Source organism: Sturnira hondurensis, unplaced genomic scaffold (genome assembly GCF_014824575.4).
Source record: "Sturnira hondurensis isolate 20B ecotype Veracruz unplaced genomic scaffold, ASM1482457v3 Scaffold0018525, whole genome shotgun sequence".
Lineage (NCBI taxonomy): Eukaryota > Metazoa > Chordata > Mammalia > Chiroptera > Phyllostomidae > Sturnira > Sturnira hondurensis.
The window spans coordinates 12,391,720-12,680,077 of NW_028091156.1; the positions used below are offsets into that span (position 1 = coordinate 12,391,720).

Here is a 288,358-nt window from a genome sequence, read left to right on the forward strand (position 1 = left end):
TATGGATTCATTAAACGACCATTCCAGAGGTTAGCTGCGAAACTGTTGCTATGCAAAACAACTCTCAATGGCCCTGCTCCATGTGTCTCTTCCCCAACTGACACTGGGGGGGGGGGGGGGGGGGGGGNGGTGGGGAGGGGCGGTGAGGACATTTTAATCTTTCCTGGACACCCTGAGCTCTGGACCCCATTCCAAATTCTTTTCTGGGGCCCCCCTCCTGGCTGCGCCCTGTTACATTTTTAAAGAGGTGGGTGTGTTAGATAGTCTCATAGATGACAAATCCAGGCTGGAATGATTAAAACGAAGGTTTCGGGAGCAGAGTGCGCTGGTCCTCAGCTCCTGCTCCAGGCACTGGGGTAGAGAGGTGACTTCTTAGAAGATAGATTACTATCTATGGGAATTTGGAATGACAGTTCATGGAAGCTAGTCATCCTTTACTAGTCTTTTAAACAGAGCTGGGAGGGGTAAACCCCTCCTGGAGGGCACTGCCTTTGCCCTTCCACACACATGCTAGTCACCGGTGCCCAGGGCAGCCTGCAGGTCTGGCTCAGGAGTGTGGTCCTCCTGTGCGGCCTTGGCCCTTGCGCTGTGCTCACGTTCACAATCTATATTTGACTTGGACTATATCCTCACGGCTACTGAGGAAAAAAGGCCAAGTGGAAAATTCGTGCTGCTCTAAATATAGCACCTGCCTCTCCGCAGCTGCTAGCTTTAGGATAAAGCTTGGAGGGCACCGTCTGGCAGTCGCCGCCTGCGTGGGCTGTGGCAGTGCTCCCTAACAGGATGTCTCTACCTCGGCTTCGGGGCGGAGGGCCAAAGAACAACGCCGGCGGCTTGGGCTCCAGCCTGGGGCTTCCATGACGCGTCACACGGCAGCGGCGCTGTCGACCAGCTGCCTGGAAAAGGGAGAAGCCCATGATGGAGTCCCTCATCCAGCCCTCTCCTCGGCTTAGAATAGGCGCACGCGCCAGGAGACGTTTACGAACGAGGGAATGCGAGTGAAGCGTAAGTTAATGGACTTGGGGCTTGCAAGCTGGGTGAGGGGAGACAGGGTGTGAGACGCCATCACGGTTGATTTGTCTCCCTGCCGCCGTATCCTCCCTGGAGCACACTGGGGTAGGGGGGTGGAGGGGACCTGAGGACACGAGCGACAGGGAAAGCGTGGGAACTAGGACCTAACTTTAGGTTCCAGAGGAGGCGACTCCGGCGAGAACGAGCCCTCCAGGAGGGAGGGGCGTGGCTACGAGGGCGCGCCAGGGGCGTGGCTACGAGTGGCTGGGCGGAGGCCGGGGGCGTGGCTACGGGGCGCACCAGGCGGAAGAGCGGGTCCAGCGGGCACACGGGTAGAGTAGGTGGCGGGCCTCAGGTCCCGTCCAGAGGTGATCACGCTGCGAGCCACGCTGCAAGCTGAGCGCCTTCACCCGCCGAGCCTGCCGTAGCCGGGCCATGTACTCGGGGAACCGCAGTGACGGCCAAGGTTTCTGGGAGGGCGGCGGAGCGGCGGGCGCAGAGGGGCCGGGGCCAGCTGGGACGCAGAGCTCCGCGCCGTTTTTAACCCGGAGCACCTACGAGCGCCTGGCAGTGCTGCTTGGCTCCATCGCGCTGCTGGGCGTCGGCAACAACCTGATGGTGCTCGTCCTCTACTACAAGTTCGAGCGGCTCCGCACTCCCACCCACCTCTTCCTGGTCAACATCAGCCTCAGCGATCTGCTGCTGTCCGTCTTCGGGGTCACCTTTAACTTCGTGTCCGTCCTGAGGAACGGCTGGGTCTGGGACAGCGCGGGCTGCATGTGGGACGGGTTTAGCAGCAGCCTCTTCGGTGAGTTGGATTCGGAGGAGAAAGCACCCGCCTCTCCTCTGCAAACTTACCCTTCCCTGCATTGCCATCCCGTCTGCATCCTCCTGCCACGCACCGTCGCCCACTCTCGCTCCATCCCCGCTTGGCCTCCTCGTTCCTACTCGCCCTACCGGTGGCCCGCGCTCTGCCCTGGACCCGCCCCGGGCCCCCCAGGCTGCTTGGTGTTCCTGCTTCCTTCACCTCTTCCGGCCCCACGCAGACCTCGACTCTCTGGTGCTCATCTCCATGCATGCCAACCTGACATCTCAACCCATCATCAGCTCTAGCTCCTCCACGGCCCTGTCCAGCCGCTGTCCAGCTCATCCCATTTCGGTTTTCACCTCCTCGTATAATTTGAGGAAAGAAATGAGGGATAGAGTCAGGTATTCAAGAACAAAAGTGATGAAGTGGTGAAAGTTGGAGAGGGTCATGAGATTTAATTCACATTCTATTTGTTTCTGAAAATAAGAGGGTAGAAACCTCATAGTAGCAGTGTATAATTAAAAAAATTTTTGTTCACTAGCAATTGTAAATAATTCGACTGCTCCCTAGGAAGTGAAATCTTTCATTCAGATTCTCAGCATGCAAATAGGCATGTGCCCTGTACGCTGTTTTTACTAAATTTTTCTCCTCATAGGTTCCAGCACACCAGAATCTAAGGTGAGATTTAAAAAGGCACAGAGAATCCCAACTCAAATGAACAAAAATTTAGCTGTGCAGCCAATTGGTTTCATTCAAGTAGAACTTGATTGTTAATTGAAGATTTATTTCCACAATACATTTAATCCTTAGAGAAAATTTAAGTCTCACTGGGACTTGACATTTTGAAGGGTGATCCACCCAGCATACTGTTGAAGATGTGATTTTCTAAGCTTGAGAAAGAAATGATCTTTTTGTGTGTGCTCTAGGTTTTTATGTGTATGATTTGAAATAGAAATATGTACTTCTCAGGTGTTAAAGTTTCTTTTTAAAAAATCCTAAATTCCATTGATACTTTATTACTGTTTTATCTTGGCAAAGGTTTTTTTAAATGAAAAATTCATTCTTAAGTTTACTGGTAAAATAGAAAAATAACAAGAATAATTAAGAAAAAATGTTAAAGAATTAGGAGAAAATACTTGCATTATCATACAGCAAAATATATTACAAGTCTATAGCAACCAAAATGGTATGATTCTGGCAGAAGTGTTGTGGGCCACAATCATGCATAAAGGAGGATTTGATATGTTATCAAGATGACACTTCAAATTAGTTGGAGGAAAGACAGAATTATTAAAGATGTGGCTTTTGGACATTTTAGCTCATTTGTAATAACATAATTTATCTCACGTAGAACACAAAAATAAACACAAGATGGATTAAAGATCTAAATGTATAAAGTTCTAAACATTGAAAAAACTCAAAACAATTTTTTAAAAGGAATGCATATGACAGGTTTGAGTTCCTAGAAATAAAAGCTTCTGCAGGATGAGGGACAGGTAAAAGACAAATGACAGATTGGGATAAGTATTCATAATACATGCGTAACAGAGCCCTAATGTCTAGTACACATGCACAGTCTCTGTAGACGGACAAGTAAAGCAAACCAGTCCTGTGGGAAACTGAGCAAATTATATGATGGGTTATTCAGAGAATAAGAAATACCAGCAGCTAATAAATATGAAAAAAGCTGAAGAGGATTGAGAAAAATGAAAGTTAGAATAGCAGTGAAATAGTTTTTTTTTCCAGATGCCATATTTTATCTGTCAGGCTAGGAAAATTGTAAAGAGATAAGGGAAAATAGAAGTTCTTTAGAGTTCTGTTAGTAAGAATACAGTTTAATACAATGTGAGGGGTTTTTTTTGCTTTTTTCTTTTGAAGGTAATTGCTTAGCTCAATTAAAAATATCGTAATTCTTTGCCCTAGTAATTTTATGGAGGATTTTTACTCCAGGAAAATATTGGTGCACTTTGATAAAGACAGATCCACTGTTTGTAACATAGGTTTGATCCATTTTGAATTAATTTTTATATATGGTGGAAAGTAGGGAGCCAGCGTCACTCTTTTGTACATGGATATCCAGTTTTCCCAGCATCATTTGTTGAAAAGACTATCATTTCTTCCTTGAATGCTTTGGGCACCGTTGTCAGAAATCAATTGATGAGACATGTGAGTGTTTATTTCTAGATTTTGTATTCTCTTCTTTTGATCTATACAGCCATCCTTATGAAAGTACCACACTGTTTTATTTACTGTAGTTTTGTAGTAAATTTTGATATCAGGAAGTGTGAGTCCTCTTCATTCTTTTTCAGTATTGTTTTGGCTTATATATAGGTTTCCATAGANATCCTTGAATGCTTTGGGCACCGTTGTCAGAAATCAATTGATGAGACATGTGAGTGTTTATTTCTAGATTTTGTATTCTCTTCTTTTGATCTATACAGCCATCCTTATGAAAGTACCACACTGTTTTATTTACTGTAGTTTTGTAGTAAATTTTGATATCAGGAAGTGTGAGTCCTCTTCGTTCTTTTTCAATATTGTTTTGGCTTATATATAGGTTTCCATAGATGTCCATTATCAGGTTGAGGAGTTCCCTTCTCTTCCTAGCTGGCTGAGAGTTTTATAAAGAGATTTTGTCAAAAGCATTTCCTGTATCTTTTGAGATGATCTCATAATGAATTACATTTAGCTTTGAATAGTAAACAGATCTTGAATTCTTGGGATAAACTCTAGTTAGTTATGATGTATTTTTCTTTCTATATGTTGTTGGAGTCTATTTGAAGAAATTTAGCTAAGAATTTTTGCTTCTACGTTCATGAGGGATATTGGCCTTAATTTTATTTTAATGTCCTTTTCTGGCTTTGTCATCAAATGCTGTAATAACATGCAAATGTTCATTTCTTTTCAGTTTTCTGGAAAGTTTGTGTAGAATCGGTGCTATTTATTATTTTCTCATTTCTTAAAATGGAAGCTGAGATTGCTATTTAATTGTTCTCTTCTTCTAAGTGAGCAATGTAATTTTAATTGTTGTTCAATTCAAGATAGTTCCATTTTCCCTTGAGATTTTTTTCTCTGACACATCAGGAAGCATGTTCTTTCATTTTCAAGTGTTAGGAGGCTGTCCTACTACTTGTTATTGATTTGTAATTTCATCCCATTATAATTAGAACACACTACTGTTATACATTTATTAAGATTTGTTTTAGGGCCATAGGTTCAGTGGTACTAAAAGTTCTGGTTTTCTTCTCCGATCGCCTGCTAAGTACTCCTCCCAGGAGTTTGGTTGCTTGCAGTGAGACAGACAGGCGGAAGCTCTTAAACATCTGAACCAACTTCACGTTCAGTGTCTTCATCCCTAACGGTGTCCCTTTCATCCACCCAGCCTCGCCACCCTGGAGTACACCCAGCTCTAAGAGTCCCACCGCCAAGGCTGGCTTTTCTGAAAGGCTGGGTGAAGTTGGCAGGGTTTTTTGGAGAACAAAATCTGTGTAGTGTTATCAAAATTTTCTTAGTCACCAATCTCTTACTTTGACAAACTGAAATAATTGTATTTGTTATGTTTCATTTTTTGATATTTCAAAGGAAACAGTCATAGAAATCATGATTCTATCTATTTGATTTCTTCAGTGATTCTATTATTTTAATACTATCTTTTCTCCCCAGTAAGCATTAATCTGAGAATTTCACTTGTACAAAGAGTCGAAACTTGAGAGGGGCTATAAGTGTATGTAGGTTGTAGTATAGATGGTTGTGTAGATCACTCTCTTTATATTCATTTAAAATACCTATCAGGAAATTTTTTAGGCAGGACAAAGTTTATTTGTTTGGTTGTTTTCATTTAATCTTTATTATATTTTTTTTCCATCACTATCTAATGACTAAGCTTTAGAGAGGGTGACTCAAGCTGAAGCCAAAAGTGTCATCAATGACGCTTCCTAGGATGAGCAATAAGTATTTGGTCACAGACACAAAATTTCTTGTATATAAGAAGTGCTTTTTCTGTGCTAGGAAATTCTATTCCTAGCCCAACTCTGTGCTGGGAGTTTAGAAACAAGGGCTTATTGACTTCTTTGTTAGTACCAGCGTTCGGTCTCTTCCTCGTCCTCCCTGCAGTGTCTCCGTGTCTCTGCTGTCCCCTTTCAGTCTATGGCATCCCTACTTGGACCCCATCCCCGTCAGAAGGGACAGCTATTCCAAGGCCGCTAGGAATGTTCACCACATGTCATTTTTCCCAATGACTGCTTGATTTCTCTGGACATTTAGGTAGTGTTTTCAACGGTGACTATCACTGCTTGTGAATTAGACGTGAAGACTCTGGGGTAAGCAATTAAGAGGCTTGTTTAAGTGCCGGGAAATAAGTCAACAGCAGGGTTAGGATGGAGCTTAAAACATTGTTAGCAAAGATTAAGAATTCCTTTGCCTGGAGTCAGTACTAAGGATTGTGCTTCTAGATAAGAGTTAAGGATGGGGAAAGGCAGGGTGATTTTCCCTTTGTCCTCTCTGAGCAAGAACTAACCAATCACGGAGCAATGAAGCGGGGGTCATCAAAAATGCTGAAAGTGGCCGCTGGCTTCCAAGGCCTCTGGGGAGGCTGCCCTATCACATGGAAAGACCACTGGCCTGAGGGCATGAGAGTGGGTCCTCCTCTGACCCCATGGCCAAGCTGTTCTGTGGACTTTACCATCACTTCATCCCTTCAGCCCTCATGCCGTCTCTATTACGGGGTAACTGAGCTAAATCGCCTTTCAGGTTGTCTTGTCCTACTTGCTATGTATTTTGAGGACTCCTGTGATAGTTGTAGGTTGGAAATTACCTGACTTTAGCACTTATGTCTCATATCCTCGTGTCTTACTCCCCTCCTCAGCTATAACTTATTCAAGAATAAGCACATACTGTGCTTCTACTTCTTCATAGACCCTGGTGGGTTTTGTCTTCTTCTGCACCCTCTCCTGGAAGAAGGCAGTCTCAGTAATTGAGACACACAGATACCTACAGGAGAGGGTCAGGCAGCCACTTTGTTCTGTGCTCAATTCCTGGTTTCTCAGGGAATGCTGGAAACAAGTGGATTTCCTGATATTCTTGAGGCAGAGGCTTTGACTAGACAGGGCTGTCAAGATAGTCATGTCTCTGAAATTGGTCAGTTCAGTGAGCTAGTTGATTTCAGTTCCGATTGAATGGCTTGTTTATAGATATCCAAGGTAACTAGTCATCTTAGCCCAGGCAGGCCCGGACTGCAACAGATATAGATTTTAGTAGGTTTGATACTGGGGAAAATTAGAGCTGAAAGAGCTCTCACTCTTATTGGGCAACGATGAATGATAGCAGGCCCCTCCAGCATGGGCTCTTCTTTAGCCTGAAGACTTCTAGGTGAGTGTGTTTTTCACCCCTTTGGTTGCCCATCTCCCACCCCCAGCACCACATAGGTGTTCCACACATGGAACATAACCGCTATTATGCCCGAGGTTAACGGGAGAGCCTTTGCCCCTTCAAAAACAAGAACACCAAACAACCAGTTCATCTAGGCAGAAGATATTTAGACCTTTATCTCACGAGACAGAGATGCTGGTCACAGAGCCAGAGTCTGGGAAAATGCAAGTCACCCCATTCCCATATCAGAACTAGGTGTTATTTATTTTAAGACGTTTTAGCCTATGAACTCAGGGGTTTCTTTTTAACTTATACCTAAAAAACACACACATGTACATTGATATTGTATAAAGATTAGTTATAAATATATTTTCCCTTCAGTGGGCCTATTCTTTTATGCACTTAAATATTGTAAAATGCCAGCTGTTTTACTGAATCAATGGTTTTGTAACAATCTAGTTAATGCCGTTGAGATAGTCTCATGTTTCTACCATGAGAGGCTAAGAGTGGCAAGGAGTGGACGTCTTCTATCCAGCTGTCCTACAGTGACCCACAGACTGGTTTGGGCCCGGGGATATTCCTAGTTGCAGCAACGTGCGCATGCTGGGCAGTTTGTTTCTGGGGATACCCTGGTCACGGCAACGTGCACATGCTGTGTACTTTGTTTCCATCAACACCGGGTAACCACACAGTCTTACAGCCTAAGTTCACGGTTGTGTATAGTTTTATTCAAATACCAGTTTTCTTAAAAGCAAGAGTTACAGAATTATGTCAGTTCTTTATTATTCTGGGACATTATTATATCCATTCTCCATTACCAAATTGCCTGATTTGGGGGAGTCTATCTCTATTGTTCATTTCCAAAAACTTAGAAAAGATGTGGGAAAGCACTTGATGATTTGCTTTAGTAGAGGCTTTTGTAGTTACTGTTGCATGAAATTACTTTTCTCCTGGTATTGTTTACAATTGTATTCTTGAATTTTCTTTCACAGAAATGTTCCGGTCACAAATGCATACATGATGCATTTTGACGTTTACTGCTAAGATGAAATGCAGAAATGAAAACCAGCCATCCATTTTATTAGTCTCAGATGTGATTAGATGTACTTTATCATGTTTTTATGCTACTGACCTGTAAAAAATAAACACTAAAGGGTAACAACATAGCTAGGACCTGCAACCTCAGTACTTCTGGGGTGATCTGGAACGTCACAAGGAGAGATTTTATTGCAGCGTATTCACACCTCCTCTGAGCTCTCAGCCTGGATTCATACACAGTCCCCTCACTGGCAGTTGTCACCAGACACTCTCCCTTCCATGATGGCGGACAGTCTCCCTACAGAGTTTGATGTGGTTGTTATAGGGACAGGTTTGCCTGAATCCATCCTTGCAGCCGCCTGTTCAAGAAGCGGTCAGAGGGTCCTACATCTTGATGCGAGAAGTTACTATGGAGGAAACTGGGCTAGTTTCACCTTTTCTGGATTGCTCTCCTGGTTGAAGGAGTGTCAGCAAAGCAGTGACGTCGGGGACGGGAGCACTGCTGCGTGGCAAGACCTGATCCGGGAAACGGAAGGAGCCATCTCCCTTCGTAGGAGGGATGAAACCATTCAGCACACAGAAGTGTTTTGTTATGCTGCTGAGGATGTGGGTGACAACACTGAAGAGACTGATGATTCGCAGAGAAGTCCTTCCGTTGGAGCATGTAGTACCCTCACTAAACCTTTGGATTCTGCATGCCTGGCTGCAGAAACACACTCATATGTTACCAGCTTCGAAACGCCCGCCAAAGACACTCCAAACAAGGATGGGGACATCTTACTAGAAGTAACTGATACAAAGGAAACTCAGGCAAAAGCGAAAAAATACCATGCAGGTAACACTTGTGCACACACAGTTTCAGACAGAGGTAAAGACGAAAATAATCCTGTAGTAGAAGGCAGCGCTGATCAGCCAAAGAGAAACAGGATTACTTACTCTCAAATAGTTAAAGAAGGCAGGAGGTTTAATATGGACTTGGTGTCAAAGTTGCTGTATTCGCAAGGATTGCTGATTGACCTTTTAATCAAGTCAAATGTTAGTCGTTATGCCGAATTTAAAAATGTCACTAGGATTCTTGCTTTTCGAGAAGGAAAAGTAGAACAGGTGCCTTGCTCCAGAGCAGATGTCTTCAATAGCAAAGAACTCACTATGGTAGAAAAGAGGATGCTAATGAAGTTTCTTACATTTTGTTTAGACTATGAACGGCATCCTGATGAATACCAGGATTTCATACAGTGTTCATTTGCAGAGTACTTAACCACGAAAAAACTCACCCCCAACCTCCAACATTTTATACTACACTCAATCGCAATGACAGAGTCATCCTGCACTACAATAGATGGCCTTAAAGCAACAAAAAACTTCCTTCAGTGTCTTGGACGGTTTGGCAACACTCCGTTTTTGTTTCCCTTGTACGGCCAAGGAGAAATTCCCCAGTGTTTCTGCAGAATGTGTGCTGTGTTTGGTGGAATCTATTGTCTTCGCCATCAAGTACAGTGCCTTGTGGTCGACAAAGAATCCGGAAGGTGCAAAGCAATTATCGATCATTTTGGCCAAAGAATAAATGCTAAGTATTTCATTGTGGAGGATAGCTACCTTTCTGAGGAAACGTGCTTGAGTGTGCAGTATAAGCAGATCTCCAGGGCAGTGCTCATTACAGATCGATCTGTACTAAAGACAGAGTCAGATCAGCAGATTTCTGTTTTGATGGTGCCTCCAGTGGAACCAGGGATGTGTGCCGTGCGGGTCACTGAATTGTGTTCTTCAACTATGACCTGCATGAAAGACACCTATCTGGTGCATCTGACCTGTTCCTCTTCTAAAACAGCAAGAGAAGACCTGGAACCAGTGGTGAAGAAGTTGTTCACCCCGTGGGCTGAAACAGAGATAGACAAGGAAGAACTTACAAAGCCAAGGCTCTTGTGGGCCCTTTATTTTAATATGAGAGACTCCTCAGGAATCAGCAGGGGCTCATATAATGGCTTACCTTCCAACGTTTATGTCTGCTCTGGGCCTGACTGGGGACTGGGAAGCGAGCACGCGGTTAGGCAAGCCGAAACCCTTTTCCAGGAGATCTTTCCAGGTAAAGAATTCTGCCCCCCACCTCCAAATCCAGAAGACATTGTTTATGATGGTGATGATAAGCAACCAGAGGCTTCTGGAGCCAATAGTGTATTAATGGGCAAACTAGAGCTCTCTGAAGGAAGCAAAAACATAGATAGTCTTCAAAATTAGAAGAAGGGAAACTGGAAATGCTACTTTGGACCTTCATGCTAGCATCAGAATAGTCTCTTTTAAAGGACGGTTTCTTATATGAGTAATCAGAAGTGGTTATCTGATGAATGCTAGGCACATGTAGACTTTAATTCTCTTTGAGACATTTCAGCCATTGGGTGTCTTTGTTAACCTATCAGTAACTGATTTATTGGTTATTGCACTGTTCATTTCACAATGTACTCCATGATCCAGAATCCTAAACAGAGTTAGCTTTATTTTAGAATTGGGTATTTATGTGAGGGTTCCATATTAGCAACTGTGCTTAAAGGAAGGTGGTATTATATACGCTAATGATCTTCAGGTGTTATTGTCTACAATGACAATGTCTAAGGAATATTGTACTTTGCAGCCATTACTGTTGCTACCACCTGTGAATAACACACATGCAGTACATCATGTGGGTCTCTTGGATATAATAAAAACATATATACACAGTAGCAATAGCAACTAATGCAAGTGCCAATATAAAATACATTTGTCTAATTCAAAGATTAGCTTTGCATGATCCTGTATTTGTGAAGGTCTGATATTTACAGTATGTCTTACTGTTGAATTTTCCTACTTGACCCTTGCACCCCATGAGGCAACATTCCCACCACAATCTTCTACATCCAAAAAAGTCCTCAGAGCTCCCCCGTGGGAGGTTCGGTCCAAAGACAATCTAGGGCATAAGATTAGTTCTGGTTTAATACTTTAGAAAATTTCTGCAGTACCCTGCTCTGGCACCTAAAAGAAAAGAATATCCAAAGAATAACTCAGGCCAAAAGAAAAAATAAATTGCCCCAGGAAAAAGATACTTCAGAATGACTGTTCTGAAATTCCTAAGGAGGAGCCAGGGGAGTCCGGTTTCAATCTGCGTTGACTCCGAGCTTTCTCAGTGAGGGCGGACATTCCTCGTTGGCTCCACCTGTCTAGTGAGCAGCACCAACTATAAGTGACAGGAGTGAATCTAAGCAGGACTTACTACGTCCTTTCCGAGGTGCCCCATCCCCCACACAGAGTAACCACCCCATAATTGTTTCTGCCTCTTGGCTATTATCAATGCAGAGGAGAGAAATAATATGATCTTTCCAGAACCTCCGGAAGTCGTAAGGCTGATGCTCCTACAGCGGTGAAAGCCTGCGGAGCTGTCGGAGGAGGTAAACGCCCTTCCCTGTTAGCCCTTTTGCATTCCTCAGTNCAGGGGAGTCCGGTTTCAATCTGCAGTTGACTCCGAGCTTTCTCAGTGAGGGCGGACATTCCTCGTTGGCTCCACCTGTCTAGTGAGCAGCACCAACTATAATTGACAGGAGTGAATCTAAGCAGGACTTACTACGTCCTTTCCGAGGTGCCCCATCCCCCACACAGAGTAACCACCCCATAATTGTTTCTGCCTCTTGGCTGTTATCAATGCAGAGGAGAGAAATAATATGATCTTTCCAGAACCGCCGGAAGTCGTAAGGCTGATGCTCCTACAGCGGTGAAAGCCTGCGGAGCTGTCGGAGGAGGTAAACGCCCTTCCCTGTTAGCCCTTTTGCATTCCTCAGTCGGCGAATGGTGGTCCTCTGGGGAGAGGGCTCTGCAGTGCCAGTTTTTCTGCATGTGGGCTTTCTCTGTGACCCGGGCCCTTACCCTGCTCTCTCATTAAGGTTTCTCAACCCCGAGAGGCAGACGTTATTGAATACATTTTCAAAGACAAAATAAAGACTTAATTCATAATTTGCTCAGAGTCTGGTGTGGGGAAGAGCCGGCATCGGAACCCAGTCTTTCATGATCTCTGTCTTCCGCCTAACGTTAAGCGTCAAAGGAGTGCAGTACTGTGAGGTGAAAAAAATGCCCATGACATCAGTCTAGTGTTGCTGATAAAGAAAGGCTGGCAGAAATTGGTCTCTCAGCTTTAATTAAAGCAGAGGAAGGTGAAGATCCAGTAAGCCCTGGCCAGTGTGGCTCAGTTGGTTGGAGCATCTATACCCCAAGGCTAAAGGTTCCATCCTGGGTAGGGGTGCATATAAGAGGCAACTGATGGATGTTTCTCTCCCTTCCTCTCTAAAGTCAATAAACATTTTTAAGAAGAAATTTAAAATGTAGCTTAGAGATGAGTACTTATTGAAACAATTTGGCTAAGTTTTTAACAAAATAATGCTTCTTAATGTATCTTGACTTGAACATGATGGCATAAAAAATTTACAGTTGTACGAAGCCAAAATATGCTCTGAATAGTCCTGTGGCTCTTCTATATGTGAGGAAAATGAAATAAGAAAGGCTTAAGTAATTTACACCTTATTGGAAGCAGAGAAGCCATAATTTTGGCATTAATATTTATATATATTTAATATAACAAAGTGGTATTATTGGGTGGATCCTAAAGTTCAGCCAAAATGCCTGAATGCCATAAAAAATATTTGTTAAAATTAAAAAGAATTTAAGATGATAAATAAAACGCAGGTGAAGGTAATCCAGACCCACTGAAAAACATTTCAGTATGAATATTATTCAGAAGAATTGAACCTGTGAGGGGAGAAGTTGCAAAAAATGCTAGAGCTAGACGTCATAGAAACAAAAAAATATGTGTTAAACTAGTCCAAAATAAGGGTGGTTTAAAAAACTGCTTGAATGCAAAATAAGTCAAATGAGAAAAGTTATAGCCAATAAAAAGCCTTAAAAGATAGGGATATTGTAATCTACTGTAATTTTAAGATTCTAAATCTTACCCTAATGGGCTTATTATTGTATTTTTTCAAATGTTCAAGGAATAAATAACATATTTATGTATCATTAAAGATGATATGCTAATATTTGCATTTTAAAATAAATATGGCCTTAATGCTATAAGTCAAACATTTTGAAAAGGCTCTGATTCTAAACAGATGCAAAATGGAAGACATAGTCAAATAATACACAACAAATACAGTGCAGGTGGACCTCATTTTATTGCACTTTGCTTTAGGCACTTTGTAGCTGTTCCTTTTTTTCACAAATTATAAGTAAGACCATCAGCAAAAAGAAGAGGACTTGCATTTTTTTTAGCAATTAAATGTTTTTTTAAGACATAATGGGCACACTTAATGAACTGCAATATAGCATAAATGTAACTTTATATGCACCAGAAATCCAAAGCATGCATGTGACTTGACTTTATTGTAATATTCACTTTATTTTGTAGCTGAACCCACAATATCTCTGAGGTATGCCTGTAATTATTTTCTATGACTCAGGATTATAAATCCAATGCTCAACTGAGCAAAATAGTAAAAAATTCAAACTACAGATAACTTTAAAAATCTGAATAACATCATTCATCTTTGACTTAATTATCTCCTGTAAGGATTTTATTGGTTTCTCATAGTATGATCAATAACTTCTTAAAACCAAGAACTAACATTCCTATTAGGCAAATATATAGAAAATATTTCTCAATCAGAAATTAAAACACCTTGACACCACTTTTATTTATATATGGCTGAAGGAGCTTGTGATAAAATCTTAATGAGCACTCACAAAGTGGGAAAGATGATGGAAGAAAGTGGCACAAAGTTTTCTATAACATGGTTTTGTAACTAGTGAAACCTGTCATATATAAACATACAGCAAAAGACTAAGGAAGTTGCAGAATGTACAATCTTTAGAAAATGCATTTCTAGATTTCCTCAGTGACAAGCTAAAATTTTTAAAGTGTCATACAACAGTACTGGGACAAATTGAGAAAGATGCTTAGGTAGAAGCAGGCTGAAGGAACTACATCCTCGTATAATGGAAAAGAAGGAAATAGGGAGTTGGAAAACCAAAATTAGAGGTATCACTTTACTACTTACCAGTTGTATAATCTTGGGAGAATCACCCCTACCTTCTATTTCATCGTCTATAAAATAGAAATAATACTTTGCAGCATTATTCTGACGATTAAATTAATGTACATGAAATGTCCAAAGGAATGGGAATGGGTGACATTAGCATTTAGATTTACTACACTGCCCCTTAACATTCCAACTAGATGTTTTAGAAGATAATTTGCCAGAATTGTGATAAATTATTTAGGAAAATGAGCAAGGAAAGATACGTCTTTTTAACTTAGGGGGGGAAGTGGGAGTCATACCTCAAATTCTTAAAATGTGCTATTAAGCAAACTTTCTAAATATACTAGGTAGAAGGTTTAAGACTAATAAGGTAACTGGAAAGAAATAAATACATAATAACTGCCAGTGGAAAGACTAGCTGGATGTCCATATGAAAAAAGAAATTAGACTCAAATTATATAATAACAATTCATTCCAGATGAATTAAAACGTTAAGTGTCAAGTTAGAATTAAACACTACAGTTCTCATCCCAATAAGAATACAAAGGAAATGTTACGGCAGTGAAAATCATTAGGTAGGTGAGGTTAACTAAGAGAAAAATTAAAAATAGAAATACTAAAAAGAAGATGAGTAGATTTAGAAAAGCTACTTACATTATATGTGGGTTAAGTGCTTAATATTTTTTGAAAGGGAGGTGCAAATCCACAAAATTTTCTACTTTCTACTAGGCAAATTTATTAAAAGGGTAGGTGCAAATGAGAAAATACAAATAAAAATAAATTCTTAGAATGATACTCAGATTTCCTAATATTAAAAATGCAAGTTGAAACAACTTTGACCTAATTCATGCTAATAGCAAAAAATTTTCAACTACGTTTCCTCATTCCAGTAGCATTGTTATATTAGTAGTGTTTCTTAAAGAACTATTTACAAAATTATAATAAGAGCTCTAAAACCAATCTATGTTTTGATGGGTCTAACTCACTTTGAGAAGCATATATCCAGGAAGATAAGAGAAAAAACTACTTGTATAAAGATATTTCTAGTAATTCCATTCATTCAAGTTTTTTTTAAAGACCAATAATTGGCAAATGTATAAATAACATTTTGTATATTGCTATTGCTATCAAAAACTGTTATGTAACCATTAAATAATATTTATATATGTAAAATTATATAGATGTTTAAATGACACTCAAAGTGTTAGAACATAAGTTATTATATTTACTGTTTATATTTATATACACTGAAAAGAATCCAGAGAGAATGTAATTAATTGGAATTTAACATTATGGGGTTCTTTTTTTTTCTGTAAAATACTGATGTGTGCAATGAAAAATAAAAGATTAATGGTATAATGGTTTACTGAATTGGTGAGAAATTGATTCTTTGAAAACTTTTCAAATTCTCTAGATTAAAAAGTATTATCTATTTTTAAATGTTAATTTGAAAGATAATCTCCAAAAATGTTGAGATTGTAACCAGAAAAGATACTGGTGTTCGGGCTGCCTGTCACTACCAAAGCCAATAAACAACGACAGTGATTGAATCTTTACACGTGCTTTATCCAGATGGCTGGCGATCTGAGAAGATGGCAGGTTCATATCCTAACAGACCATCTTGTCTTCTCTTTCCAGGCCAGACTTTTTATAACGGAGTAAACAAGGTAGGGTGAGGGCTTTGAGATTCAGGGAGGATTAGGTGAAAGAAGCTGCAACATTCCTGTCCTGGGCAGTTGGCTGTTCCCAGGGGCAGGTGTTCATCTGTCTCTCCCTGGAACACAAAGGCCCGGATGCCTCCAGTTATCCCCAGGCAATAATCTCTAGCAGTGCCCCAGGAGGTCAGCTGTTTTCCCAGGAGCCAGGATGGGCCTTATCTAGTTTCTGAAACAAAAGCTTTAACATACATGTTACTTCCTAGACTTGTAACTTTTTACCTTAAAGTAAAATTTTCCGAGTCTTGAGTCCCCTCTCAATATGGAGTCTTAGAACTCTTGATGGGAAGCGTTCGTGGTCCAAGTGGATTTTGTATCTTTTATATATTTTTTCAGTTACTCAGCATTAAGAAATGAGAAGGCATACTGTGGCGATACTTTTAAAAAAAAATAGAAGCCTCAGAGCCAGAGGTGGAAATAATAGAAATAGTATTAATGCATTCCAGGATGTCAGCGCAAAGACATTGCCTCGTAGTTAAAGTACGTTTCCAAATCCAAGAATGTTCTTCATTTGGGAGCCTTGGAGGTCCAGGAAATGAAGGTTGGATTTGGATTCCTAGCAGAAATCCTGGGAACCCTAGAAGGCCATGCCTGGGTCTGAGGAGCATTTTCAGGGGGACCCATGCTGAGGTTAGCTCTCTGCAGGAGCATGCTGGGCCGACTTTCTTGTCAGCCTGAGAGATGCAAATCCAGGTGAATTCTACACACATCAGTTGCACATTAACAGTGAGTGATCAATTGGCATTTATCTGAGGATTACAAATAGAAAAATATGTAAGAGGTTTTCTATACTTGAGAACAATTCTCTTGGAGGATGTGCCTACCTTTTATCTTAGTGAGAACTAAGATGTTTTCTATCCATCATAATGCCCATTATAACTACTACTACCTCCTTCCCCAAAAGAAAAGAAAGAAAAAAACTTCATCTGTGATGGCGTTCCTTTAAAAGGCCACCAAAACCTTTTATTAAGCAGCTGGAAACAAGTAGCTTGCAAGTTAAATGGTTGGTAGGTTAATACTTTGTGAAATCTATTTCAGCTAACATTCAGTTAATTAAGAAGTTTCTGACATTAACCGGAATTTCCAGTCTTGCCTGGGGAAGGAGAGGAGAATGTGTGTAACCTAGGGCCCCAGAACCCCCTGCACCGAGAGCTCAGGGAGCAGGAAGCGTAAAGAACCCACAAGGAGAATTGCCCATCAGAAAGTTTCAAGACCGAGAATTGTGATCAGGGTTACTTTTACTTACCTTCCTCTTGGAAGGACGAATGGAAGTCATGCTCTTATTGCATTGAGTTCGTTGCTTCCTTTCTGAAGGTTTAACACATTTTAATTTTAGCACTTTTACCTTTACTATCACGGGGCATTGTTTCCAGTATCCCTCTTAATCCTTTTAACCAACAACCAAATGTATTCACAGTTCAACAGCAGGGGGCGCACTACCTCCAGCCTTCTATCAGGCTTGGACAAAGCTGAGGGATTCGGTTGAGAGCTTTTGACTCTAACATGAATGTCAGGACAGCTGTTCTGTGCAGCATCTGTGGGAATGCTGCCCTTTCTCCCGACAGCTACATTTTCAGGGTGCACCCCAGGACAACTCTGTACGGTAAGAAAGGGCAGGTGTTTCTATGCATTTTACAGGTAAGACGTGCAGGAGTCATGTGACTGGCCGGGGCTTCTGGTAAGCTTTCAGATCTCTTCAAAGAATTGAACTGTAACCTCTGCTGTGCCTTCATTACGCAAAAGAATGCATATCACATAAATCGCTATTCCGAAAGTGCTGGTGTCTGGGATCTTAAAAGTACCTTTATTTCTCAACAAATGCAAGAATCATATAAAGTAAGATTTGGGTAATTAAAGTGGGTTGACTTATGTTGGAAGAGGGAGAAGACAGCTCACAGAGTGATGTGTGTCTTCAGAGAGGTGTCAGATTACCTCCAGGAGCAAGTAACTGCTGAGCACCAGAAACTGTGTGTATATATATACACACACACACAGGGTTATGTATAAAATAACCCTGAGAGGTAGGTATTAATGTTTCTGTGTCGATGCGAAGTAGCTCGGTAAGTTTCCCAGCGTCACGGAGTTGGTAAGGAGGGGCACTTCCCATGCACTGGTACTGACGCTGCTGAACAATTAGCCACGGTCAGGCCCAGTAATCAGGCCCAGATCATCTCTATGGTAGAGGGATGAACTTGAATGGATACACGAAGTCATTTGAAGTCTGACTAGGGAAATCTGGGGAGGCTCCATGAAGGAAAAGGCCAGGGACCTGCAGGCTGAGAGGGTTTCTTCAGGCAGATACGAAGAACACAGTGTGTGTAGGGAGAGTAGCAGAAACAGAGGCAGCGGGGTCTCGAGGGCATTGCACGGTGTGGAGCCACGGGGCCTGTGGCAGGGCACATGGGACGGGCTTCACAGTCTCAGTGGCCTTGAAGACCACAGGGTGGCACCTGAAGACCACAGGTGCAGAAGTTACATGCAGGTGACCGGAAGGAGGAAGACTATGATAAGGCCTGAGTAAGGCAGGGTGGTGGGAGTGAAACAGGCAGAGACAAATTTGGAGCTAGAACCACAGGAGCTGGAAAATGGCTGTGTGTTATAGATAAGGTAGAAAGAGGAAGGAAGTGAAAGTGACTACAGTTTCAGCTGTGGTGCTTGAATGAATGTAATGCATTTAACCAGGACTGGGAACCGGTTTGGAAGAAAATCGAAATGGGTTTGGTTTTGGTCACACAAGGCAATCGGGAGATGGTNAAGACTATGATAAGGCCTGAGTAAGGCAGGGTGGTGGGAGTGAAACAGGCAGAGACAAATTTGGAGCTAGAACCACAGGAGCTGGAAAATGGCTGTGTGTTATAGATAAGGTAGAAAGAGGAAGGAAGTGAAAGTGACTACAGTTTCAGCTGTGGTGCTTGAATGAATGTAATGCATTTAACCAGGACTGGGAACCGGTTTGGAAGAAAAGCAAAACGGGTTTGGTTTTGGTCACACAAGGCAATCGGGAGGTGGTTCTGGAAGGTCTCCGAGGGCTGAGGAATTGTGGCTTTCCTAGTGGAGTAGCACTTAACGCTATTAAACAAGGGGGCGGGTCACAGTTGGAGCAATAACCCTGGTGTCTATAGGAGGGCGAGTCCAAGGCGGGCAGGAATGCAGCAAGGAGACGAGATAGGAGGCTACTGAAATAGTGAGCAAGTGATGATCCGGGCCTGACTTGGGGCGATGCGGCAGTTAGGACAGGACAGATCTGAGAGCTACTGAGATTAAATGAGCACGACTCAGGGACGATAGAAGTGCTGTTATAGGAAGGAAGAAAAATCAGGCGACAACTGAGCATACCTGGTAGGTGTGGACCTATTGGGAATGAGAACATGGTGCCCTGGCCGGTTCACTGTAACTCCTGCCCCTGAATTAGTCGTGGACTCGGAAAAATCCTTTTCTATCGCCCCCTGCCTCCTGAGCTCATGAACCCTCAAGGATGCCAGTCAGAGCTCCTAGTATGCACCTTGGTTACCAGAGTCTGTCTGAGCCAAATAGAGCAACCAAGCTGAGGAAGAGAGGAGAGACAGATTCCTGACACTCAGGCCCCTAGCTTATGGGGCTCTCGTTATATTTCATCGGTCCCCATGCTTGGAGCTGCTGCCCCTTGGGACTTCCAATTACATAAGATAATCTGTTTTTTTTTTCTTTCTTAGGAAAAAAAAAGCTGGCATAGAAAAAGGAGATGGGGTAGGAGAGAGGTTTTAGAAGTTAAGGGGAATTTCAAAAAGAACCTGGGATAAAGGGTTGCTATTGCAAAGAGGTTGGGTAAAATTTTAGCAATCGATTGATTTATCAATTGAATCAAATGGGAATGTCCTTGAAGTACAGATCACCAGGTACCGCTCCTACATTCTGGCTCGGTGAGTAAACAGGGCACTTGTGAGTGGTTGCTGGGTGGTGCTTGGTTGTCACGCTTTGTGATGTGGGAGGCAGTAAACACAAGTGTCTGCTGGTCTGGTGGTGGGGATTTAATTTATCTTCCGGTGGGTATTTTAGCGTTGTATTGAAAGCATTAAAAGTCTCTGCACCTTCTTACCCAACAGTTATATTACCAAGGATTCCTAAGGAGGTAATCACAGACGTATGTACATATATAGCTCATGGATTATAACATCCATGACTAACACTTTGTAAGTGTGCCAGGTACTGTTATAAGTGCTTTATGCACATTGAATTCCTAACTCTTAATCTTCATCACAACTCTGTGAGGTAGTTAGGTGCTACTGTTACCCCCTTTTGTACGTAAAGAAATTAAACCACCAGGAGATTACCTTCTTCAAGGTCACATAAAAAAATGGAGGCTATGGGACCTCTATGGCAACTGTCCCTTCTCACAGCACATTAGAATAGTGACAAATGGATGTAATCTAAGAGAACACTTGTTTCTGAAATCAACACACTGCCAAGCAAGCAAGTCATTGAGGACCCAGACCCTGGAAACACTTTACCTCCCACCGCCCCAAAGCAATAAAAGGTGATCAGGATGAGTTCCACTATAGCTCACATTCCCACTGAGGTCAGCCATTGCCAACAGGGCAAGCCTCTCCCTGGCTGGACGCCCATCTCCTCGTGGTACAGGATGCTTCTCTGTTGGGTCTAATGCTGGTCTCCCACCATGCACACTCAGAGCCTCCCCACATGACCGGCCAACTCCCCTGTATCTTCAACGTCTTCTCTGAGCATCTCCTTGCCCTCTTTTCTTGTACCCTGGCTGCCCCCCAGGACCCCAAGCAGTAGTGTTTTTTATCCTAACACCCTCTTATGACATCATCAAAACAACATTTGTTATGTGGAGTGGGGGGTGCCCGATGATGAGTCTTGGTTCAACCTCACAATATGAGAGAAACTGAAATAGACTATCACTGTGGATACCAGAGGAAGTCCGGGGCATGCTAGGAGGGTCACACAGAAAGGTCACAGCAGAGTGCACACAGAGAGGGGCAGGACCTGGGGCACATGCCTTTATTAGGGTCTGTGGGTACATGCGTTGGGGTTCCCGGGCAAAGGCCAAATTGGTCAAATCAAACTAGGAAGAGCAGGGTTTGAGAAGTTCTACAAGGGTTTAATCTAAGGGCCACATAAGAGGAAGGTCTCTGGAAGCAGCAGGGACTGTTGAACGCAAGGGCTGCTGGGGAAGTCACATTAGGAGCTTAGTTTTGTTGGTGAGTCTTCTGGCTGCTCCCTGGGGCGTGTTCTCACATGAGACGCTAGTGTCAAAAGTCCCTGCAGGCCTCTTGGCCAAAGAAAATGGAGTCGCTGAGCCAACTTCTCCTCCCCTACACGTGCCAGGGCCACGTGGTTAAGTAGGGGACCCATTCCTTTTCCTGCTGCTTCCCAGGCATAGGCCTCGTTCTGTTGGAAGACTCTGCTCCATCACCACTCACCCAGAGTGAGATTGCAGAATTGAACTCTGGATAGCAGTGTTCTAGGGTGCCTAAGAAAACCTGGAGTTGCTGGGCATGGCAAATGCTGGGTAAATTTGCAAATGGATTTTTTCAATGCCCTTCAGTACCCCCCAGCTTTAGATAAAGCCCTCCCATTTTCCAAGTCCTTGGTCATCTTTCCTTTCTCTGAGCTCCTATGGCACTGAGGTTTCTATGTCTGGCGTGGCACTTCAGATACAAATTTTGTATTTCGCTTGGTCTCTTTATGATGCTTTCCCCCGTCTCCATCAGGGACATTGTGACTTGGTTTCCCCAACACTAAGCTCAGGGCCCTGCGTGTTAGAGCCACCCACATACTTACAGAAGGTTTAGACAGTCCTGGTGCAGACATTCTGCTTCTCAGCTGTGATTTGTCCTGGAGCAGTTTCATCTTATTTACCGAGAATAGGCCTAAGTTCCTTGCACAGCCAGGCCTCACCCTGCTCGCCACAATACCAGAAAATTCCCTACAAAGGGGCCTCTGTCTTCGCTCTGCATCTCTTTTCTTGATGAACGCCCACTGTCTCCCCACCAAGATCCTCACTTACTAATGGGCAATGGAGTCTTGGTACCTGCCTAAATCAGGGACAGCCTCACACGCCCAGGCTCTTTAGTTAGATGTATAATGACAGCTCCTTTGCAAAGACGTCTAGCCTTCAGCCTTTTTCTGATAAGCTGCCTCTGGTTCTATAAAACAGGGCCCTAAGATAGCTCTGGGGATTAGAAAAGCAGCAGACATGAGCCTAGGTAGATAGTAAAAGCTAGAGGTGAGAACCATATTTTGAAAATTAGAGCTGTCGATATAAATGAGAGAAGGTCTCCCTTCCCAGAGCTGAAGCATCATGGGTGACACAGCCTCTGGTGTCCCGTGGAATCCTGCTTTGTGAAGTGTTAACTCCAACGAATTCCCTTGTTTCTTTGAATAGGCTTGCTATTCCTTCCTTCATCTGGGTTCCTTCTGGGACACCCATTTTCCTTTGTTGCCCTTTCTAAAGGAGCTATTTCTCAGAGAACTTTTTCATTTTTAGAAATCTGGGTGCGTTCTCTTTTTCTGCCTGCATTGTTTCTTAATTTCTATCTCTGAGCTCATTAATTTTCTCTTTCGTGCAGTCTTCTCCATCTTCAACGCTTTCTACTGAATTGTTCATCTCATTTGTGGATTTCTTCAGCCCCAGAATTTCTGTTTGGTCGTTTTTTATAGTTTAAATCTTTTTGGTAAAGTACTCCTTCTGTTTATTAATTTTAGATCTGAGCTCATCGGACTGCCTTTCTGGGTTTTCTTACCTCTCCTTAAAAGTTTTGAGTTCTCTATCTCTTAGATCAGTGTTCCAGGCTTTTGAGTTGAATTTCTGGAGAATTATCACTTTCTTTCTGCGTTCCCGTGTTGTTTTGGTTGTTCATGGTGCTCAATGTGTTGTTACTCCGCTGGGAAGTAGCAAATACTTTTCTTTTTTAGGTGCCATTTTGATTTTGATAATTCAGCAGTTTGATTAGATGTTTTTCTTTTACTTTCCAGTAGATGGTGGTATAAGGCAAGTTTTTGTTTTCTTTAACATTTTTTTTTTTCCAATTAGCTTACATTCAGTACTATTCTGTATTAGTTTCAGATGTACGGGAAAATGGTTAGAAACTCACACACTTTACAGAGTGGTCCCCCTGCTGCCTCAAGCACCCACCAGGCCCCACCTGGCCCCATTACAGATGTTGTAATCTACGTCTCTGTGACCATTCTGTAGCTACCCATCTGTACAGCTTCATCCCTTCACCCTTGTCACCACCCCCCAAAGCCCCTCCCCTCTGTCAACTGTCAGTCTGTTCTCTGCCCCCAGGGTCACTTTGGGGGGTAATGTGGTTGTGGGCTGCCTGGGTGACTTGGGTGGTGGACACCCCTACTGTGTCTGAGTCACCTGGTTCTAGAGGTACCAGCAGCGTGGTGCAGGGATGTGGTGGGTGAGTAAAAGCCAGCCCAGTGTCTGCAATGCCACCTGACTCCCTAGGGCCACATACATATGCTGTCAGAGGCCATAGACTGTGTGCCTGCCCCTCTTACCCTCCAACAGATGTGTGGGCACCTCACCCCAACTACTTCATGGTTACTGCATTACCTGGGGCCATGGGCACAGCCAGGTAACCATGTCTGCGGGCAGCGCCCCTGTCCTTCCCCTGTTCTGCCTCCTCAGGCATTCTGACACGCCCCCTTCAGGTGTCCCGAAGGATGCTCTCGGCATCCTGTGTGTTGGGCAGAGGAGCCTTTGCTGAGTTATAGCTGTCAGACTGGCTGTGGGTGTATGGGAAGATACAAAGCGGTCTCTCCCTCTGCCGCGATGCGCCATTGTTTTTTGTTATTGTTTTCTCTTGTACACACTGCACTGTAAGTTCCATGAGACACTTATTTCACTCAGTTCTTTTTTTTTTAAGATTTTATTTATTTATCTTTACAAGGGAAGGGAAGGAGAGAAATATCAATGTATGGTTGCCTCTCGTGAGTCCCCTGCTGGGAACTGGCCTGCAACCCAAGCATGTGCCCTGACTGGGAATCAAACCGTGACCATGTAGTTCACAGGCCCACGCTCAATGCACTGAGCTACACCAGCCAGGGCCACTCACTTCTTTATACCTGTTTTCTAGTATGATGATTGGCACATGCAGATAAGCAATAAATATATAATAAATAACTAAACGATTGCCTGTATGAATGAAAGATAAAATTATACCAATTATTGCTTTAACCATATCACTATTTTCTGAAGGATTTCCTCTAACGCACTTCAAAACCCAGTCTTCTTCCAGTCGCTCCTGTGTGTACTGGACCATTCACTCTTTACTCAGTGAGCGTTTACTGATAGCCACAGTATCAGACCCTGGGGATAACGCTGCTCCCCCCAACCTGCCGAAAAACCCGAAAGCCTATCGTGGTATAAATGAATATTAACTATGTTCCATCAGTCACTTTCTGCATCTGGGATCTCTCCATTTCACATGTTTATAATTGTAAAATCCCAAAAATGTCATAAAGCAAAGGGCAATTTTATGTCAACAAAAATAAAACTAGAGTCTAAAGAGATTGCACTCACAGAGCCGTGTAGCGGGGAGCTGGGACACCCTCCCAGGCCTCTCGGCAACCCACCCTCCACACCCCTCCCCTGCTTCCCAGGAGACCAGTTGCATTTTCATCTTCCTTTAGAACCACCTTCACAGCCTGTTTTGACCCATTCGTGCTAATGTGTTGGAGGAAACTCCCAATTTCATTTCCTCCTTCCTACCTGCTCATCCACCTTGTAGTTTTATGGCCGCCAATGTAGTCACTCTGCTCATCACACAGGTTAGACGTCTCCAAGTTATTCTTTTTTTAATTAACTAATGAATGTTTGGATGTCCATCTATCACAGTTGTCCTTTTTTTCCCTTTTTCCCCCCCCTCCCAGCCCACCCCTCTCACCCACAGTCACTCCCTTCTCTGTTGTCCATGTCCATGAGTCATTCATACATGGGCTTTGACTAATGCCTCCCCCCTTCCTTCCACCGTTGTTCCTCACCCTCCTCTCCTCCTACAGCCATCGGTCTGTTCCCTGTTTCCACGTCTCTGACGTTCTGTTTTTCTCATTAGTTTATTTTGTTCATTAGATTCCAGTTATAAGTGAGGTCCTATGACATCTGACTGGCTTAGTTCAGTCAGCATAATAGTCTCCAGTTCCATCCATGACTGTGGCAAAAGGTAGGACTTCTTTCCTTCTGCTACGTAGCATTCCACTGTGTAGATGTTTCACAATGTTTTGATCTGCTCATCTACTGATGGGCGCTTGGGCTGTTTCCAACGCTTAGCTTTTGTAAATAGCACTGCTATGAACACAGAGTTATGTTAAATTCTTTTGAATTGGTGTTTCAGGATTTTTAGAGTACATTCCCAGCGGTGGAGTCGCTGTGTCATGAGGCAGTTCCATTTTTAATTTTTCGAGGAAATTCCATACCGTTTTCCAGAGTGCCTGCACCAGTCTGCATTTCCACCAAGTAATTACGCTGGACATACAATAGTATATTTGTGTCAGGTTTACAACACAGTGATGAGACCTTCACATATCTCACATAAACCGATCACCCTGATAAGTCTAGTGCCCATACACGGACACCATACATGCATAGTTATTACAACATCGTAGACTGTATTCCCTACGCTGTATCTCCAAGCCATTCTCTTCTCCTCTCTTTTCCCTCCACTCTTCACAAGGGCTGAAATTCAGTTGATATGAATGGTTAAATGTCTCTGAAATTCAGACTTCATTGTTTTCATACCCCTCAAGGTACCCTACTCCAGACCCCATCACATCTTGCCTGGACCCCTGCAGTAGCCTGCAAGCTGGTCTCCATGACCTGGATGGTGTTTCAGCTTCTACTAGTACTGGAATAAGTCCTTTCCAGGGGAAATGGAGGAGATATAAAGGAGAACTCAACCATCATCACTTCCATGCTTAAAACACATGATGGAGTATCATCTTCTAATTTACTATTTTATACAGGAAAAAAAGGGTTCTTCTAGTTTTTTTAAGAAAACAAAATAAACAAACAAAAAGCCTTAAGAAGAAATTTAAGGTCTTCCTCAGGTTGGCCTCATCTGCTCTTTCTAACTTTCTCTCTCTTTCATGTCCTCCGAGGTCCTTCAATGGCCTCGATGCTCTGGTGCAAAATTCTTCAATGCCCCTCCTGCCTTGTCCGCAAAGGCCCCCTTCTCTGTGGGTCCCACCACACACTGTGTGGGCATTGTGGCCCTTACACCTTGCACAGTGCCCCAGCTGTTCACACATCGGCATCGCCTCGGACAGCTCGCATCGCGTGCTGCGTCTCCGTCCGCATTGCACCTCCTGGGTCAGTGTGTTGAGTGAATAAGTCACTCTGGGGACAGGCGGAGAAGCAAGCAAGTGATGTTGTGAAGTGTGTTTACTGCAGACAGAGGTATACATGAGGACCGTGGGAGCAGAGCAGAGTTCACTCACCTTGCAGGTGAGCAGTTCCTACCTGGAAGGTGGCTGAGGTGGCCTTCTGCCTGACCGGCCCATGACTTGGGTCCCTGTGCACTGGTGGAACCCGCTCTGACTTTATTTCCAACGGCCGAGTCAGACACAGCTGACAGGAGGCCAAACCACGTGAAAGCCGCTTTAGTGATTCACCCGGACACGCTCCGGAGCTCTTCTTTGCAGGAGATGTAACGCAATAGGGGCATCACGGGGGCGGCTGCTTGTAGGGCTTTTATTTTTGTCCTGCTGCAATCCACATGCCGTTTGCTGTTCCACGTTTTCTTTTATGGGCAAAGATATTTCCAACCGGATTTCCCGCGGATTGCGAGGCACTATTCCTCTTACATGGTGCCCCGTGTGGAGCACGTTGCCGGTTCCAGACACCACCCGTGTCCCCGGTGGAGGGTAGGCAGGTAGCCCTCTGGGATGGCCGTCTTCCCCCCGCGGGCCATGCTCTACTGTTGCCCTTTCTCTTCCTGCAGGGATCGTTTCTGTCACCACCCTAACAGTGCTGGCCTATGAACGTTATATTCGCGTGGTCCACGCCAGAGTGATCAATTTTTCCTGGGCCTGGAGGGCCGTGACCTACATCTGGCTGTACTCACTGGCGTGGTCAGGAGCCCCTCTCCTGGGCTGGAACAGGTACACCCCGGAGGTGCACGGACTGGGCTGCGCTGTGGACTGGAAATCCAAGGACGCCGACGATTCCTCCTTTGTGCTTTTCTTATTTCTTGGCTGTCTGGTGGTGCCCGTGGGTGTCATAGCCCATTGCTATGGCCATATTCTGTATTCCATTCGAACGGTGAGTTGAAGACTATGAATGCCCCTCCCCCAACCAGGTCCAGGGTAGGACATTTTGTGTGAAATCAAAGACAACTAAACTCGTCCTAAATGATCAGCAGCTACCCACAGCTGAGCAGCTCTTCCCATTTCACAGAATTTTGCACTACGAATCACTCTCAGAAAAGATCAAGGAGGAGAAACATTCTTCCCATGCCACCAGTCTGAACTGGAAGAAGGAAGGAAAGGGGTTCTGGACAGAAAAAAAAATCAACTAGAACTCCCTCAAACCCCTTTGTCTTCCAGCACACATAGAATTTAAAACTCTAAGGAAGGGAGTTCTACACTCCCCATAATTGTTCCCATTCAAGGGTCACATAAAGACTAGTACAGGTAGTTTGTCGGGAGATCAATTTTGAGCCACAAAGGACAAGACCTGACCACCGGCAGATTTCCTGTCGGGTACTAGCAGGAATGACACCTGAAATGGCAGTGTGGGGGGCACGCTCCATGTTCCACAGAGGCAAAGGGGAAGAGGTTCCTTTTTCACAACTGCATAGTATTCCACTGTGTAAATGTACCACATCTTTTTTTATCCACTTATCTCATATCTTCATTGCTGACTGGCCCATCTTCTCAAGTCTCTTTCAAAGGCTTCTTTTTCATGGGCCTCTCCTGGCATTCTATACTTAGCTCTCAATACTAAAAACTAAGGTCCATTAGTATTGAGTGTGTGGCAGTGGGAAAGGGGGAAAATGATACATGAAAAAATAGTTGAGGTTGGATAGATAAAAATTGACAATTGGTTGGATGTGGGGGAGAACAAGGATGAAGAATAATAGTCAAAGATCAGTCTTTAATATCTGGATAGCTAGGAATGATAATGGTTCACTGAGCAAGGAAATGGATGAGTAGCAGGTTTGCGGGGGAAAGGTGAGAAATTCATCTTCACCCATGTTGAGTTTCACTGGTCTATGAACCATTCACAGTGAGATATTCAATAGGCAATTGACCGTGCAGATATAACAGAAATCAGAAGAACAACCTGGACCAGAAGTAGAGATTTCAGAGTCATCGCTGAGCTCTTGCTAGGAGGATAAATCCTGGCCATATGTGAGGTTGTTCAGGGCTAGCATGAGATGAGAGCTAAGTAAGGTCCATTAGTATTGAGGTCTGTGGCAATAAAAACTAAGGTCCATTAGTATTGAGTCTGTGAAACTCAACATGGGTGAAGATGAATTTCTCACCTTTCCCCCGCAAACCTGCTACTCATCCATTTCCTTGCTCAGTGAACCATTATCATTCCTAGCTATCCAGATATTAAAGACTGATCTTTGACTATTATTCTTCATCCTTGTTCTCCCCCACATCCAACCAATTGTCAATTTTTATCTATCCAACCTCAACTATTTTTTCATGTATCATTTTCCCCCTTTCCCACTGCCACACACTCAATACTAATGGACCTTAGTTTTTCATCCTTCATTCTTGCTTTCCTCTAGTTCCTTCTCTTCACACTACCACCAGAGTAATTGTTCTCAAATACAAATATTCTCATGTCACTGCCTAGCTTCAAATCCTGTAGTGGTTCCATTGCTTTGGTGACAGAGCACAAAGTCCCTGAGTGTGACTACCAGGTCCGGCAAGGCCACCCTCTGCCTGCCTGTTCTGATCATTTCTTGACATAACCTCCCTCTTGCCACCTTAGGGTTCAGCCAATTGCACCCTTTCTTATTTCTAGAACTTGACATGTGTTCTTTTACCTCTTTGCCTTAGCGTTCTTCCTTTCCCTGGAACATTCTTCTGTCTCTCCTCCTTACTTGGCTAACTTCTCCTCGCCTCTGAAGGCTAAGATGTGGCTCTTCCGGCTCTACCCCACCCCTGAACTGATTACCCAGCCCATGTATTCCCATGGTCCTCCATGCTCACCTCCCTCATGGCACATGTCACTTAGGGAAGCAGAAGTGTGTTTGTCACCCTCACCAAGCAGTGAATTAATTCCTCAAGCACAGACACCCAGTCATGTTGTTCACCTGTGGCTGGCACAGTACACACATGTGACAGGTGATCAGTGACTATTTTTGGAGTGAGAAACAGACAGATGGCGTAGGAAGGGGAAGTGGTGAAAAGGCACAGACAGCCCATCTCTGGGCGGGTTTCTGTGGTCGGTGGGTTCAAAGTCTCAGCGGAGTCTGAGCACTAGAGGTTCTGGGNTGTGTTTGTCACCCTCACCAAGCAGTGAATTAATTCCTCAAGCACAGACACCCAGTCATGTTGTTCACCTGTGGCTGGCACAGTACACACATGTGACAGGTGATCAGTGACTATTTTTGGAGTGAGAAACAGACAGATGGCGTAGGAAGGGGAAGTGGTGAAAAGGCACAGACAGCCCGTCTCTGGGCGGGTTTCTGTGGTTGGTGGGTTCGAAGTCTCAGCGGAGTCTGAGCACTAGAGGTTCTGGGCCCTTCAGCCGAGCTCAGGGGATTTGCAAAGCTTGGAAATTGAGTTTGAGCGCGGTATCCCGAGTTTGGAGAAGGTTCCTATTCCTAGGCTAAGAGAAGTCATCTGAGTCTTGAAAAGGTTTTGGTTAATGGGCAAGAAATCTTCGGTCACTTTCCTTTACGGAGTCAGGGTCTGTGAATGTTTGGGGAAATAATATGTGAGAAAAGGTGAAGAGTATATGTGTTTTGGTTAATTGTTTACATGGTTAACTTTTCATTTTTCAGATTTCACAAACTCAAAGAAAAAAATCCCAAGACGAATTATTTGTATTTGTGTCTGAACCTTCTACTCTAAAAAAGAATCAAACATATTAATTATATATGTTACCTTCTATTTTTGTCCACATGAATACATGATTCCCATAAGACTCTTGTTTCTTAAATACAACTTTAGGTAATATTAATAAGTAAGATATATTCGTTCAAATACATTTTTAAGTACAATAAGCAAATGAGCTAACTTATTTGGAAATTTTCCTTAATTTTTATAATAATGCTAGAAATAAAAAGAACACTTAGAGTTTGTTGAAATGCAATCATATCCCAGTTTAAAATTACATATTAAATATTAACAGTATGCTGGGTAACTTTTTTAAAATCAGCATTTAAAGCATTTATATTTTTGTAGTATAATGAGCTTGGACTAGGCAGAAATAACCATTTTATTTAAGACCATACTTTTGGTGTGCAGGAATATGTTGCCTTTCACCTTAATAACATATTTATACTAACAACAGGAGGAATATCTAAAGAATATTTCATCTGAGAAAGTTTGTCAGAGCACTTTAAAAATGTAAGACTTAAAATCTAATGGGAACACAGTAGGCGTAGATACGCTGGTTTTTAAGGAAAGGGACTATGTAGATTTCGCTAAGTGCTCATCTCTGCAACAAACCCCTGATGAAAACCATCACACAGATTCCTCATCAAATCCCACTTTATAGCCATTGGCCGTGAATTGGAAGTCACAGTAGTTTCGGGCAAGAAAACAAGAAGTCATGTGTGACTTCAGTTCCCATCACGACCAGCTGTAGGCTTAACCATGTAGAACTCTGGATGTCATGCATTTGCTCTGAGAATCTGAGGGTTACGTTTCCAGGATCAGGGAGAAACTGTTTCCACTTTATCACGACTTTTTGGGGCTGTGTTTTAGGGATATGATGATCTAAGTCTCAATACAATTGTTCATTTTATGCTTCTTTAATTAGAAAACATTACAAACCATTAAAGGATCGAAGAGACACTACAGTTCAATGTATTATGTCAAAGATGAGAAGACTAAAACCCAGAGAGATCAAGGGCGGGTTCTGGGTCAGGACTCAGCCTCCCAAGTTCCTGCTCAGCTCTCTTCCCATGAAGGTGGGGCCGAGAATGGTGCCTGAGTCTCTCTTATAAAAACAACAAAAATAATTCCATCCTTTCCAATCCTTTCCTTTCTTTCTTTCTGCAGCTTCATTGTGTTGAAAATCTTCAGACAATTCAAGTGATCAAGATTTTAAGATATGAGAAGAAAGTGGCCAAAATGTGCTTTGTTATGATAGTCACCTTCCTGATTTTTTGGATGCCTTATATTGCGATCCATATCTTGGTGGTTAATGGTCACGGACACCTGGTCAGTCCAGCGGTATCTGTTGTTTCCTACCTGTCCACTAAATCAAGCCCTGTCCGTAACCCGCTGATTTATATCTTCATGATCAGAAAGGTAAACTTTGTAATGAACTGATTGTTTCCAGCCTGGGGGGGTGGAGTTGTTGAAAACTAGAATACATTTACGGAAACAATTCAGAGAAGCTTCCACAGCGAAAACCCAAATTGAAAATTTTACAGGAAAACAAAGGCTTCTGGAAGAAAAATAGGATATTCCACCCCAAAATGATAACACTTCTACCCCTGGAAGTTCATGCTTGTTAGGTAGAATTCTATTACAATTAGTGTTTAACAGAAACCATTTTATGTCTACGGATAATAACAGCCACACCAGATGCTAATAATAATAATATGGGCATATCGGGAAGATACTGCAGGATTGGTTTCAGACCATGGCAAATATAATGAGTATTACATTTAAAATTCTTCCTAATTGCTCCGGTTGGTGTGGCTCAGTGGATAGAGTGCTGGCCTGTAAACTGAACAGTCACTGGTTCAATTCCCAGTCATGACACATGCTTAGGTTTCTGGCCAGGTCCCCAGTTGGGGGCATGCAAGAAGCAACCAATCGATGTATCTCTAGCACATTGATGGTTTTCTCCCTCTTTTTTCTCTCTCCCTTCCCCTCTCTCTAAAAATAAATAAATGACATCTTTTAAAAAATAAAATTCTTAGTACATTACGCAGGTTATACCTATTATCATCACAAAACTCCTTGAAATAGTCACTGTTACTATTTTTAATTTTATTTATGGACTATTACATCTATTCAGAGAAGTTATATAACTTGCCTGATCTAGGAAGTGTGAATGGCTGGATTTTGACTTTGTTTGCTTGAATCCTAAAAGTTCATAGCTGCAACTCCCCACTTGGGGTCCCAAGTACCATTAGCAATGGGCTGGGTTATTATCACGCCATGGCCAATGTGCAGCTAAGATTCATTTGGCTCAAGAAACTTCCTCTACATCTGTCGTGTTTGTTTCTGTAGTAGAAAACTTCAGTATGCATACGCCACTGTGGTTTTGACTCAGCGGTTTTTGGTCAGACTGTGAGAGGCCCCACCATGATGGACACGAAGCTGAGCCTCTAAGTTACAAAGTAGAAAGATCAGAGAATTTAAAAGCTATGCATAATGGTTAATGACACTATTGGAATTAAGCAACAGGTCGTATTAATAACAGGCAAAATAATTACTCTGACTTCTAATGTTTCAAGAGTTGGGAACCAGGGGCCACTTTTATAGTAGCCTTACAATGCTCACTCCCAATGCTGTTCTTACACCTTCCCTTTTCCTTAAATGTTGTTGGTTTGCCCTCCCAGTGAGCTTGGTCTCCTAGGGCTCAGTCCCCTTTCACTGATGATCTCGCCCTTGCACGTTGCCTTCCGGTTGGTCTGCTTCCTGGCAGGCCATGATCTTTAACCTGGAAATGTGTTAGAACCTCAGGATTTCTTGCACCAGCCACAGGAGAACCATCAAAACCCCTGAAAGTGTTCATAAAACTCTTTGAGAATTTGCACATGTGAATTTTTTTAGTGAGGTGGGTTATAACTTTTCATTTTCTGAAGGAGTAAAAGACCTTATTTTAAGGACGACCACCTGAACAGGCAAATAAGTACATTTTGAACTGCATTAACTAAACTATTTTCCGAGCCCTTTATCTGGGCCACTGGGCTATAAATTAGGGCCTTTAGAACTTTAACATGTGGACACCACACCTGGAGATCCTGTAAAAAAGGTATTTTCTGATTTAGTACGTTTAGGAGTCCGAGATCCTGCGCGTCTAACAACTCCCACATGGTCCTGTGCACTTCGGACAGGAAGTGTAAAGGATGCAAGAAACAAACAAAAACAGACAAATAAATAAATGAAACAATGGTTCTTATCCTCGAGGAACTTACCATTTAAGTTGGAAAACACTTTCTTTGGCGTACAAAATCTATTTAGCACTTATAATAGAGTATCTTTAGCAGTTAACCCGACACACCAAACAGTAGATTGGGGAATCAAAAGAGTCCCAAACAAGTAAATATTTTGAAGGTAAGTATAAATTAAATGTTAATATATATAAATAGACTTCAAAGAAGATGGATATCAGTGTAACTGTTATACTTTTTTATTGATATTTCCCAATCTGGAAAAGCCTACATATTACTTTAAACAAAGGGGATGAAAATGAAGTTAAGTAAATTTTTATTTATATGCTTTATTGGTTGTAGGAGACCATTCTGTGTGGGTCCAGCTCTGACTTGGAGATGCATAGGACCCACGCCCACGGATAGGTTCTCCTGTGGGCAATCAGGACTGCAACATGCCTGGGCCGCTTTGAGTCTTGCTTTTTGCTAAAAACTCCCTCACCAGGCCCTGGCTGGTGTAGCTCAGTGGATTGAGCACAGGCCTATGAACCAAAGGCTCACAGTTCTATTTTGGGTCAGGGCACATCCCTAGGTTGTGGGCAGGGTCTCCAGTAGGGGACACATGAGAGGTAATCACACACTGATGTTTCTTTCCCACTCTTTCTCCTTCCCTTCCCCTCTCTCTAAAAATAAATAAATAAATAAATAAATAAATAAATATATATATATATATATATATATATTTTAAAAAAAACTCCTTCACCCAGATTTGTGGCAAACAGTTACTGCAAAATAACTTCCCAAAATCCACGCTAAACCTTCCTAGGACCAGTGTAACCGGTCCAATCACTTTTGCCCTTTTCACTTGCAAATACCCGTCTTCTGTGATGTTATTAGTGCCATTGGCTCCTTTGTTTTCTGTAAAAAGTAACCACCTAAAGCAACCTGTGCATAGTAAATGAGGACCATCCTGTAATGTGCCCCAAAACCCAATAAAGTCTGGTCAAGACAAGGGCCACTAAGAGGGAGGTCCCCTTAGTGGAAAAGGGGACCATTTTTGGTCCCCTTGAGAGGAAAAGCCATGCTGTCCCTTTTCCTCCACTGGACTTGGTCGTCCATGTGAATGTCTTGTTTCGTCCATAATGACGTGGACACTGCAGGCCAGTATCCGCATCAATTGGTCACCATAGACAATTATAACAAAAACAAGATCTCAGTGGATGAACAAGAAAAAGGTTATTGCTCATTCAGATCAGAATCCACAGTCCAGTGTCTTTGATGGAGAAGATGGGATCAGTTCCATTCAGTCACTTAGGAAGGTGGGTTAAGACCAACTGTATCCCTTGAGTGCCAAGGTCTTACAGAAGGGAAGATCAAGGAGGGACCCCTGAAAGGGGGTTAAGAAATAGCATTGAACCCAGGACAGAGGAGAAACACTGGTGTTGGTGAACACCAGCCCTCTCTGCTGTAGTGTTTTTGCTCCAAGTGATCCACAATCTTGGTGGAAAAAAAACAATTCTTCCACTAATTAAAGGACCATTAGCCCTGGCTGGTGTAGCTCAGTCAATTGAGTGCAGACTGTGAATCAAAGGGTCACAGGTTCAATTCCCAGTCAGGGCACATGCCTGGGTTGTGGGCCAGGTCCCCAGTGAGAGGGCCACATGAGAGGCAACCACACATTGATGTTTCACTCTCTCGCTCTCTTTCTCCCTCCTTCCCCTCTCTAGAAAATAAATAAATATTTTTAAAAATAAAGGACCACCTGGCTGGTGTAGCTTAGCGGATTGAGCACAGGCCTGCGAACCAGAGGATCGCGGTTCAATTCCCAGTCAGGGCACATGCCTGGGTTGCAGGCCAGTTCCCTGCAGGCCAACTCCCAGCAGGGGATGCACAAAAGGCAACCGTACACTGATGTTTCTCTCCCTCTCTCCTTCCCCTCTAAAGATACATAAATAAATAAAGTCTTTAAAAAAATAAAAAATGACATCCCAGAAAGTATTTATTTAAAAAAATAAATAAAAATAAATAAATAAAGGACCACTAGTGGGCGCACCACACTATCTCTTTCCTCTGCCAGGAAGGGCCGGGCCTGCGCTTGCTGCTCACAGCCATCTCCGGACTGTAGCGGTGTGATTGTCACCTGGAGAGCGCAGGGCTCACCGATGATTTGTGGGATGAATTTTTATTCAGATCTCTTCAAGAAACCAACGTTGCTTCCCTCACAGACAGTTCATGCAACTCGAATCTACATAAATGCTAAGGCATCAAACATTCCTACATGGCCTACTTAATAGAATTATAATAAATAAAAGGCAAAACTGCAGGGTCACTTAGGTAGATCTGAGGGCGGCCACCTAACCCCACACCCCCTATCAGAGAATGACCTAAATTGCATTGGCCTAAATTGCATCGAACTAATTGTCTTGAATGCTAATCCAGATTAAGGGCCAGGCTTTTCTCACTATTCGACCTTGTTTTCTCTCTGCCCAGTTTCGAAGGTCCCTTTTGCAACTGCTATGTGTCCGGCTGCGGAGGTACCAGAGGCCTGCTACAGACCTGCCTGCAGCTGGGAGTGAGATGCAGATCAGGCCCATTGTGATGTCCCAGAAAGAGGGCAACAGGCCAAAGAAGAAGGTGACTTTTAATCCTTCTTCTGTCATTTTTATCATCACCAGTGATGAATCACTATCAATTAACGACAGCGACAAGACTAATGGCTCCAAGGGTGATATACTACAAGTATGACCTGTATAAGAATAAACAACGGTAAGACGAGATGGGTACTTCACTGAACACCACCATGAGATTCCCATTAGGAGGACTGTTTTTGGAATCCCCATTCTATGTAATATCAACTGAGCTTTCTTGGCCCAAAAGGAGATTCAACTTGTTCATGTGCTCTCCAGCCTCTGGGAGCAACTGAGCAAGACCGGTCCTTTTCATTCAATGGGTGCTTTATATAGTGAAAAACCTATGGGGGCACAAGACAGGCACTTGGCACCATCAACTTCTAACATGCTGGGAACTTTCATTTCATATACAGTTTTCAAACGACTGTATTTCCCAAAGCGCACAATACGTTGCTCCCCAAACGTGCATACTGGAAAAATAACTTTGTCTCATACACAAATATGAAATAGCTAGGAAAACAGGAATTTTCCAGAGTGTTGGGTTCTATTTGGTGTAACGTCCAATGTTTGACCAATTAAATTGATCAGAGATATTTCTAGGATGAAACAAAAATCAAACCCCTAACTCAATCTGAAACAAAAGACTTGCTATATGATAGTATGGTAAAGAGGAACTTCAGACAAATGTGCTGCTGAGTCAGCTCTAAGAGATGCTACCAAAAGGCAACACGGCCAGGAAAATAGGATGGTGGATTTCAAGGTCATCGTGGTGTGTAGGCAGTCATATGTGAGCAGAGGAGGTACGTGGTAAGGATCATGTTGACGGAAGGCAGCTATCTCCATCACGGGTGTCCTACTTTCTGGTGTCTCCAGGCCACACTGGAAGACGAATTGTCTTAGGCCACACATTAAATACACAAGCACTAACAAAAACTGATGAGCAAAAAAAGGTTTGAAGTACATTTACAATTTTGTGTTGGGCCACGTTCATAGCCAACCTGAGCTACATGAGGCCTGTGGGCCACCGGTGGGACATCCCTGAATGTATATCATTTCAAACATGAACATGGCAAGATGACCTCTCTTTTTAATAATTTTCCACAATTTTGCCAGGAGTTCTGGATTTAATTTAAAGGGAGCGTTCCAAACAAACAAACAAACATATTTGTGGTAGGATGAAAGTAAGTATAGAACTGTACCAATAAAATATATTACTTAATCTTTATTACTATTCAGTCAAGCTACTGGATAACTAATAGTACACAGGCTGTTTTTCCATGAGTCTTTGTTTAGACTAAACATGGATTATTACAACTGAAGGACTTCTCTGACACTATACAAGAGAAACAGTGATAAATGGTTGTATTTATTTTATTGCCTCATATTTATTTCTTAGATGACCATCCTACTAATGTTTCATTTTCATAGTCCATCACGTCTGAAAGATTCCTAAATGATTCAGTTGGACTTTTGAAGAAGGACGAAGAAACAAAGAACACAGTTTTCACTGAACAAAATCACCTTATATCTGGTTGCGCCACAGCATGTAGTTCATAAAGAAGTTAGTCATTTGCTTCCAGAAGTCTGAAATGGGATAAAATATGCCTTCCTGTTTATACAAAAACCATCTCCCTTTGCTTCCTTTCTGTTCTTTTGTCTATGTAGGTATTTCCTTCATACATACAAACTCTTTCTGTCCTTCACTTAGCGTGGCATTCATAGACTTCTCTAGTCTTCAGAAGGTACCACTGGCCTTTGAAGACTGGGAAATAGTATCAATTCATTGCGAACTCTATTTTTCTCCCCAATTTTGGGGAACTCATTGCTCCCCAATTTTTCGCTGACGTGGCTAGTTTCATCAAGTGAACCTGAGCCCTGTGCTTACATAAGTTCCATCCAGGTGATCAAAAGTCTCATTAACACTGGTAGGCACATCGGAATATTTAGTCCCAGGTATTGAGTCCGATCCTGTCATGATCTCTGTTACCTTCATTAAAGAAAGCGTGCGATCCGTGACCTCCTTGACGTCTCTAGGGCTTCACATTTTGAGAAATGAATGCAGTATTAGTCATAGCATTTTTATATTTAGACATAAGCATAGGGTTGTGGGAAGCTGCTCATTGCACCTTCGAGTGGTGGCTTTAAAAATATATATAGTTTCAGTGAACACATAAAGTACTTCTACACTGAATTTAATGCTAAGATGACAGATGTCTTCCATTAGTGAATTAAAAACGATGACGGGAGACAGGGTTTTGATCCTTCCCTTTGATTACAGAGAAATCAAGTGTATTTGCTATTTCAGCACCTCTATCACCTGCTAGTGACATTGGAGATTCGTTCTAGTGACTCCATGGAGTTGGCAGGGAAACATGTCCTGTGTTCTGGAAATTAGTGACCCAGCCCCATGGTCTTCTCAAGTAGTTCTGGAGTCTCGGTGACATGAAGCTCATAAGCAGGTAGGTAGTACCGATGGCTGTCAGCGCCCCAAAGAAATAGAATCCTTTGTTTATCACCTGTAGAGACACATGAACTCTCACATTATTTGTGCAGAGATTAAAATCTTGAGATAAACTTTATTCTTAAATGTTCAAAGAGTATACGATTCCCTCTTTTTGTTCTTGAACCTGAAACAGCAATTTAATTTCATGACCACTAGGTAGTTTTGCAATGGCTGGTAAGGTCAAGAATTCGGAGCTTCCTTCCTTTTCTCTTTCCAGAGACACCTGAATCCATGTGTTCTGTATAAGGAACTCTTAGCAGTCAACCTGTGTACAGTCATTAAAAAATCCAGTTTAGAAAAAGAGCTATGAACTCTTAGGAGAGTACTGTGCTGAAGCCACGAACAATCCATTGCTCAGACCCTGCACTAAGTGTCCATGAGAAGAGTGATGGACCCGGCAGCCTCAATGACTCAGAAGACACACACACTCAGAGTTTAAACACAGCGTCTTTACCACCTGCGGTATATCAACTGCATCGGTGAGGTACACTCTCATATCATCCTGGCCCCTGTCACTGTACTTATTGTCCTGTATTCTAACTGCCCGTCACCATCTCTTTCCCCTATTACACTGTAAGCTCCTTGAAGGCAGGGACCCTACTTTATTCGTCTCTGAATGAGCACACTTGATCCCTTCCAACCCATTTTCCACACAGCAACGTAATCTTTCTACAATCTGTACCTGAGTTTATTAGCTTCCTTCGGTCTCCCTGCTTCCCTCAAGTTAGTATTCAAGATGTTTATGAAGCCATTCTGACAGGTGGGAGGTGATAGCTCATTGGGGTGTTGATTTGCATTTTCCTGATGATTGGTGATGTTGAGCACTTTTTCATGTACCTGTTGGCCATTCGTGTGTCCTCTTTGGAAAAATGTCTATTTAGATCTTCTGCCCATTTTTAAACTATTTTAAAAATTTAATCATCGTTAATGTATAACATTATATTAGTTTCAGGTGTACAACCCAGTGATTAGATATGTATGTAAATGACAAAGTGATCACCTGATAAATCTAATAGCCATCTGATACCACACAGTTATTATTGACTATACTCCCCATGCTGTACCTTACATCCCCATGACTATTCTGTAACTATCAGTTGGTACCTCCTGATCCCTTTTCCTTTTTCACCCACCCCTCTAAACCCCCTACCCTCTGGCAACCATCGGTCTGTCCTCTGTATCCATGAGTCTGTTTCTGTTCTGCTTGTTCATTTATTTTGTTTTGTTTTTTGAAGATTCCACATATAAATGAAATGATATGGCATTTGTCTTTCTCTGTATCACTTATTTCACTCAGCACAATATCCTCTAGGTCCATCCTTGTTGTCGAAGATGGCAAGATTTCATTTTTTTGTGGCTGAGTCACAGTCCATTTATATATACACCACTTCTTTACCCATTCATCTTGCTGCTTTTAAGATTCTCTATTTGTCTTTAAACATCAGCATTTTAATTATGATGTACCTTGGGGGGGGTGGGCCTCTATGGGTTAACTTTGTTTTGGATTCTCTGAACTTCCTGGACTTGTATATCTATTTCTTTTACCAGGTTAGGGAAGTTTTCTGTAATTATTTTTTCTAACAGGTTTCAATTTATTGTTCTCTCTCTTCTGCTTTAGGCAGCCCCATAATGCAAATGTTGGTACACTTTATGTAGTCCCAGATGCCCCTTAAGCTATTGTCATTTTTTTTTGCTTTTTTTCATTTACTTTTTATTAAGTTTATTGGGGTGACATTGGTTAGTCTCATTTTGTTTGGATTCTTTTTCTTTATGCTGCCCTGATTGGGAGTTTTCTGCCTCTTCGTTTCCCAAATTGCTGATCTGATTCTCTGCTTCATCTATTCTACTGTTGATTCCTTATAATATATTCTTTAATTCAATTCTTGTATTCTTCATATTTGACTATTTTAAAATGTTTTCTACCTTTGCTTTTGTGCTTCCTATGTCTTTGTTCAAGCTTTCACTAAGTTCATCTACTCTTTTCCTGAATTCATTGAGCATCATTATAACCAGTGTTTTGAACTCTGCATTTGGTAGATTGCTTGTCTTCATTTTGTTTAGTTCTTTTTCTAGAGTTTTGTTCTATTCTTTCATTTGGGCCCTGTTTCTTTGTCTCTCATTTTGGCAGCCTCCTTGTCTGCTTCTATGTATTAAGTAGAGCTGCCGTGTCTCCCAGGCTTAGTAGAGTAGCCATATGTAATAGATGTCCTGTAAGGCCCACCCAGAGGCTCAGCCTCTATAGTCATCCAAGCTGGGAGCTCCAGCTGTAGGTCCTGTGTTGGCTGTGTGTACCCTTCTGCTGTAGTTGAAACTTGATTGTTTCATCAAGGGGGACATCGTTGGGAAGGATTTACCCCCAGACCCTTTTGTTGCAAGGACCAGCTACAACTACAGTGGAGAATCTGCTGTGCAGGGACATACTCCACAGAACAAGACTTGCTTCAATGGGGTTCTCCTGCCCTACCAGTCTGCCCCTTCATGTATCACTGGTGGAGGTGATTGTGTGGTACTCTGGCACAGTCTGAAGCTGGCCACTGGGTATGCTAGCTCTGGGGCCTCCTAAGAGGTATAGGCTAAGGTCGGCCACCACCTGTGCCCTGCCCGGGGCCACCTGAGCTACAAAGTGATCTGCAGACAGCTCTATTCGTGAAGGCCTTGGAAGTGCCTGGGAGAGGCCAAGCTGCAAACCAAGGCCGGCTGCTACTAGTGCTGGGCCTGGGGCCACTTAGCAAGATATACAACACATACTGAGAACAGGTGCTGCTTGTTTGGGGTTTGTGAACCTTTGGGAGATTTTATAAATTTCGGCAACTTAAGCCAAGACAGGCCATTTGCATAGAGAAACCACTGGAAATGTCTCAATTTGGATAGGGTGGGGTCTCAGGGACTCCCCAGGGTGGGGCAAACAGTGCTAATGGTGTGAAAGGTGCAACCAGGTTGATAAAGACTCAGATAAGGTGCTCATCTGTACATTTCCACAGCATTTGTCCATTCTTCCACTAGTCTCTGAACTATGAGAAGGGTAGGGACTATTTCTTGTTCACTGCCATGCCCAGTCCAGTCTCTACACTAAATACAACTATTTGTTGAGTGCATGAAGTTGTACAATTTCCAAAATGGAAGATCAGGAATCCAAATGTCTATTTACTGGCTTCTCTAGGTCAACTGCCCAAAATGAATGTGGAAAAACATTTTGTTTGAACTTGAATATTCCTTATAAGTGATTTATTTTTGTCCAGTTTTACAAATGAAAACCCCAAAGTATTGCATGAAGCAAAAGGCAACTGATAAATAAAAGTAAAAAGTCACTTCGATCAAAAAAAAAGTAAAAAGGTTAGAGTCAGCACCAATTCCTTTCTTTAGTATCTTCCCTTCCAAAGCTCTCACTCATTCCCTTTGCCTCTTTTGTTAAGCACACTGCCTTCTGTGTACCCAGGGCATTTTTCACTTGGAAGGCAAACATTCATGTGAGTGGCTTCATTTCTTCACTTGCCTGAAGTGCACATAACCAAACGCTATGCATCTCAACACATCAGATTTAAAACAAACAAAAAATTTGAGACTGTCCCGACCTTTTTTTGCCAATGCCAGCGCAACATCGCTTCATGGTACCTTATTCTGGAAAACTCGACCTGTAAGAAAGTTTAAAGAGTACCAGTAATCTGTGCGTTCTTTAATGGCTAATCAGAAGATTAAAATAAGGAAAAGTCTAAAGTTCAGACCTTACCATGGTGTGGAGGGGAATAAAGGTGGAGGGCATGATAGCATGAAGAAATCTCTCCACATTCTTCTGGAAGATGAACCATCTTGAGTTGAAGTGTGCTCGCATCTGCAATAATGCAAAAGTGTTAAGGAATGCCTTGGACAAAATACCTTTCTTTCTTTACAATAACTTATTAATACTTTTTATTCTTATTCATCATAAAGCCAGACATAAAGCAGTCAGATAAGTTCTTATTTCTGAAATTGTCATTCCCAATCCCTTTTAGTAATTCTCAGCCATATAGGTCATGATCTTGAAAAGATAATGCAATTATACCAAAGGTAGAGCAATTATAACAAATCTGTTCAAGAACTCCGTTTTGCTCAGAGGTATATATGGGAACTCTGCTGCAGGTTTTTCCACTGGATCTGTGGGTAATCACTGAGGCTAATGATTTAACTAATTTCTGTTGCTTTCTGGTTGGTGTGGGAGACTGTTTATGGCAGGAAGGGATCTGTTTAAAGGTACTCCACCTTCAGAACAAATATTCGGTTGTAGCTGCCTTGCTTTAAAGACACAGGAAAGATGTATTAATGAGCCATTTAGTATGTTATAGAACCTCCTTCAGCACATGTGAAACTACTCTGCTCAAATGGAAGTCTGCTCTATTACTTTCTGGCTTTAAAAAGAAGGAAAACAGCAACACTCTCTTCTTTAAACTTATGCCATAAAAAATTTAAACTATCCATTTAAGCTAAACATAAATTATGCATTTAAACTAAACATTTAAAACTGTAACCACAATTCATTGTGGGCTCTTTATGTGACTGGCTCAAATGGCATTACGGTTTTCTTCGCGTAATTCATTTTCTGACCATGATTTCTTTTTGCAAAGATTTTATTTTATTTACTTTTAGAGAGAGGGGAAAGGAGGGAGAAAGAGAGGGAGAGAAACATCAATGTGTGGTTGCCTCTCATGTCCCCTACTTGCTGCCTGGCCTGCAACCCAGGCCTGTGCCCTGACTGGGAATTGAACCAGGGACCCGTTGGTTCATAGGCTGGCACTCAGTCCACTGAGCCACACCAGCCAGGGCTTCTGGGTATGATTTTTTTTGGTGTTGCTTTTTCCCCAAAGGATGTTCAATACATTAAGGGTACAGTTTATAATGATAAGAGTGGAAAGTCCACTTAACTTTTCTCAGACTTTTCAAAGGTATTAACTAACTCTATTAAAAGTATATTTTCATTAAAACAGCATATTATTGACTTTACTCAATGTCTAAGATTTGACCTGTGAATGATCAGAGATCATCAACTCAGACACCGTGTCATCTGTAACCTCCCACATGTCACTGAAGTGTAGAGAGAGGTGACATGCACAGGTCATTGTCACTGTGTACACAGTCATGATCCACCTGTGTGTAAGGAATTCTGTGTGTATGTGTGTGTGTTCTTTTGTACCTACTTTAAAAGTTTTTTTAAAAGAACACTTGTCAGAGTTTCAGTGAATGAAACCCTGGAGTTTCACTTGGAGCAGAGCCACGCCCTCTCACTCACCTCTATGTAGTTGTACATGGATAGGTCCAAAATTGCATAGTTATCTGGAATTCTAATTCTTGAGAATTCAGGAAGACACATACCTGGAAGCCAAGTAAAATAATGCAACTTTTCCAAGACAGTCTGTAAAAACTTTGCTGGACCCTACTGAGGTCAAATTAAATAGTGTATTCTTTCTAACCTTTTAAAACTATGGGTAACCAGGCTGCATGACCAACAACCAAGGAATACTGAGCAATAACACATAAGTGTTTCCTCTTGTGATTAAATAAAACTTATGATAAAGCTCATATAATACATACTGGCTGTTTAGTAAATCATTATCTTCCTTATGTCACAAATGGAAAGTAGTTCATATAAATGAGTGTGCACAACCCCCAACCCCTGTCCTGCTTAGCATTTGGTCTTCTCCTACATGTTCTCCCTTGCTGCCTGATGCACCAACTTTCATTGCACCTGAGACACCTTATTAGCTTAAACTGCTGACCCCCCCCATCAGGCTGTGATCTCCCAGAAGCATGCCCCGTGCTACACTCCTGTTTGAAATCTTAACCTGGCATATGTTAAATACCAAATCAAGTATCTGGTAAGTTAATAACTAACTAATGCAGCTTTTGCTTGGTCAGACAACCCTAGTTATTTAGGAAGTTGTTTCTAAAGTCAGAGAACCTGGGTGCAAGTCACCACTTCTCAGCTGCATGACTTGGGCAATCGTTTCTCAGCTTAAGTTTTTTCCGTTGTAAATTAGGGACAAGCAGAGTGCGCGTGCCCCAGGTTTCCCATTGAGGACAGCATGAAACAATGCATTTAAAGAACATCAAGTTACCCAATTCATATGAACTACTCATTGGTGTTAGTTATGGTTATTATTGTCGCATTACCATTGATCTTTGTCATCTAGTAACCAAAGCCACTACTGACACTATGTTCTGCCACATGAATCCTCCATGCACCTCCATTGCTAGTAGCAGACGAGGCCAATCACCTGAGGGCAAAGAAGGGAGGAAACAATACACCTCCGGATGCCCAGCATCTGAGTAAGATGGGAAAGAAAGGAAGAAAATCACAGGCGATTTTCCCTGGAAGCTATAACCTGTGCTGATCCCAACAACCACAGTGCCAATAACTTCCTACAACCATCACACACTTGCTGGGAACTTCTTTGTGCCAGCTTTAAAAAAAAAAAAGCTGTACACAAATTATTTGATTCACAACAACTCTCTGAGGCTGGTATTATTATCACAACTTCATAGATGGAAAAAAGCACACCTGGGACTTTAAAAAGGTGACGGAGCTTGCTCAAGGTCACACAGCTAGTAAGTTGGTGAGTCAGGACTAAAATCTAGGCTGGAGGAAACTGGAATGTGTTTCCCTCTGTAGGTCCTCGCCTGATGGGGACAACAACAGTAGCAGAAGCTAATAATAGAAACATTTATAATCCTGAGTGGGAAGTATTCGGAGTGGTGTGTGCTCTTCCAGGATCAGAAGTAGGTCCACAGTTAATCAGTAGGACCATGTCCGTTGGCGAAATTCTACTTACTCAGGTCATCATTGAATTTATCCATTAACTCATCAAATACCAAGCAGTCTTCAAAGCCCTGAAATAAGAAACATGGGGAAAAAATAAACTGGAAATAATAAAAGCTTCTTGGCAATTTGGAATAGACCTTCCACCGGTATTTCGTAGGATGTTTACCCTTAGTCAGCTCACACCAGCTGGATAGTCAGTCACACCTGGCATTGAACAGTCAAGACTATCAGCTGCAAGCCCTGGCTGGTGTAGCCCAGTGGACTGAGCACAGGCCTGCGAACCAGAGGATCTCGGTTCAATTCCCAGTCAGGGCACATGCCTGGATTGCAGGCTGGTTCCCTGCAGGCCAACTCCCAGCAGTGGATCCACGAAAGGCAACCATACATTGATGCTTCTTTCCCTCTCCTTGCCCTCTAAAGATAAATAAATAAATAAAATCTTAAAAAAAAAAGACTATCGGCTGCATTACTGATGGTTTTGTCTTGGCCTGATTCATATGTGTTATTTATAGTGATTTGGAATTTGTTCAAAATTCAAATGACTCTTGTAATTTTGATGGATTCCATTGCTTCTTCAAGAAGCAAGAATAATTATATTGCTTTATCGTATTAGAATTATATTTAAACTGTTCAGGTCTCTTAGGTTCATATTTTGAGCAATTTAATGACAGCATAGAACTCTCATATTGATTTAGCTCCTACTGTAGGCCAAGAGTAAAGCAAATTTTCAATATTAAGAGCTCTAGAAAATCAGTAAGGTACTATGCAAAATACAGTGGGGAAGAAGGAAATCAAATCAGTTTCCTGCTTTCTAGGAATTCGGGCTATAGTGTTGGAGACAATATAAAACATATAGAAGAAAAACATTTCACATCAAATACAGAGATTATATACAAAGCAAACAAATTTACTTGTCAATTATAGAGACTGTTTATTTAGATGCAAGAGATGCCACAGAGAGCTGAGATAACACTTTTCAATTCTCTACTTAATTAACTCATTTATTCCCCAAGAATCTCTATGAAGTAGGTACTATTAAAATCCAACTTTTACAGATAAGGAAATGAAGACAAGTTAGTTGTGCAATAACATGTATTAACAAATTGTAGAGTAGGATTTGAACCCAGCCTTTTGAATCCAGATCCTGGGCATTTATCCAATAAAGTTAGTGTGTATTTGTGTTTTTATAAAACACAATAGTGCTTTCTACAATGTATAATTGATTAGATTCACAACCTATTTGTATTTGGAATATATTCCAATCACTCAAACAATAAAAAAGACTACGATTATAAGGCGCTTAGTTATCAAACACACACATGATATTTGATCGTTGTTTCTTTTCTGAAATGTTTTTCTAGCCAGAAAGATAAAATTTCCAGGAGAGCAATAGTATTCAACATCCAATCTGTTTTATAGTTTAATTTAACCCTGTCAAATGTGTTTTCCTTTCTTTTGGAAAAAAAAGTGGTGGAAAAAATAATTTGAGATATTTTCTTTCTCTGAGCCTAACGTTTATATACTTACGCATAATATCTAGAAAAAATATTTTACAAATCAAGTCTTGAACTACTGATAGTTAATGCTCCAAATTTTAGGAAACCAATACATTTTCTGAGTGCATAGAAAATGATCTTAGGCTTTATGCTTTTTTTCTATATTAAAGTACTGGAATAAGCAATTCAAGACACCTGTAATTAGTGCTGAATCTAGCAAAACAGCTGCTACGATTGTTGAATTGATTGTGTTCTCAGAGATTCTGTGGGGATAGTTTGAGACATTATTTTTTTTATTCTTATCCAAGAATATATTTATTGATTTTGAGAGAGAGGAAGGTGGAGAGAGAGAGAGGGAGACAAACACTGACTTGCTGTCCCACTGATTTATTTACGCACTCGTTCGTCACTTCTTGTATGTGCCCTGACCGGGGATCAAACCAGCAATCTTGGCCTATCAGGATGACACTCGAACCCACTAAGCTACTTGGCCAGGCCCTAGGCATGTTTTTTGTTTTGTTTTGTTTAAATTTAAGAGCTTTCGGTTGGGATTTACCTGGGGAAATGAACTTACCGCATTCATTCCTTGCCCAAAGAAGGGCACAATGGCGTGAGCCGCATCTCCCATCAGCAAACAGCATGACTGAAAGTGAAAAGGCGCGCATTTCACGGAGATCATGGGCTGGGCAGGCAACAGAAAGAAATCTCGCGTCAGGTTTTGCCTTCAGAGAAAAATAATCAGAGTGTAAAGATGTTAAATGGGGTATGAAATACTGCTCAATTCTTTCACATTTACTGGCTTTATCACCGTAGGATTTTACTGACAGATACACAAGAACACCAGAAAAAAAAAAAAAAACAGGAAAGGGAGGAAATCAAGTTTCTTCTACTCCCCAAATTCCATTGTCCTAATTACCTCCTTGGTTTGCTACAACGTTCATCGTGTTTGAAAGAAACACATTTGGTTGAATGTCAACAATCTGAAATATGTCAGCATCATATATCATAAGAATGTCTTGTATGTGGGTCATGCAATTTTCAGTAATGCTGGTATGTTTTAGGTTATGGACACATCAAGATGTTGCTGTGCATTGGATTAAACCCCAACACACCAAAATGAAAATTAATGTGAATATATATGTATTTGGAAGTGGACAGTTGTAATCATAGCTAGTATGTGAAAAGCATCCACAGAGGTTTGTGGAAGCATAATTAGAGAAACAGTATATAAATCTGGATCTTAAATCTGGTCGGAAAGGTGAGAAATAGCCAAGGGATGTATGAGTTACATTTTGGTGCCAGACAGATTTCCATCAAGGTTGGAGAGGGAGAGATGAGTACATGTAGGGAACTGCTTCACAGGACGTGGAACCATAGCTCAGCACCCACGTGGAAAACCAGCGGTGGGTGAGTCAGCATGCAGGACCACACCCATGAAGAAGTTCTCCTGTGGGATATCAGGCCCGCATTATACCTGAGCTGCTTTGTGACTTGCTCTTGCTAAAACTCTCTCACTCTGAGTTCAGGCAAAAGCTCTTGCTGCATATCTTTTTTTAAATGTATTTTATTGATTATGCTATTATAGTTGTTCCATTCCCCCCCTTCATTCCCCTCCACCCTGCACACACCTCCTTCATCATTCGCCCCCCTTTAGTTTTTGTCTATGTGTCACAAGATGTGATATGTGTGCCACAAGATGTGATACATCTTTAGATTCTATATTTCCCATACTATTCTTGCCCTCCCCCCCGTCTATTTTCTACCTACCATTTATGCTACTTATTCTCTGTACCTTCTCCCCCCTTCTCCTCCTCCCACTCCCATGTTGCTAACCCTCCATGTGATCTCCATTTCCATGATTCTTCTCCTGATCTAGCTGTCCTCTTAGTTTGCTTTTGTTTTAGGTGTGGTTGTTAATAACTGTGAGTTTGCTGTCCTTTCAACATTCGTATTTTTTATCTTCTTTTTCTTAGATAAGTCCCTTTAACATTTCATATAATTAGAGCTTGGTGATGATGAACTCCTTGAACTTGACCTTATCTGAGAAGCACTTTATCTGCCCTTCCATCCTAAATGAAAGCTTTGCTGGATAGAGTAATCTTGGATGTAGGTCTTTGGATTTCATGACTTGGAATACTTCTCTCCGGCCCCTTCTTGCCTATAAGGTCTCTTCTGAGAAATCAGCTGACAGTCTGATGGGAACTCCTTTGCAGGTGACTGTCCCCTTATGCCTTGCTGCTTCTAGGATTCTCTCCTTCATTTTAATCTTGGGTAATGTAATTATGATGTGCCTTGGTGTGTTCCTCCTTGGGTCCACCTTCTTTGGGACTCTGAGCTTCCTGGACTTCCCGAAAGTCTACTTCCTTTGCCAGATTGGGGAAATTCTTTGTTCAAATAAGTTTTCCACTTGTTGCTGTTCTTCTTCCCCTTCTGGTACCCCTATAATTCAGATGTTGGAACATTTAAAGATGTCCTGGAGGTTCCTAAGCCTCTGCTCATTTTTTTGAATTCTTGTTTTTTCATTCTTTTCTGTTTGGTCATTTTTTTCTTCCTTCTGGTCCACTCCCTTGATTTGAGTCCCAGTTTCCTTTCCATCACTCTTGGTTCTCTGTACATTTTCCTTCATTTCACTTAGTGTAGCCTTCATTTGTTCATCTAATTTGTGACTAAAATCAACCAGTTCTGTGAGCATCTTGATCGCCATTATTTTGAACTGTGCATCCAATAGGTTGGCTATCTCTTTGTCACTAGAAGTATTGGCTCTGGGGCTTAGAGCTGTTCTTCTTCTTGAGCCACAATGTTTTGGTCTGTTTGTGCTTGTTACACATGAGGTGCGGAGGCTTAGGTGTTCACCAGGGCGGGGCAACCCAGGTCATTGGCTTGTGACGCTGTATGTGGGGGTGGGGTCAAAGAGGGGCAGTGGCATTTGTTCCACCCTCTCTGGGATTTCGGTCCCCTCTGCTTCCTCCTGCAAGCACATTGGGCCCTTCTGGTGCTGTATCTTTAAAGTAAACTTCCTGAAGTCTGTGCTAATTCTCCCAAGGGCTGAAGTGTAACCAGACGTGCTACTCTTGCCATTCCCTTGAATTTGCAACATTTTTCCATGGACTGAATTTAGGAATTTGGGTCATGGCAGCCCTCAGGTTCCCCCTTGTTTTAATCCTTATTTGTGCTCTATGATGTATATGGAAGTTGTTTTCTTGTGATCACACTAGAAAACAGCAAATAGAAGGTTGCACAGGCTTAACAACTACAATTGATTTTACAAACAAAAAAGGGGGAGATGTTGGGAACTTCCCTGCCTGGTTTCAGGAGCTGTAACCACCCCACCCCCCCATGGCTAAAGCTGAGTGAGGGACCTTCCTACCGTAAGCCACTAAGGAGACAAAGCTTATCTCCCTGGCAGGGGCACTGCTTCTGCTCCTTTTTCTTCACCCTGCCTGACCCCCAATGCTTGATCAGTTAGCCAATGATGGGTAAGATTCTCCAAGGGGGGGATGTCCTAAGATAGGCACGATCACAGGGAGGCCCCAGGGAAGGACTTGGGGGGCTATAGGAAAAGGTGGTGTTGGACCCTCATACCTTGGCTTTGACATAGCCTGAGTCCTCATTCTGTCTGTGAGAAGTCTCCTAATCTCTTGGCTGCCTTACTTTCCCCTGCCCGATTTAAGCCTGAAACAATGACCGAGGACAGTGTAGCCCTTGGGCTGGAAAGGGGAGTTCCCCGAGTTATCAGGCCTAAGAAAGAATATATAAAATCCTGTGAAACCTGCTTTGCTAAGAATGCTCTCAATTAAATAATAAGAGTCTGAACAGAAAATGAGTTTGTTTCCCAAGGTTTTGTAGCCCTTTAGCTAACAGCCCCTGACTCAGAATAGGCCTTCATAGTTCTTTGTATGCTATGTATTGTTTGATCCTTACTGCCTGACAATGATTAATGAACGTTACCTATATTCCTGTGCAAATTGAAACCCAATAAAAAAACCTGTCAAGGCAAGGGTTGGGGTGCTCTCCCCTTGAGGGAGTAGCCGTGCCATCCCTTTTCCTCCACAGGACTCAGTAGTCTGTGTGAATTTGCCTCGTATCTCATCCATATCGACACTGCGGGTCAGTACATGTGTCAGTACAGACGGAATTAATCAACAGAAAGGGATGAAAACTGACAATTTTTCAAAGACCCACTACAGGCTGGAAGTGGCTATCCCTTTGACATAGTTAGCTCACTGAGTTTTCACAACTGCCCTAAAAATTAGGTATCGTGGTGCCCGTTATAAAGGTGAAAAACCTGAGACTCAAGGAAGTAAAAGGTAGAGAACTATTAGAATCGAAGACATTGCTGGAGGGTGAAGTGAGTCCGAGAGGGAGGGATAGTGAGGACAGAGGCACTGAGTGAGAGCAGATGACAAACGACCCACAGGGAAGGTGGTGCTGACATGGGCCTGAGCGGCCAGGGACTCTAAACCAGACAGATGATACAATTATCTCTCAACCTTGAACTTTATGTGTGCCAGGCCCTGGGCTGAATGATTTATAGGCATGGTGTCCTTTGGTCCTCACTGTAACCCTTTGGGGCAGGTGCAGTAGTATAATTATCACCATTTTACTGCGATGAGCTGAGGTGTTGGGAAGCTCACATAGATATTGAGTGGTAGACCTGAACTTGAGGTTGCTGGTACCCAATGTGTCACAAATTTGCTTCTCTGTCAGGGGCTGGAGAGCCTGCACAGGATATAGAAAGGCCTGGGGACCACAGTGACTTGTCTCCCAGAGAAACTGGCCCGAGCCTGGGCTTGTTCTGCTAACTGCTCATAGCACAGCGTCCACTTTTGCTACCAGAGGCGTCTTGGCCAGGTCTCTGTGCAAATGACCATATTTAAGCTAAACTGAAATAAGGTGGATCGCCTGCCTTTGAATTCTGAATAACTCGAACTGATGGAGCAAACGGCCCATCCTGAAACTTACTCTCCAATTAGAGGAACAGCATCTGAGAAGTGCTTGTGAAAGAAATCCAGCACGTCTTGACCAGTTTGAAGTTTTTCAAACTCTTCAAAGGACATGAACAAAGTACATGTGAAAGATTTGTCCTGTGAGAAAAAGAACAGCGTGAGAGGGAAGAGGAGGACATGATGTGGGCACAAAGGTGGGTCCATAAACCTCAGGGCTCTTGCTGTGGCTGATGACAGGCACCAGGGAGGAATGTCCCAGCAGATGGGAAAACACCCTTGCTTTTCTCCCTAATTCCCCCAAAAAAGCTCTGCCCAGTCTTAGGGCTACTCGCAAGCTTCTTGGTTTTAGGAGAATTTCTACCCTGTAAATTCCAGAAATTTCCACCAAGCAAACACTAAACCTTAGATTGCTAATAGGTTGGTTGGATTTAATTTCTCCTCCTTTCTTCCTCTACTGTTCCTTTTATGAAGTATGAATAGGCATTGGACCCCAGGACTGATAACAAGAGAGAAAAAAAAAGAAAACACCAACCAGAGAAACAGATAGCTATATCTATCTATACTACATAATAATAACAACAATGATAAAATAAGAATAATAATATATAGGGTCCAGCACAAATAATGCCCCATTTTATTATAAAATCTTTTATTACAAAATCATAAGCACAAAATTCTGTAACATAACAATGTCACACTCAAGCATACCATGTGACATTTTAGGTGAAATGTTCAAATTAAAACTACAAATTACTACTCACACATTATACCCTACCAACGCCACTTCTGCTGGTTGCTGGATGTATTTTATATACTTATATATCAAAAAAGTGTTGGGTCTAATAAATGAACAGCCATCCTCCTTTTTGATAATCCATATTCCAATGTTTATGAATCTCAAAGGCTAAAAGTACTGCCTAATATATGACCTAAGTCTCTTTGGCTTTATTTGGGGGACATTACTTCCTACAGCATCTCGGGAAAGATGGCAGGCTCCACACACCAACCCCTTACTAGTCACCCGTGGATGTTAAATCTCCTTTGCAAAGTAAATCAATGGAGCGGCTTCAGGATTTTCCTCAGTCATCCCAAAGTTTCAAGATATAATCACTCAATAGACCAAACAATGATGAGCTTAGTTAGGCTGACACATACTAAGTACAAACGTAAATAGTAACAAATGCTAATTATAGATGCAAAAGTATCGCTGATGAGAGACTCTACACTACCTTGTTAGGAAGGGCGATCAGCATGAAGGTATTTCTAGGCCAGATGTGCAGATAATTATGTTCCATGGCGTACTGCAGAAAACATGTACATATACTTGATTAGTATGTTAACGCAATACATCTCCAAAGCTGACTCTGCCGATGTTATCATTGTTTCCACAGCAATTTAAACCAGAATCACATTCATGGTGATAGGCATGTCTATTTCCATATAATGTGAAAATAGTCTTAGAAAATGCTTTGTGTTCTGTCTTTATAAACTCAAACTTAGGTGAGGTTTTTAAAATAGAACCACTGATTGCCTTTTGTTACAAATGTACTTGATCCCTTGGCTTCAAAAAGTTTAAAATCAATTCTCTATTTTCTATATGCCAATGCGATGAGTTTTTGATAGTAGGTATAACTGAAGATTTGAGAATAGGCTGTAAGATGTTCTGGCTCTCTTTGTTCTATACATTCTCTTTATTTCTATATATACACACATACCCATGTGTATGGATATACATATATTATATATGTGTATAATATTTTTATGCCTTTCATCTTATTTGGGGACTCATTTGTATGGATGGAAAGGTCCTAATTTAATTTTTATAGGCAAAACCAAATTCTGCAAACAAGTCTCTTAACGCGTTTCCCACAGAATTAATAGTGGAGAAGTCTGGTCTCTTTAGTGACCCTTCTACAAAACAACAGCAACCTGAGTAAGTATTGATTACTTGGGTAGATCAATGGACCCAAGACCCAACTGACCCAAACCCTAAATGTTCCCAAGGATATTTTATATACACAAGAATATCCAATCAATTTTCCAACTATTTCAAGTTTGCATTACTTTTTACAAATGTTTAGAAAGTACTTGTCATGTGCACGTTTTACATGGACAGAAGAACGCAAGAAACAAGAAATAGTCTCCTGGTTGACATTTTCATACTTTGTTACAGTTATTTGTGTTTTAGCGGAAGAGACGATTCCTTCCTGGCTTTTTAATTGCCAGGTACCCAAAGAAAGCCCAGTACAGAGACATAGGAGTGAATAAATACGTGACTCTTTGACCTCGAAGATCTTACAGTGCAGTTGAATAGGCAACATATATCCATAAGGAAAGCCAAATAACTTGTCTTCGACAGCAATGCAAGGGATACAGGGACAGTGGATGATTTGGTGCTGAATTAGAAGTACAGAAAGTAGCCCTGGCTGGTGTAGCTCAGTGGATTGAGCACAGGCCTGCGAACCAGAGGATCAGGGTTCGATTCCCAGTCAGGGCACATGCCTGGGTTGTTCCCTGCAGGCCAGCTCCCAGCAGGGGATGCATGAAAGGCAACCATACATTGATGCTTCTCTTCCTCTCTCCTTCCTCTCTAAAAATAAATAAATAAAATCTTTAAAAAAAAGAAGTAGAGGAAGTAAACGTTGAGCAGGGGGACAAATGATAATGGGAAAAAATACAATTAAAAATACAAAAACATAAAAATGAATGCATTTTAAAAATAATCTTAGAAAGAAAGAAATCTGTGGGGTGGGAGCGCTTCACACAAGGGCCTTGGGGATTATATAAGGGGCAAAGGAAAGGGGCTTCAGGGGAAGGGTGAGCTTGCTGGGCAAAGGGAGGCCGCATGAGTGCGCAGCGTAGAGATGGGCAGTAAGGACAGCAGCCTGGGGCAGGCCAATGTCCCTGCTTTTCCCTCTTGCTATCTTCTGACCGCCTCTACAATGTCTTAGGACACCAAAAGATAAGAAAGAGCAGAGGAATGACAGCGGACTGATTTATCTTCTGTGTCAGTGTTTGTCTCAGGCCATATATGGTTTGACATGGCAACAAGGCAATGAGAAACTCCTTGGAGAATGTATCTGCCAATGGTACATCTGATAAGGGGTTAATATCCAAGATTTATAGTGAGCTTACAAAACTCAACACCCAAACACAAAGAATCCAATTTAAAAATGGACAAAGGACCTGAATAGACACTTCTCCAAAGAGGTTGTACAGATGGCCAATACACATATGAAAAGATACTCAGTGTCCCTAATTACTAGAGAAACACAAATTCAAACCACAATGAGATAGCACCTCACACCTGTCAGAATGGCCATCATCAATAAATCAGCAAATAACAAGTGCTGGCCAGGATGTGGAGAAAGGGGAACCCATTTGCACTGTTGGTGGGAATGCAGACGGGTGCAGCCACTGTGGAAAGCAGTGTGGAGATACCTCAAAAAATTAAAAATGGAACTGCTTTATGACCCAGTGATTGCACTTCTGAGTATTTATCCAGGGAAACCTGAAACACTGATTTGAAAGAGTGTGTGCTCCACTATGTTCCTTATAGCATGATTTAAAATAGCCAATATTTGGAAGGATCCAAGGGCCCATCAGTAGATGAGTAGATAGAAAAGCTGTATACATATACACAATGGAATATTACTCAACTGCAAAAAGAAGGAAATATTCCCCTTTGCCACAGCGTGGAAGGACCTGGAGAACATTACGCTAATTGAGATGAGTCAGTTAGAGAAAGACAAGTAGCATATGATTTCGCTCATATGAATCTCATGAACAAAATAAACAAATACGCAAAATAAAAACAGAATCACAGATAGAGAACATAGAGACAGCTCTCAGAGGGAGGGTGGGTTGAGGGGCTGGGTGAAAAAGATGAAGGGTTTAAGGAAAAAAGCCTCATACACAGAGACAATGGTATGGTGATTAAAGAGGGAAAGTGGGGTGGGGGAGGTTGAAGAGGGGAAAATGGGGGGAAAATTATGGAGGGGAAATGGTGATGGAAGGAGACTTGACTTGGGGTGGTGAACACACAATACAATATACATGTGATGCTTTATAGAATTGTACACCTGAAATCTATATAATTTTATTAACCAATGTCACCCCAATAAATACAATAAAAAACTCCTGGGAAATCTGTTTGCAACAACTTGCTGTTCACTTAATTTAATTTAATCTTGAGAATAAGACCTCCCAATTGTCAGTGTACAGAATGGATTCCCAACCCATTTTTTTCCTCCCAAGAGAAAATAGAGAAATGATATTATTATCTGAGACAATTTCCCTGTGTGTTCCCAGTAGGGTAGTTATAATTCCTCTCTTTCTTTACTTCNTGTGATGCTTTATAGAATTGTACACCTGAAATCTATATAATTTTATTAACCAATGTCACCCCAATAAATACAATAAAAAACTCCTGGGAAATCTGTTTGCAACAACTTGCTGTTCACTTAATTTAATTTAATCTTGAGAATAAGACCTCCCAATTGTCAGTGTACAGAATGGACTCCCAACCCATTTTTTTCCTCCCAAGAGAAAATAGAGAAATGATACTATTATCTGAGACAATTTCCCTGTGTGTTTCCAGTAGGGTAGTTATAATTCCTCTCTTTCTTTACTTCTTATGAAAGTATCTCAAAAGGTGATGGAGAGAGAGTGATATTATTCAAGGGACCTATAGCCCAATTTATTACTAATAACAAAGTACTTTGCCAATCCTCCAAACTAAGACATGAGACTGAGAACAATCGCACTAGAATATGTCTCTACCCTCCTATGATGCCAGGTGTGTGTAAAGGGGATAGGAAAGGAAAGGACTTACATCTCCACCCTTTGATGGAATGGTCAGCTCCATGTATCCATGAGGAATGTACTGTTGACTGTAATCAAAGAGGGGTTTCTTCATGAGGTGAGCTCTGACCGTTGAATAGGCACCATCACATCCTAAGATGAGGTCACAAGTGACATCTTTGGGAACTTTGTCAGATCTGAAAAATAAAATGAACCACCCAAATGTTTTCAAAAACGGGCTAGTGGTAAAAATTACAATGTACCTCCACTTGGGTATAAAAAGTAACAAATCAATAGGGCTACTCCTCACTTTTACAAATCTGACTTACAGATTTCAGCTGACAGCTAGAAAGATGCTAACACCTCTACCACAGGTTTTCTTCTGAGAATGAGAATACCACACAACCACACTGATTAATAAAGACATGCTAGGTCATGGAAGTGTGTCTGAGAGCTGAATTCCCTGCAGGAAGAAAGAGAATCTTGAAAAGAAGGCAAAGCATTCCAAGTGGAGGGAATATATGAACCACTGAAGTGACAGGACCAGGATGTTTAACGAACACGTGTGTCTTGAGCAGAGGGTAGCAGGAGATAATGCTTAAGAAAAGAATACAGTGTGGGGAGGGAAAAGGGGGAAATTATTTTGGATGCTATGACAAAAGGTTTAAATCTATTTTCCTGGCAAAAGGGGAAAAAGTCATTGTTTTTCAATGGGGTGGATGATGTATGGAAAGTGGTAACCCAATCTCACTTGGAGTCGATGGATTGACGTGGAGGCGGAATGCAGAAGGGACAGGAAATGGGGACCAGGTGACTGGTAGGTGCAGTAGCCTACCTAACGCAGGGACGACCGCCAAGGACTGTGGGGCTCAAGAAGAAGACATGGACTCTGAGGCCATCAGAAAAATGAGGAGAAAACAGGGGCTCGAAAACAGTGAAAATTAGAATTTTTCAAAATTTTCTAAATTTTAAAAATTAGAAAACAGTGATTCTAATTCCCTGGATGATGAAATGAGTCAGAAGTGGGACACGTTCGGAGAAAAGCAGATGCTCAAGGTTCCAGATGGGTTAGAGGTATGGCTAGAGGTACCTATGAAGGTGTTTAATGAGAACCTAACATTGGTTGGGATTGAATTCAGGACTGAGAATGAAGGTACAGGCTGGACTAGAGAGGTTCCTTTTAGAGATGTGAGTTTATACATGTTGAACAGATTGGGAGTCCATGACACATCCATCACCAGAGTGGGATGGGAGTGGGACTTGGAACTTAAGAGGCAATAGAGCAAGCCAAGGAGAAGCAGACAAATAGCAACCACAAAGAGAGGAGGACAAGGGCGGTAGAGGGTCATCTATTTCTAGCAAGGAGACTGTGAAGCAGAGTGGGGTCCTCAGGGTGGGGTCCCCACTGTGGAAGACTGTGGGAAGCTGAGCAAGCAGGAGGGCCGCTGGCATCCTAGGCAGAACGTATCTAAGGTCTCCTTTCAATGGAACTCAGCACACCTAGGAACCAGCTGAATTAGCCTTTTAATAATTCAGCTCTTTCAAAAGAGCCAAACTCCAGCCAACCCTTCCCTTTTCCCTCCGAAGTCAACAGGCTGCGGGGCATTACCCAAGCACGGTGATCTTTCTCTCCTCAGGATTACATTTCAAGAGCTTGTGGCCAAAGTGCACCTTTGTGTTGGGATATTTCTCAACAGCTGAGGAAAGAAAAAAAAAGCAGACAAAAAGAAAATTCTAATTCTTGTTTCACTTATTCAAATTCAAATACTACTCATTTTCTGACAACAGTATGGCCAAGCTATTTATTCTTATCGATGTAAACATTATTTAAGTGGTAATTTGACAGCTATTTGGTAAATGTTGCAGGATAATTTGATAGTAAAAGGCATGAATAAAAATCAACTACTCTCATCTAAAAAAAAATCCAACTAACTCCATTATGCAAAGTCATAAATTGCCTGTAATTTAAGGTGTCATTTGTGATTGAAAATGTTCAGCCAAACTTTCTACAACTTGAACTTCTAATTCAAGTTGCAACAAATATAGATTATTGATACTCATTCTTTTTATAATCACACACTGGAACACTAACGGGGGAAATTGAGTAATAGTACTTGAAATTTCTCAATAAATAGAATCAGGTTATATTAGCATTTTATTAATTTGCCTGCTAGCTATCTATAGAATTTAGTAATTTTTATTTTATGAACTATTAATTATGTTCTTGTCATAGTAGTAAAATATGATTTTTGCTCCTGGAAATTCTCAAGGATAAGAAAGTTATAATTACTTCTAGAAGGCTAGTTATTGCTTCTAAAGCTACAAATCAGGATGCAGAGATCAGCCCCAGATCATATAAATGGAGCAACCAAGATCCTGGAAGGAAAGGGAAGATGCCTGAGATCACAGAAAATTAAGTCAGACTTTCAACTCAGTACTTCTGTTTGTGATTATCTTCTTTTTGTCTAAGCTTTGGACTCTTCTGTTCCATTCTGACTAAGTGTGATTTAGGCTTTGAAGACTTTAAGATTCTAGAATGTGAGATTGGAGATTTGAGAATATTGAAATCTGAGCAACCTGAAATCAAAGACCTATTCATGTATAAGGACTCTTTGGGCAAATAATTTCAGAGAAATCAAAATTTACCTGAATGACGAAGGCTATATTTTACAAACACAAAATGTATCTGTGGAATCTATTTTATTTTTTTCTTAAATGTATCCGTAATACATCCCAAAGAATTTTTCACAGGACAATAGTCCTGGGATGTGGCCCCTCCAAGACAAGAAACTGTTTTGTGGTCAAATCCTTTGGAGAAATGCTGACAGTCTAGCCATCCTGGATGTATGGTCAGGTCTCTAGCTACCTACGACTCTTGAGTTTGAAACATGTGGCTGGTATGAATGGAGATGTGTTGTATACACTGAATTTTTACAACTTAGTACCAAAAAAGAGAGAGAGAGAGAATGAAAATGTCTCATAACAAACTGTCCTGTTGACTGCACATTAAAATGGGAATATATGGACATAGTAGATTAAAATACATTGTTAAATTCACCTGTATCTTTTTACTTATTTTGTAATGTGTTTAATGTAAAATTTAAAATAACGTGTGTGTCTGGCATCGAGGCTATGTCTCAGGTGGCCCTAGGAGGCCTGCCACGCAGACTAATAGAAACGAGCTCTGAGAACACGTGTCAGAAAAAAGACTTAAAGCTTGTTTGACACAGGACTGACAGACCCACTTGACCACGTGTCCTTTTTCTGTTTGTCTTGCAGAAACGTTATTAACATCCCACAGAACAGTGACCCATGGTGGGATAGAACCCCCCGTGAAATGCTGTTGGAGGAAAATGCTTTAGTTAGGATGGCTCAGAGCAGAGACCATTCAGCCAAGGAGAAATGAGCAGTGACAAGTGACTGGACCTGCGGAATGGGCAGCTCACACTTTCGAAACAAAGTTTAGGAGAGAGGAGGTTCAGCGTTCATTTTACCGATGGATTTACAGAATTTAAGAAGTTGCGTGTGGTGTAGCACATTTCAGCGCATCAAGGCGGCATCTTCCCCATACGTGTTCGCTCCTCAGTATTAGCAGATGTTTCATATATAATATTGGGTGGGGGGCAGTGATGACAGTAGTTAAGAGCATGGACTTTGGAATAAACAGACTCAAGTTTAAATTCAGATTCTACCACTTATTAACTGTGTGACTTGTTACACTGAGGAGCGAGCCCTCTGAGCCTCTTCCACCATCTGTACAGGTTAGAGAACAATAATTCCCACCTCTTGTAGTTATTGGGAGGGTCATACAAATTGATGCATATAGAGCCCTTAGCATAGTGCCTGGTGCCTTAATGAGTGTTTTTGGTTACTTTTATCCTAATAAATTCAGAGGACACTATAAAGAGATTGTCTTAGGTGCCCTGTGCTACATTTTTTAAAGGTATTCTTCGGTTTATTTATTTTCTTTTTTTAAAAAGATTTTATTTATTTATCTTTAGAGGGGAAGGGAAGGAGAGAGAGAGAGAAATATCAATGTATGGTTGCCTCTCGCGGGTCCCCTGCTGGGAACTGGCCTGCAACCCAGGCATGTGCCCTGACTGGGAATGGAACCGCGATACTGGTTTATTTATTTTCTTAAGAACAACATGAATCTATCTAGCCGTCTAGCCACCTAGCCCCACCCCTCCCATCTGCCCACCCAAAAAACAGTCTTGCAAATGTAGGTAAAGAAATTGATTTAAGACTACTAAGCCTTATTTCTTAGGTCCCTGCTGAATCAACTAGAATGACTTTCCCTATCACTCTTCTTTCCAGCTGAATTCAATTCAACAGACATATGGCAAGCTGGCTTTGGATGGGGAATTGTGGAGACGCAGATAAATCATGTGAGCTGTCCTGAGCTAGATGGCTCAGGATGTAGTTAGGACCCGGGAGAATTACTTTGGGGGAATGCTTTGCAGGGAGTGAATATGTTCAGTCCAAATGCTGAAGAGGAGAAAGAACTACTATGAGCAAGGTCTACCTGGGATGTGATAGGATTGATTCACCGAGCCACAGATTTAATTACCAATCCAGGGGCTTTTTCATTAATGACTAGACTATTTTTGGTTACATTAGAAACCTAAGGATTATATTTTAGGCCTTCCTCTTTCTCGGCCTCCACCTACTAGGTCTCCTGTAAATACCATGAATCTACACCCTTCCCTCCAACCATGTTGCTATAGCTTTAGTCCAGGGCTTTTTTTTTTTTTGGGACACAGATTGTCCCAACACTCCCGAGGCCTTCTCCTAGCCTCCACACGACTGCTTTTTGTTGTTCTGAAATGCGAGTCTAGCTGTGTCACTTTGCAAGTCATGAGAGCCTATCTGTGGTTCCCCTGGACTGTGCCTTGTTCGCCAGGGAGAGCGCTCACTCGTTCCGGTGCCTCGAGACCATAGGAATTCAATACACGTTGAACAACTGATTTGCACTTAGAACATTGAAAAGATGCAAAGGGGATGCTAGAGGATGTATCACTACTACTTTTCAAGGAGGACTTGGTTTGGGATTGTAGGGTTTTTTTAAAGATTTTATTTCTTTATCTTTAGAGGGGAAGGGGAAAGGGAGAGAAATATCAATGTATGGTTGCCTCTCGTGGGTCCCCTGCCAGGAACTGGCCTGCAACCCAGACATGTGTCCTGACTGGGAATCGAACCGCAATCATCTGGTTCGCAGACCCGCGCTCAATCCACTGAGCTACACCAGCCAGGGCTTGGTTTTGTATATTGTCCTGCTCTTAATAATTAGAAAAAGAAATAATAAACAAATCCCAATAAATCATGTGACAAGACTAGTCTCATGTGCTATTCTCAGAATGACAACTGGTGACTAAAGCATTGGACTTACCAGTTAATAGATCCTTGTTCAGATTTGTTCTGCTTATAGAAAGAAGATACTGCAAGAAAAAAAGATAGTAGATACAGTTTGTTTCTGGAGAATAGGAAAATACAACTCTATGTTGCTCACTCAAAAATAGGAAAGATTTATTATTCATCAGAAGGTGGCAATCTTAGTTTTGTGACCACTTAGCTACATAGCCTTTTAAAAAATAAACACTTTAATGAAACATATATAATATGATACTTAACTTTAAACTTAGCCTTTTTCAAAGTTTGATACTATAAAAACTAGACTTCTGCTTTCAGGGCTGGGAATATAAGACAGAAAACTGTACTTGAACAAGAACTAAATAAAGAAAAAAAAGGAAAAAAACCCCAAACCCTTCTCTTGTAGGAAAATGTTTTCACTAAGACAGTTTTATTTTAACAGGAAATCATAAATTTCATAGTTTTGTCTTAGGTCTCCAAATGAAGCTGTTTTAAAAGAAGTTTAGAAATGACACCATCACCAGAATAAATGTACTATTTCCCAAAGGGCTTCGTTTCAAAGTGAAACAGTGTGTGTGGGGGGAGGGGGTTTGGTGGTGGTGGCAGTGGCCAGAAGGGGGTTCGTTGGACTGGGTCAAGCCTTCCTGGGACAGGTGCTGATTGTGACTTTATAGGACAACTCGGGGGGTTGACTGGTCCTCGAGGCATGGCAGGCACAGCGCATAGGGCCCACCCTACTTTTAGTCTATTTATTAGGCCCACGTAATTTTAGTCTATTTCATTTTAATTTTAGTCTATTTTGGAATCAGAAGAAGGAAAACTAGTATAGTGAGTATATGAGAGTGAATCCAGCCTTTATTATATTACTATTTATACCAGTGCACTCATAAAATCTAAGTTTTACTACTTCATGTTTTACAGAGGAAGGGGCCCTTGGAGGCTATCGGGCCCATGCAGGGCACACTGCAGGCTTGCAATGCAAGAGGAATCTATGCTTTAAAAATTTTAACCACATGCCCTGGCTGGTGTGGTTTAATGATTCTTAGTCCACTTACTTAGTGGATTAAGTGCTGGCTTGCAAACCAAAAGGTCGCTGGTTCGATTCCCAGTCAGGGCACATGCCTGGGTTGCCAGCCAGGTCCCCAGTGAGAGGCACATGAGAGGCAACCACACATTGATGTTTCACTCCCTCTCTTTCTCTGACCCTTCCCCTCTGTCTAAAAATAAATAAATAAAATCTTTTTAAAAATTAAAATAAAAGTAAATAAAAATTTTAACCATGTCACTTTTCATATTGCGGCATATGCCACATTTAACACAAATATACTAATTTAGGACTCTACCTCATTCAAACGTAGAGACACTTAAAATTAACAGCTAAATCTGAACTTGGTATAAAAATAGTTTGTTCATGGTACGGAGGCAATGACTGGGGAAGGGCTTCCTGTATCTTTGCTATCAACCAAAATTAACAGGGACCTACTAACTGTCTCTCTCCTAGTTCTGTTCTGCAGTCTTCTATGTCACTAATCACCTCATTTCCGTGGAAACCATGCTCGTTATTCAAAGTATGGTAGGAAACATTTTAATTATAAAGGCGTATTTACATGGGGAAAATATTCGTTCCATGTCAGTAACCAGGCTGCAGGGAGAGTCCCTGTCTGGTCCACTCTGTATCTTTGACTGGTATTTTTTTTCATAATCAAAAGGCAGAGTCACTGTCATCAAAACTTTACCTGTTCTAAAATATTGATCTTATGAAAAACAATGTAAATAAATAAGCTGAGCTATGAAATGGCTCTTATAACCAAAATACTACTACTACTACTAATGATAATAATAATAACAATGATCTAAAGGGAGTTGGATTCTCCCCTTTGGAGACTTCTAAGACAAAGGTTACCATGCTAACGTTTTCAGATATATTAGGAAAAAAATGTTCACATTCTTTATGCTGAATGCCTTCAAAAGAGAATGTTTTATAGCAAGGGAGCGCCATTATTTTGGGCTTGGGAGATTAGAAGTAAAAACTGGGGGGCTCTGGCCTGCTCTGTATATTAGGGAATAATTGGATAGTTCCCAGGGCCCTCTGGGAGGGAGATGGGAGGAACCAGCAAGACCGGAAGGAAGAGCCTGGATGTTGCAGGGAGAAAGGGCCAAGAAAATAGCAGGAGGAGGGAGGCGCAGTTCAGAGAAGGGTTTCAAAATAGATATTGGAGACTAAATTGTGCCCATTGGGGATTTCAAGTTTGTTTGCTGTGCTGCAGGCAAGTGTGAGCCCATGACTTCAGCATGTTTGTGTGTCATTGGAGTGAGCATTGTTTGTGGAAACTGGTGGAAGAGGTGAACTTCCTGTCTGGACCATCATGGTACGTGGTCAACACCAGGGGAGAGGGAGTGGTCACCATGAGGCAGCAGAGGCCAATCGAAGGTAAGCTCCCCAGGGGTCCATAAAAATTCCGGGGTCCTGGGGAGGACTTTAGACTGCCACAGGTGTGAAGTTAAGCAATTCAAAGCCATCTTAAAGGGTAAGGAGGCTCCCAAGTTCAAGTCAGACATGAACACAATGATGCAAGCCAAAGAAAGAGGGGTGGCTATAAATTTAGCATTAACTCAATTCTTAAGAATTGAGAAATGGCAGGATTGGTGGGGGAGGAGTCACGAGTCATTTCCTCCTTCTTTTCATGCATGCAAGGCCCCCAAATGGAAACCCCCACGGACGCTGTCACCCTGTTGAGAAATCATTGGTGATGAAGCCACTCCTGCCTGTCCCTCTGTGGCAGTGCAAGTAAGGAAGCCAACTGTAGTCTCAGGTCCAAGTCACTCTCCTCACCCAGCTTTCCTGGTACAACTTTGAGCCAGATCTCACTCCTTGGTCTGTTTATACTTTATTGGCTCACTCTTTGCCAAGGGGATGGGTATGATGCACTGGCCTTTTTCAGCACATTCCATGTTGATCCAAGAAGAAGGTGGATTGATGATTACAAATCAATCTCAATTTAGTAAGAGACATAGAGAGATGAAAAGGTACTGCCCAGCTCTCCTGGAAGGGCCCCTGACACCACACTCTGCTGGCTATCGTCTCGGAGGAAACCTGCCTCATTTTCCCTTTGACCCTGACCTCTTGTAATCATGCACCTTCTTTCTGTACCTGTAAAGCAAGGTGGGTAGAGTCAATGAATTTAATAAGGTTGTTGATCACTGTCAGATTCTGTTATATGAAAGTGCATTTACTCATTTTTTTAATCCAATGCACACTTGGCACTTGAAAAACCTGTATTTTTTTGAAATCTGTTCTCACCAAGGAAAGTTGTGCTTCCATTGGTAGACCCTTCCATTGGGATGACAGCATCTCACTGCTGAGTTAAGATTTCAGCGAACTGTCTATCTCAAATTTTGCTTTCTCTGAGAAGACTTCTCTGGAACCCAAAGCTTTCCGCCCTCTCTGGACCACACAGCTGAGCATTCCTGCCATCAGTCAGCTGAGTTCCTTCCCCCGTGAACTTGATTGCTAGCTATCCTTACCCTAGCAAGGGTTTTCTGAGACCCCTAGCAAGGATTCCACTGCCAGCTGTGTTCCAACTCTTTCTCAACTACCTGTAAATCACCCATTCTCACCCCTTTCTTTTCTTTTCCTTTTTTTTAAAGATTTTATTTATTTATCTTTAGAGAGGAAAGGAAGAGAGAAGGAGAGAAACATCAATGTATGGTTGCCTCTCTTGAGAGGGAGGCAACCCTGCTGGGAACTGGGCTGCAACCCAGGCATGTGACCTAACTGGGAACCGAACCTCGATCATGTGGTTCACAGGCCCGCGCTCAATCCACTGAGCTACACCAGCCAGGGCCACCCCTTTCTTCCTTGTCCAAAAAAATGCCTTATATACCAATGCTGCTTCACTGTCATTGGAATTTTCATGGATTTTTTATGTTTATGCAAATTCCCCATGACAGGTATTAAACCTGAACTACTTGGGTTAATCTGTCTCTGTTAATTTAGTTATTCGCTCAGCCAGGAGAATTGAGAAGGTGGGAGAAAATGTACTAATATTTGTTTAGCTCCCACAGTTAACAACAGCTTATCCTTGACTAGAACATGTAAATTTTACTTGCCTACTTAGAAGAGGTGATTTTTTTCTTTCCTATAACACCAAGCACAGTTTGGAGCCAACTAAACAGAATGTATTAATTGTCTGAAAATGTTTATCTGACTATGGATGGTCAGTGGACTTTCTTCCCCTTCATCCCCCTGCCAGGCTCAGGAATGAAAGCCCTGTACCTACGTTTGTATAATGCCAAAATAAGCAAGGTATTATTTACAAAAGTAATTAAACAGAAAATTTTCATTCTTCCCTGCCACTTCTTTCCCCAAAGCCCTTAATTCTTGGGATGTTTCACTTTGGACCCACTTTTTAAACAAATTTTAATTGTGGCAAAATACCCATAATACAAATTTTGTCATCTTAACAATTTCTAAAACAACTTTTAAACAATTTTTATTTATTTATTTAGAGAGAGGGGAAGGGAAGGAGGAGAGAGAATGGGAGAGAAACATCAATGTGTGGTTGCCTCTTGTGCGTCCCCTGCTGGGAACTGGCCTGCAACCCAGGCATGTGCCCTGACTGGGAATCGAACCATGATCGGCTGGTTCACAGGCCCGTGCTCAATCCACCGAGCCACACCAGCCAGGGCTAAAACAACCTTTTTAAAAAGATTTCATTTATTTACCTTAGAGGGTAAGGAAAGGAGAGAGGGAGAGAAATATCAATGCATGGTTGCCTCTCGAGAGTTCCCTGCTGGGAACTGGCCTGCAACCCAGTCATGTGCCCTGACCGGGAATTGAATTGTGATCCTTTGGTTCACAGGCCCGCACTCAATCCACTGAGCTATGCCAGCCAGGGCCCAATTTTTGAATTTATAGTTCAGTGGCATCAAGTACATTCACAATGTTGTTACAACCACCACCACCATCTACTCACAGAACTCCTTTTTAAAATTTAATCTTTATGGCATTTTTTTCCATTACCATTTAGTCCCTTTATAGCACTCTTTGTCTTTTGAAGCTGAAACTCTGTCCTCATTGAAGGATAACTCCCCATTCCACCTTCCTCCAGCCCCTGGCAACCTGCCTCCAGCCCCTGGCATTCTGCCTCTGGTCTCTGAATTTAACTGCTCTAGGGAACTCACGCAAGTGGGTTCATAGAGTACTTGTCCTCTTGTGACTGGCTTACTTTACTGAGAGTAAAGTCCTCGGTTCTCATCCATGCAGTCGTGCGTGTCCCTTCCCTGTAAAGGCTGAGTGATATCCACTCTCTGTCGTGTAGAAAACCTACATCTGGCCTGGTGTCTCTCTAACCCTCACATGACCAACCCCAACTGGGTGTCCCATACTTTCACTCGATTCTGCACTAGCTGTCTGGAGTTAGCCTCCGTCCCAAGGTTAAGGGCTCAGTCCCACAAGACTGCCCGCAGTTCAGATGCTGATCTTATGTCCCGTTTGTCACCTGTGCCTCTGACTGACTGGCTCTACATCAAAGGTTCCCCAGAACTCCTTTTCAGGGTTGAATAATTTGCTAGAGTGTCTCACAGAACTCAGGAAAAACAGTTCACTGTTTCCCAGTTTATTACGAAAGGAAATGAAAAAAAAAAAAGCTCCTCAGGCGTCCAGAGGAGCACGCAGGTGGAAGAGATGAGCAGGGTGGGGCATGTGAGAGGTCTGCAGAGCTTCTGTGCCTTCTCCAGAGTTCCACTCTCCCAGCAGCTCTCAGAACCCCACTGTTGGGGATTTTGATGGAACTTCCTCACATAGGTTTGATGAACCATTTCAGCCATTTTTAGACCTTCTCCCCTCTCCATAGAATGGGGGGTGGAGCTGAAAAGTCCACGCTTCTAATCATGGCTTGGCCTTTCATCCAGAAGCCCACCAAGAGCCACCTCATTAGAACAAAAGACACTCATACTACCCAGAAAATTCCAAGGGACTTAGGTACCCTGTGTCAGGAACTGGAGTCAAAGACCAAGCATTGGAACAAAAGATGCTTCTGGTGCCCTTATCACTTAGGAAATTACAGGGGTGGTAGGAGCTCTGTGCTAGGAGCCAGGAGCAAAGATATATATACATTCTGTTTTCTCACAGATGATTACACCACATTTTGCTTATCTGTCCACCCATCAGCGAACATTTGGGCTGCTTCCACCTTTTGACTACCGAAAGGCTGCTACAAACACGGGTACTCCAATGTCTGTTTTTGGTTCTTTGGGATCTATACCAAGAAGTCGAATTGCTAGAGTACACAGTGCCTCTGTTTTTTCAATGTTTGAGGAAAGACCGCACTATTTTTCCTATGGCTATACCAATGTACGTTCCCCCCAACAAGGCACCAGGATTCATGTCTTTTTCTTTACATCCTTATTTCCTGTTTTTTTTTTTTTCCTGATAATAGCCATCACAATTGGCATGGGCTATGTCAGCTACCTTATCATCACAAGATCTGGGAAGACCTTGGTCCTGTGGGCACGTGTGTGTCTCCTGCTATGTACCCCAAGTGTGGTCCACGGACCAGCAGCCCGGATACTACCTGGGTGTTTGGGGGTTGCAGAACTTCAGCCTCCATTCCAGCCACACAGAATCAGATCACTTTTTAACAAGACCCCAGGTGAGTCTGACCATCATCACTATACTTGCAATGGCAGGTCTGTGGAGGGTCAGAGATGCAGAAGAAAACGAACTTCACTTGGATTCTGCACTTAGAATGAGGCATTGCTGGACAAAGCAAGCTGGAGTTTTCCTCTTATTGATAGATGTTTGGTACATTCATTCTCTCAAAGAAACAAATTTAGAGGGTGTAACTAGATAAAAATGTATACTTTGTACAACTCTGTGTGTTACTATATAAAAGATAAGTAGAAAAATGACCGAGCAAGAAAATAGATTTGTTTTAACAAATGCTACATCACATTCTGGACTCTGATGTTTTAGAAATTAGGAACACTGAAGGCATCTCGGGTTTATTCTATACATTCTATTATAATTCAATTTGGGGTTGGAGAGTCAGGGAAGGCAACATCATAAAACCCTGTAAAGTTGTTTTTGCTTATTATGCTTAACAATAAATACAGGGCACTTTTCTCTGTGCACTGAAAAGAGATGGGAGGGAAAATTGTCCAGTAGAGCAAAGCATAGAGGCAAAAAAAAAAAAAAAAGCCTACTATGATGACAATAATAGCTAACTCTTCTTGGGTGTTTAGGAGGGATGAGGGCCCTATTTTAAGGACCTGTTATAAATAAATTAACTTGTTAACTGGTTTATGTTCCTGAGTTCTAGGCTGATGTAGGAAATGTCAAAGATGGGTCCAAGTGGTAAGTTATAGACTTTAGACTCAGCTTTAACCAAACAAGTACCTCCAGCATCAACCTACCTGGGACTTTGTCCCATAGGGAATTGAAGACTTTTTTCCTGAGAGAGAGTGAATCATTCTTCCTCTCATCGGAACCCCTTGAGCTACAACCTGAAATAAAACCAAAAATACCTATTTCAATTTCTATAACATGGCATTATGCAAGTAAAATAGATATGAGTTTTAAACTATGCTTTGCACATATTTTCAAAATATGAAAAATAGTATAAAGAATCATGGAAGCATAGAATGGTGGAAACTTAATCTGTGTTCTTGCACATGTTAGTTTTTGCTTTCTTTTGAAACTTCAGATTTGGGAATTCACTTTAAGTTCATTGGGTCTAAATCTAACACGACACTTGGGAAAGTGTTTCATTGTCAGAAAGCTTGAGTGATTTTCCCAAGATCACCCAAGACCGTGATCTTTACATGGGGAGTAAAACCCAGGACTCCTGAACCCAGTGCGACGTTTTCCTACACACAGACCTCAGAAAAGTGTAGAAATGCAAACAGAACTTATAACAAAATGACTTATGTTATCATTTTGAAAACCCATTGTCAGCGAAAGTCCTATTGGGAAAAATACGTGATTTCTGTTCATATTTTCCAGCTGCACATTGGTCAGGGAGAACTTCAGTGATATTGAGGTCATGCAAGAAAAATCTGCTACAGGCCCACACTCATCCACAATCTTAAGGTCCATTGGTTTCAGAATTCAGAAGTTTGCAGATTTTCCAGAGGTAGTTTAGTGAATATGTGGCTATCACACAGCCAGCAGAGCCTGGGGCACCAGCCCATAATGAAACAAAATATTCCTGCAGTAAAACACAGTGACACCAAAGGAAAAAATGGGTATGGCCATAGAAAGTCTTACATCAGCTCAGGTTTTCTGCTGGATGGATGACAAAAAAATTTCTATTTTCAGAGCTTTTTGTATTATAGAATTGTGCGTAAGAGAGTATGGATCTATATTGCCAAAAGAATGGCGTCTGCCTGCCTCCCATCATTCTAATGCCAGCCAGAGCTCACTTTTCTGTAAGCAGAGATCTACTGTCCTGTTGCGAGCTCACATCAGAAGTAATTATTGGGTGGGATTGCAACAACATCCCCTGCCCTAGGTCAACCATCAGGCTCCGGATCCCCAGGTGCTTCAAGCATCAAATATTCACCCTCTTGCCAATTTAGAAGTTTGAAAATCTCTGTAGAATGAGTCTGCATGAAGAGGTTCTTGGCATTCAATGGTCCTTTGCACCAGGGTGAAAGCTAGACTGTGTGATTGTTGGAAAACAGCAGGTGTTACCTTCTATAAGGAAAGTGCATTAACAAGGTACCTGATCTTCTAGGCCAACGGCTTTCAAGGCTTCTCGTCCTCTACAAGAAAGGGCCAAGTTAATGCTTCTTCCAGATGCAGATTTGGCCACTCGGATATCTAAGACATTGGAAGTAGACTCCATGTTAAATATGTCTCCTTATATCCTAGGACAGAATGACCAACTGGTGCGGTCAGAATTAAAAGGCCTTGTTAACTCTTTTAAGGAAAATATTGTCCTGGCTGGTGTGGTTCAGTGGTTGAGTGCCAACCTGTGAATCAAAGGATCCCAGTCTAGGGCACATGCCTGGGTTGCAGGCCAGGTCCCCAGTAGGGAGTATACAAGAGGCAACCACACACTGATGTTTCTCTCCCTCCCTTCCTCTCTCTAAAATATAAAATAAACAAAATCTTTAAAACAGAAGGAAAGAAGACACTAATAATAGTACATTTGTGTTAAATTAATTGCAATAGTTGAGGTCTAAAAACTTTGAATAGTTCATATTTTTTAAACAATCTCTTTTTAAAATCTAAAGAGAAAGAGCTCAGAGAATGAAAACCACATCTCACCATTTTTCATATGTCTTACCTTCTCTAGCTTCATATACATCAACTTGGAAATTCCTCTTTGCAAGGAAGCAGGCATTTAACGATCCAACCTAGGATTCAAAGTGAATTTTTTAAATATTTTTACCTGATTCCACCCGTAGAGGGGAATTTTACTGGCAAAATGAAGCATCGAGTGTGACCGAGTTATCGCACTGATTTACTCAGTCACTACACGAAAGCACATTTGCAAAAATAATGGGATAATTCAAGATTAAATTTTATAATTTTAGAGATAGACTTCTTACTTTTTTATTGTCACATGTAACTTTCCTACAGAAAGATCATAAAGCATGCATGCAGGTTACAGAATACTTAGAAAGCGAACACCCCTATAACCATCACTTTGGTCAGAAAGCAGAGCATTGCTATGCTCCTGAAGCTGCCCCCACCGCCTCCTCAACCACAATCCCCAACTTCTCAGCAACAGGTAAACAGTATGCTGACTTTTGTGATAAGCTGTCCTTGCTTCTTTATACTGTTACCACTTAGGTATATATTCCTAGGCCATATTGACTCGTTGTTTTTTTTTAAGATTTTATTTATTTACCTTTAGAGGGGAAGGGAAGGAGAGAGGGAGAGAGATATCAATCAATGTATGGTTGCTTCTCATGTGTCCCCTGCTGGGAACTGGCCTGCAACACAGGCATGTGCCCTACCTGGGAATTGAACCTCAATCGTCTGGTTCACAGGTTCACACTCAATCCACAGAGCTACACCAGCCAAGGTAATTTAACTCATTTTTTGAATCATATCATCAGAATCTCACTTGTGTATTTTTTTTTTTTGCATCTTGCTTCTTTAACACTATAATATGCTTAGGAGATTCATGGGGTTGCATGTAAACTCCAGGTTATCCAAGCTTATTATTGTTTGAGTCATCATAGTATGAAACCACACAGATGGTCTAGCCATTCTACTATTGAAAGGTGTTTGAGTGTTTCCTAGTTGGGGGATATTATTAACAATGCTGCAAAGAACATTTTTGTGCACAAAGCTCATGTACACGTGTGCGTGATTTTTCTCTAGAGGTTTATACTCAGAGATGGAATCCTCGTTCAAAGGTTTGTTTCTTCTCCTTCATTACGCCATGTGTTCCAACATTTTGCAATAATGTGTTTTCCAGCCAGCAGCTTGTGGGAGTTCATCTTTGCCAGCACCTGGTATTTTCAAACTTTTAAACATTGCAATTGGAGGGTATGATGGGGAGGAGTGTTTTAATTTGCATATGTCTGGTAACTAAACAGGTGAACACTTTTTCATATATTGGTTGACTTTCTTTTTTTTAAGGCTCTTTTGAATATCACCCAGAGTGATTTTTTTAAAGATTTTATTTATTTATCTTTAGAAGGGAAGGGAAGGAGAGAAGGAGAGAAACATCAATGTATGGTTGCCTCTCATGTGTCCCCCACTGGGAACTGGCCTGCAACCCAGGCATGTGCCCTGACTGGGAATTGAACCACAATCGTCTGGTTTGCAGCCCGTGCTCAATCCACTGAGCTATGCCAGCCAGGGCTTGATTGACTGTTTCAATCTCCTTTTTTATAAAGTGTCTGCAAAGTCTCCTGCCTATTTTCTACTGGGTTGGTGACTTTTTTTTTCTATTGGTTCCAACAGTTGGTTATAGATCTGAGTACAGAGTCTTTGTCATTTTTAAATATTGCAAATATCTTCTATTGTGTGGCTGGCTTTTTAAACTCTGTAGTATGTTTTACAGATGAGAAGCTCTTCATTTCAGGTAGTCACATTTATCAATGTTTTACATTATTGTTAATGCCTTTGGGAATCTTCTTAAGTCTTTCCCCACTGTGACATTGTGAAGAATATTTTGTCTATTGTCTTTTCAAAGCTTTACAGTGTTGACTTCCTTAAAGCTTTATATAGGTTGCTGTGATTTATCTGCTACCTCATCACCAGCAACATAAATTGGGTAAGATCATCCATATTCAATGATCACCCTTGAATGTTCAGCCACATTCAATCAATGCTGTTAACCAGTCTCTCTTCTTGAAACGCCAACACCGTTTTTTATTATCTGCTTTTTTTTCATGCACCTCTGGGCTTTCCCTTTTTTCCCCCTTCAAAGGAAGTTTTTCCCATTTCAATATAATGTTGGAGAATCTCAAACCTGCATCCTAGTCCATCTTCCTCATCCATGGAGATGCAAAAACTCACATCGCCTACCCAGATCTCTTTTTTGAGTTCACGCAAAATCGGTCGCAATGCAGTGGGTTGAACAGGAGAAATTACCATCAAATCACCCAAGGATGTAGCTTTCAACCACGATAAGCTCTTTGTATTCAGTTCCTAGTGCTGTCTTCTCAAAGTACCACAAGCTTGCTGGCTTAAGGAGCAGATACTTGTTGTCTCACAGCTTTGGAGGCTGAAAGTCCAAGATCAAGGTGTCAGCAGGGCCGGTTCCTCCTGAGGGCTGGGAGGGCAGGAGCTGTTCCAGGCCTCACTCCTTGGCTTGTAGAAGGTCCTTCTCTCCTGATGTCTCTTCACATGGTCTTCCCTTCATGTCAGGCCAGGGCGGACAGAGAAGAGCCTGAGGCTTCATCTATTTAGTTCACACCTATTTTTACTCCTCTGCTCCAAGGTACCTTAGTATCTAAGCTCTTAGGTATTCTTTGAAAAAATATTCCTATGGTTCAGTTCTTGAATCTCCTCTTGCCATTCACCAATACTGCGACTACCTAACTTTCTTCATATTATTCAATTTCTATAGACTGGTGATGGCAATTAAAAAAAAACCATGTCAATCCTTATTTAAATCATGAAATGTATGAAAAATTTTCTAATTTAACTGTTTTCAAAGGAATTCACTTATTTACTATTTCAGAAGGCCAACCAAGACATTCATGATCAAGATTATGATAATTCTACTTCTCTGTAACTGAGATTTAAATAAAACTAAAAGAAAAAAAATATCGGTGGATGTGACAGAGTTTCAGCTAGAAGGATTAGTCATGTGGCTAAAAGAGTACATTTAGACTCTAATTTATTTCCTCTTCTCACTTTCTGTAAAGGGTGCTTAATCAGGAATAACTGTCGGTAACTTTGTTGTTCCACCAGCAAAAAAAAAAACAGTAAAACTACTATGAAGATATAAATGGGAAGGAAAATGTGTGTACGCCACTCGGAACCCACCACAAACCCTCACAGAATGCACAGCTGGTTCTGAGACTAAATAAGGAAGAGAGTGTAGAGAGAAGTGAAGACAGTGGGGAGGGGAGACTGCTGGGAGCAGTAAACACGTTCAAGGTGCCACTTCTTGGAAGTAAGCTTTGGTAAAGATAGGACAGTTCTCTTAAGGACCTGAGCAATTCTGAAGTCTCTCAATTTGTTTTGAAGCACCAAAAGTCCAGACTAGTAAACTCTTTTGGCCATAACATAATTTGTAAAATTAAAGTTTTATTAACAAGTGGTCTAGCCTTTGGGTGCACAAGCAGAGCTCTGAGGAGACTCCTTGGTTACATAATTATAGATATACCCAGTTTTCTGTTCTTCTCCTTTTTCATTTTCTTCTTCTGTTTTCCCTTACTTCCTTCTTTATAGGCCATGTTTTTGGCCCCACCCTGCCCATGATTGATGCCTAGGTTACCAATTAAAAACATTATATAAAAACTTTTTTGTAATGACCATGATTAGATTTCCTTCCTGGGCATTCAGCTGCGACAGTTTTATATAATACTAGGATTCACTAAAGTTCTGCTGCTTCCCAGGTGACCTCTCTAGCTCTGATTGTTTGTAAATGCTGACCCTAATAGGAGGGGCATCAAGATGATTAAAATCATATGCATTTTATACCTCTTTATTGTATTGTGTTTGAAATTAGTCTGGTAATGTAATGTTAAAAATACATCAACATGTCAACTATAGCCCTGGCTGGTGTAGCTCAGTGGATTGAGCACAGGCCTGTGAACCACAGGATCGCAGTTCAATTCCCAGTCAGGGCACATGCCTGGGTTGCAGGCCAGTTCCCAGCAGGGGACTCTCGAGAGGCAACCATACATTGATATTTCTCTCGTTCTCTCCTTCCCTTCCCCTCTAAAGATAAATAAATAAATAAATTTTAAAAAATGTGTCAACTTGTCAACATATAGAACTTAATAAAGCATATAGAACTCTCCCTAAGATTTCATCTGAGTTTGTCACCAAATGACTTTTAAAAAGCCTGTTTATGCCTCCTACTCACAGAATTAGAATTTGGTCTCAAGAATTTGACCTTTGGCCCTGGCTGATACGGCTCTGGATTGAGCACCGGCCTGTGGATCAAGAATTGAATCTTTGGACCCATGAATGGAAAGAGAACTATACTGTTAACTGCACTTACTACGGCATAAGCACATAAAAATGTCTTCGTTCTTAGTTAGCAACTGTGACATCGGCTAGCATTGAATGCGGCACGCCAAGTATACTACTTTATTATTTAATTCTTACCCTGGACTCTCTGACATGGATTTCACCTGGATTTCGTCCCTAAGGCTAAGTAGTCTTGATTCTTTTCTCCTTTGATGACGATAAGGTGAATGTCCCATACGCTTGCTGCGGGGGTGTTAGGCAACCTGGCTGAGGACTTTTTCTCCGTCCTCCGGCTCTCTCTGAATTCTGACTTCCGACTTCTCTGCCTGGGTGCCTTACAGACATCTCCATCTCCCATCTGTCAGATTCAACTCATTCTCACCCTTCAGCCTTCAAAAGCTTCTCCTTTCACATTCCATATCTCAGAGAGCGGCGGCTCGCCCACGGTTTCGCCCAACCAGGATACCTTGGAGAACATTACTAGCCCTTTCTACCCACCAATACGAATTTAATTAGGCAACAGATGCTATTGGTTGTTCCTCTTGAGTCTTTCTCAGCATAGATCTCCTACCCACACCCTCCTTTCACAGGGCCCTCATTACCCTCTGCCAGGAAAACCACTGCAATGGTTTTCTGATACCCCTCTGGTCCCTGCCATGTCCCTCCGTCTCTACCTGTTCAAGCCAAACTCCTCACTAGGCATCATCTGAAATGGAAATTGGATGAGGCATTTTCTGTGTTAAATCCTTCATCGGCTGTCAGAAGTCTTCAGAAAAGTCTCAAGTTTTCAACAGGACATAAAGGGTTCTTACACGTGACCCCAGCCTCTCTCTCTCTAGCTCATTTCTTGCTATTCCCATGCAATATCTGTAAGAGGTGTACATACCAAAATCAGTATATATTTCCTTAATATACCATGCATTTTTATATGCACGTGCATTTAAGTATAATGTTCCTTTTGTCCAAACTATCATTTCCTGCCTTATATTAAATATATCTGAAAAATGTTTAGCCTTCCTTCAAATTTGATATCTTTAGTCCTTCCTTCCTTCCTTCTTTCCTTCCTTCCTTCATTTCTCCCATCTCCCTTTCTACCTCCCTTCATTTCTTTCTTATGCAGGTGTTTGTTTTTAATTTCTTTCATCAGTGTCTTCTAATTTTCAATATAGAGGTCTTTCACCTTCTTGGTTATATTTTTTCTTATATTTTATGCTTTATTATGCAATTGTAAATGGGATCGTTTTCTTAATTTCTTTTTCTGATTGTTTGCTACTAGCGTATAGAAATACAAAAGATTCCTTGTATTGATTTTTGAATCCTACAACTTTACTAAATTTATTAGTTCTAACAGTTTTTTTGATGGAGTCTGTAGGGTTTCTATGTATAATTTCATCTGTAAATAGTGAGTTTTATTTCTTCCAGTGCAATTTTGACACCTCTTTCCTCCAAAAGACTTATCTGCCTTTTCTTCTGTAGCCCTATGAATGTATGTACATATATATATATATATATATATGCACTTTAACATCTCTCAAAATGAACTGAATTATTTATTTACATCCTTTCTGATTTCCTCAGAAAAGGATGTATGTGCCCAGAGAGTAATGTTGTTTGTATGACTGGTATTTTATCAGTCTATTTCTGGTACAAACCATAGTACCTGATACTTAGTAAGAATCCAGTGCTTTTTAATAAACACTTAAAAATACAGATAAATGAAAAGGAAAAAGTAATCACCCATAATCTTACAACCAGAGAGAACCAGTGTTAACATTTTCTATGTGTATGAAACACATAATATTTCTTTTCTAAGTTGTTTTTTAATTGATCTTGGTGAGAGAGAGAGAGAGAGAGAGATTGATTTGTTGTTCTGCTTATTCATGCATTCATTGGTTACTTCTTTTATGTGCCTTGACCAGGGATCAAACCCACAACCTTGGTGCACCAGGAAAACACTCTAACCAACTGAGCTATTCAGCCAGGACCACAAGATATTTCTTTTTTAAAGGGTAGTAAGCTCTATATTTCATGATTTCTTTTAAAAAATGAATAGCATACTTTTCTCCTCTTGAGAGAAAAGCCATGTTGTCCCTTTTCTTCCACAGGTCTCGGTAGTCTATGTGAATTTCTCGCGCCTCATCCACAATGTGTCGGACCCCAGGAACCGGGGTCCTCATCAGTAGCCTTTATAAAAGAAAAGGCAGCAGGACCCCCAAATAAGACAACTATTAGACTCACGAAGTTAAAAACCTTCTGTGGGGAATAAACTGGTCTATCCTGTCTCGTCGTAATTTTCCCAGGCTTTCTCTACCTAACAGGCTGAGAAATCTTCAAAAACCACAGCTCACCTTCCTCCCTAAAGCCCCCCCAATGACTCTCCATTGTGCCTGGAATAAAATCTGATCACTTGCCTTGCCCTCTGAGATGGGGGAGGTATGGCTCTCTCAGTCTCTGCAGCCGCATTTTTTCTACCCTTCTGCCTGTTCCTTGAATGTGTCCAGCACCTTATCACTTCACGGTTTCTCTTCTTGCTGTTCCCTCTGCCTGAAGTGATCTTTCTGTAGCCCTTCACAGGGCGGCTTCTTTCTCATTATTCGGGTCTCTTGTCACCTGTCCCTTCTTCAGAAGAGGCTGTCCCTGACCACATGCTAACCAGATACTCTTTAAGACACTCTACAGCAGCAGTACTTCTTTTGTCTTTCTTTCCTAGCGCTCTCACTGAAATTATTTCACCATTAAAACTCCAGTGTCTAAAACAATGTTGGTACATAGCAGGTGCTCAGTAGGTGCTGTATAACACATGAATTCTCATTTTACGCAAAATCTTGCTAGAAAAGAATTGGACTGAAGCCCGGTAGGAAGAAATGGCAACGTATGTCACATGCATTGACTAACACGGCATACCATGGCATTTCTTAGCATTTGTAATTCAGAAGCAAAAATGCTACAAGAAATGTCATAGTACTTGGGGGAGGAATAAGGAAGGCAGAAGCAAAGACAAAATTAGAGTACACCATGTAAACACAGGGGTATTAAATACACTAATTTATACACTGCCTAGAACAGTCTCTGGTACACACTAGGACTTCAGTATATGCTTGTTGAGTAAATAAACAAGTGAATGAACATCTATGAGCTAACAGCCTACAAATGGTTAAACCAAAGGAGAAAACAAAATGATTAAACTTTAACTAAGGGGGATATTCTGCTGAGAAGGAAAAAATACAGTTCACTGAGGCAGTCCTGTGTTAAACAGAACTGGCTTTGGTACGAGGACAATGGAAGCAGAGAGACCCCCTACTGTGTCCTGCCACACGGAGAGCATGTCCCTTGGAGGTCACCTCACCTGCTCAGTGAGGGAGCGCCGCACTGCCCTGCCTGGGGTGACCAAATAGGTATCAATTCCAATCCCTCAAATAACTAGCGAGGGCCCAACAATGTTAAGTTTGCATTAGCTTCATGTTTCTTAACACTTTTATTCTGATTAGACAGTATACACCGAGTTAGTAACCAAAGTGAGGCGAATGTTTTCATCAAAATGACTATTTACAGTAATTTAAAAAAAAACAGCCACCTTGGGAATTGATGAGTTTAATTTTCTGTTTTTTCGAACATGTTAAATCAAAATGATGAGGGAAAACAGACACCTTTGTGTTTAATGGAATTAAAATACCTTCCCTGGAAGAGAGCAAGTTAAAACTAATGATATATTTTAAGTACATCTATTTCAACATAAGAAAAGTTTTCAGAGGCAAATGAACGATTTGTACAAACGAGTCATAATAATCATCAAGGCTAATGATCGTTCTCTAATGGCACCAACAGGAATACTATCCAAATAGATGCTTACCAAGCCACCCCCGATGACAGCAATTTTTTTCCTTTGGAAGTCAGATGAATCCATGACTGTCGAAGCGTCTTCCATCACCCGTGTAGCTCCTGTCACAGAGGAGACCTTAGCTCCTACACTCAGGTCTGCCCCAGCCTTTATACTGCGGAAGCCAGCCAGCTAATTCCTCTTAAGCTAAGATGTGGCATTTAACCCCTTGTCAGCCCAAAAAACAATCGACTCTGCTTCAAGAAAAAAAAAAAAGCAAGTGCATTGCATTAACCACATTTTGAAAAATTCAGCGAAGTGGAGGCACTCTTTATCTTAACGCGTAGACACCCAATTTCTGAATCACAGTCTTAGGACTTTCCTTCTCCTTTTTCTAAGGCACGTATTTTGTAACTTTCTTACTTTCATTCTCATTCATAACGAACCATGAACGAAATTCCCCTTGTTGGACATCCCAAAGCATCTTAAACTTCCTTTTGAGAGTGAGATGGCATAATTTCATCAATGAATTATTAAGTATTTCTCTTATTAAGACGTGTCAGGAAGTTCAATGAAAGTGGTCTCACAGATTGTCTTTAACAGAGTCTATCAGGAAAAAATATTTTGCCTACTCTTAGTATTCTCCCAGAAAGATTTTGAATTGTGTAAACTGGTATTTCCTTCCTGCACCCCATCTCCCACTAACATTGGATGCTGGAAACCTTAGACTCTTATTTGTGCATTATCGCTAGGGGAAATGATTAATAATATGCTTCTTGTAAACTCATTCCTGGCTTCATATTATCTCTCCATTTCTTTGTCTTCTTTCATCTTATTTTAAATATATCTTATTATTTTTAAGATGATGTGGTTGGTGTTAAATAAATAAAAGATGACGCTTCTTCACTTCCTAATGAGAATAAGGAGAATTAAGAACGGTTTTTCCCTGATTAAGAGCTTCAGTTACACATCGTTCAATAGTGACCCCTTGTGGATAAGTATGGAGTTGCTAGAAAACTTTCTTGCTAATCAGATATTTTATTTATTCATTCACATGATAAAGCGTTTAAAACAAAAAACGATGAAAAGTCATTCTTACAACCCTGTTCCTTGGCTGCCTGTTCTTTTCTGCCCATAGACAGCCACTATTTGGTGTTGGTTACCCTATTCTACAAACATCTCTGCCCTCCCTCCCTCCCTCCTTCCTTCCTTTCTTTGCATATAGTAGCAATTTTGACACATTTTCCACAACTTTTTCTTCATTTTACAACACATAGAATTATTTTCACTAATTATTTTCAATAATTCTTAGTGTCAATATATAGAAAACAGTTTCATTCACTTTTTTAAATTATGGTCTACAACACAAAAAAGAAAGTACATAAAGCACGACTGTACAGCACAATCACTTAACTATAAAGCAAGCTCCGCTTTGACCATGAGCCAGGCCCAGGAAAAGAACACTGTCAGAACCCCCGACATCTGCACCCGTGTCTTCTGGCAACTGTCACCCCGACTTTACATTTCCTTGCTTTTATTTATAATTTTACTGTCATACCTGCATCTGCAAGACAGTTTTGCCTCCTTTTAAGCTTTACTCTCAATGAATTCATGCTTTTCCTTTTTTTTTCAGTTTGCTTCTTTTTCTCATTACCGTGCTTCTTGAGATCCATCTGTGTTGTTCTTGTAGCTGTCGTTCATTCATTCTCACTTCCACGTGTTGGTATTCCATTCTGTTGATGGACGTTTGGGTGCTTCCAGTTTTTTCAATATTATGAGTAGTACTACCTCCACAGCCAATCACATCTATACACTGTAGTGCCCATGGTGTACGAGGATCTTTAGAATTCATATATGGTTAACACACATATGGTTAACACATGACCTTCCTAATCAGACCAAAGTTGTTCTGAAGGATCGTACTGACTTCCACTGCAGACAGGGGATTTCTACTTCCTGCAGGTCTGGAGAGCTGGCACTGCCCTTCCTATTCATTTTTGCTCTTTGTTAATGAAGTTGAGCACCTTTCCACCTGCTTCTCCCCAACTCGCTTCTTTCTTTCGTACAAGTGCCTCTTGTTTTTTGAGTAGTCTCTCTCAATTGACAAATGACATTGAATATACGTTTTATTCTTTATACATGTGGCCAATATTTTCTTGTAAGACTATAAGTTTTATTTGTATATGTGTTGTCTATTTGCTTTCTTAGCAGTGATTTTCGATGAAAAAATATTCTTAGTTTTAACATATTTGGATTTATCCATTTTGTCCCTTTTTTGACTACTGCTTTTCATATCACGTTTTATAATTTTTTATAATCATGAAATCATAGGGCTGTTCTTCTGCATTGTCTTCTAAAAGATGTATCATGTACTTTTTATTTTTAGGTCTATAATTGACATGGAGTTAATTTTTACACGTAAGAGCCCAAATTTTATTTTCTCTTCCAAGTGAATACCCAATTTTCCCCAGTGCTCCTGAATAAAAAGACTTTTTTCCCCCCATGACTGCCTTTGTCTCACACGTGTGTGGGTCTGGTTCTAGGCTTCTGTTCTATTTCATCTGTCCAACACTCGCTTGCTCCAGTGCCAATTCCACAGGCAAATTACTGTGTCTTTAAAATGAGCCTTGACAGCTTAAGCAATTCTGCCTGCTTTGTGCTTCTTCGTAATTTTCTTGACCCTTGTTTTAATGCTTTGCATTCTCATCTCAGTTTTAGAATTGCTTTGTTAATTCCACCAAGAAAAAATAAAAACAAAAAGGCTCTCTTGAGATTTTTTTAGTGGGATTGCTTTGAAGTTATGAACATTTCTGGAAAGAATAACATATGTGGAATGTTGAGTTTTTCAATCTTTAAAAATTTTTCTCTCTCCTTTGGTTTGGATTTTCTCCAAGTTCTCTCGAAGTTTTATATATGCCCCTTTTAGATTTATTTCTAGTTTAGTAATATTTTTATTTTATTGTAAATTATACCTTAAATTTAATTTTCTGCTGTTGATAGTATGTAGAAATACAATGTATTTTTGTTTGTTGAGTTTATATCCAGTAACACTGCAGAACTCTCTTACTAATTCTAATAATCTTTAGATTCTTTTACTTTTTTTATTATAATGATAACAACAGGTTTTTTTCTTTCTTTCCTATTGATTAAATGATTGCCTTAGTGTGCTGGCTAGTAATTTCTACAGTACAATGTAGAAGAGAAATGTATTCAAGTTCCAAATAGATAGAATTCCTAGATATCCAATTGGTATTGATTTCTAGAAAAATTTCACCGTAGTCAGAGAATACACTGTATGTGTAAAAAAATCTATGGTGTGATTGGTACTTATTTCCTCAGAGTTTCTCTCAATATAGACCAAACCACATTTAAACTTGCTATGTTACTAGCAAAATAAAGCTTTTATTATTATGAAGCAATCTCTTTATCTCAAGGAGCAATTTTGGCCTTGAAGTTTAACTGTCTGATATCAATATTACCTTTCTATATTTAGTTAGCATTTACATATTGTATCTTTTTTCAACCATTTGATTTCAACTGTCCTGTATGCTTCAATTTTAAATGTGGCCTTTTTAGAGACTCAGTTGAGCCCTGGCTGGTGTAGCTCAGTAGATTGAGCACGAGCCTGTGAACCAAACAATTGCGGTTTGATTCCCAGTCAGGGCACATGCCTGGGTTGCAGGCCAGTTCCCAGCAGGGGACACATGAGAGGCAACCACACTCCTTCCTTTAAGAAGGAGAGATGTTTCTCTCCTTCTCTCCTTCCCTTCCCCTCTAAAGATAAATAAATAAGATCTTAGAAAAAAAGGTTCAGTTGAAGAGTTTAAAAATGCAAGAGGAGCATCCTTTACAGTGTTACAGGAGGCTCTTGAGTATTTCCACTTCTTTTTACTTGTTCATAAATTCAACAAATCAGCATTAATGGCAGAGACTAATGCACACAATATTTGCTCTGTTGTTTTCATCATTCTTATTCTTTTGACATTAACAGAATATTGCCTCACCCTGTTCAATGAACTCAGCTTGCTCAATAAATGTTTATTCATTTCACTGGGCACTTTGCTCACTGCCCGAATATTCTCCTCCCATCTTTTCTCTCAGTGTTTAGGTCTCCAGTCAAATACACCATTGTTGGGAACCGCCCTGCCTGGTTTCGGGAGCTGTAACACCCACACCGCCATGGCTAAGGCTGAGTGAGCGACCTTCAGACCGTAAGCCACTAAGGAGACAAAGCTTATCTCCCTGGCAGGAGCGCCGCTTCTGCTACATTGACTTCATCCATAACTGGCCCCCAATGCTTGATTGGTTAGCCAATGATAGATGAGATTCCTCAAGGGAGGGACGACCTAAGTCAGGCACGACCATATGGAGGCCCCAGGGAAGGACTTGGGGGGCTATGGAGAAAGGGGGTGGTGGACCCTTGCACCTCGGCTTTGATGAAGCCTGAGTCCTCAGTCTGTCTGCAAGAATTCTCTGAGAATTCCTCGGCTATCTGCCTCCTCTGCCTGGCTTAAGCCTGAAAACAATAACTGAGGGTGGTGCAGCCCAGTGCTAGCAGTGGCAGGCTCCCTGGGTGATCAGGCCTGAGAAAGGATATGTAAAATCCTGTGAAGCCTGCTTTGCTAGGAATGCTCTTAGTTAAATGATAAAGGCTCAGGCAGAAAATGAGTTTGTTTTCCCCAAGTTCTGTAGCCTTTTACCTGATAGAACCCGACTTAGAAAAAGCCCTAATAGTTCTTTGCTATCTACTGTTTACTGCCTGACAATGATTAATAAGTTGCACCTGAACTCCTATGCAAAAAAACAAAACAAAACAATAAAAGCCTGTCTAGGCAAGGGTCTGGGCGCTCCCCCCTTGAGGGAGTAGCCATGCCGTCCCTTTTCCTCCACAGGACTCGGTACTCCGTGTGAGTTTGTCTCATGTCTCAGCCATGACGCTGTGGGCACTGCAAGCCAGAGCATGAGTCACACCGTCCTTATTTTGATCATTCTATTAAAAAGACATACTTATCCCATTATTCTCTAAATATGGTCCTGTTTATTTTTTACTGCATTTGCCATGATATGAAATTTACTCTTATAAAACCTGGTTTATTTATATACTTATTTGATGACCAAAGAAGTATTAGTGGAAATGAAGGGGAGAAAAGTAGATGGACTCAAGGTATGATTTTGAGGCAGAATGGCCAGGATTTGCTGGGAAATTGGGTGTAGTATATGCACATGTTGGGGAACAGGGGCAGGATTCAAGAAACAAAAGCCCCCATGTTTCTGCCTTGAGTAACTGATGGTACCATATGCTGCCTATTAAATAATGGTATGGGGGTGGTAACTGAGTCTTATCCTTTGGGCATATTATGTTTGAGATGTGAGTATTGAGATAGAGAATTAAAATATAAATGTTAAGTATCCAGTTGGATATTTGAATCTGAAACACAGAGGAGAAGTCAGGGCTAGAAAAGTAAGTCTGGACTCATCAGTACATCGGCATAAAATTTTTGCCAAAAACTATGAATGAGTAACTCACCCACGGAGAGAAAATTGACCTAGAAAATGGATAGAGGATGAGAAAGAGAATAGTGTGTGTATTTTAAGATTATTTACGTGAAATTTTACAAATACACAAAACAACCGTATATACTTTATAAGAATACACGTGAATAAAAATGATACAAAATAAACATACTATAATAGTTTCCTGGGGGTCTCAAAGGAGAACACGTGTAGGGGATGAATAGAAAAAGAAGTAAATATTTAAATAAAACAAGAATGGATCTTTTAACGTGGCATAAAGTTAGGATTCTGGTTAACTCAAACCTGAGGTTCACTAAGAAGCTTGTGGGGGTTTTTTTAATTGAAAAATAGTTACTTCTTTTTTTTAAAGATTTTATTTATTTATCTTTTAGAAGGAAAGGGAAGGAGAGAGGGAAATACAATGTATGGTTGCCTCTTTTGCGTCCCCTGCTGGGAACTGGCCTACAACTCGGGCATGTGCCCTGGCTGGGAATGGAACCCCGATACTCTGGTTCGCAGGCCCGCGCTCAATCCACTGAGTTACACCAGCCAGGGCTAAAACACTTCTTTTTAGTTTAAAGAAGAATAAGAAAAGCCGGTCTAGAATTGAGCCCTGGGCACTTCCTCATTCACAAGTGAGGATCTGGAAGATTACCAAGGAATAGCCAATAAAAAGTGGGAGAGAGAGCTCAGATTGCAAAGATCAAGAAGATTTTTGCCAAAGGAAAGAAGTGTCTGTTGCATCCGTGTAGCCATAAATGTAGAGAACTGTCTGTTGGATTTGCATCTGGGAGGTCACTGGTGAATCTGATGAGCAGTACCAGTGGACTCATGTGACAGATTGCAGCAAGTTCAAGGAGTGAGGTGGAGGTGGTGACCTAATATGTCACAGAAATGCAGAAGTAGTTGAAATGGTACCCAAAGTCATGGCTGTTGTTTGTTTGGTTGGTTGGTTTTGTTTTAAACATGGGAGATAATACAGCAAAGCTATGGAATGACTTCAGGCAATGGTCCAATAAAGAGAAGTAAACTGATAATGAAGGGAAAAGGGTGGACAATTACAGGGACCATGACCTTGAGAAAATATGGAATATGGCATATTACTAGAAAATTTGATTTGTTTATTCTCTTCTGGGGGAATGGAGAGTTGGTCAGCTTTTTTGTTGCTGTTAATTTTGGTGTTTTTAAAAGTTTTTGTACATTGTATGTGTTTCTAAGAGTCAAAAAGTTCTGTAAAACATTCAGCATAAACAGTAATTGCTCCCTCAACCTCTCTGCCATTTGTCCCTGAGCAGAACCCTCATTTCTAACTGCAGGGTGTACGTGTCCAAAATGTCCAATTAGCATGCCAATATGAGTACTTCTTGTTTTATTTTAGTTTGTGGCTTTAAGTCATGACTTCTCACTACTGACACTGAGGATTCATGTCTTTTTATCTCTCCATTCTTTTAATATAATTATATCATAATTTCAGTTAGAACTAAATTTCATATTTGATTTAGCACAACTATGGCCAAATTTAATGATGCTTTTTCTCTTTCTTGCAATATACAACTTTTTTTTTAAAAAAAAGCTTATATTTATTTCTAGATAAAGGGAAAGGAAGAGGGAAAGAGAAGGAGAGAAACATCAATGTGTGGTTGTCTCTCACATGCCCCCCACTGGGGACCTGGCCCGCACCTCAGACATGTACCCTGACTGGGACTCAAACTGGCAACCTTTTGGTTCACAGGCCACACCAGCCAGGGCCAAAATACAACTATTTTTATTTCTCAATTTAATAATTGCCCTTTTTATTACTGAATTATCTAAACACCATAAATTCAGTCCCAACCTCTCCCCCAATTATCTAAATATCTTATTAATATAATTTCCTCTAAGAAATCCCTTAGTAGTCTCTCAGACCTGGAGGTATTCTAAATTAGACTCTTCAAAGTCTAATAATGAGAATATTAGAATTTAGAATAATGAGAATATTTTGACTGATAAGAATTGAAACTTACTGCCAATTTTGTCAACAAGGGGTTGAGATTTAGAATAAAGAGAAAATCATTGCATTTTTCACTGGCCCTCATGGCAGGACATCAATGTGGACAGAAAGCAAATTGAAAGGGACACATGGACACACCACTCAAAAATCAACAGGAAGAAAGCAGGCCAATACTGTTGTCAGGCAAAGTTCAAATTAGAAACCCCCACAAACCTCTAAGCAAAATAAAAACGTTATTTTCCATAGCGAAATGTCGCATTTCAAAATGAAGATGGCCGGCATCAACCATTGATTTAAAAGCATTACATTACCTATTCATTGTGAAGTAATGATTATTAAAAAAATGATGAATGAAGAACAATTTAGGTGATACAATGTGACACTTCATGAAATGGACTGCCTTCTTTTGGAGAACTGCCAAATAAGGGGAGAAGGCAAGAAACTTTTAGAAGATAAAGAATAAAAAACAAGGAGGAGAGAAATAGAAACATCTGATTGGCTGGGGCCATGTAATCATCTTTATTTGGTGTGAGACGCCCAGAATTGGTTTGGAGTTTGGACACTGGCCAACTGAATATACTGCATTTCTGGTCAAGTCCACAAAGACACAAGTCTACAAAGACACAAAAGTCACCCGAGTTTCTGTGCTGACATGACACTCTGGCCAGGAGTGGTTTCATATTGGGTTTAGAAATTTATTTTAACAGTAATTATTTCTTTATTAAGACACATTACATTTTCCTTATTAAGTAATGAAAATAGTGAACAAAGCCAGTATTTGCCAAATTTCAATCGTTTGTACAGCCCATAACCACATACTGATAATATTGTTTCAAACGACTACACATTTCATTTAAATAAAATTGGAACTATATATTGCTTTTGCAGATGGGAAATCATTGTAATTGATAAAGGGGAAGAAAATGCCACTTCATTATTAGTAATTTGTTATTTCTTTTATTTTTATTTTTTAAGGATTTTATTTATTTGTCTTTAGAGGGCAAGGGAAGGAGAGAAGGAGAGAAACATCAATGTGTGATTGCCTCTCATGTGTTCCCTGCTGGGAACTGGCCTGCAACCCAGGCATGTGCCCTGACCAGGAATCAAACTGCGATCCTTCGGTTTGCAGGCCCGTGCTCAATCCACTGAGCTACACCAGCCAGGGCTATTTCTTTTATTTTTAAAGAGTATTAAGGAAATGCCTCAAAATTTTAGCCTTTCCTAGGAAATGATAGCAATTGTTAGTGAATGTCTGTTTCTGAAGTTTTCTGTCAAACCAGTGAAAACACGAGCAACATTATCTTCACATTAAACTTTAGTGTTAACATTGTTTGCTTTTATTGTGGAACTAATAAATGTAAATAATGGGAGAGATGGTTCATTGTTTTCTTAAACCGTTGCATTATCTTTCAATTCTTAATTGTTTCTCTCTTATTCTGAACCTTTAACTTCTAAATAATCCTTGGTTTCACTTTTTCATCAAACTTTTTAGTGATTTCTGAATCATCAGTTGACAAAGGGAGGAAATAATGAAATGTAAAGCATTCAGGTGGGTTTTATGGAGCCAAAAGAGATAAAATTGTTGGTTTTGATGCAATTTTATATCAGTTCCTGCATTTTACCACCTATTACATTCAAACAATAGACTTTCAATGCAAAAACTTAGAAACCCTACGTGCAAATAGTAAATTCCCAAATTGCCTGTAACAACTAACATCCACACTACATTTTAACAGAGTTCTGACAGCACACATTCAGCACAGAATGGAAATTAAAGAGACTTCAAAGTGACAAGTTAAAAGAAATGAGTCATTATCTTAAGTGTTGGCATCATGGATAATTAATATTTCATTCTCTATACTTTGCTGGGCTTCCCCCAAATTTCTACATGGAATCTGTAATCTGGAAGAAATTTTAAAAAAATCCGATACAAAGAACAGCTAATGAGAGATTACATGATAACTAAATGAATCCATCAATAGTTCTTTCCATGATGTTCCACCAACTAAACACTAACAGAAGGTCCGTTAGCTAATACTCTCGCTCTCCAGCAGCCACACACATCAATCTGATTGAAAGAGCACCCTGAACTTCCTTTCCCATAATTCCCTTCTAACTAGTTTCCCGTGAATCTGAGGGCTTCAAAGATCCGCTCTACGAGGAACTCTTTACTGGCCATTCACGGTTGGTCCCGTCCCCCGCGATCAGTTTCCGGATGTTGATTGGATAAGAGCGGAGCCCGGTGGGCTGGACGGGCTCTGACAGCCAGCGAGGAGGCGTGGCATCCGCAGCTCAGAAATTTCACCCAGGATTCTGCCCAACCATGTACCTCGCACTCCGTCTCCTCGTGCGGTCGCGTCGCCTCGTGCGAGTTCCACCCTCAGCCTCGGCCTTGGCTCCAAGCCCGGGTGGCGCGGCCGCCTTCCCATTCCGGCCCCCGAACGCCGCTGGAATGGTGAGCGCGGGCTCCGGTCCTCCCGCGTCCCCGCGGTGACCTTCAGCCCTACAGCTCGCGGGCAGGACGCCCGCGGGCCGGGGGGGAAGGATTACCCGGGGGTCCTACACTTCGCTGTGCTCCCGCGCGGCATGGCGGCCTTCTCTGCCTGGGGCACCGCCTCCGGAGAGGGGTTGGAGTCTCCACCCCAGGGTGAGCGCTTGGACATGGGTTGCAGCCGGCGGCGATTGTCCCGCTGCTGGGACTCTCCACGAGCGGGCTGGGCCTCTGCGTTTTGGGGTAGCCCTCCTCGGCCGCTGCGGGTGCGGGAGCCCCCAGCTCTTGGGACAGATCAGGATGGGAGAGAGTGTGGGGAGAGGGAAAGCTCCCGTCCCTGTCCCTCGATAGGGCCTGGCTGGCCAGACACTGACCGAGTGCTAATGTGGTCGCTTCTGAACTCTGGCTTCTAGAATCGCCACGCTACCGGCACTGCTTTTGGGTTCAGCTCGTCTTGATGATGATACCAAAAGATAGTCTGATTTATTGATGCTATTTACTTATTGAGTGATTTGATGATGCAGGTAGTTATTCTTCCTTGTACCAGTTTCCCTTTCTTAGTTATATTCATTCACTCTCATGTTACAGTGGGTTTGAAGTGCTATCCAGGACAGAGAGTTTTTTCGGAATATAACGTAGCTAACAGAGGTAAATGAGCCTTGTAGTCTGAAAAATCAGAGTCAAATCCCAATGCTGTCTTTTAGTGGCGGTGTATTTTTGTCCAAATTACTTAATCTATCCAAGCTTACATTTTCACATTTATAAAATAAACATAATAATACAATTGTGTGCTTACTATGACAAATTGAGAGACAATTTACATAAAGCAAAAGCAATATGTGTTTAACTAGTGATTGGTATTGTTTTTATTATTTTTTCTTCAATATAAGTTTAGCAGTATAGTTGAGGATATCTTGATTGGTGGATGAAGGCTTATGTGGAAGCTATGAATTTGTGAATTTTGTGAATTAGAAGCTAAACTGAATACTCTTAAAAGGTATGAATAACTTTGCATTCAGTATTGCATTACTTACATAACTATAATACCACAGAAAGCAAGTATTAGAACTGTCCACAAATGAGTCGCATTCTTCTAAATCCTAAAAGAAAATGTAAAAGAAACTATAATATATGAAGTTAACTTTAAACCAAAGACTAGTGTAGATACAGACATCCAAGTCACAGAGGAGCTCAGTTAATTATCTAAGGTTAGAGGAAATGCGAATAAATTTTAGAATAGAACTAATAATTTATTCATACAATACTAGTTCAGTTCTTCACTTACTCTCAGTAATTAAGAATTTACTCTCATGGGTAATACACTTAGATGGCTTATTGTTTCTGCTTGACTTTCTGAAATATAAGGAATGAGGTCCGTCCAAAAAGCATCCAGCCACATACTATGAAAAATAGAGACATTTACTGAAGAAGATAGAGGTTACAAGAAACAGTGTACACAGGACAATGATGCCTCAGTCCCCTTTAAAGTAGGCACCTTGGGACCTCACATAGTTTTCCCAATCACCATCAGCTGCCCCGTCATATTTTCCTGAATCTCATGATTGTCTGAAATCTCTTCCTTTTCAAAGTGATTGTAGTTTTGGGAAAAGCCAAAGGTCACAGTGTGCCAAATCTGGGCTGTAGGGGGGTGCTGTCACTTGAATGTATATTCTCCTGGTTTGGGATGAAATGCTCTGAAAAATATCCATTAAATTCATCTGGTGTAGTGTGTCACTTGAGGTCGCTGTTTTCTTGTTGATTTCCTGTCTAGAAGATCTGTCCATTGATGTCAGTGGGTGTTAAGATCCCATATTTTGATTGTATTACTGTCAGCCTCTCCCTTTATGTCCATTGAGATTTGCTTTACATATGTAGGTGCTCCTATGTTGGGTGCATAATTGTTTACAGGGTTTATATCCTCTTTTCAGATTGATTGCTTTATTGTTATGCACTGTCCTTATTATATAGCCTTTGATTCCTTTATTGTTATGCAATGTCTCTTATTAGATAGCCTTTGTTTTAAAGTCTGTTTTCTTTGATATAGGTATTGCTACCCCAGCTTTTTTTTTCCATTTTGTTTGCATGAAAAATCTTTTTTCCATTCTTTACTTTTAGTCTGTGTGTATCTTTCATTCTGAGATGGGGCTCTTGAAGACAGCATACAGGTGGGTCTCGTTTTCTTATCCATTCAACTACCTTTTGTCTTTTGATGGGAACACTTAATGCATTTACTTTTAAAGTGATTATTGATAGGTATGTATTTATATGGCCATTTTATTTTTTATAATCATGTTCCTCTTTTTTCTTCATGTCAAAGAAGTCTGTTTAATATTTCTTGTAGTACTGATTTAGCTTTAGCTTTTTTTTTTTTTTTGGTCTGGGAAATTTTTTGTTTCTCCTTCAATTTTAAGTGATAGCTCTGCTGTCTACAATAGTCTTGGTTGCAAGTCCTTGCTTTTCATCACTTTGAATATTTCATTCCAGTCCCTTCTGGCCTCAAATGTTTCTGTTGAGAAATCAGCTCACAGTCTTATGGGAGCTCTCTTGTAGGTAATTGTCTTTTTCTTGCTGCTTTTAAGATTGTCTCTTTGCCTTTAACCATTGCCACGTTAAGTATGTGTCTTGGTGTGGGCCTCTTTGGATTCTTCTTGTTTGGGACTCTGTGCTTCCTGGACTTATTGGGTCTTTTCCTTTACCACATTAGGGAACTCTTCAGCCATTTCTTAAAATATATTCTCTATACCTTTCTGTCTCTCTTCTTCTGGTGCCCCTATGATGCAGATGTCATTATGCTTTATGCTGTTCCAGAGGTCCCTTAAACTGTTCTCGTTCTTTTTTTTTTCCTTGCCCTGATTGGATTTCTGCTACCTTTTCTTTCAAATTGCTGATTCAATCCTCTGCTTCACTTAATCTCCTTTTGATTCCTTTTACTGTATTCTTTATTTCATATGGTGTGTTCTTCATTTTTCACTGTTTTTTTTTAAATGTTTTCTGTGGCCTCTTTTATGCTTACCGAAGTCTTTAAGTTCTCACTGAGTTTGTCCATTCTTGCCCTAAGTTTCTTCAGAATCTTTATAACCATTGTTCTGAACACTGTACCTGGTAGATTGTGTGCCTCTATTTCGTTTAGTTCTTTTCCTGGGGATTTCTTTTGTTCTTTCATTTGGGGCATGTTTCCTTGGTACCTCATTTTGGTTTCATCTTTATATTTGTTTCTGTATATTGGTTACATCTCTGTGCCTGCTGGGCTCGGTAGGATGACCTTATGTGTCAGGTGTCCTTATGTACTAGCCAATTACTTGGCTGGGGATTTAAAAATCTTTTTAATTCTTCAACTATGCTTATTTCGTAATTCATGCTAGGTGACCATGAATCAAAGCTCTAAGTATCTCTGAAATTTCCTTAACATAAAGTATCATGTGTAAACTCCAAATTTCTAGTGGTTTACAATAAACTTTTTTAGTGTCAAAATATTTTTTGAGCAGCTGTTAATTTTTCTTATTCGTGTAAATTGGTGTACTTGGTAGAATCCTAGTTTCTCCATAAAAGGGACTTTGGGTCATGGGTTCTTATTCTGGATGGTCGATTGGCTTCAAGATATAAACTCCCTAAAATCATATGTAAGATTTTATATATATGTATTTATTTTAGTTTTTCTAGAGAGAGGATCTGTTGCTTTCCTCATATTCCCAAAGGGTTCTGTCACCCCAAAAAGCTTAAGAACTGACCTCGTCCAACTCCCTTCACACGTTTACTTTCGTTTATGGAGGAGAAAAGCTGACCGGCTGAAGGTGACCATGGAGTCTGGTTTATCTGGCTTGCACTACGCTATCTCTCATGCGTGGTGTTTGTAGACCACAGTTCAGCTCTGTTTAAGTATGCCATATTCTCACATTTTAAAGTATCATTCTTAGACCATTTTCTAAAGTTCCTAGCAAGGTAAGCATTACGGTAAGTACATTGAGCTGGCCAGAGCTTAACCAATAATAGGCATACTCCTGAATTGGAAAAGATTATTTTTACTTCAAAACCTGTCTTTGTGTTTACATTGTGTAGTGTGTGACTTCTGTAATCTGTCTTAATATCTATATTAATACGTTTGTGTGACAGTCATTCCTCAAGGAGCTGGAAGAGGAGAGTGGAATGAGAGCGAAAATGGAATATTTTATCTTTGTGGTACTTTCTAAAGTTTCTTGTCCCTTACAGTTGGTGTGCTTTTGATACTCGATTTCTTTTCAAGTCGTAACAGTGTCTTGTCTCTCTCTTCAGGCCAGCCAGAATTCCTTTCGGATAGAATATGATACTTTCGGTGAACTCAAGGTCCCAAGTGACAAGTACTATGGTGCCCAGACTGTGAGATCCACAATGAACTTTAAGATTGGGGGTGTGACAGAACGCATGCCTGTAAGTGGTTTCTTTTGGATGAACTGGGATTCGTTCTAATGAGCCATTTTATTTGGTAAATAAAGTCTTACAGAGCTAAAATGTAGTTACTAGAGATTTTTGTGAGTAGTACGATGTTTTCTTAATTAAAATGTCAGAGACCTTTTAAAATACTATTATTCTGAGCTGTGACTTTGAATGTTTCGAATTTGTATTTGATAGAACTAAGTGATTTGTCTTTTTACTTTTGCTGGGATTTTTCAGATTTTTACTAGGATTTAACCGTTGGTAGGCATTTTTCATTTCAATACTTAAATTTTATTATTTATTTTACCAATTAACACCGAGTTTCGGAAAACTGATTTAAAAGAGAGTTTTCTTTAGTATTATACTTTCTATCTACCTTGGTGTCAGTTTCCAGAAAAATATACATAAATACCTAATAATATTATTCTTTCCCGTGTCTGGCACATAGTGGATGATATGTATGTATTTGTTCAACACCACATGAATGGCTTAATGGTTAGAGCACTTTCTGTCATATTTCATTAAAGCGGAGGTGACGTCAGTTAGAAGATGCATTGGTGTGTACCACTAAGAGAGAAAAGGGCTGCCAATTAAAGTTGTGGCATGTCGTCAGTTGTAAGATGCATCTTGATTTCGCAGATGTTCAAGTGGGAAAGGAATTGACCAAGTATATTACCTGTCCCTCTGCAGCCCACCTGGAGTGTGAAAGACAGTCACCGTAGGACTGCAGGATAGCCGCGTAGCCTAGAAGTAGCCAGGGTGCATCTGGGCAAGTGAGGTGTAACAGTTATCTTCTAACTCTGCTTTTTACTTTACAATAATTTTAGCTTATTCCTAAGCCTTTGAGACTGAATCTTGACAGGTTCATTCAATTATACAATGGGCAGCCGAATCTTCTTGGAAGAAAATCTTTGTTATTGTTGCCTGCCGCCGGCTTGGTGAGGTGGACACACACAGGGTCAGATGACATGGCTGGGTGACAAAGGGCAGCAGCTGATCCTGAAAAATTCTCAGATAGTTCAGCTCTTGGGATCAGAGAGGTCAGTGTTACAGGCAACTCCTGGGTTAATGACGTCAGTCCTAACCCATATGACAGGAGTGAGCACGGCTCACTCATGGTTCCATGTTCCCGCTGCCACCAGCAAGGGGCATGGTTCTGGGCGCTTCGCAGGATTGCTGCGGCCGCTGCTGCAGACACAGGGCAGCTGTTTGGGTTACACAGCTAAGACAGATGGGCCCAGGGATACCAGTTTTGTCACAGTTGCCTTCGTCTGCATTAAGTTCCTGAGCTTTATTAAATATGAAGCAGACTGTCCATTGAGCTGAACAGTATGATGAAACCCAACCCATTGTACCTGAAGTCCAAAGGAAAACAACATTCAAAGTGATTGTGAATTTCTAATGTGAATAAATTAAGAAGAACCAGAGCTGCCTTTTCTCTCCAGTGATACATTTTACATTTTATTTTGAGAGTGGTCAGTAAAGCCCTCCGCTGTGACCTTTTTCCTTTGTACGAGTCCACACATGCGTGGGTCAGTCCCTCCAGGCAGATGGCCAGATGTGACTGGTGCCTCCTTATGACCTACCCACTTGCTGTCGAAACTGAAGTTCCCGTTTGTGTCCATCTTCACAGTCTTAAGTTTCTAATTCTGGGTGCCATTCCTGTCCGTGTAGTTTGGATAAAACACTTGCAATGTTTTACTTCATTTTCTTAAAATTCAGAATGAAAATCTTCTGTTTTTTATTTCCTTTTCAGCTTGCCCCTGGGCTTAATCTTCTTTGGCCCAGGTTTAACATGTCTTATTCTTTATTGTTTTTTTGTTTTGTTTTGTTTTTCCACTCTCAGTTCCCTGTAAGGATTGTAGCATCTCCTTTATGAATTTATCGCCCTCTTCCTCAGCCTTCCTGTCTCCCTTCTGCTCTTCTCCCACCCAAGCCTGGTAGGGGGTGTATACCACAGTCTGTATTACTAATTTTGACAAGAGCACACCATTTTTTTATCTTTTGAAAACGAAGTATTGTTTCATTGCAACTTCGTCAAAAGTTACTCAGCTTATCCTTTTAAATTTGGTAAGGTGATTTGCAGGAGAAAGTGAGAAGATCTGTAAACTAAAAGGCTTTGTCAATATTTTTTCCCATTCAGTAGTTTGCCTTTTTATTTTGTTGATGGAGAAGGACAGGAAAAATTACAATGTAGATTGGGATCTAGTGGGAGAAAATCATGGTGATTGCTGGTAATATGATTGAGCACATGTCTGAAATAAGCACGTGTACATTATATTGTGAAAATAGAATAAATAGCACATTGTGTGTGAATATGTGTGTGTATATGAGACACACACGTACCTATGTGGAGGGTCAGTGCACTTGCTTTTGTTTGGTTCCCTGAACAAAGAGACTCATGGTGATTCTTGGCTAATTATATACCTATCTATATACCCAAAACATGTTAGGGTCACAGTGTTACTTAAATTATTTTACGTACAACTTTTGCATCTGCTTAATACAGTAATCTTAACTTTTCATACTTACCTAAAATTGCAAATCTGAGATATTTTTCTGATTGATTCTAGATCCCAGTTATCAAAGCTTTTGGCATTTTGAAGCGAGCAGCTGCGGAAGTAAACCAGGATTATGGTCTGGACCCGAAGATTGCTAGTGCAATCATGAAGGCCGCAGACGAGGTAGGAGCGACCAGTGGGCTTATTCTTAGTGGCAGCAGTCTTGTGTCGTCCGCTGGGTGAGAGCAGGCTCCCACAGGAGAAAGCGGGCACTGTGAATTTTGGAGTTAATGAAGTTCAAGGTAGGGTGAGGGGAACCCCGTCCCGTGGAGTTCACGGTCACAGATGAAATAAGTGCTCCTGGACACAATTTCTTTGTTCTGGTGAGAAAGGGGGTGGCGATTCCCCGTGATGGAGAATGCCCCAAACCCTCCTCCAAAACAGCTTTTATTGGGATTGTTACACGTAGGGGTATACAGCGAGCACATGTGGTTCATCCATCAATGTCAGAAGGCCATAGTCATACAAAAACAGGTATCATCTATAGATAACAATGGAAGGAACACAGAGATCCGCCTCAGGTCAGGGTCTGTTAGACATGCTGACGCCAGAGTGTCTTTAAGTCGTGTTTCATGAGTTACGGAGTTTACTCCTTATGCCTTGAACTCAAACATTTGGTTTATATCAACAGTGCCATACAAAGCAAAACAAGCTTCCGAGGGTACAATGTATACTTCAGGCCCAGTTCCCCACAGGAACCCTCGGTGTTAGCAGGAGTTAGCATCGGGTCGTGGCTGCCACCTGCATTCCCGGCTGCGGTCGAGACTTACAGGCCTCTTTCAAGGCCTTGCTTGTGCGGGGCTGCAGTCTCCAATACCACACAGAATGGTCCCTAACAGTAGGGTGGCAGCGTTATTGTCGAATGAGGTTATCAGTTTGGGGCTTCAAATATTGTGGCAAAATTTGTGGGTGGCTATCTACCCTTTTATTGATCTCTTGACCTTTCCTTTACTTTACATAGTTTAAGGAAAACTCTGTGTTGAAACACTCTTTAAATTTATATAAATATAAATGATTCATTTAAAGACTAGTTGGTTATTTGATAATATGTATGGGGAAAGTTATTTCATTCTCTAATATCATAATCTGAAGGCAGCAATCAAACATAACAGTTTAAAAACTCTATACATGGTGTTGTTCATTGCAGTGTCATTTATAATAACAACAGATTAGAAAGTATCCATCCATAACAGCTACATATGTAAGTTACATTGTGATGCCATAGAAAATTAGTTTTCTGAAGACTGTCATGGAACAAAGCTTACCATATAAGAAGTAGTGGAGGAAAGGTAGCAAAATATGTGTATTTTATGATCCTAATTTCGTTGAGAAAAAATGAACAGAAAACCTTTTTTTAAAAAAAAAACATTTTATTTATTTATTTATCTTTGGAGGGGAAGGGAAGGAGAGGGGGAGAGAAATACAGTGCATGGTTGCCTCTCTTGCATCCCCTCTTGGGAACTGGCCTACAACCCAGGTATGTGCCCTGACTGGGAATCGAACCACAATCCTTTGGTTCTCAGGCCCAAATCCACTGAGCTACACCAGCCAGGGCAAAAACATGCTTTTTTTATATGTGTATGTACATTCCCACTGTGTGGAGTGGAAACTAAAAAGAGATGCCAAAGTGCTGGTTGCCATTGTTTCTGAGGACTGGCGATGTGATGCCTAGTGGACTTTTTTAGTTCTCCAAATTTTCTACGCTGATCACCTAATATTTCCACATAACTAGGAAAAAAGTTTTAAAGTGAACCGATTGTTAAAGGTTGTATATTTCCAAATTGCATGCTGATTTTTTAAGCTAAAATTATTCCAGAAGATGGTTAAGCATCCTCTTAGAAAGCTTACAGTCCTGTAAGCTAGCACAGCAGTTGAGAGTATAAAAATATGACAAAAATAGGAAGAAATTTGGACTGTGTGTCTGCACTTGGCAATTGCTACTCACTGGGCATCTGCGCCATGAAGTAGCTGCTAATGTATTCATTTTCGTGTCACCAGTTCATTCTCATACTGACTCCAACTGTCACATCTGTTGGATATTCCTGCTGAGCACCAACAGTGAAATGTAGCTAAAGACTTAACAATTTGGCAGCCCTGACACATGGCCCTATCTGCATACTAGCAGGGGAGGCAGTTGGAGAAACAGGCTTTGATTCAGTTTAGTTGACTCACAGCAGTTCCTCACTCACTTTTCAAAGTGGCCGTGGTTGGAACAGGGGGTGCTGCGGAAGTGTAGGCTTGCTGGACAACCACAAACTGGGGCACCATCAGTGAAGCACATCTTTAAAACAGTGTGATAAACGGTACCTACTTAATCATGGGTGACTAAAATAGCCAAACAAATGTGGCCTTTCTTATTTTCAGAACATCCCGTGTCTAACCCTCTGTTCTGCAGGTAGCTGAAGGTAAATTGAATGACCACTTTCCTCTTGTGGTGTGGCAGACTGGGTCAGGAACCCAGACAAACATGAATGTAAATGAAGTCATTAGCAACAGAGCTATCGAAATGCTGGGAGGCGAACTCGGCAGCAAGAAACCTGTGCACCCCAACGACCATGTTAATAAAAGCCAGGTCAGCGTTTTCATCTCTTCTCTCCCTCGTTGGACGTTGTAAAGAATATCCGAGGTCTGTCTTATCAGGCAGGTGTTGGCTTTTTGGCAAGGAGATTCATTCTGCTTGTTTTTTTTTTTTTTTAAGTGAAAAGGACTTCTTAGATGTTCTTACTTCTTTCAGGAATCTTGGGTCTAATGTCTTAAACTTCGAAAAATCACTTTTAGGGAAAAATGACTTTTAGGATGCCTGAATTTAGTATATATGTATATTTTTATTGTTTTGGGTTTTTTTAAACTATTTTGAAATATCTTAATTTTATAAAAAATTGCAAAGATACTTCAAAGAGTTTCTGTATACCCTCCACCCAACTTCCCTTCATGTTAAACGTTTACTATAAACCCGGTACATTTACCACTCTGGAAAATGAACATTGGTCCAGTGCTCTTAACCAAACCGACCGTGTTAGGATTTCTCTAGTTTTCTGCTGATGTCCTTTTTGTCTTCAGGATCCAGTCCAGACTACACGTTGCATTTAGTCCTCATATCCCTGTGGTCTCCTCCACTATGACAATGTCTCTTCTGTCACTTTTGAAAGTAGTGGTCAGGTGTTTTGTCCCTCGGTTTGCCTTTGGCGTCTTCCCGTGATCAGACCGGACTGGGTTTTGCACTGCGAGTTAAAAGAAACCAGGGCTCCTCTCTTTGCATCATGGCGGCGGTGCATAACGGCCACGTGGCTGTTGGTCCTGGGGAGGGTAACGGGCATCACTGGGTTCAGAGGGCGGCTGCCAGGTCTGTCCCCCTTCCACTCCCTGTCACCACGTCCTGCCTGCACTGCAGGAACGGCACGCAAGCCTCACTCCCCAAAGGAAGGCGTTTCGGGACAGTTTTGGATGGGTGCTAAAGTTGCCACAGAATTAGCAGAGAACTTGAGACTGAGGATCTCCTCCTCCTCCTTAAACTTGGCCCAGGAATCTCAGCGTTCCCCGGTGGATCTTGCTCATAGCACTCACTGTTACGTTGTTTTGGTTGCGGTTTTCTAGGACTCTCATGCCTTCTACATGTATTAATTAAAATTATACTGTCAAGACTTGCTGTCTTTTTTCTTGCCACATTAATTTGTTTTTTCAGTCATTAATGTATTTGGTATGGTTTCATGAATATTTGTTCTATCTTAGGGTATAGTCTAATGCTCTTCCCCCTAGTACTTTTGTTATTTATATAGTTGCTCAGCTTGTTCCGCTTTGGGAGTCCACTCAGCTGGCTCTGGTGTGCTTTGGGCACGCCACCGTCCTGTTAGAGAAGCCACGTGTTTACTTTTTTGGACTAGAAGGTGCTCCTGGCTCATCGCCTTGTATTTTCTCTGACCCAGCCCCATAAGCACCCATTTTTTCAGGGATCTCTCGGAGGACCTTATTGGAAAATGATATTTAGAAACTAAGATCTGGGTGCTAGGTGTGATTAAATATAGGGATACTTAAGTATTAAGGGGGAAGTTTTTCTCTTTTTATTGAACTTATTGGAGTGACATTGGCTTACAAAATCATACAGGTCTCCAGTGTAATTCGGGAGGTTTTGTTACCTACATTCATTGTGTGAGGGGTTTTCAAACCCAGGGCTTGCCTTTAAATATGAATTTATCTTTTATATACACTGAAATCTGCTTCAGGATGAGCCAGTGCGTGTGGTCAGGGGCAGGCATTGAGTCGGTGTTGTAGATGAAATAAGGTGTTGATAGTTCTTTGAATTCAGGTGTTAGGTACGTGAGTGTTTGTTATATCATTCATCCTACTCTTGTAAGCAGTTTGGTGTTTTCCGTAATAAAAAGTGAAAACGTATTAGTGGGTGTACCTTTTTATATAACATCGTAACTTCAAAGTTTGGAGTTGCGGGTGAGGAAAGAGCACAGAGTTTTGGCAGGTCAGGTAATGACGGCTTGGCTTTCCTCTTTTTCAAGTGGTGACCTACCTCAGCATTTTCCTGAAGTTCCATCAATGGAGAAATGTTTATGAGAGACGGTGTGCACTGTGTAACTGTGAGGTGTTATTCAGTCCTTGCAGGCACGTGTTAACCGCTTCGCTCTCCCTTGCTGACATTTAGGGGGCAGGCAGGTGGACTAATATGGAACATGTTCACAGTCGGTGGTATATACAAAACAGTCCTAAGGACATTCTGTCCAGGAAAGCAGGTTGCTTCCCATTTGATCCTAAGTGACCTCAGACTTGCCACACACGAACGTGATTGAGTACACAAGTTATGCTGAGTGTTTAGGAGTCATTTAGTGAGATTTTTCATTGAGACATTTAAGTTTGTTTCCTGCTGCCTCCGATGGAACATTTTACGTTTCTTCTGAAATTTTTCCCACAGAGCTCAAACGACACGTTCCCCACAGCAATGCACATAGCTGCTGCGATGGAAGTCCACGAGGTGCTGCTGCCAGGGCTGCAGAAGCTACACGATGCACTCGAGGCGAAGTCCAAGGAGTTCACCCACGTCATCAAAATTGGGCGAACTCACACACAGGACGCGGTCCCGCTCACTCTGGGGCAGGTATGCGGCAGTGATCAGATTTGATTCAAGCCAGGGGTGGGTACAAATGGCCAGCATATTACCTGCTAAATCACACTGGTTTAGAAAGGCAAGTTGATAACAGCTCAGTTCAGTGACAGGAGGCTGTTCTGCTTTCATCAGTGAGTACTTTTTATTGACATCCGCTTAGGGGAGGGGCAGAGCGTACTGGCCGGGAGCCAGGTTCCAAGTCGGCCTGCTCAGCTTCACATCTTAGCTTTGCTGGGCACAAGCTAGTGGACCTTGGACCTTAGGGAGATTATTTAGCCTTTCTGTGCCTCAGCTTTCTCAGCTGTAAAATGAGGAACACGACGTCTCTTTTGTAGGGTAGCTGTGAGGGTCAGTAAGCTGATCAGTGCAGAGCGTTTGGAAGCGTGCCTGGTGACAGTAAGCGTGCTCTGGTGTCAGCTGTCGTCAGCATCACCTTCATCCTTCTTTGTCTCTCTGACTCCAAATCAGAATGCTTTGTAAGCGCTCATATTGAAGTGCTTAACTAGGTGTATCTTACTCTAAAACTGTTTTGGCCCTGTTTGAAAGGGCCATTACTCTCTTCTCCAAGTTACCAGGGATGATTTGTCTGTTTTATCAGACCTTGATGCGGTCCGATGGTGTGTATCACAGGGGAAAGTAGTAAATACACGGAACAGGAATTTGTTTTGTCTTAGCTCAGTCCAATTTGGGAGCTAGGTCACAAACAAAATATACACCAAGAAATGGTTGTATATACCAAATATCAGATGGCAGTTTTGTAGAAATTGAGGTGAGGGTGTGGCTGCTGCTGACTTCCTACCGTTTATCGTCTTGTTCACATGATAGCAAACACTGAAAAAAGCTTGGTTATTGAGCTTAATTGTATCACTGAAGGAATGAGGAAAACTCCAAATGATTAACTGAGATACAGAGGCTGTGGCTGAATCGAGCCCACTCAGTTAAGCCACCTTTTAAAGCTGTGTCTGTGTCCTGGCATCACTGGTTTCGGGGCCATGCTGAATTTTGAAGGAGATGTAGTGTCAGTCTTTGAAACTTCTCAGTACCCCCCACCCTTCCAGATCTTTTCTCGTGTGTGTGAGAGTCACATGTCGGAAAGCCACTGTGCTCAAGTCCATTTGGGCCACCACACACCCTCCTACTACCTAAAATCGTCATTCCACCCATTATGACAGAAAGTTGTGTTTGACAGTGTGACTTCATCTTATCAGAAGCCTTCATCCTTGCTTTTATTGAATTGTCTTATTAGTTTGTGTGGTTTTTTCCCCAATAAAAATATATTTCCTGAGTGAATGCAGTAGGTGCATGTATAGGTGATAGGTCAGATGGATCAGGTCTACGTGAAAGGAGTATGGCTTCAAAAACTCATCAAGAGGAATGATACCTTCTAACTAGTCAAAAGCATTTGTGGTTTTTCAGTGTTTTTAGACAGGAAAAAAAAGATTGATTCAGTGTAACCATATATCCTGGCACGTTCAGTTGAATTCCAGTGTATGCCTTTGGCCCCTGTATGTTTCTTAACGGATGAGGCCCTTGCTGTGTTCAGAACGCAGTAAATGGCTGGTCACCTTGTGTAAAGAGGGTCATATTTTAGAAAGCGTTGTGACATTAGTAGCAGAGTTAAAACATTCTCATATTCCCTGTCAGGATTCTAAACTGAAATTTTCTGGAAAGCATTTCTATGTTTATATTTTTCTTGAAAGGATTCAGCATGTTTTTTTTTTCTTTCTTAAAATTATCTGGGATACACCGAAATATTAGAAATAGCTTACAAATAACAAATAATGTAATGTAATAAAGTCGTTCCTTTTTAAAGTTTCCTATGTTCTTTGCTTTCTATTAAGACTAGATTATAAACAGCTGGCATGTTAGCAGTGACCTTGTCTTACCTCAAAGGATTATAAAACCTTGTTCTTTCCTATACTTTGCTCATCATGTGAATTAAAGTAGCATGAATAACCTCCTGAGTAACTTAAAATTTAGTGTCTGAAACATAGCTAAGAAACTTCTATTTAATGCGGTTAGACTAACTTCTAAGTCATTAGGCAATTATATTTTCTCACCTTAACTGCCTTCTCTGTTCAGGAGTTTAGTGGGTACGTCCAACAACTGAAATACGCAATGACGAGAGTGAAAGCCGCCATGCCAAGGATCTATGAGCTCGCGGCCGGAGGCACTGCGGTCGGTACTGGTTTGAATACCAGAATCGGCTTTGCAGAAAAGGTTGCTGCCAAAGTGGCTGCGCTCACAGGTCAGTGCTAGAATGAATTATTACTCACTTTATTGCACTAGTGTATATGTATTTTCTGGGTGTTTTTGCTTTAAACTTTTTGTGAGTTTAAAGTTAGAAATGATATTTTGCCATCAAACATGTGTTTCATTTTAGGAGTGTTTTTTCTACTTCCTACCATTGTGGTTAGAAAAGATGCTGGTGTTAAGTCTTGTTGAATTTGCCAAGACTTGTTTTGTGGCCTAACATGGTCTGTCCTAGAAAATGTTCCGTGTGCACTTGAGAAGAATGTGAATTCCGCTGCTCTTGGGCAGAATGTCCTGTATGTTGTATCTCTTAGGTCTGTTGGATAGTGTTGTTCAAATCAGCTCTTCCTTACTGATTCCGTCTGGAAGATCTGCGTCCATTTGTTGAAAGTTGGGTTGAAAGTCTTCAACCATTACTGTAGTGTTGTTTATTTTTCCTTCTAAATCTGTTAGTCTTTGCTTTACGTATTTAGGTGCCTCGGTGTTGGGTGCATAAATTTTACAAGTGTTACATCTTATTGACCCCATATCGTTATATAAGGACCTCCATTTGTCTCTTTTCACCACTTTTAGTTAAAATCTACCTTACCTCTGCTTTGTTTGTCTGTTTTCCATTTCCTAGGAATGTCTTTTTCCATCCCGTCACTGTTGGTCTGTATGTGTCTTTTGGGGTAAAGCGAGTCTTTTGTAGATGGCATATTGTTGTATCTCGGGTTTTTATCCATTCGGCCATTCTGTGTCTTTTAATTGGAGAACTTCACCCATTTACATTTAAAGTAATTATTGATAGGTAAGGACTTTACCATTGTCATTTGTTACTTGTTTTCTGTTATTTTGTAGATTCGCTCTTCTTTCTTACCCTGCTGTCTCTCTGTGTGTTTTGATGTCTTTTGACTGAGAAATTTGCTTTTTAATTAAGAAGAAATTTATGGGAGGTTTTAAAATATGTAGCTCTTCAAAATTTTGACCCTGGGAGAGGCTGGCGGAGATGGCCTTGCTCATCTTGGCTGCTGAGTTTCTCAGGGATTCGTGGCCCCTGGAGGGAGGAGAGAGCAGAAGAGCCTAAACCAGAGGAGGAGTTGTCCTAGGAAAGGTGTGAAGTGAATTTGACCTACTTTTCATCTTTATCTGAGTGGGTTGGGCTACGCTCACTGGTGTCTGCAGTAGGGCGGTGCTTCTGTGTTTCCGTATATTTATGGGACTTGTTTTCCCATTTGTTGCATGTACTAGTGTTATTGATTCTTTCTACTCCTTTAGGACTATTTAAAGATACGTAGACAGACTTTAGTCTTGAAATAGCCTTTTTTTTTTTTTAGCTGAATTACATTTGCTTCCTGCTGTTTTTGGTTTTCACACACTGAACTTTCCATTTAACTTGCTAATATTAAAAAAAACATTTAATTTTACCTGTTAACTTATATAGGTTATTATTATCTGTTTTTCAGGCTTACCTTTCGTCACAGCTCCAAATAAATTTGAAGCTCTGGCTGCCCATGATGCTTTGGTTGAACTCAGTGGAGCCATGAACACCACCGCTTGCAGTCTGATGAAGATAGCGAACGATATCCGTTTTCTGGGTTCTGGTCCTCGCTCAGGTCTGGGGGAACTGATTTTGCCTGAAAATGAACCAGGAAGCAGTATCATGCCAGGTAACTAATTACAGAGCTGGTAGATGTTAGACCTGGTACTTGACAAAACCCAGGCATCTTGCCTATACAGCATGTCTCCTTTGGCTCGGGATCCATGGTCCCAAAGATGGGTGGGGACACATGTGGCACCTTGTTTCAGAGGGTCCTTTTGAGCCCCCTTTGATCCGGATTTCAGGAGCCTCCCTCAACAATGTAGGAGGAGAGACTTTTCGTTAGTAGTGTGCGTTTTGATTCCCACACTGGAAAATGTATAATAGTTCTGTCTTTCACAGTTCAAAGCCAGGAGAGTTTTAGAACAGGCTACTGAAATGATCAGCATGGGCTGAGTGAAAATGAAAGATAGCAAACACCTCTCATTTCAGTTTTTGTTTTGGGGAAGTGACACGGGCAGTGGCCACCTGGACTCCAGCAGGTCATTGGGCAGGCTCACGTGACGTTCACCGAAGCCAGTGGAGGGGTGTGGGCAGTGCTGTTAGGTGAGTGTAGCCAGGTGCACAGTGACATTTACGGAGTGACTAAAGAGTCGACTTCAGACTGCAGGAATATCTTGGTAGCACACCGACTGGTGAATGAGGGAGGTGCTGATGGTACTAGCAGATAACTTAGCTGAGATAGCAGTACATGGGGTGACAGAACCAGGTTCACAATGGCCTCTGTGGCTTGGACTGAAGCGGACAAAGTGACTTTTGATAGTCACTTTGATAGTGAAAAAGAAAGACCAGACTGTAGATTCTTTTAACTCTATGCATGTGAAGAAGGAGAAGAGATCTGATTTTAAAGCTTTTCTTTCATGTTGAAAAAAGATGTGAGTTTAGCTGATTGCAGGTTCAAGGTGATTGCCTAAGAAAGAGAAATGCAGAGTTGCAGAAAAGCAGATAATCTTCCCACTGTGTTGCTCTGTATTGGTCAGAGGAATCTAGGGTGTTCGGTTCAAACTTGAGCTTGCCAGACTTGAGCATGGTACCAAAATGACGGGGTTCTGGAGATTCATACGATGGATAGGAAAATTCCAGTTTAATGTCATCGTCTTCTGAGAAGCTTCCCAAGTGAGGGTCCGGTCCCTCTTTTATAAGTGCTCCCATAGCAGGCTGCCCCTCTCTGCCTTTACCCCTTCTCTGGTATGATTGCCAGCACACTCTCCCTGAATGCCAAGCTCTGCATCTTTCCTACTTACGTTGTGTAGCCAGTGCCTGGCTCCGTGAATGTTGCCAGAATGAATGAAAGCGTGAAGATGGAGAGAACAATATTTAACAGGTGGCTGCGGGTACTCATTACTCACCATTTATTAGCCGTTGAGTGATTCACAGCTTGTGGCTACCCGTCTCCCTTCCTTTGGTCGGTTTGCCTCATTATAAATCAGCACTGGTGGTTGGGGCCCTGCTTTATCATATGTCTTTATTTAACGAAGTTCGATTTCCTTCTGTCCTTGATTATTTGACATGAAACCCAGTCTTAACTGATGCTCGAAGCCATGAGTGTGTTTGATGTGGAGTCTTTCCCCTGTGGTTTTCTTGAAGGCAAGGTGAACCCTACCCAGTGTGAAGCGATGACCATGGTTGCCGCCCAGGTCATGGGGAATCATGTCGCCGTCACCGTTGGGGGCAGCAATGGACATTTTGAATTGAATGTTTTCAAGCCGATGATGGTAAGCTTTACGTTTGATTCTTAATGTTTTTGACTGAAGGCTAATAGTCTTGGTTTTTGCCTTTCATAAAGGTTTCTGTAGATCTCATATTAGGTACGCAATGATATATATAATCAACAGTTGGAAGTCAAGCATATATTAATGTTAGAGGATTCATCCCGGATGTTCAATTAGGTGACTTTTAGCTCAAGTGATTTGACCGCTTGCTTTTTTTAATAGGAAGAAAAATTCTGGAAGGTAGGGAGGATACAGGTTTCTTCCTTGCCCTTCACCAGCAGAGATACTAGTGGGTAGAAAGAAAGAAGTGTAAGCTGCCTCAGTTAAAAAAAGAAAGAAAAGAGCCCCGCCTCAATCCCGTCTCCTCACGCTGCTTCTTTCTTCTTCCCCTCAAATTCAGTCTTAAAAGAGTGACGGGTCCTGGCAGGTGTGGCTCAGTTGACTGGAACATTGTCCACTGACCAAAAGGTCACAAAGGTCACGGGTTTAATTCCCCGTCGGGGCACGTACCGCAGTTGTGGGTTCGATCCCTGGTCAGGGTACGTACGAGAAGGCAACCAATTGATGTTTCTCTCTCTCCCTCTCTCTGTAAAAAAGCAATGAAAAAAAATGTCCTCAGGTGAGGATAAAAACAAAAATTAAAAAAGGAAAAAAGAAGCCCTGGCTGGTGTAGCTCAGTGGATTGAACGCGGACCTGCGAACCAGACGATCGCGGTTCGATTCCCAGTCAGGGCACATGCTTGGGTTGCAGGCCAGTTTCCGGCAGGGGCCAGTTCCCTGCAGGGGATGCACGAGAAGCAACCATACATTGATGTTTCTTTCCTCTCCCCTTCCCCTCTAAAAAGATAAATAAATAAAATATTTAAAGTACATCAAGGTTATCCTTAAAAAAAAAAAAGGAAAAAAGAGAGAGTAACACATACTCAGTCATCCACGCTGCACTCACTACTTGTGCTTGAATTGTTGTTGCCGTCACTTGTGACCTCGGTCCAGTAGGCGTGCCACCACTCTCTTAGCAGCGTCTAGCCTTGACTCTCGTCTTTGTGAGATACTCTTCACCCTCGGCTTCTTCAGCGTTTTCCCCACTTTCCTTTCCTCTCTCTCGGGCTGTCTTCCACTGGCTTCACCTCTTCCCCGTACCTTGGAAACATTATTGGGTTCACTAGAACTTCCTTTTCCTTCCTCTTTATGCAGCTGGAACAAGGTGCTGTCCTCCCATCATTCCTTTCCCCAGCTTCAGGTGATGAAGCTGTCGTCATAAGAGTCCTGTATTTGTGTAAACGGTTATGTCTAGAATAGAGAAGCCCACTTCCGGTTTGTATCTGGTGTCAAGTCTGACTTTCATTTGATAAGAACACACATGACAAAAGTAAGTCTGTGGACTCTGTGTGTTCAGGAAATGTTTACTGAGTACTAGTCCGTATCAGGCACTGTACTGGTTGCTGATGTCCGACCAATGAACAAAACAGATTGTTTGCCCCTCTGGATTGTACGTTCCGGTGGAAAATTGAAGACAGGCCAACGCAGAGCTCAGACCTACAAGCTTCTGCTCACAGGTCACTTTGCAAACAGTTATACCCGCTGCCTAGCAAATGTAAGTGCATGACAAGAAATGTCTGCTAATCTTTAAAAATGACCCTCTTTTGTCTTTAATAGGAAATAAATGTAGGTAATCAACATTAGTAATAATAGTCATTATTAGTAAATGAATGAATCTTGAAGTTCTGTGCATTCCACTGGAGACCGTTGTTGGGAATATAGTTTTCAGACTCTGCGGTTTTAGACCAAAAGAAATTAGGATGTGGGTATTTGTCTTAACCCATGTTGAAAAATTACCAAAAAGAAAGAAAACGCTAAAAAAAAACTAATTGAGTTTATACTGTTCACATATCGTATGAAAGGTTATTATAAAGTGACTGCGGAATATGTGTTTTGTTAAATGCAAGAAAGCGGGTGATTGTTAAAAGCTGGGAAGCCCTGACCCCACCGGTTTCCTCTGCTGAACCGCCTGCCCTCGGGGCCCGTGCACCTGTGCCTTCTGCTGGGAAGACTCGTTCCCCCAACCCCAGTCCACCCCACCCCCGGCCATCTAACTCCTCCCCATCCTAGGGAGCTTCCCCTTCCGAGGGGTGTCCCCACTTCCTGCCACACGAGTCCCTTCCCTCTCTCTGTGCTCTCACATTCCACACCTGTGTGTTATGATACCACAGGCTGTCTTTTGTGTAGTCATTTATGTTTGTTATTTATTCCTCTTGGATTTCTGTGCCCTCAAATGTTTGTAATTTTTTTTTTGTATTTGTTGTCTTGAGTCTGGTGCCTCAGAAGTTGTAGGTGTGCTGTACGTGTGTTGAATTACATATTCATTTTTGAACCAGTAAGTAATACTGTATGTTATTGGACCAAAAAAAAAAGTTAGGCTTAATGTCTCTCCCCCTCTGTCAGATTAAAAACGTGTTGCACTCAGCCAGGCTGCTGGGCGACGCGTCTGTCTCTTTCACGGAAAACTGCGTGGTGGGCATCCAGGCCAACAAGGAGAGGATCGACAAGCTGATGAACGAGTCGCTGATGCTGGTGACGGCTCTCAACCCGCACATAGGTGAGCGTGTAAGGGGTGACAGTGCGCCCGGGTGTGTGGAGCTAAAAGCTGAGGAGACCGCTGAATCATGGTCAGAGACGACTGTTTCCTTTTGGATACTGTTGAAGTAAAATCTTTATAAAAACGTTTGAAATTGAGTTGTAAGACGCTTTATGTAACTCATGAATGTCATAGTTATTTAAAAAACTTGATCAATTATGCTTCATTTCATTTGAAAATGTGGTAAATTCAGAAGTAGTAATTCAAAGTATTTGAACCTTATTGGAATTCAGACGCTTTATACTCTGGGACACTGGAAGGACCCTGTCATTGGGAATGTCACTAGGTGGCACTGGCTGATTAGCAACAGGGGACGAATTCCTGTTTCTGCCTTCTCTAGATGCTTGGCTGCTCTTGCTTTTCATTCTGTTCAATTGTAATAAGCAGGGTAATTCATTGCTTATAGGGAAAGGGGGAGAATGCAAATATTTTGTCAAGAACCATGGCTTTTGTATTGCAAGCCTTTTCCAGAATGGTCAACATTTCATTCTGTGGATTCAAGCATAGACTTTACTGGGGACTGACCATAGTAACCCCATTCAATTCACTGACTTGTAGGCTTTGAGGCATCCCCTGCTTATTGTGATGATGGGTTAGCAGCCTTTTCCCACCTTCCCCTCTCTGCTGAGCTGACGGGAGCATAGCCCTCGGTTTTCTATCTCAGAAGAGGTCATGATGGAGTCATTTGGCACATGGTCACTGCTTTAAAACACTCTCCTATAATCCTTACCTTTCCGGACTGACTTTTTTCTTGGCCACACATCAAGCTCCCTTGCAGTCTTGTGAAGGGAAAGCTCATCTGACTGTGTCAGGTGGCTCTGAGCCCAATGTCGTAATGACATTTCGATCCTTTTAAAATTATTGTACCTCAGCATTCAGCTGGTGACAGACAAGGGCACTCCAAGGCTCCCGTGAGAAGTGCCTTACACATCTGCACTTCAGAACGTGCTGCTAACACACTTACATTCAGGGTGCTCCGAAAGCTGTGGCATCGAGGGGTCTTCCCAGGAATCAGTGTACTGGGAGGTAAAGGCCATGCAAGGAAAAGTGGGCAAACCACGCATGACCAGCAGCAGAGCAGGAGCCCTCCGCCTCCGCATCATGGGCTCTGTGCACATGTGTGTTCCGTGGGGTGGCAGAGAGTCGAGGGCGGTGAGCACACCGCTGGGACTTCCATGTCTGCAGTCACACGAAAGTACAGAAGAGCAAATACCACCCCCTAATGTTTCACGGGAGAATTCTTTGTCCAAATTACTCTGATTAGGGAATGCCCTTTTCAGCAAGGTTAGCCTTCACAGACTCAGTGAACTAGTGAAATTAACCGTGCCCATAATCTGTTATATCGGCGGCGAGTAATTTGTGTGCAGACACATAACGTCTTGCCTGGTTGGTGGTCAGATGTCTCAGCAGGCTTCTCTCTGGTCATAGTTCTCGGATCTGGGTCGTTTTTTTCCTTTGTCTTTTATTGGTTTCATTTTCATTTATTTTCTGGAAGAAAAAATGGAAATTTTTTTGCCTTCTGACTTTTTAAAATTATGTTGTCAGAACAACTTGTAGAATTGTCCTGCCCATACCTTTGTTAGTTTTAAGAGCTAGTAACCCCACAGTGAACAGTAGAAGAATAGACTAAAACCTACCACGCCCCCCATCCCTCTAGTGTGGGGAGAGGCCGGGTGCGGGGTGCCCAGCAGCAAAGAGCTGTCGGAGGCAGCTCTGAAGGGCGTCTCCCTCGGGCCCAGGCTGCGCCTCCGTCTCCACTGGCAGAGCGGTCCCCATGGTGCCTGGGCCCACGGTGCTGCCGCCGTTAGCTCTGTGATGCTGCCTTATGAAGAGAATCATTTCTGGGTAAACATGTTTGAAACAGCACAGTTACACTACTCAGATGTATTTTTTTATGTCTTGTTGCTTTATTGTTTTTGGTTTTTTTCCTCTGTGAAGATATCAGAGTGAGTGGGCAATTTCAGTTTAGAAACAAATCTGTTGTAGAAAGTGTGTTTAAGTGTGTATTACATAAGAACAGTAAAGATTTTATTCTCTTTAAGAATTGGCGACTATTTAGATAATCACTGTTAGAAATGACAGTAAGATAATCACTGTTCAGTATTTTTAAGTGAAAACATATTGCCAAAGAACTCAGTAACTTCACTATCAAATAAATACATGACTACTGTTTCCTTTAGCAAGCCAGCTCTCACTGCTCACTCCTCTGTCGCCTTCCCTTCAGGCTATGACAAGGCCGCGAAGATCGCCAAGACCGCACACAAAAAGGGGTCCACCTTGAAGGCCACCGCCGTGGAGCTCGGCTACCTCACAGCAGAGCAGTTTGATGAGTGGGTGAAGCCTCAGGACATGCTGGGTCCAAAGTGATTGCAATGCCTTTATAGTAAAAGCGTGCTGGATAAACTGTAACGTGAAACAGACTCCTGGTTTTTAAACAAAAATGGGTAAATGCGGAAGGAAACCGCTACTGACCTTGACCGTCTACAGCAGAGCGGGTTGGACAACATATAAAACTCCAGGATGTGCAAGGTCCAAAGTGAAGTTAAAAAGGGTAAATTAAAATAATTGTTTAAAATCAAGAGGAGAACAGACTGTTTTATTTTTTTTTTTTTTTTATTTTTTATTTTTTTAAGTATTTTATTTATCTTTAGAGGGGAAGGGAAGGAGAGAGGGAGAGAAATATCAATGTATGGTTGCCTCTGCCGAGGACACACAATGTATCGTGTGTCCCCTGCCCGGGAACTGGCCTGCAACCCAGGTATGTGCCCTGACTGGGAATCGAACCGCGATCCTCTGGTTCGCAGGCCCGTGCTCAGTCCACTGAGCTACACCAGCCAGGGCCAGACTGTTTTATTTTAAATGACTTGTGTGCTGTAGTTGAATCTGGTATTTGTGTGTGTTTATCACTTCATATGTTGTATAAAAGAGCCATATCAACTTTTAGGGAGTTTTAATTTTTTTTGGTTACTGGCGCTTTAAAGGTATTCCCCAGTAGTGGAAACTACTTGTTACCTCATTCCCCAATCTTGCCTTCAGACATCTTTTATTTCCCATCATTTGGGAGCCAGAGTTGACCAGCATTTTCCCTTCCGAGTGGGGGTGTGACTGTGTGGGCACTTGTGTGTGTGGGCGTTCGTGTGTGTACGCCCACATGGGCATACGTATATAGAGTAGAACTTTTGGCCAACCCAGGAACTAACAGGATCATGAAGAGAGTGATTCCCACCACTGAAGCATCTCACCTGTAAGCAGTGCTCTAGGAAGTATATTAAAAAAAAAAACACACGAGGTTCTCACCCCTGATGTTGTTGGAAAAGTCCCATCAGCACCCACTCCCCTGTGGTACTGAGGAGGTAGCATATAGATTTTAAGAGCATAATTAAAATAAATACCCTAATATAATGTGTTAATTATACTGCAATTTTTTTAGATTTTTTAAAATTTATTTAATTATTTTTCAAGTACAGTTTTCTTTCTATTACTCCCATCCCAACCCCACCGTGCTCCCCCCCTCCCTCCCATTTCCACCCTTTTTAGTTGTTGTCCATGTATCCTTTGTATTGTTCCTCTAAATCCCTCCCCTATTTCCCCTGAAATTCCTTCCCCTCTCCTCTCTGGTAGTTGTCCCCCTGTTCTCTATTTTAATGTCTTTGGTTATATTTTGCTTGCTTGTTTGTTTTGTTGTTTAGCTTCCTGTTAAAGGTGAGATCATATGGTATTTGTCCTTCACCGCCTGGCTTATTTCACTCAGCATAATGCTTTCCAGTTCCATCCATGCTTTTGCAAAAGGTAAGAGCTCCTTCTTTCTTTCTGCAGCATAAAATTCCATTGTGTATATGTACCATAGTTTTTTGATCCATTCATTTACTGACGGGCACCCAGGTTGCTTCCAACTCTTCGCTATTATACCTTGTGCTTCTGTGAACATTGGGGTGCATAGGTTCTTTGGGATTGGTGTTTTAGGGTTCTTAGGATACAATCCCAGCAGTGGAATTGCTGGGTCAAAAGGCAGGTCCAATTTTAGTTTTCTGAGGAAATTCCATACTGTTTTCCATATGGTTGTACCAGTCTGCAATCCCACCAACAGTGGACTAGAGTCCCCTTTTCCCCACACCCTCTCCAACATTTGTTGTTTGTTGCTTTGTTTATGATGGCCATTCTGACCTGTGTAAAGTGGTATCTCATTGTGGTTTTAATTTGCATCTTTCTGATAGCAAGCAACATTAAGCATCTTTTCATGTGTCTCTGGATGCTCTGTATGTCCTCCTTGGAGAAGTGTCTGTTCAAGTCCTTTGCCCATTTTTTAATTGGGTTAGTTGTCTTTAGAGTGAAGTCGTGTGAGTTCTTTGTATATTTTGGAGATTAAACCTTTGTCTGAGGTATCATTGGCAAATATGTTTTTCCATACAGTTGGTTGTTTTTTTATTTTAATACTGTTTTCTTTAGCCACGCAGAAGCTTTTTATTTTGATGAGATCCCATTTGTTTATACCGCAATTTTTAAAGAGTTCTAGAAACATCGTGATGAAAGAGGAAACTGTGTTCTTACAACTCATCTCTTGAGTCTGAGTGGACATTCTTTTTACTGTCACGGTGTTTCAAGTCTTTTAAGGGACTGGGGAGCCTACACGGTTGACTTTTCAGCTCACGCAATGTTCTTTTTGTCAGCGTCTTCCTCATGGTGATTATGTGATGTTTGTGCAGTTTGCTTTAAAGGAAAGCACGCTTTCCCTTAGTCTATTTTGTGTGTGTTTTTAAAATTTTTATTGGAAAAAAATTATAAAATCAGCTTATCAGTGCCTGGAACTCCTCAACCAAACTGGCAACTGTTCTGTCGTTGTAGAACTTGACGTTAGCTGTTTGGCCTTAGCCCCTGCCATCCTCGGTCTAAACAGGCTGTTACTCAGGGGCTCGACTAGAGACAGAACTGCTCATGTAGGAAACGTAACGGAGACCCAGTGCCCAGCCTCACATTTTGCACAACCATCTACGATCTCCTAGCACATTCTCTGCCGTCAGTGACTCCCATGAGCTGACAGCCCTTTCTGCGTCATGTTAGTGAAGGAAACTACTTTTTGAGGCATTCATTCCTAAGGAGGATTTTAGAGTTTCCTGTCAGTGGGTTGACTGAAGGTCACCTTCAGGGTTTGTGCACTGAGAGCAATTTTGTCCCGCAGGGAACATTTGGCCGTGTATAGAGACGGTTTTGGTCATGACACTGGGGAAAGAAGTGGGCCTGACCTCTAGTGGGTGGAGGCCAGAGACACCGCCAGACAGTCCGTCGGGCGCGTGGCCGCCCCCTCAGCATCAAATTTTCCAGCCCAAGGTGTCAATAGTAACAAGACTGAGGAGGTTCAACCCCAAAAGCATCTCTAGCCTTTTCTGCTTGTTGCGTGTGTGTCCTGGGGGTGCCATGGCTATTTTCATTGAAAGCTTGAGGTGTCTTAGATGTGAGCATGAACAGGAAAGGGTCCACGGGACATTAACCAATCACAGTGCTCCCGCCTCGGAATGGTGTACTTCCGGCAACCTGTCCCAAGTCTTGTGATTGACGATAAACATGATGAGGGTCAAGGATTTGCAACAGTGTCAGGCAAATACATTGAGGATGGAGACAGGACCTGTTAGCAAACATGCAGAGTGACGAGGGGCCCTCTGGAGCAAACGGACTTCAGAGGAGGAATGTCCAGTCCGGAACCGCCCCAGCTGGACATGCAGAAGCAACAGGGAAGTTTGTGGAAAGCCCCGGGCCAAAGCTGCTCATTGAGCTGTTTAGGTTGGTTGATGGAAAAATTGTGTTTTCGCAAAAATTTATGAGACTATTTCATAACCATGCTAAAGTCCGTGTTCTTGAATATGACTGTGTTCTGACTCTTCTTCAGCCATCCTTTTGGTCTATTGCAGCAGCAGCGAGAAGTCTTGGAGAGACAAGTTTTGTATTTTCGTAAAAGATTATGAAGATAAGATTAAAACTGGTAAACTAAAATGAATTAGCTTCTTTTTGAGCAGATTTTGTTCCATTTTATCTTAATGATCAAACTTTTTTTTTTTTTGGCGGGTATGATCTTGATCGTTTCTTTTTTTTTTAAGATTTTATTTATTTATCTCTAGAGGGGAAGGGAAGGAGAGAGGGAGAGAAACATCAATGTATGGTTGCCTCTCATGCGTCCTCTGCTGGGAACTGGCCCCTGGCAGGAACTGGCCTGCAACCCAGGCATGTGCCCTGACTGGGAATCGAACTGTGATCGTCTGATTCGCAGGCTCGCGCTCTATAATGATCAAACATTTTTGAAAAGCAGTTTTTCTGCATTGCTGAAAGCCTTGTGGTGAGAATGGGAAAAATGGTAAAATTACTAATAGCCTTGTGGTACATCATCCTCTAATAGTTTTCTTGGAATTGTGTGGTATTTTCACTAATTAAAGCATGCCCCCCCACACACACGCACTTGGCATGTATTGTCTATTGGTATTATAATTTTAACTTAAGCAATATTTGGCTTTATATTTTCGTAATTGTTAGATGGAATTTTGTAACTATCCCATCCCTTTCAATACTCCCCAGTCATAAATGATCATGCATTTCAGAAAATCATCCTAACTTTACAGATACAAAGACAACATAGTAACTATATCACAGAATATTTTCCCAATGTATTTAACTCTCCCTGGCATAGCATAGTGGTAGTTAAACTGGCTAAAAACCGGGATCTTTGTCTAGGTTACTTTGTTTAAATCATGGAAGTTTTCTATTTCTCTCTCTCTCTCTCTCTCTCTCTCTTTCTCAACTGAGAATTATATTAATATCTTCCCGTCATCAAACTTCCAGGGGATAAGTTCTGGGCCTACAACAGCTTTGAATGTGCTTGAGTCTTTATGTTACTGGGGGATAAGATATAATGAAAATAAACATACCTGGAGCATGGATAGTATTTCTTCAAGGTAGAATCATGAAGAGATAGACATACATTTTCGAAGGTCCCACCAGCCAGTTTCACCCTCCGTAGACCTCAGAGGGCCAGTGTGTACAGAGCAGCACGGGGAAAGGAGGACGGAGGAGGGAGGGAGTGGGGGAAGAAGTGCCGGGTGCATTGATGCAGTGGCGGGAAGGAGAATCGGGGGTAAAATGAGGGGGGGGGGAGGCCAAGCTCGCTGAAAGCTGCGTGCTGTGGTTACCTGGGTACCTGGGCTGTGTATGCACCTGTGCCCCTCCGTGATTTCTCGGCAAAGGCCAGAGTCTTCGGGTCACTTTTTTCCCTATCATTTTCACCCGCAATCTCAACTACAATTGCCTATGAAAGAGACTGTTTTTCAAATGGTGTTCCTACAGAAAGAAGACTAGATTCTAAACACTGCTGTGTGTCTCTTCACCAAAGGGAATACTTAGGGAGAAGAGTTGGGCAGAATGAACCCCAGAAGAAACTGCATTTTAACAAAATCCATTGGTTGGTGAATGTTAGTGTCTTTGTGAGTCATCATGATGAGTCTCTAAGTAATTATAATTTGTTCTGTATTGTCACCATTCTTTTGATTTGTGGCTTTTATCAGTGAGCAAAGTTGTTTCATCGTCCTTATTTTTAGGAGAAGATTCACGGCATTGAAATATTTCAAATGTCAGTGATGTTAAATTTCTTGAATATTTTTCCCTTCTAGTGCCTGATGAGTCATAGGACCATCATTCTGTCCCCAAAACATTCTGGTGACACCAGACTTAGTCACAAAACCATTACTGTGGCAGGGGGCGGGGAGCAGGATATGGGAAGGAATCTAAACCATGCAAAGAATCTGGATTAAACTTAAAGTTGCATTATTACCCACATTTTAGAAGCAAGTTGATTTTAAAGCAGATTTCCAAAGCCGCCAGTGCTCAGCTGCCCTATTATCATGCTATCCCCAGATGCACGAAGCTTTAGCTTCCCGAGATATGTCGTTTAGATGCTACAACTTTATATTTCAATGTTTTTCTCTCCAGGGCGATGGATGGGGTTTGGGAGGGTTATCCACCAGAGAGACTGAGTCCAGTCATTGAATGTGGGTCCTGAGAGACACTCTTACACAACAAAAGCGCAAGGCTGGGACACAGCTAAAGCTTACCTGACCAAACGTGTCCCCTTGTGAGAGACCAAACGAGGCTCTCCTTTCATGGGAGGGAGGGGGATGGACGCCGAATGGCAGTTGACTAGTTAATCATTTACATCAGTAAGTCATTGCATACTTTTGAAAAATCCAACCAGAAGAGCTGTATTCAAACACAATAAGTAGCTCCAATAATTCTCTAAGAATTAAAAGGGACAGCTTCCCTAATTATGTTATCACACATCAAAACATAACACAATATTGTGACTTTCATTTCTCGGCAGGAAAATGAATTTCAAGTGGAACAGTAAGACGAATTGACTGGTTTTCACTGCATCTCAGAGCTGGCATGGTTAAGGGTGTGGTGATGACCTAGGAGGCTGATCAGAAGGATGAAGGCCATGAACCTGTCACCTTTACTAACAGATAAAAATCAAACGCCTAGAAGCTAGTGACGAACACCTATGCTATTTAACAGACATTCTCACAGCAACGTGTTTAATATTAAGTCACCGGTTCTTCATTAGGCCTCAGGCTAAACTAACACAGTCTTCAACTGGAAAATAAAGAATGTCTCGGGGCTTCATGAGAGACAACCACAGTGATGGGAAAATATCTTGGCCCAGATGGGCAGGAGAGCAGAGGGGACCAGCAGGGAGTTGCTGTGGACTAAAGGCCAACATTTGCCATCAGTTTCTTGAACTTCACTAAAAAATAAATAAGGCTAGAGATCCACAATATAACAATGGACTTTGGGTAATGATGATGTATCGGTGTAATTCATCAATTTCCCAGCCCTGGTGAGAGGTGTAACTGGGGGAAACTCTTCATGTGTGAGGACGGCGGGGTGGGGGGGGTGGACGGGACATTACTGTGCCTTCCTCTCAACTTCGCCGTGAACCTAAAACTCCTGTGAAAAGGAAATTCTATTTTAGAAAGAAGGTTAAACAGCAAAAGACCTACCATAGTTTCTGTTCTTTCACCTCTCCCCAAATACCTAACTCACTTTTAGTTCATTAAAAACTGATGTTATTGTTCTGTCAAACAGAATTGCTAATATGAACCTATATTCAACACATGACAATTTCTTGCACACGAAGCAGCCTGCGAAATAAAACTAAGCCTGTAGTCTTATTTTATAATGAAAAAAATACGTCTGGAGCTAACCTCCCTTTCCATCCCGGCCTTCACGCGTGTGGTGGTGGGAAGGACAAGGTGTGCACGCCAGGGCGTCACTTTCTGGGTAGAACAGAAGCCAACTTTCCCATCCTTGTATCCGCCGAGTGGTTGGCACAGGTGGCTAGGTGAGTATTACTTGGAGCTTTGAAATAACCTTATTTTGGGTATTATTTTGTCATAGCATTTTAAAATGGATTCAGAAGTATAGCCTCTATTCTTCCAGTGTGGACTTACTTAGGACTTTCTATTTCATCATAATTAACATTTTTAATTACTAAAGAGCTTTAGAAGCAAAGTAAGTTCTCACAGAAGCCCCATAAAACTCCTGTCCGTCCTGTTTTACATAAATTGCACATAGATGGAGAAGAACCCGAGGACAGGCCACCTAGAGAGAGCCGGCCATGGAATCCACTGAAACGACTATGCAGTCCTGGCAAATCAGTTGTAATTGTGGTTCAAGAAATTTACTGGCCCTGCCCATTGCTTTAGCCTTTTGTAGCTATAATGACGATACACAAGATGAGGTTTTCTACCTTACTATCCATACACACTTCCCTAAATTCTTTCTTTTGGGGGGGTTTGGAAATTGTTTGGTGAGCAAATATTAGTTCACTTGGTTCTAACTACTAATCATTTAATCTTTGACTTATTTGAAGTTGGAAGGAGGAAAATTATCTTAATCATTAGTGATTAAGAGAATTTAACATTTCATTTAACATAATTTAACATGGTCAGAAGTTTTTGTCAGTGCTTGAAAAATATCAAAAACATCTTACTCCAAATGGTGCCTCATTGAAAACTTAGGAATGTGTATTTCTGGAATTTTCCATTTACTGATTTGGGACCTCGTTTCGCTGCAGGTACCTGAAACCACAGAGCGTGAAGCCTCAGATAAGGGGGGGGAACAACTATAAGAGGAGAAACTGAGGGCAAAGGAGAAGGGCGATATGGGCACTCTTTGTACTTTCTGTTAACCTAAAACTGCTCTAAAAAGTCTATTAACTAAAATTAAAAAGATGCAAAAGGGGTACAGAATATAAATAGTTTATATTAATGGACTTTCGCAAAGCAAACACTACAGAGTGACCAAATGTAGATTGAGCTTACTGTAGAATGAGCAACAAGCTAAAGTGGACAGGGAGTCGATGCTGTGGCTGTGAACATGGTGGCACTGTGCCTGGTCTCACCTGGAAGAAAGAATAAAATACCTTACCTGCATGAACTTCCAATTTACTTGGGAACACTGGGGATTTCTACTATCATATTTCATCCATTATACTACCTATTATATTAGAGAGCTAAATAAACATGCATTTGTGTCTCTGAAATTGGGTGCATCTTACAACAAGTGGCATTTTATCATTAGCGATCTTTCTTTCTCCTGGTGGTACATAAAATGTATGATACCTTGAAAGTCAAAGAAATATTGTAGCTACTTTGTTGTCTCCGAAAGGAGGACTTGCTTTCCCGGCTTCCAGAGAACTATTCCAAGGTCGTGGAGACCAGGGTCCTAGTCTTGTCTTTATCATTAACAAGGGGGTGGTTTTAGCCACACCCATTAGTATTTCTGATCCCTGGCTTCATCACCTGTAAAGTGGCAGGTGTTAAAAGATCCTTAAGGTTCCTGCTCGCTCAACATTTGAATCTAGGCCGCTTTGTAGAACAGAACAGGGGGCTGCTAGGGTAATACGAGTACAATTAAATTGCTCTCTTCTCTCCCCCTGAAGCATCTGGGCTGTTTCCAAATAGAAAATGCGGCTTTAGTCATTGTGAGCAACAAATGTCCTGGCCAAGCTCAGGGAGGAAATAGCAGCAGAATCGCAGGACTCGGGGTACATGTGATAACACATTTTATATGTTCGGCACCACCTCGGACCTCCACATGAATGAAAATGAAAGGCTTTTTCATTTTTGAAAATCAAGTGTTTCATTTGACTTGCCTGTGCATTACACCGAGAAAGGAGGAAACTACCTCAGTCTCTAGGTAAGTCTCTCCGTCGGCCGGCTCGTCCTCCCCCACCCCTGCTTTCCCAACGCCTTCTTCCCTCTCAACCCTCCCTGTTCCCACGGCCCCTCCTCTGGGCATTCCCCCAACGCTCCAATTTCTGCACACAAGTCTACACTCTGCAAGCTACCTTTGCCGCCTAAAGTCACGTTGGAATGGAAACTCCGTCCCCTCAAACCCTCCCCCCAAGCAGGCCTGTGAGCAGTTCTCCCAGCATCCTTAATATCGCAAGCCAGCAGGCCTCCTTCAGAGTCCACTACAAAACCCTGAATTTCTGTCTTATGGCTGTGAATTGCGAGCAAATTAACAAACCCAGAAAGGCTGCTAATCTTTTCTACTTGCTTGAATGAGCATGCTGATAATAGCGTAATTGTATTATTTGTTCATGATAACCATGGGCTTTATTACGGTGATGAGCTATTGTTCTTTCAAATTAACTCCGCAAGGGCATTACTCCAGCCTTTTAGTCTTGCCTAATTCTTTTTATTAAATGGCCAGGGGTATCCATATAAAATAGCGAGCATTTCAGGACAAATCTGAGAAATGACTCTGGGAGCCAATTTACTAATCGGGGCTCAGCTTGCCTGTGGAATGCTGTTACGAGATCAATCTTGATTGTTGTGAACTTACAAATACCACGTCATGTGTATCTTACTATCCATAATTATCTAAATCCAAGGGAGTAATTATTGATCTGGACCAGGTGATAGAAGAGAAAGAGGGAAGTTACAAAGAACGGAGTGATCATTTTTTAATTTAGCTTCACCCTTGTCGTGACCGAGTTCCTGCGAGTCACCCATGCAGAACTTGACCCCGGCACCCTGCACCCTGAAAGCAGGCACAGGCAAGAAGTGCCCCCCTTCCATGTTCTGGGCAATGGCTGGACGCAGAGGAGTGGCTCCCTTGCCCTGTGTGACTTCAACAGGACTAAAAAGATGGCTTTCTTCTGTCCTCTGTCTCATCGGTGGTTAGCCAAACGGTGGGTCTCCACTGACTGGAAAATCCTTGCTAACCGAACTCGATTAAACTTTATCAGGCTTCTCTCCTTCCTGTTCCCTTCTTTCTTCCTCCTTCCCTCCCTCCCTTTTCTCTCTCTCTCTGGAAAACTACACTCCTCTCAGGGATTCTGTAGTTTTCTCTAATTCTCGTATCAGGGATGGAAGACCAACATGATTTCTCCCCGCAGCGATTTACAAGTCATAAATCAGTATTTTGTTTTTGCTTACCCTCTATTCTCCCCCAGCTATTATTTGGTCTTCCATTTGGTCTTTGCTTATTTTTTATCTCCAGGTAAACTTTTTGTCCTAAAATTGTCTTCACAAACACCTATTGTAAAATTATGCAATGGACTCATGATTCTGATAGGAGATGAAATTTTCTTCTTATCGGGCAAGACATCTATTCCAGAAGAGGCAGTTGTTCTAACTATTTTCTATTTTGTGTGAACCGCAGTATAATGTCATAGATCCACCCATGCTGTTGCAAAGGGTAGGAGCTCCTTCTTTCTTTATGCTGCATAGAATTCCATTGTGTAAATGGACCATAGTTTTTTGATCCATTCATTTACTGATGGGCACCTAGGTTGCTTCCAGCACTTGGCTATTGTAAATTGTGCTGCTATGAACATTGGTGTACATAGGTTCTTTTGGATTGGTGTTTCAGGGTTCTTTTGATATACTCCTAACAGTGGAATTGCCAGGTCAAAAGGCATATTCATTTTTAGTTGTCTGAGAAAATTCCATACTGTTTTCCATAATGGTTGTACCAGTCTGCAATCCCACCAACAGTGAACTAGGGTCCCCTTTTCCCCACAACCTCTCCAACATTTGTTGTTTGTTGCTTTGTTTATGATGGCCATTCTGACCGGTGCAAAGTGGTATCTCATTGTGGTTTTAATTTGCATCTGTCTGATAGCTGGCGATATTGAGCATCTTTTCATGTGTTTCTGGATCCTCTGTATGTCCTCCTTGGAGAAGTGTCTGTTCAACTCCTTTGCCCATTTTTTAATTGGGTTGTTTGTCTTCCTGGAGCGGAGTCATGTGAGTTCTTTATATATTTTGAAGATCAAACCCTTGTCCCAGGCGTCATTGGCAAATACGTTTTCTCTCACGATGAAGTTTTGAGTCAAACAAGAATTAGGATGAACACTTTTGGTCCCAGTCCACAGCTTTTCCAAAAAAAGTCTACAAATACAAACCGTTTTTATGATCCGACAGCCTGGGGCATGGACAGGAAACATCAATCATAGATAATTGCCAGTTCCCAAGAGAGAAATCCCTGCCATTTTTTCCCACACACTCTCTCAAGTGTAAGAAGCACAATTTAGCAGTATCTATTTTTTAAGATTTTATTTATTTACCTTTAGAAGGGAAGGGAAGGAGAGAGGGAGAGAAATGTCAATGTATGGTTGCCTCTTGTGGGTCCCCTGCTGGGAACTGGTCTGCAACCCAGGCATGTGCCCTGACTGGGAATCGAACCGCGACCCTTTATTTTGTAGGCCTGCACTCAATCCACTGAGCTACACCAGCCAGGGCACAATACCTATTTATTGCTCTACTTTCTGAGCCCCATGAAAAAGGAATGAACATGAAGACCCCTGAGTTTATTAGTGGCACCCAAATCCTGCTTGTGGGAAAAGCCAAAGGAAGTTAAAGCCCCAGGGCCTGTTAGGCCTCTAGTTCTTGAACTTGATAGCTTGCCAAAGAAAACCTTCTAGGATTTCTTATTTCTTTCTTCCATCTCTGATTTTTCAAAAGGAGGCAGTCATGATAGCTTCCTGCCAAAGCAAAATGGGTAGGGTGTAGATAATAGTAATCTCTACTTTTCAGCAGCTTAAAAAAAGATATATTTGTGTATTTTACTGGTTATCGAAATAGGAACTTGGGAAAAGGAATACAAATGCCTTTCCTCGTGCCACCTTTTTGCTCGAAGGTAATTTCTTTGTATTTTGCTCCATATCAAACAGCCTCTCACAACAACACCAGCTGGCACACTGGTCCAGATGGGTTTCTAGAACACTCACCTAGCAGGGAAAGCCTTTACTACAAGGGGCGCACCCTCCAGATGATCATTCTGTTGTGGTTTTTGTGAGGGTTTTTTGCCCCGCGCCTTGCAATGGCGATTCGATGGGGAAAGGCAGGATGTGTATTTTATTTCATTCTAGCAATAACAGTGCCGCAGCTAACACAAGTCAGGCGTCCGTTTCTGTCTCAAAAGGAAGTTGAATGAAGTCGGTTATGTTTTCTTCCACTTGAATAGCTTGCTCAGGGAGCCAGCCCTGTTTCCTACGCTCAGCTTTGCACCAACTCCCAGGATGCTGTAAATCTTATTAGATACATAAATCTTGTGTTGTCTAAAGCCCCACTTGATATGAACAAACTGACTCAAGTTCTTACTGTAAATTTTAAAGAATAAGAACTTTGGGGAATACTAAGAATATATTGGCCTTGACTAGGAGGTATATCTGAAGTATGGATGTGGGAGAATGGCCTAAGAGAGACCACACCCAGCCCCTCAGGTTCCTTCTAGATTCTCTGTCAACAGAGGCAAATCTCTGGGTACCAGTTCTGTGAGCATCTTCTCCCGGGCCGCCCACGATAACCCTAAAATATGGAGGCAAGTCAGGTGGTGCCCAAAAGTGTTGAACTGAAATGGCCTCCTGAAGTGGCACGTGAGAAGAATTACTTTTTCAACAAGCAGTGAAAAAAAAAAAAATTAAGGTGTCTTACGCTTGTCTGGAATTCATACTTTACCAAGTGCTTTTAAAAATACCTTGTCATTAAATTTCACAATTTGGCAAGGAACAAATGATGCCTCCGTTTTGTTGATGAGTAAGAAAATAAGAGCTATTATCTATTTCACACTTAGTTCCCACCAGGCCCCACGCTGAGCATTCATTCAGTCCTCACAACAGCCTCATGACGTGTGGCCTATTATTATCCTGGAACTCAGAGTGAAAGTTACACTCAGAAAAGCGAAGGAACCTGTCTACGGTCAGGCAACGAGGGTGTGGAAAAATAGAGATTTGAGCTCCCTTTTTGAACGCTGTGTTCTTCTAAGTCACGGTGCTCTAAACCTGTGATCTTCATGGGTTTTGGCTGCATAATTTTTAAGTTGTCTGTGTACTATTGTACCAGCATGTGCATTGAAACATATACAAAATAGAAATTTGAAAAGAGAATGTGGTAAAAAGTAAATGCAAATAGCAGTTCTAATAGTTCCTCCTAACGCCCTGATACACTACCTTGTACACCTCATAAACTTGACCGTGATGAGTCCCTGCAGGGACTGTGTGGATGAGCAAACCAAAGCCTGTTGGACCTTTTCTTTCCCCCCATACTCCCATAGTGCACAATCATACAATCAGTAAAAGATTCAATCGCATCCTTAATACTCCTTTTTGAACTTCAGGTCCTTTCCCTGTCCATTCCTCTGCCCTTTGGTCTGCCTCTGCCCCTGACATTGTGTCCTGTGCTCATCTGGAGGCCTACCGTCCCCTCCCTGGATACAAACAACCTTCTGTTCCTGAGTTACATTTCCCCCCAAGGCTCTCTGAAGTGTAGGAGACTTCAGTTCTCTAGCTATAATTGTTGTATGAATGAGTCAGCCCCAAATCCACTTCCAGCCCAGTTTCTCTCAACAGAGAATGTCCCCTGGTTTCACTGGGTAATTGCCAAACTCTCCCCCCTTTTGACCCTATAGAGGGCTTCCTGTTGAGCCCGGCTCAATACAGATTTACTTCTTTATTTGGGGGAGTGGAGCTTGTATTTGACTGTGCTGTTATTTGGGGGCTGAGCACCCCCAATATAGTATTTCTCACATTAAGTTGTTTTTGCTCACTTCCAGTGACCCCGTGAGTTCACCTGACCATGAACAACAGAAACAGTCACTCTAGCTGTCTACACGTTCAAAACCACGTCCCTGTGCGGACACCGCAGGTGTGCTGGGCACACAGGGCTTGTTCTGTGGGGCCCTCAGAGGAGGGGCCAGAGGGTGCATCAGCCGCAGGCATGCTGGGCATCGTGATGCAAACCTGGCATCATTTCTGCCCCAGGAGGGAGGATGAGCCCAAACGAGCTGTGGCTTGTCACCAGGTCTTCTCGGCAAGAGCCCACAGGGCACTGCTGTCCCAACACAGGAGCCGGGAGAGGCATCCTGAGGGTCGGGACTTGGAAAGCCACCAAGGGGACCAAGTGCTTTATCACGTCTCTCACACAAAGGACTCCAAGCCTTGACCTCTAAAAATCGTTTCAAAACTCCCCAGCTCTAGCCATTTATTGTTTAAAAACCATTTATTCTTACCAAATAGTGTGCAAGACAGATAGCAACAAATGATATCATTATGTTTGTACTTTCCGTTTGCTTCAAAGAGTAGCTTATCAAGGGCGAGGAAGTCAGTACATCCGAGAGTCATCTGATTGGATATCCCCTGTTCCGTGAACGTGTGTTAAGTGTCTGCCCTAGGCCCAGCGCCATGCTGTGTGCCGGAGACTGTAAAACAAGAAGCAGCCCATCAGGCTCCCTGTCCTTCAGGAGCCTGTGGCCTGGGAAAGGACAGAAGCCGGGCACATGGTCAGCCGCTTTGCAATATGACAAGTGAGGTGTACTGGTGGGGGGGTGGTGCTCAGGTGACACTGTATGGACGTTCATACAGAGCACAGCATTTGTTTGACTCCCTTTATCTCATTCATTTCTGTGCTACTGAGATTTCCGGTGGGCTAGGTGCTTCCTCCTAGGGTAACAACGATACATTCCTGTGGGTGCTCTGGGTTAAGACTGGGGTGTCTGGGTAACCAGACTGGTACCTGCCCAATCTGCACACTGCCCTCCTACAGACTTCTTTTTTCATGTCACGGGTGAAAGATGGGTGACAGTGCTTCAGTCATGGGTCCCTTAACCAACAGCAATGACAATAGCTAGACCCCTCTCTTGGCTTCTTCAAGGGCTTTCTAAGGGAAACGAGAGAGGAGGCCTTCAAGACCTGGCTCACCTCCGTGGCCCAGAGAGGAAATTAAAAATTCCTTTTAAATGTTATTGATTTGGCCCTGGCCGGTGTGGCTTAGTGCATTGAGCACCGGCCTGCTAACCAAAGGGTTGCCAGTTCAATTTCCAGTCAGGGCACATGCCTGGGTTGTGAGCCAGGTCCCCAACAGGGGGCGCTCAGAAGGCAACCACACATTGATATTCCTCTCCCTTTCTTTCTCTCTCCCTTCTCCTCTCTCTAAAAATAAATAAATAAAGTCTCTAAAAGTTTCCCCCTTATTTATTTTATTATGTTTTACTAAATTTATTGGGGTAATGTAGGTGAATGAGATCATATAGGTGTCAAGTGCCCATTTCTATGACATGTGCTTTGCATTTGCCTGTGCACCTCCCACTCAACATCTCCTCCCATCACCATCTACTGGACCCCCTTCACCCTTTGCTACCCCCCACCCCACTTCCCTCTGCTACCGCCATGCTGTTCTGTGTCTGGGGAATTTTAATATTTATTCCTTTAGAGCATCTAACTTGAGTCATTTACAGTGGTTTCTCACTGACCCTTGGGAAATGTGGTTTGCCGTATTTTAGCTCATTCTGCAAGCTTAAAAACCACACCAGAGAGATGAGAGACGTCTGTGATTTCCCTGACCACCTACCTATTCTAGCGCCCACCCTCCATTTCTTATTTCTCCTTCAACTATGCTGCTGATGTATGCTATCTTTTACATCCTTCAGTGCTGTGGTCTGACTCCCCCGAGAGGATGTAGCTGCCTCCGCAGCAGGGCCTTGGCCTGGCTTGTCCACTGTGTCCCCAGGACACAGAACTCTGTCTTGCCTGNTGGGAAATGTGGTTTGCCGTATTTTAGCTCATTCTGCAAGCTTAAAAACCACACCAGAGAGATGAGAGACGTCTGTGATTTCCCTGACCACCTACCTATTCTAGCGCCCACCCTCCATTTCTTATTTCTCCTTCAACTATGCTGCTGATGTATGCTATCTTTTACATCCTTCAGTGCTGTGGTCTGACTCCCCCGAGAGGGTGTAGCTGCCTCCGCAGCAGGGCCTTGGCCTGGCTTGTCCACTGTGTCCCCAGGACACAGAACCCTGTCTTGCCTGACCCTGTTGGTTGGCTGCTGAATGAACGAGCGAAGGAACGAGCAGAGGACCATCTTCCTCTGTGAGTAGCTTTCAGAGGGGCTAATTCTTTTAACTTCTTACCAAGAAGGAAGCTGAGACATTTAAGGAAACCAAAGATGGCCTTTCACCAACTAGAGCTCCTGTATTGGTAATTCTTCATTCACTTGAGGACATTCATTTTCATGTCCGTAAACTCACGTAGACCCTTCACTAGAGTTGTCTGAGTGACTCAGAATTTGTAGAATGACTGTCGCATATTCCCGAGGCCAAGGCTCCCCACAGGGGCTCCATTTTATCCAGGGAATTGTGGGCACTAGGGGCCCAGTTTTCTGAGAACCCCTCCAGAAAAGTCCTTTCATCATGTTTTAAGTAAGCCTGTTTTTTAGCCAAGAAACACAGACTCCCTTGTGCCCACTTTAGCTAATGGTGGGTATATAGAGGAGGGACTATAAAGACATATATATACACAGGGAGTGTAGTGAAATCTGTGTACTAGCCCTTAAAAAATGGTACTTCTAGGAGGAACACAACTGTAACAGCCAACAACTGTGGGTCCCTGCAGGTCATGTAGCTACGTGCTGCAGACCCGTGTCTCTCTCTTGTCTCTACTAACTCTTAATCACAGACATCAGTAAAATGTGAATACTGAGACAGAGGTGTCCTGTCTACCTTGCAGCATCCGCTTACTCATCAGTTTCTGCTCCTGCATTGCACCAGCTCTCACGGGCTCATTGTGACCCCTCCCTGTGCTTCTGTCTACATCAGGAACTTTGCAGGGTCCTCATGAATTGAAATAAAAGCTTGATTCTTCCTGTTGAAACTAAGCGATTCCCCCTCCCCTCCTTTTTCTCTGAGCATATACTTTAGAAAGCTTCTAATCGTAAGTGCTCTCTCTTCTCCGAAACATACATATGTCATTTTGAAGACTAGATACGCTTTGTCTGACCAGCAACATCTTTCTCAAGGACCTGGGAGCCCTCTCTTCAGAATACAAACATCAGAGGAGCTGATGCCCAAGTCCCCTAGTGTCTGTGACAGGACAGACATTGAACTTCAGTGAGTTTCTCGCTCCGAGTTGCAAAACTATCTCTGCCGTAAAGATGCTCACCCAACTACCAGGAAAAGGGAGGAGGAAGCACAGGTGACAGATTGAGACTACTTGTAGTTTCTCTGGGAACATGGATGGAACAGGCTGTATCTGCTTGGCTGTGGGAAAGGGTAAGGTTTCCGAGTCTTCGGTCTCTGAACTGATTGTCTATGGCGCATATGACATTGTGGCTTAATGCTTATTCAATAACAAGAGTGTTTTCTTTTTCTACTATCTTTGTGAACAGACTTTCTGGGCTGGGGGATTTTGGTTTTACTTCTATTTTCACAACTCCTTTCGTTTTCATCTCCTGGGGTTATGTAACCGAAGGCAGGTCTGGCTGCTACCACCACGAAAGCCAGACTTAAAGAGACAGGTGCTGGTGACCTGGAAAGTGGATTGTTTAAGTACCAGGCATCTGAGAAGGTGAGAGACTCACCTCTCAAAGGCCATCGTCATGTCTCAGTGCAGGCAGAGGTCTTCACAGGAGGGAGAGGGAGAGAGAACAGAGAGATCAAGGGAGGGGTTGAATAGGTCTCCACACGCAGATGAGCGCAGTCCGTTCCAACGAGGACCTCAGAAGCGGCCAAGTGCTGGTCTGGGTTTTGTCATCTTGGCTTTTGTCATCCTGGTTTTACATCATCCTGGCATTTGAGTCAAAGGTCAGCAAATCTCCCAGGGCCAGGATTGTCGAAGGTCAAACTCTGTACCTTTTGAAGTTAGTTCCTAGAATTCTTACTCAAACATGAAGTCTATTTCTAAGCTACTTATTGATCAGAGTCAGCAGTGTTAAAAAGAATGGTGGGTGGGTTACAATTCTTCACTGTTACAGCTACCTGCCTGATTCTCCTTTTCCTCATTCAAATCATTGGAGAAAGACTATTTGGGGTCAGCTTTCCTCGCTGCCAGTGGGTCAAGTGCCCGATTTGGTCCAATCCGTGAGCCAGGGGTAAAGCTGGATCCTCTGTCCTACGCATGGTGCTGGGGTCTGCTCCGGGGTGGGGACTGTGTTCGGGTGGCTTCTCTTAGTGGCTGCATGCCAGCAAATATTTCTGACACAGACACGTGCCTACTTATTTATCTGTACCCTACCATGACTCTCCAATTACAATCGGAACCTCAGACAAGCTACCCAATTTCTCAGAGAGAGAGAAATCCAACTTGGCTCTCAAATACCTGGTTACACTCAGAACCTTGAGGAGACACCTTGTGCCTTAAGGCCCTGGGAACAGAAGGACACCCCAAGGAGTGGGGAGAGAACACAAGCCCATTTGGGAAAAGTGTTCACTGTTCTGGTGGTAACAGTAACATCGTCACAGGGAGGGGGAACGAGTATAATATTCACAAGGAAAGAAAATATGCTGATGAAGGTAGAGGAAAGAATGAAAAGTAGGGGGAAACACCTAGTAAAATACGGGGACAAAACATGAGGACATGAGACCTAGTAGCACAGCGATTTTCAACCTTTTCCATCTCATGGCACGCATTAAACTCATTATTACAAATCTGTGGCACCCCCAAAAATATTTTTTACCAATCTGACAAAAAAAAATGTAGGTTTATTCATTCACACTCTGCAGCTATTGTTGCGTTGGCTGTTGTCATTTTTAAAACAATCTAAGGGCAAAGAGGTCAGTGCAGCTGACTAAATAGTCAAATATTGTACGTTTTAAAAATTCTTGCAGTTCTCAGGTGGAAAACAACTGCAGTAAAGAAGTGAGCAAAGCGGAAGAGAACAAGGATCCTAAATTTTAGGTGATGTGATGGGAGGAAGGAGCCATTGTCTGGTTCAAATCACCCACAGTGACTTTAGGGACTATGGGCATTTAGTGCATACATGTTTTAAGAGTGTAAGTAGGATGATGTTTCTTCAGCAGAAAATCCTGCAGTTCTCGTCTTCGGTGGCCCAGAACCAGGGTGGTCGGCTCCCGGCACAGCCACGGTCACCGGGCTCTGTGGGATCCCCCGCTCCAGAGAAGCCACGCAGTTTCATCAGATTCGCTGCGTCCTCAGGACGGAGGTTTGTTGGTTCTCTGTACAGCTGAGACATCATCCCTTCTGGCCCGTGAAGACTCTTGATTACCTCTTCGAAATGCATTTTTTTCTTCCTCTGTTGGCACTTTTAATCAGTATAGTTTGCCAGGCAGACGGCAGTATGTCCAGAAAGCGGAACACCTCTCGGCTTGGCCGACAGACGTTTCCCAGAGGTCACGTCATTTCTTACTTCATCCTCATAAAGGGAAATGGTGCGGAAAACAAACAAACATATATTGAGACATACTGCGCTCCCGCCCTGGGGGACGTGCTTCATATGAAATACTTTATAGCGTATGGTAACACTGATGATGTAGACGCCAATTTACAAAATTTACCTGGGACCCAAAGAGGCTGAGTCACTTGTCAAGGGCCACGCTGCAGAGAGCACTGGGACTTGAATTGGAATCCAGCTCTTTGTAGTATACAGTTGGTTAGTACCATTAGCCTCCGATGAGGACTGAGCTAAAAACAGGGCTGAGAAGATGCTAAATAATTGAAACATCAGTGTAGTCGAACCACCCATTGGCCGTGTACATGGGGTGATAAAAATCTGGCAAAGCCTCTTCCCTTACCCAGTGTGAACCCCTTAGCTCGAATTTCGCTCCTGTATCGAAGACACTATTTTTTGAAACACCCTCTGGATGTATTTTCTCTCTTTAATGCATCCTTCCTTCCTTCCTTCCCTCCTGTCTTCCTGCCTCCCTGCCTTCCTGCCTTCCTTCTCCTCCTTCTTTTTCTTTTGCTTGGGAGCCTTTTCTACCATGAAAGCAAAGTAGTGAGATTTATTGTCCTAGTGAAAGGCAGTGGGTGCTGCCTAAGTCTGTAGGACAGGAGAGGAGAAGGTGACTGGGGATGTTCCTCTAAGGGTTATATGGCAAAAAGAAAAGAGCTGGAGGTAATGACCCCAGGGGTAGGATGCTCCCTGCATCCCTCAGGACCCCCCGCCCTCAGGAGATACACCCCAAACTGAGGAGAGCTGGGGCCAGCGAGCTGCCGCCAGGTCCGCCCGCCAGTGCCCAGGGTTTCCTCACACACTCCCATGGGCTCTCATGCCTGTGAAGAAAGACGAGGAAGAAAACAGATTCTGGAAGAAAGAGACATCCTGGTTAGGAAATTGAACGTTAAGTTTTTAGATATGAAATAGGTTCTAACCACAAAAAATAAAGTTACCTTATACAGGCCTGTTTCAGGCTTCCCCCCATCTGCCATCAGAGGGGACGGGGCCTTCCCAGGGGACAGGGAAAATCATGACAAGTGAAAAGTCTGCGTTGGTAGCACACGCCTTGTTTGTGTCGCATGGACGTTGGACAGTGCTATGCTTTCACAACTCATTCTTTTGGACCTTTAATAAAGGCTCCTCTCAAATGACAGAGAGAGTATGTGGGAGGGATTACATGCTAAACCAGGTTGTCGTGGCTCATTCCGATAGCTGGGAAGAAGTTCCAGGACCCAGCACAGACCAATAGGGCATTCGGGATCCGCAGAGTAAGTCTCCTCCGACAAGAGGGCAGCCCTAGGAAAGACCTGATTGTACAGAAACCTAATTTTAAAAAAAAAAGAACAACTAAGCCTACGGTGCGTGTGTAAAGCTGGAATTGGACGTGGAAAGGTGGAGCACTGGACGCATTCAGGGGCACTGGCTAGGCAGTCCTCCCCTTAGCCCACTGTCGGTCCTCAGTGCAGGCTTCGGGCTGACGCAGATCTGAGGTTGGGTGCTCCTGGTCATTGGCTCCCTAGTGCCTTTGGGCAAACACTTGTACACAAGGGAAGAGCATCAGTTTAGGGGATTTAGGGTGTAGTGAGGATTACATGGAGCAATGTCTGTTAAATGCCCAACATGGTATCTATCACACACCTTGGTACCCACTGATTTAAAAGTCAAGGCTACACTCATTCGCTCTGGAAATTCCTCTAAGGGGATGGCCAACAAAAAGTGATAGGAAATGAGGAAGATGCTCAGTGACAAGGGGCGCCCAGGAGCACGTAGGGACATGGGTGGTAGCTCACGCATCTCTTTACGAGGCTTCTGGGTCCTCCACACCCAAAATGGCAGCCCTGTGCGAGCAACTTCTAGTGGTTTGAAAACCAAACCGCTGCCCCCTGCAAACAAATTCTCCAAACCTTGTTTTCTTTTGGCTCGTTCCGTAACTGCGTGGCTCTCCCAGTGGACTTACCCGTGACTTTGGCAGTTCTGCCCCACCTGCTAAGCTAGGACAGAAGTCTCTTCCTGGGTCAACGCAGTGAAATCTGTTCTGAGTCTTGGGGTGTCGGGCTGGGGTGAAGGTGCTCAGATACCTTAATCATTACTTGACTCAAGTCAATTTAATGGAGCCCATTTTGACTGAACATCAGCTGTGGGCAGGGTTTTGTTTTGATGCTTTGTTATGTCATCATTTTTCAAGTTGGTGTTTTTAGTTCCCGGAACGAAACTTTTATGATTGTCAGGAGTATAAATTTGGGAACATTCTATTCTCTATCTCCCTCCAGAGAACTTCCTTTCCCATGTTTTATCTCTAGATAATAGAGGTTTGTTGTTGACAGTGGAGTTTTTACCCCCACCATTTAAAACATCTAATTGCTCAAGTAGAATGTTTTGCAATGTGGTGAGATAATTGGGTTCTGGAAGACGTAATTACCCCCTCAGGTGATGTCCAGCAGAGACATAATGAGATGCTGTGCTCACAGTGGCAACGAAGTCTCACATTGTGCAACTGATGTGCTCTGTCTAGAGAAGACAGGGATGAATGCCTCCCGTCAAAGGTAAAGTACTCAGTGGAAGTAGCCAGTGATAATTCTAGCTTTGCCTGTTTGAAATCTCATCAGGAATAGAGAGAATGGGCAGCAGTTTTAGAATATTTTGCATTCCCCGCATCCTGTGGAAATAAAATTGCCTGTGATGGGACCTTTGAGACAGTGCGCGCACAGACCTTATTAAGATACTTTTTTGGGACAATGGTTAGAGCCAAAGACAGATTGGTTTCTTTCTCTTGACAATCCCTACAGATCATGAAACCCTGATCTGTCTTAACTTCTACTGTTTGGATACAATGTCTGCAAACTTAATATAAATTAAATGGATAACTCCAAACACAAAGATTATGAAAGTTTTGAAAGACTCACCAAAGGCAGGAAAAAATCTCTGACACATTTACCCAAAAGCAGAAAACACTGAAGTCTCCCGAAACATCCACCCTTCTTACTGTGTCAAAGTACAGGAGCTCAGGAAAAAATTAATTGAATTGAGTGTTATTTATCAGCATTAACGATGACTAATGGGAGATAAATTGAAAACTGATTAATGATTTGATACCTCAAGAGATAATAATATATAAGCATTGTGGTATGCATGCTGAAAGACAAGGAAATTTTAAAATATATATTCTTTAACAGTAAATATATATATATACATGTGTGTATAATTAAAACATTTATGGATATATATTTTTATATAGTATAAAGAGTATATATACTCAAATAATATATATATACTTTTTGATTTTCTTGAAATATATATGTATACATTGTGATTTAGAAAAAAGGTGCTATGTCTGGAGATACAAGAATTTCCGTCACCAAAATAAGTAAAATAGGAAAAAATATCCAGGTGACAACACAATGGAGACAAAATGTTTGCTCTGTTTCACCAAACGATCATGTAAGTATTTAATCTGCAGTGAAAACCTTCCAACCTCAAAAGCATCAGGCAGCAGATACAACGCGTCCTTGGTCATTTAAACAGGTAGCTTTCACTGAAAATGGAAATTCCATTTTGTAAATCAGTGTTTAGTCTTAAGTAGCTAGTATTAATTGTACGACCCTGAGAAGACCAACGTACTTTTTGGGGTCACAGTTTCTTCACTTGCACAGTCACAAACCGAGAGGAGGTCAGACCTTCCCCAACGGTCTTTCTCTGAACGAGACACGCATTCAGTCTGCTGGGCCAGCTGGACACGCATGTTCACCCACCCACTCATTCTCAGACTTGCTGGTGACTGTTCATTGCCTCGGTGAGAGTGGCGAAAACTCTCTTCTTTAAACATGTTTTCACTTCAATGTCCTTGCTTCAGAGGACAAAGGATACTCCCTGTGGTCTGAGAAAGAGGAGTGATAGCCACCTGTCCTGCCTCTTTTCCACTTTGTTCAGCATGGAGGCCCTCGCCACAAGAGTGAGAAGAGAAGACAGTCCCCAGTCTGTCAGAGAAGGGCCTGGCAAGGCCCCGGGGGTTGCTGTTCATTCGTGCAGGGCTTTCGAAGGCATTGGATCCAGCCTGCAATGTGGTGTCATGGCCAGGGCCCCAGAAGACTTCTTTGCTCAAACACAGGCTCTGGTCAACCACCAGAACTGTCCTTTCTGCTGCGTTTGGGCAAAACCCAGTGGGGGGAAGACGTGGTGCCCACTGGAAGCCACATCCCAAATTGCTTAAGACGTCATTATTCTGCCTGACACTTATCAAATTTAGAAACAAACCAATCTCCAGCTTGGAGCAGAGTTAGTCCAGGCAATGTTATTTTCTGGCGGCCCCTTTTGCAATTTTGCCAAAGACCAGGGGGTTTTAAAACTCAATGGTTTGTAAGGGAAAGGTATGTGAAGGAGATCATTTTAGACTTAGCCTTTTTTGGAAAAACAGGTATAGGTTAATTAGAACCCAAATTTGTGAACCTGAACCTAGTGGGAAGAAATTACCCGTCGAGTGGTTAATTGTGGCACGATGTGTTTATTTACCTTGACTGGGGTCGGGGAAAGACACCCCCCACCCCTGCTCTGTCCATACCATGGTTTTCTCTCCGAGACAGCGGCATTTGAGGCATTGCTACATTATGCAAAGTGAGCCATTTGCTGGGCTGACTGCCAAGTGACAGGTCTTATCTGAGGTGCTTTTATACTATTCAGTACACGCCACGTGTCTTCATTGTAACTTCCTTTTGGAAGGCCCTGGTTCTGGACCGAGTGTTGACCTGAGAGTGGGCTCTGCCCAGACCCTCCCTCTCCCTTGGGTAGGTCGCTCAGTGGCATGTCATGTGACTCCTGCCACTGCTCTCTCTGTGAAATTGTTTCAACCTGTGGAACCTCCCATGGCATAATATTTTCTTTCTCATTCGCATTTGGTCTCAGCTGGAGAGTCATGGCTTCTGTGGATGTCGGTGAAGATTTGGAGCGTGAGAAGCAAATCGGCTGCTGTGGCGGAAATATCCCAGACTCAGTACATTTCCTTCCCCCCCACCCCACCTTTCTCTGCAGGAGTCAGATACACTCTGCTCTTTTTCTTCTTTTTGCAAACACTCAGCTCTGTTTATAAGCCTTTCTCTTGCTGCTCTTATCCATTTCTTTTTTTCCTCTAAAACCGTCGGGACTTTCTTAGCATAGGTAACTCCTATCTGAAGTTTATTCAGTTACCCTTGAAGTATGTTAAAAAAAAAAACAGCTTTCAGTTTGGGGACAAACTGCAATACATTCAAGGCTATCCATTCACCATCGGCTCCCTCCCTCTGAAAAGTATAATGGAATTTGGGCGGTGGATCCAGCTCTTTCCAGCTAAGCTTGGCATTAATCATTTAAAGTGAAATCCTCCTTAGTGTCTTTAGCATACCTGAAATGTAGCTGTCCTGAAATTTAAAAGTAGCAATTTTTTTTTCTGCCCAACAATGCCTTAAAAACCTGTATATGGAGAGATTCTCTCCGATGTAAAGTTGTATGTTTGGCTCAGCTACAGTTGCTTTCTGATTCAAGGTCAAGCATATGGAGACCGGCACGCCACTGTACACTGTCCTTTTGCTGAGGCTTTTGCACTGTTCCCAAAGCTCTATTGCGTGAAGGTCTCTCTGTAGAAAGAGTAGCTGTAAGCGCCTTTGGACCACTGAGGCGAAGAATTCCGTATGGCTGTGCCTCAGGCCTAAAGCCACATGCCTTGGTAACAACCCAAATAAATGCAATTATAAGAAGCTGCTACCCAACTCAGAACAACCTCTCCAAACTGCCAGGGTCAAAGCTGTGTGCTCACTGAAGTCTGCACCTAAATGCTTGTGCCCTGACCTCAACTCAAGTCTCACCACCTGTTATTTGGGTCTAGTTCTTGGATTTCTGGCCCATGCAATGGATGTTGCACATAGTGTATGGCCCCTCCCCCCACCCAAACGTGAAATCAATTGAGAAAAGAGGAAAATAGGGAATGCTATATACTGTTCATGTTCCCCAAAGGCCTGTGTGTGAAAACCTAGCCCCCAATGTCATGGTGTTAGGAGGTAAGGCCTTGGGGAGGGGATTAGGCCAGGAGGGTGGGCTTTATGGTGGGATTAGTGCCCTTATATCGTAAAATAGCCCAGGATCTCCTTGCTCATCTGCCGACTGGGGACACAAAGAGAAGACAGCCTATAAATCTATAAATCAAGAAGCAGCTCTTACCAGACTCTGAATTCTGCCGACACCTTGATGTTGGACTTCTCAGCCTTCCAACTGTGAGAACTATATTTTTGTTGTTGTTTATAAGCTCCCCACTCTCTGGTGTTATATTGGAGCAACCTAAGTGAACGAAGACAGGGCACATGGGAAACACATCCTAGTTTCGTTATGGATAAAGCTATCATTACAATCTGGCATACATTTGTAATACGTGTTTTCTAAGACATATAGGCCGTGCTGGTCCATGGCAGTCCCCATCCCTGAACTTGAAAGGGCAAGGTAAAGAGCACATTGTGAGGTCTGCAAGAAGCCAGAACTGAGGAACAAAGCGAGGGGGAGGGGCTGGCACACAGGCCTGCTTTATGTCCCATACTCACCAGTTAGGTTAAATCACTTCTCCTTGTCTGGGGAGGATTGTATGTTGCACTGAGAGAATGCTTTCTACAGGGAAGGAGACAACAGGCTCAGAGGGGATAAATAATGTGTCCAGGATCACAGCACTAAGGACTAACACTGGAACTTGAACCTGGCCAAACAGCTCCCACCCCATACTCACCCGGATGCCTCTAGGAAATAGCTAACCACTTCCTCATTTGCACACCTCCGTTCCTTGTACGTTCTGCTCTTCCTACCTCGATTAGGGCACTTGGCGGCAGTTGTTCACAGCATGGCGGACTCTCCTACTTGGCCGAGACTGTGACTTTAGTCTGGGAGTCTCCAGATCCTGGCGGAGTGCATGATACATAGTGGGAACTCAGGACTTGCTTACTGAGCTCAACGGAATGGAGCCACTGTTTTTAGAAGGAAATTATGATAGTTTTGTTTTGACCACGAATGCTATGTCACAAATTGTTTCCTAAAGTAGGAACTTAAAATGGCCATTCCTTTTTCCTTTTGTTGTGGGTTCCTAATTCTGGGAGAGTTTGCCTAGGTTAGTCTTGCTGGGGGTCTCGTATGTGGTTGCAGTCAGATGTTGGCTACAGCTGTGTGATGGTTTGACGGGGCCAGCCATCTGGGATGGTGCTCCCAGGTGGCCGGCTGTTGATTCTGGGTGTGGACTGGATGGGAGCTCAGCTACGACTACCAGCTGACTGCCTCGTCTTCTCCAGCCCCGTGAACTCAAGGTAGTCAGCCTTCAGCCTTCATCAGTGGGGGCTGATTTCGGCCAAGCAAGGGTGCCAATAGAACCAGCTGGAAACTGCATGGTCTTTTCTAACCTAACACTGGAAGTCACACAGCCTGGGGAGTCACTTCATCTTGTTGGCACAACTAAGTTACTAAGGCCATTCCAGATGAGTTATATTTTATTTTATTTATTTACTTTTAGAGAGAGGGGACGGGAAGGAGAAAGAGAGGGAGAGAAACATCAATGTGTAGTTGCCTTTCATGTGTCCCTTACTGGGGACCTGGCCTGCAACCCAGGTATGCACCCTGAGTAGGAATTAAACCAGCGACCCTTTGCTTCACAGGCCTGTGCTCAATCCACTGAGCTACACCAGCCAGGGCAGCAATTTATATTTTTATTAAAAAAGGTGTCTGTAGGCTTTCCCCTTCGGGTGATGTATTAGACTAAATACCTCTTTCTTTTTTTAAAGATTTTATTTCTTTATTTAGAGGGAGAGGATGGGAGGGAGGAAGAGAGGGAGAGAAACATCAATCAAATGCCTCTCACATACCCCAACCAGGGACCTAGCATGTGCCCTGACTGGGAATTGAACCAATGACCTTTCAGTTTGCAGGATGATACCCAACCCATTGAGCTACACCAGTCAGGGATAAATATCTTTTAGGAAATTCTAATAGCAAACCAATAAAAGTATATAAAACATCTGTTTTAGGGAAAGATTACAAAAAAATACAAAAATCATAAATCTGTATCTCTGCAATGTTTACAATTGGCATATGGAATGTAATACCAGTGAGATCAAGGTCATCATCAGCATCTTAGAAGCCTGTCTTATTGCCTCCCAGGTCCGCATTATTCTGATTTCTATAAATATAGGTTAGTTTTATCTCTGCTTGAACTTTATATACAAAGAATGTTACGACGTGAAACTCACTGGGTCTGGGTCTTTTTGTCCAATATTCTCTGTGATTTCATCCACACTGCTCAGTATAATGGTAGTTTATTTGTTTTCACTGATGTGGAATGTTGTAATAAACTAGTATGTTCCCAGTTACTTGTTCATACCACTTTTGATAGAAATTTAGGTTGCCTTAATCTTAGGACAGTGGTTTTCAGCAGGAGGTAACTTTGCACACACACCCCACCTGCCCCACCAGCCCAAGGGGACATTTGGCAACGTAAGGAATCATTTTTGGTTGATACAACTGGGTAGGGGTGTTGATAGGGGCCAAAGATGCTGCTAACTGTTCTACAAAGCCCAGGGCAGTCCCCTCAATGAAGAATGCTCTAATCCAGTCTGTCAATTGGAGGTAGTGAAAGCCTGGGTTGGAATGAACTCTGTTGTGTGTGTCTTTGGGTGAATTTATATGCACGTTTCTCTTGGTAAGTACATAAAAATGGAATTCTTGGATAATAGAGTAGGCCCGTGTTCAGCTTTAGACTCTCTGACCAAACAGTGTTCCAAACGGACTTGACCCGTTTCCATTCCTACCCCCAGTGCAGGAGCACCGGTTCCCTGCATCCACACCAACTGGGTTTTTGCAGCTTTTTAATGTTGCTCATCCTGGTGACGGTGCAGTCATATCTCTTCATGCTTTTTCAAATTTCCATTTCCATGATGACGACACTTATGAACGCTTTTTGTGAGTTAACTGACCATTGGTTTCACCCAGTTTTCGGTAGAGTCCTTTGATGTCGCCATACTCATTGGTGGTTCTTCATAATGCTGTACATGAATTCATATATTCTTCATACATGCTGTACATGCATCCATACATCTGTACAGACCCAGAACTTCCCTTGGTGCTGTGAAGTGCCCATGCACATGCAACCTGGAGTCGCCACCTTTTAGGGTAAAATTTTGACTGCTTAGGACAAGAGTTGATTGATCAATGTTTTTCCTGTTTACTTCGAATTGGGCAAGCATCCTGAAAGCAGATTATATGTTTATTCAGCTGGTCCCATTGAATTGAACAACCAGTTTTTCATATCAGAGGCCAACTCAGTAATTCCTCCTTAAACTCTAAAATTAACAGCACTCTTCCAAGACTTTCTTAGAGCTCTTTTCCCCTCGAAGTGAGCTTACCTCTGTTTTGAATTTCTCTAAATAATGTATAATATTTTTATGAACAGATCAAATTTACTTACTTCGAAATTCAACCCATCAATAGGTAGGTGTGAGTGTGCATTTGCTATATCTAACACCTAACACTGTGCTAAGCCCTTTGTATGTATATCAGCTCATCCACAGACACACACACACACACACACACACACACACACACATTACCATTATTAGCTCTGTATTACAGATGAGAAGATTGTGCACAGCAGTTTAACAACTTAATCAAGATTGCATTGCTAATGTATGCTGAAACAGAAAATCAAAGCCAGATCTTTTTGGTTCAAAATCCTGTTTGATTAATTGCAATCACTGCTTCACTTTGATTGGAACTCTAAATTCAAACATGATAAATTTGCTCCTGATATCACATAAAAAATTTCAAGCATATGAAGATGGCTACCCAGTTGTTTGTTAAGATTTCTTTGTGTTTTCATATTGATAAGGAGGAGGAAGAGGATAAAGATGAGGATGACGACAATGAATCCCCTTGTCTGGCTTTCCTTATAAAATAAAGAGTAGGAGAATCTCTGGAGAAACGAGTCATTTACCTCAAGAGGAACAGATGGCTGAAGCTCATAAGAAACTAGGCAAACACAGCTAGGAAACTGGAGCCTGTTCCTAAGCACACAGTGGGCTAATAAAAGAAAACAAACATTTACTAACCAACGTTGAATGAGATAAGAAAAAGAACCACAGCCATAATCATAGGACTTTAGGCAAGCCAGGAAGAGCATCTTACCCGTATTAACAGCATGGTTAGCTTCCTATTAGCCCAACCAGAGAATTTTTCATCTCTGATTTATTACTGTGACTCACTGAAGGCAGACATTGGAGAGAAAGGACCATAGGCTTTGGGGATGCACGTACTTAGGTTTAATACCAGGACTTTGCCACTTACCAACTTTGGGGCACTTGCTTGATCTCTAAGGCTTAATATTCTCATCTGTAAAATGAGACTGAGAAAACCTGCTTTTCTGGGATTTTGTGAAGGCAAGTGTCTGAAATTGGTTCCTTGGCAAACACGATAAAATGTTAATTTGCATGAGAGAGTTTTATTGGGCTGTTCTCATGAACACCACTGTGGAGGAGGGAAGGAAGCAAGACTGGGCTGAGCAAGAAGCAGACCTGCTGCGCAGTTGCCATGGAAACCTCAGCTGATCTTGTAGGACCTCTGGAGCTGGGATGGCCCTCCAGAGTTGTCCTGCCTGCTGCAAAGGGCCTGACTTTTTTTACCTCTTCCCCAAGGAGCAGACATTGGACATGGGTTGTTTCCAGAAGGGGGCATGTGACCTGGGCTGGGTGACTCTTCAGCTTCAGCAGATTCCCTGAGAGCCAATACACCCACGGTCTGGAATGAGTACTTCACTTGTGAAGGAGGATGCAATATTGCCTGGCATTCCCCTTGACTAAAGTGGGTTCAGCCACAATGTTATGATCCAGTAAATGTTGTTCACCTAAACTCCTCTTCCCAGAGTCTCACCATGTTTTTCCTTAAGACACTCTACAGCTGCCACCATTGGGGGCCACTGTACAATTCCTCTATCTTCCTGGACCCTGTTCTAGCTTCCTTCCCTGACATCATTTCCTAAGGTTTCAGAATGCATGCCTGGTAATACCCAGCCACACAATTCAGGCATTATTTCTGAGAGATTCCTAAGAACTATCAGCTTCTCAAGCCCAGGCCCTGGGGCTGTTTACCTCAAGGGTCTTTGCACATTTCAGCTCATCTCTGCTTTGATCCAGGAATTAGAGCTTAATGTCCAAATGTGAATCTGGCGCAAAGGTGTATCTAGCACAGAAAACTGCCAAAAGCCAGACGCTATCCAGACAGTCAGGTGGGAGTCAACGAACAAGCCCACTGAAAATATTTGCATGGAGGTCAGGCCTTTCTCCATAATAGGGTCAGCAGAATGAATGACCTGGTGGGGGAAAACAAGCAAGCTGCCAGATGGCACTCCGCACAGAACAGTTCAGTATTATTTTGTATACTATGCGACATCTTCCAAAGCATCAGGACTGAGTTTGATTAGTGACTCCTAATATTTACTGAGCCCTGGCTACGGGGTCACATGCTGGGCTAAATGCTCCGTGGGGATTTTCTTACGTAATCCTCACTGCAACCCCATGAAGTTCCCATAAGGAGGGGAGCATTAGTTTCTCCATTTTATACCTGAGGAGACTAAGGCTTAGAAAGAATGTACTTTTCTAGGGTCAATGCACTCTGAATCTAAGCAGACCGACTCCTGACATCTGTGCAGAAGTTGTATCCTAAGGCATGGGAAGAGGTGCAGGGTCTAGAACTTGCTCCCTCAGATCCACAGGTGACCCTTTGTGTCACGGAGGAGCTGTATAGTGGGCAGAAGAGTGTTTCCACCAAAGTTCACGTCTAATGGGAACTTCACATCCGGAGGCAGTGCTAATTAGTTAAGGAGGTCAAGCTGAACTCATCCTGGCTTTGGGGTGAGAACCCAGTGCAATGACTGGTGTCATTAGCAGATGACAAGTAGAGGACATCAGTAGAGGACACAGAGGGACACACAGAAGGAGAGGCCGTGTGAAGACAGAGGCAGGGATTGGATTGGTGTAGCTACAGGCTGTGGGATGCCTGGGACTACCACAAGCTGGAAGAGGCAAAGGAGGATTCTTCTTCAAAGTCTTCAGAGAAAGTGTGGTCCTGCCGATAGTTTGATTTTAGACTTCTGGGTACAAGAATAAATGTTCGTGATCTTAATCCAGCAAATGCATGGTAATTTGTTATGGTGGCCCAGGGAACTCACGCACGGTGTAACCCAAACTGGGCTAAACCGGGAACTATCGGCCTCAGCTTCTTGTTCTCTGGGCTAATTTATTCTATAAAGTGAGGAATTTCATTTAAATAACGTCTGGACCCCCTTCATCCTGGTCTCTGTAGGATCCTAAATCATGTTACACTGCAAGACCTCTGTGCCAGCCATTCTTTCTGCTGCATTTGTCGGGTCCAGTGCCCAGGCATACTCACTCAGCTCCTTCAACATAACTTTCAATGGCTTTTCTCTTACAAATCTCTTAAAATGCAATCTAAAATGACATCAATTTTGGAAATACTTTATTTGTTCTTGCCATCTCTTCATCTCCTAAACCCGGCACTTACAACACAAAGGACAGCAGCTTCAATTATTGCAAGCATTTGGATTTGCCTGACTTCATCACTTTTCAATGGGCTGTCGGTAATCTCCAGGTCTTAGAGAGAGCCTGAGTCAGAAATAGGCAGCCACGTCAGTGATCCTAAAAAGAAAAGCTGAAGGCTATGAAAGGCAGGGCTTTTTATATTACAAATAAGGCCCACATGGATGGTGCGTTTTGAACTTTTGCAAGAAAAGACCGTGACCAACACTTGCTTGTCTTGGAGGCAATGAAACTCAAACAACATGAAAGATCTCTGCCTCTAAAACACTTCACTCCTCAGTAGTCCCCCAAGTAGGTCTGGACACGGAAAGTACTCCTTCACTTGAGAGATCCTGCTTCAATGCGCAAGTCTGAACTAAAAGCAACAGGAAACTGAACCAGTTTCAAAATTAACTTAGCCAGATTCTGGACAGTGTGTGCTCTTAATCCATGCTGTACGTTCACCACTTCGTACCATGATTTGGGGAATGGATTAGATCAAAGACAATGAGGCCAGTTGAGAGAGTGTTGTAATTTTTCAGGCAAGATATGATACACCCTTGAATGAAGGTAGGAGCAATATGGTAGAAAGAGCGGATTGCAATATCAAAAAGGCGGAAGTTAGATAGACATGCAGGTTGACTTTTGGGAGAGAAAGTGTCATCTATGACAACTAGGTTTGCATCTTGGTGAGTGAATGGTGGTGCTATTCACTCAGGCGGGGAGCCAAGGAGGAAAGGAGATAAGCTTGATAACATGGAATGACTTCAGCGTTAGACATGCCAAACGTATGAGATGTTTAGTAGACAGTTGTCTAACGGGTATATGTGTTGATGCCAATTTTTACATCTCCCCAGATTTGCTTGGCCTCTCCCAAGCACTTGGGCACTTGCTTAATGGAAAACCCATATTGCTGTCACCATGACCATCAACACGGCTGGCAGTATCAGACACTGCTGGGGACCACCAAAGTTCTGGCAGCCTCAACTGTCCCCAGGGCCTCTCTGGCCTCCAAGCCTGGCCTGAATGGATCCAGAGATGCTGGCTTCTCCCACCACTTTGGATGCAGATGAAGTACAATCCTGGGATGCTGGTTTCCCCCATAGCTTCCCATAGCCTGGAACTACAGTGAGTCAACCAACATTCTATGTGGCAAAATTTGACTAATATGAGACAAAAGGTGGAGAGAGCCAGCAGATACCTTACTCTTCCTTCTTTTCTTCAACTGACCATTCCACAGCACAATGGTCCCAGCAGCCTGTCTGGAGATGCCTCATGTGGATAAGTGAAAGGCCAGAGTTTTCTCGGAGGTGTAGCAACTTGACCATGCACCACTCTGTATTTATTTTCCCTCTTTTTCTTTCCCCCTTATTTTTGATTTCTTGGCTGTGCTGCCTACCTGAATAAAGCTCTAGGTTGCTAGCTTCACCTTTGGTTCTTTTTTCCTGTTGAGTGTTGTGATAACAATTGGTACAAGATGTGGGTCCAGAAATCAGATGCTCAACATGCAGTTTTGACAATGGGTTTCCCACCTGGAGGAACTGTGATGGTCAGACCTCTTTGGCATGTGGAACATGACAAATGCTAACTAGTTGACGTGCATTCAATTTGCACAAGGTGCAGGTGGGAAAAAAAAGAGAAAGGAGATCAAATAGATGCTGTGAGAGAGTGTTACAAGGACAGGAATAATTATACAAGTTGTGCTATGAAGTAATTTTGAGAGGACTTTAGATCTTGCCAAAACTATATAAACAGTAAGTTCAGGGTCATTAACTGCCAGCTTAAGGAACAGTGTGCAAGTCAGGGACCCTCTGTGGCTGTTTAGAGATTCCTGCCCTCTGCAGCCTCAGGGGCTGCTCCGCTGACATAGGGTCTGAGTGCAAGTGTGGCTGAGTTTCTTGGCTTGCTTATTATTGATTATTAATTAATGAACAGCATTACATCATGTATCCTTGATTTACTGTAGTCCAATAAAAATGATTGTTTTTACCACTTACCCCTCAGTGTTAGAACTTCAGAACTTTTGTTACTTTTGGCAGGCCTTTTAATTCTACATGTATTTTAAATATCAGAAGATTTTTTTTTAAAGTAAATACTCATTTTTATACACACCTTTGTCCTTTTTAGTGCTCTTTACTTTTTTCATTTGCAACTTTCCTGGCAACAAATTCTTTAGGTTGTTTTTTTTTTCTGGAAAGGTCTTTAATATATTTAATGAATATTCCCAGTGGTTAAAGAATTCTAAGTTGGCAGTTATTTTCTCTAGCACTTTGAAAGTATCATTTGGTTACCTGCTGGTTCCATCATTTTTGTTGAGAATTCAGTTGTCATTTTAAAGTGATGAGTCATTTTTTGTGGATTTTAAGCTTTTATCTTTATCTTTTGTACTGAACAGCTTTACTCTTATGTGCTTATATCATATTTGATTTATTTAGCTTGTGGTTTGCAGTACTTCTTTGATGTAATTTTTCTCCTCTCTCTAGAGAACTTCATTGAACATTTCTTGCAAGGCAAGGCTACTGATGATAAATATCTGCAATTATCGTTTACATGAGAAAGTCTTTATTTCTCCTTCACATTAAAAAACAACTTTGTTGGAGACAGAATTCTAGGTCAGTGGTGGATCTGCGGTTGAAGTCTTTGATTAATTTTGGAAAATTCTCTTCCCATTTTAAATGTGAATATTGCTTCCACTTTTTTCCCTTCTTTTATTTGTATATTGCAACTCTTCATTTTACCCCACAATATCTTTCACTTTTTATGTATTTTCTATTCATTTTTATTCACATGTTTCTTTTAAATTATTTCCTGCTAACATATCTTCCAGTTCACCAGTCCTGCCTTCTGCTTTGTCAGAACTGCTGCTAAAATGTCTACTGGATTTTTAAATTCAGTTACATTTTTATACTATAGAATTTATATTTGAAATGAATTGCAACTCTGAGGAAGGTCTTCATCATTTCATCTTTTTTCTTCATTTTTTGACTTTATATTCGTAAACATGCTCATTATAATTACTTTCAAATCCTTAATTACCAAATAAGTATCTCGATCACTTTGAGTCTGTTTATTGTCTTTTTTTTAATCTCTTGACTTACAAAAATATGTTTCTCTGTCTTGGCATATTTAATAATTTTTATTGAAATGGTAGACATTGCACATAAAAATGGAGAGGCTCTGGTTAATATTTTTCCAGTGAGCCTTTATGTTGCCTCTGCTGGGCTGACAGAGAAGGGGCTTGTAATTTTGCTCCAAGCAGAGATTGTGCGGAACCAAGCCCCTGTTTCATCTTGGACTCTGTTTACATCTGGCTCATCCCAAATCCTAAAATGTAGATTTTCAGTGCTTCCTTTTGAGATGCTGATGATGCTCCTGGGGGCCTGCCCCCCGCCCCCCCAGCAAATGTTGGAATCTTATTCTTATGTTAACACTGCAGTAAGACCAAAAGCACTATTTCAGGAAATAGTGCTTTCAGGAAATTTCTGCTCAAGCCGGTAGCCTCCTGAGACATCCGCTTCAGAAATCAGCAAATTCCTTGCGGAAAAAGTGTCTCTTCACCAGATTCGGCTTCCACTCTTTGCTACTCACTGAAATGCTGCCTCCTCAGCTTTCCAGTGTTGTCCCTAGTCCTGGGAGACTTACATCATTTTTCCCAGTTCTGTCCTCCAGCTGCGGCTATTTGCTTGGAAAAAGCCTGGATTATTAGCCTTTTGGCTTGCACTAGAATTGGCATATGCCCTCAGTTATAAAGGACCAAACATCAGCTTTTCCGTCTGCAGTTTTTCACTCTTTCCAGAATTTTGGCTTCTCTCACCCTTTCTCCTTTGGCAACTGTATTTGTATTATCATGCTGTTAAAATGTTTTTAGAAATTATTGGATTTTTCTGTCATTTTCATAGGGACCGTTGGTCTGCTACAAGCTACTCTGTTCCACCTGGCAACAGACACATGAGCTGCCTTTTCTTGAAACGGAAAAGACTGATGAGGAATGTCTTCAAGAAGACCTCTGCCTTTCCTAAGAAGCAGAGAGCAAGGAGATATTTTAACTTACCAAAAATGTGGAAATAGCCAATTTAAAAAGAACGGAAAGCAACTCCAGATAGAGTTTAACAAAAACCATCATGAATGAAAAAAGAATGAAAGAAGTAAAGCATGCAATAGATATTAAAATAACTTAAAATTTCATCACACAAATGATGAACTGTAGAAGGCACAATACCCCATTCTTTTAGCTTATGTTATGAAATACCCTTAAACTAGAATAATAATGTTGTTTGAATATGTATAGAATTGCTTTGGTCTGGATCTAAGATGGGTACTGGAAGATAAAGTGTAAAGGATTAGGAGTAAATCCTAATGACCCAATCTTAGTGAATTTTGGGGGACTTTGAAGGTAGCAATGCAATGGCACTTTGGAGAGGGGACCATTCTCAATCTGGAGAAGCTCCGCAAGGTTTCCTGTTTCTCCATTGGTAACTCCTCCTGGAGGTATTTATCTTATAGAAACTTTTGAAGGTGATGATGCAAAGGAAAAGCTCTGAAATGACAATATTCCTAGTGCTCTGCAGTTCTTCAAATTTCTCTCAGTACAGGTGAGGCTAGCTCTGCCCCTTGATTTGGAGGATGGGTCTAGTACAATGCCTGGCGCAAGACCCATTGTGACTTTCCCTCAGTAAAAAGAAGTGAATTTAGTGTTCCTTGCTTCCCTTCCATCCTTGTGCCACTGATTTAACTCACAGAAACACTCTTCTCTGGTTTCTTTCATTAGGAGAAAGCAGATTTCTAAGAGACGGAAACAGCTCTTGGCTTAAGGTTGATGTCTGCTTGTAATACTACTGGCAGACAGTGAGAAAAGAGTTTCCGGCTTTGGAGTTACGAAGGTCTACAGACAAATGGGAGAGCTCCTGGAGAGGAAGAAAGACTCAGAAGGACTTCCGTCCCTTTGTGATTCTAAAGTTAAAAGTTACTTAGAAACAACCTGCATGTATAAAATTCATTATCAGCTGTTATGTGGTATATCAAGCACATAATTTCCATTGGTTTGTTGGTGACTTTGAGATAATGAGTTCTGAGAAATTTGCAGGAAAAAACATGACACAAATCGATTCCAAATTTAAGGAACATACAATGTTTTTATCGTGTGCAAGTCTCTTCCTGAAACTAGACAACGGGATAAATATTTAAACATTTTTACAAGTTGACTTAAGCTTCTCATTTAAAATGAATGTTGTGATAATTTTCTTCCAATCATTTAGTCATCAATAGAATAATTTTTAAAAGCTGGCCCGTGACTGTCTTAGGAGTCATCTAAAACTCCTGTTCATTTAGCAGATAAAGATACTAGTTCCAAAGCAGTTAAGGCACTTAACAAAAGATACATACCTGGCTTGTGATTGGTGGGGAGGTTGGAAACAAAAGAGGGAGCTATTTCGGTATCTTTCTACCCCATCAAAAGGCCTCTGACAGGCTTCTCACACGATAGCCACATAAATCTCCACTTATCATACTAGCCAATTGCTTTTTCCTTATGTTAGCTTCTTGGATTAATTCCGCCATATGCTGTGTGTAACTTGAATGGATAAAACCTATTTTCCTCAGCAGAATTCCTGAAATGACTGTTTTTTAATGTAATGCTCTGAATATGCAATCCATTCTCATAGTTTACAATTAAGAACGGATAGCCTGCTCCCCTCCACGCTGCCTCCTCACTCAGCCACCCAGTTCACCTCCCTGTGGTCAACCTATGTTACTAGATTCTTGCATTGCCTTGCGAATATATTTTATGTATATGCAGGGAAATAAACTTTATATTTTTACCTCCTTTTTTTTTGGTAGCAGCTTTTGCTGTGACCACAAACAACTCCCAGATGGCAGTGGGTCATACCAAGAAAGTTTTGCCTACGGGTCTATGGGTCACCTGTGGCCCTGCGGGGTCCAGCTGGACGTGGCTGGGTTTGAACCTGGTGTGTCCCCTGTGTCTCTTATTCTGGGCCCCTTGCCAAGGGGGCAGCAGCTCTCTGGGCGTACTCATCTCATGACCCATGGCAGGAACCCCAGAAGATTTTGCAAAAATATATGATGAGAGCGATGGTGTTTGGGGAGCTGAAAAGGATCAGAATCTGAGACGGCTTGGGTGCCTTGGCCTGGTGCTCTGGGTGGCAGGGTGGGGCTCCTGGGTGGCCAAGGCTACACTGAGAAACTTGGAAAACCCTTGTTTTCCAAATATCTAGTTAATAGGCTCTACTTGTCCAAGGTACATAACATTCATTTTTATACCTTGAGAAGTGATCCCTGGAATAAGCCATGATAAGAAAGAAAAATAAATTTTTCTAAGAGCTTAATGTTTAGAGAGAACTGGAAATGCCCCGTGTCAAGCACATTAACATCGACAGAGGAAGTGGTTGAATTATTAGGGGAGGAAAGCCTAACAACTGAGAGGAAAACGTGATCTGGGTGGCCAAATTCTCACTGTAGCCTGCCGTACAGCCCCTTCAATGACAGCATCCTACTCTTTCTATAATAGTCGAAGCTGGTGGACACAACTATCGTAAGGCCAAGTTCCGAAATGTTTTCCTACAAATTACAAAAGTGCGCTAAATAATTTAAGTAAGACTTTTAGTTTCTTCAACTTTTGTTTTACTTTGACCATTCCTTTTTTTATAAAACAAGTTGGGTTGGTAGAAATTCAGCAGAGCTAGAGCTTGGTACGTTAGAAAAGAGAAAATATTTATAAGTAGAGATGACTGTTAGGGTGGGCAGGGATAGGAGGAAGCTCCAGCTGGACTTTGCCAAGATGGACATCCTCACAGTAACCCAAGTCCGAGGAAGAGACTACCAATGCTGTATTGCTGCTCTGTTCAGAGGGCACCAATCCCCAGCTTCCACGGGGAGCCAATGAAAATAAAACCCCATGACATTCCCTGCTTGGGTGTGATTTCCATGGCCTCATCCTGCAGACCAGGGAACCTCACCTGGGTGCACAAACCACAATAAAGCTCTTTATTGCCTATTTTATGGCTGATTGGCATTTCTTTCTCGGTGGAGCCTAAGAAAACCTCTCAATGACGAAGAAAGAAAGAAAGAATAAGAGAATTACAAAGCGAGACCCTGATTTGGATGAGCAGGTGCCTTCTTTTCCTGGACATGATAAAATTAGCATCTCCCCAGGACCTAAAAGCTGCTGACTGGCAGCTACATTGAGGACAACTGTTTGGTGATCATGGCAATAGGTAAGAAATGTTTCTGGGTGTTCAGCTCTCCCCATAGTTACACGTTGGCAACCAGCAGTCTGCCCCCTTTCTCTCTGCCCAAGGTTCAAAGCTAAGTGAGACCTCTCTCCTGCTTTGGGTCTCACCTGGCACTCTAGAAGCCCCAAATGAACTCAACAAAAGAACTGGTCATCGGTATTTACTTATCTGTCTTTTTTGTTATTTCATGTCAATCTTGTCTCCATTTGGATTAAAATCATTTAAAATCTTCACAGGCGAATGGTAGCCTTCAGTTTTCAAAGCACTTCCTTCTAGGCCATCTAATTTTGGAGTTACCTCAACCAGCATCCTCGATGTAACAACGGTCTCTTCAATAACCTTTCAGACCAGGGTCATTGTCATGGCCTTAGACACGGCCACAGACTAGCACTTACCTTCTCATCATGGCTGTTCTGAAGAGCCCGGATTGTTAGAAAGCACATCCTTGTACTGAGCCAAAAATCTATCTGCCTGGAACTTGTACCTATTAAATTTAAATTTGTCTAGGGCTTGAAAGATTATGTTTGAGTCTTCTCCCACGTGAGAGTCATTTAACATTTTAAGGTAATTATCACAAACACCCAAGCCTTTTCCTTCACGGTCAAAATGTCTATTTCTTCCAGGCATCAGAGTGGCTTTGAGCAGCTTTGTAACCCTTCCTGCTTTCCTCCAGGTTCATTGAGTCCTTCAAAGAATATTTCAGTGCTCGGCACTCTCCTAGGCACTGGGTGTACAACAAAGTGAGGAGTGAAAACAGGACAAGATCCCTGTGCTTATGGACCTTAAAGCAGAACACAAAGAGAGGGTTGATGCTGGAGGTCTATGTCCTTGGTAGGTAGCATCCAGAACATTCTAGAAGTGTCTGCACAGAGCGGCGCTGTGACAGGCCCATTTTCTGCACTCCCATCCATGTGATCCGCATTTCTTCACCGCCGTCTTTCTAGCAAAGCCATTTGCGACTGCAACGCCCTTTTCCCTCAGAGGCGTGCTTTTTTTGAACAATACTGAGTTTGCTTTCAACCCCAAATAAACAAAAACCAAATGCTTCTCATCTGAACGGATGTTCAGTCATATTTTATTCATCCTGTGCTTAGTGCTAATTCAACCTTCTCCCCGAGATATAAGGCTTAACTTTTATCCTTGCTCGAGTTTACCTTACTTGGTTCGGCCCACCTTTTCAGCCTGCCTCGGTCTCCTTGGGTCCTCCTGCCACTGTCCAGGGCGTTGGCCATTTCCCATGGTTTGGGCCATTGATAAACTGGAGAAGTCGGCTCTTGGTGCACATGCGCAGTTAGACCGGGCAGGCTCTAAGGTCAGAACTCTGCCTGTTCTCTCCGTAGTCCTACCTTCTGGTGAGCCCCAGCCAGCCCAGCCGATCAGGGCTCTTTCTTTTTGGACCTGCAGTCTGTTTTGAATCTAGTTGGAACCCCCATCTTACCATCACGCCTATAAAGTTTCCACACAAGAAACTGTCGATGCCTCATTGAATAATCCACATTGCCTTCATATGGCCCTCACTTAGCCTTATAGAGACCATGTCCACAGAGGAAATGAGGCTAAGACTCGAGTGACACCTGGGTGGCTTTGTATGATCACAGACTGATGGCTGTCCCAGGGGAGAGGGTTGGGGGACTGGATGAAGGAGCGTGAAGGGATTAACCAAAAACCACAGTATGTAACAGACAGACCCAGAGAACAGTGTGGTGATGGCAGTGGGGGTGGGGGTAGATGGAGGTGGGCAGGGGTGGAAATGGGGATGGAGGGAGAATTGGCTTGGGGCTAGGGGCACAAGGTGCAGTGTGCAAATGATGCTTGGTTGAGTTGTACACTAGCAACCTGTGTAGTTTTGCAAACCAATGTCTCCCCAGTAAATTCAAAGTAAGAAAAAACAAACAAAAAACCGCATTTTTTTCTCTTTAAGTTTTCAAAATCATTGACTTTCTGATTGCTCAAAGGCCAAACTTCCCAGCCAGGAGCTGTAGGTTCTTCACCGTCTGGCCCCAATTTGTTTATATACCAGCTAGCTTTCCACCAAAATCACTCCTTCTCATTGAAACCAGCCACACCCAACTTTCTGCTGCTCATCAGACATTTGACTTCATTCACGTTTCTGAGGTTCAGCACACATTCTTCCACCCACCTGGAATGCTGCTGGGCTGTGCCTCCTCTGTGTGCATCTGGGAGAGTGTTAGGAGTTTTAAAGACCCTGGTAAAATGTCCTTGACTCTCATCTCTGTGCTTTCCTAACACACCATATTCACATGCACTGAACACATGGCAATACAGTGCGTTACCTGAACCTCTCTACTACCAGACTCTGTCTTGGGAAAGGTCCATTCCTCAGAGACTAGCGTGACGCCTGGTACGTTGTAGAAGCTCATTAAATATGTGTTGAACTATCACAGAACTTTCCCACGGACAGGCTCTGGGTACCAATTCAGTTTTTGCATCCATCTTCTCCCTTGTTTTCGCAAACTGGTTCTATTCTGCTGCCGTCTTTTCTCTATTATGCTTTATATGCTCCTGATAATTTCATTTCCAGATTCTCTCAGCCCCAGTGACTGGAAGTGCTCCTACTCTGGAGGTAAACTCTTTAACACAATTGAGTGCCTTTCACTCTCTGTTCCCTTATCCCAAGTCTCGGGGCTGGCCCTTAAAGGCACCATCACGTAATGTGAGAAGCATCACATCTGGGATCTAAAGACTCGGGGGAAGTCCTGGCTCTGACTCTGCCAAACTGTATGGACTTGAGAAGATAAGTCTATTTCACTGAAGCCCAGTTTCTTCACTTGTTATTTTGAGGGTTATTTCCTTCCTTTTTTTTTTTTTACTTTATTCTTCTAATCATGTCTTCGCTCATTTCCAGTGCGAAGACTATTCATGGATAATAATTTAGAGGCCAAGTAAGAAGTGAGTCGCTTGTGTTTTTCCACATCCTGAGGTCATGAACAAATTGACGCCTGCCCAGCTGCTGGAGCTCCGCCCCCAGCCCCCCTGACGTCAGTTCTGCCATCTGCTGAAAGGTCCTGATGTGACCCGCTGTTGCCACGCTTAGCCCTCCTGCAGGGGCACTACCTTTCATCTCTTGTCACACTCTTCTGATTCTGTCACCTGGTGTGTTGACTACATTCCAGACACCACTCTGCCTGTCGGAGAGACTGTTTCTATTACTGTAGCTATCGCTGCTGCTGGTACCTGACCAGCAGGGGCACTGCTTCTCCTGATGTGGTCAGTACGAGTGCCACTAGACTCTTTCCGAACACTTCATTTGCCTTGAAATGAAAAGATTTGCACAGTAGAGCAAGACACAGCAGATCATATGAGTTTTGTAGTACAGAAACTGCGGGCTTAGAATGGCCGAGTCGCTGCACAGTGTGACAGATTTTAAGCCTCGGAGTCAGGGCTAAAACTCAGAGGTCACAGTGTTTCTTTAGTCCTGTTCCTCCACCACAAAAGGACAGGGACGGTCCCAGCGCCTTCTGTATTCCTTCCCTACATTATGTAGTGTCTCACTCATAATCTGCTCAACCAATTCTCCAATTAATTGAAAAGCATGTACCATTGAGAAATTGTGTCAGTTTGGGANAAGACTATTTCACTGAAGCCCAGTTTCTTCACTTGTTATTTTGAGGGTTATTTCCTTTCTTTTTTTTTTTTTTACTTTATTCTTCTAATCATGTCTTCGCTCATTTCCAGTGTGAAGACTATTCATGGATAATAATTTAGAGGCCAAGTAAGAAGTGAGTCGCTTGTGTTTTTCCACATCCTGAGGTCATGAACAAATTGACACCTGCCCAGCTGCTGGAGCTCCGCCCCCAGCCCCCTGACGTCAGTTCTGCCATCTGCTGAAAGGTCCTGATGTGACCCGCTGTTGCCACGCTTAGCCCTCCTGCAGGGGCACTACCTTTCATCTCTTGTCACACTCTTCTGATTCTGTCACCTGGTGTGTTGACTACATTCCAGACACCACTCTGCCTGTCGGAGAGACTGTTTCTATTACTGTAGCTATCGCTGCTGCTGGTACCTGACCAGCAGGGGCACTGCTTCTCCTGATGTGGTCAGTACGAGTGCCACTAGACTCTTTCCGAACACTTCATTTGCCTTGAAATGAAAAGATTTGCACAGTAGAGCAAGACACAGCAGATCATAAGAGTTTTGTAGTACAGAAACTGCGGGCTTAGAATGGCCGAGTCGCTGCACAGTGTGACAGATTTTAAGCCTCGGAGTCAGGGCTAAAACTCAGAGGCCACAGTGTTTCTTTAGTCCTGTTCCTCCACCACAAAAGGACAGGGACGGTCCCAGCGCCTTCTGTATTCCTTCCCTACATCATGTAGTGTCTCACTCATAATCTGCTCAACCAATTCTCCAATTAATTGAAAAGTATGTACCATTGAGAAATTGTGTCAGTTTGGGAATAATCTAGATCAGAATATAAACATTTCAACAGGAAAAAGAAAGGAATAGACTCCTGGTGAGGAGAATTTTAGTTTTTCCTTTTTTTTTTTTTTGGCAGGCTTCTGACACTGGTACGGGAGTTCTAATTAGCAGGTAAACGGTCATAAAATGGACAAAAGGATGGTAGAAGTGGAAAATAATTCATTAATGAGCGTATTGCACTAGAGATAATTGTAAATTGAGTATTTCTTAAAAATCTCTCATTCAGGGTAAGATTGCTCAAGCCGCTTTTTACTCTGCTTGTATCAATCTCAAATCAATTATGTCATAAAATGCCAACTTAGTATTGTGAACAGTGGAATGCCTTTAAATTGTTCTCATCTTTGTACTTGCCCCGTATCATTTAAAATTCTTTCACACAATAAAAGCCTCAAATTAATAAAATGCTTTCTCTTTGAAATTCAGAATGCTTTCTCCATGTTCCCATTTAATTAATTCTCAAAGCACTCCTGTGTGGAGTAGGCGTGTGGTGGGAAAAGAAATTATGCTTCCCCTTTGTGACACATGGGAAGCAGATTTGAAGAGTAGATCATTTTCTTTTTCTTTTTCAAAAAGATTTTATTTATTTATTTTAGAGAGGGGAAGGGAGGGAGAGAGGAAGAGAAACATCAATGTGTGGTTGCCTCTCATGCGCCCCCTGCTGGGGACCTGGCCCACGACCCAGGCCTGTGCCCTAGACTGGGAATCAATCTGGTTTGCAGGCCAACACACAATCCACTGAGCCACACCAGCCAGAGCAAGAGTGGATCATTTTCACCCACAGTGAAACTTGATGCTAATTCAGTTTTGTTCAAAGTTGTTGACTGCATTATTCTACTCCACCCAGTTTTTCCAATCGGAGTCATGTTCGTGGACTTATTTACTCAGGAAATCAGCAAACAGTGATGGGGTGCCAACTAGATGTCAGATCCTGTTTTAGACCCTGGGGACAGAGCAGTGAACAGGGGAGAAAATAACACAGAGCTCCCCAAACTTAATTTCTCCCAGAGGAGGCAGACGATATACATAGTCAATAAGTCCGTTGTTCGGTATGTTCGAAGACAATAAATGCTCTGATGAGCAGATAAATCTGAGGAAGGAAAGCAGACTAGGAGTGAGGGGAGGGTTACATAATTTTCAACAAGGTACAGAAAAGGCTGCCTTGAGAGGGTGCCATGTGAGTAAAAAAATGGAAGAAAGAAGGGGAGTGAATCTGAGGGAAGAGCATCCTGGTGGGGGGAACAGCCCGAGCGAATGCCCTGTGGTGGCAGCATGTCTGTCTAGGGTGGTTAAAGGAGTAAGGAGAGCAGTGGGGCTGGAAAACAGAGAAAGTAGGAGAAAGAGCAGCACGGAGGAGGGAACACGGTGCCAGATGATGACGTCCTCGGAGGCGTTTCCAGGTGTCTTTTACTTTGAAGGACAGGGTATCTTTAGAGGATCTTTAAAATTTTATCTTTCCATCACAGTTTATATTCAATCTTATTTTGTATTAGCTTTAGGTGTACAGCATAGTGGTTAGACAATCGCATACTTGAGAAAGTGTCCCCCCCACAAATATAGTGCCCGCAGCATCCACCTGGCATTGTGCACAGTCATGACAATGTTACTGAGTATTTCCCCATGCTGTACTCTACAACCCCGTGTCTGTTTTGGAACTGCCAATCTGTACTTCTCAACCCCTTCACCTTTTCCCCCAAGTCTCCCCTCCCCCCTCCCCTCTGGCAACCTTCAGTCTGTTCTCTGCATCTATGAGTCTGTTTCTGTATTATTTGTTTATTCTATTCTTTAGAATCCACGTGTAAGTGAAATAATACATATATCTATACATAGATATAATACCATATTTATATGACAGATGGACGGGGCAGGACATTTCTTTACATCTCACACCTAAAAATATACAAAGGTGGTTTTATTCTTTTTTTTTTTTTTTTTTGCTTATTGATGGGAATGATCTCTCAGTGCTGAGCTGCAGTAGGCCCCCCTATGGGGCAGAACCTTTATCTACAGATGCACAGAGGAAAGCCTACTTCCTTTAACAGCTCCTCTTTAAGAGGAAATAGTGAAACTCAATGGGCACGCCCAGTTATTTTTTCCGAATTTCTTAATCCAATTCACATCAACTTCCCAGGAGTAGACTGGGCCAAGGGGAAGAAAGGGGCTGAAGGGGAAAAAGTAGGTTTTAGCTAGAGCAAGAATGTTAAGAAAATATTCAGAGGAGTTGGAAAAAAATGGCAGTTTTACTGAAAATGATCGACATTTCCAGAAAGGGCACTGGAAACACTTTGGGAACTTGGGAAGGGTCAGAGTAGGGTGAATGTACAGTAGTTTGGGACGGAAATTTTTACGAGGTGGTATTGAGAACAGAAGGTGGTGGGACAAATACTTGTTCCATCAGTGAACCCTGGCAAGGCCTGGGCGGGGCTGGGGAAATGCATGGGCCCAGGGCTGGCAGGTTTGGTGGGAACGGATGACCTGCCCATGGGTAAGTTCTCTCCTGTGTAGATGCAGGCAGTTAAGACGGTGTTGGTTTGACTAATTTCTGTCTCTCTTGTCCCCACAGCTGAGGAAGGAACACTGAAAGCCAGACACAAGCTTCTTTACTATAATCGAGGCAAAACGGATGTTTCTTCTTCATTTCCTTCTAATCCTTAGAGAAGAGCAACCTGGAGGGTAATTCTGGCGGTCAGCGCCCAGGCCGTCTTTGAAATTGCTAGTGGATGAAAAAAAGTAGTGGGTGTGAGGACATTCCTCTGAGCTCCTTCTGTCAAAGGGAGGGACCAAGCATTGGGGGTGGTCCTTCAGTTAGGCAGATGGCAAGATTTTCACCTGAAGCTGGCAGCCCACTTCTCTGACTTGGGAGGAAACTGTGGAGTCCGAGGGCAAATGGGCTGAACGACTCATTTGGTCCTGGGACCCTGTCTTTCACTCCTAGGACTTCTCACTATCTGTCCCTTCTGGTTATTTAACTATAAGGATAATAGGTCAACTGCTTCCCTCATACTGTCAGCGGAGTCACCTGGCACGTGATGAATGCAGCCAGCTGGCTGCACCGGGCTCCAACCATCCATTCAACCCCCGCCCCCCTACCCATCGCCTGCGCTCCCTCCCGGCTGCCATTGGGCGTTAAGCGCCGATCTCCAGGCCTTCAGCGGCAAGTACATCGGGGCGGGCGGGGTGTTCGAGAACCCGGGCTGATCTCCCCAGGGGAGAGAGTGGGGAGACCGGGGTGCCCCTGGCGGTGTGGCCAGGCGGAGCAGAGCCCCCCGGAGCCCGCACCTTCAGACGCCGGGGCACACGTGACCGCCCCTCCCCCAGCCTCCTAGTCGCGCGCACGGGCCGGGCGTCTCGACTCCCGCGCGCGCTCTGCTGGTCCCAGCGCCCAGGCGGAGAAGCGGAGGAGGGAGGCAGCCAGCCCGGCGGCCGCGGGGAGCGAACGCGAGCGGCGGCTGCAGGACCGCCTGTGCACGGCGGCGGCAAGGGTGGCGGTCGCCTAAGCGGCGGGAGCCGGACGGCGCGGATTTTGCAGCCTCCCAGTGTGATGAAGCTGCCCTGCTTCGCTGCTCTGCTTGCCGCCAGCTGACACCGCCCGCACTCCAGCCCGCCCGGGAAGGGAGAAGCGGCGGGGCCGTGACCTTGGCCGAGGAGGTAAATGGGGGACCTAGGAGGGGAGAAGGCAGCGCCACCACAGCCATCCAGGCCCCCGCCCCGCCCCGCCCCCACCTCTCGCTCCCCGCCCCGCGGCCGCCCACGGGGTCCCCGCGCTCGCCGCGGTCCCGGGTGCTGAAACTGCCTCCCGGTTTCTGCGGCCGCGGCTGGCGCGGGGCACAGGCTCGCCTGCCATTTGTGCTGCCGTGAGAGCCGAGCCCAGGAGCTGGGGCTTGCTTGTGGGCTCCCGTTGGATGTTTGCTCTGAGGCTTCTCCGTTAGGCTGCTTCCCTTGGGGAGCGCGCTAATTGCCTTCAGGTGGGGTTGGACTCCCACCAGTTCTTGTTGCCGGGGTAGATCCTGATGCCTTCTTGCAGAGATTGGGCACGATTACGTCCTGACTGCCTAAGCACAGCGACGTGAGAGGAGAGGAACCAGTGGCTGGCAGCGCAGGCAGGTGAAAGTAGCTGAGGCTACCCAGCCTGTGGGTGGGAGACACGGGGGGGACGAAGAGGAACACCTGTGCTGGGAAAGGGCATCGCCAGGCGCCGGCATGTGGGGGAACTAGACATACACCTGGGACAAAATGTGCTGCACTCGGTGTCTCCTTTCCCCCCTTTTGGGAAAATATTAAGTGGACGTGCAGGTATTAGGAGAGAAAACTCTCTGTAGTCTGGAAATGGTGACCGTGGGATTTTTTTCAGGTGAGCGCCAAACCCTTTTTAAAATAAGTATCCAGAAAATCACTTAAATGTAAAGCTCTAGCCAAATGACGACTTTAGCTAAGAGACGGTCATTTCTTACAGTTCCCTGGGGTTACTGTAGATACAGATTCAGCTAAAAACAAAAACAAAAACAAAAACAAACCCAAACAACTTCTCCTGTGCTGCTTCCTCCGGTCAGCCCCAGCGCATGCTCCCTGTGGGGTGGGGGCTGTGGATGGTGTAGACGCATCCAGAGCGTCTGCCCCCTTGAGCACCGCCATTCCGATCTCACTGAAGTCCCTCTAACCCTTTGCAGCACGGACCGATAATTCCTGTATCCCCGCGCGAGCCGAGTGTGGGTGAAATGGCCCAGGGGAATAGTTACGGGCAGACCAGCAACGGGGTGGCGGACGAATCACCCAACATGCTGGTGTACAGAAAGGTAAGAATTTCTTCACTTTTTTGGATGAAGGGGGAACTTCCGGCTCTCTTGAAATGTTTCCTCGGATGTCGACTTTCTGGCCTGATGGCTTTCCAAATCACTAAGGACTGTACTTTAGGATGGTCTGATGTTCTCAAGTGTGTAGAGGTACAGTCACCTCTGTCCTCACACTTCTCCTGGTTGCTTCTGCAGAGTTTTAATCAGTGGTCCGCAATAACAGAAAACTGGAGCACCCCACACAGGATTTTGTAGCATCCTTAATAACTTTTGGAAGCTTTTCCTTATACTATCGCTAAGCCTTTGGGTTATAATGCATTAGAAATGTTTCACGTTAGAAATGAGACTAGACCACTTTGCGGTTCCGCTGCAAGTGTGAATGTGTCTGTGAGTGTATGCATGATTTAATGGTTTTACTCCCAATGAAACAATTCTGGTTGTAATTTTTTCTTTGTTTTAGCCCAAATTACTTTGTACTTTGTGCTATTTTTATAATTTTGCTTATGGATATTTGTGTTATAGTGCCATAGGCCCAATACATAAATCTTTATCTTCCAGAGATTGTGTGGGTTTTTTTTTTTTTTTTGGTTGCCACAGATCTGATGGTTTTATGCATTTGATGAGAACGCTGTCTGCAACCAAATTGTAGATATTGAACCACTGTCATAAAGATGTATTCGGATGTCATGCATGAGGCAGAGTGGTTGCTTAGGTAACTTCACTGTAGTGCTAATCAACAATATTACCGAAATTAAGGAGGCAGTATTCTTTATTCAACTTTTGTACCAGTCATTTCTATTGCAGTTTATGCTGGGATTGCTTTTTTCCTTTAGCGTATTAGCCATAGTGCTTATTGGGAGGGATTTCTTTGGTTAACATCAGCAATGGTTACAAGGAAATCATACCTTGAAACTAAGAAAATTTTAAAGACTTTAATGAGCATGAGCTCATTAAAAAGTCAGGATGTGTTGCATTGATCTTTCAGCTACAGGATTAGGACTAGTCATGAATTAAGATGAAAGGCTATGTGCTTCTTTGACCTGTAGGAGGTCAAAACTTTCCTTCCGTGCAGCCCAGGGTCAGTCAAAGGTGATGACTATATGTTTGAGGGAATATTATTATTGCTTGTGCGAGGATGCGTGAGCATATGGACCCAATGCTAGCTGTTTTTTTTCTCTCTAGCCTTATGCACAGTCCTGTATTGTATACCTGTGAATACAGTTTTATGTGTCTGGGACGATATAGTGTGATAGGGAAGAAAAACATAGAGATTAGTTGCTTATTTAGCCTAAAGCATCCCATCTGGATAAAGCAAGAAAATAATAAACTTGAACCTAAATTATTACTGTCTTATTTCTCTGGTGATTGAAATAACCAGATATTGGCCCATTCTATATAGAATTGGTTCTGAGAACTATTTGGGGGCAGTTTTGTGTTTTAAGATGATTTATAATATTTTTATTGTTTGGTATGAATTTGTATTTTATAATATACAAGATATGAGAATTATTAATTCTATCTTGTAGGTGTGTGCCATGTAGGGAGGTGGATTTTTGGATGTAAAATGACTGTATTTAGCTAGGTCAAACACTACATTTTCTCTCTGTTTCCTCAGAAAGATTGGGGCTGAATTGACAGTGAAGTCATCTTGATTAGAAATAGGCATAATACGACATCAAACCATGTGTCTTATTTAGTCAGTTATCATGAAAATACATTAAAATGAGGCTACGACGTTTGGAAATAGTGATTGGGTTATTTAGTGTATCTGAGCTGCATGTTACTCATTTTGAATTTACTGTGTAAATTGTGTAGCGTTAGTGCTGCTTGTAAATGAATAGACTCTGGTGGCTTTGGGGGGAGAGTGAAATACCTCATTCTTGTCAGTGCTGTCATTTTGCTGGCTAAGCTGAGACCTGTTTGTGCTATTTATTGTGACCTCCTTTTATTAGCTATGTGTTTAGGGTTAATGCCACAGATAGTTTATTTTTAGAAAAGATTTCCCCGATAAGCAGTTATTGGGAAAAATACCTTAGTTCAGTATAAAGAAATGTCAGATAATTTATATAAAGAAACACAGTGCCCTTGGTTGTCATTTGCTAGTTACCAAGTCAAATGGTCCCTGTCTACATGCACATAAAATGTGACATCACGAAGTGCGTGTGATCGTTTTGTCTCTTTTTTCCCCCTATCTTATGGGGTCTTTACCTTTAATATTTTCTCCGTAGATGCCAAATTTTAATTTGGAGAGGGGTATAGGTGGAACAGATGTATTAGGATAGTTCATCTGCTCCTTCTGAATGAAAGAATAAGCACAGTGTTACACATGCTTATTAATCATGAAAGCCATCATCGGTTTAGAAAAGAACTTCGGTCCCACAGTACGTTGCTCAACCACAGTGGAGAGACTAAATAGAGAGAGTGTTGTTTTATTGACTCACGCCAATTCCCCACCTCTGCTTCACTGTTCGCAATAGCTCTTGCAAGTGGATTCTGAACTAACGCCGCCTCCCCCCCCACCAAGGATCCTCTTGTGTACCACCCGATTCTGATGACTGACTTACACGCTAAAGATACGTAAATGCTGTTTCCATTTTATCCAGGTAGGCTGGGAAGGACTCTTAAGAATATTCCTGTGAGGGTGAGGAAGCAGTGAGTGCGTGGTTACCAGAGTGGAATTCAGAGGAAAGAGCCTTGGATGCTTCGTTTTGTTTTGTTCCTCTGCTGTGCCTCTCTCTCTTTTGGTCATCATCCTGTCCATTAGAGGACTTCCTCCAGGTGACAGGAAAATTCCAGGGATTTTGTTTCATGAAGAATTCCTCAGTCATGTTACGGAGTAACATGGACAGTTGGCCGAGCTCTGCGATCTTGCCCCCATAGAAAATGACAGATACAGGCAGGAGTGATGCTACCGCATGATCAGGGCTGGTACCTGCGAGTCGGTCTCAGGCACTTGCCCGGTAGCTTTTTGACTTCACGTGAAGAATCTCTAGGCTTCATTTGATGTCAAAGGGGCATTTTAAAAAAATCTGTATGGACCAAATATTTGCCTTACCCATTTTAAAAAAATTTATAATGCTACTTTTCTCATAAGCCAGTGATCAACTTAGGCCATTTTATGTACTTGAGAACACCTTATTTAAAAGCTCGTAAAATATGAGGCTTGGCTACTTTTATTCCTGGGGCTTCCTCGGTCCCTTCAGATGGGCCTTGATAGGAATGAAATTAGATGTAATTAACTTTCTTAATCAGAGGTCCACCTGGCCTTGACTTGTCTTAGATTCGGACTAGCTTCCTAAAACATTTGTGGACGTGACAACTCAGAGCTAAGATTTGTTTGGGGTTATGGGCTCAAACACTACTCTCGTTCCCGACCTGCTTTGGGCAAAACCCTCATTTCTGGGGCTGGCATCTGCTCGAAAGGACCCTGGGTTCGGGCAGACACATTCCAGATTCAGTGTCAGGCCCACTTGCTGCCCACCAGACAGCATACATCACTTTTAGTCCAGAAGCTGACATTCCTGCATCTGAAAACAAAATTTTTTAGAGCACCTTGAGGCCAATATTTTACACTGGCTGGCGTGCTGGCTCCTTACTAGCAAGGATGCTCGCAGTGACCAATAACTTCTGATGTTATTGCAGCGATCGCTTATGCTCCGGCTGACAGAAAAGAAAATGAAAATGTTTTCCTCACTGTGCGTGAGTGGAATGAACATGTGTTTGGGAACAGCAAACCTGTGAACTTCACTATGCCCCTGCCCTCCCCTCCGCTACCCCCCCTCCACACACTCTCCTTTCATTTCACTCTCCTCTTTCATCTTCCATTGAGTCGTTCTCCTTCTGTTTGTTTCTTCCTTTTTATCGAAACAGAGTCAAGAGTGGCCCTGGCCCATGTGGCTCAGTTGGTTGGAGTGTCATCCTATAGACTGGAAGGTCTCGAGTTTGATTCCCGGTCAGGGCACGTACCTAGGCAACGAGTTTGGGCCCGGGTCAGGGCATGTGTAAGACTCAACCAACCGATGGATGTTTCTCTCCCGCTCTCTCTCCCTCCCTTGCCCTCTCTCTGAAACCAATATGCATATACTCAGGTGAGGACTAAAAAAAGAAAAAGACCCGAGAGTGAAGTATGATTTTCTCCTAAAATGCCTCTTATTTTAATTGTAAAACAAACAAACAAAAAAACAATGTCTTTTGGAGAAGAGAGTGGACATCGGCCTTGTTTGGGCATCTGTCATGTCCGATCACTGACAAGCGCCTTTAAACTTGCTGTCCTACGGGCCATAGGTCCAGTGGCAAAGGTTAGTCTTTAAGGGTGAAGACCGCTCTGTGCTCGAAGAGTGAGAAGGGACTGCTGGCTTTTCTTACAAGGACGCCCGATGGGGGCTCTCACCCCGGTGAGACCACCTATGCTGACTGGCTTGACCTGGACATTGTGTCCGAAGGCTGTTTCCGAACTCGGTGTGTAATAGGCGCACCTGCAGGGAAGGGGTGTGACTGTTTCTTCTCTGGAAGAGAGCGCGGGGCACGTGTGGCAGGCACTCCTGCTCTGTGGGAGGTGCGGTAGCTGACATTTTCTGCATGAAGTCAGTGCATTGGCTTCTTCGGCATCGTCCGATCTGGGCAACCTGGAGGGGGTCAATAGTCCCCCCATTAAAACGCCACTATAAAAACAACCTTGGATGTTGTGAACCTTAGTTATTTTGATCTGTCTGGGTTTAGGGTGTTAGTAGAATGAACAGTATTTATAGGTGGTAACAAGAGGGTGTCCCATTAGACAAAGACGGGCTGTTTGCGAATAGATTATCTGGAAGGCCCAAGCCATGAGCCTTCAGATTTCGGAATTAGGGTCTGGTCTGGGAGGCAGGCGATGGGAGGAGGAGAAATGTCTTAGCACTTCTGAAGAAGTCCAAGGCGGAGGACCTTGTATATTTCAGATTCATTTAAAAGCACCCCTCTGTGCCAGTTGGGGTACTGGAAATATCAAGGGGAGCGCTATGTAAAGTATATGACTATCTAACCACCAAGCTCTACTTCGGAAGCTAGTACAGAAGAAAATCAGAAACAAACTGCTTAAAAACAATACAGCACCTTTGTGGGCCAAGGGTCATTGTCGCTGTAAACCTGAACTTAATGTGAGTCAAGGGCAGACCTGTTTTCTCCTCAGTGGCAGACACACTGACATGTGTTTTGAGCTGGAATTCGATCATCGTCTGCGATAGTTCCACTGAGAAGCAGGCAGAGGTGTTTTATGCGCAGGAGTTTAAGGATGAATTTGGGGTGATAATGAACTTGAGTTCAGAGCAGAAAAGCCTTCCCTGGTTGAGCGTCTTCCTCCCTGGTTGCTCCTTGTCAGGGCTGTTTGTGGGAAAGATGAGGGTCTGTGACCCGATTTTTGTTTCCTTCATTTTCACCTCCAACCGTCCCAAATCTGATTGATCAGAGCAAGGGCAGATGTACAAAAGAGAAGCAAGCCATCTAGGGATTTTATGGCCTTCTCATAGCCTTTGTGGTTCTGTGGAGTGATGGAAATCGGATATTTTTAGGCAGAGTGGGTGATGGAATGCGATCACAGGAGAGAAGAGGGAAACATTTTGGATTTGGATGGGTGAATGACTTAATAAATGTTATCTCCTTGAAAACAGGATTTTGGAAAACAAGCAACACAAATAATTGGTCTTTGCTTCTTCTTTTACAGCAGCATAAAGCAGGCATGTAAACATCAGGGTTATGGACTTCTGTCTTACAGAATATCAATCTAATTGTGAGATAATTGTAAATGATAAAGTGGGTACCCAGATCCTCAGGGGGAAAAATCCTGCTACTCGCTTCCATTTGGCCAAGGCAATATACAAATTGAACTTATTCTTTTTAAATTCCCTTTAGCCTTATGTGTTATTCAATTAACAAAGGGCTCAGGACATTGGAATTCTAATAGGCGATCATGAACTTGATTCCAGCTCCATTAAAATTGCCACCTGGTGGTGGAAGCATTTCAGTTCATCTCTGCCTTGTGGCATCTCAGACATGCAGCTTAGCTATATCATTCCATTTCCCAAGAAGACCGGAGGAAGACCAGAAGCTTCTCGGTAAAAAGGATTTAAAATTGGGCTATAAAGGAATTCACTTTTTTAAAAAGCTCATTTCTCTTTCTTATGTCTCACAGTGTTACAAGAGAGGAACAGAGCCCACAGGGAAGTGGTAGGGATTGGGGGGGGTGGCAGGGTGTAGGAGCAAGAAGAGCGGATGTGGATTCCGACCTCGCCTGATTAGTTGTGCCAGCTTGGGCAGTGTTCTTCGTTTCTCTTAGAGCCTGCTTTACAGAGTCGCAGAGAAGATGATGAGACCCAAGGGAAAATGCCTAACTAAGAGAGACTGGGAAATAGTGCTTACAGAGTCTTTTTTGGGAATTGTGGACACGGCCAAGACTCCCCGTAAGAATAAGCTTTGCAAGAGTCTTCCTGAGAAGTCTTCTCCTGCTTTTGCTGAGGATCCCTGGTACTGTGGGTCATTCAGAGGTTCTGGAGGCATGATGTCCCGTTTGGTCATTCCTGGGAGATGTCAAGAACAGTCTAAACCTACATGATTTTTCTTTTTTGACCACACTAAGCTTTTGAATGTTGGGCAAACCAGTGTATTAGAAGGTGTCTCTCTAGTACAGAAACCTGAGACAATTTTCACTCTCGGTATTTAAGGTGATGTAGTACGAGCAAGGATTTTGAAGACAATTAAGTACTAATGTAGAGAGAACACATTCTTAATATTTTCTCTTGCTAAAGTTTTCTACACGCATTTCCTCTGGATCCTAATGCCTTTCGGCAGTTGCTCTGACTTTTCTACTTAGTATTTTGTGTTTTGACTTTTGGTTTCTTATTAATTAGAATAGTTGCCATTTATTGCATGCATCAGGTCCTTTTTGTATATTGTGTGTTTTCTTAAAATAAAGTTGCCTGTCAGTTATTAGTACCCTATTCCTATAATAAGAAAGCTGAAACCCATGACTCAAGCCGACTGAATGCACAACTGGTGAACTCCATAAATGGGGAGACACGTCTCTCACCTCTGTGTCCCCAGCACATAGTAGGTATCCCTGAATAGTGACTGCAGAAAGGTACAAGTGAATAAATGAATGAATGCAAGCTTAGTCCCTACTCATGCCTCTTCACTGTGTTGCTTCCAGTGAAATTAGTGAGTGGTGGAGTCACTCCGAATTCGATTCTGCTTATGACGTGCGCTTGGCTCTGACCCAGCACTGTGGTGGGCGCTGTGTGGACAAGACAGACAGTGTCTGAGCCCTCCTGAGCTAATTTCACAGCGGCAGACGGGTGTCAAGCAACGCATCATAGGGCGGCTAATGCCATGAAAGGGGAAGACCTCGGTGATAGAGAAATGTATTCATTCTGGGGTCGCCTGGCTTCTAAAATAGACATTATGTCGATCTGTGTCTTCCATTTGCAGTCCTGAGTGCCTAGCTCAGTGCCCAAAGTCTTACAGTCGCTGACCCCTAGTAAGTGCTCAGTGAATGGACGAAATGGAGATAAGCTGATGTTGAAAATCCTCAGGCTTCACTGAGACAGATGCGGCAGAGGTGCTGATCTTAATAGCAAGTATCTCCTTCCCTAGGCTCTCAAGCAGGCACCCCAGATGTAGCAACTCGGGACTGAAGAGCCTGTCGTGAGTTAGCAGGAAAGGGGAAGACATACACCTGCAGTTAGAGAAAAGTACTTGTTAAGCTTAAGGCTTTGCCGGCAGACTCCTTGGCTACAGTTGGCACAAAGCAAGTGAACTTAGATCAGATTATTTTGCCTCTTTCATTCCTAGTTTCTTCACCTGTAAAATGGGGATAAGGATAATAGTAGGTTATTGCAGGGGCGTCAAACTCATTTTCGCTGGGGCTACATCAGCCTTGAGGTTGCCTTCAAAGGGCCGAATGTAACTTTAGGACTGAATAAATGTGAACTACTCCTTAATAGTTAAGCGTGAGCTCAGTGGTGCTGCTGGGTAGACACAAGGTGTCGGGCGAGATAAAACAAGGTGGAGGGCGGGATTCGGCCTGCGAGCTTTCCGTTTGCAACCTGTGTGTTATTGTGAGGATTACATAAGCAGTGCATGTAAATTAAAGCCTGGGTAAGTAGGAAAACATTCAACACATGTAACCCAAGTATAAAAACCCAGAAAACAGGAACCAGATTATGAATGGAAGTGATGACATCCAAGGAGAACTTTGAAATGTTTCTTTTTTAAAAAATTTTTTGATTATAGTTTAATGTATCTTATATTTTAAAATATATTTTTATTGCTTATGTGATTACAGTCATCCCATTTTTCCCCTTTGCCCCCCTCCCCTTGGTCTCCTCTTCCCCGAGACAATTCTCCCACTGAGTTCATGTCCATGCGTCGTGCCTGTGAGTTCTTTGGCTTCCCCCATTTCCCATACTGTTTTTCAGAATTGCTGTTCTCAGTAATTTCGGTTCTCAATAACTTTGTTTAAAACTGTTTCCCATGGTAATGTACATGAAGTAGTACTTAGAAATGTTTAATTATGGCACAATTCAAACAAATAGAAGAGTAGAGAAGATATAAAGGCTCTCCTCCACCCATCACATAGTGTCAACAGTTATTAATGGTGGGTAAATATTATTTCATTTGTATGCCCCTCTGCTGCTATATCCCAGGTAATTATTTTGAAGCAAATATCTGAAAGTATATCATTGAGATATAAATTCTTTAGTATGTATTCAGTAGATTGGGTTCTTTTATGAAGATAAAGGTAGATGAAATGATGATTACTCTATTATTTGTCTTGGGCCCTGAAAATAATGGCCCATTATACCCCACGAGCTTTTAAATTTTCTTCATATTTGCTCAAGTGGATGGTATATCATTCTTTCTTTTTGTTGTGGTAAAACATAGACAAGAGCCCTGGCCAGGTAGTTCAGTTGGTTGGAGCATTATCCCGTACACCGAGAGACTGCAGGTTTGATTCCCAGTGAGGACACATACCTAGGTTGCGGGTTTGATCCCCACTTGGGGCATATACAGAAGAAAACTGATCAATGCCCCCCCCCCAATCAATAAATATATCCCAGGTATAACTTGCCATTTTACCCATTTTTAGGTATACACTTTAATGGCATACAGTACCTTTACATTGTTGTGAAACTATCACCAGAGCTTCCCAGTCTTCCCAAGCTGAAACTCTGCATCCATCCAGCAACACCCGACTCCTCTTCCCATCACCCCTGGCAACCCACACTCCACTTTGTCTCTGTAAATTTCACTCCTCTGGGGGCCTCCTGTAAGTGGGATTGTACCGCCTTTGCCTTTTGGTGATTGGCTTATTTCTCTTACAATAATCTCCTCAAGGCTCATCCGCGTTATTGTATGTGTCAGAATTTCCTCCTTTTTGAAGGCCGAGTAATATTCCACTGCATGTATGGACCCCATTTGTGTATCCCTCCATCTGTTAATGGGCACGTGGGCCCCTCATCCCTTGGCTGTTGTGGACAATGCTGCTATGCACACGGGTGTTCAAATATCTGTTTGAGTCGGTACTTTCAACCTCCAGAATTGGAATGATCAGATCATGTGATAATTATATGTTTCATTATTAGAGGGAACTCCATACCATTCTTTATACTGGCTATAGCATTTTACATTCCCACCAGTGGTGCACGAAAGTGCATACCCTCACGAAACAGTTGTTATTTTTGTTTATAGTCATTAGGGTCTTATGTGGTTTTGATTTTCATTTCTATAATGATTGAGCATCTTCTCATGTACTTATTTGCATATTTTCTTCGGAGAATCCAGAGCTTTTGAATGCAGATTAGATTTTCCTCAGGGCCGCCTTTGGCCTGTGGATGGTATGACCACTGACAGTTCTGTGTAACCAAACTTCTGTTGGTATTGTTTGGGCTTCTGAGCTGGCTTCGTAGTAATGGGAGATTATTAAAGTCCTTTCTATTCTTAGCATTCAGGTTTTTAGTTCGACTGAAATTTCAGTAATTGGCTCTTTTGGGTGATGGTAGTGCTGAAGCTTCTTAATAAAAACTTTGAAATAATAGCACATTTAAAAATAAATTTGGTTTTATTGTTTTGACTTTATGAAATTGCTGCTTTTGGGGCAGTTCAGGTAGGACAGACGGTCCTACATGTCTTAAAGGATCTTGTGAATTCTCTAAAAAAAATCCTAGGCTTTCCAAATTTGAATATTCAATGTCCTTTTTGACTTTTATTTAGTTTCCTTCCTTTTATTCCCAATGTGCTTAATTTTGGACAGTATCAGTGAATATAGAGTGTCCACTCTATCCTGAATCTAAAAGAGAGATATATTTGGTTATAACAGAAAAGTTGCTATTCATTTAGATTAGTGTAGAAAGATGATTTCAAATGAATCTCTCCTTCCCTCCTAAGTCTTGGTTTTATGCAGTAATTTATTTTTTTTCCTATTTCCCTTGCCCGACGTGAAGATGCCTTAGTGTTAAGACCAAGTGCGACGGAAGTGTGGACGGCTTCAGAGTCGGAAGCAGCGTACCTGTCGGGAGTGGAGGCCAGCTCTCCTCACTGACTGGCACTGGTACAGCCTTCACCTTGGGGGCTGTTCTGACTCTGCACATTTACCACAAACGGATGAATTTGGGACTAATTTCCTGGTGCCGTATTCATTTGTTTGACTCAAAGCTCATTGTCACTTTATAAAATTGTGGTAAACCTCCCTGTCCTTGGTATGTCTTTCCTCCTTTTTTTTTTTTTTGTGATAATAGCATTCTGCATTTGCAGCCAGGCACAGGGCCCTGGATAAAGATGACATCTCCCAGGCCCCCAGGCCTGACCGTGTGATGTAATCTGGCCAAAGAGATGTAAACACTGAAGAGGTGTGGATAGTATCTGGGAAGTGCCCTTTAAAAGAGAGGGGCCTGTCCTTTTCTTGTTTGCTTTTCTCATTCTCTTTGGCTGGAATGCAGCCGCCTGGGCCAGGTGGTGGAGGCTGAGAGTTTCCATGGAACGGAAAGATCCGTGGTCCTGACGGTTACAGAGTCAGCATTCCGACCTGACCTGCCCGCATAAAGTTTTATGTTCGAGAAAGATGACCTCATTTATTTATTTTTATTTTATTTTTCAGAACAGTTTTAGGTTTACAACCAGATCGAGAGGAAGGGACAGAGATTTTCCAGATACTTCCTACTTCTACATAGGCGTCCCCATGGTCAACATGACTCATCAGAGTGGCATACTTTTACCGAGGAGGAACCTGTATTGACACATATAATCACCTAAGTCCAGAGTTTACTTTAGGGTTTACTCGTAGTGTTGTGTATCCTGTGGGTTTGTGCACATATGTAATGACATATATCCATCATTGTATCATACTGGATATTTTCACTGTCCTACAGGTGCCTTTAAGATAGTGAAATTTGGGCTTTCTGTCACAGCTAAATTGCATTCTAACTAATTTAACCACTATATTCAATGCCTTTTATTTTTCAGGGGTGAGGTAGCAAGAGTTCTCAAGTTTTATTTCAAATATGTTTCTTGTTTTATTTTCAACATAACCTATTTGCTCTCTAGGAATTATTCTAGTTTCTTTTAAGCAACTTAAGAAATTCTGCCTTCGATTAATTCTGCATGTAGTTCAATTGAATTTTAGTATTTTTATTGAACAATTCTTATGTACAAGGTAATTTATTAGAAATGTCCGGGAATCAAGAATCAGCAATGATCATACCCTGTCCTTTATCAGCGCACTTTATAGTCCCAAGAACGGAGGGGTGACAGATTCGCAAGTAATTTCCAGTACATATAGTCCCTTTTGAACCCTAGCATTTAGTCAGACTGAGCCAAGAGGAAGGATGGGCTGCAAGGTCAATGCTACATTCCTGCACAGCTTGCCACACCCACGTGTGTGTGCACTCTGTGTTTGGTTGTTGCATTGTGATGCCACAACATGTAACGTACTAAGAAAAATGGTGCACGGACCGGTGGAGCTTCCGTGTTGGACTGACATAATTCTCTGACTTACCCGTTGTCTGTGGCTAATTCTTGCTGCATAAATACAGGGTGTATCACACACTGGCCATCAAACGGTTATTGAACTTGTCACTGATGAATTGAGGAGGCGGGCAACTCAGGGCAAGAAACAAAATTCGTGCGGAACAAGGGTAGTGCAAGGAGAGGAAGCAGAGGAAATAAAGAATGGACTAGAGAACCCAGAAAAGGGGGATGTAGGTGTTTGGGGAACCCACTTTATGCCCACGTTCATTTTCATACCATCCTGTGAGGTGAGTACTGTCTCTGCATTCTGCAGATGAAGAAAGTGAGGCCCAGCGAAGAAGAGAATCTTGCTGAAGACCACACCAGGGGAAAGTAGGCGGTGTCAGGATTTGAATCAGGTCCGTGTGACTCCAAGCTCTGTGTTTTGCAAACCTAGCCTGCAGACCTCACTCCTGGATTGGAATATAGAATCTGAAGCCCACGTGTTGTGGGCAGTGGGCTTCCCCTCTGCTGCTTTGCAAACTTGAGGGTATCTTCAGGCTCCCTACAGCTCTTTATTCTCACAGAGAGATGAGCTAGGAACAGCTACTTCAGGGGATTACTGTGACAATTACACATGATAACATGGGGAAATGCAGTGCAAATGTCAAAAATGTTAGGCAAGCAACAAGGCGTTTTATTTTCTCACCACAAGACGTCTAGCTCTTTACATAAAAAATGATGATAAGTATCAACTTTTTTTTAAGATTACAAGCTGAATAGTTTAGACAGTCATAAGTGCAAAAAGGAAAAGAGGAGGGTTTCTGGCTGAGGCAAAGCGGTTTGGTTTCAAAGCCAAATGCATCTGTATGTTCAGAAAGCTGAAGGAGGGGCCGTGGGTTTCCGCTGCAGAGACTGGGAACAGTGACTGCAGAACCCCCCAGCTGGCATCTCATTGACCCCTGTCCCGGGGGCTTAGCAGAAGCAATAATGTTCTCGCAGGGACCCCTGCACTCTGGACCAGCTTTGTCTTTGGTCCCACATTCCTCCTCTTCTCCCACGTGGAGCCTTTCTAGGAGTAAATATTTAAAATAATTGAAACTGAGTGGTGAAGCAGGGTCTGTAAATATACGTATTTTATAAGATTTGAGGTCCGTCCAGAAAGTGTCTTGCCACGTCCTGTGAGAAATAGAGGAATTTATTGAAGAAGTTACAAGATACAAGAAACATTGCGCATGGGACAGTGACGCCTCAGTCACCTCCAAAGTAGGTACCTTGGGACCTCACACAGTTCTTCCAATTGCTGTCAGCTGCCCTGTCATATTTTTCTGAATCTCATCAACAGTGGTTTGGAATCTCTTATCTTTCCGAAGTGTTTTAGTTTTGCAAAAAGCCAGAAGTCTCAGGGCACCAAATCTGGGCTGTAGAGGGGCTGAGTCACCAGGGTGATTTGATGTTTCACCAAAAAACTCTGCACAAGGTGTGATGCATGAGTGGTGTGTTGTTGAGATGAAGCTGCCGATCACCAGTTGCCCATAGCTGTGGCCTTCTGAAGCAACTGAATAGTTTCCGCGGAGGGATGTTCGAGCTGAATGCAAAATTTGATGCAGGTTCTTTCCCTACTCACTCAGTCAGTTTGAATGTGATGGCCACACAGTGGACATGGTCTCTCAACGGCATCTACCGCTCCCAGAAGTACAGTGAAGTCGTCATTGTTTATGTATGTGCATTCCAGTCCACTGTCCTAGGCTGTCAGGGTACATCGACATCAGGCAAGCCGTTCTTGTCATGTTAATAATGGCTGGACTTTTTGTGGACAGACCTCAGAATAGAGAGTCATATGGTTATGAAGGTGGAGCTCCAGAAAGTTCACTAAGTTAGGCACATTCTATGACATTTCCTTTCTTAGTTCCATGAGGACAAATTGCTTGAAAGCTAATCTCTCGTGCCTTCAAAATCTTTCAGTCTCTTTGGTCCTCTGATAATTTCGGAAATGCCAAGATTACCTCGAAAAACTGGTCTGGGATAAGTTGTACTAGTGAAGTATTTTTCTGTTTATGAAAAAGATTAGATGGTAAAAAATGCAAAGAAGAAAAAAAATCAACCATACTTCCACCATTCTGATATAGCAGATATAAAAAATGTGGTTAGTTATTTTACTTACATGTGTATAAATATAAATATATAAACATAAACCAGCTCAGACAGGCTTGTACATCTCTCCCCAACCCCAGGTTCAGTAGCAGCCTTGTGTCAGATTGAAATCAGCCATCGCAGGAATATTTATACCACAGGAATGGGCATAATGCTATAATCCAGGTCTCTGTCACCCTCTTTCCCCCAGAAAACGGATTGTTGAGCGTGTATCAGTGCATCACTAGTATATGTGGGTGAGCGTATATTTTAAAATCTTTTGAGCTCTTTAAGAACCGGATTAGAGTCTGATTCCCCCTGCCCCATACTACCCAACACATTGTCAGACAGGTTATTCATTGGGTATTTAAGAAACATCTGACAGATTAAGGACTATATGAAGGAAGGAAGGGTTAGAATTGTGGTTAAAATTGTTACCACAGACAATACATTCATTGACTGATGTTTTATTAATAAGTATTTCTGCAAACCAAGGCAAAAATGGCAGCTTTGCCGTTTGCTCTATAACTTGTTGCATTAGCGCCAACCCTGTTTGCTGCAATTCCTGGAGCGCTACGTCAGCCCCACAGAGTAGAAAGTACTTTGGACTAACCCAAAGTCTCTGGTTCCGACTTTGCTCATTAGTACTAGCTGGTGGGCTTCGATAGTCTGTTTGAGTTCATATGTATTTCTCAATGTGAACCATGCATACGCATGTGTTTACATATGTACAGTGTGGTATGGTTGACGGAAAGCTGATTCCCCAGCATAGCTAAGTTTTTAAGCTATGGCTTGGGCTGCTGGAGTAAACTCCCTCACTGCCCCAGTAACCTGAGAGATGTTACTCATCTCTCAGCATTGCAGAGCCTCCCTTACCAGTGGGGTCTCTTTAGTAGCTCACTGTGCTCTTTAATTTTACTTGGTGTAGCCCTACTTACTAGTTTAGAGATTCAGATAATCAATGTGCAAGCAATTGATTGCCCCATGGATATTATTTTTGATTGTTTGGAGCATCAGACTGGCAGAACCAAGCACCCTGTCTGCTAAATGTCTGTTTTTTTTTTTTCCTGTTTGCGTATATATTACAGAGGCTTTGCAGAACTCAACTAATGACTTGAAATGACTTGAGAACTATTGGTAGAGCCTTTTGCCAAGGCACGACCTCTGTGATTGCAATTTGCTCTTTTTACAAACAATACGGAATGGTCATAGCCTTCAAAGCAAACAGAAAATCCATGGACTTTCTTATACTACTTTTTATAAACCACAGTATAGAAAAGAGAATTCCATCAGTCGCATGGGCACTGCTGTCTGGGAGGAGCGCTCAGTCACGCTCCCCTTACTTGACCACCCTGCAGTCCACAGCAGAACTTTCCCGCTGGAAAAGCCATTCGACTGTAGAATGAGTGCTTCCAGGAGAGGAGGGTTCCTCTCTCCAGCGGGGCTTCTGTTCAGTGGGGCTGATGCCACGGGTAGGACAGGAGTGCCTTTGAGATTATTGAAGCGTTCCATGTGGAACGATCTTTGTAACACAGCCAAACCCTGTCACTGAGGATGAGTCCCCTCTTTCGACCATTGCCCTGGTCACTACTCTTCAAGGGGAAGAGATTTTTGACCCTTCAATTAACCTTGATCTTCATAACACCTAGAAGCTAAAAGTTCTGAAAGGTGTTTGTTCTTCCCAGTCATCACCTGTGTATTCTAGGTAGGGATGTGTTCTCTATCTTAACTTTTTTGTTTTTGAGGAGAATGAAACATTTTTAATCATGTGCGTATACTTTAATTTATTTCACCGACTTGTTCCACAGATAGGAAGTTTTTGAGCAAGGTCCTTTGTGGTTATGGCTTTTGCTTTGCTGAAACGTCATAGAACCAAACAGTGTTTGTGAAACCATAATTTTATTATTGCTATTTATGTAGAAACTACACCGATACTTACTGAAACAGGGAAATACCATGGACTATTTATTTCTACTGAAAAATGAGAAAACTAAGATGCCAAAGAAATAAAAAAGTTTGCATTAATAAATTAATTTAAAACTCAAAATAACCTTACTTTGATGCAAATACAGTTGACCTTTCAACAACATGGTTGGAACTGTGCGAGTCCATTTATTTGTGGATTTTTAAAAACAAATATGTGCGGGCCTGTGAACCAAACAACTGTGGTTTGATTTTCAGTCGGGGCACATACCTGGGTTGCGGGCCAGGTCCCCAGCAGGAGGCGCATGAGAGGCAACCACACATTGACATTTCCCTCTCTTTCTCCTTCCCTTCCCCTCCCTCTAAAAATAAATAAATAAAATATAAAAAAACCCCACCAAATGTGCAGTTGGTTCTCCATATGCCTGGGCTTTGCATCCACTGAGGCAACCAACTAGGGATGTGAAGGACCAACATACGAGTTGTTCTATGTCCTCTTTATATAAGGAACTTGCGATTCCATGGGTTTTGGTAGGAAGGGGTGCTGGACTAGTCTTCCTCAGATGCTGACGGAGGATTGTAGTTCAGTTTTGGGGGAGTCAAGTTCTATAGGGATTTGGAACGGTGCAGGGTGGGTACCCCAACCCCTGCGTTGTCCAAGGGTCAATTGTGGCTTTGATATCTTTAAAAAAATAAGAAAATATGGTGCATGCTTTAAACGATTGTTAAATTGTCAAGGTTTAAGGAGTCAGATCATGACTATTGGGCATAGGAAAAGATGGCCACAGTCTAACATTTAAGCAGTGATTGCAAATTTAGAAAAGCACCTTTATAGACATTATTTCCTTTTAGTCCTCAGTGTTCTCCTGTACCCACAGGGTACATTACTGTCTTTACTGTGGAAAGTGAATCAGAAACCTCAGTCTCAGACGCAGCCGAGGGTATGGATTGGGACACGTGGACTGGGGTTTCCTTCCCCCAACCCCTGTCTCCTCTCCTAGCCCAACCACGTAGATGTCATTCTGACTATTATCTGACAGTCCAGAGGAGGCTCCTCGCTGAAGAAACAGTTGGTGAAGTCACTCTCACCTTGGTAACCTCATCTCACCAACTCAGGGCTTTTCTCTCCAAACCACAGTCTGGCAGGCCACCTGAGGCAAGGGTTGGCCAAAGCCAAGAGAGGCCGAGGACCACGATGACAACATTGCAGTTAGTGGATGCCTTTACAGAGCCCCTGGGTCTGCCTCTTTGTTCATCTGCTCCCGGGGTTCTTGCCAAACTTCAACTACTAAACTTCCTCTCCCAGAAAGACCCTTCAAAAACAAAACCTTGTTATTTGTTATTCTTTCTGCCTCTGGGTATGAATTGATTTGAGACAGACTGGAGGGCACAGCCTCAGGCATCTTTGTTCCCGGTCTGGAAATAACACTCTCTGTCCCTCAAAGGGAGTGGAGAAAGCAAAGGCTGGAGGGGAAATGGAGCTATTGATTGAGTCCTTGCAGATTGAGTCCCTGCACTGTGAGACTTGCTACTATAGGGTTCAGAAGTTGAAGTATTTTTTTTCTTACTCCTGTTTATGGCGATCTGTGGGGAGGATTCAGAAGCTTTGTTTTGTTGGCAATACAATAAACTCTTCAAAGAAGAAAGGCCAACAATACGTTTCTGCTGCCTATTTGCATACGGATTTGGAAGTAAGAGATGTACACCACTATTAAGTTTTCAAAACAGTTTGCACAATTAATTAGGTTTTCTCTGAAAGGGAAGAGTTTCATTGTTTTAGATACTTCATAAGCAGAGTGTGAAGGGACTGTGAAAATTGCCTAATTCAGGTCTCCCTCCCCAGCCTCTGCCAGAATTTTCTCCCCTGTGCGACCTGTCTTAACTGGAAGGAGCTCACATCCTCAGGAGGTATTCCTGGTCAGACACCTCAAAGCATGATAAATGAGTTCCTTACATTTGTATATAATCTATTTTCTGGCTCTCTTTCCAGTGGTTCTCACTCATATTTCTAGATTTGCACAGAGTATGTCTAAACCTCATTTACAGAAGAACACGTCACCTACACGAAAACATAGTCATGGCCTCCCCAAGCCCTCCCTCTCTTTCCAGGATTAACGTCCCTATTTCTTTTTTTTTAATATTTTTCTTTATTTATCTTTTAGAGGGGAAGGGAAGGAGAGAAGTATCAATGTATGGTTGCCTCTTGTGAGTCCCCTGCTGGGAACTGGCCTGCAACCCAGCCATGTGCCCTGACTGGGAATTGAACTGCGATCGTGTGGTTCGCAGGCCTGCGCTCAGTCCACTGAGCTACACCAGCCAGGGCTAACGTCCCTGTTTCATTTAGCTCTGTCTCAAAAGATGTGGCTGGAAGATTCATCTTCCTGCTTGTCAGCCTTCTCTGGACAAACTCTTAACAGTCTGACACCTCACTTAACTCCAGTCTTGTGCTTCCCAGTTTCCATCCTTGTGCCTCATATTAGTACTTCTTAAAATGGCAGGGTGCTCTATAAATGTTGACAAATCAGTCCCATAAAAATGTGAGGCCTGGAGTGGAGGCTGGGGATGCAGTGGGTGGGAAGGAGGGTCAGCGTGAAAGTAACCCAAGAACAACTTGGGAAACGAGGCTGTGATCTCGGTCCGGTCCGTTGCTTCCTGGGAGTTCCCTGGGCCAACAAAACCACCTCCCCATCTGCAGAACTCCCTGAGTTTTACTGACGGTTCTCTGGTACACTGGTCCTTTTTGCTCTGTGCTTTACCATACATCTCTGTGTGGTGTGTGATGAGCTTATAACCACTTTATGACTCCTTCACTTCAGGGATCTGGATAGGAGCTGTACCGCTCATTTCGTGTCTTTGTAAAGCGTTGCTGGTCAGGCTTCCAGCTGGCTTCTGACATCCCCCCGGAGCTCTACCCATGAATCATTTATGTCTGTGTCTCTTGCTAGAAAGACTATGGATTAAGCAAAACTAAAAAGTAAATGCAGACTTAAATTAGCAAAAATAATCACTAGATCCCAGATCTAAAACTTAGTCTTACAATATGTAAAAGTCAGTAGGTAAGGGTAATAATAACAGCAGTGATCAGAATATTAATAACAACACCATAATAGTGAAACCGTCTTGTGTCTTAACCATACGGGAGGCATTTGTGCTAAGCACTTTGCACACACTGTATAGTTGAATCTTTAAACTATTGCAGATTTGGGGAAGTTAAGGAACACGCCAAGGCTAAGCTGCATGTGGTAGTGCCAGGATTTTAAACCCGGGTCTTCCTTGAAGCTTGTTCTCTCAAACACTTTGCTATAATGCAATATATTCAGTAGATGCTCAATCAAGTTTCATTAGCATTTTTTCACCCTCAAAATAAAGCTAAGAGGTTTTGTCATCTTAGTGATGACTTTCAGTTCAGTCAACAGATTCACAATGGGTGAGCGCAATGGGTGAGTGCCCAGGGTACTACCCCTCTCCTTAATTTAGGCTTTTTCCACTAATTTTAAATAGAGAGTATGTGAAGTTGGCAACAGATAATACTTAGGGTTTATCATGCCTCTTTAGTTACCTTTGTTTCTCTGCTGGAGAAAACAGTTTAAAAAATACAAGGAAAAATCTACTGAGAAAGAACACATTTAATATAGGAATCCCGAAATAGCCAAATGAGTCAAAGCTGAAATGACGAACCAATGGACACGATGTGCCCAGAGAAATAGAAACAGGCTTTCATTTTGCTTTGTCGTGTGGGGCACCCTAGGGCCAACCCCCCGGTTTCCCTTCTGCCTCTCAGGTCTAGGGCGTGTGACTTCAAGCTCTTCACACCAGAGGACAGAGCCCTGAGGCATGAGGGTTCACTTTCGTCAGACACGTGTCACCAAGTTTCCAGTGACTTTGTAACCCGTATTTTCTGGTGCACAGCTGTGAAATTTTAAAATGTCGTGTATCATTTGTATCTACCTCTCGTTCATCAGGAACACACAGGACACTGGGTCAGATGCTTTCCCAGACTTTCTTGAAGTTCCTAGACCTAAAGAGGGTCTCTTGTTTCTCTAATACCAAGGACAGCACCATGTTGTCCAGCAATTAAGGACTGGTGGGGACCAGCTTTCTGAGTGGTTATTGATGATTGTCAGCTCCTTTGTGCTCAGATAGAACCATATTAAAGGAAATACACGATGGGCTGGCATCGCCAAGCTCGGAGGAGAAGATTAACTCTTCATTGCGTTATCACAACTGTGGAGGCCCCTGTTGAGTGATGTGCACGGTGATGCTGAAGGAGACAGGTCTTCTGCCATTAGCGGCGGGCATCCCATACGTCTGAGCAGCTGCACCTGGGCTCTGAAGCCTTTGGACACTCACAGCCCCTTTTGTAACCGAGTGCACTTTGCACAGCTTCCCATCGTCATTGACAGAATTCTGTCTTTCTTCTCAAACACGCTCTTCTCTTTTTTTTCTAATGGTATAACCTTTGTATCCTGTCAAAGTAAATTTGGAAGTGATTCTGTGATTCCCTTGATAGCTGTTGATGACATGTGTAACTCACTAGTGGACCGTGGACGTGGAAGGTTTTAATGTAGATATGGGTCACACTCAAGCCCTGAAAATGTTAGGGAGTAAAAGACAGCCCCAAAGTTGGCCAGTGAGAAAGGACCCGGGCCTAATTTTCCTGGTAGTTAAGCATGTGCACCCTGACTTGGAGTTGGTCAGTGAATAGTGGTCTTTTTAGAAGCCTACACAGTTGGGGATACAGTGGACCTGTCATGCAGTACTTCTGCTTTACACGTGGGGAGATACAACTTCCTAGATGCTAAGTGATGAATCCAAGGTTGCCAGCTAGTTGCAAAGCCAAGGCTTTGAGCACAGCCACCTAACACGTAGCAAAAGATGTGAATATGAATAGGTTGCTATGAAAAACGAGGGTGGGCTCTTATATTTATTTTTAATGGCCTGTAAGTAAGTCCACTTTTAGACAAACACAGAGTTTACATTTTTTGTGGCAGTCCTGACTTCAAAAAAAATTTCAGAAGGGCCATCAATGCAATATTAAGTTGAATACATACACAAGTTGTCATCTTTTATATGAACATATCTCCAAATATATAATTCAAGTACAGTTTTTCAAGCTGTATGTTTTTCTTTCTGATTTGAAAAATATGGTCACTTTAGCTCCACAGTCTGTGCTATAATGTGATAACTGTACCCAAAGAAAGCTTTTTCTATCAAAAACCTGGATTATGAAAATAATTAGTCACAGGAAAAGTGATATTGAAGAGTTTCAGATCTCTACTACGCAGTTACTTTTCCCTGTCATAATTTCAGTCCTAAGAGCTGTAAAAACACCTGTAAATATATAGCCGTGAAACCTTGACTCATGTAAGCAAGTTTATCTGGGGTTACTTTGAACTGTCGCTCAAGAGCAATGTCCTTTCATGCTTCCCACCAATGGCACGGCCGATTTGTGCATTCTTGTCATGTTCAGCCCAGACTGACACAGCCTCTCAGGCAGATGTGCGTTGGGGATCTGGCTCGTGATCCTGCGCGCTCTGTCATTACCATAATGACTAACATAATGGAACACATGTCACAATTGCTGTCCATCTACTTGGTTTAATTTTGAAAACGGATGCTGTAGTGTTTGCTTCTTGCCTATTATGTATTATTTAATAAGGGACTCAACAACAAATATGTTTTTGCTCTTCAGGCTCTTTTGTCCATCTCCACCGTCCTTGTAATACAAATATACAAGAAGATCAATTCTTAGGGCATTTATTTCTGATGTTGCATGTCCTAGAATCCATTGCCTTTTTCCTCACACCCTAGGATGTCTGGCAGTCATATCCCTGGCCTGCTTTAAACAGAGGGTAAGGGACTTCCTGGTAGGTACTGTAAGGACCTAACTGTACCTACTGTTGTTTTTGCTTCCCTGGGAATTTCTAATTATTAACATTTAATGTATCTCTGTAAGCAATCTTATGTTTTTTAAAAATAAACCATATGGATAATTTAGATAAACTTCAAATATATGTTTTTGGAGACCATGATGGAACGGATACAGACGAATACACGCGGACTTTGACAGAGCTGCTGCAGGTGGATGTGGAGAAACGCTCCGAAGTGCAGAGAGGAGGCTGAAACCAACTGGAGCAGGCTGTGCATTTGGGAAACTGGTGTGCAAATGAGGAAGAACCAGAGATGCCTGGAAGGCAGACCGTGCTTTTTCTAATTCTTTCTGGGAGGTCCTGCGAAGAAGGCACACTCAAATGGCTTTTCTTGGCTTCTCACTGAGGAGCTGATGTAATAACATTCGCTGAGGGGTCTCTTCTTTCCCTCCAGCTTTTCCGACTGGCGGTGAAACTGAAGATGAGAGTCCTCTAGAACCCTCTGTCTGGGTACAGAAGATCTGTAAGGGGGAAACTGAGGTAGCTAGTAGCTCTTGGGGAAGCTGACCTTGGCTGGTGGAGGAGGCAAAGGAAGTACTTTGTTGTATCAGCATATCCTTGTTATCCTGTCCTGTAGGTGGTTAACAGTGTGACTTGTAGAATAGAGGGCACATGGAACACTAAAAAGAAAACAGGATTGGTTGTTTCAAGCCATCCTATTTTCCCGGACAAATGAGACAATTTATATGTTCCTGTGATGATTGACTTTTATATATTGTATATTCTCAGTCTGTGTGTGTGTGTGTGTGTGTGTGTCTCTCTCTCAATGCTTGTGCTAATTTAGGGGGGGAAAAGGGAATAGCTTGTGAGCAGGATGCTGTCCTACAACACAAGAGACACATGCGTAAAAAATATCAAATCTAAAATCTGTGCATGAGGCTCAGCGTCTGCAAAATAGTCTCTGTTTAAAGGTTGCCAGTGACCTAAATGTAAAGAGGTCCTCTTGGTACCTTCCTTTAGCAATGAAGTGCACGCTGGAAAGGATTCATTTGGAAGCAGATTCAAGTGTGTGCATCAAGTCTGGCAGCGGCCTGTGCCTGCGTGGAAGATGCCTTGATGTTGTCCAGGTCCTTTAATTTTCTCCTGTTTCCAGCTCTTGTAGAAACAACATAAAGGACCCCCTTTCCCAGGCCATGGTCATCGTTCAATTTTGTGTTTGCCGCTCTGTGCGAGTAGCTGTGGAGAGACGTACTGTGGACTTTAATCAGCAAAGCAGTACTTATTGTATGAATTCTTTTCCATTTCTGTCAGTGTTATTGGGACATAATTGACACAGAACACTACATAAGTTTAAGGTGTGCCACGTAAGGGTTGGGTACATTGTATACAATGCAACATGATCACGACCTTAAGTTTAGATAACATGCATCACCTCACCAAATTACACATTTTTCTTCCTTGCGATGAGAACGTTTAATATCTGCTTTCTTAGCAGCTTCAAATACAAACTGCACTAGTGTTAACCGGCATCATAGTGTATGTGACATCCCCAGAATTTATCTTATAATTAGAAGCCTGTTCCTTTTGACCGCCTGCACCCAATTCCCCAGAAACCTCTCGCACGTCTCCAGGAACCACCAATCCAGTCTCTGCTCCTATGAGTCTGTTTGTTCCAGATTCCACGTATAAGCGAGATCATGTAAGTGTTTACGAGTGTCTCTTTGCAAGTGATCCACTCCCCCTGATGCAGTCCCCTCGTGGTCCATTTATGTCATCACAGATGGCAGAGCTTTCTTCCTCACTGTGACCGAACGTTGTTTGAGGGCGCACGTGTGTGCACACACACACACACACACACACCCTCACCATCCATCCATCCATCCATCCATCCATCCATCTATCCATCTGCCGATAGACATGCAGGCTACCTTCATGTCCTGGGCACTGTCAACAGTGCCACAGTGAACACAGGGGTGCAGGCATCCCTTTGGGACAGTGATCCTGCTACCTGTAGACACACAGCCAAAAGTGGAACCACTGGACCACATGGCAGCTCCATCTCTGGTTCTCTGAGAACACTCCACAGTGGTCGCGTCAACCCACCTTTTCACCCGAAGTGCACAGACACCTGCACCCCTGAGTCCTCACCAGGACTGGCCACCTCACATCCGCCTGATGACATCCGTTCCGACAGATGTGAGGTAACATCTCACTGTGGCCCCGATCTACATCATCCCAATAACCAGCGATGCCAAGCCCCCTTCCATTCACCAGCTGGCCACCGGAATATCTTGTGGGCAAAATATGCCCAGTCAGTGTTGTATAGCTTCTGTGCAGGTAGCAGGTACGAGGATCCCCTGCTAGTTACAATAGCTGTGACCACTCACTAAGAATTAATTAGAAAGGGCCCCATTTCCCCCTCCCATCCACTGTCATCTTGGTGTGCTGGGTATGCTTATTGATGGTGTGTCATCACCATCAATAGCCTGATTGATAGGTTATTGATGGGACATTGGACATTAAAGTATATGATGTAGAACAATTTCAGACATGTTTACCAGTATTTTTCCCACATCAGAGGTACCTTGTTTATGAACTTGATGATCAGTTTTCAATTACTGTTTATTTAAAATGTAGCTGTAGCTTTAAAAGTGTAGCCATGGCTTTATAGTGGAATGTGATGTATTATAGGAGTAATAAAATTACTCTGTGACCACAGGAAATTATTAATTATGAATACAGGGATAAGATATATTTCATAAAGGGATTTTGAGCGGAACCTCAATAGGTCATGTTTTGATCTAGACATATTTGTTAGAAGAGGATTTAAGGCAGGGGAAAATAGCCTGAGAAAATGCATAGGTCCAGGGAAGGGTCATCGACCGTTGGTGGGCAACAGTGGGGGTGATGCCAGGAACTGAAGTCAGATGGCGAATGGTTGTAGTGACCATGGTAACAGAAGTTAGCCTCCATCCATCAGACAATGCTGGTCTCTTGAAGAGTTTCCAATTCGAAATGACTATGATTTGAGAGGATTTTCTGAAGCAGTCAAAGGGTGCACGTGTGAGAAGGCAGGAGGTTTAATGATGAGGCCCCCCTAAAATCCCCATGAGGGTCATGAGTGCATGACTTACAGTATTTGAAGAGAAAAATGGGAGAACGAGTATGGGTTCCAGAAGACGTCTAGAATCGATGCGTTCAAGAGGCAACTGGAGAATTAAGTTATAAGGAAAATAAAGTGTTCTGGTTTTCTGCTTCCATATTCATTCTTTTCCATCACAAATTGTGATGCATTGTGATCCATCCAAAGCAATGCATTCTTATGTTTAAAATATTAACAATAATAATCTACCTATTTTCAGTGAACAAGCTGGTGGTAAATAGCTAGAGAGTTAGTTTAAATTCAAAGCTCATTTATCCCTCTATTGAGCCATTACGCAGTGTGGATAACATCATTATTGGGCCATCATCGTCATCATCACCATCAAGATTCCGTTCGTCATCTAACAACATTGAAGGCTCTCTGTGCTAACCACTATGTAATCGTCATTTCACTTATTGCTCATGATAACCCTTTGAGGCTCTCTTATTATACCCATTTTACACCGAGATGTATGAGGCCTAGAGAGATTAAGAGCTTGCTTAAGGCTACAGGAGTAGTAAATGGAAGAGCTGGGCTTCGGGCTCAGGCAGCCTGGGCTTTTAATATTATACTGTTTGCCTGTGTGTCTTGGCTACAGGGGCCTATCAAGAATAGTTTAAGTTATGTTATTATGACCTCCTGGAATCTGCCCAAATTATTTTGGGCATGTTGTGATTGTTGTATTGGAATTTCGGTTCTGTTTCAGGATAGTTGCAAGTAATGAGACTCTAAGGGTATCAGGACCTTGGACAGCTCTCAGTCCTGGTCTCTACATAAGGTCAGGCATGAGCTTGCACGCTTGCGCGTGCTTTCTCTCTCTCTAATGATTGGTCTTCTCCCTGTACTGCCTAGTATGTGCATTGGCCATCCTTGAGTGAGTGAGGGCCCAGGTTTTGTTCTTATAGGTGGACCGAGGAGAGGGCATTGAACCTGATTCCCCAGCCCTGCCCCTTCAGCAAGGGTGGTGGAGGATGCAGGGTCTGACAGGTACCTTTTTGGTTTAGAGAAGGTAAATTATGTAATGCATGGCCACTTAAGGGAAAGAAATTATTATCAGTTGGTATTTAAAATCCGAAATTATCACAATATCAGTTGGTATTTAAAATGATCGCAAAATCAGTTGGTATTTCAAATATTGTGCTTCAGTCAATACCTGGTGTATTCATTGGCACTTAATATAGCCACAGAAACATCAAGAAATTTTATCACAGAATCAGATGCTTTACTTTTTAAATGAGTTTTATTTCTAAGTAAAATGTCAGAGTAGTTTGAGGTTTGTACAGTATTACATGAGGATAAATATGATATTTAAATGATTAAATTATCCCAAATCCCATGGCTTTGTTTGCTAATTTGATAAGATCCACATATATTTTCCTTGCTGTCAGAAGAATTTTGAAATTGTTTTATTTCCCAGCCCTACCAAATTGATTTCTATCTTTCAGAGTATTCTAAGACTGTAGCATAAAGATATAAAGTCTGTGCAGTGTTTGTGCTTTGGTGTTTATTTGTTCCTCCTTTGGGAATTCATGGGTTATAATATCTTTATCTTACATTTTATAGAATATTTTGCGAGAATGAAGGAAAACTATTGACAATATGTCCATATAGCCCTGATACTTAACTGCTCTATGATGTAATAGCCTAGCACCTTCAATAGTAATCATGTTGGGGTCACCATTTAATGCCGTGAAGGCCTTAATGTTTCTTTGTGGTTGGAACAGAAAGAATATCTGGGGGGTTGCTTAGCACCACAACTCAGTTCACCCATCAAGGGTGAGGCTTGCAGCTGAGGATGCAACGCAGGGTGGATGATAATCGTAAACTGCTGAACTTGGATTTATACAAGCAGGATATTCAAACACTGGAATTGCTTTTATTATCATTTTTTTATGCAAAAAATAAATGGCAGGTTAACCACTCTCTGTGTGCATAAAACAACTTCTGATACTACTTATAGGGTGAATAGAGAGTCAACCGTTATCTTACAACATCTGAAACTATCACATGATGGTACTGGATATGTGTGATTATGTGGAGAAATGAAATAATCCTCAAATGTCTTCTGAGTAATTATTTTCGAAGATCCTGTCACTCACTTATCATTCTTTAGTTGTATACCTACTATGTGGTAACTACTGTGTGAGGCTTTCAAATGAGTAACGCGTGGTAGAGGTCGCCAGAGAGAGAGAGAGAGAGAAAAACCAGAAGAACGAGAGTGTGGAGGACAAACATGTTACCCTCTGGTGGCAGCAAGATGGGCAGGCTCCATCGTGGAGGGTTTTGAATGAGTTGGGCTTAGACAGGTGGAATGGGAGGAAGGTCAGCCCAGTTGCAACAGCAGTGAAATCACAGAAGTGGGAGAGTGCCCCGAATGCTCAGAGAGCAACACGCAGGCTCATGGGGATGGAGGGTAGAGCTTGGGAGGCACACGTGGCTCCTCCGTGAATGAGGCAAATTGGAGCCAGTTCCAGAGGCTGGGACTTTATTCCACCAACAAGGAGAGAGAGCTGTACACTTTCCATTGGGGACACGTTTTTGAGCTATGTTTTAAGATGTCTCATCTGGCTCCGATGTGTGGATTATACTAGAAAAGACTATTTAGGTTTAGGGTATTAGTTCTAGGCACACTTTATTCTTTAAGATCGGTGGTAAATGTCTGATATATGTGGTAATTCTGAGAAATGAAGCAACCACAGCCTCCTATATTCATGTTGTTGTGTATCCATTCCAGTATTCTTTGGTTTGAGGTAACAATTTTAGGAAGAAAAGTTGGGAAGGGTTGAAGTTGAAGTGATTAAAACTGACTTGGGATTCTGAAGCAGAACATCAATTTTTCATGCCTTGGGAAAGTGAATCTGACGTGCCTCCAGCTTCATGCCTTGGAGGGGCGCAGTGGTGGGTGGAGTGCGTGGCTGTGGCGAGAGTGACTGAGCCCAGATTCATCTGGGGGCTCGGAACTGCTCGGAAGTGGAAAGCCGTGGGCACGAAAGGGCTCTTCGTGCTCACCAGGCTTTTGATGCAGAGACCAGTTCGTTCCTTTGGGAGACAGGAAGGGCAGTGATGTCCAGAATCGAGAGTGAAAAAGGTGACTGTTATTCAGCAACGATTTGATCCCAAAGAATTTTTCCCTGTGGTGGTACAGTTTAAGGAGAAATTTATTATCCTTCCCTTCTCCCCAATATTAGACCTAGGGATTGGATTTTGGAAATAATAAGTTGATGCCAGGTTTAAATGTCTATGAAATCTGCATAAAATTTCTTTTTCCAGATCTCGATCTCCTGCAATGAAGTCTCCCCATCCTCCACTGTGAGCTGGTGCTAACTAGTAATCATGGGCTTTGGTTTCCTCTCTCTGTGAAAGTGATGTAACATTGGGTGTTTACCTTGATTATGCTACTCGGGTAGTTGTCTAGCCCAGTCTCTGTTTTCCTTGGTGTTGTAGACACAGGTAGACATTGATGGAAGAAAGAAAGCTTGCCCCCACAGCATACCCCTCCCCCCCAACTGGGGGCCGGTGTCTCCGTACCACACTCATGACCCTCTACTCTGTTTGTGCATTCACGCGCATCTCCTTTGGTCTCTAAGTTTATTGAGAGGAGAGAACTATCTCTCTATTCTAGGTTCCAGCACCTAACACAGAACCTGGAACTTACTAGGCCATCAGTGAATGTTTATCTATTAAGTACTATTAATAAATTAATGGACTGAGTTTATGTAAATAACCGTGACCCTTTTTAAAATGTCAAAGACACCTCCTTGATTTAACAACTCCAGTGAAAGAGCCAATCACTGACGTGAGAGAAAGAACAAAGGTCAACTCTTTGTCTAAATTATGGAAATGTCAGAGTTGTTTGTCGCCGCGTTCACCTCTTTGCCCAGTAAGTGTTGGAGTCACTTGGGAGTGACACCCTCTTTAGTTATTACAGTGTGACAAGTGCTTACTGTGAAGGCAGAGGACTTTGTCCCCCAAATGGACATTCCTGTTGCACTGGGGAGCCCCACGAGTCTTCCTGGGGAAGATGATGCTAAGTTTTGAAGGGAGCTAGGCATTGGTTCCTTGAAGAACATAAGGAAGGATTCTTACGATACCAGGACGGGCACCTACAGGGGCACAGAGTTGGAGTCAGCATGATGCCTCCATGGAGTACAGAAATTAAATTATGAAATATTTTTGAAGATGCTCAATCAGTGAAAGGACATACAATGATTTTTGTCTCTTTTCATTTATCTTAATGAAACATAACACTTTCTTTTCCCAACCCAGTCGTAATAGAGGATCATTATGGGCTCCTTGGCAACATAGACAAAATCAAACAAAACACCACTTACAATCTCTCCATTTAGAAATACTACCGACATTAATATTTTGGTGTATTTTCTTATAGATTTTTAAAATACCAGCATTTAACAGATATCATGAATAGTCATATTTTGATGTCTTCTTATATGTTTTTTCTATTATGTGAGTATCTCATATCTACATTTTATGGGTGTAGAACATAAAACAAATCCAAATCAAATAGCAAAAGTAATAAATCATTGTTAAACAGCTTTTTAAAGGAATTTTAAATATTTTACTTATCTCTTTATCTCTTTATATTGCTGTTCTATTACAGCTGTCCCAGTTTCCCCCCAGTTGCTCTCCCTGGCCCCACGCAACCCCCACTCCCACGGTCAATCCCCACCCTGTTGTCCATGTCCATGGGACATTTATACCTTCCCCTTGACTGGACCCTTGCCCGTCTTCCCCGCCTTATCCCACCCCCCCCACCCCCCGTCATTGTCAGTCTGTTCCTCTTTTCCATGCCTTAGGTTCTGTTTTGCTAGTTTGTTTGTTGTGTTCATTAGGTTCCTCTTATTTTAGAAAGGGAGAAGAAAATTCATTTTCAATAAATTTCCGGTTTATTGAAAACCTACTAGAGTTTTAAAAAATATTTTATTTATTTATCTTTAGAGGGGAAGGGAAGGAGAGAGGGAAACATCAATGTATGGTTGCCTCTCGTGCGTCCCCTGCTGGGAGTTGGCTGGCAACCCAGGCATGTGACCTGACTGGGAATCGAACCGTGATCTTCTGGTTTGCAGGCCCGCGCTTAATCCACTGAGCTATACCAGCCAGGTTGAAAACCTATTAGATTTTTCATGTCGAGTATGGTCAGTCAACTAAGTTAAAGTTGCCGGAGGGATTCAGACTACGATCTCTAGAAGATAAAAATGCCTACGGTTGCTGTCATGTCCACATAAGTTTCTTGTTGCAGCTCTGGCCGTTCACTTCATCATTTTAACAGTCTGATGAATCATTCAGAAAAAAATCACAGATGACCCAAATGCCCTTCCTTTGATCATCTGTTTCTGTGTTTGTGTTAAAAAGTCAAATGCCATGCATTGTTAAAGGGTTAAGCCTATGCAGTCTTTTATAAATCAGGCAGATAATTGAATAACCAAATACTTATTGCTTTATTGTCATTTAAAAATAATACACATTTTGATTATCTTTGTTTTAAAACAACACTCCCATACTGAAAGTCCTCATGCTAGAAACACATAAATGTTGGCAAATGAAAGTAAAACGACTTTGAAATGCCATCAAATAAAAGATCTGACTTTTTAAGGTAGAGAGCTCTTTGAGTCAGCCATGCGATAACATCCCAACCTAGTCCTAGTTTATACTTAAATGGGAAAGGTTATAGATGTGTTTAATTTGATCACGATTTCATTGTCAAAACTGAGATACTGCCATTTGGGTGTGGCATTTGGATTCCAATATTGACTTCATAATTGTAACATATTGTCTGTATGTGTGTATACATCTTTATTTGCCCTTTTCTATCAGAATTATCACTCTTTGGTTATAGACTCTTAGTGGCAGGACATATGTCTGTAATACATAGGCAAATGTATTATACAAGGAATAAACACCATGCTCAGGCTGCCAGTTGAGAAGGAGAATGGGTTCGTGTATCCTGAAGGCAGGAGATGTTTTTTATCTGTGGAATACACAGAAAAGGATTTAGTTTACGTCCCGAAGCCGAGGCCTTGAAAGGAAACCTCAGAAGAACTGGGATGGCGTCCGAATCAATGTTGACTGCCAAATACTGTCTGGCAAAGGCTATGATGATATTATTGTCCTTGTAAGTTGCACTCGGAACCTAAAAATATATCCAACAACCGCAGCGAGATGCAAAAGTCTGCAATCTTGGTGATCCAAGAAGGTACAATGATAATGTCAACAACTAAGACATTCATTCCACGGTACTTTATAGAGGGTGCATACTTTGGTGTGCGGCTAGCCAGTGGCAGTCTGTCCCCGACAAACCCATCATTGGAATCTGGGTAGCTGGGAGTGTGTGGCCCTTGGAGTGGTGAGTTCTCAGGGTCCAGGGTCTGATTCAGCTGAAGGGTTGATGGCAGCTTCCCTCAGGCACACCGAGAGACACAGAAAGCAGGTCTTCCCCCCACATCCGGCTCTGGGTCATGCTAACAAGTTGCATCCTGGAGACCAAGCCACAGTGGTGTTCTGGAGCCGACTTGGGTCATTTCACAACTGACGATTGTTAAATTCTCAGAAAACTGCTGTGTTGGTTGTCGAACACAGCCATTATTAGGTATTAAATAATATAAGCTTACAATTCAATAGTTTATATTCAAAGTAGGTAATAAATACTCAAAACACACTGTTTTGTAGTTATTTTTCTTCATTTCGTTTTTATCTTGACCCTTACGATTATTTATGTCTTGCAAATAAACCCATGTCTTCCCAACTCTGGGCTCCATATCGTACATCGGAAGCTTGAAATCAGTCATGTTGGAATTCTGCAAACTGTACAAATCAGTTTTTGCTTCAGTGTTTTATTAACTCTAGACTGCTGTTCCTATTCTCTTGCCCCCAGGAGGGCAGGTACCTTTGTCTGAATTATTCATGGGTGTATCCCCAGTGCCTAGAATGGCGCACAGTAGGTACTCACAGAATAGTTTTTGAATAAATTAAGATCAAGACGGAAAATTTGTTGAGTGATTAAAGAATGAAAGGAAAATCTCCCCATAGTCAGTAATCTAGGGATCCTAATGCCCTAATCAAATGTTCTTTGTGAGGCTTAGAGTTAATAATATAAGAAAAGTCCTGGTTGTGGTGAAGTTCACCACCGAAGCGTTTAATTTTTTGAAATATCCAGTGTTCATCTATTTGCTGGTGAGAAGAGAGTCTCTGAGCAGTGCCCAGTTTGCTGCCGCCGCGTATCTGCTCCTGACAACTGTCAGGGCAAGGAGAGACAGCTGGCCTTCTCCTAGGTATTCTGGGGTTTTATATTCCATTTTGGGGGCACATCTCATGAAAATTCTGCTCTAGTACTCATTTGAAGTCACACATGTGTTTCAACAGAACTGACATATTAGGGAGCAATCTTATATATGGTGCAAATTTCACATTTATTTGTGCACGAGTTCACCCCTAAAGGCATGCAGAGCACTGTGCTGAGCTGAACTGAGCCACACACAAATACCCAGGATGCACACTTCCCAGCCTTCACCGTCTCCCTCACGGCACAGGCCTGTGTCACGAACCACACCCATCTCCATCCCTTGTTAATGACTCTCCAGTTTCAAAAACCCTTTCTCCACCACTTCCCAGTAACTCCAACTTGTAGCCCACACCATGTCCACCTCCATTAGCCAACAGCAGATTTTTTAAAAGATGGAAATCATGTATTTCTTTTTTAAAAAAATATTGTATTTGTTTATCTTTAGAGAGGAAGGGAAGGAGAGAGGGAGAGAAATATCAATGTCTGGTTGCCTCTCGTGAGTCCCCTGCTGGGAACTGGCCTGCAACCCAGGCATGTGCCCTGACTGGGAATCGAACCACGATCGTGTGGTTCACAGGCCCGCACTCAATCCACTGAGCTACACCAGCCAGGGCAAGATCATGTATTTCTTAAGAAATGGACATGGGGAAAACTTCTGTTCTTGTTTTTGTTAGGTTTGTATCTTTGTTTCTCCTGTTGTACAGATGAAGTTCTTGAGTGTTGTGTCGTTCACTATGTCTTTTCCCCATCAATTCTGTGATTCTTGCTGCCCAATTTTACCTAGTGCATAATTTTTAGAAATACCTAAATTACATTATAGCAGAACGAGCTGTGTTTTCCAAAGGGACCAGCAAAGTATCTAGTATAAATAGTACCTTACCATGGTCTTACGCTTTGCAACCTGTAATTTACATTTTTATCTCCTTTAAAAATGCTTTATAACGATTCCTCAAGAAAGATAAGCAAACGTGGAGGATCAATACCTAAAAGAAGGTTAAGAACCTGGAAGTACCTTGTTAGGGATCAACAACCAGTCCGCGTCAGCACCTCAGTCACACGCAAGCCTGTGCTTCCCAGGCTGATTCTTGTGCCCCACCCCCCCACCTGCAAGGACTGATACGGGAGGGTGCCGGCTCATTCCTCTGATCACTGCCTTGCTACAGTGCATGCTGTATTTCTCTGTGGGAAAATTATTTCTGACAGCCAAACGAGCACCGTTAATTAGGCAGTCAATTTAAAGAAGCCACAGAAATATCTTAGATGAAGGATATTTAAATTGCAGGTTTAACAACAGATTGAATAGGAAAGAGGACAATTTTGAGTTGGGCAAGGGAAGCATTTAAAGGCTAAGGGAGGGGGAATCACTTGTCAGTTGCTCCTGAGAGCTGTTTTCCATGGGCAGTCATTGGATCCCTGGGAATTTTGTGATGCATTGATTTTGTTCTGGGTTTGGGTAACCTTGACTGTAGTGGTAAAAAAAAAAAAAAAAAAGGATGCATTCTTGGCTTCCTGTGTCGTGTGGCTCTCTCTTTCAAGTTACACACACACACACACACACACACAGCTTCTTCATCCAGGTCTTAACTTACCCTGTTTCCAAAGACAAATATACTTAATGGAAAATGGTTAACGTGATTGGATTATAAGATGGCTTTGCCACCAGGAGCCAATTTCTCAAGTTCTCGACTTTTTTCCTAAAGGGAAGAATGATCTCAAGTGTTGGTTTCTTGTTCTGATTAAAACCCAAGTCACTCCTCTGTTTGAAAATTATCTACCTTTTAGACACCAGGACGAAGACAGCATGTTGCCTGGCGTGGCTTTATTAGCTCAGTGGCATTACTCACAGGTCAACATTAATGCCACTTTCGGGCTGACACATCTCTTATGTTGCTTTGGAACGGGAACGTATTTTTGTGCGTAACATCCATCAACCATTGTGTTAGCACCCCGCTCGCCGGAGTTCTTAAGGATACTTCTGCCGATATGGCAAATGGATTCTTTTAAGTTCCTGTGAATCTGAGCTGTTAAACGGAGGCAACCGTGGTGATCGTGAATCTGTGCTGTTTAAATCCCCACGTTCTGTGCGCTGTTGTAATAGGAGGTTAATTCGAACGCTTGCATTTTGCTTTGCCACCTGCGCCAGAAAACAGAATGTCACAATATGTGTCCTCTTCCTGAATTTCCGCAGAACCATCCCTCCTTGATAGGGACAGGCTCTGTGAAGCATAATATTGTGACCGTGCTCCTCAGGTCTTTGGTGTTATACTGACTCGACTACGGGTCACATTCTAGTAAGGTTTTAAAGGGTGAGTTTATTGTCTGAGTCATCTGTGGCCCGTGGGGAATGTCAGGCGCCTACGATTTTAATGCCAGAGGCCATGGTACTTAAATAATTTCTCTTGCTCACAGATATTTCTTTGCTCTAGCCAATGGTATGACTAGGGTTGATGGAATGATTTCCATTCCATGAGGGCTCCTTGGGTGGTTTACTCTTGTTCTTTTCTATCCAGTGCCTGCACGCCCTGAGTGATACAGGAGAGGCTGCAGAGAGATAAGCAAACGAAGTCAAACGCACACTGTCTGCGCCCAGTGTCTGTCCACGTGCTCACTCGCCCATTAATGCCACGCCGACATCGGTGGCGACTGGCCTCGGTTTCGAGAGGCCAGTGGAGGCTAAGAGGACCAAGGAGGCCTGACCTCATACGAACCAACCTGTGCAACTTAAATAATTCCAAATCAGCATTAGCTAGCTTTCCCTTAATAAATCGTTCTTTCTTCCCCTTGCTGGAATGGACTGTTTTCTCCTGTGTGCGTTGGGCTCAGAGGACCCGCACACAGTGGACTCACTGTGAGTGTCTGTGGTGTGAGTGTCTGTGGTGTCTGTGGTCTGTGGAGAGCATATTGTATAAAGCAGCACAGAGTCACGACCAGATCTGCCAGGTCAGGGATACTTGCGTCCAGGCCGTGTTAAAGAGTACTTCCTTAGCAGGTGTATAGCCCGAGCCCTCAGAAGTACTCACACATCTGCTCTGGGTCTCCTGGGAAATAGACCAGCCGGTAGAGGCAATTGACTCTGTCCCTCTGTCGGGCTTGCTTCCGTCGTCGCACAGGGCAGATGTCTGCTTCATTCACCTTAGTGTTAAAAAAAAAAAGCTGCTTTGCCCACCCCCATTTTCCTTAGCAATTGGCAAGTTAGACAAAACTGAAATATCAGAATATAGCTGAGGTTTAAGCTGATATTTTGATGGTTCTATTTTATTTATATTTTTAAAGATTTTATTTATTTTTAGAGGAGAAGGGAGGGAGAAAGAGAGGGTGAGAACCATCAACATGTGCTTGCCTCTTGCATGCCCCCTACTGGAGATCTGGCCCGAAACCCAGGCATGTGCCCTGACTGGGAATCAAACCTGCGACCCTTTGTTTCGAAGGTCAGCACTCAATCCACTGAGCCACACCAGCCAGGACTGATGGTTCTATTTTAAATACCGAAATGGAATTGCAGCTACTTTTGCCCTCAGGAGACTGTGAGCGGTTGGACCGGGGAGGCCAGGCTGGCCTTGCTTCTTCATTCTGGTCACTCCGCCCTGGGCTGCAGGCTAAAGAAAGCACCCGGCACCTCCGCACCCTTTCTCTGCATCTCCCTGGCAACTGCAGACACACTGTTTCTGTTGGCAGCATTGTCTGAAACAGACCTTGAAAAAGAATCAAATTCACTGTGTTCTAAGTTCTCCCTAATTTCCCTCGGGTAAGAATGTATGAAATCCATAGTTGGCATGAAGTGGAAGGCTGAGTATAAACACACAGCTGAAGAGCTCATTGATCACGTTTCCTTACTGCTTCCTGTATCTGCATCTACCCCGAGGCCCAGGGCAAGCGTGACTTCCACCCAGGATGCCCACTGCAGGCCCTGGAGCTTTAAATCAGCCCATCTTCTGGAAGGACATCCGGTTCATTCAGTAGCTCATTCAAGAATATTGACCAGGCACTGGTGACTGTCAGACAGTGCAGGTCCTGGGAGACAGGGCAGAGACACAAACCAACTAAGGATTCTGCCTCTGAGGAATTTCTGTTCCAGCATAGAGACATTCATGTCTTGACATAACTCTTGATAGGGTCCAGCAAAGGGCCCGCCGTGGAATGGCTGATAAATGACTCATTCTTCATCCGTTCGTATCGTCCCCTTTTTCTAGAGTTTATTTCCCAAAGGACACCTACGTCTTGTAGTTGGTTTGAATGAATAACTAAAGCCCTTTTAACAGTTTGTTGAGATCTATTGGTGAGTTAATAGAAATATATTTGAAAGGCCTCTTCTCTGCCTTTGCTCAGTAGGACTATCAAGATGATGGATGCACTCAGAATAGGCTGATGCTTATTTTTAGACAATGTGCATTTGTTATTTATCTCCCTTGGCAGTTGGTTACGCAGAATTTCCATTAGAATCTTCTTTGGTGTGGCATTATTAATAGGTCAATGAATTTAATAAGTTTTCCTTTTACCACTTTTAAATTCATTAGGATGGAGTAGAGAGAGTGCACTTTTAGGGTCCATTCCTAGTATTTTGGTTGTTCTCAAGATCCTGTCTAAATGACTTATTCAGTAAATTGCAGATAGAGATTGGATAGCAACAAGAACATTTGCTATGGTCACATTGATAACAAAGCTGAAAAAAATACTGTCTAAACCACGAGAAACACAATAGAATCTTTCAATAAAAACCTATTCAAGCAGAACACCGCACTCAACAGGTGAGCAAATACTGGTTTTCCTGCGAAGGGCTTTGATTTCATTTTTCTGGCCTTTCTCCTTTTAAAGCATTTCATTATTACCTTGTTGTTAATGTGCTTTAAAAGGGTATGTGGGATGACCAGTCACTCTTCTGCTGGTTAACCTCTTCTGTTCCAAACTAGGTGTCTAGGTGTGTGTGGGGCAGAGAGAGGGAGGGAAGGAGGCAGAGAGAGAAAGAGAGAGAGAGAATCATGTTTTATTATAGTTACTTGGAAAATATGTTCATTGATCTTCTCATTTTTCTGTTCTGAATTTCATGCTCCAAGACCCATAAATCATGTTCAACCTTATTTACACAGGTTAGTCACCTCTTTCCATGTTTCTTGGTTTATAAAAAACAGTGGACAGAGTGACGTGTGTCAGCAGACCTTTGAAGCCCGTCCACTTATAAGACTATGTCATCCTTTTTGTAAGTGCCTCAGGGAAAATGTTGACCCCAGGTTCACTGCACGCACCGTCCAACGTCCGAACGTGCTCACTTGTGCCGGCGGCCCTGTCTCAGTCTGTGAGAGCAGGTGGATGGCTGGGCTGGAGCCGTATCTAGAAGCCCAAGACTGAAAATAACACAGCTGAGCATGAGTTTTACAGTAATGCTTGTTTCTCCCATTACATGTTTATTTAAAAAAATAAGCAAAAACTAGTCAGTGGGGTTAGAAATGCTGGAAAAAAACGTATAGTGTATGTTTGTAAATTATTTCATTGTAACTTGGAGAAAAAAACCTTCCTGTGAAAACAGTTAAAAACTCATAGCCCTGTCTAGTGTAGCTCAGTGGATTGAGCACAGGCCTGTGAAGCAAAGAGTCACCGGTTCAATTCCCAGTCAGGGCACATGCCAGGGTTGCAGGCCAGATCCCCAGTAGGGGACACATGAGTGGCAACCACACATTGATGTTTCTCTCCCACTCTTTCTCCTTCCCTTCCCCTCTCTCTAAAAAAATAAATAAATAAATAAAATATTTTAAAAAAACTTGTAAAAGAGTCAACTGGAGGAAACATGAAATGTCTTCAGAGAGATCAGGCAATTTTATCGCTTATAAACAGAAGGTTTGGAAATTTTAAAACCTTTATCTAATATAATAGGTGAGGCTTATTGTAAAATTTGCCTGTTAGATAATGGAACAACTCTTTTTGACAGATCAAGAGCATTACAACAGACTATAATTACTACAATTAGTCATTGTGTTTTAATTCATGACATTCCTAATTGTAGATAATAACAAAGTGTGCAGTTGAGGAGGTAAATCTTTGACACTGCATTCCCAAGACCTCACCCAACCTCGCATATTTGCAAATAGATGGTTTTCTTAGACTTCACTTCTTTATTGTGAGGCTGCCACACTTTCTTCAATGTTCTCTACCATCTTTCAAAAGTAAATAACTGTATTGTTATGCTAACTGCACATTTCATGGTAAGTACACAGCCCAGAGCTTTGTTAAGATAGGAAACCTGGATGGTCAGTTATCCTCACACACCTCGCTCCCAGCCCTACCTCACCATCCTGCTGACTTATTTGCTTTCATACCCAGCTAGTAGTGCCCAGAACTCAAATTCCTGCCTCTGCCACCTTACACACTTGAACCACTAGGCACCTCCTGGACCACTTACAAGCAGCCAAGCAAACAACTCCAGCCCAGTGAGAACTTTTTTTGGATATACGGCAAGACACATCTAGAATCTGATGCCTCTTATCACTTTTGGGGTTACGTCCTGGTCTTCCCTGTGACCTCAGCTCTCCTGAGTCTGTGAAACACCTAACTCATCTCTTGCCTTCCACACTGACTTCCACAGTCTTTTTTTTCTGCATAGCAGTCGGAGTGATCCTATTAAAATGTAAATTCACTGAATGACTGATGAATGGGAATTTCTCTTACTGGTGTATTCCAAATGATAAATGAAGAGTAGGTGATAGAATGCAAAATATTATCATTTTTAAGTGATCACCGAAAGTCTGTCACAAGTCCCAAATAAAACCTAGCCTACATTATTATTCTCCTGATGAAAGTACTCTTCTTACATCCGTGAAGGACTTTTGTCCAGAAAACTGACCCTGAGTCGGAGCAGGCCACGTGATCTCACTGCCAATTTCTAGGAGACAGAAGGACATTTTAAGTGAAGCCGCAGGCATGCCACCAGCGAAATCCCAACACTGGAGAACTCCCCCCATTTTTTCACTAATAAGAAAAACGAATGCAAGGGAGAAGGAGAGAGAGAGATTCGAGACTTTGTGGATTAAAGGAAACTAAAGAGATAGCATCAGATCACAAAGTCAAGATCTTATTTTGATTCCTATACAAGCTTACAAGCTAAAAAGTTATAAGTTTGGCAAGAAATCATGACCACTGACTAGACATCTGATGATATTTACAAAGCATTGCTAGCTTTTCAATCATGAATCCGAGGTGTGATGGGAAATGTTTGATCACAGGATCTTCAGAAATAAGCACCCTGAATCTAGTGTTTGTTGATGCCCACGTATTCTGTGGTGATCCCTCCCCAACCCCCACTCATGGCCAATTTCGGGTTGTCAACTTGAAGTCAGGGACCTCTGAGTGGGAAGCCTTGCACACACAGGTGTTTGCAGGTCACGCTGATGTGGGCTGCTCCAGGGTGGGGTGGTTATGATATTGCATTGATGATCAAAGAAATGGCGTCTGTCTTTTGGAGATCCCTACTAGAACGTTGATGGCCAAACGATGTTTTCTTTGAATTTATCTGGGCTGGAGTGAGGTAGGGAGTAAAATGAAACAGTATTTTAGACTGTATCATAGATATACTGGGGTTTCTCAGACATTTTCCTCTACTTCATATGTTTTAAGTTTTATAAAGTAGAAAAGATTTTACAAAGTAATTTCTTCTACTGAAAGTTTTCCAGTGCTCTCCTACCTGGATAGAAACCCAAGTCCTGACTGTGACCGAAAAGGCCTACACTTGACCCCTCCTTTCCCTCTGCCCCACTTACCTGGTCCTCTTTGCTGGTCTCTCTGTGGGCTATGTCTGTGCCCTCCTTACGGCCTCTGCCCTGGCTGCTACCTCTTCCCAGAATACTTTCCCCGACACTCTCAAAGATCACTCCTGCACTTGCTTCCGGCCTTTGCTCTGAGAATCTTCCCAATAAGGGGTCCATTCAATGCTCCACTCTTCCCCCAGCTGCAGCCCAGCACTCCTGGTCCTTAGCTCTTACCATCTTCTAGCATTTCCTATTATTTACAGGTTTAAGTCAACATAAACTACATGTTTGTGTACTTAAAACAATGCCTGCCATGCCATGATGACTCGAAACAATTTTTTAAAAGATTTTATTTATTTATCTTTAGAGGGGAAGGGAAGGAGAGAAGGAGAGAAATATCAATGTGTGGTTGCCTCTCCTGAGTCCCCTGCTGGGAACTGGCCTGCAACCCAGGCATGTGCCCTGACTGGGAATCGAACCGCGAACGTGTGGTTCGCAGGCCTGCGCTCAATCCACTGAGCCACACCAGCCAAGGCTCAAAACAATTTTTTTATGGAATGAATACATTGATGGAAGTGAGATCCATGGATATCACAGAATTTTTCTTCTCCTTTGCTTCTGATAGATTACCCCCACTACAAGTTCTAAAATGTAATTTTGAAAGACTGAGTTGCTGGAAACACTTTTGGATACTGATAAAAATAGTGTGAATTGTGCCAGATTCCCTTTAAAAATGTCAGCAGAACCTTGTTTCGACACCAGAGATGCAGTGGTAGAAACCTAGCAAGAGACTATAGTATTGTAAGTATCTTAAAAGTAAAATCAATAAACTCAAAGAGGAAAAAGACTGACAGTTACACTTGATTACTTCCAAAATGTCTTAGCCATTATTTTAAGTTCACCATTTTTGGGTAGGATGGTGGTCCTTTTTTCTAGCATATTTCTTACATCAGAATGACCCTCCCTTCCTTCCCCATTTATCCTGTGGCATAAATATAGATAACATAGCATGCTTCTTTCTCTACAAGTTCATGTGAGTAGGTTAAATTTCATACTCCCTAACTATCATGCTAATATTCAGGGCAGCGCTCTGGGAGAACTTCAAAGAAGAAGAAAACTCCTTCCTTTTGAACTTTCCAGCAAACACTGACGGTTCTAAATGAACTCCTTAATGTCACGACTTAGGCAGCCCGTTTGAGAACTTGACATTGTCCCCCATGAATGTCGGCAGGACACATGGGCCTAAATGCTGTAGTAAATTATGCTGCCCTCGCATTGTTTTTGATGTCCACACAGCTTTCTTTGCTGAAACAAACACAATGAGGTATTTCAGTGGCTCAGTAACAGGAGCATCGTGGTTGGTTCTTTGCTTACGTCACAGCTGATCGATCACCGAACGACGTGTTTTCATTCTGTGGCACAGCATTCAGTGGGTACTCAGGCCTTGGCATATGAAACGACCAAAGGGAAAGGCTTAGAATAGAATAATGTGATGAAAAAATGCTCAACAACATATGTCCTTAGGGAAATGCAAATGAAAACAGCAAGACACCATTGCACACCTATTAGAATGACCAGAATCCAAAACAGTGATACCAAATGGGTGGAGGACTTCTGGCCACACAGAAACTCATGCACAGGTACTTATAGCAGCTTCGTTTATAATAGCCAACACTTGGAGGCAAGCAGACTTTCTCTCTGCAGGAAGATGGATAAATGGTGGCACATCCAGGCCGTGGAATATTACTCAGCTCTAAAAAGAAATGAGCTGTCCCACCATGAAAAGACATGGGAAAAGCTTCATGCCTATTACTGAGGGAAAGAAGTCAATCTGAAAAGGTTTCCCCCTGTATGATTCCAACGGTGAAATGATGGAGACACTGAAAAGATCCGTGGTTGCTAGGAGCTCAGAGAGGGAGGGATGAATGGATGGAGCGCAGAGGGTGCTTAGGGCAGCGAAACTACTCTGTCCAATACCAAACTGATGGATATGTCAGTATCCAGACCCATAGACTGTACCGTGCCAAGATGAACCTGGAAGTCAACTAGGGACTTGGGCCGTGATGGTGTGTCAGTGTAGGTTCTTTTGTTGGAAGAAACGTGCCCTTTGGGTGGGGTGTTGCTAATGGAAGGGTGTTTGTGTAGGAGGCAGAGCGAATATGGGAACTTTCTGTACTTTCAGCTGCTTCTTGCTGTGGACCTAAAACTGCCGTAAAATAAACTTCATTAAAAAAGACGTGAAGGCTTAAAAAAGCTGGGAGATGAGTGCCTACATGAGGCCTTCCTGTGACTAGTTAAGGAATGAGAAGAAAGGCACCTCCCAGATGCTAATGTGTCATCCTCCTGGGCTACTGGCTAATGATTTGAAACTGTGAGCGTCAGTGGATTTCAGGAATGAAAACGGAAGCTGGATTTTGACGTGTAGAGTGGATTAGCTCTCGTAATCTTTTCCGTTTCCTGCAAAAAAGGTGCTGGGTGTGTAGCGATACTTCAGATGATTTCCGAGATATTCCAGTTGCCATGGCAGCAAGAGCCGATGGTGGAATTTATATACAAAGCTCTCAGAAAAGAGATTTGCCAGAAAGTCTTCAGATAGTTGGCTTTTTCGTAGCTCACCTTCAAAATTTTCTGGGCTTATAAGTGACGTGCGTTTATCCTTGTCGCTAAGATAATAGTATTTTTTCGGAGCTCAGAATATGTACTCATCACTTCAGTGATACACAGGACATGGTCATGGTGGCAACTGGAGAGAATAATTGAAGCACTGACTTTCTCGGGAAATACGGAAAGTATTAACAAGCCTGGAAGTGTCAGAGGTCAGAAGGGGAAGCTCAGGAGTCTTTAGAACTGTGTTAGCTCAGGTTAGTGATCCTCGATTCCTCTGTAAACGTGCTGTCATTTCTCGCGGACTGATCCTGTGTTTAAGCTGGCACCCAGTGGTATCGAGTCAAAGTGGCGTGAGAGAGACCTGCCTTCTGGTCTTCAGAGGTCACTGGGCCAACTCGGGACTCCCCTGGAGGTGGAGTCCAGCGACTTTTTGTCCTTCTGTTGTGTGATGTGGTGGCACACATGTCCCAGACTTGGGCACAGCTCAGTTGACCTGGTTACGTTTGTATTTTCTACCCTTGTTGTTGTAGTTTCCAAAAGATATCCTAAGGTCACCAAAACCTGCCCCCAGGGTGGGGCAAAGGTAGGTTTAAGTTGTTTGCATGGAAAAATAATATAGTAATTCATAAATAATAATATGAGACTAAACTCTGCTGCATGTACTCACAACCATAAAAGGAATCAAAACAGTGGACGCTGAACTCGAGTACATAATCTTCCTGGCAGATCCGATAGTGAGAGTCCTGGAGACTCTGAAAGAGCTTGACCCTTATGATATTGCTGCCGCCAGTACCCTGGTCCCCTGTGGGCTGGTGCCGCCCAAGTGTGTGCATTATTAATGTCTGACACACACGGAGAGAACTTAGCCTTATTCGCGGAGAATTCTCTGTGAGATGCTTCTCTGGTCTACTCCCTGTAGGCTCCAGAATGTTCTTTAAAGTTGGGTCTTGGTTTCCACTTCAGCGAAGCCTTTCTTTAATACTGCACATGGGCACGGACCACTGTGCCGAGTGCTATGAAGAAACAGTAGAAGATTCCATTGGGGAATGTATGAAAAAAGCTGATTTAGTTGGAGGAATGAGATAGGGCAGTGTCCCCGCAGTGGTGACATTTACTCTGGGGCCCAAAGAACTAGCGGGTGTCCATCAGACAAATCCTGCTTGGACTCAATGACCTTATTTCACATGGAACGTTAATTCCCTGGTTGAGGTTTCCACAAAGCATTAGTGACTTGGCATGCTGACCCTCTCCAAGGTTGTAATTAATTCTTTGTGTGATTGGACGTTTACAATATCAGTCTTCCCTAGTGATCCACAGTCAAGAGGTTAGATTTTTTCATTTGGATTTGCATCATTTTGAGTTATTCTGGGATTGCTCTTCTCCGTCCCATTAGATGCTGTCCAGCCGACTCCTCCTTTGAGGGGAGTGAATGAACACGCTGCTAGCCGATCCAGTGGGAAACAAATGAGACTTGACTTGGAAGTCCTTCTGTGCTGGTTGAGTTCCCTTTCATAAATGATTTGGGTGGTTTTCTCATTGACCTTTTTCAAAAACTATTAATATCTTGCTTTGCCATTTACAGTGGGAGCACGTCCACTCTTTGGTTTGGGGCTAGCGGTAATTCAGCTTGGCAACGTGTTCTAGATGTTTCTTCGCCATGTCGTTGGGAACCTTCAAGCTGCATTAGGGGCCCCTTCGGGCCCTCAGCTTTACTTTCTTTGTCACTGTTCATTCAGAAAGACTGCCATTGCCTTGTACACTTACCTCTCAGGATCAGGACGCTTTAAATATGCCCTGACTCCTTAAGTCAGCTGGTTGCTGAAGTCCAGATTACTGGGGGACTTGAAGATTTATGAAGTCAAGCTGCTGATAGTTCAGACCTGTCCTTGTTTCTGGATCAGGAATTCAGCCACACCTCTTGTGGCCCTCCCACCAGCTCAGGCTTATCACATAGTCTTTCCTCGTAGCCAGTCACACTGTTGGCGTTTTGCCTGGCAGGGCTGCCCCTGGGACACTCATTTGCTAACGAATTCCTCACTTTCTGAAATGAGGTTTTTAGGCTCACAGAGTTTGGTATTGATTTTTCTCCCCGTCATGCTGCGTCATCAAAGCTAGATTGTAAGAAAAGTGACTGGTTATGTGTTCCTTTCCCTCATTAAAATAATTCACATTTACTCTCGACATTGGTAGGGCAATCTTGTATCATCTCTGAATTTAATCTACTCACTTTAATTCAGGTCTAAAGCAGTGCTGCTATCCTTCTGAGGATTGTATCTTAGAAATTCTGCGTCCTTTCCGTCCCTCCTCTCCAGACTAATCCACAAGCACCCATTGAGGACATTCTGTGTGCCAGACACTGAATTAGGTCCTGAGGGTACAGCAGTCAGCTGAAGAGGCAACAGTCACTTTCTTGATGGAGTTCACCTTCTAAAGGGCGAGAAGATGGGTAAGAGATATAGGGAAAATATAATGAGTGCCACAGGGAAAAAAATGCAGGCAAAACTTGGAGGGTTGACGGGCACATTGAGATCTTAAATCAGGTGGCCAAGGATAGAGCTACTGGGAGGTTCACCTTGGAGTGCAGGGATCAAGGAGGTGAGAAGGCACTGTACGGGGGCAGGTGTCCNTATTCTGGGATTGCTCTTCTCCGTCCCATTAGATGCTGTCCAGCCGACTCCTCCTTTGAGGGGAGTGAATGAACACGCTGCTAGCCGATCCAGTGGGAAACAAATGAGACTTGACTTGGAAGTCCTTCTGTGCTGGTTGAGTTCCCTTTCATAAATGATTTGGGTGGTTTTCTCATTGACCTTTTTCAAAAACTATTAATATCTTGCTTTGCCATTTACAGTGGGAGCACGTCCACTCTTTGGTTTGGGGCTAGCGGTAATTCAGCTTGGCAACGTGTTCTAGATGTTTCTTCGCCATGTCGTTGGGAACCTTCAAGCTGCATTAGGGGCCCCTTCGGGCCCTCAGCTTTACTTTCTTTGTCACTGTTCATTCAGAAAGACTGCCATTGCCTTGTACACTTACGTCTCAGGATCAGGACGCTTTAAATGTGCCATGACTCCTTAAGTCAGCTGGTTGCTGAAGTCCAGATTATTGGGGGACTTAAAGATTTATGAAGTCGAGCTGCTGATAGTTCAGACCTGTCCTTGTTTCTGGATCAGGAATTCAGCCACGCCTCTTGTGGCCCTCCCGCCAGCTCAGGCTTATCACATGGTCTTTCCTCGTAGCCAGTCACACTGTTGGCGTTTTGCCTGGCAGGGCTGCTGCTGGGACGCTCATTTGCTAACGAATCCCTCACTTTCTGAAGTGAGGTTTTTAGGCTCACAGAGTTTGGTATTGATTTTTCTCCCCGTCATGCTGCGTGCGTCATCAAAGCTAGATTTTAAGAAAAGTGACTGGTTATGTGTTCCTTTCCCTCATTAAAATAATTCACATTTACCCTCGACATTGGTAGGGCATTCTTGTATCATCTCTGAATTTAATCTACTCACTTTAATTCAGGTCTAAAGCAGTGCTGCTATCCTTCTGAGGATTGTATCTTAGAAATTCTGCGTCCTTTCCATCCCTCCTCTCCAGACTAATCCACAAGCACCCATTGAGGACATTCTGTGTGCCAGACACTGAATTAGGTCCCAAGGGTACAGCAGTCAGCTGAAGAGGCAACAGTCACTTTCTTGATGGAGTTCACCTTCTAAAGGGCAAGAAGATGGGTAAGAGATATAGGGAAAATATAATGAGTGCCACAGGGAAAAAAATGCAGGCAAAACTTGGAGGGTTGACGGGCACATTGAGATCTTAACTCAGGTGGCCAAGGATAGAGCTACTGGGAGATTCACCTTGGAGTGCAGGGATCAAGGAGGTGAGAAGGCACTGCCACGGGGGCAGGTGTCCACCCAGCAAGAGCAGCAAGAGGGAACCGTCCAGAGGAGAAGGGATGCCTAACACACCGGGAGGCAAAGACACCAGAGGGGCCTCTGGGGAAGGACCAGCAGGTAGAGGAAAAGTGGGCAAGGTCAAATCTGTTGCAGAGCTCTGGGGGTCGCCTGAGGACACTTTGACTTTTACTGTGAGGGAGATGGAACGCCCCTGGAGTTGTGAGGAGAGGAAAGGTAGGACCCTATTCACATGAGCAGAATGACCCTGGCTCTTGGGTGGAGAGTAGCCTGGAAGGGGTGTGGTTGGCAGCAGGGAGACCTGAGGGGCAGGGGGCTGTGGCATTAATCCACACGAGGCGGGGTGTGGTTTGGATCAGAGTGGAGGTGGTGAGGAGGACAAGGGCTCTGGGTGCATTTCGAAGGTAGATCTAATAGAATTTGCCCATACGTTGGATGCTGGATGTGAAAGAAAGCAACAAGTCAAGGCTGACCCAGAGTTTTGGGCCCCACAGCCGGAAGTGTAAGGAGAGATGGGGAGGACTGGGGGAGGGCAGGTTTGGTAGCAGATTTGAGGTTTGAGACCAAAGGCTTCCTTATTCCTCCCTTTGTCAAGAACGAAGGCCGTTCTCAGGCATTCCTGAACACAGACACACAGACAGACACACTGACACGCTGCCCCATTCCCTGCTGAAAGAAGCTCGCAGGTTCCTGGGAGCTAGAGTCTCATTCAGTACTGGACACGGGAGCTGGGGGAGGAGTGTGGGTATGTGTAGACGGAGCTGCATTTTTAGTCTTTGAATTTCAGCTGAAGTCCTGGAGGGCCAGGGAGTTGAAGAAAAATGTACATCATATAACCACTCATGCTTCATTCTAAAGTAATATAATATCCCAAGGAATGAAATAAAGAAAACTTTAGCTGTAGCTGTTCTGGTGTGTGGGTAGGTATTTTCCTCTTTGATGTCACAGTTGAGATCTCCAAGTAGACGTCGCTCCTGCGAGGTTTCACATGGCGTAGCTCCCTTATGCCATCCCTCACCTCTGGGACCCTTCCTGCCTGGGTTTAGGTCTTGCTCCCAGGCCTGTTGGGGAGGGGCCTTATCTGCTTGCTCACTGCTGCACCCTTAGGACCAAGAAAAGTGTCTGCCGAATGTGCTGATTGAATGGGGTGCAGATTCTGTGATAGGACTTTTTGCCTTAAAACATTTTCTGGTTATAACAGAGCATCCTGTCATTGGTAATTTAGTTTCCTTCGCATGAGTGCGCCATGTTGAGATTGGGCTTTGCTGGGAAGGAGTTCACTGGGTTGCAGGTACTAGAGCTATTTGAATGATAATGAAATATGATGGTACGAGATCTTTAAGCTGTGAATGGAATAAATCTCTAAGATTCAGAGCTCTCAGAGGTAGTAGCATGTCGGTGATTTGGTAAACTCCCTTTTATCTGGTCCTGATGACTCATTTTATACTACAAGGTTGATTGCTATTACTCTGAGAGAGCCTCCGCTAAAAATGTTGATTTGAGGAAAATTTAAATAAATAATAGTATGAGGGGGTGTCACAGCAAAAATTAGTTCAAGAGGGTAATAGCAAAAATGGTTAAGGTTGGGATGTGAATGTGAGTTTGGGGAACACGATTTTAATTTAAACATACAGCTAATACTTGGAAGGAAATATTCTTCTGTATCTCTGCCTGGTGGTCGTCCAGTCTGTCACGTGTATTTGAGGATTGACGATTCTGCATACTACAAGGTCATGTTCAGACGATTGGGATTTATGAGAGTTCTGCAGTGCATTGATGGTGCGTTTCTACTCAACCTTTCTAATAATTGCAAGAAACACAATATATGGATCTTCTCAAGCAGGTTTTCTTTGTTGTTTAGTGTTATTATTAATAAATATTAGCTTGTGGGTAGCACAGACTCACATAATTTTAAATATTATCAACTTCGGCTCACAGAAATGAATGAAAGAATCAATCGATGTGAAAAAGAGAGTGGACCAAACAGCGGATCCTTGTCCTCATCCCAAGCTGGCCCTTTGGGGCTGGTTATGAGACAAAGTAGGCCTAGCCGGTATAGCTGGTGTGCTTCAGCAGGGATATTATAGCTGTGAAAAATCTCTTCCTTAATATTAAGGTAAAGAGTCACTCTGATGGAAAAATTGCTCAAGCCCTGGCTGGTGTAGCTCAGTGGATTGAGTGCGGGCCTGTGAACCAAAGGATTGCGGTTCGATTTCCAGTCAGGGCACGAGCCTGGGTTGCAGGCCAGTTCCAGGCAGGGGGCGCACGAGAGGCAACCATACATTGATGTTTCTCTCCCTCTCTCCCTCTCTCCATCCCTTCTCCTCTAAAGATAAATAAATGAAATCTTAAAAAAAATAAAAATTGCTCAAACCGTGACTTAAAAAAAAGCAAATTAAAATAAAGCCAATAGGACTTGATAAATATACACATTTTCAGTCTAAGAAGCAAAGAATTAATTTTCCTCTTCTTGCCTGCTACCTAACCTTGCATGACAGATTTCAGCATTCCAGTAATTATAGAAAATGCCCCCAATTAGGTGGCGTTCAGCGGCACCTGCAACCGGGCCGAGTGTCAGGCAGCAGTGTCTGCAGGATCAGTCTCATGTCCACACAGGCCACAGGCTGGGAAGTAGTCAGCGAGGGGCAGAGTGGAAATTCAACAGTCAGCCAGTTGGTGGCTGTGGCCGTGTCCTCAGACTGTCAGTGCTCCAGAGACAACCTCTCCGGCATGTTGGGATAGGACAGAGCTGGTGGGACACCCAGGGTGTAGGACGCCAGGTGGCTTTTTAACATAGCAGTGTCTTCGGAGAAATGTCTATTGCAGTTACAGAAGACAAGTTGATTTTAGCTTTTACTTTGAAAAGTGTTTCTGTTGCTTGATGCAATCACCATTTCCAACAGGTATTTCTCAGCACATGGTGTCTTTGAACTTCATATAGCGTTTACCACTGAAGGTGACCCTGACTTTCTTTTTTTTTTAAAATATTTTATTTATTTATCTTTAGAGGGGAAAGGAAGGAGAGAGGAAGGAAACATCAATGTATGGTTGCTTCTCGTGCATCCCCTGCAGGGAACTGGCCCCTGCCAGAAACTGGCCTGCAGCCCAGGCATGTGCCCTGACTCGGAATTGAACCTCCATCATGTGGTTCGCAGGCCCGCGCTCAATCCACTGAGCTACACCAGCCAGGGCGACCCTGACTTTCTCAGCAGCTTTTCTGTGGGGCTGAAATTAGGGCTTGCCTTTCGGATGGCTTCTTCTGGCTCTCCAAGTGCCGGCTTTTCTTCTTCTCTTCCAAAATGTGGTCCTTTCATATTGTTGCTTATCTCCCTTTTGAGGCTTCTCTTTGTTCCCTTTCTCCCCCCACTCTGTTCCTGTTCTTCATCTTCTTTATCTCTTCCAGTATTACCTGACCAACTCATGTCTGCAAAGGTGGTTCCCGAATCCACATCGCTATACCAGGCTTCTCTCTCAGGATGCCAGTTCTCATCTCTGACTTCCAGTTAGAATCTCCTTAAGATACTCCATGGATGCTTTAGGCCCAACATGTTCAAAATCAACTCATCTTCCTCCCTCGATTTCTGGGACTAATACAGGTCTCGGACTGGTCACCCAGAATTGAGTCTTCAGTGTCCTCTTCGCTCCTCTCCTCTCCCAGGTCGTCTGCATCGAGCCATTGGTTGAATTTTGTGACTGCCGCTCATATGCACCACATCCTCCCCTTTGCCACTGTGGCCACTCAGTCCAGCTGTTGCTGCCTGGCACTTGGACCTTTGGAATAGTCTGTCATTTCTAATCGATTTAAGACACTAGTTGCTGGAGTAATGTCTAAAAACACAGCTTTGACACAGTCCTTCCTGATGTTCAAAACATGTGCTGTGCACAGAAGAAAATCTCTGTTCCTAAGTGCGGCATTCAAGGCCCTGTGCAATATGACCCCAGTCTTCACTTCCCGCCTCCCCGCCTCCCCGCCTCTGTCTGTGCTCACACACCCAGCTCCAGTGACTCTCAGGCCATGGTTGCGTTTCTTGCTCACTGGTCTTTGCTGGCATGTCCTTTTTGCTTTTGAAGACTCTTTCAACTTCTGTTTTCTTCACACTTGTAAACGTACCTGTTTTTCTGAACATATAACAAGTTTTAAGTCGTGCAAGCAGCCTTCTCACTGAAATGTTGGAAGATGATAGATAAATATTAGGAAGGAACAAAAATTCTTGCCTAATACCATCGAGAACATCATCACTCAGATGTAAGAACTGTTACCGTATTTTGCCCTGTATAATGTGCACTTCTTTGCCCAAATATTTGAGGGGGAAATAAGGATGCACATTATCCATGGGTATAATTATTACTTACCATGGGTATAATAATGGGTATGATAATCCCATGTATAATGCACATAAAACCATGGGTGCACATTATACACAGCAAAATACGGCACATCATTTAAGTTTATTTTAACTGACATATGTACAACCTATGCAACATTTTGTAATCTTGAGGCACACTGTATAGACGGGTTTTATGTCAGCTCTTCTCACTGAATAATATTACATTGTATGTCTTTCTGAAGCATTAAGTGTTTCTTGACAACATGTGTGCTAATATATGCAAAAATATTGTAGCAGATGGATGTGTTGTAATTTATGCAAAATTTACTGGCTTGTGTAGTAAGTAATTTTAGAGAGCTATACTTTTTCTCTGAGTTTTTAGAATGATTATCCCTATACTATTTTTTTAAGGACACATCGTGCCGTCCTTTTCCCCTCCCTCCCATTTTCCCTTCCTCCCTCTCATTCCTGTCATTTCCTTTGGGGAGCAGAGGGTTACAAATACAGATGGTTAGTGTTCGGTAGAGGATGGATGGCGTGTCCATGGATTCATCCCCTCTTGGCTTGAGTTCTCATGGTGTGTCCTCAGAGCCACAGTCGGGGCTGGTGGAGCTGTGAGCGGCTCTCACCCTCACCCTGCTCTGTTCTGTTAGATTGATGGGACCCTCCTCTGCGCCCCTTAGTCTCTCTGGTGATCTCGATGGGTCAAGTCCAGGAACACCTGCATCTGTGGCTGCTAGAGGGCTCCGCTCCATGGTCCACTCCACAAGCCGCCCAATTGCACTTTGCTTTGCGGGACCCCACCCTCTTCCAAAGAGTAGATGATTGCCTAGGCGACCCTCTTTACAGCCTGCCTTTCTGGTTTGGGGAGTTAGTGTCAGTGGAAAGCTGTGGGAGTAGAGGCCAACTTTCTGACTCTCCCAGTGGTTGTACCCCTGAGAGGCCGCTCCTCATGCTTCGGTGGGGACGTGGGTAACTCCCTGAGTCAGAAGGAGAACACAGTGTGTCCTGAGCTCCCCTCAGGCAGCAGTGCTGCCCGGTTGTGACCCTCAGCTCAGCTTTGCACATTGGTGACCAGTGGAAATTCCTCCAGGGCTCTTCATCAGAAGTCTACCTTAACCTCGATCTTTTTCTGTGTTAGCCTGTATGTTGCAGTCGTGAGACTTAATCTAAAACTGCGAGCACACGTGAACTATAGACACATCAAGAAGGTCCTTCCAGTTCCATGAGGCCCATGTAGAAGCTTATTTGTGAAGCTGATGCTGACGTCCACGCAATGTGGCACACCGTCTTTTTCCCTTGTGTGCTATGGCGTTTGGATTGCTCCGCTTTCAATGTGCATGTCCCATTTGGCACCGTCTGTGTACAGCTTTCCCCCTTTGCCAGGGTAAGTTTCCCAGTAGAAAACTCTGGAAAGGTGGGGCAAGTGGAGACAAAAACATGAGTATTCACTGTGCATTAGGTCATGGACACGATACTTTGTGCCATTTTATTCTGCCATTATACTCTGGTGCATGCACGCAACTCTCTCTTGAAATTCTGATAACACATTTAAAAAAGTAGAATTTACATATGCTGATGTTTGGCAATGCCAAGTTCATAATCCATCTTGCCAGTCGATGCGTGTCCACCATCATCATCCCCACCGACCCCTGAGAAAGCTGAGCTTCGTAGAGCCTGTTTGTGTCGTTCACCCAGATTCACACAGCTAAAAGGGACAAAGCTGGTATTCAAATCCAGATCACACCCATTGTAAAGCCTCTTTGCCATCCTCCCACCCCACTACTTTTCGGGAAACTTATGCTGAGACTGTTCAGTTAATGTACAATTGAGTAGAGTGTTTGTTATTCAAGGGGAGTTCATTCTCTCTTTTAAAATCAATCAAGCAACCTAGCTTGGAACGAGACCAGGCCACAGTGCCCTTCCCGCTCAGCACAAGTACAAGTGAAGCAGACGATTTTGATTTTGCGCTCTGACACGCTGGGGTGAGAGAGAGATTTGGCTCTCACGTCACCAGGCTGATTTTCTAAGCCAGCACCATAATCGGGCAAGCTTTTGTCAGAAAAGTTATTCCTACCTCTTAAAAATTCAAAGTGTTAGCTAGTGTCTGCGAGAAATCTGCACAGGTTCTTTGCAGTGCTCCCCCACGTTCAAGTCCTCTGACTCATGCGTTTTGGCATCAGCTGCTGCTCTTTTCCCCCTTGATGATTTTGCCTGTAGCGGTGCTGGGTGGGACGTTGTGTATGCACTCCCTACAGTACACACTTGTCGTTTGCAAGCACGTGTACATAGGACCCCTACTTTCTAATATGGCTTTCGAGGTTAAAGTTGCGTGCATCTGTGTCACTAACTAGACTGTAACAGTACTGAGATGGGGAATGTTTACATTCTAATGGGATCTCCCCCAGAGAGACAAGAAGTTCCGCAACAGAGGAGTCCCACTGGGCTAGAATAACAGACCGGGTCGGGGCTTCTTCAAGGCCGATGCACAGGGCGGTGCTGGGAAAGTGCCCCTCTGCTCCACCTCACCTCCATGGCTCCTCGTCCACTTAGGTAGCAGCAGGCACATTTATCCCTGTGCTCAGTCCTCTTCCCTACTGTTTGACCTCATGTACCCAAGGAAGGGAGAGAGGAGATGCAGGCTTCCTCACCTTACAGCCTGTGCTCAGGAACCCAGGTGCTTTGTAAGTAGGCCTTGTGGTGTCTCCGTTAACACTTGTTCAGTTGGTGAGTGACTTGGGTGTACCTTTTCATTAAGCACTTACTTAACTACTACTGTGTTAGAGAATCTGAAACTCTAACATGGAATAAGAAAACGTCTCCAAGTTTCATAGAATCTAGTTGCTGCGAAGGGTAGGTCAATTCATTAGCCGTCACTAAAAAGCATGACAGGTACTATATGACAGAAGCGTGGACAGGCTATTCAGAGGAAGGACAACTATTTTCTTTAGAACACGGCTGGACACTAATTACTGGCAATGTATGGTATTTACACAGGAGACGTTCATCTGCTGTGTGTGTGTGCAGGAAGTATCCATAGAAATAGGGGTAACCGGACGGATCTTCCCATTGTTAAGTTCACGAGACGAGGCAGAACCCTTCTGGGTTATAGAGAAATAAAACTGGGAGCACTGAAGCCAGGGACTTACCGGCCGTACGCTGTACTATTGGCCTCTGTGCCCTGAGAGGAGGGCGCTACTTTCAGGGTCATCTATCATGTTCATGGGTAGAGACCACTCTGTGCGTGTGGAGACTCCTGGACACATCTGACTTCTCTCAGCATCGATCAGTTTAAGAATCATTTTGTGATGTCGACCAGTGTCAGCGTCCACTGGCTTAAAAAAATTTGTCATCAGCTGTACCGTGGACTTTAAGCCAGGCTGTTTCATCATGACATACAGAAATCTGTATTGTTCAGACTTTCAGAAAAGTGAGTTCAGATGTTTGGAGTCTTGGCAAGGCTTTGGCACGGACATCTGGATGTCCCTTGGAGGGGGTGGTGGGTGGTGTAGGGCGCGAAACTGAATAAGGAAATGCGAGTGACATTTTTATGGGACCGCAAAGTCACTTTAATGTTATTGCTCTTCCTTGAGCCACGTGGAGTGACTAGAGACTTCTGGACCTTGACGACAGTCAGGCTGGTAACTGCAAGCCACAAGGCACCAGCTCTTACTCGGGAAGCTGGGAAGACCTGAGAGCAGCCCTCCATTTGGGCTGGATGCAGAGAAGGAGAAACAGCTCGGGGGCGGCATCAGCCCCATTCTGGGTGAGGCGGGTTTGGTATCTCTCCATGATGGAACCAGCTGAGGGTCTGTGTGCTTTGACTTGGCGTGACACCATAACCCGCCCCTCCCCTCGTTTAATTTTTATTACAGTGAGAATTCTTCCTGGTGGTGGTGGTTTTGAAAAATGTTTATTCAAGTGGAGTTGGCATGCAATATCATGTTAGTTTCAAGTGTACAACATAGTGATTTGAATTTCCCTTCTGTCAGTCTTGCTGGTGCTTCTGAGTTAGGTTTGGATGGAAGGACAGGAAGTGATGCGTATGAAATGACAGGAAACAGGGTCACCCTTCTTTATGAGAAGGGACAAAGGCAGTCAGGGTGACACAGGAGAAGTGGGCTGGCTGGGAGGTCTGGGTTCTAGTCCTAGTTTCCCTGAGTGTGTTTACACGGAATACATTCGGTTTTTATGTGGAATGAATATAGAAATAGGAACAAAATCAGTGGGAACCAACACCATTCTTCACTGTGACTGGGCCCCACCTTCCGTCCTGAGCCCTCAGTGGGGCTCTCTGAGCTTCCTCGTATACTGGAGGAAGTAACATCTTTGTCTTAATTCTCTTCCATGCTCTCTAGTGCATTTCTGTGCTCAGCCACATAGTAGAGAAGTTCTAAGGTCCCACAGCCTGCCAGGGTCCCGTGGTTTCTGTGGTCTGCACTGGGGAAGGATCCCCTAGAGCAGGTGTCCCCACTATCAGGAAGGTGTGTGTGTGTTGGTGGAGGCCACCAGGTGATTAGAGATGGGTATGTGCTTCCTTTATGGTGGAGTGAAGGGAGGGCCACTCCCACTTTTTTCAGAAAATAAGGAGATTGCAATGGGGAAATATAAGATCCATTGTCAATAGGAGCAGAAAGCATGTACTACACTGGAGAAAAACAGATGCAAATGTCCGATGGAGAAGGTGTGCCCAAACAACGTCCCCTAAACAGAATGTTGTTTGTGTTTTTTCAAGAAACCAATATGCAATATAGAGATGACATATCATAGAATTGTATGCATGTAACCTGTATAATGTCATTAACCAATGCCACCCCAGTACATTTAATTTAAAAAGAAAGCAATAGCTTTTATAAAACAAGGAATTAAACCATGTCTATAGGGGGTATAGAGGGTCTTGGAAGATGTAGCAAAGTAGTGGAACAAAGTGAAACATGAGTTGGTCAAAGTCAGGAAATAAGTAAAAGAAGAAAAGTAAAATCATCACATACGAAGTCCTGCCCAGAAGTAACACAAAGAAAATGAGAGATTATTGAACATATGGTAGGTGCTAGATGAACAAGCCTATAGGTCATAATGCTGTGGTGAAAACTGCCAAGAGAATAGATCTTAAGTGCTTTTTATTATGAAATATAATATTATAAAAAGAGGACAGTACCAAACTTTCCGAGGTGATGCATATGTTCATACTGATTATATAAACATGTAGATTGTACTGATGCTTTTGGGAGTGTGTCCTTATCTCCAAACTCACAGGCTGTACACACGACACGTGTACAGCTCTTCGCATGTTAGTTATAACTTAATGCAGTGGTTTAAAAATGCCTTTAGAGATGTAAGTGTGGCAGCCTTGAGAAAGGCAAGCAAAATGAAGACATGAGAAAAGGGTTAAAACAATTAAAAAACAAACAAACGTGGAAGAAAAACACAGCAACTTAGACACAGTTGCTATTCCCAAAGAAGCGCATCAAAGTAGAAAAATTACCTAAAGATGCAAGTCAAGAAAACTTTTTACAGCCCCAAACTTTATAACCAGTATTTAAGTGCCAAGAAATGCAGATGCGTAGTAGTCAAAGTGGATCTATAGCCTGGTAAATTTGCTAGACCTTAGCATTGAAAAAAATAACTCATTGGGTATAACAAGATGAAAAAGCTGACCTCAGCTTTAGGAGGTTCTACGAAGTTACCTACAAAAGCAATAGGAGGAATTGAAGCAATGCCCTACACTGTCAAAAATAATCTACAGGTCTATCGATAGGGAACTGTTTAAATAAGTTATAATATTAAATTCTAGTCTATGCGTACAGTCTGATATTACATAGCTGCTAATACAGCAACTCTAACAGTAAGGATATGCAATGACCTCCAAGATATATTTTAAGCAAAAAAACCCCCACAAAACCCAAAAACAAAACAACAACGTAGTGAGATGCTACATTCTCTGTAAATTTTAGGGTATACTTTTAAAAACTGATACTAGAGATTGTCCTTGGGCAGAGATAAGAGATCTCTCTTTTTCTCTTTTCCCCTCCCCCTCTCTCTGTCTCTGTCTCTGTCTCTCTCTCTCACTGCATGCACAAACTGATCAGATAAGGAACTGAAAAGGAGACACAGACTTGTTTATTCAATGGCTTTTCTGCTGGAGCCCAAACATTCTCCATTAGATGTATTTTTATCACTGCCTTCCATTTCAAGATGCAGATATGCGTAGGCTAGGTAGGAAATTGTGAGTCCCTTGGGACAAGGTACTATTACAATTCGTTTTTCCTCAAAATAATTTTATCAGAGAAGACGCTCAGTAAATGCTGATTGTCTGGGCCTTTGGTATGCTAAGATGAAGCAACAAAAGATAATGCTTAAGATGATTTATATCATCGCTGGAGTCTGCAGATCTTACCTCATTATCAGAATTGTCCCTTAGTCCCACTTAGCCCGATGGAACAGGGAATTGAGAACTGGAAATAAAATTAGCCCTTGCAAGCCATTTCTTACTCTATTTTAAGAACTGCATTTTTCATTCTGGCCAGAAAGATGTATCTGTGCCTGTGAATAGACTCCTATTAACCTTTCAGGCTTTGTCAAGGTTTAAATGTACTGATGGCAAGAGTTACCCCAAGTTAATTGTGTTTAGACTAAACCTTTTCATCGAATATTTTGAGGTCCCCAGAGTCTTCTGTGCTCTGATTCATTCTGAGATGATCTTAAAGTCATTTCCTTCCATCGTTTCCAGGTTCCTAAGAGAAATCGCTCTGTCACCTCTGTGTTCCTCCCACCAACACAAAGTTAGGATACAACAAAGGGCTCTAAGTGGGGGGAGACCATAAATGTCATTGGACCCTCTCAGCGTGTCGCCTACGATCTCATCACTATTTCTCAGCCATGAGCGTGGGTTGTAATCCCGAACCAGCCTATAGAAAGCACTCACCTAGATTCATCACAAGTTTCAAATGATGGTCTCCGTTTGAATTATTGGTGCTTCTACTAAACAAACAGGTGTCTGCCCTACTGATTTGATTTTGCTTTCTACTGCAATTCTTTGAGAAAGTGATGGTTAGAAGTGAGTGACAAGTAGCAGCTAAAAAAAAAAATGCCACCTGGAATGGCAGTGCTTGGGCGGTGGCCAGGTAAAGGTGTGCATGCCTGCTATTTGCCAGGTGTTGTCACGTGGGGCTCTGTGAGGTCATGGAAGGACTTCCCTGCCAAGCTTGGATGGATAAATATCCCACCTGTTCTTAATTCTGTTTCTCCATTCGGGCCAGTAGTAAAGATCTACCACTTGACCATGACGATGCTCTCCAGGGTGGCCAACATTTGCCACAAGAGAAGGTTTTGGGGAAACAAGTCAACATCTTAAACCACTGTGGGATGCAAATAGGAAGTCAGCATACGCCCGGGGCAACCAAGTCTAAAAGTGTCTGCACAAGTATCCTGTTAGGGGTGTGTCATAACATGCATTTTTTCAGAAGTAAATGACTCATGACACAAACTGTTCTTACTAAATATTACCTTTTCTCACGTTGAAAAATGACACAGTTTTCCTCATAGTCTGCATTGGTAGGTACTGAGAAACGTCTCTCATTGGTCCTGTGTCAAAGCATCATTGCTGGACCGTGGCCATTAGTGTGGGGCTGTGGCCATATCGGAAGTGTTTTCCTAATAATCCACTGGTTCCCCAAAGGAGCTGAATGGAGGGCAGCTGTATTCAGTCTTTGTGGGGAGGGGGGTCTGAAAACGGTTCTGCTGAGACAGCCCTGGCGCGTCTGGGGCATTTAATGCCGTAAGTGCGCTCACAGCACCCCAGCTGGTTCCGACGCTTGTGAGCCATTTCTGTCAGTAAAACCAAGCAGCGACCCAGATAATATAGGCACACATCTGATAAGATAGGCACACATCTGACAATAGCCAGTCTCTCCTGTATAAGGAGATGCCTTCTCATTGCTCTGGCTGGAATATGATCTGAAGGCGCCCATTAATAAAGAGGACGATGCAGGTAATTCAGTATAGTTTCTCAGCTTCGTATGAACCAGGGGATTGCTAGATGTGCCGTTTTCCGTATTCAGTCATGAGCCTGGGAGGAAATACTGAGGGGAACCACAGGACATTTCTGTGGGCAGTAATGAGGTTTTGCTAGCAGTAGAACTGTATTCATTTTAAACCGGGAAGAGTTACAAGTCATAAACTAGTTGAACCCTTCCATCAAAAAATTCTAACTTCATTTCAATATTTTCCATTTAAATACATTAGAGTTGACCTCTCCATTCTCAATGAATGTCGTAATCATATCAGCATAGATTACATTCACTTTTCTTTATCTTCAAAAATCTGTGCAGATATCCATGTTAAAATCATAATATTAGTTTCAAATACAAAGTTGCCTTAGAATGTCAGAATTTCTAAAAATGACGTAAATAGTTTCGTTATTTGTGCAGTTTTTGCCCTTTAAAAAAAGAGGGCAAGTTTAGTTTAATCGATCTTGTTCATTTATGTGTCTGGACAAGCCAACTGTTTGATACCTAATTAATACCACTCCTTTTTTAAAAAAGATTTTATTTATTTATTTTTACACGGGGGGGAAGGAGGGAGAAAGACAGGAGGAGAAATATCAATGTGAGAGAGAAATGTCAGTCAGGTGCCTGCCACATCTACCCTACCCAGGGACCGAGCCTCATAACCTGGTCATGTGCCCTCACCAGGAACCAAACTGAGTTTATGGGACGACACCCAACCAACTGAGCCACACTCGTTAGGGAAACCAGTCTTCTCTTTTTACGCATTTAACAAATATTTGATTGAGCTGCTACCAAGAACCAGCATTGGTCCAGATGCTGAAAACATAAAGAGGCAAATCTCTGTCAGACATTCTAGGCCTTCACCAGGGACACAGCAGAAGCCCCGCTAAGGGTGCAAGGGGGACAGGAAAGCTGGGGCTTCACAAAATACACTTACAGGCCTCCCAGAGGCTGTGGGGTCAGGCAGGAGTGTTGAAAGAGAGATCTTAGCACAAGGCTTGGAGTGGAACTGGAAGTAAAAAGAGAACTCCTTACATACAAAAAAAAAAAAGCTAGAAGATTGGATGAAAAGTAGAGATTGCTCAGAGCTTAGAAATTTGGCAGCTGCACTGTAAGGTGGAATAATACTTCCAGAGACTTGGCAGTGGCCCATTCTCGCTGAAGGTGAAGTCCTGGTCGTGTGTTTAAACTTTTGAAGCCGGAGGGTAACTGAATCTAGCTCAAGGTAAACTTAGCTGAAACTCATCTCAACTGTGGATCGGCCTAAATCAACCCCGAGAAAAGAGTGTATTCTTTTATGGAAATCACTACTATTTACTTTGGTGTCTAATATTATTTTACCTACAGTGTCTGAACCACAATAAAAATTTGTGAAGTGTGCAGAGAGTTAGGAAATATGACTCCAAGTCAAGAGAGAACATAGTCAATAGAAGCAGACCAAGGGATGAAATTAATCAGGTGACCTGTGAAACACCTTTGATGTGTATGTCAAAGGATGAGTGGGAAAGCGGACCATGTGTGCAAACATACAGGAAATCTCAGCAGAGAGATAGATACTGTAGCATGGAACCAAATGACCATGCTAGAAAATGCAAAGTACACAATCAAAAAGACTTTATTTGATGAGGTTAATAGCAGACAAGACACGGCAGAGAAAAGGATCAGTGAACTTCAACGAGTGAATGGAAGTTATCCAAATTTGAAACAAAGAGAAAAAGAGTGAAAAAATGAAGCAGGCTACCTTAAACCTGGGGAAAATATCAAATGGTCTAATTCTAAGTAATTGGAGCCTTTGGAGGGAGAGGGGAAAGAGAGGAGAGGGAAAAAGACGTGTATGATGAGATAGTGGCGTAGAATTTTTCAGAATAGATCAAAGACTCCTGCCTGGGAAAAAGAACTAGAAAAAGGCTGGTTGTGGGTGCGGTTGAGAACCTTTCAGATTGGGTGGAAATTATAAGCCACAGTGCAATATTGTTGAAAACATTCAAGAGTGAAGAAAACAAGTTCCAAAGTCACAGATTGGTAGTCATCCTGGTGTGTTCGAGGATAGTCAGAAGCCCATCGATGGGGGAGCTAGAAGAAACAATTTGTTAAAGTCATCAGGAGTAAGATCACGTGTGACCCTGCGTAAGCTGTTGCAAGCCGTACTGGCCACACCCTGCTATGGGAAACTACCTGAGAGTCTTAATGAGCTGCATGGGAATCGTTTGGACTATGGGAACAGGGAGACAGATTTCACATCTGATTTCCTTTTTGAGACATGAAATTATCCAGGAAAGGTTCTTGGCTTGTCTGAGTCAGGTGCATCAGGAAGCTGTGAGGTTGTCCTTGGATGAGGCTCAGAATGCTTTTTTTTTTTTTAATATTTTATTTATTTATTTTTAGGGAGAGGGAAAGGGAAGGAGAAAGAGGGAGAGAAACATCAATGTGTGGTTGCCTCTCATGTGTCCCCTACTGGGGACTGGCCTGCAACCCAGGCATGTGCCCTGACTGGGAATCGAACCAGTGAACCTTTGTTTCACAGGCCCGTGCTCAATCCACTGAGCTACACCAGCCAGGGCCTCAGAATGCTTTTAAAGGTTATAAAATCTTTGTACAATTTTGAACTTTTCAATTAATATCACAAAAGAGAGATTTTAGTCAGGTAAGTTCCCACCAGCAGAAAATACCCAGGTTCACTTTTTACATAGGTCAGCAGTAAGATGAGGAAGGTTTCAACCATGCTGGTGACATTTAAAATAGGAGCCAGAGTCAGAGAGATGTTTTATGTTCAAGCAGTGAGTTTTACTTCCATGAATGTTATGTTCGCTGTATTTTCATGACCTAGAGCAGTGACCTCCCCTGAACAGAGAAAAGGCAAGACACACAAGAGCACCAATTGGTGTAGGTTCCTTTAAACTAAGATTTGCTTTCATATCTGAGTGATAAGCACAATGTTCAAGGCCATCAGAATGGAAAAATTTGCCTGGGTTTTCCTGTGAGCCACAGGGGTATGGCTTAAATGTTGCCTGTTAAAAAATAAGTTTAAGTAAGTGTAGGTGAAGTTTTATCCTAGCGGACTTTGCAATGCCCAAACCAAAATGACTCCAGGATCATGAAAAGAGGAGCATTTCTCAACCTGAGATGGGGGGGAAGGGAAGCGTTTCTGTTGCTCCCTGTGTTCCGTTGAAGGTGTGGCGCTCGCCATTCCAAGAACATGGGCGTGCTTGTGGCATAGGCTCCCCTTAGCCCCACGCTACCCTGCCCACCGAAGTGAGGAAGTTCAATGGGAACTGGGCCCATGGGAGAGAGCGCACCACAGTAAGGCTAGGATTGGTGGGAGGAGGCAGGGAGGTGGCGGCAGGCATCCATCAGGGTGCCGGGCAGCCAGGCAGCCCTGGCTCAGCAGTCCCCCCCAGGAAGTGAGGGGCATTAACTAAGATTTCGTATTACTCAAGGTCCCTGAGTTCGCTTCAAAAACATGTACCTGCTCCTGTGTGCTACCCAACTCATTTCTCTTGCTGAAAACGTCTGTCAAAAGTAGCGATGTTCAGGAAGAATGTGCTGTATTTAATTCAGCGTCATAAAGTCCTAAGTTTGCTCTGGATTTCTAAGTCCAGAGCCACGGCTAGTGTGATGATGTGTCAAGCAGGATTTAAACTTGTATTTATTGTTCAGGCAAATTCCACAGGAAAACCCATCGATGAAGTTTTGAAAGCATGGCAGGTCTAATTTGGGGTCCCTATGATGCGCTTAGAGAGATGGAGTGAATTTACGTTTCAAAGGCCAGCACATGTCCTTCTTGTCCTCAGAATCACTTTTCTTTTTCCATTTCTTTTCAATTTTCCTGACTTCATCTCTATTCTTTCTTCTTTCTTTGTCTTTTTCTTTTCTTTTCTAAATCTCACCAGAAATACACGGGCACATGAGCTAAAGGCGCATTTCTGGCAATTGTTCTTGAAAAAACAGTTTGGAAAATTTTTCTTTTTGAAAAAAATTATTTTAATTGTTGTTCACAGTTTCGACAATTATGAGATCATTGTATTACTGCTCTTACTGGTTAGCAACATCTAGTGTGATAAAAATACGCAGTTTGGCAGAAGGCCTTGCTGGAGGGTCCCCTGGAACGGACGCACAGTGGACCCCAGGCCTCCTCCAGGTTTAGTTTTACTTGCTGGCTGCCAACAACACTGCCATGTGTGCCCCCGGGTGTGTCTCCCAGGCCTTCACAGAAGGCAGCATCGGACTAGAGCATCACCCTAGAGAGTCATCGAGGTGGTCCTGTTGTGGTCATCCAGGGGTGTTGGGCTGGTTCCAAAGAAGAGTCTTTTTTATCAACTCTTCCATGCTCCTTAAACTGTTTTTTTTTGGGGGGGGGGTATTTCTTTTTTCTTTCTTTTTCTAAAATATATTTTATTCATTATACCATTACAGTTGTTCTATTCCCCCCCTTCTTTCCCCTCCACCCGCACACTCCCTCCCCCACCATTCTCCCCCCCTTACTTTATAACCACGTCTCTCAAGTTCTTTAGATTTTGTATTTCCCCCACTAGTCTCGCCCTCCCTCCCGTCTATTTTCTACCTACCATCTATGCTATTTTCTGTGCCTTCTCCCCCCTTCTCCTCCTCCCACCCCCCTGTTGCTAACCCTCCATGTGTTCTTCATTTCTATGGTTCCACTCCTGATCTAGCTGTCCTCTTGGTTTGCTTTTGTTTTAGGTGTGGTTGTTAATAACTGTGAGTTTGCTGTCCTTTCACTGTTCATATTTTTCATCTTCTTTTTCTTATATAAGTCCCTTTAGCATTTCATATAATAAGGGCTTGGTGATGATGAACTCCTTGAACTTGACCTTATCTGAGAAGCACTTTATCTGTCCTTCCATTCTAAATGAAAGTTTTGCTGGATAAAGCAATCTTGGCTGTAGGTCTTTGGATTTCATGACTTGGAATACTTCTTTCCAGCCCCTTCTTGCCTGTAAGGTCTCTTTTGAGAAATCCGCTGACAGTCTGATGGGTACTCCTTTGTAGGTGACTGTCCCCTTATCCCTTGCTGCTTCTAGGATTCTCTCCTTCATTTTAGTCTTGGCTAATGTAATTATGATGTGCCTTGGTGTGTTCCTTCTTGGGTCCAACTTCTTTGGGACTCTCTGAGCTTCCTGGATTTCCTGGAAGTCTATTTCCTTTGCCAGACTGGGGAAGTTCTCCTTTATTATTTGTTCAAATAAGTTTTCCACTCGTGGCTGTTTCTTTCCCCCTTCTGGTACCCCTATAATCCGGATGTTGGAACGTTTAAAGATGTCCTGGAGGTTCCTAAGCCTCTCCTCATTTTTTTGAATTCTCATTTCTTCATTCCTTTCTGGTTGGATGTTTTGTTCTTCCTTCTGGTCCATTCCATTGATTTGAGTCCCAGTTTCCTTTCCATTGCTATTGGTTTCCTGGACATCTCCCTTCATTTCAATTAGTTTAGCCTTCATATGTTCCTCTAATTTGTGACTATAATCAACCAGTTCTGTGAGCATCCTGATAAACAGTGTTTTGAATTGTGCTTCTGAGAGGCTGGCAATTTCTCGGTCGCTTAGAGTTATTGGCTCTGGGACTTTGAGTTCTTCTTGCGCCATCTTTTGGGCTGTTCGTGCCTGTTCCATAGCAGGATCGGAGCCCTAAAGTGTTCACTAGAACAGGGCAACTAAGTCGCTGGGTTGTGACGTTGTATGTGGGGGCGGGGTCAAAGAGGGACCATAGCATCCCGTCTGCCGCCTGCCGCCGAGGCCCCCACTGGTGCCGCAGCCACCACCTTCACTGGGCCCACGCGTTTCGTTCCACTGCACGTGAGTGTGCCATCACCGTCATCCCTCTACCACTGGGTTCGCCCCCTGGGGCCTGCGTGGTCCATCTCACTGTGCGCGAATGTGCAACCGTGGTCAGTCTGCCCCATACCCCGACTGGTTCCGGGGTGCCTGCTTGCTTAGGTCGGGGGATCTGTCCTGCCCGACTCTGCTCCGGTGCTGGCTCCGTCCCTCTTACCGTCCCCGTTGAACGGTTCATAGTTGTCGGATTTCCATATAATTCAATTTTCTGGTCTTTGGGTGTGTCTTTGTTCTCCAAACCTTTGTTGTATTCAAACTTGGCTGTGGGAGAAGGCACAGTGTTTCCACCTATGCCTCCATCTTGGCGGAAGTCCCTGCTCCTTAAACTCTTGAAAGTAATCTCTTGATAACACGAGGTAGTTGATTTTGGTTGGGGAATAATGGCATGGAAGATCGGCATCTTTCTGTATACTTAGCGAGATTTCTACCATAATTGCTGAAGAAATTCCTTATATAATGAGCGAAACACGCAAAGCATGAAGCAACTCTGTGCAATAATGGTCCAGGGTTCTAACTGAACACGGTGCATTGAACAGGTGGCTCATCTTCCAAAATGCCCATGTAAACGCCAGTAAAAGGCATAATGGACAAGGTCATCAGCAAAGAGGCAGGGGTCGGGAGTGGCCAGAGGTGCCCACACATTGTCGGAATGTGGGAAGAGCGGTTTAGCAAGAAGTAGCGCGGGCAGCCCGTCGAGGTGCCCCTCTGCAGCACTGCACAGGGACGCACGTGAGGCTCAGGTACAACAGACCGAGAGGAGAGCGCATGAGGCAGGATTACAGGAGAATCTATACATCCACACAGCCTATATGCTCTTCCACTTTGTCTCCCATCCCCCAGGGCGCCAGGCAGTCACCTCTGGTAGAGAGGTGTGCTTCCGGGGCACTGCGGGCCTGTGGTTCTCAAGCAGGGAATATTTTGTGCCCCACCTGCCCCCAGGGAATATGTGTCAATGTCTGGGGAAATTTTGTTTTTCCCTCTACTCAGGGATGCTTCTGGCATTTAGGGGTGAGAGGCCAGCAGAGTGTTAAACATCTTACACCACACAGTACGGGCTCCCACGGCAGAGCATTACGTAGCTGAGGATGTCACTAGTGGGAGGCTGTCACTAGTGAGAGGCTGTCAGTCACGAGTGAGGGGCGCAGGGCTGAGTGCAGGCAAGGGAGCTGGAGTCTGCATATCGGACACTGGGAGTCCCAGCGCCCATGCATGGCAGATGGGAGCTCTGCTGATTCATTTTCCCAAGACAGAATGAAAGGCCACCAGATCGTGGCTTTGGGGACACACCAGTCTAAAAGCCTGCCACTGTCAATCATCCAACATTGAGGCCCACCACCTGGCAAGACTACCAGTGTATGCAAAGGTCCAATCCGCTTGTTACAACACCTCAGCTGCAAATGTGAATGCCAGGAAGCAGTCTTGGAGCGTTGCAGAAGCTGCCGGTGTAGACAAGCGCTCAAAGGAAAGGCACCGGGAGAGTAAACTGAAATTGAACTTTTATAACAGGAAACTAAGAAACTACAGGAAAAAATCCCTTCAAAAATACTACAAGTGATATCCTCAAAGAGGTAATAGAGGATTCAGCGTATTTTGCGCTCGAGAGAGGAATCAGAGAATTGGAAGGAGCTTTGTGAAATAAGGAGTGTGTGTGCTGACATGCGAGTTACACGATGAAGAACCCTCCTGAGGAGGCAGACAAATTGGCCGTGGGAGAGCAAGGGCGCAGAAAGTGGGGACTCTGCCGTATGACCGCTGGAAGCGTTGTAAAGCGAGAGCGGAAGTCATCAGGACAGACAAATGAGGGAAAACGGTAATGTGAGAATAATCCCCCAAACCAAGGAGTACGAGTCTCCAGGGGGAAAGGCTTGCCGAGTAGATGGTGCCGAAAATTGAAAGACAAAAATCAAAGCAGGTCCTGGGAGTGTTTAGAACATCAAAGAGGGAAGTATAGGTGCAAAGAGAGGATTCAGATTAGGTATGGGACCAAGCTCCTTAGCAGCACCCCGCTTCACTGGAGGTTAATGGAACTGTCCCTTCAGGGTCCTGAAGAACGATGGCTTGATCTGGTTACAGTCATATAAACCAGAATTCGAGACTCAGTCAGACCCTCCATGACAGGTGAGGACCGAATAGATATTTTCAGATAGGGAGGGGCCTCCAAATCTACCTTCTGTGTATTTTGTGTGTGTGTGTGTGTGTGTGTGTGTGTGTGTGTGTAAGATACTGGAAAAGCTGGGGACAGAGAGATGGACATGGGACCCTGGCAGCAAGGTTTCAGCCTCTGGGAGTGCCTGGGGGCAGGTGCGGAACAGCTGTGCTGGCAGACCCCCAGGCTAGCCCGGGGACAGAGGCAGAGGCCCCGGATCCAGGTTTCCAGGGGCAGAAAATGGAACCAGATGACTGCCTGATTTGTTGGATTAGTGAAGTGTGGGTTTTAATGCAGGCAGGCTCAGATGTGACTTGCTTAACTGTGGCCAATGCAGACAGCAAGGGTCTGAGTGACGAGACTGTTCTCATAGGTACAGTCTCGGATCCAGGATTTGAGGTTTTAGGGAAAGGAAGAATGAGTCTGTGTGTTGGTTTTGTCGTCAGATTTTTATGTCCAAATGGCATGCTTACATGCTTTAATACAAAACCATGTTCCTCACTATGTTTCTGAAGTGTCTCCCGAGTGCTTAGAAAATATGAGTGAGGTGCATCCCGGGTAAGTATCAGTTGAATGAATGAATGATTCAGATGTGGACTTCAGCCCACAAAGTGTGGGAGAAAACAGAAGACGGCACAGAAGCTCTGCGTTCTGTGCTGAGGGAAGACCACTTGCAGGTAAAATGGCCACGACTCCGTATGAGAAAGCTCAAGAAATGAATGAGTGTTCAGCAGTGACGGAGTATCGGATACAGCTTTTAAATTAAAGTAAAGGAAATGGAAAGACTCACCCAATCGTGGAGCCACAGTGGCCCCTGTAAAAGCCACATCAGAAAATCAGGTAATGGAGTCAGTGTGTGATCCTGACGAAACCCAGTTCCCCAGCCCTAGGGGTTTGGCTACCAGATTTAATGAGCTACTTCCAGCTATTTGAAAGTCATGGGCACCTGAGATCATACCAGAGCTCAGAGACTGCAAAATAATATTTAAAATCGGAGAATAACAGTCCTGAAAATTTGGTGTCAAGCCCCAGAACAATAACACGATTAAAATGAGGGAGGGGCAGAAGAATGGCAGGCGGTGCCAAGGCTCTCAAATCCCAAGTAGGGGGTCCTGAATTTCGTCACGACTCACGATTCTTCTCGAGCTCTCTGCAAACTCTCCTACAGATTGACTAGTTCAGACTCAGAACCGTCTGTTTTTGCGTGTGTGTTCAAACCACTATGTCTTGTACAGTGCAGGGCAGGCAGGGAAAAGAGGGAGCCAAATAGATATCTAATGCTTGGGGTTATTACCCAGAAAACTGGGGATTAGGGTGACCTGGATGGGAGTATTTCATCCCACGATTCAATCCAAGTAATTGGAGTTCTAGTTTATTTTCCTGAGACTGAGTGTCCATCCCAACTGTACCATCAACTTGTTTCTACTTGCTTCCCTTGACTTCAGTCCTTGTCTTGTAACTGGTTCAAGTCCATTCTTCCTTTTGCTCATCCAACCCACACAACCCCGCCTTGGAGCCCTCCTGCACTGCCTGTACCCTGAGAATAGTTGGGGATGCCCTAGGGCCACCTCTGCCCACACCTCCCTTGGCAGCTGCCCCCCTGCCCCCTGGAAACCTCTCTGCGTCTTCTGCCATCTTCTGCCCTCCTGGACGCCCTGTAGTTCAGACACTACCTTCTGGGTATGTGGAATCAGCTGTGTGCCTTAACTGTGCACCTTAACTGTGCACCTTAACTATGCCCTTAACTATGTTTGGGTTGCCCTCTGTTCACCGCACTGGGGAGGGAGAGAGTCCTGTCTTAGGTTCTAAGGATGGCAGAACACCTGGCACGTGACACTGGATGGATGAGGCCCAAAGCAGTTCATCAAGCACGTGCACTCACAGCCTGGGGGAGAACGCTGAACCCCACAGAGCCGGGTGGAGGCTGCGCTAGGGAACAGAGTGGAGGGGAGGGAGGCCACCTCGGTTGTAGCAAGAGGTGAGGGTGACCCCCTGATTGGCTTGTTGGAATAATTCCATGGGCTGGCAGGGGACTGAGGCCTACTACACTCAGGGATAGGCAGGAACCATCCTGTCCCCCTTCATAAGGAGGGCTCTAGCTGGGGGACCTCATCTGAGGCAGCGCCTCGGGGAGGGGAGCTGCGGTTTGGCCGTTCCAGACCCTTGTTTTCCTCAGCCGTCAACACACACGTAATGTGGGGCCTTAATTTTCACATCCTTCCTCTGTTCGTGTGCTTACGCCTACTCGGTTCTTTCCTGTCCCCACCACTGCGTTTCCACCTTTTGTGGCCTCATGGGGGCAGGTCAGTCCCCACCGGCTGCACTGAGCTACCTAAGACGGTCAGGTGCTGTAGGTTGATGGAGAGACTTCAACGGCATCCGCTGGAATCACGTCACGTATCGCCGAGGGAACTGAGGCCGTGGCATGCTGTGACTGTAGTCATGTATGCTAGTTATGTCCATGATATTCTCAAAAGGTGACTGGGAGATTTTCAAGTTTCTCCATCAATAAATAGAATTAATGTCATATTTTCAAAGGACATATGCTTGTGAAAAACTGTCATCTATGGAAATGTAAAAAAATACTCAAATACAAGTGAAAGTGGTAATAGCAATAATGCTATCGGATAAACTCCAGGACCTTTGCAAATTTAGGGTGGGGTACAATGGCCATCAATAAGTAACATGTTCAACTTTAGGGTTATTTATTATTTCCTAACATTTGGAGAAACCAGTGATTTTCCTAATCCCTGTTTAAAAGCACAGACTCAGCACTTGTTTGAGTCCTTGACGTGAAGCCCCAGGACTTCTCTCTTGTCTCTGTTGCACGTTTCATGGACATGAGAACTTCCGAGCCTGTTTCCCCCTTTCCGACCCCAGAGTTCGCAAGCTCAACATTTGCAACATTTCAGTAAGTTCGAGGTGCAGGCGTTTGGGACTCTTTTTTTTGCTGCATGCTCAGTACCTTGGCACACGCCAGGCACCCTGTCAAGGCATGCTGAGTAATGAGTGATTTGAGCAGTGTTTCCTACACAGGTCCACCTGCTTCCACAAGTTACCAACCGGGCTAGGGAAGGTAGCCCCCACCTGGTTCAGATCTGTATGGTCTCATCGGTCCATCTCGCCCTTGAACGACGCTGACAGATGGCCAGTGATGCCCGCCTGTGCTCTTACAGAACGAGACGGAGAAGTGCCAGGCACCAGCTGTGGTGTTTGTACCCTCCCTGCTCTACCCGCGTTCTCTGGGGCCATTCCAGGGCAAATGAGAGGTTCACGTTTGGTCACCGCCTGTCTCCCAGATGCAGGTTGTTGCCTAGAAGCAGGTTGGAGGAATTGCAGGAAGGGTCCTCATTACCAGAGGTTGATATTTTAAATAAGTGAGATAAATAGTGTAACATGTTGGTTTTCTTTGTGAAATGTGAATAGGAATACCCAAAGCGGAGGCTGCCTTGGGTCACCATCCTCTCGAAGAAGTATAGTTTCTGTTTAGAAATTGAAACATTAAAGACTCAGAGAGGTAGCTCTCTGAACTCTAAGGTTTTATAAGACTCCTGTTGTGGGTAACAACAGGGACAATGTAAACATGTGGCCACAGTGCTGAGCTCTCCATTCAGAGGTTAAGCTCCTTTTCTGTTTTGTTTAGTGCTGTTTCTCGCCACAGAGCGGACATAAGAATTCCTGTTCCCACAGGGCTGTCTGTGCACTAAGGACAGGTAAAACAACCTCTCTCGTGAGGCTCAGTGAGGTTATAGATAGTGCCCATGAACTTCTGGCAGCTTTTTTTGGTGGTGTTGAATGGTGTTTTTGCCTTGGCTATGCTATTATTAGGATAAACTATTCATTTATTTGATTGACAGAGAGCTTACTTTGCGATTTTCATGCAGTGGCCAGAGAATGCCTGTGTCCCCGCCGCCTGAAAAGGGATTCTAGATATTTTAAGAATTAGGACAATGTCATCAGCCGTAGACACAGCTCTCTCCCCTGGAGCCTCACCTGTTCTTGGGATCCATCCGGAGGGACCTCCTGTCTCTCTTCTGCCAGACGTACTGTGAATTACCCACACATTGCAAGGGGGAGTGAAGAATTGGGTAGGGTGGGAGACTCTAACCTTGTGTGTGAGAGTCTGAAATTCAGACTTTGAGGATCTGTAGAATATGTCCTCATGTTGCTACGTAATCTTATTTTCACTTGAAAAATCCCGTTTCCAGCTGTTTTTTTTTAGATAATTGTTATTTTCTCTGGCCAACCACCCAGTTTATATAGGCAGTTCACATTTATTATTTTCATTTACATCAGAAAGTTACTCTCATCTTCCCACACCATAAAGAATCAGGAGAAGTGGCATTTTTGGATTCCTTGCTTTCCGAATCAAAATACTTCCCTGCACATCTGGTACCACTTGGGGGGGCGTTTTTCTCTCCTTGATTCCAGTTAACATCACAGCGGCCGGTCCTGGTTTAGCATCTTCTCTCGGATGGGAGGAATGGGATCCCATTCTAGAGCTGGGGAACACTTCCGTGACCGTCTCCACTGCCGTCCGCAGGTCTGAGAGGAGTGACGGAAAGGAGGACGTAGAGTCGGGAGCCCCATTTCCGTGCACTGTCCGAGACGGGCTGAGGCTGCTGCTCACGTGGCCTAGACTAGCGCAGAGCCAGGTGGGAGTCCTCCCCCAGCACCACCTCCACGGCCCGCCTTCTTCCTGAGAACGTCAGCGTCAGTGCTTGGAGAGTTGCAGACATTTTGCATGAGAAGTCTTCTGCTGAAACAGATGCCTTAGGGAGGAGTCCCATCTTCAGCCTGTTTCAGCCAGTTTTTGATATATTGGCTGAAGTCATATACGGAATTAGCAGAAGGGGGCATTGGACCAAGCTGGATTTAGGGGACAGGGAGCAGCAGGCTGAAGGAATGGCATTAGAATGGTTTGTTGCTGACTTTTGGAACTGCCTTTAATCGAATCACTATCATTTACCTTTAAGGCAGATGCTATTATCTCCAAATTAGAGACACGCAGAATATTCAGAGAGGCTGAGCATTTTATCCAAGATCTGCACACAAATGGAGCAAAGCCCACACATCCCCCCCAAATAAACTCTGTAACACTTTACCCTTCTGCCTGATCTCAACCTGCACTGAATGTCCTTTGAATTTTGAAACACAGATTCTCGGACTGGGTGCCCTGTGGGAAGGTGGGGGGTGACACCTTGGAGAGAAGTACGGCTTTTTAGGCAACACGGGTCACTGATGTACCCAGCCTGTGTGGGCAGGATCCATGAGGCTACGTTAAATGATGACTCGGCCATTGGTTGGCATTTAGAGCCACCTTGTCTGTGCCCAGCAGAAGCCAGGAGTGGTACCAAGTCCTTGTTCCCTGCCCTCCAGGAGCCCGCGGTGGTCTTGTGTGAGTTTCCTTCAAGGAACAAGAGAGTGTTTGATAGGACAGCTGTGTGGCTTAGCCTGTGTGATGGGACAACCGGTTGAGTGTTGAAGGAGCTCAAAGGAGAGCGAGACCGCAGCGCCATGCTGGTCTGAAGGACGCCATGGTGAAGGTGGGCTTTCAGCGAACCCAACAGTGAGAACGTGGGAAGGCGCAGGACGAATCCCCCGTGAAGGGGAGACAGCACAGGTGGAGCCGAAAGAGCGTAGGACTGGGAGCAGATGACTGGCATCTACTGGTCTTCACTATTCAACAACTTAATCCTGGGATTGTGAACGATATTCTAATCTCTCGGCTCCATCCTAAAATTAGGGAATAAAACTAGATGATCCCTACGGTTCCTTCCAGGGCTTATACTTTACAATTTAAAGCTTGCCCAGTTGTAGAGTGGCGTCAGTCGGAGCCGGGCCACTTGGTCATGGGGTGCAACGAGCAGACAGATGGGAACGGCGTGAGGACCCAGTGCCCTACCTGCCGTGTCTCAGACACTTTCACTCTTGGGCACCAAAAACGGTTGCTGTCGCTTTGAGATTAGTATTTTAGTGATTTGTGATTTGTTACCAACTTGATTCTTTGTGGTCTCTTTTTAGTCCTTATATTCATCTAATCACACTTTCGCACGATCGCCCTTGCCGGTCAATTACCTGGTGAGCCCCTGGACACCAGGGCCATGTCTAGTTAATACTTGCCTGCTATCGTGCCTGCCACATTGTTGCTGTGCAATCATGATTTACTGTGTAGAATGACACAGAATATTTAAAGTGCTTTTCAGCTTTTTGAGACACGAGAAAAGTTGCAGTAGTTCTTCGAATCAGCGCTAGAAACTGAGAGGAGGGAGAGGGAGTAAAGAAGGGGAAAGTGACCTAGTTATGTGGGCCCCAAACAAGGGAAGAAGAATTGGGCTCCTACTTCTCCCTCTCTATCATTTTCTGCTCTGTGACCTGGTCCCCTGCTGCAAGTGACATTGCCTGTGGTCTTGGAGAATCACTGCCCCTATTGACATGTGGAGCTAAAGGAATGATGGAGTGAATGTACACAAATTCCTTCCCTGGAAGCCCTGTAGGACAGCACTATGGGATGGGAGTTGCCATGTTGCTAGACTGGGTTATGGATATGGGAAATTTGCCTTGTATCTCGCCTGCCATGGATCAGTTGAGTCGCACACCTCACCCCATGCCACCAAATTTTTGTTAGTTAAAACTCCGGCTTCTGGGATGTTCGCAGTTTCTAGCCCAGATCAGATTAGAACCTGCCCCACATTGTCTCTTCCTTGTTAGGGGTATAGGTGGTCTGACTTATGTGACCTGGGTCTTTGCTAGTGTAGGTGTGGGTGAGTGCCTGGGAGAGAGTGCTTCGGTTTATTGACCGCCTTGTTTTATCTACTTGATTCTGTCCCCAAAGAGACGTGGTCTGCTCTCACTCAGTATTCAAGGAAATTAATCGCCTTGGAAAAGGTCACTAGATGCTTTAAACATTACCAATGATGATATTCAATGACTCTAAATTCTGCCCCTGAATTCTTCCCGTGACTCTTTGCGTCTGAAACAGGGAAGACTTTTAGTTGCAGAAGAGTTTTTTCACTTTTCTCGCACCCACGTTCCCTGTCAATTCATTTCCTCTGCTGTGTGTCTCAGGCTTTTCTCTGGCCTTTTCCCTGAGATGATTGAAATGCTTGCAGTTACCTCCACTCCCAGAAGAAAAGGGCGCCCTTTTCGGCTTCCCCCGATCAGAACGCCTGGGACAAGGTGAAAGCAAGGACTACGCCTCTGGCCGGCCCAGTGCGTGAGGATTCTCAGAGATTGCCAGTAGATTTTTCTTTAGTTGCATGTGAAGTTTTCAGCAGAGCCACACTTTTAGGAGGCTGGGATCCATAATTATAACGTCTTTAAATATACTAGTTAAGTCATTCTATCTGCGCCGTGTCTTTAAAGACTGAATTTTCAATGACAGTAAAAGAAATGGGTTCTCGCTACGTATTTAATGATCAGCCTAGTAAAGAAGAAGCTGCCTCTCATTCTGGCACACGTGTTCTGCATGAAGTTCAGTGAGGCATTTCCCCTGTCTGTGCCTCTGGTGCTCCCTTTGAGCCAGGGCACCGTGGCTTTGCTTCCCTTCCCTCTGAGTGCCCTGTACAGGAAGGGAAACCACGAGGTGGGCGGGGTTTCCTTGCTGTTTGCCTCCTGAGCTCAGAATGGGTGTTTTACTTACACTTTGGACAGAGCTTAATTTCCCAGGGTGACATGTGTTGTCTTCCCTCCAACTGGATTGTAAGTACTTTGAAGACAGGAACTTGTACCTTCCCCCAAGGCCGTGCAGGGCAGCCTCAGAAGTAGCAGATTTTTAGTTTATCGATCTGTTTATTTTGGCACCATCTCAGCTGGTCATGTTAGCTTTTTCGGAAAGAGTTTCAGGGTTTTCCTGGGGAGACTGTAGTCTTACAACAGCCATGTACACATAGGTTATTTTAGTAGTGGTTTAAAAATAATGGGGGAGGGGTCTCAGCCTGTGGGGGAGTGTGAGAATGTCCTCATTGCAGACTGACTGACTGTGTCCCTCAACCTTCCTGTCTGGACATCCAGCCCCCAAGTGCTGGTGGCAGTTTCTCGTCACTCCCCACTTTCGGTGTGAACACAGGATTCTTGCTACGCGGTTGTTTCCTCACCGTCAGCGCCTGCTCGTGTTTCTGTCTGTCCCAAGGGTGCCTCTCGCTGTAGTGTTTTCTGTCAGTTAGGTCCTGGAACTCGGCTGTGTTCGGGGTGGCCACCGCCGTGCAGAAGTCATGGACACCATGAAGTGCTCCTCTCTGTGACCCGTGGGAAAGTTCTGGGGTGAAAGGGCAAAGGTGTATTCTCGTTCCCAGGGTGCATATATTTGTACCTCGTGAACCTGGTCACGACGGGTGCAGACCAGGGTTGCTTGGCTGTTGATCACTCATTTAGAAGAATAGCAAGAACCGTCAGCAGCTGGGTTTGAGATTCTACGCCCTCAGGTTTCGACAGGATCGAACAGTCCAGCTTCTGTTCTCCATGCAGCCTCGTTACTTTACCTTCGACAGGAATGGCCATGGGATCGGTGGGCAGAGAGCTTTCCAGCCTAGAAATGCTGGGATGCTGTGTTGTGGGGATTTCAGCACAGAGTTGGGTCTCGGCCAGAGTTGTTATCCACAGTGTTGTATGTCTTCATACATTCTTCAGTTAAACTGTGTTCAAAAATAGAGATAAGACGAGGTGGAAACCGATTGGATGCTGAGACGAGGAAGAAAAATTAGTCACTGTAGAATCCTGTCTTAAGGCTCATTGCTGATGCGGAATACCACAGAGGTTTCCCCCACGTTTCTGGAAAGTCTAGAGTTTCAGAGGGCGAATACTGCTGTAATTTCTCATTCCAGCAGTGAATCCTGAGGGTAAGACAGGTGGTGCTCCGAGGATGGCGCCACATATGTGACCTCTTGTCCCGAGCCCCACGCAGGATAACCTCTGTCTTCCCTAAGAATGTACCCTCCAGGCTCCTCTCCAGAGGACAAGGATGGCCATTCTGCGTAGCCTCGAAGGATCGACACTTGATTTGTGGAACTAACTGTGGATGTGTGTGTCGGGGGGAGTGGTAAGACTTAGTCAAAATGAGGCGAGTGACAATTAGCTACAGCGTTAAAGCCTTCTCTCCCTCTGAATTCTGTTTTCCTTGTGGAGAGGGAGAGTTTCTTTCTAAATTTACTTTTCATTTAAAAAAAATTTTTATCCTCGCCTGAGGACATGCTTATTTATTTATTTATTTATTTTGAGAGAGAGAGAGAGAAGGGAAGGGAGGAAGAAAGAGGGAGAGAAACATCAACATGAGAAACATCGATTGGTTGCCTTTTTGTATGTACCCCGACCTGGGACTGAACCCTCAACCCAGGCATGTACTGGAATTTGAACCCATGACCTTTCAGCTTGTGGGATGACACCCAACTAACTGACCCACACCAGCCAGAGCACATCACAGAATTTCTTTACAGGTTTCTGGGAAAGAGCTTCTAAATGAAGTGCAAATACCCTATGTGTAACATGTTGCCCAAGTATTGAAACATCACATAGTGAAGTTTCTCAAAGAAAGACAACCACAATGCGTTGTTCAGGGGGGTGTTGGCTCAGGGCAAGTAGAGGTCCTGAGAAGTGGGGACTCTGCTTCCCAGTTGTATGCATGCCATCACCTGTTCCAGTTGCTTCCATCGTCACCAGGAAGCAAGGTCTGTTCCAAACGAAAGAAGGTGAAGGGATTAGCCAAAGAACGCAGATGCGTAACCCATGGACTCAGACAACAGTGTGGGGCCGGCCCGAGCGAAGAGGGTGGGCAAATGGGGACATCTGTAATAGTGTCAACAATAAAAATTAAAAAGTAACAATTAGAAAAAGATAGAAGGTCTGTTCTCAGCCCATGCTCTGTCGGCTCGCCATGCAAGTCTGGGTATGCCTGGTGAGGGTTCTTTGGTTCTTAAGAGAGCCCCCAAATAATTTACCTGTTCAAGTGGCCAAAGTGTTGCCTCCAGAGGATCTAAACGTGTGAACCTTGAGGATGCATTCTTGGAAAATTAAGGGCCTCCTGCTAACGTGAGAATCCCTTGCCTGGGAAGGCCTCTCTCCCTCTGGTCGGACTTCTTCCTCAAACTATTTCCTCTCTTTCTTTTTGTCCTCACAGCCGCATGTTCTCAGCAGTCAGGGCCTCATAGTAAAACATTTTGGCAGAGGTTCTTGTCTTGCTGAAGTACAATGATAAAAGCCTCTTGCTTCAAGTACTTTTTCATTAGCATCCATTGTAAAAATTAATTCATGGCAGCTGGGGATTGATTTTTATCTGTGCTACTGGTAGTATATTCTTAGTATCAAATAGTTATTTGAATAATATCTCCAAAATGTTGTGAAACTGTCAAAGAATTCATGATCCGGCTCAAAAGCCAGGTTTGAAAAGGTACTGTACAAGATGGTTTTGATGGTATTTGTATTTATTTATCATTTTTACTTTAAAGAAAGATTGGTGTCTGGATTTTAGAGTCCCAATCAAGGATATACTGAGAGCTATCACTCAGTGTTAGGGATTCAAAGATAAGCAAGGCTGGGTCCTGCCTTTGAGAAGAACAGAGGAGACAGATGTGAAAATACAAAAACAGCAGCATTAACTCATTATTCAAAGGACCTTCCAGATCGCCACAAGCTCAGCCTCCTCATTGTTGAACTTTCTCATGCTCCCAGTATTTCTTGGTGTGCACAAGTTATTTTTCCTCTTGAATTATAGAGTTTTCTATTTACGACTTGACAAATGACAGACACCATCTGACAGATGTAGAAACGCTGTGGAACGGCCATTTGTCAAAGTGACTGTTTCTCTAAAGGCGCAGGGCTTCCTCCAAGGCCGCCACCGTTCCCCGGGCCCTGCCTGCATCATCTTCCACGGTGTGTTTTTCCAAACTACAGTTCCTCTCGCATTTTAAAGTGCTTCAGTCGCTTTGTAGGAGGTGGGTGTCAGGCATTATTAACATGTTTACTACTGGGGACTGTTTAGCTATTATTTAGGACATTGTTTTGCAGATCAAAGTAGAAAGGTATAAGTAAAGAATAAATTACACAATTTTAAAAGAAGAACTGTACGTGTTTGCTATGGACTAAAGGTTTGTTTCCCCCCAAGTTCAAACGTTGTAATCCCTAACCCCCAAGGTGATGGTGTTGGGAGTTGAAACCTTTGGGTGGTTAGGTCACGAGGGTGGGGTCCTCATGAACAGGATTTGTGTCCTTATAAAGGAGACCCCACAGAGTTCCCTCAGGTGAGGACACAGGGAGGAGAGAACCAAGAAGTGGTTTTCAGTTGACATTGAATCTGCTGGTGCCTTGATCTTGGACTTCCCAGCATCCTGAACTGTGAGAAATAAATATCCATTGTTTATAACCCCGGGGTGTTCTGTTACAGCAACCCAAACAAACTAGGGCAATACTTTGGCCCATTGTTCTAGTGTTAAGATTTAATTGACCCTTATTTCCCCCTCCGACAAAATCGTTCACTCTTTTCTTTAAAAAGTGAATTCTTATTGAATATGAAATAGAAAAGGATAGTGTGAAACACACATATGCTGCACAGAATAGCATCTCAGTAAATACTCATGAACTTGCAATCAAGATTAAGAAAAAAATCTTTGTAAGTCCTTCTAAGTTTATCCCTTTCCTGTTTATTAAAAAGCTATCCTTATCCTCATTTTTGTATTTATTTTTCTCCAGCACTTCTTTGCACTTTTACCACCTATACTGGCATTCTGAAACAATGTCATATTGGCTTTGCGTATCTCTTAATGTAGCATTAATAGAATCATACTTTATGTACTCTTTAAAAAATTTACCATTATGTTTATGAATTAATGCATAGATAGCTGCTATATAATGTCTCATCATTTATTTATGTACAGATACATCACCATTTATTTATTTTCTCAACTGATGAAAATATGTTTTTATTGTCTTTCTACTACAAGCAGCAGTACTAGGAACACCCTTGTATGTGTCTCCTGGTGCGCTTGTCCAGGGGTTTTTAGCATATGTGCCTTGGAAGGCATTGCTGGACCATACGGTATACATATATTTAGAAGACACGATATTTTTAGTATCTCAATTCTCTCCCAAAGATCTATGGATTTATTGTCATTTCAATACAAATCCTAGCAAACTTTTTAGGTAGAAGGTCACAAATTGATACTAACATTTATATGGGTGTTCAAAAGGCTGAGAATTGCCAGAATAATTAGAAATGGGGTTTCAGAATAGGAGTTTAGAAACAGACAGACCACATACAGAGTCAATGATTTTTGACAAAAAATGCTAGGCCAATTTAATGGGGGGAGGGTAATCTTTTCCAACAAATCTGTGCTACCACAATTAGGTGGTCATATGCAAAACAAAACAAAAAAAGTGAAACTTGACTCTTTGTACCATCCATAAAAATTGGCTACATAGGGTCATATACTAAAAAATCAAAATTTGAAACTTAATGGCAGAAAATCTAAACATCCTGAAATTTGAAAAAGTTATCTTGCATGCAACTCAAAAAACGCGAGTCACTAAATTAGATTTTGTTAAAGATGAAACTGTTTGCTCTGTGAAAGATCCTGTGAAGAGGATGAAGAGATTAGCTAAATGCTGGGAAAAATGCTTCTCAAAGGACGTGTCCACACAATCTCTTGTACCTAGACTGTATTAAAAATAGAGAAAAAGTTTGCCTTGTTTTTAACAGTCCAATTTTAATATATTTCTAAAAGAAGAGTGCTTAAGACTCAGTAGTAAAGAAGAATACCATAATATTAAAAAATGTTAACTACATAAGATAAAATGTTAACAGTTAACTACAACAAAAATACAAAATGGGCGCTAAATTAATATATGCATATCTGACCCTATTCATAACTACAGATGCAAATAAAAGTGGCTCAATATATTTCATTCACCAGGTTTGCAAAAAACAATGGCCACATTCTGTGTAAAACAAAACAGCAATAATCTCAATCTCTTGTGATGGTGTGTTCTGGAGCCTGGGTAGAGGGCAGAGTGCTAAGTGTGTATCCTAACTCCGTGCTTTGGACTTGACAGTGTTACATTTGGAAAATAATTACACACTTATCGAAATATATTTACCGTGGTATTGTTTACATTAGTAAAGATTTAGATACAACCTTAATGCCCATTCATTGAGAAGCAGTTAATAAATTATGGTCTATGCATGCATCCTGTGCAATACGTAGGCAAAAGTTACAATTGACCAGGTTCTCCCATTTTTGCCTGTCCATCTAACTATCCATCCACACTTATTCTTGTGTGTGTGTATATATATCAGAGCAGGCTTATTTAATGAGATTATTATGAGGATCACATGAAATAATATGTGAAAAGCTTGATAAATTCCAGTGCTCAATACATACAGACTAATACATCAGATATTTGCCTAATGTGAATAGAATACAGTAGATTGTGATTTAGCTTTAAAAACCCAGATATAGAATTTAGAAAGGCGTATCCTGTGCTAAAACACAGCTGTAGATATAAATGTGGTTGTTGTAGGTGAAAATATCACCTCTACCACTCCACAAAGTGCATGGGTACGTCCCATGCGACCCTGCTCCTGAGGGGGGCAAGTGGACTACCGATCTGATGAAGACGAAGCAACAGTGGTACCTGTCAAAGGGAAGCCGGAGGCATTTGGATGCAAGGGTTTCCTGCGGCCACGAGACCGGTCTGAGCCAGTCCTCAGAAGTGAGCTCGGTACCAGCGGGAAGGGGCAGGGAGCAGAGCGGTGATCTCCTTACCTTGATATTTGCCCCCAGATGACAGCGTTTATCTATATTTCCATGCTATTATTTAAAATGATAATGTTAGCAGTACCATATTAGAACTTTGTTATACTTTTATCATATAATTGTGTTACAATTTTATTATATTTCAATGTTACAATTATATTCCTAAATATATACAATTTCTAAATATATAATACGACTATAATACATTACATGACATGCAAATATATATAAATCCTACCTACATATAAGATATAGTTATGTATTATAGAGTTGCATATATTTATATGTTCTTATTATACCCTTATTATTATTTATATTTATAATACATATGAAGATGACAGATATTTTTATGTATAAATGATCCCCATGTAACAGACCCATGTTTCTATGACGTTTACTCTTTTACATGTCAGAACCTTAGAAACAGCAGCCCGATTTGAATTGAACAGGGTTTGTATTCTCACAAGTACTGTTTACACACACAGCTTTATCTGTGTAACATTTGTGACTGTCTCGAAGGAACAGACTCCGGGGCTCCCTCACGCCCTCCTGCTGCTCGAGTCTGTCACCTCCCTGGGGCCTCACTTCCTCCTGGTGGCAGGGTGTGAGACGCAGGATCAGTTCACCGAATTATTAAGAGCAGCGCTTGTCGCACTGGTCATTCTGCCCCTGTGTCCACCCAGGGCACCTGGCTGTGTTAGTGGCCATGAGGTGACTCCAGGGTTTGGCCACGCAGCTTTTTCCTCCCATGACACTTCAGTTCCATCTCTCCTGACCGTCTGCCTGCCCCTGAGTGAGCCAGCTCACCTTCCTGGGCCTGGGGCTCATCTGTGAAACGAGGCTGAACAATTTGACTTCCTAACACCCTTGAGGTACTGAGAATTCCCATTTCTGTAATGTTTATCTGATGCCTCAAGCCTTGAGCTCATTATCCATTTGTTCTCCTTGAGCCTCTTTTAGCTTGAACACAGGGCCCTGTGACCTTCACTTCTGCCACATGAGTGCTAAGGGGCAGGCAGTGTCGTGAGTGATGGCTCACTGCTGGTTCTTTGCACACTTTTGCACCTTCTGTCTTCTCTGAGAGAAGCACAACAGCTGCAGGTGTACGAAAACAGTGCTTCTCCACAGATTGCTGGCCGCACTCCCAGAATTTCTAATTCGCAAGGTCTGTATGAAGCCTGATAGTTTTGCATTTCTTACAAGTTTCCCATATTAATTTGGCTGATACTCCCTTGGAAACCACGGATCGAGAGGAAGGCCAGGGGCATTTCATCCTTGGCAAGAGGAGAGGTTGTAACAGGAAATGTTGACATCCAGGTCTGTGGCGTGTGCGTGGGTATAATGGGTGGTTTGTCTGGAGCAAGTGACGAGAAAAGAGTCGGGTTATGGATGGCCATGAAGAAGGGACTAGAAAGGGTGGACTCTTTCTTGGAAGGCCGTTGTGAGAAGATAGTGAAGGGTTTTAGACAGGCGAAGATCATCGTCAGATTTGGAATTAACAGAGACTGTTCTGCCTGCTGGGTGGGGTACATAATGGGTGGGGGCCACTGGACGAAGCAAGGAAGCCAACCAGCAGATGCCGTTGTCTAGATGAGAGCGAGAGAGGTTAATGTCACAGAACCAACCTAGTGGCAATGAAGAAAGATTAAGAGTGACAGAGACTCAAGAGCTATTTGAAGACTTAGTGACCAATTAAATACGGAAAATAGGTTAAAAGTGTTTTGCAATGAATCTCAAAAGATTCAGGTTCTTTCGTACTTCATTATTTCTTTATCTTTCTACCTTTAATATTTCTAGGCATGATGTATATATTCATCTTATGCAATTCTTCATTTTCTTTTCTCATACTATTTCTTAAAGAGAGGGTTAGTAAAGTTGCCGTAAGGAAAACTAGCATTTATTCCCAATCTTGGGGCAACAGATATGTAATAAAGTTGTCAGTGAGGTCTCTTTTCATGGCACAAAGTAGCTGGTCTCAAAGTAACTGGTCCCAAATGCTATATTTGAAGCAAGACTTTGTGATAGGCACAAAATCCTGTGCCAGAGGCGAGGGCATAGTATCTTCAGGTACAGGCTATAGGCTCCGCCTCCTTCCCCGCCCCCCCCACCCACACACATCACAGACAGATACATACATGCACACACATTGATGCTCACACAGTGTAAAAGACTGACCAGGTTGGCTGGCTCCAGGTGGCCCCCCAACCACTCCCTCAGCATCCCGCACCCCATTTCTATCTGGGCACTTGCTTCCCTCTGCACTGTTGTTTTCTCCACGCACTGCATGTGAGGCCCTCCAGGGAAGGAACTTTTCCGAATGGGGAGCACGAGAAGTGAATTGCCCATGCCTTCCAGGCTTAGTCCTGAGGACTTGTCTTGGTGGCTGGAGTTTCAAGCTCAGGCAGGGAGACTGGTAGCCTCAAAGCACTTGATCGATATGCCTGTCTTGCCCAAGCTGGTTGGAATTCTCAGAGGGGCCCAAGAAAAACCTTTCTTTTCCAGGGGATTCTAGAACAGAATAAAAAGCCGCATGACAGATTTTTTAGCCTAAATTGTACTTGAGCATTGGAGTCCGTGGGCTTTGTTCTATATTATTCTTCACTCGGAGAAAAATCTGTAGACAGTAAGTAAGCCAGATACAAGGAGAGCTGCCTTGGCGAGCTGGCCACCCCCTATGCTCCGGCCCCCCGTGGTTCTTCTGGTGAAACCTCTAGTTTAATTGTTTTCCTAAATTATACTCTCTGAATATAAATGACTTTTAAATGAAATATTTTGACCTGGGATTAAGAATTCTGGGGCCGAGACGTACTGTTAATTCTTGAATGTTTTAGGAATATGGCAACAATATCTTTTTCACTTTTGTTGTCATTGTAGTCAGGTTATTAGCTAACTTTTTTGCATATTTTAGTTTCTTCCTGTTTTGCACCATCAGCTTTGACCCAGCACTCATCTGTGTTCTTAAATCTCTATAAGTGCTGGTGTCCTTGTCTCGCTCTGCATGGGGTGTGCTGCGTAATGGACTAAATCGTGCAAAGCTGAGCTTTTGGAAAGAAAGAAGAGAGTTTTTCTTTGTCATATTAACAGGGCACAGGTCTTACTCCTGGAATTTGTATGCATTGAAGACAAGATAAATGTTTTTTTTTTAGATCCCAGAGTTATGGTGAACCCTTGATGTAAGTGGAAAATTTCCTTTCTGTAGCTTTTCTGCTCAGCCCTATTTTTGAGTTTTCACCTGTATGAGCTTTAAATGCAAACCAAAATCATATCACTTCTTAGGCGAGTGGAACTTGGGCATGATAACGTTGCTGGGACCTTCCACTCACGTTTGTTAATATTCTGTCAAATCAAACCGTGCTCAGACCAACCTCGACTTAGCCTGTGACTCAGTGGCAGATGTATGCATGGTTTAATAAGACGGAAGGGCTTTCTTGTCCATCACCAGTGTGTTTATAAACTAGAAATAGAAAATCAAAAGATAAACATCATGCTTTATAAGGTGAAGGGTGTCCTTACTCAGGGTCAAATGACAAGCTATTCACAAGAGAAATTGAGTGAGAGGTTGAACTGAGTCATTTGGAATCCATAAATTCGCTTCATGGCTAACTCTGCACACAGAGGAACAATAAAAACCTTGAACTGTGAAATTGCATGTTATGTAATATTTCTGAATACATTTCGCTATTTATTCATTTCCACATGAAAAGACGAGGTGACTGGTTTCTTCTTAAGTGTTTACGTGTGTCTATTCCCACTCTAGCCAATGGGCTTTGTGGTGGTCATGCATTTGGTTATTCAGTTATGTGTCTGAAATACCGTCAATATAAAATACGTAAGTTAGGGACATTTGTGGGTCTGGGGTGTTCTGTCTCCTTCTCCCCTTTCGCACAGCATCTCAATGGGAAGGCAAATCAAGGTGCTTGGCTTCATTCTAAAGAAGCTGGAGGGTCCCAGGGGTTCCTGCCACTGTGCTCTTCCTCTTATTGTCCCATTTCGACTCAGAGGCGGGCACAGGGCCACAGCTGGCCCACTAGACCCTTTGTCCATGGACTTAAAGTCCTGAGTGATGCATGAGTTAGGATGTTTTGGGGCTGAAAGCAAGAAATGAGCCAGAGCACAGCGGTTTAAGCAGTGAATATATGGTCTCACACAATGAGAGATCTAGAGGGAGATGGGGAGGTGGGGGAAGGGCTCATTTGCTTCCTGGGATCATAGAGGACACTTTTCATTTCCCTTCAGCTGGCCTTGGAGGGTTGGCTCTTCGTTCCCTAGTTTGTCATCTCATGGCCCATATGGTACGCTATACTGTATATTCGCACAGGCACACAGGAAACACGTAAAAACCAGAAAGTGAGGGTGAGCCAGGAAGGCAGAAAACTCTTTCAGAGAACAAGTACTTCAGAGCACCCACGAGACTCCTGATTATGTCCTATTTTCCTCCACCAGTTTAAGAGAAATGGGGATGGTGGCTATCTGGTATTCTTGGCCACTATCCTGGGAAGCAGATTCAATCAGCAAAGAAGAGAGAGAGGAACGGGCAAAATATGTATATGATCTTCCACAATGAGAGGAATAAAGAGCAGTAAACATTGCTGGAGTTTGTTCATTCATTCCATTGGGCACGTCATCATGAGCCCTGTAGCAGACATTGCCATGGAAACCTTATAGAGCTGCCTGGCTCCTGTCGGTTCCAGGTTTGTGAGCTCGCAAATTCCCAGGTTTAAAATATACTTCCCTTTTTGCTTATGCTAGCCAGTTTGCACTTAATAATCGAAGGAACTCTTGCTGACTCAAAGAACACCAAGTTTGGAGTCAGAGTATCTGGGTTCTGACATTAGCTCTGTCATGCAGGGTTTGTGTGACTTGGAATTAGTCACGCTGCCTCGCTGAACCCTCGCTTTTCATCTGGGGAATCAGATTGTTTAACAGCTTGCATGCTGTTGTCACCAACAGTTCCGATTTTGTGAGATCTATTATTATATTCAATTATGGGCCTTCTGTCTCTTGAATATCCATGAAATCATTGAATAAATTTGCTTACTTCTGCTACATGAAAAAAACAAACAGCTTATTAGTATCATGATGAATAAATTAGAATAAAAATTAGATTTAAAAAATCTGAAAGGCTTCTGAAGGCCAGATTGTATACCTAAAATATTAGTATTTTAGTACCCTGGGAATGGATTTGGTAACTCTATGGTGCAGCATGGAGTTAGAAATTGAAATCCCATGAAGTGTTTTTTCTTTCTGTTTTAGCTACTCCTTTGCAGCAACTCTGCAAACTCCAGGCACTGCACCGGTTCCTCAGGATGCAGTGAACTGTGATATATATGTTTGGATTAAGTTTGTCAATAAGTAACAGAGACTCAGGGAATCAGGAGGGACTGTATGTCTTTTTCATGGGAAGCTCAGAGGTAAGCAACCCCATTGGCATAGGGAGGCCTTGGCTCTGCTTTGCTGTGTATATGGGTCTCCATTCCCAAGGCCACCTCACGGTTAGGAGGGTACTCCAGAATAGCTTCAACAGTCAGTGTGATCCTAGTTAACAACAAGAAGAAAGAGATAAATAAGAAAAAAAGATAAGATGCATGCTGGCTGTGCTTTAGGGAAGGTTTCTGGAAGCTGCCTCGTGAAATGCTGCTCACTGACCACAACATAGTCACACTACTACGTCATACTGCAAGGGAGACTGGGAGGTAGAGCCTTGAATTTTTTGCTATGTGCCTTCTGAAAACTTAGGGGTACTATGACTGTGGAAGGAGAAGATGAATATTGATGAGCAACTACCAGACTTTGCTATACAGTGACTCAGTTTCTCAGTGGCCTGTGAATGTTTAATTGAAATACAATATAGAAAAACAAGAGTAGACCTTATTTTTAGAATTTTAGAGTGGTAAGGAAGTGGTAAAGAAAAATCTGGAAGGGTTTCTAGGACAGGGTAATATATAAAGTAGACTTGAGATGTAAGTGAAATTTAAGTTAGAAACATCATAGGGTTGCGGAATGCTATTAAAAGTTTAGTGCTAAGGAAACACAGGAGTGTTGGATGATGGGAAGTGATGGTCAGCAGCAGGCAGAGATTCTGTCGTGGGAATCTCGTCAGACCATCATACGAATCCTGTAAAAAGATCCTAAGACTTCATTTATAAAAACCGGTGGTCCACCAAACTAATTGTGTTTCTGTATATTAGTAAAGAACACTTCAACAGTGAAAATAATGCAACTTCATTCACACATGTGTCAACCCCCCCCCAAACACCTAGGAGTAGATGTAACAGAAAAAGTACAAAATATGTGTAGTAAAAACTAGAAAATGTGGGCAAGAAAAATTAAAGATCTATGTAAATGGAAAGAAATTCTGTTCAGGGAGTAGAAGGCTCAGTATAGTCAAGATAGTAACTTTCCAGTTGGTCTCTGGATTCAACAAAATCTCTATCTAAGTTCCCACAAGCTTTTTTCAGAAGTTCATGAGATAATTCAACAATGTATATGGAAATTCAAAGGACCCAAAATATTTAAAACAATTTTGAAAGAAGATTAGAGGACTTATATGACTCAATTTAAAACTTATTATAAGCCTATATTAATTAGATAATTCAGTGTTCATTTAAGAATACACATATAGGTCAGTGGAACATAGTTAAGGGATCCGAAAATAAATCTTATAGTTACAGTCAACAGATTTTTCAACAAAGATGCCAAGGCAGTTAAAGGGGGATAGGGTTTTTTTTTAAACAAATAGTGCTGAGACAATTAGATAACCATCATACGTAAAGTGGAGGGTCTAGATCTTTGCCTTCTGTTGCATAAAAGTGGACATCACATGGGTCATAGAACTAAATATAAGAGCTGTAATTATAAAACTTCCAAAGAAAACAGTAATAAGTCTTTGGGACCTTGGGTTTGGCAGTGAGTCCTTAGCTAATGACATCCAAAGCACAATCCCTGAAAGGGAAATTGATCCATTGGATTTTGTAAAAATCAAAACCTTTTCTTCTTCAAAGGACACCATTCAGAAGCTGAAAAGGCAAGTGACAGTCTGAGAGAAATGATTTGCAGATCCTTTGTCCAATAAAGACATGTATTCACAATACACAGAGAAGTCCTGCAAGTCAGTAATAAGGCACTTCATTGAAAAAGTGGGAAAAGAGCGGAAGAGAAATTTCGCAAAAGACCACGTGTGACATGAAGAGCCATTCAAGACGTGGAAAGATGCTCCGCATCATCTGGTGTCAGGGAGTGGTAAACGAAAGCCCCAGTGGGGCGCCACTTCTCACCCGCTAGGGTGGCCATTACCAAAAAGGCAAGACAACTAGTGTTGTGAGGAGGTGGGGAAAATGAAAACCTCGTGCTGCATTCCTAGGGGGGATGGCAAATAATGCAACCACTTTGGGAAAGTTTGGCATTTTCTTGAAACCTTAAATATGCACTGCAGTGCGACTAAACAGTTTTACACTTATTCACCCAAGTGAATGGAAAATATATGTCCACACAAAAATATGTACCCACATGCTCACAGCAGAATAATTCAGAGTAGCCAAAGGTCCAGACAGTCCCAATAGTTATCAAATGGGGGATGACTAACCAGAATGGGGTATATGCATACAGTTGGAAATTTACAGCAATAAAATGGACGAAACTACCAGCACAAGTTACAACATGTAGGAACCTCAGAAGCATAATTAAATAAAAGAAGCCAGACCGAATAGATTATATTAATGTGCAATGTCGAGAACAGGCAAAATCTATAGAGATAGTGGGTTGGCCAAAAAGTTTGTTTAGTTTTTTCCATAAGATGGCTGTAGTAGTGCTTAGTTGTCTTTAATTTTGCTTGAAACAATTTTGTTAGATTGTATTGCGACAGCTGTCATATCAATGTGCATTTAAAAAAACTCACGAAAATTGGTGAATTTTTGTGCAGCCGTTTTAATAACGCAGATGGAAGTAGATATGCTACAGTTTCAGCATATTATGCTTCATTATTTCAAGAAAAGTAAAAATGCAACTAAAATGTAAAAACAAGTTTTGTGCCGTGTATGGAGAAGGAGCTGTAATTAATTGAACGTGTCAAATGTGGTTTCTGAAGTTTCTGGGTACTATTGACATTTTGGCCAAATATTCTTTGCCATGGGGCTGTCTTATGTGTTGGGAGGTGTCTAGCAGCACCCCTGGCCTCTACCCTCTAGAAGCCAGTAGTGGGAGACAGCCAATGTACTTGAACTATCCGAATCAATAAAGTAAAAATGAAAAATGTGTCTTTTATTTTACAGAAAAAAAACTATACAGATGTTTTTGGCCAACCCAGTAGAAAGCAGAAAGGTTTCCTGGGGCTGGGGGTGGGGAGCAGGCTTCACCGAACTTGGACGTGAAGAACTTTTGAGAGGTTATAGAAATGTTCTAAAGCTGAATAGTGGTCAGGGTTGTCCAACTTTGTAAATTTACTAAAGATCATTGACTTGAACACTTGCAATAGGTGAATTTTGTGGTATGTAAAATCGTACCTCAATACCACCCTCACAAAAAAACACAACAAAACACGCTGTACACACAAGGTATAGCGGTCTGCAGTCTGAATTAGAGACACGAATCCGCAACCCCGGGAAGACTTATGAATGAATCTACATGTCTAGGCTTACCTCCCCCTTCACCATGGGGGTTCTGATTCTCTATTTGGAGTGGGGTTGTTGGCATTTGTCTTATAAAAATGCTCCCAGGTGACTCCGATGTGTGTCTTAGGTGCTAATATAGGACTTTTAGTTGGGTGAGGGCCGGGGTTACGTTGATGTTTTAGGTACAGAACTATGGCAATTTAGTGAATGGCGGGTTTGAGGATGATTTAATGGCAAGGCAGAGACGTGTTAGAAGCTTCGCTTGTTTGGGGAAAAAAGAATGACAGGGTCTCAAATTGGGAGGAGCCGATGTGCCTGTTTTCTTATATAGAAGATGGGGGTAATCGAACATCTTATTAGACCTTCACAGAGTTGTTGGAAGTAATGTCGTGAGGATTAAACGAGGTTATGTAATGGGCTTTGAACCGCTCTTGGCACGGAGCCCTGTGTGAGGATTTGCAATTATTATTTTGATTATTTATTTTTAGCGGCAGCTTGGGAAATGCCAAGGATCAGAGATGTAGATTTGGATGATGAGGTGAAAGTGGTAACTACGACTTTGTAAGAGCGAAGGAATATTCAGTAGGACAAGGGATCAAGATGACACAGGAGAGAAGTGGGCGGGCAGAAGGGGCTGGGAACGCCTTAGCCATGGTGACCATAAACACGCTAGTTTGGGTGTAGTGGTAGGTGCACTCAGAAGTGGGGAGGGGAGGGCGTTTCTGATGACCGAAACAGGCCCTTTAACTATCCCCACATTGGGTCTGGTTACCTCTCTGCGCTCTTGGAAGGAGATAGGAAGTTTGGGGTCCCAGAGGATCGTAGTCGTGAACATTGAGCAATAAATAAATTCTAACTTCCTTATATTTTCAAATTTTACCTCTAATATTTAATACTTCTTATTTTTAGTACTCTCTCCCGTTTTCCTTAGTGACTAGTCTAGAAGTCACTACTCCTTAAATTTTCTACATTTTTCTTTTTTTCCTTGAAGGGTCAAAACTTTCTCCAGTTGTCTTTGATGGAACTCAATCTGCAATAGCTTGTATTTTATTAATTGTTCTAATAATTTATTATTCTAATAATTTATTAGTTTTTCTGGCCCTTGAGGCCAGACAGGGGAGACTCTGCCAGTGTGTTTGCATTTTACAAAGCAGAAAAGCGTCTGTGTATTTATCCCATTTGACGACGTAAAGCTGTTGTGTTTTTGATGAACATTAATATACTCCCTTTGGTTCGAATGAAGTTCATTGACTATCACAATACCTTTATTGATATGCAATGGCTTTCTCGGAGTGACTTTCTAGAACTCCAGTGATAGAATCACATTTTGCTTCATACTGACTCTGGGAGATGCCTGGGGACAAAAGCAAAGCCGCCTGTCCAGGTGACTGTAGTTGACCAAGGAGGAGACACCTTAGGGACATTGTAAAATGGAATCTAATTTCATAAGTAATAAAGGGATTGAAGAAAGGAGAAATAACTGCTCCCATAATATAAAGAAGTGAAAATTAGCAAGAATAGATAACATTTATTATCACAAGCCATTTGATACGGTATGGTTGGAAAACAGTGAATCCTAATTATATGTGGCTTTGATGGAGAGATTTCCATGTAAACCCAAGGACAGCTAATTTCAAGGAACAGAATAAAGCAGATGCTATTTGACCCGACAGCTTGACTAAACATAACTTAGCTTGACTTAATGATTCAGAACGTGCGCAGGCCTGGAATGGACTGAGGTCGCCAGTGCTTGCTCAGAGTATAGGGCGAGGGTCAAAGGTGGGCCCATAGTTTGTGGTGGCTCTGTAACATGCCCAGAAATGTTTCTAGAAAAATGAGTTTCTGTGCCCCCGAATTAGGTGTGTTTGCTGGCTACTTGGACTCACATCAGGTAGGAATTTTGAATATGGGTAAGGCAAGGATTGCGGGTAGAAATTCAGCCTAACATTAGAGAGAGAGTAAGGTACAGAGAGAAGAACCCTGAACATGGATGGCTGGAAGTTACTGGTTTCATCAGCTGACGGAGACTGATCATCGAGTAGCCAACATGCCGAGTCCTGAGTGGCGGCCCTTCCCACTGAACGGTAGACGTTATCTGTTTCCGGTTACAGACCCACAATATATTCCAGAACAATTAATGCCTAGGGTGTCAAGATAAGAGGCCAAACCCATTGCTGTTCTGTTTGTTTGTTATCTGTATCTTCATGCATAAGTTTTACGACTATTCCCAGGATTTGAAGACTTGCACTGGCAAAATTATTTTTAAGTGATTGGGATAATTTTCCAGAAATTTCCCCCACACTCGCCCTGTTACGGCAATGTCAGGGTTCAGAGGTCAGTCAGGTTCCATTCTGATGGTAAGCTGCTAACGGGGACATTCCCCCGGTGGAGGAGGAAAGAAGGAAGTGGCCTGCTACACTGTTAGGAAAAAAAGCTCTTTAAATATTTTATTAAACCATCTTTAGCAGAATCCCATTTCTGTCTCTTCAAATATTTAGAGCAGCTCAATTAGCTTTGGAAGGCGGTTTCTGAGAGCTTTCAAGCTAGCTCATGGCCACGGACAGATGGCATCAGATGGCTGTCGTGCAGAACTCAGTGCCTCTAAATGAGGGTTGGGGAGACATGGAAGCTGCCTGTGTGAGGGCTGTTGTTGGCTGGAACAGAGCTTGTGGCTGCCAGGAATTCAAAGGTCAGAGAAGAGGTTGAGAGATGTCACGACTGTGGGAAGCTTCCCGTGTCTGCTTAAGTTAATTTTCTCCCAAACGCTTTGGCTGCAGGATGTGAGCACACAACCTCAGAGAGCAGGGCCTGGATGGGGACAATGCAGGCCATCTGCCCTGGCTTCATCAGCAAGTTGAAATGTGAGTAGCAAAGGGAAATGGCGTTTGAATGCTTCGTAATTACCAAGCACGGCATTTTTCCAAACACCGTCTTTTTAAAAATCCTTACTAAGTAGGTTTTCTTTTTATCTTTTTAAACTTTTTATTCCTTTCATCTTTTATCTTTTTAAACTTTTTATTCAGATCCAATTTTAGACTTAAAGAAAATTGCAAAAATAGGACAGAAAATCCCCATTTACTGCTCACACAGATTCCCTTGATACCAGTATCTTGTATATACTCATAGCTTAATGGTTAAGACCAGAAAATTAACATGAGTACAATTCTGTTTGGTCTCTCTCAAGTCACGGTGCTTTTTTTCTTTCTCTGTATATTGTTTTCTATTTTAAATATAAGGATATTGAGGCATTAAGTAAATTTACCTAAGGATATAACCCACCCAGGTCTGATTCAGCCACCTGTCATCATTTCAGTCCATCACGCTTGGTCCGCTCTTTTGGGACCAGCTCTGTCTGGACTCTGGGAATCTTCAGGAAATCTGAACTCTGTTCCCAGATCTGCCTGTAACTACATATCTTGATTCAAGTCATTTTTTTTCCCTCTGGGTCTCCGTGTCCTCAAAAGAACTTTAGATGATCATTGGATTGCTATGACTGTATAATTCTATTTATGATTCTATGATCTAATTGGCTTAATCTCCCTGCACCTTGGGAGTCTCATCTGTTCAATGGGCTCAATGCCAATAATAACCCTTATAGAAAGAAGACAGAACATTTGTTCCTGCAGTTTATTTCTGGGCGGCAAACCCCTCTATGACTTGTGGCTTTTATTTCTATTTACTCTGTTATTATGCTTACGGTTTCTGTGAGTCAGGGCACAGTGGGCTGTTTTTTATCTGCTTCCTGATATTTCAGGTGAAAAGCCTAGCTACCTGGGAATCACTCCAAAATGGCTCCTTTATTCTCATTGCTTGGCATCTTGGCAGGGATGGATGGGAGGCTGGGCTCACCGGGCAATGCTGACTGGCGAGCATCGACGTGAAAGCTTTCTAGTGTAACGTTTGAAGGTGGTCTGGTCACTCCCACGATGGGTGGGCCTCTTCAGAGCAAGGATCCCAAGAGAATCAGGCAGGAGTTACTCAGTGTCGCCTCCACCAGATTCTATTGGCTGCTCACAAGTCATAAGGAAGCCCGGGTTCAAGGGGTGGCTAATTAGACTTCATCTCCTGATGGGGGAATAGCAAGGTCCCACCACAGAAGAGCATGTGGGCTGGGAGATGCTGTGGGGGACATCTTCTGAAAATACAGTCTGCTATGACATCGAATGAAATAACAATACCCAAGAGTTCTAAGCTAAGTGGAAGATTTCGTTGGGGTACCTGGTTAATCAAATCACCATTACTTGTTAAAGAGCTAAGAATGGCCTGTAGTCTGTGGTGTGGGTCTTTTAGTGACCCTGAAACCTGGCCTTTTCCATAATGAAATAAAACTTTGTCCCGGGCTCTCAGGCTCCGCAGCCACGTCCTGCTGCCTAACAGACTTAACCTTGTCCCTCTACTGATAGTCTTTGCCCCGGACTTCCAATGTTCAGCACCCTCAGCGCATCCCCCACTGGCTGGGCAGCCCGAGCAATCTGCTCCACCTCTGCAACACCCCTCTGGTGCGAGAGGAGTTCAAGGTCAATGGTCCCTGCCAGGCCATACAGCTGTCATTGCCTGTCACTGCAAATATGCTCACAGCGGCATCTCCTCCTGTGGGTTTTGCTGTGGTAGACCCCTCTGGAGATGACTTTTCCTGGCTGATGCAAGAGAATTTTGACACCCTTGGAATTCCTCCCCAGCGCTGAGCCTTGTGCTGTCAGTTCACAGTCATTGCCGCCCTCAGAGTGCAGTCTGCCTTCTCCAAGCAATAGCCACACAGGTCCTCCTGCATTGGAAGGTCCTCACAAGTGACAAAAGCACGTGACAACTTTTTGTAGTCATCTGGGCAAATAAAACCCATTTTAATTACAGTGTGCTTTCAAAAACTTTCCAAACCTCAGAATTAAAAAAAAAAATCCAACACTACCTGCAGAATGAATTGTTAATGTAAGGAATTTTGAAAAATAATTATTTGTTCTCTTTATTCAGGGTGGTAATGATGGCTTTTTCCGGTCAATTCCTGCTTATTCTTCAGTGTTAACTCAAACGTTACCTTCTCACGAAAGTAACTAGGTCAAATTTTTCTGTTATATAAGTTTTGGGTACCCTTTTCTTATCTTTCATAACATTTGCCACAGTTGTAATTGAATAACTTGTGGCTGATTATCTTTTACTTTCGTATCAGCTCCATGGTGGTCTAATCCCCAGCATGCTGGCTGGCCACTAAGAGGCGTTCAGGAAAGGTGCACTGTGGGACTAAAGAAGGGGAAGCATCCTCACACTTTTGGATTGAGGCAGCGGGTCACGTGATCAGCCGAACCCCTGGACTCCGAGTGACCTGCCTTCTCCCAAGCCTGGGGCTCCCAGACAAGGATGCCAGCCTCCTCCAGTGCCCCACCCCCCTGCAAGGGTGTCTGCGCACTGGGGTGTAGCAAGCTTACTGTTTCACACATTTTGGAGGAGCATTTAAAATCCCTGCAAAACATTTTATTTGTGTTTCTCACCTAGCGTAGGAAATGGATGTTTTTGTTCTTCCTCTTTCTGAGGGACCCTCTTTATTTGGCCTATGCCGCTCTTGTTTTTTATAGTATAACACGTTTATTTTTAAAAATTTTAATTAAACTTATTGGGGCGACATTGGTTACTAAAATTATCCAGATTTGAGGTGTACAGTTCCATAATACACCATGTGTATATTGCATTGTGCGTTCAGCACCCAAAGTCAAATCTCCTTCTGTCCCATATGTATTTCACACCCTTTATCCCTTGACTACCTCCCTTCCCCCCAACCCTTCCGTCTGGTCACCGCCGTACTGTTGTCTGTGTCTATGAGTTTGTGTTTGTTCGTTTGTCTTGTTTATTTGTTGCTTTCAGCTTTATATCCCACACGGGAGTGAAATCATATGGTTGTTAGCTTTCTCTGTCTGACTTACTTTTCTTAGCGTGATAGTCTCCAGATCCATGCATGTTATTCCAGATGGCAGTATTTCATCTTTTCTGATGGCTGAGTGGTATTCCATTGTATATGTGTACCACCTCTTTATCCAGTCACCTACCAAAGACCATTCTCTTCTTTGACAAAAGAGTCTGTTAGAACATTTTAAGGGACTTGGTTCGCTCTCCCTTCCAGCACTCTTGGTTTGGCATCTAGCCCCTGGATGACCCTTGTGGACCAAACAGGGCCCACTGGGTCGGTTGAAAACTTGCTGTTATCTCCCAGCCCCAGTTTCAAATGCTGTTGCAAATGTCAGCACCTCCGAGGAGGCTTCAAATATTTAGCCCCATGCATCCACTCTTCCCTACTCTTCCCCTCGTTAAATGGCATTCTTTTCTCAGTGACAGAAAACAGGGCCGACTTCACATGGAAACTGCGATGGGGAAGTTGGCACACAGCTCTTGTTTACATCTTGCTCAGGCTGGACTGTTATCACTGTTGATATCTGTACCTAACAAGTCAGAAATAACTGAGCTGAAGAAAGAATCCGTACGTTCACCCTCTCCGTCAACATGAACTTTAAGATGCTAAATAAGTTGTATGCTCAAAGAGGAGCTTGGTAGAAATGTCACAGTCACTTGAAGGTCTATAATATCTCTCTAAAAGGCACATCAAACATTTACATCCAAAGCCTGCTCCTTCCTTCCTTCCTTCCTTCCTTCCTTCCTTCCTTTGTTCACTCAGCCGGGATTTGTGGAGCAGATACAGTGTGTCGGGTGCTGGGGATACAGCATTGAACGTGAGAGGAAGCCTCCTGCCTTCAGGTAACCTCTGCCATTGATGGGAGAGGAAGGCGGGCGTGGAATGTGAAGGTCCGTCAAAGCAGATCTTCAGTGTCAAGCTCTTTTTCACCAGGGGCCACATCAGCCTTGTGGTTGCCTTCAAAAGACTGAATGTAATTTTAGGACTGGATACATGTAACTACTCCTTAACTAGGGGCAATGAACTTGGCAAGAAATAAGGTGCCGGGTTGAAAAACAAGGCAGAGGGCTGGATTTGGCCCGCAGGCCTTGCGTTTGCCATCTGTGTGTGAAAGTTTTATGATGTCAGCAATGAGGTCAGATGTGTTATACCCAAAGACAGTTGGTATATTTTCTACCTATGTCATTTTGGAGAATTGCATGCATTATTTAGGTAATTTAAGCCCAATTCTTTTATTTTTCCTTAAATTATAGAAACCTGTCTAAAATGGATTTTTCCCAAATTGCACATTTTCCTCTCTTCTCCACTGGGCTCTGAGTTCAGGGCCATAAGCATCTTTTTTTCCCCCTCTTTGGTCTAGGTTATTTTCTTTCTTTTTAAAAAAATACTTTAATTATTTTTAGAGAGCAGGGAGGGAGGGAGAGAGGGAGAGAAATAATCGATGTGTGAGAGAAACATTGATTGTTTGCACACCCCCCCAACTAGGGTCCTGGCCCACAACGTGGGCATGTGTCCTGACCAGGAATCTGACCAGTGACCTTTCGGTTTGCAGGTCCAGGCTGGCACTTGATCCACGGAGCCACATCAGCCAGGGTTGTCTAGATCACTTTTAAAACATAAATTTTTATTAAAAACATATTCTGTTTCAGTCACTCTGCTCTACATAGCGGGGGGACCCCAAATTATAGTGGGCCTGTCTGGGGAAGCTTGTCATGGAGAAAACTGGGTGGCTTAAACCAGAAGTTCATGGTCAAGGTCTCAGCATGTTCAGTTTCAGTGATAATTGCTTGGCTTGGAGACAGCTATCTTTTCAATGTGTCTTGAATGGTCTTTCCTTGGTGTGTGCTCACAAGTGGGAAGGGGAGAAGAGAAAAGGGGGGGAAGGGAGACAGTGCTTTCTGGTGTCTGTTCTTTTAAGGACACCAATCCTGTTGGATCAGGGTTCCAATTATATGACCTCATTTAACCTTACATCCTCACACGCTCTATGTCCAATCAGAGCCACACTAGGGGTCAGGTCTTCAACATATGAGTTTAGGGGAACCCAAACATTCAGTCCGAACACCAACTCAACTGAAGGGCCATCAAAAGGTTCAGATCNGTGTGTGCTCACAAGTGGGAAGGGGAGAAGAGAAAAGGGGGGGGGAGGGAGACAGTGCTTTCTGGTGTCTGTTCTTTTAAGGACACCAATCCTGTTGGATCAGGGTTCCAATTATATGACCTCATTTAACCTTACATCCTCACAGGCTCTGTGTCCAGTCAGAGCCACACTAGGGGTCAGGTCTTCAACATATGAGTTTAGGGGAACCCAAACATTCAGTCCGAACACCAACTCAACTGAAGGGCCATCAAAAGGTTCAGATCACTGAAAGTTTAGACATCTGTCGGAGTTATGGGATTCTGCCCTTGTCTCTTTCTCAGCATGGATTTCCCTCCTCAGGCAGAGTCTCACCCAGAGGTTGCAGGATGGCCACCACCTGCTGGGAGTTCGAATCCCACCGGCTGTCTCAGTGAGAGAAGGCTTCACCATACCCGTTGTTTCGTTCAGATTTCCAGGCTTGTGTCTCTTTCAATTTATTCGGGCCACATGGTCATTCCCAAATCAACTACACTGTTGAAGCTGTCTCCTGAATGGTGCACTTGAGACAGGACATGCTGTTAGTAATGTACGCTTGTAGCAAGGCTTCTTTCTAAGTTGATGCCAAATAATTCCAATAGTGAGCTTCTTAATCTGTTATTTGAAGTGTGGATTGAGTTTGGAGCTAACTCAGACTAAAGTGAATATTGCTATCTCTTCTTCATGGAAAAAGTTTTACTCTAAGTGTTGTTTCTTATTCATTATTAACAAAAAGGAGAAAAAAAAGTAATGTCCTATACTTTTGAAATAGATTTGGCTCCAGTAAATATTTAGACATATTACTTGCATATTTGGGAGCAGAAATGAGAGACTGTAGTCAGTATATTTTTGGCTTAAAAAATCTTATTTTCTTACCTCTCATCAAGGGAATTTTTAGTTTCTGTTTTATTACTAATAACTTGAACCCCTTTAATGCAGAATTAACTCCTCTACTAGACTTTAAGTGTTTATGTTCTTACCTTGTTTACTTACAAAATATATCCTATGGATTTCTAATGTCCTCTTTTAGGCTATATGCAATAAAAAATGTGGGCAAAATAAGGCTAAACCTTTTGTGTTAAAATTATTGTGGCCCTGGCTGGTGTAGTTCAGTGGATTGAGCACAGGCCTGCGAACCACATGACTGTGGTTCAAGTCCCAATCAGGACACATGCCTGGGTTGCAGTCCCGTTCCCAGCAGGGGACTCACGGGAGGCAACCATACATTGATATTTCTCTCCCTCTTTCCTTCCCTTCCTCTCTAAAGATAAATAAATAAATTAAAAAAATTATTGTGTAAAGTGACAAGTTAGTTGCTGTTTATCATTTTTATTATACTAAAATGAAATAAACATTTATACTTTCAGAAATGAACAAAAAGCAATAGAACACACTGTAAAACTTTAAAATAAAACATTCACAGTGTCACTATACATTCAAAAACTATCAGAACATTGTTGATATATAAATAACTATATTCTTTTAAAAATTTTTTGAAAAATTATATAAAGTCAACTGAATGTGTATGCTTAAATTAGGGACGATGCCTTGTCATTTATGAAATGGATAAGTATTCTTTAGACAAGAGCGAAAGGGTTGGGAGGCCTTTAAATGGCATTACCTTTTGAGAGGTTCTTACATTATATATCAAGTGGTCTAATATTAATCCAAAGGAAAGAACAGTAAGTTAAGAATGCATACACTGTTCATTACGGCAGGAGCTAAAAGACTAGTAAAAAGGAGTACCACAAAGTGATGCTGAGTGTGATGGTGAGAAGGGAGATGGAAGTTGGCGACTTCTCATACACACTTCAATGGTCCTGCTTCCGTTTGTGACTAACTTGCACTCCCCGTCATACGTGTTCATTGTTGCCTGGGTCTCAACAGCCCGGTTCACGTAGCTTTGCTCTCCTTCAGGATTCATTCTGATTTGTATGCACCGAACACAGAGTAATGAATGCAGCAGAAGGCATTTCAATACCTCGCTGCTGCAAGTGAGATTTTCGGTCAGTAATGACATTGGAGCATCTGATGTCCAAGGACAAGCTTGTAAACAAGACATTATCTATCAATGAGACCTCTTCCTCCAAAGCGCTTTAGTAGATAAACAACGAAGTACCCGGAGTGTGTTCCAAATGGGCAGCCTTGGTGCAGCGCCCACAGTGTTTGCCTGAAGTTTATGCTCAGCTGTGTTCCCCCAGCAGGCCGACAGTAAGTGAGGATGAGCAGGAAGAAGAACCCCAGTAACACTCAGATGAATATGAAGTTCAGGGGCCATTTTCTCAGTTGCCGATTTCAGGGGCTTTGAGAAAAGGCAAAAGACCAAATAAATGGGGCTGTGACCCACGGATCAGTAGGAGTTTGTGGTGAAAGAGACATTTGTGGCTCAGACCACAAAGCCAGTTCTGCCACATCTGCTGATGTTCCACAGCAAGTCATTCATTCAGAGGAATGCAGAGAACATGCCGCTGATGGGCAGAGGGGGCCTTGGCAAGGTGCAGAAACTATGAGGGCTCTCAATTGCTTTTAGTGGGTCTGAGTGGTACTCAAGGCTTCTAAGGTCCTGACTCAGTGCAGCAGTCAGCTCCCACAGAGCCCCTCCTCCCGTGTGGACCACCGGGAGCTCGCTTCTCTAAGCCCACCTTTTCCTCAAACTCCCCCATCCTTGGTATCTTCAAGTTCAGCTTATATCCTTACTGGCAGGACTGGCTGCATGATTTTTGAAATCTAGTACAAAAAAATGCAAGGCCCTTTGTTGAAATGCTCATTAGAATTTCAAGACAGAGTCAGCAGAGTATTGAACCAAGCCCAGGGCCCTTCCAGGCGTGGGGTCCCCTGTGACTGCCCAGGTCACATGTCCATGAAGCCATCTCTGCTCCCTGGGCTTTGTGTATGAACACGTAGCAGGGATACAGATTTTCCCCAATGGAAAAGATGCAAATACTGCATATGTGATGTTGGGATATTTATAAACCATAATTGCATATACCTACCTGTTTATAGCACAAATTTGATATCTGACATGGTGTTAGGGATATGGTGATAATGGTTAACCATAGTTTGCATGGACTGAGTTCACTTAATTACTAGTAACAATATTGATTTTCTAATAGACTTGATTTTTAAGAACAGTTTTAGGCATATAGCACAATTGCATAGAAGATACAAAGGTTCCCATATACCCCTCACCTCCCCACACAAAACCTTACCCATGATCAACGCCACCCCAGCTCCCCAGAGTGGGACATTTATTATAGCTGATGAGCCCACATGGGACGTTGTGATGTGACGTTGACACATCATCCTCATTACGTTAGGCTTCCCTCTTGGTGGTGTATATTTTATGGGTTTAGACAAGTTTAGGACATGTATCCACCATTACACCATTTTAGACAGGGCAGTTTCAGTGACCCCCCAAATCCTCTGGGTTCCACACAGTGGTCCCTCCCTTCAGAATCCCTGGCAGCCATTGCTGTTTGCCATCTGTGTGGCCGTGTAGTCTTTTCCAGAGTGTCACTTGGCTGTAGTCACACAGCGTGTACCTTTTCAGGTTGGCTTTTTTCACCTACTAATATGCATGGAAGCATCTTACATGTCTTCTCATGACTGGATAGCTTATTTCTTTTTTGGTACTGAATTGTATATCATTGTCTGGATGTACCACAGTTTTATCTATACGGTCACCCGTAGAAGGATGTCTTGGTTGCTTCCAAGCTTTGGCAAATTAAAATTATATAAATCAGTGTTCAGGTTATGGTATGGATGTAAGTTTGAAATTCCTCTGGGTAAATACCAAGGAATTTGATTGCTGGGTTGTAGGGTAAGAGTATGTTTAATTTTTTAAGAGACAACCAAGCTGTCTTCCGAAGCATCGGTGACACTTTGCATTCTAGCCAGCAGTGAATGAGATTTGCTGTTAACTGCCTCCCTCCCCTCCCCCCCCCACACCAGCGGATGTGGTGTGGTCTCTTTCCTTGATTTCAGTCATTGTGATAGGTGTGTAGTGGTATCTCTTTGCTGTTTTAATTTGCATTTCCCTGATGATATATATTGGGGAACATTTTCTCATATGCTTATTTGCCACCTGCAAATATTCTTTGGTGATGTGTGTGTTCAGGTCCTGGGCCCTTTATTTTTTTAAACTGAGCTATTGTCGTTGAGTTTTAAGGAACGTTTCTTGACTTTGGATAATAGTCCTTTATCAGATGTTTCTTTTGCAATGATTTTCTCCTTGTCTATGGCTTCTCTTGCCATTATCTTGAAGTAATTTGGTGCAGAGTGGAAAATTTTAAATAATTTTAACAAAGTTCAGCTTATCAATTTTCTTGTTCATGGATTTGCTTTTGGTGTTTTACCTAAAAAGTCACGGCCAGACTGAAGGTCATCTAGATTTTCTCCTTTGTTATACCCTAGGGTTTTATACCGGTAATGGAGCTTTGATCCTTGTACAGCGTGTTACCACGCACAGAATGCTTTTCACCAAGCCTCATTATATTAGAATCCTGTGACAAATATAATTCTTTTCCAGATTAAGAAAGTGAGGCACTGAGACAGAACAATGATTCAAAGCTGCATTTTTAAACCTTTGGTCCAGTTTTCTTCCTTTGAGACTACGGCACCCTGTTGCATGACCTCCCAGAACTAAAAGCTTGATGGACCATAAAGACACTTCCAGTTAGAAAGTTTAACGTTCATTTAGAAAGGGCACTTCCTTGTGGAAGTTTGATTTGACTGTTGTGTATAAACAGAACTGGTACAGCAGCTAGGAATGTAGCCTCCATTCAGCAAACCTTTCTGGGAACCAGCCATGCACTAGACTAGCCTTGAAGGGTTTTTTTGTGACTTCTCTTATCAATTCCAGAGGAGACTTAACCCGTGAATGGCTTTGGTCATCATCACTTTGTGTTTCTTGCTATTGAGTGAGAATGAGGAGTCCTTAGTTATGAGGTTCAGGGGTTTCTAAACCTGAAAAGAAGTTGCTATTTTAAGAATGAGATGGCATGGTTTTCAAATAATATTGAAACTGTTTTCTGTTTGATCCTACACTGTGCCTTTTCATGGTGGGGGTTTGGTGATTAGGGCACAATAGCCTGATGGATTAATACGCAGGGTTGGGAGTTCCAATTCTAGTTCTATCACTGTGTGACCTTGGGCAAGTTTCTTAACTTCTCTGTGCCACAAAAATATTGGGAAATATTTGCAACTACTAAAAAAAGATTATTGTCCTGATTAAAAGAAACTTAAACCACATAGTTTTCTCTCTAAAAATTAGCCACTAATAATTCATATTTTTAGATGGGGTAAAGTGATGTGTGGATCGAAAAATGTTTTGAGTGTGATTTGTTGGCAAGTTCATGACATACCCCAGGAATGGAGAATGGGATAGCGTAAGCAGCACTCTAACTGGGACCAATACAAAATGGGTTTAGAAAGTGTTGAAAACAAGCAAGGTTAATGTGATTTGTGGCCACGTTCAAATTCAGATGGTTCTGGTTTCGCTTTACGTCATTGTACTCTTGGAATACCTATATTTGTAGCATGTTCCAAAATAATAGGACACAGTTTTTTTAAATATTTATTTTTATTCATGGACAGTGAGCTGTAAGCTTATAAATAAGGCATGCTCCCTACCTCTGGGAAGTCAGGCATATGAAAGTCAATACGTATTTATTAAATTTAATTGAAGTACACAGAGGTAGCCTGTAGAGGTCTTCTCAGAGGACTTTTAGTTTGGTTACGTAATTTAACTTCAGCCTTGAACTTACTCTGTTACCAAAATAGCACCTGCAGTTTATTGCTGTTAGAATTACAGAGCGGAGGCCCCCGGCAGCCGCCTGTTCCACGCGGTCCAGTGTCCACTGCCTGTACACCCTCCGTGAGGCGTGACCCCTGTGTGACAAAGCAGTCCCACCAGAAAGCTTTCTCACTAAGCCCATAATTACTCTCTCTCACGTCTGTTCCTTGTCTGTTATAATCTGGGAAACACGGAGTAAATACCCTGCACAGTGTGCTCGCTATTGGGTCCAGGAGCAGCCTCTGCGACAGCACAGTGTCAAGTCTTGGGGGGTAGCCCTGGGTTTGGGGAGCCCGGCAAGCTGTCCCCTTCCTCTCCTCTTCCTGTTGTTTAGGTGTAAAGTCGCCAGCTTTTTAAATGTATTCCTCTTCTTTCAAAAGGGTTGCATTCCTCCTAGCTTCCCTCTTTGAAGTTCCGTGTTTCCCGGAACAGAACTCGGTGATTTAGTGCAGTGTGGTGTGGCATCCCAGGGATGCATTAGGAATTCTCTCGTTCTGGCCACTGTTCTCGAACAACACCTAAGACCCCATGGATATTTTTGATAGTCGTATTGCATTGTTGATTCATTTTAAGCTACTTTATAGCTTTGCGCCTCATTTCTTCACCTGTCCAATGAGGATGCCGATAATTTACTTCAAGGGTTTTGTAGAGATTGAATGAGTTAATGATATATTTTCCATGATTAGGGCAGTGCCCAGTGCACGGGAAGCCCTTGAGAGATGTTAGCTGCTATTCCCAGGATTACTACTCTTACTGTTATTCATGTTCAGTTAAAACTCCGAAGTCTTAAATGTATTGATATTCAGTCACATTCTCTCCATCTGTCTATGCGGGGTTTTTGCTTTTCATTTTTAAGGCTAGTTTTGGGTTTACTAAATATACCACCTTATTAAAAATCCATTGTGCTACGCTATCTGGACTAAGATGCTCTCAGCCCATCGGTGCTGTGTTCCTCTAGGCAGTGTGTTATCTCACATATGAGAAGCGTGTCATCTGTCTGCCCCAGGCTATCAAGTGACTATTAAAAGTGTCAGATGGGACAGTGTCCTGCTTTGGACCACTAGAGACGTCACTCCAGGATGACACTGATTTAATCATTGGTTTGCACTGGGGATGAATGGTAACCCAGTAAAAAGTCCATTGGAATTCATTATCCTTCAACTTTATTTCATGAGAAGTAGATTCTGCAGTTAGGCATGTGATGTTGGTGAGGGTGGAGGGTCCCTGTTTTCAAAGGGGCTTGTGTGCTGCCGGAGTGTTCACAGGTTTCCCTCTGTGGCTCCGAGATTTCCCCTGCAAGGTCTTGCAGTGCCTGGTAATGGAGGTAAAGCAGTCAAGAGTCTTCTTGCCTCACCAGAGTATCTGTCTGTTCATCGAGCTTTTTAATCTCTCAAGGTTTCCTCCCCTTGTTGGCCAGACTGTACAGGCCGATTGGAAAGGACCAGAGAAATAGCTGGACGCATGGCTTCTGCCGTGTTGAGAGGATCTTTGGGATCGTGTTTGGGATTCTGGGCTGGAGGGGGTGGAGGGACAGACGGGTGGAACAGGGAAACTGCAGGACGCTTCTCCCCTGGGATGTTCCCCTTCATCACGGCAGAGGGAACTGCAGAGGGGCAGGGCCACCTGGCAAGGGCGGAGGATTAATATTGGATGGGCCCATTGAGGTGCTTGCTGTCACTAAGCTGGTGAACTGCAGGCAGGTGTGGGGAAGGAATTCAGTCTGCTAGGTAAGACACACACACACGCACGCACGCACGCACGCACACACGCCACTTAGGAGGCAGAATTGGTGCCCTTTTTCTATCTGCCACCAGACAAAGCCTGGTGAGGTTCAAGAATGCCTCCAGGTCTGTGGACATCACTAAGCCGGTCATAGTAATCACTTCAGTGACTGGTGATGGTCTCAGACGTGGGCATGACATGCAAGGTGTGGGCCAAAGGCCAGATCTGGAGCACTAACTATGTTCTAAGTCAAACGCAAGAATTACTACTATTTTTATTTTGCAGAAACAAGCCGAAGGGAAAGATATGAGGGCTTTGACTCAAAACCCTGAAACGAGTAAAGCAAAAAGAATCAGTTTGTGCTTTAATCTTGAACATCAAGCCAGTATTTTTTTTCCAGATGGGAGTAGTTCAGTGAGCATCCCGTTGGGTGTAGTTTATGGACAATTTAGTTCCGTGGGTGTTGAAGATCTTTAGGAAGAACATTTGTAACTTGAACATTACATTTGATTGTTTTGGTGGGTTTGGCTAATGAATCCTTTTGAGGAAGTCCATCATATAACTCTCTTTGTTATGACCGTTTTAATTTCATTCCCAGCAGTTATCATAACCTAATCTTTTCTTGCTTGCTCACTTGCTTCTTTGGTGTCTGTCTCCTCCTGCAAAATGTGGCTGCCTGAACACAGGGACCTTGTCTGTCTCATATTCCAATGCCTGGGTTGTCGAAGTGCTTAATAGATGGGCACTGAAGGGAAGGTCAGATTTTGTAGCCCTCTCTGCGATGTCAAACTATAAACCATGCTCATATTTTAAGTACATGCTGTGTTTCCGACACAGTGGTGGAAAAAACATACAAACATGTTTCTTCTTTTTTTTAGAAGCAAAAAGAATAAAACAAGAAGAAGACAGTTGAGATAATAGTTTCTTTTCTCCTGTTGATAAATATAGCTGACTTTTAAAGAGAGTTCTCTAAATTGATTACTTTTTAAACATTTCTATTCAGAATTGGCAAAACACCACAATTATTAGCTTTTCAGAGAGAAAGCAAAAGGATGCTATAGTTACTTTAATTTAATTTAATTTTTTTTTTTTTTTGCTGCATGAATTTGTCCTATATTCACCAAGAAAATTGTGTAGTACGTACCTGAAATTTGTGGTAGGTGCTGTCTTCTTTAAAAACTTGCTCATCCTGCCCTGGCTGGTATACCTCAGTGGATTGAGCACGGGCCTGAGAACCAAAGAATGGCAGTTCGATTCCCAGTCAGGGCACATGCCTGGGTTGCAGGCCACACAAGAGGCAACCACACATTGATATTTCTCTCCCTCTCTCTTTCCCTTCCCTTCCCTTCTAAAGATAAATAAATAAAATCTTAAAAAAAAACCTTGCACATCCCCAATCCCTCCGTATGTCCTGCATGAAGAAAGAATTTTCCAGAGCTCGGCAGGCAAACACAGCTGTTTGGCCTACTGTGCTCCACCTTCTCTTCCTCTGGGACCCTTTTCATTTCAACGAGTTATCCTCTTCATTGTGTGTTGATTTTGATTCTAGAGCGCCTTTCTTTGTATTTTTTCCTAAGAATGTTTTACCCTCTATGGTTCCATCTTCTCCTGGCTGCACATATCTAAGTTCTTACCTCCATTTCAGGCTTATTCTTTCTATAATTTTTCTTGAATTCTGATCTATTTAACTTCTCCCCTTCAGTTTTTTACTTTTGGTGATATTTGACATTTGGGCTCCATGTCTAGGTTCTTGGCTATTTGGAATGGCAACTGGAGCTCCCATACGGTGTGACCCCTATATTAGGGCTTTAGAAAGAGACATTCTCTTTTCAGTGAACATCCTCGTCTGTACTATTTCCGTTGTATCCTTCGGCTTCCAACCACAAAATATCACGAGAATTTTAAACTCCATGAGGTTTAGGATTATTTTTATCCTGAACCTACTGCATCTTTATTATTTAGAAATGTGCCTGCCATGAATGAATGAATGAATGAATAAAAATTGTGAATGCATGGTATTTCAACAGAAAAAAAATACAGTTGTTGGGCGTTATTGTGCTAGTTTGGTGATTGCTCTGTGTGTGCCAGTCAGTTGATTGAGATCATATCAGGCAAGATTCTAGACTTCAAGTCATAGGATCTCACTTTGATTGGTTTAAGCAGGAAGGAGCTTGTTGGAAGGATGTCAGTCAGGGCCCTCCACTTAATCAGTGGGGAACTGGAGGCTTGCAAAGAAGCAGAGATTGAGGTACCTTGAAATGGCCATGGCCGCCAGAAGTGCAGAAGCCCCCTGAAGAGAGGAAGGTATTGCAGAAGGAAACCATGGCTGGGTTTAGAATGAGAACAACACAGAGATAAGAAGGAAAGGGATCTGCCAAGCAGCCAGATTACACACTAAGGGCTCAGAACAAAGCATTTCAGAATGGACCCCTCTCTTGGCTAGTTTCCTTCTCTTTCTGGTGCTGTGGCTCAAATTATTAGGGGCATAATTCCATATTATTCTCATAGAGAGGCTTATTTTCTTATTAGGGGAGAGAGAAAACCTGCTGAGGCTTTGATAAATCTACATGTTAACCTTGGAAATAGTAATATATTTGCTTTCCCAGTCGGGAGCTGGTATGGTAGAGCAATATATTAACTATCCTGTCTAATTTCTCTGAATAAACCTCCCAACTAGGTCATTCAGTCTCCATGTATTTAATCTGCCTTAGTTGTAATGGCAGCAATGAATTAGTTTGTATAGAATTTCCTTGTTATATATGAATGTATAGTACAATGCATATGCATATAATATATACATGTATCATATATACATATATACAATTTTTGTCAGCCCTGCAGCCAAACTCATTACTTTCAGTAATTTTTAGTTGATTTCTTTCAATTTCTAGGTCTCTAATCATGACATCTATAAAATAGGTATGTGTGTTTCTTCCTTTCTAGTACATATATATATATATATATATATAATATTTTCTTTTCTTTTTGAGTAGTTATTAGCAACATTTTTGGAATAATAAATCCCGATTAAAGAAAACAAAAAAAAACCTGTTTGCTTTTAGGTGAGCTGCTTTTGTTTGGAATGATAAATGTTGCCAACTAATGTTATTTTGTTGTTGTTATTCTCATTTGTGAGTTAGGGATAGATATACTTCTTTCATTATTACTATTTGTCATAAGAACTGAGTCAAATTGTTATGAAAGAAGCCCAACCAGGTTGTGTGTGTGTGTGTGTGTGTGCGCGCGCGCAGAGCTGAGGGAGTGGACCAAACTAAATAATTCACAATCTCAGCTCTCTAAGACCTTGAAATCTTCTCAGGGCGGTATGTATACAAAACCAACTGTAGAAATTATTCTGCAAAGTACAAAGACAGTTGAGCTTGGAGTCACAAAGTCCCGAATTCTGCTTCTGGCTCCTCCGTTTGTTCTGTCTGCTGCAGTGAGATCTGGGGAGAATCATTCAGTCCGAAGGAGCCCACATTCCTCACCTCTGAGATGCAGGGTTCCTGCAAGAATGGCTGGTAAGCGAAGTATAGTGTGGAAAGTGCCTATTAGAATGCCTGGCACAGAATGTACACAGAGTTTTGCTTTTAAGTTCTAATGTGTTCTTTTAACCTGCGGCTTCTGAAGTAAAGGAGTGATTTATTCTGTGAGGATCACAAAGAAATTGCCGCTTGCCTTGAAGGAGACATACTGTTTTAGTGAGTAAAAGAGAAAACAGAAAATTAGGAACAAAAGCATGATATTATTAAAGTATAAAAGTCAGTATTCTAGGCTTGAATTCAAAAATTTCAGGCTGGAAATTGTATATACCTATAATTATATACATATATATACACATATATATACACACACACACATATATAAATATATATAATTTCCAGCCTAAAAATTTTGAATTCAAAAATCCAGATATTAAAATATTAAATTATATTGGTATCATTATAATATATTAATATATATTGATGTAATTAATATATATGCTATATATATGGCTTATAAAACATCCACCTTAGATGTAAGAGTACACTACAGTTAAAATGGGAAGTATATATGCCATAAAAATCATCATCAGAGTAATTATGTTAATTTCAAAGTAGACAATGCAAGAAGCACCACTACAGGTAAAGATGGCTCTTCACAATGATAAGAAAGATAATCCATGAGAAGGATAAAATATTTTTAAATTTGTACACAGTTCATAAGTAGCCTCATGCTATGCAAAACGTTTTCAGAAATAAAAGGAGATAGGTATATGAGTGTGTGTATATATATATATATATATAAGTACGTGTGTATATATACACACATATAAGTATGTATATTCATAATTATACATACTTATATGTATAATTATGAATTATACTGAAATCTCTGGGAGATTTCAGTACCTCTATCTCAGTAAATGATAGACAAAGATGATGAAAACAATCTGTAAAGAAAAGAAAAACATGCTTATAAATTTGATTTAGTTAACACTGTAGAACTTGTCAATCAGGAACTATATAATATTTCCAAGAATATTCTTTACCAAAATTAAACATATCATGGGCCAAATATTGTTTCAGATTTTTGAAATTCTAGAGTATATTTTCTGTCCGTAGTGGAATCAAGCTAGAAATGAGTAAATAGACAAGAATGACTCTGCCTAAAAGTAAATAAAATAAAAGCCTTAAAAAAACAGAAAAGCAGAATCATCTTCGCATGCAGACCACATGGGCAGAGCTTCTTGAGTTCGTTCCCTTAGACTAGTGTAGTGGTGCTCCACCTTCCAAGTTAAAAGTCCTGCAGGGTTGTAGACTGTGGTACTACTTGTAAAAGAGAAATTGGAACCCATCTGAATATTTTCTTATGTACTTATTTGAGAGCCCAGCTTCCTATAAAAATGCACTTCCACATCGTTTTCTTTCTTTGGTATTCTACTTGGAAATATCCAAATCGAAGGTCACTTTTCTCAGCAAACTTCCACGAACTTCTCTTTTCCTTTGTCAGTTAATCTGAGCATCCTTATCTTTCCAATCACGTCTCTGTCACGGCTCCTGGAACTTTACAATATTTGAATTATCTGTGAGCTGCTTTCCAAGAATAACTTCATCATCTGTTTCTCCATTGCTTGTTATATCAACCGGGCATGTACTTTGGTCCTTAGGGTTTTTTAAAAATAAATAGATAAATAAATGCATACAAATTTTCTGTTATCTGAAACAAAGGGGCTAGGGTAATTTATGTTTTCCTTGGCTTTTGACCTCACTTAATAATTTCGGACTCAGGGTCCTTAGCAGAACACTCCTCTGAATACCTTTTCTGCTAAATAATTAACCAGAGCTGTTAATGATCTCTGTGTGCCCAAATGATCTAGTCAGTTACTAAGTCACATCCATTATTTCTTAGTTTTTCTTGCAGTACAACCCCCCCTTTTTCTGTTGATTGATATGAACTTGTCTGGAGGTGCCACACCCTCACTGGTGGCACCTAGAGGTGAGCTACGGTCAGTGGGTGGGTCTCCACTTCCACCTTCTTTGGCTCCACCCATCTGCTTCCAGTAGGTAACACTACCACTTCTTTTAACTCCTGCTGTCTCCATCCTGACAATGATGCCACTAATGCAGTGTGGTCTGAAGAGGCCTAAAGGGTGCCAGGTGCTGTGATGCCTTTCATATGCCCAGGTCATACAGAAGTAGGGAGAATGCTCCTCTCTCCTTAGCTTTCTACTTTTCCACGTGCTTCCCGGGGGGTGCTCCTGTGGTTTTCCNCCACATGGGCAGAGCTTCTTGAGTTCGTTCCCTTAGACTAGTGTAGTGGTGCTCCACCTTCCAAGTTAAAAGTCCTGCAGGGTTGTAGACTATGGTACTACTTGTAAAAGAGAAATTGGAACCCATCTGAATATTTTCTTATGTACTTATTTTAGAGCCCAGCTTCCTATAAAAATGCACTTCCACATTGTTTTCTTTCTTTGGTATTCTACTTGGAAATATCCAAATCGAAGGTCACTTTTCTCAGCAAACTTCCACGAACTTCTCTTTTCCTTCGTCAATTAATCTGAGCATCCTTATCTTTCCAATCATGTCTCTGTCACGGCTCCTGGAACTTTACAGTATTTGAATTATCTGTGAGCTGCTTTCCAAGAATAACTTCATCATCTGTTTCTCCATTGCTTGTTATATCAACCGGGCATGTACTTTGGTCCTTAGGGTTTTTTAAAAATAAATAGATAAATAAATGCATACAAATTTTCTGTTATCTGAAACAAAGGGGCTAGGGTAATTTATGTTTTCCTTGGCTTTTGACCTCACTTAATAATTTCGGACTCAGGGTCCTTAGCAGAACACTCCTCTGAATACCTTTTCTGCTAAATAATTAACCAGAGCTGTTAATGATCTCTGTGTGCCCAAATGATCTAGTCAGTTACTAAGTCACATCCATTATTTCTTAGTTTTTCTTGCAGTACAACCCCCCCTTTTCTGTTGATTGATATGAACTTGTCTGGAGGTGCCACACCCTCACTGGGGGCACCTAGAGGTGAGCTACGGTCAGTGGGTGGGTCTCCACTTCCACCTTCTTTGGCTCCACCCATCTGCTTCCAGTAGGTAACACTGCCACTTCTTTTAACTCCTGCTGTCTCCATCCTGACAACGACGCCATTAATGCAGTGTGGTCTGAAGAGGCCTAAAGGGTGCCAGGTGCTGTGATGCCTTTCATATGCCCAGGTCATACAGAAGTAGGGAGAATGCTCCTCTCTCCTTAGCTTTCTACTTTTCCACGTGCTTCCCGGGGGGTGCTCCTGTGGTTTTCCATGTTTCTCACCCCCCCCGCATCCAACCCCTCCTTCTCACTCCCTCACTAGAATTCAGACAGCATTATGTGGGAAGACTGGGTTGGAGGATAGAATGGAACTCAGAAATAACCCAGCACTTTTCCCTCCATCCTTGAAATGAGTGTGTAAAGAAGTAAAAAGACTAATCATTCAAGTTTTTCAATTGTGTCCTGGGCAGCTTTCATGCTTCCAAAACTCCATTCTGATACCATCGACCCCATCATAACAACCTTCAAGGCTTTCTATTGCTTAAGTATCTTCTCTTAGACAATGCTCATGGGCAGTATCCTGGTGTCAACACAGGACTCCCTTTCACAACCTCATCCTCATCTTCACTGCAAAGAACAGCAGAACAACAAAGAGCAGCTGGGGTCTGGTCTCAGCTTCGTTGTTTTCTAGGTATCTTGGCCCGTTAACTACAGTGAGTCTCAGGTTCCATTTATAAAGGGGCTATCGAGGTAGTAGTTCTTGCCTTAATCAATAGTACCCACTTTAAGGCAATGGACTAAATCAGATACTGCATGTGCACCACTTACTATAATTCCTGGTAAGGACTCACTGCTTTTTAAATGCTCATTGTTCTTCCTCATCTGTTCCCCTTAGCTAAATGGGCCTCTGGATTTGACACACAGGTTCCTGCTTCAGTCCCTGTGTTTGTTTATGGCTGTTCTTTTTTCCTGTGATGCCTGTTTTTCCTTCTTCCCTAACTATCACCCTTACCAGCTGATCTTTCCATGTTTAAACTCATTGGCAGTGTAAGGCCCTCTCTTAACTCTGTCGTGGATTTCTGTCCCCCCATGGCTTGGCACACTCCTTTTTTTGAATTCCCCTCTTTCGTTTTTGCTGTTCTGTCCTGGAGCTTACGCCCCTTTGTCTAGCTCTCTGGCATGGACGCAGGTGTCCACTGTCCTTCCTAGTCTGTAAGCACCTCAAGGTCTGTGAAAACTCGTAAACCTTGGACCAAAGCCCGGTCTTCCCTCCGGAGAGGACTTCTTCCACGTGTGCAGTCCTGCGGTAAGTTTGTTCAGGGAGCAGCGAGCAAGGAAGCTGACAACCTGGCGATGACCGAAGTGACTCTGTTGTAAGAAGCAACCTCCCATTCCTCTTCTATATTTCGCTTGGAGCGATGGTAGGAAAACACTAGAGAAACTTACATGCTGCCCCTGCACACCAGGAGATAAGAATCTCTTCTTTTGCATCTTTCTTCCAGTGTTTTCTGTGACTTGCAGTCTAGAAACACACGGGGGACATTTTCCCTTCAAATACGCTGAGAAAGAGCTCCCTAATTTGCTTTTCCGTTTTCCCAGGATCACAGACGCACCCCTGATAGCAGCATTCTCCCTATTGGCCACAAGGGTGTGAAGGAGAAGAAAGAGATTGCCCCAAATGACAATTTCTTTTCTTGCTTTTTGTAAATAGCTCAAGATTGTGATGTGTTCCGGCTTTGGGCCCACCTCTAACTAGATGTTTTCTGATGTATAAAATGAGACTTAGTAATGGACCCACCTAATAGAGTTTTAGGGGTTAATTAAAACACTTCACACCAAGTTCTTGGCCCAGTACCTGACAAAGAGGATGGGCGGGGCTGAGATCTTAGACGTGAAAGTGTCCCATGCGTGTGTCGCTCACGCACTTGAGTCTTCATCAGTGTTAGAGGCTCGTTCCAGCCCTGTGGAGATGAACAAATGGATTTCTTAGCTGGTGTTGGGTACAGAAGAACTAACCTCTGACAGATTTGCACTTTAGGCCAAGGAAAGATTTTTTGTTCTAAACTTGCCTTGCCTTCTGACTCTGATTGCGACACACAGGAACTACTTTTAAAGCTGTGCAGTTAAAGTTGTAGAGTGCTTCTGGGTCAGATTTTTCAATGCCCTTAATGCAGTACCTCAAGCAGTGCCCCAAGGTCACCGTGTCATCTGAAGATGGATCCCGTCTTATTAAGTTCTCAGGATCATTAAAAATGTTGGGAAACTCCTCTATATATTCATGAAAAACATGAGCTCGGGTTTTTTCTTGAGTTTCTTTTGAGCAGTCCTCAAGGTGGGTACCAAGTGCTGTACCTTCCATTGCACATATGAAGTTCACGCACTTGGGGATGATTTGCCTCCTTAAATGGTCCAATTCAGTATCCTGTGGGTGTTCAGTTAAAACTGACCCAGAAAAAGTGAATGATATTTTATGGCTCGTCCTTTCTCCAGGATAAATGGAGTAGGTATTGTGGCTGAGTGTGTTCTGGAAGGAAGGGAGGGCGGGCCTCTGTGGTCAGCATTGTCTCAAGCTGTATGTCTTACCAGACGATTTTGGGATTCATTAGCTTGATGGCTGGGAGAAGGGGCAAGAGAACTGATCATTTCCACATTACTAGTAAAGTACATAACTTAAAGCCAAATGGCTACTTTTTCTCAGAACAATAACCATATTTTTATATGCTTTGAAGTAAAAACTTTTGGCTATTAAATTTCTAAAATATGTTCATACACATAATGATATTTGACATCTATAAAGGCCCGTGACCTCGGTAAGGTGGGCACCTTTATTTATTTGCATGGGAAAGGAAACAGAGTCAGGTAATCAAAGTATTGGGATTTTGGGGGGAGAATTAAGCTAGAGTAGAATCCTCAGGGTGGAGTTTTAAATGCTAGACCTGTGCTGTATAAGTGGTGACTTTGCCAAGGGAGCTAAACATCTGAATTTGAGCTTATGAATCTGAAAAAATGAAAGTAATACTAGCCATCTTATACGAGTTATTACAAAGAGCATAATTTGGAAGCTGGGCTTCAGATACCAAGATGGTCTACTAATCTCTCAGGAACACATTTGCCATGGCTTATTTATGCTTTACTTTCTCAGAGCAAATTGTTATGCCAAGCAAGTTTCTTGGGTCCCCTTTATGGCAAAAAATGTAACACAAAAAGGGTATAATTGCTACATATGTCCTTAAAATAGCTTACGTCTTGCATTCTTTAAAGGAATATTGTGAATTCTGGAAAAATAACAATAGTTGGTTTCTGGTAAATAATCTCCACTGTTTATTGCATTCACTCTGATCTTTGAAAATGAGGTTTACTTGCCAGCTGATTTGGTCCTTTTCTAGTCGAAGAAACAGATGACTCAAGGTTTGAGGATGGCAACGATTTGAAGTTTGCAAAGTCCCAACACACTAACTGACTTATCAAAATCAAGGCTAAGGTTAGACACACAACCAGATTTCTTTTGTCCTTGGGTTGCCAATTCAAAATCCGGAGCATTCTGTGTCATGGGAGTCCCACCTGCCCTCCACAAAGCATGAGACCATGAGTAGTCCCTTAATTTTAGTCAATGAGTTTTAAAAAGGTAAAACTCCAGTCACCATGTTCCATCCTTTGCTCTTCTGTCCTTAAGTATTGGACCGTAAGACTATTTTTCTCCCTGTGAGTGAATGTAATTATTTCAAATCCTGAATTAATACTTTCTTTTACCAGTTTATCTTTATAGTTTGTATCTCCTTATCTAAATTAGTGTGTTCATTCTTCCAAAAGCATAATCAGTAATGGCAGGAAAAGCCTTGGGATCTAGACTGGCCCCCCAAGCTGTGTTTTTTCTATGTGTGTTTGCTTTTTAAAAATAACTTGGCAGAGCCAGACAATGGAAGAAAACACCAACACAGATCTTGACAGCACAGGTGCAACTGTATGAATACCAGAAGTAGCAATTTCTAGTGCCTACCGAGTCCTGGCAGTTTATGAAGGGCTCCTCTGAACAAAATCAGCTCAGTGGACCACCTTTCTGTCCCATAATTTTCCACTTCTGTTCTTTTTTTCTGGGTAAAATGGGATACTTCCGTAAGAACACAAACTCCAACTCTATCCGATATCAAGAGAAATCCGGCCCTGGCTGGTGTAGCTCAGTGGATTGAGCGCCGGCCTGCAAACCACACAATCGCGGTTCGATTCCCAGTCAGGGCACATGCCTGGGTTGCAGGCCAGTTCCCAGCAGGGGACTCACGAGAGGCAACCATACATTGATATTTCTCTCCTCTTCTTCCCTTCCTCTCTAAAGATAAATAAATAAAATCTTTAAAAAAATTTTTTTTAAAAAGAGAGAAATCCACTGAGAAAAGAAACATCTAGTTGATCCATTTGCTTCCTGTTCATTGTCTTTAACTGATTTTTTTTTCACCTGCTCAACGGAATGATGAACAAAACATGGCAAAATTGTTGAAACTAACCAACCAGCTGATGAACTTACAGAGACAGCTGGAACCCTTCCCGTTGCATATACCTCCGACACTCAGGGATGAGGTGTAGAAAGAAGCCATTTCTCAAAACAGCCAAGGTGTGTGTTCCCTCTGTAACTCAGTAGCAGAGGTATTAGCAAGTGGTTTCAGCCCCTCTAGAACTTATTACTGTAAAACTGAGTGCTGGAGAGTTGCGAATCATGTTCTACGATTATTGTAGAGTTACATCCATATTTAAACTTCCTGACATTTATTTCATAGACGAGTGGGCCATATTAATGCTTGATAAACATGTGTCCAGTGAATGACTAGCTGAATGCATGAAAGAACACGTCTAGGAGTTAAAAGAGCTGAGTCATCGGCATGACTAACATCAAGTGGCTATGTCTTAGCTGTGTCATCAGCAAAGTGACAATAATGTCTGGCTTATGAAGTAATGGTGGGAAGCAAGAAAAAAAAACACCTCTGGAAACACCTCAGAACTAATGTAATCTGATGCTTTATTTAGCACGGTAACATTTGATTTTTCCAACATCATGTCGTATTTGATGAATGAGATTTCGAGGCCTTTACCTATTTAGGTAGCATTAAAAAATAACTAGTTCGAGAGAACTATTTCTAAAACACGGTACATGTCTCTTTTCCTCTGTTAAATAGAAAATAATGAACACAGCTTCACCTTGCTTTAATGACTCATGGCTATTATTGCAAAGTGAGCTGTGAAGCAATCCTTCTCTCTCGATTATTAAAACTTGCAGGACCGATGCTCCTACATTAAATGACTCCAGAGTGCGCTGCTTGTTTAATTGGGTTATTTCTGCCACCCATCCCTTCTCACTGTGCTAAAAAGGTGATATTGTTGCTTCTGATCTTTAGTTCTGCCTAGGCTAGGCCAAGATTTGCAGGAGAAAACAGGAATCTAAGCCCGTTATTTATATTACCTTTAAGGCAAAGTAAATAATTTCTACTCCTGGAACTGGGGTGGTGGTCTTTGCTGTAACAGCGGAGTGGAAACTTCCCTACCGCATGGGCAAAGGCCCCTTCCGCTTGCCTCTCTTCTGCTCTCATCTGTGTCTGCTCTTTGCCCATCAGCCCGTATTTATAATTGTGTAATTGCTGCGCCAGCCTGCCTCTTCCTTGACAGAGTGCTAAACTTGGGCTGAAATCATAAACTTTATACCTCCTACCATGGTGCCTCACATACCCAGTAAACTTACAATGAGTGTTTGTAGAAATAAATGCATGAGAGATGTGCTGGCTTCCTTTGTCTCTGTCTTTCCAAACAGGGCATCTGGGTATCTTTTCAGGCTGATTGCAAAGTTGCTTAGGATCAAAATGTTTTACAGGACAATTGTCTCTGATTATAACATTCAGGGATGATTCATTGAGGTTTCGCTTCTAAAATGACATTTTTTATAAAGGACACTATCCATTGGATGAATACAAGGGAGGGGTGAGAAAGAAAGGCCTGTAAATAAAGTTTATTCATTTTGTCCGATCTTTGGAAATTAACTGAAAGCAAAGCCTGAATGGCTACTGAAATGCCTTCTGCAAAAACAGTGTAAACAGTGCTCCCAACACACTGTGTGGTTAAGAACTGGCGTGTCGAAGGAATTCCGGGAAACCGGTATTTGACAGCGCTGTCCCAGTCTGTGACGACCCGCCACCGTAGGCGTTGTCCCAGGCTGAGGATCCTTTCTGAGAGCACAGAGTCAACTTCCAACAGAGTCATCGCAGTGTTTCATCAGGGAAGCCACTCAGAGACTGATTGAGATTTGTGTCCATTCTGTATTGCTGTATATTCTCAGCTAAAAGGGTGGTTGAGGACCATCCTAATCCTCGAGGGTGTCAGTTAGAAATACACATTCATACGTGCACTAAGAAAAAGATTTCTTATAAAGAAACTGCATGTATATATCATACCCCAATTCGCTTCTGTTTAATAGGTAAATTCCTCATTTATTAAGTAAGAAGTATTGAAGTCATCTTGCATTAGCCATCAGTAAAGTATATATACCGGACTCAAAGTAATAATACACTGTTTTCTGTTAATGCTGAGAGAAGTACACATACATACATGCACACATTGTCATATTCACGCTACACATTTGCATGAAGAAGATCTTTAAGGAACAAAGACTTAAGGAGCATTTGCCCATATATACATCATATATGTAGTTTTATATTTCTATGTGAACATATGTAATGTGTTATATGTGTGTATATGTGTGTAGTTTTCTATAGCCAAAGAACAAATTACCACAGAGTTCTAGTGACTTAAAACAGCATCCATTTATTATCTAACAGCTTCTGTAGGTCAAACGGTCAGGAGTCTGGGGACAATAGCTCAGGGGCTCCCCAGACTGAAATCAGGATGTCACCCTGGCTGCATTGTTATCAGAAGGCTCGCCCTGGCTGGTGTAGCTCAGTGGATTGAGCATGGGCCTGTGAAGCAAAGGGTTGCCGGTTCGATTCCCAGTCAGGGCACATGCCTGGGTTGCAGGCCAGGTCCCCAGTAGGGGATATGTGAGAGGCAACCACACATTGATGTTTCTCTCCCACTTTCTCCTTCCCTTCTCTTCTCTCTAAAAATAAGTAAATAAAATATTTAAAAAAGAGACAGCTCGGCTAGGAAGAGCTCCCTTCTCAGCTCCCTTAAGTTATCCACACGATTCATGTCCTTTTAGCTGTAGAACTCACAGTGATTTGCTTCTTCCAAGCCAGCAATGGAAAGAGAATTTGCAGCTTCACGTCTCTGATCCCCAGATACTTTGAAAAGGGTCTGAGTAGGTCAGATCGACAGGATAATCTCCTTTTTGATGAACTTAATAAAGACGTTAACTACATCTGCACATATCCTTAACCTTTGTGGTAGAACATAGCCTATTCACGGCACTGATAGCCAGGCCATTTGCCATATTCTTGTGGTTAGGAGGATGTCACAAGTCCAGCCCACACTTATGGGAAGAGGGTCATACAAAGATACGGGTGCTGAGGGAGAGAATCAGGAGGGCCACCCTAGGGCACGTCTATATCACCCGGAGAAATTTCAGTCCTTCAACAAACTTGATGTAGATGAGCACCATTAATAATACCCAAGAGTCATAGATACAGCTGTGTTTTTCCTTTCCTTCCATCTCCCCATCCAGTTCATAAAAAAGTATTAGATTTTTATCTCTAAACATGTAAATGTGTCCCCTTGACCCCACTGCCATGACTGTGATCTTTGTGCAGGCCACCAGCTGTCTTTCCCAGCATTCCTCACAGGGTTGAACACGTGATGTCAAGCGGGCTCTGTTGTAATCCATCCCTGAACCTCTGTCGTGGCTTTCCAGTGCACTCAGAGGAAACTCTGGACTCCTTATAAGGGACAGAAGTCTGCTATGGTTAGTACTAGATGATCACAGAAACCCCACATTCACTCAATACATTTTATTTCTTTCCCAAAGATCCTGAGGCCTCCTGTCTGCAGCCTGTTCAAGGTTTTTTTTTTCAGGTGTCCACGGGCACTATACTCTACCACCCTAGGGTGCGGCTCTGCTTCTCTTTGTTCAAGGCCACATTCCTGTCGTAGAATCCAGGCAGGCACAGGACAAATGGAGAGTCTAAACCTGTGACCTCTCTTATCTCTGTGGATAGTTCCTGGATAATATCACACGGCACTGCTGTTATGTCACATGGAACAGAACTTGATCACAAGGTCCCACATGACCACAGAGAAAGCAAGACAGTGTGGTGTTTCTACTGGGTGGCCATATGCTCAGCTGAGAGTGGATGTCTTTATAACCTGGGAAGGCGGGGAGAACAGATACTTGGAGGAAGTGGAAAAGTCTTTGCTTTAGTGCATCCCTGGCTACTCAAACATCTGCGTGTGTGTGTGTGGTTTTTTTTTTTTACTCCACAAACATCACTCCCTCCTTCCCCCAAAGAGGCAAACCCAAAGTCCTAACCAGTTATTGCATCCGAACCAAAGTCCAAGACCTCTAGGTCATGTCTCACACTCTTGTCCAGGTCTGTAGTGTTTCCCATATTTTGGTGACCTTCAAACTATGGGATAAGTTATCTGCCCTGCCCCTTCCAGCTCAGCGTGTACTCAGAGGACGAGAGGTATAGGAAAGCCTCATAAGAACTCTCATTCGGAGAAGCACAGATTGGGAAGCAAAGGTCAGCCGCTGCTGCTCCACAGTGGTTATGAAATGGGACTGGCCAGGGGTAACACAGATTTCCTTCCCTGGCAGGAGACATTTCCTGTTGCGCTTATCCCTTAGGCCAAGGGTGTCTAACCTTTGACATCTCCGGGCCATCCCGGAAGAAGAAGAGTTGCCTTCTTTAGCAATTTCTCAGCTGAGGCCGATGCTTCTGGGCCTGGGGAGGAGGGTGTCACACTTTGAGAACCACTGCCCCGGGATGCACGCTTTTGAGGGTGGGGGTAGATTGTGTTTTTGCACACTGAGTGCTCAACCCCCAGCCTAGCGTCAGATACACGTACAATCAATCATTAGATATGTGTTGAGTGGATTATTAAATTGGAAGGTTAAGAAAATCATGTGTGTTTGTTACCCATCTAACATATTCTGTTCCCAGAACAGGTGCTGGCTAAAAATAGAAACTGCTGTGCTCAAAAATCAAGTCAGACCCAAATTTGCTGCCTGCCTCCCTCCCACTGTGGTGTTAATAGCTGGGTCTCCAAGCTCTTTACCGAAATAAGTCCATCAAATGATGAGAGTTTGCATACAGAAGGAACTAGCTCTTTACATGGATGTGATGAAGATTAGACTAATATGAGTGTGTGGAAGGGCCGAGTTCAGTGCTGTGGTTATGGTTTTAGTAATTTAAGTTAGCTATTTTCCAGTGATAGGAAAATAATAAAAGACCCTGTTGGCAACTCCAAGAATAGTTCTGTATAGTCAGCCTATTGAAAAAAAGAAAGTGCCCCCAGTACTAGAATTTATCAATCCCCAGTCCTGTTCACGTAGACTAGTTACAAACGGGTGGCCTACGTGCAAAATCTGCCTAGTGGATGTGCCTTGTTGGCTCTGCACAGTATTTTTTAAATGTGGAAAACTCCACAAACTTCTGCTTTCTGGCTTCTCGAGAAAAGCCTTTGGCACCAGACTGCTGGATGTAATGAGCAGCTGTTCCTTGTGGATGGGTCAGGGGCTCCTCAGAGTGACCGCCACCCCCAACTGCTCATCCACTACCCGGCGCTCATTCACTTACATGGCTTGCATGGCCCTCTTGTAGACGACTGAGGATTCAGCCTGTGGTTCTGCCGGCAAACAGACAGGAGTGAACACGAGCTGTGCAGCAGGACCTGAAACTGGGTGTGAAGAGATGACTAACACGGCCCTGACCCTTCACCCATACATGGTCTAGTGGAAGAGACAGTCACCAAAGCAAATCATTGCACTGGTGCAAGTGCCCTCATGGACAAGACATCAAGGAATACGGGAGTTTTACTGCTAATCATTGCAAAAAATAAGAGAGGAAAACAACGGTATTTTTGTTCTTTCTCAGATGACGTCATATGTGTGGGGAAGATAAAAATAATGCCGAATGGTTCTCAGCAAAGTGCACGCTTTCCACAGGGATTTTGCTCTGTGGTCGGTTTTTCCCTTTTCATGAGTAACGGCTTTGTTTATGGAAACCATTTATCCCACACTGCTCTTATCTCCATCACTGATAGTCATAGGATAACAAGGCTATCTGCTTTGTTTTTCTTTTCCTTCAGGGTGTCAAGTGCATGATAAAGGATTTCATTGCAGATGACTGGTTTCTCAGTGTCAGCAGAAAAAAATAACCCGATAAACAAGGCATTCCCACCGGCACCGCTCGCTGCCCGTCCGTGTGCTTTACATTCAGCCAACACTGTTTTGGTTTTAGCCGACTCTGGCCGACAAGATACTGCTCATCAACAGCTTGTTCTACTTTCTATCAGAATCGTCATTTAATACCCAGATGCATGAAGCATCATGATTTGCTTGGATAATGCTGACAGAAGTATTATCCCGTGTAAGATTTTACTGGGGTGTGCAATCTTTGGGCGTCTCTGGGCCACACTGGAAGAAGAAGAGTCCTCTTGGGCCACACATCAAATACACTGCGCCATGTCATCACAAAAAAATTTCATAGTAGTTTAAGTAAATTCATGAGTTTGCGTTGGGCCGCATTCGTAGCCATCCTGAGCTGCATGCGGCCAGTGGACTGTAGGTTGGACACCGTGGATAGACCCCCTTGGAGAAATGCGTCCATGTAATTTTTGGTGGTGTATCTGCTTGTTTCTGCTGGTCACCTCTGCCCAAAAGAATTTTCGTACCCCCTAGGAATACGCCCCCGAGTGTCTCTGTTAATTCCTGGCGGGAAAGAGCATAGTTCCAGGGCCGCCACCTACAGAGAAGAGGTTCTCAGGTTTAAAGTCCATCAATTTTTGTACGGGAGACTATCTTGAACAATACAGTGGGGTCCACCAACAAAGGACTTTCAGGAACCTGGACGCAAGATATGAAGTGCAATTACTGGGTCCAGGAATTTCAGGGTCTTCTTGAAGTGACTCCCAGCACCAACCACTGGATTTGTGTGTTTCTCCTGTTTTGGCCCCATTCTCCCTGCACTGATGTCCTCTTTACGTCTGCTGTCCTGGTCGGTATTTTGACTTTCTTCCGGTGCATTCTCTTACTAAAGAAAACAATACTTTATACCTCTTCTTTCTCCATAAAAATAACTATTCTTTTGTCTGGTGTGTAAGGAGGTAGTGATAAGAGTTAATCTGGTAAAGGTCAGAAAGGAAGTAAATATATATTATTATCAGGTTGCTGCAACCGAACAAAGGTCATCTTAAAAATTTCACCAAAATATGGCAGATGTTTCTTGAAGGTCAGACACTTGAAAGCTGAAAAGTTCCGAGCATTATTTTGTGCTTTGCGTGTTCAGGGAGCTGTGAATTCAATTCGGGTGAAATATCTCTTTAAAAGTCAGTGTCATCTGGTGTGCATGAGGAAGTGAAACGTGTCAATCTGGTAGGAAACTCCTACCGAGCATGTTACTAAAAGTCCCCCTGCGCTTTTCAGTGCCTTTCCTTTCCCAGATATTGGTGTCTGGTGTCAGCACACAGGAGGAATTGTTGTGACCAGAATTGACCAACGTGTGTACATTTCCAGCTGTGTCAGTGTTCTTTGATTTTTCTGCTGGCCAGTCCACATGTTACTTGTACCTGCCCCCAAATGACATTTTATTTATAAATGACATTTTAGTTAGAAACCTTGGGCAAAATCTACTAGGATAATTGAAAGTATTGGTGAAAATGGTTCACCTTCAAAAAACAACTATTCCAGTGGGTGGGAGTAAAATTTGCAGTTGGATTTCATGTCGGTATAGGAGGTTTGTTTGTTTTTATTAGATTATCTACTTATTTATTTTTAAAGAGAGGGGAAGGGAAGGAGGAAGAGAGGGAGAGAATCAACAACGTGTGGTTGCCTCTCATAAGCCCCCTACTGGGGACCCGGCCCGCAACCCAGGCATGTGCCCTGCCTGGGAATCGAACTGGGGACCCTTTTGTTCAGAGGCCGGCACCGAATCCACTGAGCCATATCAGCCAGGGCAGGGTGTAGGAGTTTTGAAGAAGAGACACGAAGGAAGCTCTTGCAGTTGCCAGGGCTTGCCTTTGTCCTATGCCTAAGAAGGTGCTGAGTATGATTTCGTCGAGGTCAACCCACTGTACTTGGGGGCTTGTCTGGCCCTGCAGAGCCAGAGACCTGACCCTGTTAGCACAGCGGAGTCACCCCGTCACTCAGCGTTCACAGACCTGTTACCAGCTCCCCACAGAGCAGAGCGGAACTTATTAATTTGCAGTGGAAATTGGCAAGAGTGCCGCAAACTTGTGTGCTCCAGTTAATCCAAACACTCTCCACAGATAAAACACTAAGAAGCCAAATAACAAATGGAAAGCTGGTTGGGGAGTCTATATTTGCGGACGGGTGTCACTCAGTTACCTCCCAAAAGCTGCATTTAGCCCTCAGAGTGAACGAGTTGGGCTACATCACTCTTTGTCCACTGAAAGGGTCGCACGTTCACTAGGCCCCTTCTCACCCTGGCTTTCTGTGATTAAGCCCCTACTATCTCGCTGGCTGTTCTCAAGCCGAGGTGGCTATGCTTCCCCAGCCAAGGAACTGGTCTCTCTTTAAAGACTTTGCATGTATCTCTTCTGATCGTACAATCACAAGACAGCCTAATTCCCATCTTTTGCAAGTTTTTGGAATTTCCAATATATTCTCATTTCCATATGCCAACTTTAGGTCCGCGTTCTAAATATAAGACAGCCTTTTAGGAAGGCAACAATTCTCAAAGGATCAGAATCTGTGGTTTAAAAGCAGTTTCAGACTGCCTTAATTCAAATAACTGCTGTGCTAGCTACTGGCTGTGTAAACTTGGCGAGGCTACTTTCAACGGTAGGTCTTGGTTTTCCCATCTGTAAAATGGGAATAATGATAATGCCTGCTTAGTAGGCTAGTTATGATTACATGAGATGATCCACATACAATGTTAAGCAAATTTCCTGGCATTTATTAAAATAAGCATTGCATTTAATGGTATTATTATTATTATTATTCATATGATAATGCGTGCCATTTGTGTAAACATTTTTGGTCACGTCTCACAAACACTGTTCAGATGGAGCGACCTGGCCAGACCTGAATGGGCATTTTGGTTCTGTCAGTGCAGGTGGCTTCCTGTGTCCATAGAAGAACTTCCGGGGTCCTTCTGATTGATGCTTATGGATATACACTGATCGCTGTTGCCCTTTCCCGTGGCTGAGTGCCATCAGAGATTACCTTCCGCCCTGGCTGGTGTAGCTCAGTGGATTGAGCACGGGCCTGCGAACCACACAATCACGGTTCGATTCCCAGTCAGGGCACATTCCTGGGTTGCAGGCCCGTTCCCGGCAGGGGCCAGTTCCCAGGAGGGGATGCACAAGAAGCAACCATATATTGATGTCTCTCTTCCTCTCTCCTTCCCTTCCCCTCTAAAGATAAATGAATAAAATATTTTAAAAAAAGAAATTACCTTCCAGTTATTCTGATACACCTGTCTCTGAAGACACAACCATGGAGTGATGCAGTTTCTATTTTGAAACTTCTCCTGAAAAGGGGTGTTCTATTTCGTGAACATTTCTCCATCATTTCTATGGCCTGTTTGTATGGCATTAATTCCTGTCTAACCAAATTCAAATGCATCATCTTCAATAGTTTTAGGATTGTCTTAATGTAACTACTCCCTGACGGTTCAGGAGTCGAAATTACAGTCAGCCCTTTGAAGGCAACTGCAAGGCTCATGTGGCCCCTGGGGAAAATGAGTTTGACACCCCTGATCTGCCATATTCCTTCCGACACCAAACCAGTGAAGTGCGGCAAACGACGTGTGTTCACCTTGAAAAGTCCTGCTGTGCACAGCGAGGCCCGGATGGTTTGATGGGATCTGGAAAAGAGGAATCAAATTTCCATGCAAAGAGATAGTAAGCTGGAAGTGCAGTAAAATAAGCAGCTTTTCTTATACTTCTTGGACAGTTTAGATATCAAGTTGACTAATCACCATTTTAATTCTGAATTGATTTGTTGCCATTATGCAATAGCTCTTCTTTTATGGATCTGTTCATGGACGACATATATAAAAAGCCTATGCAAAAAACTCACATTGATTTTGTGAGCAGGAAAGTCATAACGACACCATTTTAAATTCAAACACACACTCTACATCCCAGTTCTCGGTGGCTGCTTATGTCACCTGTTCCGTGTAGCATTCAGGTGGTGGACCACTGACTCTCCCTTGCTTCAGAGAGCAACAGGGTAATATCTGTCATCATCTGGCATGAACTTTATAAAGAGGGTAAGATCTTACCTAGTGCTCTTTGGACTTTCTAGAATACAAGTATCTGTTGATCTTGAGAGCTGAGTCGTGGTTTGTAGATATCACAAGATGCTAAGGCAAGGGTGACGGAACATGGCTATTCCAAAGTCCCTTCCAGGATGATCCCAGATGCCAAACAAGGAATCTGGGATTCGTATTACTTAATGATCACATGACATTCTAAGTGGTCTATTGAAAGCATGATGAAATGGTCCTAGGAAGGGCTTTTCTTCCTGCCCCACTGACTTAACTTTTCCCACAGGTGTCCCAGTTTCTCACCTGCTGTGCTGTTGGCCCAGAGCACCTTGTCCCCTTCCCATCCTGCATCCTCTTGGCTGCTTGACACTTGTCCTGCATGGCCTGGCCTTTCTGTACTGGTCTTTCAGTTGGACTTAGGCGTCTTTTTATGTTTTCCCTCTTTGATCCCATAATACTTTGCTCCTACTTCCATACTACTATTAACCAAGCAAAACTACATCCTTTTCTTGTCCATTTTTGAATGCATAGTATTGGGTTGCCCAAAAAGTCCATATGGTTTGTTCCATAAAATAAAAGACACATTTTTCATTTTCACCAATAACTTTGTTGATGTGGACATTTTGAGTATGTTGGCTATCCCCCGCATAGTATGATGTTGATTGCTCTCAATTAATGTCTTTATTTGATCACTGTCAACTTCCGCTGGTCTGCCTGACATGGAGCATCACCCAGCAAGAAATCTCCAGCGTGAAACTTGGCAAACCACTTTTGATACACTTGATCAGTCACAGTACCTTCGCCATATGCTACACAAATCCTTTTTTTTTTTTGCATTTCAGTTGCATTTTTACCTTTCTTGAAATAATAAGACATAACATGCCCAAAGTGTGGCTTATTTTCTTCCCTCTTCAGTAGTAACATGGCTACACAAAAATTCACCAGTTTTGATTTTTTTTACATGCATAATGCTAGGACAGCTGTCACAGTACAGTCTAACAAAATTGTTTTAAATTAAGTTAAAGACAGCTAAGCACTACCAGAACCATCATCTGGAAAACAAAATGAACTTTTTAGCCAACCCAATAGTTGCCCAGTGTTTGTTGAATAAAGAATAAATGAATTGAGAGATGGAAGGGATTTTATTTCTGCCTGGGGTAGTTGGAAAGTTCTCACATTTGGATCACTGTGGAAGGATGGTTAGATGTTTGTCAGTAAAGGAAGAAGGAGAAGGGGATTCTTGGTGGATAGAGCAGTGCATGCAAAGGATGAGGGGTTCCTGAAAACATGGGGTGGGTATGGGAGGAGTTAATGTATGGGGTTTAGTGCGAGGCAAGTCCACGAGATCCAGTGCGATCAGGTGGGTAAGAACACACTGTTGGACCGGCCAGGAGAGATTAAATTAGGGAAGGCTTTTACAGCTAGAATAAGCAGAAACGAAAGCATTGTAACTTCGTAAGTAAGCAACTGACATAATAAAAATAGATTATGTGTTCACAAACAATATAAAAGATAGAAAACGTATCGTTTCTTTGTGAACTCTGATTCCATAAAGTTCAACATACCTTGGAAGGTAAGAATAAGCATAAACTTGGGTGCTCTTTTGAGAAATACTGCGTAATAAATTGATGGATGGAGACACATGGGTGGGTTCATAGGTAGATTTGTAAGAAAATTGATTTTTATGATTTGCAGCACATATGGGAATCTCAGATATTTTTGTACTTAATTAACTTTTAAGTTGGCCTTTGGGATTGAAAAGATCATTTCTAGTCTTCAATACCCTTCATCACATAGTTTCAGGTGTCTGAGGAGTAAGTGCTATATTTCCAAAGCCATTGACTCCCAGGAATGAATTAGAACTCTGGAACTGTTAGGGGAAAGACCGGAGAGAACATTTTCTGCCTTATTGTGGGAGGCAGATCTAAAATGCTGCTTAAACAGGCATCATTGTGGCCAGCCCTCATTGTACTTCCCATTGCGAGAAGATGCTTCCATTCATTCAGCTATTCAACAGCAAAATGACTTTCATTTCTTTGACAAATATTATTTTCCAGCTTTATACTTAGTGCATGTATTTCAAGCTAGAAAGATGGGGAGAAAAAGAGCCTTTAGGTTTGCGTCTGAGCTGGGGGTTTATAAACCATCGTGCCCTTCTGTGGAAGACATTGCGTGTTTTGTGAGAAGCTAGACCCTTATAGACACATGTATACGCAGCCAGTCTGTCTGCATGAATACCCAAATTGGGGCATTTACCCATAAGCAGAGGAGTGCTTTTTTGCACGTGGCTCGGTAGTCAGGCACTGTTTTCTCTGAAGAGCCAGATAGTGTAAGTCACTGGCTGTGTGAGCCTTGTGATATCAGTCACAATGTCTTACCTGTGCCACGGTAGCCAGAAGCCACTGTCAACAATATGTAATGGAGGGAGCATGGCTGCCTTCTAAT

At 42.8% G+C, this 288,358-nt stretch overlaps 5 protein-coding genes and 1 long non-coding RNA gene across 11 annotated transcripts in view; 4 read left to right on the forward strand and 2 right to left on the reverse strand.

The window, feature by feature from the left end:
- Positions 1 to 1,304: 1,304 nt before the first annotated feature.
- OPN3 (opsin 3) lies at positions 1,305 to 35,995 on the forward strand. Its single transcript, XM_037069372.1, is given in 4 exon segments — positions 1,305 to 1,819; positions 26,942 to 27,261; positions 31,191 to 31,442; positions 35,732 to 35,995. Coding segments are annotated over 4 exon segments (1,209 nt in total). The 5' UTR covers positions 1,305 to 1,446.
- CHML (CHM like Rab escort protein) lies at positions 8,211 to 11,674 on the forward strand. The gene has a single exon (XM_037069324.1). The coding sequence runs from the start codon at positions 8,504 to 8,506 to the stop codon at positions 10,457 to 10,459; it is 1,956 nt and encodes a 651-aa protein (XP_036925219.1). The 5' UTR covers positions 8,211 to 8,503; the 3' UTR covers positions 10,460 to 11,674.
- A 1,076-nt stretch (positions 35,996 to 37,071) lies between the features above and the next one.
- KMO (kynurenine 3-monooxygenase) lies at positions 37,072 to 79,405 on the reverse strand. 2 transcript variants are annotated; one of them, XM_037069325.1, is made up of 15 exons: positions 79,245 to 79,405; positions 71,073 to 71,142; positions 70,506 to 70,603; positions 69,196 to 69,285; positions 61,799 to 61,847; positions 58,019 to 58,106; positions 56,441 to 56,606; positions 52,836 to 52,907; positions 51,623 to 51,744; positions 47,235 to 47,382; positions 45,175 to 45,232; positions 43,635 to 43,717; positions 42,102 to 42,203; positions 41,947 to 42,006; positions 37,072 to 38,387 (listed from the first exon to the last, which is right to left on the reverse strand). In XM_037069325.1, exons 1-15 carry the CDS (start codon positions 79,317 to 79,319, stop codon positions 38,214 to 38,216), a joined length of 1,455 nt encoding a protein of 484 aa, XP_036925220.1. In that variant the 5' UTR covers positions 79,320 to 79,405; the 3' UTR covers positions 37,072 to 38,213. The 2 variants fall into 2 exon arrangements, with proteins under 2 accessions (XP_036925220.1, XP_036925221.1); XM_037069326.1 differs by lacking the exon at positions 52,836 to 52,907.
- Positions 79,406 to 89,005: 9,600 nt separating this feature from the next.
- Positions 89,006 to 112,036, forward strand: FH (fumarate hydratase). Of its 2 annotated transcripts, none has more exons than XM_037069400.1 (10): positions 89,006 to 89,170; positions 93,476 to 93,610; positions 96,190 to 96,300; positions 98,573 to 98,749; positions 101,096 to 101,278; positions 103,370 to 103,535; positions 104,986 to 105,189; positions 106,707 to 106,834; positions 109,274 to 109,427; positions 111,691 to 112,036. In XM_037069400.1, the coding sequence occupies exons 1-10, from the start codon at positions 89,039 to 89,041 to the stop codon at positions 111,831 to 111,833; spliced, it is 1,533 nt and encodes a 510-aa protein (XP_036925295.1). In that variant the 5' UTR covers positions 89,006 to 89,038; the 3' UTR covers positions 111,834 to 112,036. The 2 variants fall into 2 exon arrangements, with proteins under 2 accessions (XP_036925295.1, XP_036925296.1); XM_037069401.1 differs by lacking the exon at positions 89,006 to 89,170 and adding an exon at positions 89,248 to 89,362.
- A 46,807-nt stretch (positions 112,037 to 158,843) lies between these two features.
- Positions 158,844 to 288,358, forward strand: part of RGS7 (regulator of G protein signaling 7) — a 314,036-nt gene continuing 184,521 nt past the window's right edge. The window contains exons 1-2 of one of the 4 annotated variants that reach the window (XM_037069439.1): positions 158,844 to 159,086; positions 160,106 to 160,231. In XM_037069439.1, coding sequence (XP_036925334.1) covers positions 160,154 to 160,231 — 78 coding nt within the window. In that variant the 5' untranslated portion in view covers positions 158,844 to 159,086; positions 160,106 to 160,153. Of the gene's footprint in view, positions 159,087 to 159,220; positions 159,543 to 160,105; positions 160,232 to 288,358 lie in introns of those variants that run through there. The other 3 variants (XM_037069441.1, XM_037069442.1, XM_037069440.1) reach the window with 3 other exon arrangements.
- Positions 168,144 to 175,505, reverse strand: LOC119003207 (uncharacterized). Its single transcript, XR_005069901.1, has 3 exons — positions 175,491 to 175,505; positions 169,476 to 169,480; positions 168,144 to 168,278 (listed from the first exon to the last, which is right to left on the reverse strand). It is a non-coding gene; the product is annotated as an uncharacterized LOC119003207 (long non-coding RNA).

What these genes read in the sequence shown, in the direction of transcription:
- CHML (XM_037069324.1), top strand. Translation starts at nt 8,504, where the DNA reads ATGATGGCGGACAGTCTCCCTACAGAGTTTGATGTGGTTGTTATAGGG.
- KMO (XM_037069325.1), bottom strand. Translation starts at nt 79,319, where the DNA reads ATGGAAGACGCTTCGACAGTCATGGATTCATCTGACTTCCAAAGGAAA. An exon ending in CTGTCATCGGGGGTGGCTTG is followed by an intron (nt 71,143 to 79,244) that starts GTAAGCATCTAT and finishes TTTGAATCCTAG; the next exon opens with GTTGGATCGTTAAATGCCTG. An exon ending in GAACAAGGATCTATTAACTG is followed by an intron (nt 58,107 to 61,798) that starts GTAAGTCCAATG and finishes TTCTTTCCTCAG; the next exon opens with CTGTTGAGAAATATCCCAAC.
- FH (XM_037069400.1), top strand. Translation starts at nt 89,039, where the DNA reads ATGTACCTCGCACTCCGTCTCCTCGTGCGGTCGCGTCGCCTCGTGCGA. An exon ending in TCATGAAGGCCGCAGACGAG is followed by an intron (nt 96,301 to 98,572) that starts GTAGGAGCGACC and finishes TCTGTTCTGCAG; the next exon opens with GTAGCTGAAGGTAAATTGAA. An exon ending in ACCATGTTAATAAAAGCCAG is followed by an intron (nt 98,750 to 101,095) that starts GTCAGCGTTTTC and finishes TTTTTCCCACAG; the next exon opens with AGCTCAAACGACACGTTCCC.